Source organism: Budorcas taxicolor, chromosome 9 (genome assembly GCF_023091745.1).
Source record: "Budorcas taxicolor isolate Tak-1 chromosome 9, Takin1.1, whole genome shotgun sequence".
NCBI lineage: Eukaryota > Metazoa > Chordata > Mammalia > Artiodactyla > Bovidae > Budorcas > Budorcas taxicolor.
Window position 1 is genome coordinate 23,572,383 of NC_068918.1, and position 288,358 is coordinate 23,860,740.

A 288,358-nucleotide genomic window follows, 5' to 3' on the forward strand; every position below is an offset into this window, starting at 1 on the left:
GCTGCTGATCATGATGTTTATAGAAAAAGTTGACTTTGTTAATAAAGGAAAAACTAATGATATTTTTTGGTGGCTGAAGTAAAGGCAATTAAAATTCAGAAATATGGACTTCCCTGGTGGTCCAGTGGCTAAGACTCTGTGCTCCCAAGGCAGGGGCCTGTGGTTTGATCCCTGGTCAGTGAACTAGATCCCACATTCTCCGAGTTCTCATGCTGCAGCTAAAGACCCCATGGGCCTCAACTAGGACCTGCCAAAGCCAGATCAACAATTTTTAAAAGTAAAATAAAATTCAGAAATAGCTATGAACTGTTTATTAAACAAGCCTTCCCTTGTGGCTCAGAAGGTACAGGATCCGCCTGCAATACAGGTGACCTGGGTTCGATCTCTAGGTTGGGAAGATCCCCTGGAGGAGGGCATAGCTATGCTGTCTAGTATTCTTGCCTGGAGAATTCCGTGGATAAAGGAGCCTGGCGGGCTATAGTCCAGGGGGTCTCAAAGAGTTGTACACTTACGTAAATAAGTTCATTTGTACCATTTTTTTAGATTTCACATATGACATATATTTGTCTTTGACTTACTTCACATAATACAATAATCTCCGGGTTCATCCATGTTCCTATAAATGGCACTATTTCATTCTTTTTCATGACTAGCTAATAGTCCATTGTATGTAATATTCCACTCCAACCCTCAATTAAATTCTTAACTTTACATACTGCTGCCTGGGATTAATCTAGGTTTTCTGGAGCCTGAGGTATATATGATTTGGAAAACTTTAGACAAAAATACAAAAAAAAAAACACCCGTTGTTATTACAAATGTTTACTAAATTTTTTAACCATGTTATAACTCATGAGAACTTTTCCTGGACAGAATCATCCGAGCCTGAGTAGCTTCATCATCGATTGATCTTTACAGCTACCACCACCACTTATTTCTTCCCTCTCCCACCATTTCTAACAGTGTAGAAAGAGTTGAGGGGATTTGCAACCCTCTGAGACATCATTGCAAATACAAATCATATTGGTACATCAGTGTATGGAAATATTAGCATAAGAAATGTCTAGTTAAGAGTCTACCAGAACAGAGATTCTTTGATAAATAACTTTCAGTTCAGTTCAGTTCAGTCGCTCAGTCGTGTCTGACTCTTTGCAACGCCATGAATCTCAGCACGCCAGGCCTCCCTGTCCATCACCAACTCCCGGAGTTCACTCAGACTCACGTCCATTGAGTCAGGGATGCCATCCAGCCATCTCATCCTTGGTCGTCCCCCCTCTCCTGCCGCCAATCCCTCCCAGCATCAGAGGCTTTTCCAATGAATCAACTCTTCGCATGAGGTGGCCAAAGTACTGGAGTTTCAGCTTTAGCATCATTCCTTCCAAAGAAATCCCAGGGCTGATCTCCTTCAGAATGGACTGGTTGGATCTCCTTGCAGTCCAAGGGACTCTCAAGAGTCTTCTTCAACACCACTGTTCAAAAGCATCAATTCTTTGGCGCTCTGCCTTCCTCACAGTCCAACTCTCACATCCATACATGACCACAGGAAAAACCATAGCCTTGACTAGACGGACCTTAGTCGGCAAAGTAGTGTCTCTGCTTTTGAATATACTATCTAGGTTGGTCATAACTTTTCTTCCAAGGAGTAAGGGTCTTTTAATTTCATGGCTGCAGTCACCATCTGCAGTGATTTTGGAGCCCAACAAAATAAAGTCTGACACTGTTTCCACTGTTTCCCCATCTACTTGCCATGAAGTGATGGGACCGGGTGCCCTGATCTTTGTTTTCTGAATGTTGAGCTTTAAGCCAATTTTGTCACTCTCCACTTTCACTTTCATCAAGAGGCTTTTTAGTTCCTCTTCACTTTCTGCCATAAGGGTGGTGTCATCTGCATATCTGAGGTTATTGATATTTCTCCTGGCAATCTTGATTCCAGCTTGTGCTTCTTCCAGTCCAGCGTTTCTCATGATGTGCTCTGCATATAAGTTAAACAAGCGGCTGCGACCGGCGCACTAAGCGCAGGCGGCTGCGACCAGCACACTAAGCGCGGCCGAGAGGAGCTACCCGCCGTCGGAGGTCAGGGGCAGCAGCCAAGAGTGCCAGGAGCTACCCCGCGTCTGAGGTCAGGGGCGGCGGCCGGGAGGAGCAACCCCATGTCCAAGGAGCGGTGGCTGTGCGGGCGCAGGAGAGCCTAGAGGAGCTATCCCACGTTGAAAGTCAGGAAGGGTGGCAGGAGGAGATACCCCTCATCCAAGGTAAGGAGCAGCAGCTGTGCTTTGCTGGAGCAGCTGTGAAGAGATACCCCACGCCCAAGGTAAGAGAAACCCAAGTAAGATGGTAGGTGTTGCAAGAGGGCATCAGAGGGCAGACACACTGAAACCACACTCACAGAAAACTAGTCAGTCTAATCACACTAGGACCACAGCCTTGTCTAACTCAACAAAACTAAGCCATGCCCGCAGGGCAACCCAAGATGGGCGGGTCATGGTGGAGAGGTCTGACAGAATGTCGTCCACTGGAGAAGGGAATGGCAAACCACTTCAGTATTCTTGTCTTGAGAACCCCATGAACAGTATGAAAAGGCAAAATAATAGGATACTAAATAACTTTAAATTACTGTAAACAAGAGTACTGCATTTCAGACTCTTTTGTTGACCATGATGGCTACTCCATTTCTCTAAGGGATTCCTGCCCACAGTAGCAGATATAATAGTCATCTGAGTTAAATTCACCCATTCCAGTCCATTTTAGTTTGCTGATTCCTAGAATGTCGACATTTACTCTTGCCATCTCCTGTCTGACCACTTCCAATTTGCTTTGATTCATGGACCTAACATTCCAGGTTCCTACGCAATACTGCTCTTTACAGTATTGGACCTTGCTTCTATCACCAGTCACATCCACAACTGGGTATTGTTTTTGCTTTGGCTCCATTCCTTCATTCTTTCTGGAGTTATTTCTCCACTGATCTCCAGTAGGATATTGGTCACCTACCGACCTGGGGAGTTCCTCTTTCAGTATCCTATCATTTTGCCTTTTCATACTGTTCATGGGGTTCTCAAGGCAAGAATACTGAAGTGGCTTGCCATTCCCTTCTCCAGTGGATCACATTCTGTCAGTGAAAAAGTTGGCTTAAAGCTCAACATTCAGAAAACTAAGATCATGGCATCTGGTCCCATCACTTCATGGCAAATAGATGGGGAAACAGTGGAAACAGTGTCAGACTATTTTTTGGAGGGGGGCTCCAAAATCACTGCAGATGGTGATTACAGCCATGAAATTAAAAGAATCTTATTCCTTGGAAGGAAAGTTATGGCCAACCTAGACAGCATATTGAAAAGCAGAGACATTACTTTGTCAACAAAGGTCCGTCTAGTCAAAGCTATGGTTTTTCCAGTGGTCATGTATGGACGTGAGAGTTGGACTGTGAAGAAAGCTGAGTGCCGAAGAACTGATGCTTTTGAACTGTGGTGTTGGAGAAGACTCTTGAGAGTCCCTTGGACTGCAAGGAGATCCAAGCAGTCCATTCTGAAGGAGATCAGCCCTGGGATTTCTTTGGAGGGAATGATGCTAAAGCTGAAACTCCAGTACTTTGGCCACTTCATGCGAAGAGCTGACTCATTGGAAAAAACTCTGATGCTGGGAGGGATTGGGGGCAGGAGGAGAGGGGGACAAGATGGCTGGATGGCATCACCGACTCAATGGACTTGAGTTTGGGTGAACTCCAGGAGTTGGTGATGGACAGGGAGGCCTGGCATGCTGCGATTCATGGGGTCACAAAGAGTCGGACACGACTGAGCAACTGAACTGAACTGAAACCAGAGAGAGCTGGGGTTTAAAACATCTAGGTAATAATTCTAGCTTTAAGTGGCTTTTAAAATCTGCACAACTCAAACTTTCTGATGTTTAATATGTGTGAAACAAGACCTCGTACTTGAAGTTCTGTCCCAGCTTTCATCTCACATGCTAGTAAATTAATGCTTAAAATTCTCCAAGCCGGGCTTCAGCAATATGTGAACCGTGAACTTCCAGATGTTCAAGCTGGTTTTAGAAAAGGCAGAGGAACCAGAGATAAATTGCCAACATCCGCTAGATCATCGAAAAAGCAAGAGAGTTCCAGAAAAACATCTATTTCTGCTTTATTGACTATGCCAAAGCCTTTGTGTGGATCACAACAAACTGTGGAAAATTCTTCAAGAGATGGGAATACCAGACCACCTGACCTGCCTCTTGAGAAACCTCTATGCAGGTCAGGAAACAACAGTTAGAACTGGACATGGAACAACAGACTAGTTCCAAATTGGGAAAGGAGTACGTCAAAGCTGTATATTTTCACTCTGCTTTTTTAACTTATTATGCAGAGTACATCATGAGAAACACTGGGATGGATGAGGCACAAACTGGAATCAAGATTGCCGGGAGAAATATCAATAACATCAGATATGCAGATGACACCACTCTTACGGCAGAAAGTGAAGAACTAAAGAGCCTCTTGATGAAAGTGAAAGAGGAGAGTGAAAAAGCTGGCTTAAAGCTCAACATTCAGAAAACTAAGACCATGGCATCCAGTCCCATGACTTTCATGCAAATAGAAGGGGTAACAGTGGAAACAGTGTCAGACTTTATTTTTTTGGCTCCAAAATCACTCAGATGGTGATTGCAGCCATGAAATTAAAAGACACTTACTCCTTGAAAGGAACGTTATGACCAACCTAGACAGCATATTAAAAAGCAAAGATATTACTTTGCCAACAAAGGTCCGTCTAGTCAAGGCTATGGTTTTTCCAGTGGTCATGTATGGATGTGAGAGCTGGACTATAAAGAAAGCCTAGGGCAGAAGAATTGATGCTTTTTTTACTGTGGTGTTGGATAAGACTTTTGAGAGTCCTTTGGACTGCAAGGAGATCCAAGCGGTCCATCCTAAAGGAGATCAATACTGCGTGTTCATTGAAAGCCTGATATTGAAGCTGAAATTCCAATACTTTGGCTACCTGATGCAAAGAACTGACTCATTGGAAAAGATCCTGATACTGGGGAAGATTGAAGGCAGGAGGAGAAGAGGACGACAGAGGATGAGATGGCTGAATGGCATCACTGACTTGATGGACATGAGTTTAGGTAAACTCCGGGAGTTGGTGATGGAAAAGGGAGGCCTGGCTTGCTGCAGCCCATGGGATTGCAAAGAGTCGGACATGACTGAGCGACTGAACTGAACTGAGCACAAAGACTAAGTTGCATAGTAAAGAGAAATTACATGTTATAACAGGAGGGGATTCAGTCTGGCAAAACTGCATGAGAATAGATTTTTTCAATAGGTAGAATTCTGTATTTTAAAAATTTGTGTTAAGAATGCCCTAAAACGACTGATTTACTTCAACACAGGACATACTTAAAAAAAATTTTTTTTTGATCTGCAGGAGTAGAGATGTTAGGAGATAATTAGTAGGAAATGGTATATTTAGTGGGCTTCCCTGGTGGCTTAGTGGTAAAGAATCCGCCTGCCAATGCAGGAGAGGTGGGTTCTATCCCTGGGTTCCAAAGATCCCCTGGAGAAGGAAATGGCAACCTACTCCAGTATTCTTGCTTGGGAAATCCCTTGGACAGAAGAGGATTACAGTCCATAGAGTCGCAAAAAAGTCCGTCAGGACTGCGTGATTAAACGACAACAACACATTTGGTAAGGTGAAATGCACAAGTAAGGAACACTTTGGCCCAGCCTCAAGTCCTTAAGGAGCTGACGTCTTGTTCCAGCTTTTGTTTTTCTCTTTACTTGCAGCCAAGTAGATTTCATATATAACTGTCTGGAGCTCCATTAGACTGGGGAAGAGCAGTGATGCAATGCTATACCAATTGATGAGGTGTGTCCTCTCCACTCATAGACATTAGGTGTTGAACGAAGGCCAGTGCCTCGCACGTAGGTCAGCCTAAGACACTGTAACAATCACATTGGTGTGAATTCGGAAGCACAGGTCTGGGTCGGGGGTACTGGATTTCCTACGACTTCATCATGCACGTCTCTGGTGCTGAGGCCACGGTTGGGAGCGACCTGGCTGTGAGTTTGCCGCTCTTCTTGGGGAAGAGCCACTTGGGCCCAGGGCACGCGATGATGCACGTGGAAAGGCTGGGTAAGTCTGCACGCGTTAGGCACACCGAAGGTCACCACGGCCCCGTCTTCGGCCCGGGCGGCACACGGGACCTACCTCCGGCCGGCGGCAGCTGGGACGGGGTGGAGATCGGCCCCAGCTGCCGGGGAGACCTTGGCTGCGGGCCCGGCGAAAGGCGCCCGCACCTGCTGCGGGGCTGGGGGGCCCGCGGCGGCGCGGGGCGGAGCTCGGCTGCGGGGAAGTGACGTCGCCGCCCCGCGCGCTCCGCGGGCCGCGCGCCCTGGTAACGGCGGCTCCGCGGCTCCCGCGGCCTCCTCCTTGTCCCCGCCTCCCCCCGCAGCAGCCCGCCCGGCCCCTCCTCCCTCCGCAAGCCCCGCGGCGGCCGTCTCGCTGGGCCCCGGGTCCCGGTGGGAGCGGAGCCTGCGGGGCCACGCTGCCCGCGTCGCTCCCGCCTGGCGCGAGCTGAAGAGCAGGCGAGAGCGGATCGGGCCCCGTCGGGCCGCCTCCGGAGCCGGGCATCTGCCCCGCGCCCGAGTCGCCCGCGGCTTCGGGCCGGCGGGGCCGCCCCCGTCCCTGGACGGCGGTGACCCGGAGATCGCGCGCGGGTGGGTGCGGGCGGCCGCGGCCGGCAGGCGCGGCCGGGTGTCGGGTCCGGAAGCGGCCGCCCGGGCTCCTGCGTCCCAGGAGGCGCGGCTCGGCGGGCCGCCCCCCGAGTGCGGGCACCCGCGCCCCGGCCGGGGTCTGCCGGGAAGATGGCGACCCCGGGCATGAGCTGGCAGCAGCACTATTACGGCGGCTCGGCGGCCAAATTCGTCCCCTCGCCGGCCGCCGGGCAGCAGGCGGGGCACTGCATGGACTACAGCCAGGACCTGCACCTGAAAATGAGCAAGAAGATCGCCCAGCTCACCAAGGTATGGGCGCGGCCGCGGGTGGGCAAGGCGGAGACCCCGTGCGCGCAGCGCGGGGCCCACCTGCCCGCCTGGGAGGCTGCGCGCCCCGCGCCTGGGGCGAGTTGTAAGGGGGCTGTTCTGGAAACCACGGCCAGAGACTTAGCTCCTAGAACCGTTCAAACTTCGGTGCAATGCCGGTGATGTTAATGTAAGCTAAACTAAACCCGACGGCACGGGTGGGTTTCTGGGGCTTTGCACCCTGCTATCCTGGGATAAGCCAGCACGGAACAAATTAAGATCTCCTTCTTTAACTGCAGAATGAGAAACCACTTTACTTTTGCTCTCGTGCATGTGCCAAGGCTCCACGAGGCTTTACACTACTGTACTGTATGAAGCACAGTACCGTATTTACCCAACATGACCTCGAGTCTTCGAAATTCGTCAGAATCTTTTATTGGTTACGTCGTTAAGGGGGGAACAAACCTGAGCGATGTAGGAGGGGGAAACATACCTTGCGTGTCGTTTTCGGGATTTAATGAGTCATGCTTTATACCGGTAGAAAGTCAAAGCTTTTTAGATGCATCATGTGTCTGCATTGAGTTAAATGGTTCAGTTTATCAGAAGATAGTTTTCAAAAAGCAAATACGCCGGGTAGATTTGGCCAATTGTAGTTTAGGGTCGTCCTTGGCTGGTGAGTTTTTTCCTAGTTGAGTAAAGGTTGATAATGAAGAACGTTGGTTTCTGTGGAGCAGAAGCAGTTTAGATTAATTACATTGCTCTGTTTAGATCTCATGATAAGTTTTTCAGTGTCCATCAGGTGAGAAGTGATCCCTATCCGTGGTTTCTGGAAGCTAGTAGAAGTGATGGACCTCAGTTTAGTGTTTAAGCGGAGTTGGCTAACCACTTGTTAGGAGCGTTGATATGTGAAGAGATGCCGGCATGGTGGGGTTTGCTGCTAGAAAATCTCTAAAGTCTGATTCAACTCCAAAATTCTCATTATATAATTCCATTACTAGGTGGCACTTTTGAGAGGGTGAAGACAGTTGAAAGAGAGGGAAGGAAGGAAATGGAAGTTAAAATGGATGACAATAAGGTAAAAATATTTTGGTGAAGAAATGTGATTGAGAGTAGAAAGAAAAATAATGGAAAGGACTAAAGTATGAGAGATCAAATGGAGGAGCGGAGGGAAAGGTTCAACTGCCTAATCGTAAAACTCACCCACGAAAAGAGCAAGGCAGCATCTGGGGAAGTTTTGTTTGTTGGTGTTTGGTTTTTGTTTTATGTCAGCACCATTTCAGAGGTTGCTGTGTGTCCAGTTTTTACTGTTTTCTCTTGTAACTGAGGGTTCCCAGATTCAGAAAAGGAAACGCCCAGGAAGGAAAAAGTAGTATTCCATCAGGGCATTTACACATTTGGGAGCTAAAAGCTAGGCTTCCTGAAATCATGTTTGGTCTTTAGAATACTTCCGGTCCAGATACATACATACTTCTTTATTCCGATTTTCTTATTGTGTGTGCAAAACAGCCATTATTTTTATTTTAGATTGTAACTGTCTGGGGCCCTGCTGTAAGTCATAGAAACATTCAGGAAGTTGATAGCGGAACTGTGTGCAGTTTAACAAGAGAAGTTTCTTTTCTCTCTAGCAAACTACTTTTCTTTCTACTTAAGCTTTTTAAATTTCCTGTTCTTTTATCAGGAAAACAAAAAAATCACAACTGTGAAAGGTGGAAGTATTAATAGAAGTTCTTTGCACTCCCCACCTCAGCTCTAACAAAGAAGGAGGCTGCCCGCTGCCCGTGTCCACAGCACTGCTTGAGTGCTACATCTGATCTTTCCTGAGTGTTACAGGGACTCTCTGATTTAGTGTTTACAGTTACAGTCTCTAAACACTCAGGCCACCCTCTCTGCTCTGGGCCTCAGACATTTAATCTCTTCTGCTAGAGTTTCTCAACCTTGGCACTGCTGACGCTTTAGCCTGAATGATTTCTTGCTGGGAGCGGGCAGGGCTGTACTGTGTATTATACAGGATGATACCATCCCTGGTGCTCCCCAGTAGGTGTAGTCCCCCCACATGCACACACAATAGCGGCAATAAACTTGTCTCCAAGCATTGCCAAATGTTCCTGGGGGAAGGGTGAAATATCCCACCTGGGTCTCTTCACCTCTGTTTCTAAAAGAAGGCAGGAGAATAAAGCAGCCTGATTATAGGACTCTTTCAGTCAACACCCTTCAGTCTCTGAAACATACACTTAAGACCTGTTGCCTTTATGTACCAGTGTGGAAACTGTCGATATTATAGTCAAATACACTTACTGTGGGCTTCCCTGGTGGCTCAGATGGTAAAGAATCGGCCTGCAGTGCAGGAGACCCAGGTTCAATCCCTAGGTTGGGAAGATCCCCTGGAGAAGAGAATGGCAACCTATTCCAGTATTGCCTAGAGAATTCCATGGAAAGAGGAGCCCAAATCCTATGACTGTGGGCTTCCCTGATAACTCAGTTGGTAAAGAATCCGCTTGCAATGAGATCCCTGGTTGGGAAGATTCCCTGAAGAAGGAAATGGCAACCCACTCCAGTATTCTTGCCGGGAGAATCCCATGGACGGAGGAGCTTGGTGGGCTGCAGTCCATGGGGTCACAAAGAGTTGGACACAACTGAGCAACTTCACTTTCTTTCTTTCACACTTACTGTAAATTCCATAAGAATGATGAGTAATGTATCAACTTTTACTAAACTGGGAAAAAGCTCACCAGAAAAGGATGATCCTAAACTACAGTTGGCCAAATCCTTGGTTGTATTTGCTCTTTGAAAACTTATAGATTGAGCCATTTAACTAAATGCAGATACATAATTCATCTAAAAAGCCTTGTTTGACATTTTGTCAGGATAAGGAATGACTCATTAAATCCCCAAAATGGCACGCAAGATATGTTTTACCTTCCTATCAAATACAGAAATTTTATTTGTTTCTGCTATAAGTTTACTAAGAAAATCACATCGGTAGAGGTATATGTTAATAGAACTATGGTTGACCTGACAATAGCTTATATTTCAGAATTAGAAATTATGAAGATAACCATTAAAATAGGGTTTTATTTCTTTTGGAAATGAGTCAACAGAACTTACCTCTTCAGCCTTATTGTTAGCATGGCTTGGGAATCTGACATAGTGTCTTGAGTTAAAACGCCTATTCTACCATTTACTAGTAGTATTGCCTTGGGCAAGTCATTAACTTCTGGGCTTTAGTTCTTTAATCTTTAAAAGAGAGATGATGATACTGTAACTAAGATAGTAGGCCCTTAATTCAGGCTGTCACTGAAAAGACAAATATACCAGTAAACAAAGTATTAGTAAAATACTGGCTAATATACTTTTAAAATGCTATTTCTTTTAAAAATAAATCATCCTGCATTAATGGCATTGTGTGATACTATATTTCTTTGTGGGTTTTCTGCTAAACTCTTTAAATGTATATAGTAATTTTTCTAGTATTTGAATATCAAAGCTTAAAATATTCACATTTGCGCTCTGTTTTTGTAGTACAGTGTTAAAAATACAGTATGCATTTTTCAGAGATTTGGCTGACAACAAAAGAAGGATGAAAGTAATCTACATTATAATATTACACATAGTAACATACATTTAACTAAAAAGTCTCTAAACACATCTGAACAGAATTTGTACAGATTCTAAGAGCCTAACCTCACCATCACATGGAAAGAACACAGCAGTTCTTTAAGCATCTTTTAGGTAAGGGCGCTTCACTAAGTGTTAGAGATACATCAGGGAACAAGACAGTCCCTGCTTTTTAAAGTGAGTCTATTATATTTTGGTTGCTCATGCCACATTTTAAAAAGTACTGTTAGATTCCCGAGTCCTGTTGTGGCAGATTTCTGGAATTGTTAATGACTGAGCCATCTCAAGATAGAGAAGCTGGATGGGCTGAGTTACGTTTTATAAGATCACATTTTTGTACTTCTCTGCTCTCCCCTTGTCGACTCTTTTAGTGCTTTCGGTTGAAAAGCAGGGCTTGTGGGATGAAATTCTAAAATGGTTTATTTTTGTCATTCACTGTCCTTTTCAGTTTACTCGTGAGGCTATCATGCCCTCTGCACCTGGATAAACTTGACTTTTCTGGTTGCTTTGAGATAATGCAAATTGTCCTCCGGTAACTAAGTCACAAAAATCTCAATTTGATTATTAAAATGTCTCCTGCTGCTAAGTTGCTTCAGTCGTGTCCGACTCTGTGCGACCCTATAGACAGCAGTCCACCAGGCTTCTCTTTCCCTGGGCTTCTCCAGGCAAGAACACTGGAGCGGGTTGCCATGTCCTTCTCCAATGCATGAAAGTGAAAAGTGAAAGTGAAGTCGCTCAGTCGTGTCCGACCCTCAGCGACCCCATGAACTGCAGCCCACCAAGGCTCCTCCGTCCATGGGATTTTCCAGGGAAGAATACTAGAGTGGGGTGCCATTGCCTTCTAGTGCCAACAAATTAAAGCCCCAAACTGAACCTGAATTAAAGATGAAGCTTCTCTACCGTGCCCACTTCCTAGCTCTGCCCATTGCAAGGGGGAAGACAATAATCAAGGATTTTTTTTCCTTCTGACTGGGCTTTTCTGTTTCTCCTTTGTCTTGCCAGTCCTAGTTTCTCATCCCTCCCAAGTTGGACAAGGAAGAAAGGAAGAGAGGAAAGAAGAGCAGCAACTAACCCACTCACGCTTGATTAGTGCCTGGTGATTTAACTTCAGTGCTGTTGTAGACTTGGCGGGTGTTGAAATTCTTTCTTTCGCCTGTGGATCCCCTGCCTCCCATGTCAGCTGCTCGCCTCCCGTTGTTTGACAGTGAGAATCCAGCTATATTCTGGCTGTTTTTTATGTCCTCCTCAGCTTCTTGGATCTGGCAGGACCATCATGTTCATTTTGCTGAGATCTGTTCAAGCTCTAGGTCACCCCCTGGGTTGGACCCAGATGACATCACCCCAGCTTGCCCTCTCTCTGTCTCATAGGACCCACACTGGTCCACAGGCAGCACTCATTGTTTGTCCAGAGGGACTCTGGAAGTGGTCCCGATTCAGCTGTCTCTCTTTTGCTCTCATGTGCCTCTTCATCCGGCTTCTTACCTTTTAGAATTTCCAGGGATGAATCAGGTGCCACTTAAGTATGTTGTTCAAAGTGCTTGAGACACATATCAAGCTCTTCAAGTAGTCCCATCAAAGCCTTTTCCTCTAGGCTTCAGGTGAGAGGCAGACATCCATCTCCTCCCCTCTCCACAAGTGCAGGCAAGGGCACTTGTTCCTGCCCTAGCTCCCCTGGAGGAACTCTTCTCCAGCCCCCACCCTTACTCCCCATGAAGCTTCTCTCACTAGTGTTGAGGGTAGGAGGGAGCACATCTCAACCCTTTAGACTGCCTCCTTTGGAAATATTGAGAATGTTCTGGCACCTGCTTTGGAATGTCAGTTGTCTGTGGTTCTCAGCGGAAACTTCCCTTTTAATATCCTGTCATTTTAGCTGCCCATCCAACACTTTTTTGGTTGATTGCACTTTTGATGCAGTTTAGTTCAGTTATCAGTTACAGACCTCCTAATATAAGGTTGGGTATAAGGTTCCAAAGAGCAGGAACAGTTACTTTGTGTTTTCTGTGCTCAGCATCAAATCCTTCTTAAAAGTCTTCTTTTAATACTCAACTTATGTCTCTCCTCCTAAGAACTGCCCTGAGCAACCTGGACCTCCTTAGGTTTGCCTTGCTCTGAATTACTCTTAACATTTATTTTCCTTACTTCTCATTTGATACCAAATAATACAAATTTGCAAACAGTTTATTTTTGTTTCTCTTATTTAACTGTAAGCTCCTCAGCTATAGAGACTGTTTATCTCATGTCACCTTAATATGAATCCTGTGCACATAGTATAAAAGCTTAATAAATATTCACTGAAGATAGTGATGTGCCAAGCAATGTTGCTATATAGTAGGGAAAGTCAGTAAATATTTTTGAGTTGTATCTACTCCTTTTGTGGATTAATGCTAGATCATTTCAGCGGAGTTAAAATTTCTCTTAACTATTTAAATATTTATTTGGCTTCCCCTTAAACTGCTTCTAAAAGCTATATAATTTATATTATTTTTGATGCAACAATAAAAATGTAGAGCATGCTATCTAAAATATAAATATTATTTATCATTTCAAAAGCAAGGATCGATACATAAAATTCTTAGCAAATATGGAAAAACAGTCTTTTGATCATTTAATACTAACTCTGCTTTTACTATATTCACAACCTGAATATGTGCATATAATACCCAAACCAGTGAAATTTTCAAACAGTTCTGTTTTCTCTGTTAAATACTGATTTCTCACTAGTTTGTCTGTTTGAATTACCTTAGATCGTGTTTCATAATAGTCTTTGGTTTGGATTATGACTTGGATTGTTTCAGCTTCAGTTCAGTTGCTCAGTCATGTCTGACTCTTTGCGACCCCGTGGACTGCAGCACGCCAGGCCTCCCTGTCCATCACCACCTCCCGGAGCTTGCTCAAACTCATGTGGATCAAGGCGGTCATACCATCAACCATCTCATCCTTTGTCTCGCCCTCCTCCTCCTGCCTGCAGTCTTTTCCAGCATCAGGGTCGTTTCCAATGAATCAGTTCTTCACATCAGGTGGCCAAAGCATTGGAGCTTCAGCTTCAGTATCAGTCCTTCCAATGAATATTCAGGACTGATTTCCTTTAGGATGGACTGGTTTCATCCCGTTGCACTTGAAAGGACTCACAAGAGTCTTCTCCAACACCACAGTTCAGAAGCGTCAATTCTTCGGCGCTCAGCTGTATGTGCTAACTCTAACATCCACACATGACTACTGGAAAAACCATAGCTTTGACTAGATGGACCTTTGTTGGCAAAGTCATGTCTCTGCTTTTTAATATGCTGTCTAGGTTGGTCATAGCTTTTCTTCCAGGGAGCAAGCATCCTTTAATTTCATGGCTGCATTTATCATATGCAGTGATTTTGGAGCCCAAGAAGATAAAGTCTGTCACTGTTTCCATTGTTTCCCCATCTATTTGCCATGAAGTGATGGGACCAGATGCCATGATCTTAGTTTTTTGAATGTTGAATTTTAAGCCAGCTTTTTCGCTTTCCTCTTTCCCCTTCATCAAAGTCCCTTTAGTTCTTCTTCACTTTCTGCCATAAGGGTGGTGTCATCTGTATATCTGATGTTACTGATATTTCTTCCAGCATCTTGATTCCAGCTTATGCTTCATCTACCCTGGCATTGCGCATGATCAGCTCGATACATGCCGAATGGAGCATCTTTTTTTCCCCTCCTTTGTTACATTGCGGCTTTGCCATTCTACTATGCATTAGCTTAGATGTAATCTTTTAGTCATAGCAGAGTGGTTTGAATTAATTTTCTGTACTGTACTAGTGGGCACAAAAGCATGATATGCCATTAACATTAATCAGTTGTCTAAAAACTTATAAAGGGACGGCCTTTAGAGTTAAAATGTTTTTCTTCTATAGAAGAAACCATAGATTCTTACCAGACTAACCCTCTCATTTTATAGATATGGAAGTTGAGGGCCTCAAGTCATTTGAAGATTATACAGCTTGTTATAGGTACATCTTGGACTGGAACCCAGGTCTCTGGAATGGTCTAGGAGATGGGCAGCCGTACTCGCAGGGCTCCTATTACTGTGTACGCCTTCCTTCTACCTGATATCACCCACTCAGTTCCTCAGAAGCCACGGAGCTGTTTTCCCCCACTTTGGAACCAGGTTTTGCTTACCGTTTGAATCACTGCCCTGGTGAGAGTGAAACCAATGAGCCTCTCCCATTCAGTGCACAATTTCTGGACATGTGGGTTGTACAGTTTGTAAACATGGCTTCGGTAAATTTGGAACAGCTATTTTACTTTTTTTGTATTCTCAGATAAATGTCATAATATTTTCATGTTTTATTAACAGCTTTAGTCATTCCAGACTTAAAAGCTTCTTTAATTATGTTGATTTAGATACTGTCATACTTGGTGTCAAAGTTACTACTATGTTGTTAATGTAAATATTTATCCTTTGCCTGCTTGCTTGCTTAACGGGATTGTTGCCTATGGTCCCATTTCTGAGGGCAGTAAGTTGAAAGTTTTCCAGTTTTTCTCTCCCACCCCCACCTGTTTTGTTTATGAAAATCTTTTGCTGTCTTCTAATTTCCAACCCCTTAAAAAGTAGTATGAAGGATAAGAGTTCGGCAAGTGAGGCTAAAACAATTTATTTTAATTAATAAGTAATTTCTTATTGTTGTTCAGTCAGTCGTGTCTGACTCTTTGTGACCCCGTGGACTGTAGCACACCAGGCTTCCCTGTTCTTCACTGTCTCCCAGAGTTTGCTCAGACTCATGTCCATTGAGTACATGATGCTGTTTAACCATCTCACCCTCTGTCGTCTCCTTCTCCTCCTGCCCTCAACCTTTCCCAGCCTCGGTGTTTTCCAATGAGTTGGCTCTTCTCATCAGGTGGCCAGAGTATTAGAGCTGCAGCTTCAGCATCAGTCCTTCCAATGAATATTCAGGACTGATTTCCTTTAGGATGGACCGGTTGGATCTCCTTGCAGTCCAAGGGACTCTCAGAAGTCTTCTCCAACACCACAGTTCAAAAACATCCATTCTTCAGCACTCAGCCTTCTTCATGGTCCAACTCTCATATCCATACATGACCACTGGAAAAACCACAGCCTTGACTAGGCAGACCTTTGTTGACAAAGTGATGTCTCTGCTTTTTAATATGATGTCTAGATTTGTCATAGCTTTTCTTCCAAGGAGTAAGCGTCTTTTAATTTCATGGCTGCGGTCACCATCTGCAGTGTTTTTGGAGCCCCCCAAAATGAAGTCTGTCACTGTTTCCCCATCTGTTTGCCATGAAGTGATGGGACCAGATGCCATGATCTTCGTTTTCTGAATGTTGGGCTTTAAGGCAACATTTTCACTCTCCTCTTTCACTTTCATCAAGAGGCTTTTTAGTTCCTCTTCACTTTCTGCCATAAGGGTGGTGTCATCTGCATATCTGAGGTTATTGATATTTCTCCTGGCAGTCTTGATTGCAGCTTGTGCTTCTTCCAGCCCAGCGTTTCTTATGATGTACTCTGCATATAAGTTAAATATGCAGGGTGACAATATACCACCTTGACGCACTCCTTTCCCAACTTTGAGTCAGTCCGTTGTTCCATGTCCAGTTCTGTTACTTCTTGACCTGCATACAGGTTTCTCAGGAGGCAGGTAAGATGGTCTGTTATTCCCATCTCTTTAAGAATTTTCCACAGTTTGTTGTGATCCACACAGTCAAAGACTTAAGTGTAGTCAGTGAAGCAGAAGTAGATGTTTTTCTGGAACTCTCTTGCTTTTTCCATGATCCATCGGATGTTGGCAATTTGGTCTCTGGTTCCTCTGCCTTTTCTGAATCCAGCTTGTACATCTGGAATTCCTTGGTTCACATACTGTTGAAAACTAGCTTGAAGGATTTTGAGCATTACCTTGCTAGCAGGTGAAATGAGTACAATTGTGTGGTAGTTTGAACATTTTTTGGCATTGTCCTTCTTTGGGATTGGAATGAAAACTGACCTTTTCGAGTCCTGTGGCTTCTGTTGACTTCTTCAAATGTGCTGCCATGTTGAGTGCAGCATTTTAACATCATCTTCTTTTAAGATTTGAAATGGTTAAACTGGAATTCCATCACCTCCACTAGCTTTGTTCGTAGTGATGCTTTCTAAGGCCCGCTTGACTTCACATTCCAAGATGGCTGGCTCTAGATGAGTGACCATATGATCATGGTTATCTGCATCATTAGGAACTTTTTGTACAGTTCTTCTGTGTATTCTTGCCACCACTTCTTAATCTCTTCTATTTCTGTTAGATCCTTGCTGTTTCTGTCCTTTATTGTGCCCATCTTTGCATAAAATGTTCCCTTGGAACCTTTGATTTTTTGGAAGAGATGTCTAGTCTTTCCCATTCTGTTGCTTTTTCTCTATTTCTTTGCACTGTTCACTTAAGACTTTCTTATCTCTCCCCGCTATTCTCTGGAACTCTGCATTCAGTTGGGTATATCTTTCCCTTTCTCCTTTGCCTTTGGCTTCTCTTCTTTTCTCAGCTATTTGTAAGGAATCCTCAGACAAACACTTTGCCTGCTTGAATATCTTTTTCTTGGGGATGGTTTTGGTCGCCACCTCCTGTACAGTGTTACAAATCTCCATCCATAGTTCTTCAGGCATTCTGTCTACCAGATCTAATCCCTGAATCTGTTCATCACTTCCACTGTATAATCATAAGGGATTTGATTTAGGTCATACCTGAATGGCCTAGTGGTTTTCCCTACTTTCTTCAGTATGAGCCTGAATTTTGCAGTAAAGAGCTGATGGTCTGAGCCACAGTCAGCTCCCAGTCTTATTTTTGCTGACTGTATAGAGGTTCTCCATCTTCAGCTGCAGAGAATATAATCAATCTGATTTCAGTGTTGACCATCTGGTCATGCCCACATGTAGAGTCGTCTCTTGTGTTGTTGGAGGAGCATATTTGATATGACCAGTGCATTCTCTTCACAAAACTGTTTTGTCCTGCTTCATTTTGTAGTCCAAGGCTAAGCTTGCCTGTTACTCCAGGTATCTCTTGACTTCCTCCTTTTGCATTTCAACCCCCTATGATGAAAAGGACATCTTTTTTTTTTTTTTTTTTGGTATTAATTCTGGAAGGTCTTGTAGGTCTTCATAGAATTGTTCAACTTTAGCTTCTTTGGCATCAGTGGTCGGAGGCATAGACTTGATTACTGTGATGTTGAATGATTTGCCTTGGAGACAAACCAAGATTATTCTGTCATTTTTGAGATTGCCCCCAAGTAGTGCATTTCAGACTATCTTGTTGACTATGAGGGCTACTCTGTTTCTTCTAAGGAAATTTTGCCCACAGTAGTAGATATGATAATTAAATTTACCTATTCTGGTCCACTTTAATTCCCTGATTCCTAAAATGCCGATGTTCATGCTTGCCATCTCCTGTTTGACCACATCCAGTTTATCATGATTCATGGACCTAACTTTCCAGGTTCCTAGGCAATATTGTTTTTTACAGCATCGGACTTTAGTTTCACCACCAGACACATCCACAATTGGGCATCCTTTCCGCTTTGGCTCAGCCTCTTCATTCTTTCTGGAGCTATTTCTCTGCTTTCCTAGTAGCATATTGGACACCTACTGACCTGAAAGACCATCTTTCAGTGTCATATCTTTTTGCCTTTTCATACTATTCATGGGGTTCTCAAGGCAAGAATACTGAAGTGGTTTGTGATTCCCTTCTCCAGTGGACCACTTTTTCTGAGGCCCTGACTAGCCGGGACATGCCCTTCAACTGCTCCACTTAGCTGTAGGACATGCCCGACGCCCTGGTTGTCCCACTGCTGGTCCTCTTGAGTGTGTGAACCTTCACCAGCCACTGGGTGTCAGTCAACATGTCACCTGGGGGCCTGGGCAAAGGCCCTGCTGGAGTTGTTGGCTGGAGCTGATTCTGATGACGGATGGCTAGGAGCGGAGGGCTCCTGGCCTCCCTGATGCCGCTGGCCACCTCGGGCCAATCTGCCACCCAGGAGCTTCGAGGAGCGAGGAGATGAGAATGGAGTAGCCTGGATCTCTGTAAAGCCAGTTAACTTCCAAATGACAATAGGAAGTGATAGAGGTGGGGTGAAGTGGTAAAATACTGTGGTTACTCTGCCCCTTCAGTTTATCTTATAAGATTAAAAATCCTTTTTATCTGTAAGCAATTAAACTTGAGTATTATGCTGTGAAAATGGGGTTGATGTGAAAAATAGAAATTCTTAATGCCATACTTGTTTTTTCAACCGGGGGAAGTTTCTATCCTTTAGGCTACTTTTGAATGAAAAGAGCGATAGATCTACTGGAATTGGTGTCCCCTAGTCCTTTTGAGGAGAGAAGAGAGAAAATTGCTAACTGAATTCACTTTTTTTTTCATTTTGTAAATAAAAACAATTTTATAAATGTGTGGAGGAAATACTACTTTTGGGTATGGTGTGAGCCATAGTTTTTTTTTTTTGCTATTTTTTTTTTTTTTTTAGATTGACCTCATAGCTTAATGATCCTTTAAAATATTTTGGAAAGTAGTCTCTGACTGCTAATCAATTAATATATTAAAACAGTTTGGAAACAGCGATCTTTGCAGGTTGAGGATCACCAGTTATAGTCAGTATCTGGTATACTTAATATTTGAGACCAGAACAAAAGTTTTAGAAAACAGACCTTTTATTTTTAGCTTTCTATTAAATTACAACGGTGTAGTTTAATTACAGACAATACAGAGTATTGTCATTTGTAGGCCTCATGCTTATTTCATTGATGATTACATCTTTGTTTCTTACAAAACTTTAACAAGAATGTAGTAAAAGTAGTGAAGTTGAATATGCACAAAATTTTTGTCCTGTATCTTTTACTACTGTCATTTGAGATATCAGGGGAGGCTCAAACTACCAAAGGACCTGTGTGTGTGTGTACTCAGTCATGTCCATTGCGGCCTCATGGACTGCAGCCCGCCAGGCTCCTCTGTCCATGGGATTTCCCAGGCAAGAACACTGGAGTGGGTTACCATTTCCTCCTCCAGGGAAAGGACCAATAGTGGTGGAAAAACAAGACTTAGTGATTAAACATAACACTCGGGATTTGGATAATAGATTCAGCTACTAACACCTTATTTATTATAAGGGAGATAGTATTTTAATGACTTAAAAATTACTAGTCTGTATTTCTTTACATGTACATCTCTGTTTTGAGGTTTCAGGAGCTTTGAAAACAAAGTTTGTTCTTAAAGTACAATATAAAATGAAGTCACTCAGTCATGTCCAACTCTTTGCGACCCCATGGACAGTAGCCTGCCAGGCTACTCCATCCATGGGATTTTCCAGGCAAGAGTACTGGAGTGGGTTGCCATTTCCTTCTCCAGGGGATCTTCCCAGCTCAGGGATCTAACCCAGATCTCCCACATTGCGGGCAGATTCGACTCTCTGAGCCACAAGGGAAGCTTGTAAGTGAAAGTCGCTTGGTTGTGTCTGACTCTGTGTGACCCTATGGACTATACAGTCCATGGAATTCTCCAGACCACAATATTTACAGTGGGTAGCCTTTCCCTTCTTCAGGGGATCTTCCCAACCCAGGGATTGAACCCAGGTCTCCTGCATTGCAGGCGGATTCTTTATCAGCTGAGTCACAAGGGAATCCCAAAACAAGGTTGAAGATCACAGAGGGATATTAGGTGCTAGTCATTCAGTCGTGTCCGACTCTTGGCCACCCCACGGACTATAGCCAACCAGGCTCCTCTGTCCATGGGGGATTCTCCAGGTAAGAATACTGGAGTGGGTTGTCACGTCCTCCTCCGGGGGACCTTCCCGACCCAGTGATCGAACCCAGGTCTCCCGCATTGCAGGCAGATTCTTTACTGACTGAGCCACCAGGGAAACCCTAAGTTCAGTTTATTTCAGTTCAGTCGCTCAGTCGTGTCCGACTCTTTGTGACCCCATGAATCGCAGCACGCCAGGCCTCCCTGTCCATCACCAGCTCCCGGAGTTCACTCAGACTCACATCCATCGAGTCCATGATGCCATCCAGCCATCTCATCGTCTGTCATCACCTTCTCTTCCTGCCCCTAATCCCTCCCAGCATCAGAGTCTTTTCCAATGAGTCAACTCTTCGCTTGAGGTGTCCAGAGTACTGGAGTTTCAGCTTTAGCATCATTCCTTCCAAAGAAATCCCAGGGTTGATCTCCTTCAGAATGGACTGGTTGAATCTCCTTGCAGTCCAAGGGACTCTCAAGAGTCTTCTCCAACACCACAGTTCAAAAGCATCCATTCTTCGGCACTCAGCCTTCTTCACAGTCCAACTCTCACATCCATACATGACCACAGGAAAAACCATAGCCTTGACTAGACGGACCTTTGTTGGCAAAGTAATGTCTCTGCTTTTGAATATGCTATCTAGGTTGGTCATAACTTTTCTTCCAAGGAGTAAGCGTCTTTTAATTTCATGGCTGCAGTCACCATCTGCAGTGATTTTGGAGCCCCCCAAAATAAAGCCTGACACTGTTTCTACTGTTTCCCCATCTATTTCCCATGAAGTGATGGGACTAGATGCCCTGATCTTCGTTTTCTGAATGTTGAGCTTTAAGCCAACTTTTTCGCTCTCCTCTTTCACTTTCATCAAGAGGCTTTTTAGCTTCTCTTCCCTTTCTGCCATAAGGGTGGTGTCATCTGCATATCTGAGGTTATTGATATTTCTCCCGGCAATCTTGATTCCAGCTTGTGTTTCTTCCAGTCCAGCGTTTCTCATGATGTACTCTCCATAGAAGTTAAATAAGCAGGATGACAATATACAGCCTTGACGTACTCCTTTTCCTATTTGGAACCAGTCTGTTGTTCCATGTCCAGTTCTAACTGTTGCTTCCTGACCTGCATACAGGTTTCTCAAGAGGCAGGTTAGGTGGTCTGGTATTCCCATCTCTTTCAGAATTTTCCACAGTTTCTTGTGATCCACACAGTCAAAGGCTTTGGCATAGTCAATAAAGCAGAAATAGATGTTTTTCTGGAACTCTCTTCCTTTTTCAATGATCCAGCAGATGTTGGCAATTTGATCTCTGGTTCCTCTGCCTTTTCTAAAACCAGCTTGAACATCAGGGAGTTCACGTATTGCTGAAGCCTGGCTTGGAGAATTTTGAGCATAACTTTACTAGCATGTGAGATGAGTGCAATTGTGCGGTAGTTTGAGCATTCTTTGGCATTGCCTTTCTTTGGAATTGGAATGAAAACTGACCTTTTCCAGTCCTGTGGCCACTGCTGAGTTTTCCATATTTGCTGGCATATTGAGTACAGCACTTTCACAGCATCATCTTCCAGGATTTAAAGTAGCTCAACTGGAATTCCATCACCTCCACTAGCTTTGTTCGTAGTGATGCGTTCTAAGGCCCACTTGACTTCTCATTCCAAGATGTCTGGCTCTAGATTAGTGATCACATCATCATGATTATCTGGGTCGTGAAGATCTTTTTTGTACAGTTCTTCCGTGTATTCTTGCCACCTCTTCTTAATATATTCTGCTTCTGTTAGGTCAGACCATTTCTGTCCTTTATTGAGCCCATCTTTGCATGAAATGTTCCCTTGGTATCTCTAATTTTCCTGAAGAGATCTCTAGTCTTTCCCATTCTGTTCTTTTCCTCTATTTCTTTAAAGTACATTGCTAATATTTAAATTATCAGTAAAATTGCTAATTTCAGTAAAATATTAGGGTAAATCCCAGTTCAAAATTGTTGAGAGAATTATTTTAGTTAACTAGAAGCTGCCATGGGGGTTAGTCATTTTTTACCTTTCAAAATAATATGCTTACATTTAAATCATACCATTCATAAATTATATGGAGTCTGTTTCCACTTCCAGATCCTTTTTGATAATCAGTACATTTATAGGAGATTAGGCCAGACCTATACTAATGCTATGCCAAATGCTTAAACTTTATTTCTGAATAAATTCTGTTACTTTCTTTTTTATTTGCCATATCTCTCTTATAAAATGAAGTGCAAAGTTTGAATATTTGCGTACTCTAGATATTGAGCTTTTTGGTTGGAAAGATTTATTTTATTCTGGTCAGTGTGTGTTTCTGTGTGTTCATAGGTATTTGCATTTTTCATCTCATTTTTCCTTAAGCACAGTTTTAACAGAATCTTACGTCTTTCAGGAAACATTTCCTAACCCAAACACTAAATAGTATTCTATTTTTATTCTTAGATCCTTTGTCTAGTGAAACACTGTGTAATTGAAGTACCGTATGTATTTGTGTGTGTTTAACATAATGGCCTACTCAGAGCAGCAAAGGAAAATATGTTGTTGTTCAGTTGCTAAGTCGTGTCCGACTTTTTGGGACCCCACGTACTGCAGCATACTAGGCTTCTCTGTCCTTCACTATCTCCCAGAGTTTGCACAAAGTCATGTCCATTGAGTCCGTGATGCTGTGTAACTGTCTCATCCTCCGTGGCCCCCTTCTCCTGCCCTCAGTCTTTCCCAGCATCAGGATCTTTTCCAGTCAGTCAGTTCTTTGAATCAGGTGGCTAAAGTATTGCAGGTTCAGCATCCATCCTTACAATGAATATTCAGGGTTGATTTTCTTTAGGATTGACTGGGTTGATCACCTTGCAGTCCAAGGGACTCTCCAAGAGTCTTCTACAGCACCACCGTTTGAAAGAATCAGTTCTTCAGAGCTCAGCCATCTTTATGGTCCAACTCTCACATCCGTACATGACTACTGGAAGAACCATAGCTTTGACTGGATGGACCTTTGTTGGCAAAGTGATGTCTTTGCTTTGTAATACACTGTTCAGGTTTGTCATTGCTTTCCTTTCAAGGAGCAAGTGTCTTTTAATTTCATGACTGCAGTCACCATCCGCAGTGATTATGAGCCAAGAAAATAAAATCTGTCACTGCTTCCACTTTTTCCCCTTCTACTTGCCATGAAGTGTTTGGACTGGATGCCATGATCTTAGTTTTTTGAATGTTTAGTTTTAAGCCAGCCTTTTCACTCTCCTCCTTCACCCTCATCAAGAGGCTCTTTAGATCTTCTTCACTTTCTGCCATTAGAGTGGTATCATCTGCCTATCAGAGAAGGCAATAGCAACCCACTCCAGTACTCTTACCTGGAAAATCCCATGGACGGAGGAGCCTAGTAGGCTGCAGTCTATGGGGTCTCAAAGAGTCAAACACGACTGAGCGACTTCACTTTCACTTTTCACTTATATGCATTGGAGAAGTAAATGGCAACCCACTCCAGTGTTCTTGCCTGGAGAATCCCAGGGACGGCAGCCTGCTGTGCTGCCGTCTATGGGGTCGCACAGTCAGACATGGCTGAAGCGACTTAGCAGCAGTAGCAACATCTGCATATCTGAGGTGGTTGATATTTTTCCCGGCAATCTTGATTCCAGCTTGTGCTTCATCCAGCCTGGCATTTCTCATGAGTACTCTACATAGAAGTTATATAAGCAGGGTGAAAATATAGAGCCTTTACATACTCTTGTCCCTATTTGGAACCAATCAGTTGTTCCATGTAGGGTTCTAACTTTTGCTTCTTGACCCAAATACAGTTTCTCAGGAGACAAGTAAGGTGGTCTGGTGTTCCCCTCTCTCTAAGAATTTTCCACATTTTGTGATCCACATAGTCACAGATTTTCATACAGTTGATGAAGCAGCAGCAGATAGTTTTCTGGAATTCCCTTGTGTTCCTATAGTGCAATGAATGTTGGTAATTTAATCTCCGGTTCGTCTGCCTTTTCTAAACCCAGCTTGTACATCTGGAATTTCTCAGTTCACATACTGCTGAAGCCTAGCTTGAAAGATTTTGAGCATAATCTTATTTAAATATGATTAAAGCAGCGTGTGCAGATCCATAAAGTTGGTAAACTTTTGTTGAATGTCTAGTCCATGAAAGATTCTATGCTGGGCACTATTAATTAATACTGTCAATTTATAGGACTGTTTTTAGACTACATATTTTTCCTATTTTTTTCCCATGGAGTTTTGAGAAAATGTGACCAGAATAAAGTAGGTGAACATTTTAATCAAGAACTATAGTAATTTAACAATTCTAAATGTTTAATTACATGCAGCTTTTCCTGTTTGATTTGTTTTGGATAGGATATATATATATCTGATTTTCTTAGATAAAAATTTAAGATAATTAATCTTAGATAAGTACTTTAAAAAATAACATTGACACATTCTCTGGTTACAGATCTCTGTAGTGACTAGGGGTAAAGGGAATGAGGGAAATTTCAGTCTTTGAACCCAAGGAATTAATGGATATGTTTTGGGTTTCAGTCTCTCGTGGGTGGGCCAGAGACCCACATTCCCAGAGCCACTGGCCTAGAGAGGCAGCCAGGCCCGCCATATGAGTCAGACATGTGGTTCAGTGGCTTAGACCCCAGTTTGAATTTCTGCTTCACCTCTTAGTAGGCTGTGACCCTTAGTAAGTGTTTTAACCTCTCAGAGCCTCAGTCTCCTCATTTGTAAAATAAGAATGACGAAGTCTATCTTCTAGAATTACTGTAAAGATGAAACAAGATGATTTGTGTAGGGGAACGCATGCTAAGTCGCTTCAGTCTTGTGTCCTCCTCTTTGTGACCCCATGGACTCTCGCCCACCAGGCTCCTCTGTCCATGGGATTCTCCAGGCAAGAATACTGGAGTGGGCTGCCATGCCCTCCTCCAGGGGATCTTCTGACCCAGGGATCAAAGCCTCATCACTTATGTTTCCTGCATAGGCAGGCACGTTCTTTACCACTAGCACAACCTGGGAATCCCCTTATATACGAGAGAGGGTCAATAAATATTAATCCCATTCCTCCCCCTTGTCAGGCTCTGCAGACATTGTCTTTAATAAATATATTTTTGTATATATTTCCTCCTCTGATGGAGATATATTCTACATTATTAGGGACCACAGGTATCAAAAGTACAGGTTGAACAGATAGTAAAATACAGTTGATTTTCATTATTTGAGGTAGCTGTGTTCTACCAAGTTGTGTAGGGGAAATATAGGGTCATGTTTGTGACACCCTCTGATTACATTCTCAACAGGCCTTAAATACATTACCTTGTTTTAGGTGTATTTCTTTCTGTTTAATGACACTTTAATTTAATACATGTCATTGGTTCACTAACAGCAAGTGCAGGGTAACTCATGCCTGAGTGAAGCTTATCTAACACACCATCAGTGTTAGGTTTTGAGATTACATATAGATATAAGCAAGTAGGCAGAGTTGGAAATATGGAATCCATGAATAAGTAGGATCTACTGTATCTAAAAATGGATGCAGAACTTTGCATCTGTTGTTTACTTAGCCCTGCTCTGGTTTGGCAGATGTTGTCACGGGCCTGCGTGACTGTGACTCTTATTACGCACTGAACACCCTCACATGAGTGTGAGTTTGACTTATTATTTCCCTAAATACCCTTCAGATGGGCGGGGTGGTAGGGGCGGGAATACTCGTCTTTTGTGTGAGTTGCCAATCACCCAGCAGCCACCCTGCAATCATGAACATGGGCTAAAATTACAATCAGATTCTCTCCTTGTATGTAAGTTGTAATTTACATAATCTGAACTTGGATCTACCACTTTGCCCTAAGTCAGAAGAAGTAATTTGTAAAAATTATTTCATGGCATGGAGTAAGCCCTTTAAAAAATATAATGTTGACTTATTTTAAGTAAAACAAAGTCTTATTTTTTGTAGTCATCGTTTGCTTAAAATGTTTGCAGTTACAGTTACTTTCTTCCCAGCACAAACTGTCAGCGTGGGAGTTGGTTTTGTTAAAAGCCTTTATCTAGGTACCTAAAGTTAACTAGAAATCTTTGACATCCTGAGACTGTAGCACATTTGGTTGGATGTTTCTGGATTAACTTCATGCACCACACAGAAAACTCCTAAACTGTTTAATCAAATATAGTCTGTCTTTGGCAGATAATTAGTCTTGCTGGTTTCTATTCTGACCTATACCTTCCTTAAATGACTTAGGAAAATGTGCACTTTCAATGTTGTTTATTGTAAGGTGTGTTCAGGTGAACACACATCTTCTTGTCCCAGTCTCCTGGTGATAATCAGAAAATACTATTGAGAAAGGAGCCCAGATAAGACTACTCTGTGGTTATGAATGTATTAGCAAAGTTAATTGCTATAGAAAAAGTTCGAGTTTGACCTGAAGCCAAGCCTGTCCCTTTCTTACTGCATTTTAGGAGTCTGCATATCTTTAACCTTCACTCCTGAATCACCCTTGCTGTGTGTTTTCTCTCTTTCTGTTTCTGGATTGTGGAACAATGCTAAAGAAAAGTATGGGACTGCACCATGGTGAGATAATGCTGCCACTCCCCCGACTTCTAAGAGGTCCGGGTCCTGATCCCTGGAACCTGTGAATACATTACATTTGCCAGTATGGTGGTTATGGGTTTTGCAATGGAGCGATTATCCTTGATTTTGTGGATGGGGCCAGTATAATCACAAGGATTCTCCCAAGCGAGAGAGAGGCAGGAGGGTGACTGTCAGAGTGATGGTGTGAGACAGACTTGGCAGCCTTTGTTGGCTGTGGACATGGAAGGGAACCTCGAGCCAAGGGGTGCGTGCGTGGCCTCTGAAAGTTAGAAGCAGCTAGGAAAGAAACACTCCCCAAGAGCCTCTTTTCAGTCTTCTGACCTTCATAACTATAAGATTAATAAATTTGTTTTGCTTGAAGTCACTGACTTTGTGCTAAACTGGTACATTAGCAACAGGAAACCAGCACGTGGACTTACCATGACTCAGCAGCATCAAGCGGTGGCGGTGTTTAGTTGCTAAGCTGTGACTGACTCTGCGATCCCATGAGCTGCCAGGTTCCTCTGTCCATCAGATTTTCCAGGCGAGAATACTAGAGTGGCTTGCCATTTCCTTCTCCAGGGGATCTTCCTGACTCAGGGCTCGAACCCTTGTCGACAGCATGGAACCCAGTGTTTTCTGCTCACTCAGTGTGGCTGCACTGTGTCGTGTTGCCGTCTCTGAATTGTCCACAGTTGTATCCTCTCCTGTTTCTATGTACACATTGGGCAGGTAAGCTGCTTTCTCTTTCACTAAGACTATCAGGACTATCAAGCTTAAGTTACTTGTCCACAGAGATTATGGGGTCTTTTATTCCTTGAGAGAGCTTTTCCTGGTCCCGCCACCTCAGCTCTTATGTATGTGCTGTTTCTCTGTGTCGTAAACAGATCGCACTTGACGGGGACAGAGGAGAATCAGGGAAACTAATTGGGAGTCTGTTGTAATATAGTTGTGGTGGGAGTTGTGAGTGCCTGAGTTAGGCCACTGATGAGAGAGATAAAGAGGTGATTTGAGAAGTCTCAAATCTGAGAGGCAGAAACATTTTGCAGATAAGCTTGTCAAGATTTAGTGACATTTTATTATACGGAAGAAAGAGGATAACCAGTCTCGGTCCCATTCTAAGAACTCATATATTGGTTGAATGAATGAGCAACGACATAGATGTTGATGTCAACTGAGATTAATTACAGGAAGGACATCTATTGTTGTGTGACAAGTTCCCCCCAAATTTAGCATCTAATACAACAAACATTATCTCATAGTTTCTGAGGCTCAGGAATCCAGGTGTCATTTAGCTGAGCAGTTCTGGCTCAGGGCTCCTCATGAGGTTGCAGTCAAGTTGAAGACTTGACCAGGTCTGCAGTCTCCATTCTTGAGTTGACTTGTGTGGCTCTAAGTGCAGGACTTCAGTGCTTTACCAAGTGAGACTCTCTGTACCAAGTGATCTGAGGTGAGGGAGTTGGATTGGGCTTCCCTGGTGGCTCAGCGGTAAAGAATCTGCCTGCATTCGGGAGCTTCAGGGGATTTGGGTATAATCCCTGGTTTGGGAAGATCCCCTGGAGGAGGTCATGGCAACCCACCCCAGTGTTCTTGCCTGGAGAATCCCGTGAACAGAGGAGCCTGGTGGGCTACAGTTCATAAGGTCACAAAGAGTAGGACTTTGTGAAGCGACTTAGCACACACTGACACATATAGGTGATTATTAAAATTATGAGTGATTGGGGTCTTAGGCAGAACAGAAAACATTTGGAATAGCTGTGGTGGGAAGGAGGAAATCATATCTGACCAGATTCAAGTGAAAGAATCAGTGAGGTGTGTGGCTGTCCCAAGAGGAAATTAGATGTGATGTTTGGTATCAGTTTGATGCTTTGCATCAGTCTGCTTTGCGTTTTCTGCGAAGAGCTGCCACCATGTGGAGAGGACCATTGGTCACAAAATGTGGGAGATAAGGCATGTTATTAAAGGATTAATTCAGAGTGTGAGTTTTGCCTGAGAGACATAGCAGAATTGGGTTTAAGAGAATTAAAGAGCTTCAGTAGAGAGTAGTTCGGTTAATCTACCCTTTACTGTGTGTTGCATAGGGAGGGAAGTGAGGTGAGCATGGAGTTAAAAAAGGAAAACTGAAGGATTGAAAAGACCATCAGTGTGTAATGCAGATAATGCCCAGTGGTTGAGGGATAACACAAGAGGGGGCCATATTAAGACTTCTGAGATGGAATAATTTATAATTTAGAACCAGGGCACAGTCTTGAGAATGTTGATAGGGAAGTGAGCTTCTGAGAGTTAGGAATCCCAAAGAACTTTAAATCTGGTCTTTTGGATTCTACGTGCATTTTTGAAATCTTCGAAGATGATGGTGGAGTTAGAACAGGAGGAGAATTTGTGAGTCCCATGCCTAAATTCTGAATGTGGGCAGTGACTTTCTGTGATAAGGTAGGTGGAGTGATACAGCTAAATAACAGGATGAGTTACAAATCAAGAGGTAATTTTGTTGTTCAGTCACTAAGTCATGTCCTACTCTTTGCAACCCCATGGACTGCAGCACACCAGGCTCCCCTGTCCTCCAGTATCTCCTGGAGTTTGCTCAGACCCATGTCCATTGAGTCGGTGACGCTATCTGACCATCTCATCCTCTGCCGCCTCCTCTCCTTTGCCTTCAGCATTTCCCAGCATCAGTATCTTTTACAATGAATCGGCTCTTCACAGCAGGTGGCCAGAATATTAGAGCTTCAGCTTTAGCATCAGTCCTACCAAAGAATATTCAGGGTTAATTTCCTTTAGGACTGATTGATTTGATCTCCTTGCCGTCCAAGGGACTCTCAAGAGCCTTCTCCAGCACCACAGTTTGAAAGCATCCATTCTTCGGCGCCCAGCCTTCTTTATGGTCCAGCTGTCACATCCATACATGAATACTGGAAAAATCATAGCTTTGACTGTGTGGACCTTTGTTGGCAAAATGGTATCTCTGCTTTTTAATACACTGTCTAGGTTTGTCATAGCTTTTCTTCCAAGGAGCAAGCATCTTTTAATTTCATGGCTGCAGTACTGTCCACAGTGATTTTGGAGCCCAAAAAAATGAAATCTGTCATTTGGAATGATTTGAAATGCTTAACAGTAAATACCACTTTTAAGCAGTCTTTACATGCTATTTTCTTATAATATTTAGTTCAGCTCTCACTGTACACTGTGAGATTGTATGAGGAAGTTGAGCATTAGAGAGGTTAACTGAGTTGCCCTGGGCCATGCTGCTGGAAGAGCTGGGATTTGAACCTTGGTTTTCTGACTCTGACATGTTGCCCTTTTTAGACAGCAGTATTAGGCTGCTAGGTGAATGCCCACATCAATTCTGGGTCCCATGATGTATTAGGCGTGACATAAAGCCTGGCCTCTGTTGGAAGGGAATCTGTGTCTGTGGCTGAGAGGGGCGGAAATAGTGTTCTGAGGATGTAGGGAATTAGGGGTGTGTGTGTGTGTTGTTTATTATTTAAATACCTGCTCAAAGATGGTAGAGAATACAGTAAGGGGGCAGGGGTTAGTAGAGACGGGACCAAGGAATGAGGCTGGATACTGGGCTTACAGCCTTTCTGCAGTCTTATGTCTAAACAAGGTGGAATATGGTCTTACAGTGCAGACTTGTTATGCTTGCGTGTGTGTGTGTGTGTGTGTGTGTGTGTGTGTGTGTGTGTGTGTGTGTTTTAGTATCAGCTAGAAAATTAAAGATATTCAACAAATGTTAGGAGGCTAGAATTTTTAAGAAAAATGTTATGCTTTAAAGTGAATTATTTGGTCAAATTGTCTTTTTAACTTATTACTTTATTTATACAAAATTTCTAGATAGTTTGCCATCCTAAAAATAGTGAATATGAATAACATCCATAAAAATATCTGTTTACTAGATATATGGAAATTTTTAGGTTATCATCTTTTTATTGATTGATACTTGATCCTAAACCTGAAAATGATGTTTTATAACATCTGAATGTCCTTTCTTCATGGCAGACAGATGGGGAAACAGTGGACACAGTGGCTGACTTTATTTTTCTGGGCTCCAAAATCACTGCAGAAGGTGATTGCAGCCGTGAAATTAAAAGATGCTCGCTCCTTGGAAGGAAAGTTATGACCAACCTAGATAGCATATTAAAAAGCAGAGACATTACTTTGCCAACAAAGGTCCATCTAGTCAAGGCTATGGTTTTTCCAGTAGTCATGTATGGATATGAGAGTTGGCCTATAAAGAGAGCTGAGTACAGAAGAATTGATGCTTTTGAACTGTGGTGTTGGAGAAGACTCTTGAGAGTCCCTTGGACTCCAAGGAGATCCAACCAGTCCATTCTGAAGGAGATCAGTCCTGGGTGTTCATTGGAGGGACTGATATTGAAGCTGAAACTCCAGTACTTTGGCCACCTGATGCGAAGAGCTGACTCATTTGAAAAGACTCTGATGCTGGGAAAGATTGAGGGCAGGAGGAGAAGGGGACGACAGAGGATAAGATGGCTGAATGGCATCACCGACTCGATGGACATGAGTTTGGGTAGACTCCGGGAGTTGGTGATGGACAGGGAGGCCTGGCGTGCTGTGATTCATGGGGTTGCAAAGAGTCGGACACGACTGAGCGACCAAACTGAACTGAAATGTCCTTTAGGAAACTAGCATAGAAGTTATTTAACAAAAGAAGAGATACCATGCCAAATGTAGCCTCAGAAATTACATCTCTGAGGTGTGGAACTTTGCCTATGTTTACTTTATTCAGCAGCCATTTAGAATGTCTGATAAGTACTAGACACAGTGGGGAACATGAATAACGTCCTCCAAGAGCCTGCAGCCTAGCAGGGGTACAAGACAGAAATTACCTGTGGCAAAGCTGTATTTGTATTAAATAAACCTCTTAAGGTTTAGTGTGATCTGGGTGGGACTCTGGCCAGATCAGCAAGAACATTGTGAGCCCTTTCACTCCCTCCACCGAGACAGCTGCTTTCACCGCAGCACAGGAAGCAGTGGTACTGACCAGTTGTGTCTCCCACACGCCTCGTTACAGTTTCCTGGGAGGACCATGCCAATAACAAAACCATTAAACCAAAAAGCCTATTGTACACTGCTGTGTAGCAGGCGCTGTGTTGAGCAGTTTATGTCATTTCATCATCATAACTTTATGAAGTAGGCGTTATTCCCTTCACTTTACAGAAAAGTACCTGAGTCTTAGAGATGTTTAAAGTAACTTTCTCTCGCAGTTGTACATGCAAGTGATCTCGGAGAGGCAACAGTGGACGGTAGCTTGAAGTGAGATCTTAGTTTCCTGCCCTGGAGTTGAACCTGGGTTGCCTGGATGAAAACCAGAAATCCCAGCTGCTAGTCCACCAGGAGCTAGAAGCTGGAGGCAAAAGTCCCCTGGCTCTTGCCCCCATTGAAGACTGCATTCCTCAAGGAGGCGAAAACTGTAAAAACAGACACACAGTTTATTATTAGAGACACAAGAAGTGGGAAAGCAGGCAGAGTAATAGTTTGTTTAGTTAAGACAGAAGCAAGGCCAGAGGCACACGCAGGGAGGGAAAGGATGTGGCATCCTCCCTTGAGGAGGAGCCCAGTAAAGAGGTGGTTAAGTCATTTACGTGGGGCAGTTCTTTCCCGTCTTTGGTTACCTTCGACCAATTATCTGGTTTCTTTTCCCACGCATGACCTGCTCTAGGACTGTCCCCAACATCCATGCACAGCTTCTTTCCAAGGTGTATTTGAGGCCATAGGCCTGTTGGGTGCCTTGGCGTCACTATTCTGGGGTGGTGTGCACTCCTTGCTGATCCCCAAGGAGCCTTTCTGTGCATGTGCAGTATCTCCTTTGCCCCAAGGATGGGAAATATATGACCTGTCGATCTTTTACTCAAACACAGGTTAGCCCCTCTGGGTTCCTGCCATGACTGTTCCTGCCATCACGTTGGCAGGAGACAACGCCTGGCTCTTTACCCTGTTTCTGTTGTTATTTCTGTTTCGAAGTGCAAACAGGAAGCTGATTGAAATGCCTAACCTGGAACTCATCTATTCTCCTGCCTCGCAATTAAGAAGGCTAACCCTGGTCACTTTTCTCTAACACACTTGGAATCTTGTGTAAAGTCCACAGTCTGCTATGTTCAAAGCGGTAAGACCAGAGCCTTGGAAGCTCCAAGCCAGCTCTTTCTATCTTACATCATGTCTTTGTCCCTGGACCAGGCTCCAAATACAGCCTCCTGGTTGTCATCTGGCTGATCCTCGGGCAGTTGTGTTTTCTTTTCCAGGACACTTGTTGGGTTTTTATTCTTGCTCTCTGGAACTCAGCAAATGTCTCTGCAGCCACATCTCGTAAAATATCCCACCTCCTTACTTCAGTTGCAAACCTGGCTTCCTCCTGAGGACCCTGCCTTCACCGCATACTCCTCAAGAAAACAAAGTTCCATCAGGAAAATGAAGAGCTTGACTTTTTATGCTGTGATTTATGAATGACCAGTTTATACTTAATAAATATAGTAGCAAGTTATATATACAAAGGCTCTATTTATAAAAATGCAATGGTTTGAAGAGTTTATATTAAGATTGTATATCAAATAAAAAGTGTCTTTTTGTTGAAGATAGTAAAATGTGCTTTTCTGCCAATATAATACTTGAGGATGAGAGTAAATGTGTAAAATTCAGTATGGCCAATTCTCATTAATAAAGCATTTATAATGATAAACATCTGAAGTACTGTATAGTGTTTTGTTTATGATAAATGCTGAATAATTTTTATGCCTGACAGAACATTTACTTGTGATGGTTTAGTTGGGTGCACAGCATTTGCTTCAAGTAATTATGTCTTTAGTCATGACCTAATTCAAACACAGATTGGAATAAAATGGTGAAAAAAAGCTGAAATCATTTCAGTAAGTAAAGAGGATGCTAGAAAGAAGCTTTTAAAACAGACTGGAGACCAGAGCTTAGGTAGTATCTTTATTGGATTTGATGATTTCTAAAGCTGAACTGTCAAAATAAATTGGGGAAATTAACAGGGGACCTTTTTATTTGCAAAAGTGTGGAAATGAAAGTTTCGGTAAACGTCAAGAATAATGTGGAATATGGTTATTAAAGTAAGGAGATGGCCATGGTTACCTAATATACATTCCAGTTACCTGTTGCTGCCTTTCATACCATCCAAAACCTTGTATAAAACAACTGCCATTTTATTCTCTTACAACCTTGCGTTAGGAATTCAGAGAAGAGACAGTAGGGATGATGTGTCTGCTTGCCAGTGTCTGGATTTTCAGATGGGAGAACTGGAGTGGCTGGGTGTGACTTGACCAGGGGGAGAAGAAACAACTCGGGTGGGGAATCTGCTCTGAGGATGACTCCCTTACTCAGGCGGCACCTGGCCTGGGATGACCTGAAGGCCTGGCTCCCCTGGGGCAGTTGACACATACGTCCTCTCCACAGAGCTGGGGCTGTCACAGGATGGCAGTTTCTGGAGAGTGGGTGCTCCAGACACGCAGAGAGAGAGCTGACAGGCTTCTACGGAGCTGGGCTCAGAAGCCTCAGTCTCACTGTTGCCACATTCTGTTGGTTACAAGCCAGTCATTCATTCTCGCCATTGTAGATTTGAGAGGAGAAGAGTTGAACTCTGCTTCTTGAGAGGGGAGTGGCACGGTCACACTGCAGAAGAGCATGTGGGATGGGAAATGTTGTGACCATTTTGGGAATATATAGTCTGCCTGCACTCTCTGGGAGTAGAGGGGAAAACTTAAACCACATTTACAGCCTTTTTGGTTAGCCACACACTTTAAAAGGATTAAAAACAGAGAGACTGTAGTGTGATGTATTTACGTATTAGGAAATAGCTCTTACTGCCATTTTAAACACCAATATAGAATCTCCAGATTAGCAGAGACACCATTTCCTCAACATTTAATAAAGACTTACTGGCTCTGTGGTCATATATGGTAATAAGGACTGATGCTGATGCTGAAGCTCCAGTACCTTGGCCACCTGACGCGAACCGCTGACTCATTGGAAAAGACCCTGATGCTGGAAAAGATTGAGGGCAGAAGGAGAAGAGGGCAACACAGGATGAGATGGTTGGATGGCATCACTGATTCAATGGACATAAACTTGGGCAAACCCTGCGAGATGGTGAGGGATAGCCAAGCCTGGCGTGCTGAGTCCATGGGGTCATGAAGAGTTGGACACGACTTGGCCACTGAACAAGAACAACAACATGATAATAAGGAAGCTTTTATTGTAAGTATAGCAGAAAGTTAGAAAATATACTAGTGTACACTTTGGATACTGTGATTGCTTAGCCACGTGCCTATCTTGTTGGGACAGTAAGCAAGAAGACCATCATTTCAGGGCTTTTGAAGATAGCTTCCAAAATTGTGGGTCTTTGGTACTAGTGTAAATGTGTGTATTTGGGCAGCAGCCTTTACTGGTTTCAAGTTACACTACATTAATTTTTAACCATATTGTGGAAGAAATTTTTCAATCTGGTTAAGCTCTTATTTCTATCCTCTTTGAAAAAGGGGCAGATGGTACTATTTACATAAGTAGTGTTGTGTCAGGAAGGAAGAAAACCCAATCTTTGACACACTGTTGCGTTTCCCCGAAGCCAGGCTTTTCCAGGACATATTCTCTTCTAGTTGGAGAAGGGCATGGCAACCCACTCCAGTATTCTTGCCTGGAGAATCCCATGGACAGACGGAGTTTGGCAGGCTACAGTCCATGGGGTTGCAAGGAGTCAGACACGACTGAAGTGACTTAGCCACAGGGGGCTTTAAGGTTAGCGATACTGTGGTTTGAATCCTGAATATTTATGAATAGCACTTTGTTCTTGGCTTCATTTTATCACAGTGTAAATGCTCAGCATGTTTGAGTGCCCAAATTTACATCACTTTGGAGAGAATGAAAGTGCTTAGTGTATTATATGAGTTGCTTTAGTTGGGGAGATATTTGAAGATTTTAGTGACAGAGCTGATAAACTAACTGCGTGGTAGAACTGTGATTCAATAGCCAGTTACTTTGATGCTCAATGTAAAGTGATGCCCTCAAATAAGGTGAGAGATATATTCTGATGAGCATAAAATGTTGCTGTGGGATGGTAGAACCCTAAATTAATTTTAGGAAGCGTCTGTCCATTTAATTTTTAAGCCTGTCATCTGCACCTGGCTGTCTGCCATCACCTCAAACACCACATGTCCAAAATTGAATTAATCATCTTCTCCATCAGACATCTCCCACATGCCAAAGAACAAAGAAATAGGCCAAAAAACCTAGTTTTCTTTCTCAACTCTACCATTTCTGCCTGACTCTGCCCTCCTTTGAGAGTAGAATTTTGAAATTAAAATTTTTTCTCAAGTATTTTTGTTTTCTTTCTTTGGAATTTCTTTTAGGTTTTCCTTTTTACATGCCTCCCCGCAGGTAGGGATCAGTGTGGACCTGTATGTTGTATTCTCCTGACTTTCATATTTTCCCTGTTTCAATTCTTAGTGCTGTGGTACTCTTCATAAATGTGACCCCTGCCCGAGTGTTCATTTTCTCTCTGTTGTTCACTAGAGCAACTCTAAACTCCTTTGCATGTTTTTTGCTTATTTGCCTATTTGTAGGATAAGGTAGATGCCCCCAACTCCTGGGATCTAATACCCAGTGATCTGAGGTGGAGCTGATATAATAATAATAGAAATTAAGTGCACAATAAATGTAATGGGCTTGAATCATCCTGAAACCATCCTCCCCCCACCCCACATCCCATCCCGTGAAAAAATTGTCTTCCACAACACCAGTCCTTGGTGCCAGAAAGATTGGGGACTGCTGGGGTAAGGAGCTTCCAGGGCTTAAGCACCTATATTAGGTTTCTCCAGAGAAACAGAGCCAGTAAGATACATATCGTGAAGTTGATTAAACAAGGAGGCTGTTAGACCAAGGTGGTTCTAATGCCGTGGTTGCCTAGGTAACCAGACCAACATCTAAGCCTGTAAATGCCTCATGATTATGAAATCTAAACTAAGGACAGTGCATCACAGGGAGCCAGCTAGGCTTCAAGCTGTAGCCAGACAGTTTCCTAGCTTTGCTTTAACCTCTTCTCTGTTAAAGCCCTTCCCTGAGCTCCTGTCAGAGGAGTGTTCTGAGTCACTTCAGTTTTGTGCTGCCCAGTTTGATTCAGTTTTTGCTCAAATAAACTCTTACAGTTTTAAATATCCAGTTTATCTTTTAGCAGTATATGATAGGATATAGGAATAGGATATATTATTAGGCATTGGCTCACATGATTATTGAGGCTGAAAAGTCGACTTCAGTCGCTAAGTTGTGTCTGACTCTTTGCAGTCCCATGGACTGCAGCATGCCAGGCCTCCTGGTCCATCACCAACTTCCGGAGTTTACTCAGACTCACGTCCATCGAGTCGGTGATGCCATCCAACCATCTCATCCCCTGTCGTCCCCTTCTCCTCCTGCCTTCAGTCTTTCCCAGCATCAGGGTCTCTTCAAATGAGTCAGTTCTTTTAATCAGGTGGCCAAAGCATTGGAGTTTCAGCTTAAGCATCAGTCCTTCCAATAAGTATTAAGGACCGATTTCCTTTAGGATGGACTGGTTGGATCTCCTTGCAGTCCAAGGGACTCTCAAGAGTCTTCTACAGCACCACAGTTCAAAAGCATTAATTCTTCAGCGCTCAGTTTTCTTTATAGTCCAGTTCTCACATCCATACATGACTACTGGAAAAATCATAGCTTTGACTAGATGAACCTTTGTTGACAAAGTAATGTCTCTGCTTTTTAATATGCTGTTTAGGTTGTCATAACTTTTCTTACAAGAAGCAATTTGAATTTTATTTGGCCATTAAAAAGATTGGGAGTGAAGTATTGATACATTCTAAAACATAGATGAACCTTGAGAACGTTGGAAGTGAAAGAAACTTGACATAGAAAGCCACATATTGTATGATTCCATTCCTTTGAAATGTCCAGAATAGGCCAATCCATTGAGACAGGGTAGATTAGCTCAGGGCTATGGGGAAGGAGTTGGGAGGGCAGTAAGGGAGAAGGCAATGGCAACCCACTCCAGTACTCTTGCCTGGAAAATCCCATGGACGGAGGAGCCTGGTAGGCTGCAGTCTGTGGGGTCGCTAAGAGTCGGACACGACTGAGCGACTTTGCTTTCACTTTTCACTTTAATGCATTGGAGGAGGAAATGGCAACCCACTCCAGTGTTTTTGCCTGGAGAATCCCAGGGACAGAGGAGCCTGGTGGGCTGCCGTCTATGGGGTTGCACAGTCAAAACACGACTGAAGTGACTTAGCAGCAAGGGAGGAGTAGGGTAGCTACTAATGGTTATGGGCTTCCCTCATGGCTCAGACGGTGAAGAATCTGCCTGCAATACAGGAGACCCTGGTTTGATTCCTGGATTGGGAAGATCTGCTGGAGAAGGGATAGGCTACCCACTCCAGTATTCTTGGGCTTCCCTTGTGGCTCAGCTGGTAAAGAATCCTCCTGCAATGTGGGAGATCTGGGTTCAATCCCTGGATTGGGAAAATCCCCTGGAGAAGGGAAAGACTACCCCCTCCAGTATTCTTGCCTGGAGAATTCCATGGACTGTGTAGTCCAGGGGGTCACAAAGAGTCAGACACGACTGAGCGACTCTCACTTCACTTGAATTGGACTTCCCGGTGGCTCAGTGGTCGTGACCTGCCTGCCAGTGCAGGAGGTGTGGGTTAGGTCCCTGGGTTGGGAAGATCTCCTGGAGAAGGAAGTGGCAACCTACCCTGGTATTCTTGCCTGAGCTATCCCCTGGACAGAAGGCTGGTGGGCTACAATCCATGAGCTTGCAAGAGGAGTCAGACAACAACATCGTCTCTGGAATTAGGTATCAATATTGATTATACAACCTTATGAATATACTCAAAACCACTGAATTGTACACTTTAAAAAAGATGAATCTTATGGTATGTCAGTTATCTCTCTTTTTTTTTTTTAAGAAAAGGAATTGTTGCAGTGTTAAATTACTCAAGGCTTAGAACAAGAGCATCCTCGAATATAGGATCTATAAGACAAGATATTTGTGTTAATTCCTCTGACTATTTTAATCTCATTTTAGGCAATAATATATGACTTTACAGATTTGATGAGCTACTTGTGTTGTTTGTAGGGACCATTAAAATAAATATATTGATTACTTAAAGTCATCTCCTGTGCCATACTTTGGAAAAATTTGGATTATTATGTCCAGTTACCAAACCAGCCTGCTTTAATTTTGTGATTCACTCTTTTATGTTAGCTTTCTTTTCAGGTTTACATACAGTATTTTCTTTAAAATTTGCTTTTTATAAAAGCAGAGACAAGGTTATGGAAAGAATATGTTGGGGGGGGGGGGTTGGTCATTAATATGACTTTTTTCTCTGAAGAATTTGAATGTTGACAACTTTAAAGCTCTTTTCTAGAATTTCATTACCTTTCTTTAGATCCTTTCAGAATGGCACTGAGGTTTTCTCAGTAGGAAGAGTATCATAATATTCGTTTCGTTAAACTATCTGTAGTTCCTGCTGAGAAGTAAATTGAGACCTGAAAATGTTTATCACCATAAAAAGCACCAGACAAAAATATTGCAAAAACACAGAGTAGCTTCCCTTAGAATTCAGTTTGGGATGCTGTTTTGTTTTAGAATTCTTATTCTGATAGAATAAGTTGGCATGGTATTTCTTGTATTTCATTACTGAATTAACTTTATAGGCCCTTATCTTTGCATTTAGGAAAGCAGTAGGTGGTTCTCAGTCTTTCTTCCAGTCAGTTGCTCCCCTTGGTGGATGTGTGGATAGCCACCCGAAAGGGGAGGGGAACGAGTGTGTAGTTTTTAAAGGACACGTCTTACCCCTGCATCAAATTGAGAATGACTACCATCGTGATCAAAAGTTATTACTGAAAAAAAAGTTATTAATGGGATTGTAATCTCCTTTTGGTTGTTGGGTTGAAATGATTAAGCATGGTTAGCCTTAGGGAAGGCTGGAGAAATTTGGGGTGATGTATTTTTAGAAATGCCTGTTCTACTGCCAAGATGAGAGCTCAGAACTGTGGACCTGGAGTTACAGGTTCCTTGAGTTGTACCCCATTACAGCCCAGGTCTGTGAAACAGGAGATCACTTTTGGGGGTGGGCAGCATGTGAGTAACCTCAGCTAGTAGGTGCTGTTTACAAGTCCACCCTGTGACTCATATGAGCCCTGACTGAAGATAGAATAAGATTTGTAGAGGTTCATAACCTCCTTGACAGACTGAACAACTGGGAGAGGGTATCTCTCCTCTCACTTTGAATCAACCACCTGTGTGTGTGTGTGTGATTTGCTCAGTCATGTCTGACTCTTTGTGATCCCATGCTCCTCTGTCCATGGAATTCTCCAGACAAGAATACTGGAGTGGGTCACCATTCCCTTCTCCAGGGGATCTTCCCAACCCAGAGATCGAACCCCAGTATCCTGCATTGCAGGAGGATTCTTTTCTGTCTGAGCCACCAGGGAAGCCTCTCTTGCTTTTATGACCTCCTAAATAGCTCTTAAGTCAGGTCTCATCCCTCCGCTCCAAGGTTCGTGTTAGAAACCTCAGGCTGTTTCCTGAGTTATTTTGGTTCATTTTGACTGTTCTTCAGTCTCCTCTTATCTGATATATCCTCCACAATGCTGTCAGCATTTTAATTTCTAAAATACAAGTCAAATCAGGCTATTTCTCTGTTTAAAACCCTTCACTAGTTCTCTGTTACCTACAAAGAAAGACATGTTTATTGAATTCCATAAAAGTGTGTTGGTACCTTGACCTTTGATTGATTTCATTATATTGGGGTACTTCCTTTAAGAAAACTCAGTATATAGAAATGCAGATGCCCCATGAGTTTTGCTCTAAGCCTTTCTTAGCACAGCCTGCTGGTCTCTAAGCTGCTGCTGCTTCCTGACCTGTCTCTGGGGATATGTTTGTTGATTTCTTTGGTGAAAGTGGCTTTAGGCTTCGGTCAGGAGTGGGGACCAGATCAAGTGCAACTTTGAAGGCCAAAGAAAAGGATGCTGAGGTTGAAAGCAAGGGTTAGTTACTAGTTACTGAAATACAAATAGCAGATTTATATTTTGAGAGGACCATTTGGCTGTTGGTGAGGTATGGATTGCAGCATGGTGTAACTGGGAGCAGGGAGGTCATTGAGTAAACCACTGTAGTGATCCTTTCTCTGGAGCCAGAGGTGAGGGTGGCCTGCACTGGGGTGTTTGCACTGGAGATGGAGAACAGTGCAGAGATCCAAGGTATATTTTGGAAGTATAACTGATAGATCTCATCATGGCTGCATGTGGGCGGTGGGGAAAAGAGAAGGAAGAACTCTTAGGTGACAGAGTTTGTATTTTTCACTCTAAATAGCATGCTGCTGCTGGTAAGTCACTCAGTCGTGTCCGACTCTTTTGTGACCCCATGGACTGTAGCCGGCCAGGCTCCTCTGTCCATGAGAATTTTCAGGAAAGAATACTAGAGTGGGTTGTCACTTCCTCCTCCGGGGGATCTTCCTGACCCAGGGATCGAACTCATGTCTCCTGCATTGCAGGGGGATTCTTTACTGTTGAGCCGCCAGGGAAGCCCTTTAAATAGCATATTTAGGTGTAAAAGAGGGAAATGAGGAAAAATATAGTATAGTTGCTATACCCAAAACATAATGAATATTAAATCCTTGGATTCGGCTTAAGTTAGGAAGGGAACAGGTGACTTGGAGGATGTAAGGGCTGGTCAAGGACTGACATGGCGGGGTGGTGGGGGCCACTGTGAGCAGGCGCAGTCCCCTCTGTGTCTGTGGCATTTTGGGTTTTGTGTCTCACCCTTGCCCACTGCTATAACTTTGCTAAATTAACATTTGTTAAGTAGAGCCCTGGGGTGATGGATGGTTCAGTAAAAGACCACAAGAGAATTGAAATCGAGTTTATTACAGGTCGTGGAGGAGGTACACAGCACACCTTAAGAGGCCAAAGAGGGCGACAGGGTGTAGGCAGAGATCGGGGTGGATTCTGGAGGAGTATTTTGGGGTTCCCAGGCTAGGGTCAGATTGGTCAGTTCAAACCAAAAAGAGGGAGAGGTGGTTGGGGTGGCCTCAGCAATCTGTTTTTATCCAAGGGGCACCAGGGGAAGACCCTGGGAGGTGAGGGAGACTGATGATCCCAAGGGCAGTTGCGGGGCTGTCATTTCGGGAACTTACTCACTGGGGAGTCTGTGGGCTGTCTTCCAGGATGTGCACACTCGATGGAGAGGGTGGTATCAGTTCAGAGCCCTGCAGGCCACTTGGCCACACACACGGATGCAGAGGCGTCAATACTGTGGAGTAGGTTAACAAAACCCATGCTTTACCTTTAAGAAATCTTAGCCTCGTTCTTCTTTCCCAGTTGTTCGAGCTCCTCCTCTTTTCTGTGCTCTGCCATAAGTGAGCCAGAGTTTGTATCCTGTGTGTCAGAGTTAAAGCTGGGAGGATATGTTGGAGTTCTGCTCTCTGATAGGTTCAAGAAAGCTAATGATTTTGTAGGCTGTTTGGTACTTTTTGTTGTCACTGGGAGCACTGCTCCTTTACATCTTTCCATATCCTGCATAAAAGCCCATCAGACCATTTGTCAGCGCATATACCCCTAAATGTCATTACGACTAGGTTTTCCTTTGAGTGGTTCACTTTCTTCAAAAGGTTCTTTAGTCTGCTGCCAGGGATTTGTTCTAAGAATGTATTCCAACAAATCATTTACTACTTTTGCATTTGCTTTCTATCCTCTGGTCTCTCTGACTTGAACTGCTCACGTTCTGTAAGGACTCAATTTAAACTTGTTCTTGCGCCTTCCTTGTAGTTAATATCCAAAATGTACAAATATCCTTTTCAGATTGGTTTCTCTTACTTAATAATATGCATTTAAAGTTCATCCATGTCCTCTCATCATTTGATAGCTCATTTCCTTTTAGTGTTGAATAATATCCCATTGTCTGGAGGTACCACTGTTTATTTATCCATTCATCCACTGAAGGTAACTTGGTTGCTTCCAAGTTTTGGCAGTATGATTCTTCCCAACTCATGAGGTGTTTAAACGTGGGGTGAGGGAAGAAAGAGATGTCTTAAAATCATTGTCCAGCCCCATTCCGAGTATAAAAACAGAAAGATATGTAGAGATTCTAAATCTCCTAAAATTCTTAGACTCATTTCCCAGTTAAATTGCAGAGACGAAACTCATTACCAGGCATGTTTTTGACTCTAGCTGGCTTTCCCTGACACCAATCCGTCTTTCTCTTCAGGTTGATCTGACCACACCAGGCACCCACCAGAACCATTCCTGTCTTGTGCAGGAAGGCAACTTAACTCAGGTTGCTTTCTTCACAGTCCTCTCTACCCACCGCTGCCCTTTCTAGCCTTTCCATTTACTGAAGTCTTTGCCCAGTTTCTCTACTGAAAATCTCTTGGGCTATATATACAGTATTCTGTTACTCAGCAGCTTGACACTTTACATATATTATCTAAAATGTCTGCCATTATTTTGTATGTGTTAAGCAGTTCTATTTAAGCAAGATTAAGTAAGAACATTTCTGCCTTTTTTTAAAAAAAATCATAATGTGTATAAAAAAGTACCGAGGACATGGTAAGGCATTCAAAGTTTGTTGGATTTTTTTTTTTCTTTTGGATAAGATTCGATAGCACAGATCTCATTGCGTGGACCCTAAGTAATAAGCCTTACAATATTAATAAGACTTCTGTTTGCTTTTTCAAAAGTCAAGTTAAACCTTCTTGGGGAAACAGATATATTCTCTATTGCCATGGAGGAAAATACCTCCACGTTATTAGACTTTATATTTTAAAAAAGAGTTTTCTAACAGTTATTATAGAAATGCATAGAGAGCAAGCATATCTTTAAAGGTAGTTCTTTCCCAAAGCAATTGGATTTTAAAGCTCTTTTAAAATTAAGGTTTTACAGTATCCTTGGCTTAAATAAATCCAAATGAGCTTTTTTTTTTTTTAACTGCCTTGTAAATGTTTTATCTGGACATAAGTCTATTGTTGGAATTAATTTGATTACATAATGAATGGGGAACAGCCTTTGTTTTATTTTTTTTTAATTTACAACAAAAGAAACTGGACCAAGAAAAGAAAAAAATTACGTAATTCGTTGCCAGGATTTAACTGCTCTATATGGGTAGCATCTGTTTCCCTTCCACCAACCTTGAACTACAGGTCTTCAGTGCATCTTCTTGGTAATCCAGTTCCATAGTTATTAATGGCAGATGAATATGTGGCTTAATATTTTGTGAGAATATGGGTTAAAAGGTTTACATCTCATATCATATTCCAAAATACTGTTAACATTCTCTTTAAATACCTAGCCTGCCAGTTGCCTTGTTTTTTTACAGCCTCTTTAAAAAGTCCCTTCGAAGTGATAAGCAGTTCAAGCCTGGTCTTTGGGCAAGTGGCCCACAGGGGCAGCTCTTGGGATGCATGCCGGCCCACGTGGAGGGCGTGTCACATACAGGCAGGATAGGTTTTCACAGGGACTAAACCTTTTGGGACAAAATTAAATTTGTTTTGTCATTTTTTTCTCACATCTTTAAAATGAGTAGGACATCATAAAAGAGGAACAGTGGGTTGGAAGAAGATGGGGGAAGAGTAATATTTGTCACGCAGACTGATAAATGTGCTCTCATACTGTAGTAGTAAGTACGTTAGTCATCAATTGGATGGATTGAGAAAACACAACATAAAATTTCCACAAAGAGGAACTTAACATAATTCTTCTGCAAGATAACCGTCCTGGTCTTTTCAGAAATGTCAGTGTTCAGATTCAAGGAAACTGGAGTCTCAATGTGGGATCCTTGATTACATCTGCATTTATAGAGAAGAACTGCTGTTAATTTGATACTATTGGATTCGTTTGATAAACTTGAATGCAGTCTGTGTGTTAGTTATTATTCTACGAGGTTTAACTTCTTGGGTGTAATAGTGTTGTCTTTGATCTTAGGAAATATATACTAAAGTACTTAGGGGTGACAAGTACCTGGAGCTTCTCTTCAGGCAGCTTAGAAAAAAGAAAGGCGTGTGTGTGCGTGCACAGGTGTGCAACATGCTCGGTGATGAATGAGTTTGGATTGTTACTTCTTTCTGACCCTCAATCTCTGGGTTTTGCTACTTATACTCTTTTCTCTCTTGGATGAATGGTTGGTCATTTGAGACCCTCTCATTTGATTTGTTTCTTTTTGTCCACCTCATTTTCTAGCATGAAGATGCTTGAGACTAGTTCTTGGGGTCAATTCATTTTCCTACATTGCAGTGATTAATCCTATAATCTAGGTACATAAATATATGCTATTATTGATCTTCAGTAGAATAAGAAAATATGGATGGATTTGTGCAGTTTCATCATCTCTAAAACACATTTAAACACATTTTATTGACATGCCTTTAAGGATGTTAATAATATTCAGACAGCAAGCGGTGATCCATTCTATAGAAACATAGATTCTCTAAATAAGCTGCTTAGAGCTCATCAGTAATGTTTAATAATTTGTGAAACATTTACTTGTAAGGCTGGTCTGAGAGTTCTTCTGAGTGTGAACTGAGGTACAACGCTGTCCGGGCTCTGTCTTTGCTCTAGAACAGACCCCACGGGGCCGAGGTCAATAACCCACTGTTTTTGAGAAGTTTGAGAAACTCTTTTCGATATTTAACTTTGGAATCTTAAGGACGAAGTAACCTTTTGGTAATTATATCTGAGAGTTTAATAATAAAAACAGAATTATGGGAATGTATTCTTCCTTTGTTCAAAGTGTATAAGATCTCTTTTTTTTTGAATTGAAGTGTATGCCTGGAAAATCCCATGGATGGAGGAGCCTGGTAGGCTGCAGTCCATGGGGTCACTAAGAGTCAGGCACGACTGAGCGACTTCACTTTTGCTTTTCACTTTCATGCATTGTCGAGGGAACTGGCAACCCACTCCAGTGTTCTTGCCTGGAGAATCCCAGAGACAGTGGGCCCCCGTCTATGGGGTCGCACAGAGTCGGACATGACTGAAGCGACTTAGCAGCAGCAGCAGCATAACTGACCTACGACAGTGCATTAGTTCCAGGTACACAACATCGTGGTTCTATTACTATCTCACATAATACAAAGTTATTTCAATATTATTTTCTATATTCCCCATGCTGTACGTTTCGTACCCATGACTCGTTTATTTTGTAACTGGAAGTTAACCCGCTTGATCTCCCTCACCTGTTTCACTCCTTTCCCCGTCATCTCCCCTCTGCCAATCACTAGATTCTCTGTGAGAGTCTGCTGCTATTTTGTTATTTGTTCAGTGTTTTGTTTTTCTAGATTCTACATATAATTGAAATTATAATGGTTTTTCTCTTTGTCTGACTAATTTACTTAGTATGATATCCTTTTATGTCCATCCATGTTGTCTCAATGGCAAGATTTCATTTTGTAAATAAGTTTTAAATAACCTATTTACAAAAGAGAAATGCAAACATAGAGAAGGAACTTACGATTACCAGGGTGAGAGGGATAGATTGGCAGTTTGGGACTGACATGTACACACTGCTATATTTAAAACAGGAGCTCTTGTATAGCACAAGGAACTCAGCTCAATATTCTGTAATAACCTAATGAGAAAAGAATTTGAAAAGGGATAGAAACATATAAATGAATCACTTTGCTGTACACTTATAACTAACACATCATTGTAAATCAGCTATCAGTTCAGTTGGTTATTCTTGTAATAACCAACAAGGAGCTCTTGTATAGCACAAGGAACTCAGCTCAATATTCTGTAATAACCTAATGAGAAAAGAATTTGAAAAGGGATAGAAACATATAAATGAATCACTTTGCTATACACTTATAACTAACACATCATTGTAAATCAGCTATCAGTTCAGTTTCAGTTCAGTTGCTCAGTCATGTCTGACTCTTTGTGACCTCATGAATTGCAGCAAATCAGGCCTCCCTGTCCATCACCAACTCCCGGAGTCCACCCAAACTCATGTCCATCGAGTCAGTGATGCCATCCAGCCATCTCATCCTCTGTCATCCCCTTCTCCTCCTGCCCCCAATCCCTCTCAGCATCAGAGTCTTTTCCAGTGAGTCAACTCTTAGCATGAGGTGGCCAAAATATTGGAGTTTCAGCTTTAGCATCAGTCCCTCCAATGAACACCCAGGACTGATCTCCTTTAGAATGGACTGGTTGGATCTCCTTGCAGTCCAAGGGACTCTCAAGAGTCTTCTCCAACACCACAGTTCAAAAGCATCAATTCTTTGGCACTCAGCTTTCTTCACAGTCCAACTCTCACGTCCATACATGACCACTGGAAAAACCATAGCCTTGACTATACGGACCTTTGTTAGCAAAGTAATGTCTCTCCTTTTTAATGTGCTCTCTAGGTTGGTCATAACTTTCCTTCCAAGGAGTAAGCATCTTTTAATTTCATGGCTGCAATCACCATCTGCAGTGATTTTGGAGCCCCAAAAAATAAAGTCTGACACTGTTTCCACTGTTTCCCCATCTATTTGCCATGAAGTGATGGGACCAGATGCCATGATCTTAGTTTTCTGAATGTTGAGCTTTAAGCCAACTTTTTCACTCTCTTTCACTTTTTAGTTCCTCTTCTCTTTCTGCCATAAGGGTGGTGTCATTTGCATATCTGAGGTTATTGATATTTCTCGCGGCAGTCTTGATTCCAGCTTGTGCTTCTTCCAGCCCAGCGTTTCTCATGGTGTACTCTGCATAGAAGTTAAATAAGCAGGGTGACAATATACAGCCTTGTCGTACTCCTTTTCCTATTTGGAACCAGTTTGTGGTTCCATGTGCAGTTCCAAATGTTGCTTCCTGACCTGCATACAGATTTCTCAAGGGGCAGGTTAGGTGGTCTGGTATTCCCATCTCAGAATTTTCCACAGTTTATTGTAATCCACACAGTCAAAGGCTTTGGCATAGTCAGTAAAGCAGAAATAGATGTTTTTCTGGAACTCTCTTGCTTTTTCCATGATCCAGCGGATGTTGGCAATTTGATCTCTGGTTCTTCTGCCTTTTCGAAAACCAGCTTGAACATCTGGAAGTTTACGGTTCATGTATTGTTGAAGCCTGGCTTGGAGAATTTTGAGCATTACTTTACTAGCATGTGAGGTGAGTGCAATTGTGCGGTAGTTTGAGCATTCTTTGGCATTGCCTTTCTTTGGGAATGAAAACTGACCTTTTCCAGTCCTGTGGCCACTGCTGAGTTTTCCAAATTTGCTGGCATATTGAGTGCAGCACTTTCACAGTATCATCTTTTAGGATTTGAAATATACTCAACTGGAATTCCATCACCTCCACTAGCTTTGTTCGTAGTGATGCTTTCTAAGGCCCACTTGACTTCACATTCCAGGATGTCTGGCTCTAGATGAGTGATCACACCATTGTGATTATCTGGGTCGTGAAGATCTTTTTTGTACAGTTCTTCTGTGTATTGCTACCTCTTAATATCTTCTGCTTCTGTTAGGTCCATACCATTTCTGTCCTTTATCGAGCCTATCTTTGCATGAAATGTTCCCTTGGTATCTCTAATTTTCTTGAAGAGATCTCGAGTCTTTCCCATTCTGTTCTTTTCCTCTATTTCTTTGCATTGGTCACTGAGGAAGGCTTTCTTATCTCTTCTTGCTATTTTTTGGAACTCTGCATTCATTTGCTTATATCTTTCCTTTTCTCCTTTGCTTTTCACTTCTTTTCACAGCTATTTGTAAGGCCTTCCCAGACAGCCATTTTGCTTTTTTGCATTTCTTTTCCATGGGGATGGTCTTGATCCCTGTCTCCTGTACAATGTCCCAAACCTCATTCCATAGTTCATCAGGCACTCTATCTATCAGATCTAGGCCCTTAAATCTATTTCTCACTTCTACTGTATAATCATAAGGGATTTACTCCAATATAAAATAAAATTGTTTTAAAGATTTCATTTTTTATAGCTAACACTCCATAGTGTGTGTGTGGGCAGTATGTATGTATATCACATCTTCTTTACCATTCATCTGTTGATGGGTGTTTAGGTTGCTTCCATAACTTCGCTGTTGGAAACAAAGCTGCAGTGAACATAAGGGTCCATATATCTTTCTGAATTAGTGGGTTTGTTTTTTTTTTTCTGGAAAAATACTCAGAAGTAAAATTGTTGCATTGCATGGTAGTTCAATTTTTAAATCCTTGAGGAGCCTTCATAAAGTTTTCACTGTGCATTGGTGTGGAGTAACTGCCTCAGATTACATTCCCACCAGTAGTGCTCATGGGTTCCTGTTTCTCCACACTCTCCTCAGTCCTTCTTATTTGTTGTCTTTTGATAATAGCCATTCTGACAGATGTGAGGTGATAACTCATTGTGGTTTTTATTTGCATATCCTGATGATTAGTGATGTTGAGCATCTTTTCATGGCCATCTATGTCTTCTTTGGAAGAATGTCTATTCAGATCTTCTGCCCGGTTTTAATCGGGTTATCTGTTTGATGTTGAGTTGTATGAGTTATCTGTATATTTTGGATATTAACTCCTTATCAGATATATTGTTTGAAAATATCTTTCCCATTCAGTAGTCTGCCTTTTTTTTTTTTTTTTTTTGGTTGAGTATCCGTCACTGTGCAAAAGCTTTTTAGTTTGATGTAGTACCAGCTGTTTATTTTCACTTTTATTTCCCTTTCGTGAAGAGACATAGCCAAAAAAATACTACTGAAACTGCTCTCGGGAAGCATACTGCCTACATTTTATTCTAGGAGTTTTATGGTTTCAGATCTTACATTTAAGTCCTCAATACATTTTGATTTTATTTTCGTATATGGTGTGCAAAAGTGGCCTGGTTTGATTCTTTTGCATGTAGTTGTCTGGTTTTCCCAACACTGTTTATTGAGGAGGTGCTCTTTCCCCCATTATATATTCTTTGTCATAGGTTAATTGTATCAGACATTTAAAAAAATTAAGATGAGAACCTGTTCCTAGAGTGCAGACGCCATCAGCAGCTTTTCTCGGAAAGGAGAATCTGAGATTTTTTTCTCCTTTTTACTTTGTAAGGTCTCTTGTGCCTCGTGTAGTGCTTATATACTCTAAGGGTGAGCTCCCTCCCTTTCTCTTGCTCTCTCTGTCTCTCTGTCTCCCCTCCTCTCTCTCCTTCTATTGGTCTGTGTGACTCTGGCATTGATCAGAAAAGGAAAGTGAACAAATACCCAGAATTTCTGAATAAGCAAGAAAAAAGGAAAAATGTTACCTGGAGAAGCAGTAATGACAGGGGTCTGCTCATGGTCCTTGTGAGGTTGACTTTGTCTTGAGGCAGACATACTGGGAAGATGGAATGAGCTGCTCACCAAGGTTAGGAGCATCATTTACGGTCAGTGGAGAAAAGCTGCTGATGGCTTCTGCGTTCTAGAAACAGGATCTCATCCGTCTATTATGGAGGAGTATGCAGCCCTCAGACAGGAATTGCCCATCTTCCCATTCCAGCTCAAATCCCAGTCTTTACCCTTGCTCTCTTGGAAGGACATTTTCCCTATTTTTCAATCAATGCCAGTCTCTCCACCTATGTCAGGAAATCCTTGCCTCAAACTTTCTCCATGACTTTGGTGCAGTAATTAGCCCTTCCCTAGGTTACATTTGGACTTCCTGGTGGCTCAGACGGTAAAGCGTCTGTCTACAGTGCAGGAGACCCGGGTTCAATCCCTGGGTTGGGAAGATCCCCTGGAGAAGGAAATGGCAATCCACTCCAGTACTATTGCCTGGAAAATCCCATGGACAGAGGAGCCTGGTAGGCTACAGTCCATGGGGTCGCAAAGAGTCGGACACGACTGAGCGACTTCTCTTCACTAGGTTACATTTTCAGTTCTCCTTTAAAAAACAAAAAAGAACCTGTCCCTTGACTGGACTCTGCTCCCTCCACATCCATCATTCTAGTTGTCCGTCTGTATTTCCTTTCTTTTATCAACTACTTCTTGGAGGTTTTTATTTTTTCCCTCTCCCAGCTAAATTGGCTCCATTCACTCACTGTCCACTCACCCACTTTCTCCACTTGTCCACTTGCTCCGCCCTGACCACTCTACCGAATGTGCTGTCTCAAAGATTATTTCTGAGATACCCATTCTGAATGCAGGGGCTTCAAGTCTTCCTTTTTCTTGATTTTTTTGCAGCCTTTGACCAGATCCTGTGCCCCTCCCTTGCACCTAGAACTGTGGTGCCCGGCCTCCACTCTAGCCCGTCTCTCAGGAGGCTGTCTCTGTCTGTGTGTCCTCAGCCTCCCTCTGAACCCCACCCAAGACCCAGCCCTTGTCCCCTTCGTTCTTTCTCAGTAGTTTCTCCCTCTGGATCTTGTCCAGCTCCGCAACCATGAGTGTCTCTGCAGTGTGGGCAGTGTCTAACCCTGCTAATGCCAGCGCCCGCCTTTCTCTTCGCGGAGCCCTGTGCTTACCCATCGATGTGCCTGTCGCTTTCAGGCCCCTTCACCCTGTTCTGTCTCTATGTGTGTGTGTTAGTCACTCAGTCGTGTCTGACTCTTTGCGACCCTTCTATCGCTATAGCTTTCCCCTTAACATTTAGACTAAAAGAAGTTCTGGCAAAAATGTTCTTAACGTTTTGACTGAGATTCTGGTTAAATGTTCTGTGACAAGCCATAATGGAAAAGAATATGAAAAAGAATACACACACACCCACACATACACTTAAGTGTATGGGTGTGTGTAACTGAATCACTTTGCTATACAGCAGAAATTAACACAACATTGTAAATCAACTGTACATCAATAAAAAATTTTTTAAAAGATTCTGGTTAATATAAGGTAAGCATTTTACTCAGAATAAGGGAAAACTCATACATTGCCACCCTGTCTAGCACCCCAGCAAAGACCCATTTTTTATTTCTCCTCCTTTGTAACACTTAGCAAAAGCTCACTTTGACTCATTGGGTTAACATTTCTTTAAGGTCAGTCTCCGCTAAGCTGCAGGAGAGTAGACACTGCACGTATGTATCCAGTCCACCGCTGTGCTTTCCGTGCCAGTTACAGGTCTTGGCATGTAGCAGGGGTGCAGGAAATTTTTGTTGAAGGGAAGAATGAATAAAGTAGGAATTGACCATTAAAGATTTGCTGATGAGCTGTTAAACTTTAGGTAATTGAGTTTTTTACATTTTCCTCAAAATATGTTTTTTTTTTTTTTTATAAGTATTGCTGTAAGGATTCATGTTCAATATTCTTGGAAAATTTTAAGGATAATTTGTATAAATCAGTCTTATGTTAGTAATTTTTAAGGAAATTTGAAGGGTATCTGTTGGTAATTAATGTTCCTTCAATTTTCTGTTTTTGTTTTCATTGTTATGTTTATCTACAGCTAAGGCATTTCGAGTATTGATTCATTCTTTTAGCACTGTTAATCTTTTTAAATGGTTTGTTTTCTGATTATCATAGTAAAATACATTCATTACAGAAGGTTTAGTCATGCTTAATATCCTCAGTTAAAATTTGGTTAATTTACTTACATACTTTTATTTTTTATTTTCTTAACATTTTATTTTATTTTAAATTATTTTAATTGGAGGCTAATTACTTTACAATATTGTGGTGGTTTTTGCCATACATTGACATGAATCCACCACAGGTGTACATGTGTTCCCCATCCTGATCCCCCCCCATCCCATCCCTCAGGGTCATCCCAGTGCACCAGCCCTGAGCACCCTGTCTCATGCATCGAACCTGGACTGGCGATCTGTTTCACATATGATAACATACATGTTTCAATGCTATTCTCTCAAATCATCCCACCCTCACCTTCTCCCACAGAGTCCAAAAGACTGTTCTATACATCTGTGTCTCTTTTGCTGTCTTGCATATAGAGTTACCAACTTTCTAAATTCCATATATATGCGTTAGTATACTGTATTGGTGTTTTTCTTTCTGACTTACTTCACTCTGGATAATAGGCTCCAGTTTGTCCCACCTCTTTAGAACTGTTTTACATATGTATCTGGGGATTCCCTGGTGGCCCAGTGGTTGAGGATCTGCCCGCAGGGGATATGGGTTTGATCCCTGTTTCTGGATGATCCCACATGCCACCAAGCAACTAAGCCCCTGAGCCACAACTACTGAGCCCATGCACCGCAACTACTGAAGCCCCCACGCCCTCGAGCCTGTACTCTGCAACAGGAGAAGCCACCCGCAATGAGAAACCCCGAGAACCACAGCTGGAGAGTAGCCCACCGCCCCCTGCTCTCAGCAGCTAGAGAAAGCACCACACAGCAGCAAACACCAGCGTGGCCAAAAATAAATAAATCCATAAACCAATCTTTAAAAATACTAAAAATAGTTGAACTATGTGTCTGCACACTTGCACACTCATTTTTTTCTCTGTATAAGATTGGCTCTAACTGTATATAGGAACACATGCATTTGCTTCTGCTCAAAGCTTTTTCTTTGAAATATCCTCCTACATGAGATGTGCTCTTTAGTGGTTTCCTGTATTACATTGTGTGAATGGATCATCCTTTATTCAGTGATTCCCTCACCTTAGCAGTGTTAAACCTGTTTTATAATATGCAGCAATTGAGGTTCACCTAAAATATTTTAAGGTAATATACTTTCCAGTGAACATACTTTATTACTAATGAGTTAGCTGTTAATGAGAACATGTTTATATTGCCAATATATTTCTCCATCAGCCGTAACAAAATACCGTAGACCTTCTTGCTGTGTCCTCATGTAGCAGAGTCAGAGCAAGGAAGCAGGTGTTCTTGTGTCTCTTATAAAGGCTCTGAGTCCCACCGTGAGGACCCCATCCTCATGACCTCATCTGCGTTTCATTATCTCCCGTTATCTCCATGTAACATCATGCTGGGGGTGAGGGATTTCACCACATGGCTTTTGTGGGGTTGGAGCGAGACACAGTTCAATTCCTAGCAGTCAGCAGTGAGAACTGTTCAGACACAATTTGTTTTTACCTAAGTATCATTTTACCTAACTAGAGATTCGTTTTTACCTAAGTAGCATGAAACCTCAGTTCAGTTCAGTCACTCAGTCGTGTCCGACTCTTTGCGACCCCATGAATCGCAGCACGCCAGGCCTCCCTGTCCATCACCAGCTCCCAGAGTTCACTCAGACTCACGTCCGTCGAGTCCGTGATGCCATCCAGCCATCTCATCCTCTGTCGTCCCCTTCTCCTCCTGCCCCCAATCCCTCCCAGCATCAGAGTCTTTTCCAATGAGGCAACACTTCACATGAGGTGGCAAAAGTACTGGAGCTTCAGCTTTAGCATCATTCCTTCCAAAGAAATCCCAGGGCTGATCTCCTTCAGAATGGACTGGTTGGATCTCCTTGCAGTCCAAGGGACTCTCAAGAGTCTTCTCCAACACCACAGTTCAAAAGCATCAATTCTTCAGCGCCCAGCTTTCTTCACAGTCCAACTCTCACATCCATACATGACCACAGGAAAAACCATAGCCTTGACTAGACGGACCTTAGTCGGCAAAGTAATGTCTCTGCTTTTGAATATGCTATCTAGGTGGATCATAACTTTTCTTCCAGGAGTAAGCGTCTTTTAATTTCATGGCTGCAGTCACCATCTGCCGTGATTTTGGAGCCCCAAAAAATAAAGTCTGACACTGTTTACACTGTTACCCCATCTATTTCCCATGAAGTGATGGGACCAGATGCCATGATCTTCGTTTTCTGAATGTTGAGCTTTAAGCCAGCTTTTCACTCTCCTCTTTCACTTTCATCAAGAGGCTTTTTAGCTCCTCTTCACTTTCTGCCATAAGGGTGGTGTCATCTGCATATCTGAGGTGATTGATATTTCTCCCAGCAATCTTGATTCCAGCTTGTGTTTCTTCCAGTCCATCATTTCTCATGATGTACTCTGCATAGAAGTTAAATAAGCAGGGTGACAATATACAGCCTTGGCTGTTGTTCCATGTCCAGTTCTAACTGTTGCTTCCTGACCTGCATACAGATTTCTCAAGAGGCAGGTCAGGTGATCTGGTATTCCCATCTCTTGAAGAATTTTCCACAGTTTCTTGTGATCCACACAGTCAAAGGCTCTGGCATAGTCAATAAAGCAGAAATAGATGTTTTTCTGGAACTCTCTTGCTTTTTCCATGATCCAGCAGATGTTGGCAATTTGATCTCTGGTTCCTCTGCTTTTTCAAAAACCAGCTTGAACATCAGGGAGTTCACGGTTCACGTGTTGCTGAAGCCTGGCTTGGAGAATTTTGAGCATTACTTTACTAGCATGTGAGATGAGTGCAATTGTGCGGTAGTTTGAGCATTCTTTGGCATTGCCTTTCTTTGGGATTGGAATGAAAACTGACCTTTTCCAGTCCTGTGGCCACTGCTGAGTTTTCCAAATTTGCTGGCATATTGAGTGCAGCACTTTCACAGCATCATCTTTCAGGATTTGAAACAACTCAACTGGAATTCCATCACCTCCACTAGCTTTGTTCGCAGTGATGCTTTCTAAGGCCCACTTGACTTCACATTCCAAGATGTCTGGCTCTAGATTAGTGATCACATCATCATGATTATCTGCATCGTGAAGATCTTTTTTGTACAGTTCTTCTGTGTATTCTTGCCACCTCTTCTTAATATCTTCTGTTAGGTCCATACGATTTCTGTCCTTTATCGAGCCTATCTTTGCATGAAATGTTCCCTTGGTATCTCTAATTTTCTTGAAGAGATCTCGAGTCTTTCCCATTCTGTTCTTTTCCTCTATTTCTTTGCATTGATTGCTGAAGAAGGCTTTCTTATCTCTTCTTGCTATTCTTTGGAACTCTGCATTCATTTGCTTATATCTTTCCTTTTCTCCCTTGCTTTTTGCCTCTCTCCTTTTCACAGCTATTTGTAAGGCCTCCCAGACAGCCATTTTGCTTTTTTGCGTTTCTTTTCCATGGGGATGGTCTTGATCCCTGTCTCCTGTACGATGTCACGAACCTCATTCCATAGTTCATCAGGCACTCTATCTATCAGGCCAAATTTGCCTGTTACTCCAGGTGTTTCTTGACTTCCTACTTTTGCATTCCAGTCCCCTATAATGAAAAGGACATCTTTTTTGGGTGTTAGTTCTAAAAGGTCTTTAAAACTGTTCAACTTCAGTTTTTTCAGCATTACTGGCTGGGGCATAGACTTGGATAACTGTGATATTGAATGGTTTGCCTTGGAGACGAACAGAGATCATTCTGTCGTTTTTGAAATTGGATCCAAGTACTGCATTTCAGACTCTTCTGTTGACCATGATGGCTATTCCATTTCTTCTGAGGGATTCCTGCCCGCAGTAGTAGATATAATGGTCATCTAAGTTAAATTCACCCATTCCAGTCCATTTTAGTTCACTGATTCCTAGAGTGTCGACGTTCATCCTTGCCATCTCTTGTTTGACCACTTCCAATTTGCCTTGATTCATGGACCTGACATTCCAGGTTCCTATGCAATATTGCTCTTTACAGCATCGGACCTTGCTCCTATCACCAGTCACATCCGCAACTGGGTATTGTTTTTGCTTTGGCTCCATCCCTTCATTCTTTCTGGAGTTATTTCTCCACTGATCTCCAGTAGCATATTGGGCACCTACTGACCTGGGGAGTTCCTCTTTTGGTATCCTATCATTTTGCCTTTTCCTACTGCTCATGGGGTTCTCAAGGCAAGAATACTGAAGTGGCTTGCCATTCCCTTCTCCCGTGGACCACGCTCTTCAGACCTCTCCACAGGCATGGCGGTGGCTGCGCAGGCGCAGGAGGGCCTAGAGGAGCCATCCCATGTTGAAGGTCAGGAAGGGGCGGCGGTAAGGAAATAGCCTTCGTCCAAGGTAAGGAGCAGCCGCTGTGCTTTGCTGCAGCAGTTGTGAAGAGATACCCCACGCCCAACGTAAGAGAAACCCAAGTAAGATGGTAGGTGTTGCAACAGGGCATCAGAGGGCAAATGCACTGAAACCATACTCACAGAAAACTAGTCAATAAGTAGCATGAAAAGTTGGTTTAAAACTCAACATTCAGAAAACTAAGATCATGGCATCTGGTCCCATCACTTCATGGGAAATAGATGGGGAAACAGTGGAAACAGTGTCAGATTTTATTCTTTTGGGCTCCAAAATCACTGCAGATGGTGATTGCCACCATGAAATTAAAAGACGCTTACTCCTTGGAAGAAAAATTATGACCAACCTAGAAAGCATATTAAAAAGCAGAGACATGACTTTGCCAACAAAGGTCCATCTCGTCAAAGCTATGGTTTTTCCAGTAGTCATGTCCTGATATGAGAGTTGGACCATAAAGAAAGCTGAGCCTGAAGAATTGACGCTTTTGAGCTGTGGTGCTGGAGAAGGCTCTTGAGAGTCCCTCGGACTGCATGGAGATCCAACCAGTCAATCCTAAAGATAATCAGTCCTAAATATTCATTGGAACGACTGATGCTGAAGCTGAAACTCCAGTACTCTGGCCACCTGATGCAAAGAACTGACTCATTTGAAAAGGCCCTGATGCTGGGAAGGATTGAAGGCAGGAGGAGAAGGGGATGAGGAAGATGATGACATGGTTGGATGGCATCACCGACTCAGTGGGAGAGAGTTTGAGTAAGCTTCGGGAGTTGGTGATAGACAGGGAAGCCTGGCGTGCCTCAGTCCATGGGGTGACAAAGAGTCAGACATGACTGAGCTACTGAGCTGGCGTAGCATTTAAAAAACTAGGATGTAGAATTGTTCTCATTTTATCTGCAGGCAAGATTATCTGAAAATCTTCATAGAAGAAAATAAAATTACTCAAAATTGCTTATTCATCATGTGATATATGGTTAAATTATGCATTATTGCCATAAAATGGAACTGTGAAATTGCATGAAATTGCGGAAATGATTGTACTGTCCCATTCCATGAATGTTCATAGTTCCAGAAAAATTGCAAATGGCTCTTAATGTCTTTTAAAATAGTTTGTGAAAAGAAACGTTAGAGAATTTCCTTTTCCTATGCGGAAAATGATAGCCAATTTTATGGATGATTATGATCACTTACTATAGTTTCTTTAAAATTGGTCTCGTTCTCTCCGAAAAATAAATGATATAACTAATAAGGAAGCCTCCATATCTTATAGTGCTTTATATTTTTTAAAAACAGCTTTATATGACAGCATTTTAAAATGTCAGTGATAAGTTGGCCTGATAACAATGTCACTGGTAGAATAAGTATGATCCGCATTTAACTGAGAAACTTGAAGCTTGGAGAAATTATTTTACCTAGGGTCAAAATTTCAATTTGAGTCCATTCTGTTACTTTAAGTCATATATCTTCTATGTGTTCAAAGAACATGGAATCATCTGTATTACCTTTATCTGAGAAATAGTATTTAGTCAGAGAAACATACTAATAAATAGTTACCTAGTAAATGTAATTGTGTAGAAAAGTGAGCAGTTGGAAAACACTCTGTATAGTTAAGGTACTTAACTCATTTAAAAATAATATAATTAAATAGTAGTATATTTTAAATTATTTATGAGAGCATTGCTAACTGTACTTGGCATAGGTACAACTGTTATTGTTGACACTGTTAATTGTTATTGTACTTGGCATCTTTTTATTGTTCATTTTTAAATTTTTAGAAATTTATTTTAACATTGCCTTTCCTGGAAGATACAAATATATCTTGTATCTTCAGTATGATACTATATTTATTTTGTATAATATATTTTCAGAAGCACATAATTGGTATTCTCTATGTATGGTACAAAGCCTGGACTGTTTAGTAGAGAGTAAACAAAGCTAGTGCAAAATCATTAAAAACAATTTTTGTTTGGCTGCCCGTTTTGACTGGTAAGGTAGCTATGTATAGTTTAGAAGAAGAGTTGGTAATAAGATCTTTTCCACATCTGCTCAACTCTACTGTTACAGCGGGAAAGCAGCTGTAGGCATGCATGACAGAATGGGCATAGCTTTGCTCCAATAAAACTTTGTTTACAAAAGACAAGCAGCAGCCATACCTGGATTGCAGGCTCTAGTTTGCTGATCCCTGGGTTAGAATATAAAATGAAGTAGAAAGCCTCACCATAGTATTTCCCTATTACTTATCAGATGTTTTGTTTACTTTTCTTAAAATCTGTTTTAATTTAATGCTTTAATTTGTAACCTCTATCCTCTTTAATTTCACCTTTTTTTTCACATATTTATGTGCTCCTGAGCTTTTGTAATTTTCAGCTACTTTTCTGGGCTCTCTAACATTGTTACCCAGCTGTCCAGCCTTCTGGTCAGGGACCCCCAAATCTAACCCATCTAACATTTACCAAGTGTCAGGAACAAGTGGGGGTAAGGAAATGGTGACACTGGGTATAAAGAAAAAAAAGAGAATCCCATGGATGTGCATGGTCTTGGAAGACTTATTAAAAGAGGTTAGAACTTGAGCTGACTCTCAAAGACCAGAGGGAAATTAAATTAGGAAAAAAAGAGAAGGGTATTCCAATAAATAGTTGACAAGGGGAAGCTCACATATTGCTGCCCTCTCCCTTTTAATCCCGAGTTATATCAGATTCCTTATATATTCCTTATATTCCTTAGTCTGGTCCTTTTTAAGATCGTTTCCTGGAGCATAGTGATGACAGTGTGACTTGTTTTCTTGGGGAGTGGCACCTCTTTGGATGATCTCTTTTCTTCCACTTGCTTAGTAAGATGAAGAGGGAATGCATGCAGGCATGCCCTGGGACGGTCTGCAGCCTGTGACCTAGACCAGCTCTGATATAGGCCCTCTGGCAGATGGACTTCTCTCTGGCCAGTTGGTGTCTTTTTCCATAGTGCCTCCTCCAGTCTTTTTTGCATCTGTGTGGTAGACAGGTATCACCTTGAGGGAAGGGAATAGGAAACCACCCAGCTCTCTTGGTTGTAGGCTACTTTTACGATTAAATGTGTAAATGAAGGGAGTCTTCCATGGGGATCTGTGTTAGCTCATCAGGAACATAACTTGGAATTTGGAATTAGGTTTATTCAAAAAAGAGAGACACTGTGAATAAGCTTTTATTTCCCTTCTGTGCACATAGCTTCCTGTGGTCCTTGTAGGACAAAGGGTAGTTGTGGCCAGACAGAAGGTATCTGGCCATCTCTCAATCTGCTTTCCTTTGGTATGATTGCATGTCATTCATGCTGTAAGAAAATAGATACAGCGGACCTAGTGAAGTATGGTCAGGGGACTGAGTGTCCAAGACAGAGCCCTGTACAGAGACAGTGAAGTCCTTGCAGTGGGGGAACTCCAGGGTGAATTCTTCCTTTTGCCAGTGTGGCTGCAGGCCTGGCAGGTGCCAGCCTAGATTTAGCAGCAGGATCTGAAAGTCCCAGGACCTGTGGAGAGCCAGGTGCTCTCAGTTGCCTCAGGCTGCATAAACAAGTTCTCTACAAAAAGGGCCACTTCTGCACCATAATTTTACATTCTTATTTTGCATTAAGCTTTGAAACTTGGTATGTATTTTATCCTTATGTGTGTTAGTGTCTCAGTCGTGTCTAACTCTTTGCGACCCTATGGACTGTAGTCCGCCAGGCTCCTCTGTCCGTGGAATTCTCCAGGCAAGGATACTGGAGTGGGTTGCCATTCCCTTCTCCAGAGGATCTTCCCAACCCAGGGATTGAACCTGGGTCTCCTGCATTGCAGGCATATTTTTTACCATCTGAGCCACCAGGGAAACCCCTGCATAATTGCAAACGTATTTGGTGCTGGGTTTCATTTCTAAATCCAGAGTAAGATCACATTAAAATGAACGAAGTTCCGGGACACGGATATTAGCTTCTGGATTGTTGGAGTGTGTAGTTTTTATGTTTATGTCTTTTTACTTCATAAAAAAGTAGGCACATTTCTAATAAGTCTTAAGTAACAGCTGTGGCTATATCTGTTGGACCACAGTGCTGTAATGAAAGACATCAAGGAACATAAAGAGTGTGAGTGTTACTATAAAGGGAACATGTTGTCATTGGAATTAGGTGAGGAAATCTCAATGGAGTCATTAAAACCCAAGGATGAAAATGTAAAGAAAGACCTGTACTCAGAACACTCTGGCTCTAGGAATTTGGCTTGCTTGGAAGCAGAAGGAAAATTAGGCAGTGAATAAAACCACAGCATTGATAGGTGAACACAAAAGTGCTAACTGAATTTTGAAGTGAAAAGGATCAGAGTTAAAAACAGAGCATAAGGGAATTAGAAAAGGAAATGTCTACATTTAAAATATACCAGACTTTAAGCAGTTGAAAGAGACCTTTGGGAAGACCTAAAGCTTCCCCTCATGCACTGTACTTAGTCACTCAGTCGTGTCCGACTTTTTGTGACCCCATGGATTGCAGCCCGCCAGGCTTGACACTGACAGCAGCAATCCTGGAAGGCTCGGTGTGCTGGTATAAATCCTTTTGGAAGAGGTCATAGGGGTAGAGGCCATTACCCCTACCATAGTTTGGCCTCAGGTCAAACTACTGGGAGGGAACAAAGCCCCACCCATCAGCAGAAAATTGGGTTAAAGATTTAGTGAGTATGGCCTTGCCCACCAGAGCAAGACCCAATTTTCCCCAGAGCCAGCCCCTCCCATCAGGAAGCTTGCACAAGCCCCTTATCCTTATCCATCAGAGTGCAGACAGAATGAAAACCACAGTCACAGAAAACTAACCAAAATGATCAGGTGGATCACAGCTTTGTGTAACTTAATGAAACTATGAGCCATGCCATGTGGGGTTACCCAAGATGGATGGGGCCATAGGAAAACTCCATTCTCATAGACCAGGTAGCCTTCTTTGTCACTTTCATCCTCACTGATTATTTCTAGGAAAAAATAAATCCTTAATTTTGAATGCTTTAAAATCCTGATTAAAAAGTCTTCAAATACAGAGTTTAAGATTGGGCTAAGTAAATTTGCCAAGTAAATCTGTGAGTACAAAAACAATACATGAAGTTTTAGTATTTAATATTTATCATAGCTAATATTATGTACACAGAAAAAAATATCGACCCAAATGAATGAATGAACAGTTAGAAAATAATATGGTTTACTGGATTCTTCTTCCTTTTTCTTTAAAACCATGCAGGTCATATATGCTTTGAACACTAAAAATGATGAGCACGAATCTGCAATTCAAGCCCTCAAGGATGCTCATGAAGAAGAAATCCAGCAAATTCTTGCAGAAACAAGAGAGAAAATATTGCAGTATAAAAGCCGAGTCACCGAGGAGTTAGACCTCAGGAGAAAGATTCAAGTTTTAGAAGCGTCCTTAGAAGATCACATTAAAACGAAGCAGCAGGCTTTGACAGAATTTGAGGCTTACAAGCACAGAGTGGAGGACATGCAGCTTTGCGCAGAAGCCCAGCATGTCCAGCGCATAGTTACCATGTCTAGAGAGGTTGAGGAGATCAGAAGGAAATTTGAGGAAAGGCTACGGAGTTTTGCACAACTCCAGGTACAGTTTGAAAAAGACAAACGGTTGGCACTAGAAGATTTGAGAACCGCTCACAGACGGGAGATCCAAGAGCTGCTGAAGTGCCAGCAGGATCACAGTGCCTCAGTCAACAAGGGGCAGGAGAAAGCGGAGGAGCTGCACAGGATGGAGGTGGAGGCCTTAAGTAAGACCCTGGAGGAGCTCAGGCTCGAGCGGAAGAAGCTCATTGAGGATTATGAAAGCAAGTTGCATAAAGCCCAGTCCTTTTATGAACATGAGCTGGATACTTTGAAAAGGTCACAGCTTTTTACAGCAGAAAGCCTCCAGGCTAGCAAAGAAAAGGAAGCAGATCTTAGAAAAGAATTTCAGGGACAAGAAGCAGTTTTGCGAAAAACCATAGGAAAATTAAAGACAGAGTTACAGATGGCACAGGATGAAGCCGGAAGTCTCCGTGACAAATGTCAAAAGCTTCAAATAGCACTGGTCACAGCGGAGAACAATGTTCAGGTGAGTAAAGAATAGTACATTCAACATGTGGGTTTTTTCCCCCCAGTTTTGTCTTTCTCTTTTTCATTGGACCACTTTTTTTTTTCTTTTCCATTTGAAATTTTTTGTACTTTTGTGAGAAAATCAGTGGAAGGGTGATCTTTATTAGGACTTTATTTATTTTTACTATGACTTCTCTGTAGCTCAAACGGTTAAGAATCTGCCTGCGATGCAGGAGACGAGACCAGGGTTCGATCCCTGGGTTGGGAAGTTCCCCTGGAGACGGGAGTGTTAATCCGCTCCAGTATTCTTGCCCAGAGAATTCCATGGACAGTGAAACCTGGCGGACTGCAGTCCATGGGGTTGCAAAGAGTCGGACACGACTGAGCAACTAACACACACAGTCTTTATTACCCTGTAGCTGTTATTTCGTATAACAGTTTCAGATATTAAAGGCCCAAAAAGACAAGCTTAAAACCTCGTTGATTGTTTACCAGGAGGATTTTATTTAAATAATATATTAATATTTTTCCAGTGATTTGGGAAGTTTAAAATATTGGTCTTTCGTTGTGTTTTTCCTTTCCCTTCACTAACGATGGTCTGTACATTCTTTGATATCCAGACACTGAACAAAAAATTAACATTGCTTTATAAACGTGAGTTAAATAGGGGTACGGAACAATTTGTGAAAGAAAGAAAAAAAAGCCAAAGAGTCTCTGTGGGAAGTCTCTTAGTTTTATTGGCATAGAAAATTTCATAGGTGTGTTTTTAATATCTGTGGAGCATTTAAATATATTGGAAAGAGTTACAAAGCCAACATGAAGATCACAAGATATGTGTCGCTAATACAGATAGAAAACTCTAGGTATTGTTAAGTTTGACTTTTGAATAGGATATAGTTGCTGCTGGAAATGTACATGAATTATTTAGCTTAGTATCATTCTTACGTATTGATAATGGCTATTTGATCTTTCTTAGGGTCTTCAAAAACAGCTTGATGATGCCAAGGACGGAGAAGTGGCCTTATTAAGCAGGCACAAGGAGCTGGAAAGTGAGCTGGCAGCAGCCAGAGAACGTTTACAACAGCAAGCCTCAGATCTTGTCCTCAAAGCTAGTATGTCCGACCACAGTTCTTAGTGTATTCCTCAGCTAAAACCAACACTTAAATGTTAACTCAAGACAAAACTAGCCTTTTTTATTTTCTCACATTTTAAAATTCTTTAGGTTCTAAATATGTTAAAGGGTTCTGTTATTGATTAATCATAAGAGAAGCAAATGATAACTTTTAGAAATGTATTTCTATAAAAAGTTAAGATTTATAGGTTTTTATTATTTTTTAAGTCTTTATTGAATTTTTGAATTTATTGAATTTATAGTATAATTTATATTGTATGTTTTGGTTTTTTGGCCATGAGGCATGTGGGATCATAGTTCCCTGCCCAGGGATTGAACCTGTACCCCCTGAACTGGAAGACAAAGTCTTAACCAGTGGACTGTTAGAGAAGTCCCAAGAGTTATAGGTTTTAGCACTAATAAGGCAGTCACTAAAAGAAAAACACTCTAAGAGGCTTCTTTGTCCTTTAAAAACATAAATATTTTAAACTGCTTAAATTAGTAGAACTGTATTTCAGTTATAGCAGCCTCATTTCATTTGGTTTATTAATAAGGCTCATTGCTTACACTGAGGCTGGGCTGCTCCACCTGCTGTGACTTATGTGCCCAGAGGAGGAGGGTGACCCATCTCAGTCTGAAGTGACATTTTGGTGAGCCCAGGGAGGCCTCTGAACAAATTTTATGAGGATGTCATCTGATCGATTGGCTCATCAGTGAATCCCAAATTACCTTGCCCCTGAAGTAGCAACTTTTGAACTTTTATGTGTATGAGAATCACCTGGACAGCTCGTACAACCACAGGTGCTGGGCCCCTACCCCAGAGTTTCTGATGCGTAGGTCTGGGGTGGGCTTCACTTCTGACTGGTGGTCCCAGATGCTGCCTGTGTTGTTGGTCCAGGGCACTTTGAGAGCCTCTGTTCTAACACTTGCCTTGAGAAATTTTTCTCGGGTTCACTTTTCACCGCTCCAGCTCTGCTTATATCCTCCCCCTGCCCCCCCCCCACCTTTTTTTTTTTGCGGTTGTCATTTATTTCAGTTTTTCATAACCTTGCTCTTCTTATCTGTCTCTTACTCTGCCTTAGTTCTTTATCAGGTCTGTCGTCTAAAACGAATTTAGTTTCAGCCAAACTGCTGCCTGCCATCTTGCTGCATGCAAATTTCTTCCTTTTTATGTTAGAATTTGGAAAAAAAAAAGATTGGAAAAGAATAAGTTACTCATTTTAGTGCCACAGTGCTGCTCAGTGCATCTTCTCTTACTTTGTTTTACTCCCAAGACTTTTATATGTACCCTGAGGAGTTGTTTCTACTTCAACTTAAAATAGCTTGAAATCTTCAGAAATGATTGGAATGGTCCTGGGTACAGGGAGCAGCAGCAATGATGTAATACGTATTGTAATAAGTACTTGAATAATAAGTATTCCCAAGGTCAATATTTCTGTTGAAACCAGAGAACTATTTGTACATGCAGACCATTTGTTTTATTTAGGTATTAAGTACATTGGGTCATTAACTATAAACTATTTTATACCACAAGGTAACAGATTTGAATTTGGGGCTTTCTTTTGGGGTGTTAGGTCATATTGGAATGCTTCAAGCAACTCAAATGACCCAGGAGGTTACAATTAAAGATCTAGAATCAGAAAAATCAAGGGCCAATGAAAGATTATCTCAGCTTGAAGAAGAAAGAGCTTTTCTGCAAAGCAAAACTCAGAGTCTGGATGAAGAGCAGAAGCAGCAGATTTTGGAACTGGAGAAGGTAGAGTCTTGGAGGAACCCCCTCTCCCTCATACCACCCATGAAAGGAAAAGAAGAAAAGTCCAGTTTTATTCTTTTTCAGATTTGATTTAGAGTGTTTACTTCTGTTTCATAGTAACAGTCTATTTCTTAACTATAGTAATTTTTCATTTTTATTTTGAGAAAAGGTATAAAGCTGGATTATCCCATATTGGGTATATGTTCAAAATATTTTTGATAACAATTTGTAATGTAAAAACTTTGGACATTTCACTGTATTTCAGGCTAGAAACTGAATCGGTGCATGCTAAGTCACTTCAGTCGTGTCTGATTCTTTGCTACCATGTGGACTGTGGCCCACCAGGCTCCTCTGTCCATGGGATTCTCTAGGCAAGAATACTGGAGTGGGCTGCCTTGCCGTCCTCCAGGGGATCTTGCCGGCCCAGGGATCAAACCCATGTCTCTTATGTCTCCTGCATTGGCAGGCAGGTATTTTTACCACCACACTACCTGGGAAGCCCCTAAATGAAAGGTACATTACAGTTAATCATACTTACTTTTCTATTCATGAAACATGTTGCGTATACACCTAGGAAATGTCTGTAAAACTGAAAAGGATGACAAGAACCATGCCCTGAAAATATATATACCAACATACTGAATTTCTAAATTAAACAAAACATGTCATATGTAGAGTAGTTGCTTGAATATGTGTTCCAGTTTTTCACATATCTGCAATGCCAGGTGGGAGCTTGAAACACTCTTTCTCCTTCTTTCAACCACCAGGCGTACTGAAAAATGTCTGTTCGCCTTGCTCACTTCCCGCTCACTCCACACCCTGCCCGGCCTGGCTTCTCTTGTTACCAGTCCACAGACTCAGCCTCAGCCTCCAGTGACGTTCCGGTTGCTGGACTTGGGGGGTCTTGTCTTCCTGTGATACTGACTTATGTCTGATTCACAAGCATCTCTTTGGTTCTCTCGCACTTTCCTCCTGTCTCCCTGGCCCTGCAGTCTTGTCTGGGAGCTTCCCTCCTCCGTCTGTGTTCCCCTGGGGTTCCTCTCACATTCTCCACTCATTCTACAAGCTCATCCGTTCCAATAACTCGTTCAGTGGTAGCTCCCCAAACCGTCCATCTAGGCCAGATCTGCCCCTTCTTCCTCCCTCCCCACTTCTCTGGCTGGGCCCTGACTGGTACAGTGCTCTAGGGAGACGCTATGATCTCTGATGAGGGGCACTTCATGTCTGAGCTGTGAAATGAAAAGACGCTTAAAATGTTGCATCCGAGTATTCAAGTAGGGGCTCTGGTTTCTGGGGACCCCAAGTCAGGGAGAGCTGAAGAGGGGTTGGGATCCAGTCCTAGAATACTGCTCTGAGCCCTGAGCCCCTCATACCACCATCCTTGTAGGGGAGGCTGGAAGGGAAAGGCTGAGGCCCAGGCTGGCCCAGGCCGGAAAGGAGGAGGCTGGGACTTTCTGTTTCCTCTATCTATAACCTTCTAGCTTTAACAGGAAAGAAAGTCCAGTGCCTTGCATTCAAGAATCTTCCTAGGGCTTTCCCCCTCTATTGGGCCTTGGGAATAATTACAATCTCTTATGATGTAAAATAATTGCTAACAACTATAAAATATTTACAGTGGGCTGGGAATATTGCGAAATATTTGGGGGCATATTATCTCATCTTTAGCAACCCTGTAACATAGGTTCTACCTTATCACTCCCATTTCACAGATGGAAAAACCAAGGCTTACAGACGTTATGCACTCATGGTTCCCATGGTCACATGTCTAAGTGGCAGAGCTGGAACCTGAACCCAGGGCTGCGAGACTCCAAAACCCATGTCTCCACCTCTATGTTATGTTGCTTTCTGTGACATGAGGACCTTGTATTTCCTCCTGGGTAGTTCCAGAGACCCGCAGATTGGGCCAGGAGGCAGGTAGATGGCAGCTGCCATAGAGGCCAGACGGCAGGATGGCTCTGCCCTCCCAGGAGGCATCAGTGACCCAGAGGAGGTGTGTCTGTCAGAGGAGGTGTGTCTGTCTGCCAAGAGTCTTACAGAGCAGCAAGGAGGGGTTCTGCAGCAGCCCCTTGAGAGAATTCAAACCCCTTTTAACGTCATTGTCTTTAAGTTTTACTTTCTCACCTTCCTCTTCCATAACTTCCCATAACTTGTTGAAAGAATAGGCTTCACCCAGTACCTCCATTTCCTCTTTTCTCTCTGGCTCCCCCCACCCCACCTCCGCTCTGTTGAACTGGATCCTAAGGCATCGGGGAACACCACCACCACACCCAGAAGCCGTACCCATTTTCTCAGCAGCACACACCGCTCTCGGCCCAGTGTTTGTCCCTGCGATGCTGGCCCCTCCTAGCTCTCCTCCTCCCCCGGCCACTCACATCTCCCTCACGGGCTCCTCGTTCTCCTCCTGTTCCCTGATTTCAGGTATTCCCCAGAGTTCTTCCTGTCCTTGTTTCCTTTCTGCTCCTTCCCCTTCACAAGTTGTCTTAGTTTGCTGGGGCTGCTATCACAAAATGGCATAGCCTGGGTGGCTTAAACAACAATCATTAAAAATCAATGAATAAAAATTTAAAAAAACTTTTTTAAAATATCAGTCACTTAAATCACAGTGATTTCTGATTCCCATCAGAAGAGACTCTAGAGTCCTTAGCATAAAGACGTCTGGTCATCATTTGACCCTGCCTGCTTCTGAGCCTCCCTCCCTCTCCGCTCCCAGCCTTGAGTCCTGCGTTCTCCGCCACCCTGCTCAGCTGCATGGCCGTCTAGCTCCCCGACTTCACCACCTGGTGAGCTGCTTCTCAGCTTTCAGAATGCTGGACGGGATTACGAATGCAGGCTTTAGACATCAGATCTAGATTTGAAATTTTCTCACCTCTTGCTTCCTGGGGGGCTTGTAAGAATTAAATGAGAGAATGTGTCATTATCATCAGCTCAGCTGTGTTCCCTTCTGGAATGCCTTTGCTGACCTCTTTCCCTCTCTCACACACCCCCCACATCACCTCCCACCCCATCCAGGTTAAGCTCCTTTCCTGTATACTCTCATAACACGTGATGTATGCTCCTTTCATAGAACTTAAAAAATTTCATTGCCACAGTCTTTTGGCTTTTTTCATCATTGGACTGTTAATGCTTAAAAGGCCTTTACTTGGCTGTTGATACAGTTGTATCAACTAATATCATTTGAGTGGGTATTGATAAGCCATTTTGTGTACCACTTCGACATGGAGGAAGCTTTTTTCTCTTAAGCCTGCAGAAGTGCTGACTCACACTTGATTCTAACCTAATAATAGTGTATTTTATCATTGTCTTTAAAATTACTCATTTTGGCTGTGCCACCTTGTAGAATACCCAATGATGTATTCTCAGGTACCATGGTCTAATCCTGTAGCATTCAGTTCATCCAAGTTTATCTACTTACTGGATATTCAAAATACTAATAGCAGTAATGAAAAAAGCAGATTGACCTTTTATTTCTGTTCAATTTTAGAAAGTAAACGAGGCAAAGAAGACTCAGCAAGAATATTATGAGATGGAGCTAAAAAACCTGCAAAGTAGACTGGAAGGGGAGGTGGCTCAGTTGAATGAGGCCCATTCCAAGACTTTGGAAGAGTTAGCTTGGAAGCACCACATGGCAATTGAGGCTGTCCACAGCAATGCACTTAGGGACAAGAAAAAACTGCAGCTGGTGAGTAAAACTTCAGCTTCGCATTGTATTATAAATTGGTGGACTTTCTATAATGACCTAGTTGCTATCTCCTAATCACTCTGAAAATCTCAGTTCAAAGAATAACATACATAAAAGTTCCTACAGGGGCTGTAGTTTATTAAATTGATATGAGGCATTTCTACTTTTTATAGCCATCATGGAAACACTCCCTTGATCTTGAGCTGTCTCTTCATCAGACAACAACATCGGTTTCTCCTCAGGAAGCCTCATTAGTTGGAGCGCTTATTCTCCTGGAGACAGTTTCCTTCCCTGGGAAAATGATCTGTTTTTTGTTTTATTATTGCCCTTAATTAAGTAATAAGCTTGCTAATTGTAATACATGACAGACAGTAATTATATAGTAGAAAAAGCAAGGTACCTGACAGATGGGGCCTTAACACCGAGTCGTTTGCTTACTAGCTGCTTTTTCTTGGGTCCCAAAGGCTATACCTGAGGCTGCTCACTTGAAGATGAAGCTATTAGGTTGGTGCAGAAGTAATGGTGGTTTTATGTTGTTGAACTTTGCTATTTGATACTGGAACACATTCTTAAATAAATGCGGTTATGTTGTACATCATTGTAATGCTCATTTCTTGCTTTGTTTTTTGTTAATGATTTATTACTCGCTGTTTATATTTATTTTAGACTATAGAAATGATATTAGACAGCAAATTCAAGTGATTTTCTTGAGTTCAAAATGGGTCGTAAAGCAGCGGGGATAACTCGCAACATCAGCAACGCATTTGGCCCAGAAACTTCTGATGAATGTACAGTGCAGTGGTGGTTTGAGAAGTTTTGCAAAGAAGATGAGAGCCTTGAAGATGAGGAGTGCAGTGGCAGGCCATCAGAAGTGGACAATGACCGACTGAGAGGATTAGTGAAGCTGATCTTCATACAACAAGAAGTTGCCGAAGAAATCAGAGGTGACCATTCTGTGATCATTTGGCATTTGAAGCAAATTGGAAAGGTGAAAAATCTCCATAAGTGGGTGCCTCATGAGATGACCAAAAACCAAAAGAAATCATTGCTTTGAAGTGTTGTTTTCTCTTATTCTATGCAACAACAATGAACCATTTCTTGATTGGATTGTGACGTGTGATGGAAAGTGGATTTTATATGACAGCCAGCATCGACCGGCTCAGAGGTTGGACAGAGAAGTTCCAAAGCACTTCCTAAAGCCAAACCTGCACCAAAAAAGGTCATAGCCACTGTTCGGTGGCCTGCTGCCCATCGGTCCCACCATAGCTTTCTGAATCCTGGCAAGCCCTTACGTCTGAGGAGTACGCTCAGCAAATCAATGAGATGCACCAAAAACTGCAATGCCTACAGTTGGCATTGTCAACAGAAAGGCCCCAATTCTTCTGCACAGCAATGCCCAACCTCACATCATACAACCAACACTTCAGAAGTTGAATGGATTGGGCTATGAAGTTTTGCCTCATCTGCCATATTCCCCTGACCTCTCACCAACTGACTACCACTTCTTCAAGCATCTCAACAACTTTTTATAGGGAGAATGCTCCCATAACCAGCAGGAGGCAGAAGATACTTTCCAAGAGTTCGTTGAATTCTGAAGCACGGATTTTTATGTTACAGGAATGAACAAAATTGTTTCTTACTGGAAACAATAAAAGTGTGTTGATTGTAATAGTTTCTATTTTGATTAATAAAGATGGGTTTGAGCCTAGTTATAATGATTTAAAATTTACGGTCCAAAACCACAGTTACTTTTGTACCAACCTAAAAAGATTCATCTTGTAATATCCCTGAGGATTACGTGAGATAAAGTGTTAGGAACCGAGACGCATCTGAGCATACGGTGATAAATAAGTGTAAGTATTTCTTACCGTGTTTACCTGACACTGCAGTGGTGTTTTACATTTGTTTTTTCATTTAGTTCTTGCAGGGCTGCTATTGGTTTGATTTCTGTACCCATCTTACTGAAGAGAGGTGGAGACCCAGAGGGGTTAATACTTGCTTAAGCACATGCAGCTAGGATGAGTCAGTCAGCCCTGAATTCGGTCTCAGATATCAAACCCTAAGGCATTTAGCCACCACCTTGTGTCGGCATGTATTAATGATAGTTGTTACATGTTTTATATAATAGCATTTTACAGTTTCCTAAAAGCTTTCTAGTTCTTGCCCAGCTAGTTTATGTCTGAGCCTAAGCTAAAACCATCCTCCTTCCAAATAATCTTTCTCCAGTGTCCTTTTATCTTTTAAAGAACTCTTAGCTAAAAGTGACTTCACCATCCCACATGACTTAGTTACCAGAAAGGGTATGAATATACAGAAAATCCACGCAGAAAAGAGATAACACAGTAGCCTTGCAAGTGCCATTCTTAGAAAATGTGGTGCAAAATTGGCCGTTGCCTGGTGTCTGGAAGTTGATTTTCATGAGAATTCTCGCCATTTCCTGATGAGAGCGGCTCACTGTGCCTAAACTGTTTAACTAGACAATATGGTTTATGCTGAACACGTGCTCTCATTCTTGGAGTCTGAATTTGTGGAACATACTAATCAAGGGGGTACCAATGTGGCCAGCCCCCACAAAGCAACCCAGCGCTGGGTCCCTCGTGAGCTTTCCTAGTAGACAGCATTTCACATGCATTGTCCCAGCTTGCTGGAGAGTTCTGTGTGAGAGGACTCAGAAGCTTGAGTCTGGTTTTCTGCAGACTTTGCCTGCAGTACCTTTTCTCTTTGCTGATTGTCCTTGTATCCTTTTGCTATAATACATCATAGCTGTGAGTACACATTCATGCTGAGTCCTGAGAAACATCCCCTTAAATCATCAGCCTGGGGTTTGTCCTGGGGACTGCCAGCACAGAGTACTGTTTATTACTATCAGTCTTCTCACCTTACACTGCAGACGTACTTGTAATATGCCCTGTTCTCGCTCTTTGTTCCCTCCATTGTTGCACGTGCATTTCCTTCTGCCTAGACTGTTGTATCTCCCTCTTCACCACCTTTTCTTACTGGTCCACTCCTTCAAACTATGCTTAGGAAACTCTCCGTAGAAGTTTCACACCAAGCCACAACTTATTAGTTCCCCATTCAACCCCCATTACAACTCATTTTAATCATATATTCTTTAATGAGCTTATTAAGGGCAGGCACTATGTCTTATTCCTTTTATATGCCAAGTAGTGAGCAGCATGCCTGCCAAATAGTTGGTCTTCTTCAGTATCAATGTTAGTAGTATTGCTCTTTAGATACTTTAATTTTTTACTTGTTAATCCTTGACTAAATTCCAATGCTAGAGCACTGAGTTCCAGAAGTGTTAATAGTCTTTGTATTTTTATGTCAGTATAAAAGAATTATGAACTCAAGAGTTAGAATTTTTCTCATCTCAAAAGATTATCATTTATAGCACACATTTCTGTTTTTTTGGACTTCAGCTTGATCTAGATTAGGCAGATATTTTTACCATTTTTAAAAAATGACTTAATTGCTACATCATAAGTGATTTAGAATGATAGACTCAAAGCCCCTAGGATTAATTAGATTCATTGTTAACTCTGATATTAATATTTAAGTATAACGCTAATTTGAAGAGCAAAGCATCAATTTAAAACAATAATCTTTTTCTTGGAGTCTTTGAAGTATACGATATTTGCAGTTTTATTAATTTTTTAAAATTTCTTTTTGTAAGGAATTGGAGGAACAACATAAAAAGGAAAAACTAAACCTGGAAAAGGATAAAGATCAGCTTCAACAGGAGCTAGAAAACCTGAAGGAAGAATTGGAAGACCAACTGGATTCAGCCAATCAAGAGGCAAGTACTTTATTTGCTAACATCGTGTAAGTAGATGAGCCTTTGTGGAAGGTAACATATGTAGAGTAAAAATAATCAAAAACTCTTTGATGTTGAATTTCTCATAGTACATTGATTATATCTCACAAGGTAAAAATTTACTACAAAAACAACTAAAAAAAACACCTAAAATTTGGAGGAAGGTGCCTTTGCGGGGGAAAGCAAAACAGAAGACAGTATCCCCTTATAAGAAAGAAAACAAGAGGTTTTTTTTTAACTCTTTTGCAAAACATTGACTTCATATTCTCTATGCCAAATCTTTACACTTTTAAATTCTATATGAAAATAGTATTGTTTAGCCTGGGAAAGAAAAGATTAGGAATAGGCTGTAATAAAGTGTTACAAATCAAAAAAGTTATGAGCAAAATAAATGTAAAGACCGTTGAAAGGCTATAATATTGTTTTGTTTCATCACTTTTTCTCTTTTGTCCTCATTCACCTGTGTCCTCCAACAGCCCACTGGAACAGTCCTTTTTTCTTTCTGTTCCAGCTCATCTTTCATGGGGCTCCTAGACTGGTGTTCCTAAAGCAAGTTCTTTTCTTGACCCATCTCATCTTAACAGCTCTTCCTACCTCACTAGCCTCATCTTGCCAAAACAGTCTTTTTGTCCTACTTTCTCATCACTCTCCTGCTCACAGAAACCACACCAAAACACAAGTGCCCCAGGCAGGTTAATGATTTGCAATTGGTATTATTTAATTATCTTTAAACATTTATTCAGAGAGAGGTTCCAAGCATGGCTTTAGGGTACAGTAGGGAATTAGATTGTTACTGATACTAGCTCAGTCTGTCCTTGATTGTTCAGGATCGTCCCCTGCACACCGCCCTCAGGGTCTGTGATCCTTGTGGTTTCTCTCATTAAAAGGTGGTTTAGTGACCATCTGTGTTTCTCATGCAAGTGCCCTGGAGTTCTCCTCCTTTTCCCAAGTGGTTTAAGTGTTCCTCCAACCTGCTTACTGTTACCTCACGGAGAAGAGCTCTGCTAAATACATAATTGATTTTCCTTCTGGATACATTCTCAATTATGTTTTAGCACCCTGGTAATATTGTAGTGCCATTTTAGAATGGCTCCCCAAGAATATGCCTGACTCATCCCTCGTACCATCTACCTTCCCTTCACCCTGGGGCATTTTCTTTCCTGCCTTACTTTGCTGGCTAAGATCTCCAGAGATAATAAGCATTCTTGTTTTATTTCCAGCTTTTAAAATGAAGGGTGTCAATATTTCACAGTTAATTACGATGCTTCTTTGAAGTTTTATTTTGTAAATGCTCTTTATCAGGTTCAGAAATTTCTCTTGTAATTCTAGTTTCCTAATTTAAAAAACAATCACAAATTGATGTTGATTTTCCTGCATCTATTGGGATCTAACTCCTTTTTGTTTAACTTAATGTGGTACCTTTGTTGTTGTTCAGTAGCTAAGTTGTGTTCAACTCTTTGTGACCCAATGCACTGGTTACATTAACCAATTTTATAATTTTAAATCAACCTTGAAGTTCTAGAAGAAGTCCTAGTTTTCCATGCCAGATTATAATTTTTTATTTTCTTTATAGTTCCACTATACAATTATTTTTAAATAGATGAATTAAGATTTTTGCTTCCCTGATAGCTCATTTGGTAAAGAATCTGCCTGCAGTGCAGGAGACCCCGGTTCGATTCCTGGGTTGGGAAGATCCCCTGGAGAAGGGATAGGCTGCCCACCCCAGTATTCTTGGGCTTCCCCTGTGGCTCAGCTGGTAAAGAATCCGCCTGCAATGCAGGAGACCTGGGTTTAATCCCTGGGTGGAGAAGATCCCCTGGAGAAGGAAAAGGCTACCCACTGCAGTATTCTGGCCTGGAGAATTCCATAGACTGTATAGTCCATGGGGTCGCAAAGAGTCGGACACAACTGAGTGACTTTCACTACTTCACTGTACATTACAATTAATTTTAAGTAGATAAATTTAATATTTTTAGTTGGAATTTCAATATCAAACTCTCAAAAATAATAGAATGAATAGACAGAAAGGTGAAAGGTGAAGTCACTCAGTCGTGTCCGACTCTTTGCGACCCCGTGGACTGTAACCTACTAGGCTTCTCCATCCATGGGATTCTCCAGGCAAGAGTACTGGAGTGGATTGCCATTTCCTTCTCCAGAGGATCTTCCCAACCCAGGGATCGAACCCGGGTCTCCTGCATTGGAGGCAGACAATTTAACCTCTGAGCCACCAGGGAATAGACAGAAAAGTAGAAGGATATAGTAGACCTGAAAAGCACTAGAAACAATTCAACATAATTAAGATTTATATAATTTCATACAACAGCGGGATACAAATTCTGTTCAAGTTCCCATAGACTATAAACCAGGAGACACTGAAGCATATCCAGGGACATAAAACAATGTGCAAATATTTCATAGTCTATGAAATCATAGTGTGTTCTTTTATCACTGTGGACTTAGGTTAGAAATCAGTATCAAAAGATACCTGAAAGTAACCCACATATTTGCAAATGCAATGTGACATTTATCAAGAGAGGTCTTTGACTTAGCCATTTAAACTGTCAATAAAGTTAAAAGACTGAAAAAACACAGAAAGTGATTGCAGAGAAGAAAGCACTTAAATGAGAAATTAATATCAAAATGAGAAATTAATATTGAAGATATTTTAAAAATCCCATGTATTTGGAAATTAAATGTCCACTTTTAAGTGATGGTATATCTAAGAAGTTGTAGAAAGGAAAATATTTGTAACAGAATAAAAATGAAAAGAAAATTTATCAGGATTCATTGCACGTAGCTGAAGCTGCTCAGTGCAGCTAAATACAATGCGAAATCTTAAATAAGGTATGAAAATAATGGACACTAGCATAAACTGTTGTGACATTTAAACAAAATCTGTACTTGAGTTAATAAAACTGTATTACATGTTAATTTCCTGTTCTTTTTTTTTAAACGTAGTGTTTCTTTATATTCTCAGATTTTTAAGCCTAGGCTTGAATAAGATTGCTTTGTGCTTTTCCTTTTTTATACCATCCTTTTCTGGTTTTGGAATCAACGTTACACTAGCCTTATAAAATGAAGTAGGACTTGTGCTGTTTCTGTTCTCTGGAAGAGCTGTGTAAGATCAAAATGCCTTTAACCTTAATGACATTGTGGTTCATATGAAAATAATTTGTGAAACTTTTTAAGGCAAGCATACTAACCTCGCATATGAGAGAAGTTTAATATTCTGAGTGCATCCACTTGTTTAATGCAATGTAATCTATATTCCTATTCATTAAAGCAGAATTTTAAGCTGTTTTCTTCAAATATTTTGTATTCTTTTTGGTTTATCTTCTTGATTTATCAGCTTCTAGAAACTGATACTGTGATGATGGGTTTGCTTATTTCTTCTTACATTCTATCATTTTTTTCTTTGTATATTTAGAGGCTTTTGTTATAGGCATACAAATATAAAATTGCTTTAGCTACTTAATGAATCATTCTTTTTGTTTAGTCTTTGTTACTTGATATTGTATAAGCTGACTGATATATATTTTTTTATCTACTGACTCTGTTTTTCTGCATCCTAATGTTTACATGTGCTTCTTGCCAATCACATATAGCTGCATTTTAAAAAATACCAAGTCAGAAAATTTTGCCTTTTAAATAAAGATTTTATTCCACTTATATTTATTGGATGGAAAATAGGAACATTTATGGAAAGACAGGAAGAAGTTTGTAAAGACTGAAAGTGATCGTTTTAGAAAAAATTGGAGAATGTCCTATTTTCATAAGTTGATAGATCTTGATACCCTTACAAGTGAAATAGCCTAAAAACATAAATAGTTCAACTATGTATTCAGATGATAAATTCATGAATTCCAGAGTCATAATAGAATATTAAGGGAAGCTAGTGAATTTAAAATCTCAGGTGGAAGATAACCGTTTAATCCTATGAAATGGTACTTTGGGATCACCCCCGAAGGCAAAAGTATAAGTTGAATCATCAATCAATCTGACCATTATGGTCTTTGAAAATGTTCTTATAATATTTAAGTTGTTGATTTTGGGGACTTTTCTGGTAGTCCAATGCAGGGGACCCGGGTTCAATCCCACATTGCCACAACTAAGATATCCTGTTTGTCTCAACTAAAGATCCTGCAGGCTACAACTAAGATGTGGTTCAGGCAAATAAATAAATACACTAAAAAAATACTTAATCTGTTGATTTTCTTCTGAAAATAACTTTTGAAGTCTATATATATTTTTTCAATATTTTGTTAACATGAAAATCATTTGGATTTGTTTGTTGTACAGTGGTCTATCACAGTTGTTATGCTGGCTGACACATGGTAGTAGATCAGTAAATACTTGATGTAATTAGTAGCCATGTTTTTTGAATCTGTCTCCTAAGGTAAAAGAAATAAAAGCAAAAATAAACAAATGGGACCTAATTAAACTTAAAAGCTTTTGCACAGCAAAGAAAACCATTGACAAAAAGAAAAAACAACTTAATGAGAGAAAATATTTGCAAATGATATGACAGATAAGGGGTTAATATCCAAAATATATAATCAGCTCTTACAACTCAATATAGAAAAACAGCCCAGTCAAAAAATGATCAGAATGGGCTGCTCAGTGGTAAAGCATCCACCTGCAGTGCAAGAGATGGTAGGAAACATGGGTTCAATCTTTGGGTCAGAAAGATACCCTGGAAGAGGGGATGGTAACCCACTGCAGTATCTTTGCCTGGAGAATTCCATGGACAGGGGAGACTGGTGAGCTACAGTCCACGGGGTCACAGACACAGTTGAACTGAGTGAGCACACACACACAACATACAATGAAATATACTGGAGTATATATAGAAAAAATTTAAGTAAATAGGTAAAACAAAAATGAGCAGAAGACCTAGATAGCCATCCTCATGTATTCTTTGGAAAAAGGTCTAACAGGCACATGAAAAGATGCTCAACGTCGCTAATTATTAGAGAATGCTAATCAAAAACAATGAAATACCATGTCTTACCTGGCAGAATGGTTACTGTCAAAAAGTCTGTAAATAACAAATGTTGGCCTGGATGTAGAGAAAAGGGAACCCTTGTACACTGTTGGTGGAAATGGAAATTGGTGCAGTCAATGTAGAGAATAGTATGGAGATTCATCAAAAAACTAAAAAGAACATGTGCACCCATGGCTGATTCATGTGAATGTATGGCAAGAACCACCACAATATTGTAAAGTAATTAGCCTCCAATTAAAATTAAAAAAAATTTTTTTTAAGTGTTGACCACACCAAAAAAAAAAAAAAAAAAAAGAACAAAAACCCAAAATAGAACTACCATGATTCAGCAATTCCACTCTTGGGTAAATATCCAAAGAAAATAAAAAGCATTAATTCAGAAAGATACAGGCACTCCAGTGCTCATAGCAGCATTATTTATAATAGCCACCATATGGAAGCAGCCTAAGTGTCCATCAACAGATGAATGGGTAAAGAAGATGTGTGTATATATAAAATTCAGTTATTACTTAACAATAAAAAAGAATGAAATGTTATCATTAGCAGCAATGTGGATGGACACAAAAAATTGTGCTTAGTGAAATAAGTCAGATAGAAAAAAGACAAATATTCTTAGTTATCACTTACATGTGAAATCTAAAAGAAGAAAACAAACAAATGTATAAAAGAAAACAGAAACAGACTCACAGATACAGAGAACAAACTAGCAGTTACCAGTAGGGAGATGGGTGGCAGGGGCAAGACGGGGGTATGAGATTAAGAGGTATAATCTACTATGTATAACATAAATAAGCTACAGGGATATATGGTATAGCATGTAGAAATATAGCCATTATTTTTGTAATAACTTTAAAACAGAGTACAACCTATACAATTTTAATTTTATTTAAAATTTTATTTATTAAAATTTATTTAAAATTCTATATTGAGTCACTATTTTGTATACCTGAAGCTAATATATTACTGGAAATCCACTGTATGTCAATAAAATATAAAAATTAAAAAGCTTTAAAATAAAATTTATGGGGTTTGGTGTGGTGAGTCAGAGAAAGAGACCCAGGTGTCTCCTTAGGTGTTTGGGACAGCTCATGATGCCGCTAGTGCAAGACAGGAATTACAGGGGAAAAAAACACATTGAATGGCAAGACACTGAGTTGTTTAGATATACTGACTTTGAAGTGATTTTAAGACTTCTCTGTTGGCACTTAGTTTAGGGTGTGGATCTGGAGCTAAAGATCAGGCAGTTCTTGAAGCCATTTAAGAAGAGTTCACCCAAGGATAGCTGATGAGAAGATAGCTGGTAACAAGAGGAGTACCAATACTGAATTAACGGAGGCAGGGAACAAAACTGAAAAGGAGGAATCAAAGCATGAGAATAAGGGTGAATAGATATTAGAAAACCGCGAAAGCAAATACTTAAAGAGGGTTGGAAGTGCCTCACAATGTCACACAGTGATTGGAGTCAGACTGTGAGGCCTGGAAAGGTCATTCAATCAGGAATGCTCTGAGGACTTTTCTGTCATGTCAGTAGAACAGTAGGACAGAAGCTAGACTTACTAGGTTTAATCTGAATCATAGTGGATGACAGTACTTTTTTAAGACTACATATCAGTGGAAGAGAAGAGGAAAATAAAGTTAGATTCCTTCTTCAACCTGGTACCAAAAAAATCCCAGATGGGCTAAGCACTGAAACATAATATTAAATCATGAATATAAATAAAATATGAAAATACCAGGAACAAAAATAAAAGGACAGAGAAGGCCTTTTGAAATATCATGGCAGTGTCATGAATTAAAAACAAAATATTTGTACAGTTAAAACTAAAACTTCTGTATATCAGATCGTGCATGCATGCTCAGTCGTGTCCTACTCTTTGCAACCCTATGGACTGTGACCCACCAGGCTCCTCCATCCATGGGATTTCCCAGGCAGGAATACTGGAGTGGGTTGCCATTTCCTTCTCCAGGGGATCTTCCTGACCCAAGGACTGAACTTGTGTCTCCTGCATCTCCCGCACTGCAGGTGGATTCTTTACTGTGGAGCCGCCAACAAAACTAAGAGAGGAAAAATGGGGAGGGTGGAATAAATGATTGGCAAACTATATGCATAACAGAATTTAAAAGTCTTTAACACCAGAAGACTGTTTCCAAAACAGTAGGAAAAATGCACTGTAGTTTTTTTAAATGGGCTAAAGAAAATACATGGAAAACAATTTTAATATCACTATCATTTGAAAACTGGAAATCAGTAAGATGTCATTTCATTACCATAAAATTAACAATGATTAAGCAAAACATAAGACCATGCAGCATTGATAAGGGTAAAGAAATAAACACCAAAAGCTGCTGATGGGAATATAAAATCATGATTTTCCTGGAAAGGAATTTAGCAGCATGTGTAAAAGCCATAAAGAGGAGAATATACATTCCACTGTATTGAAGCTAAGGAAATGCTTAAAGATTATTGACAAAATTTTCAGTAGAAATTCAGCAAAAATTACAGAATGGTGGTAAGTGATTAACAGGAGTTCATTACAAGAATAAACTGAGGATAGCTCCCGCAAAGGCCCTGAGACATGAGAAGTTTCTAGGAATTGGAGGGATGCCAGTATAGATGAAGTACAAAAGTAACTATAGTATGATAATACTTATTTAGTTCTAACTATGACCCAGGCATTGTTTCAGTGTATTCTCTCCTTTATACTGTTAAGTCTCAAAATAATCCCATGCAGTAAATACCAGTTACTAAATCACAAAATGTTACGTGACTTGCCCAAGTCACATAGTAATTGGGTAAAGCCAGAATTCCAATCCTAGCAGTGAAATTTCAGAACTCAATTCTTAGCCACAGTGCCTCTCTTACCCCCAATGAATATCAAAGCCACGGAGAGTTTTGCCAAACCAAGACCAGAGAGTTAGGCAGGAGCTGTGCCGAGGTGCCTTGTAAGCCCCTTGAAAGATTTTAGAAGGTATCCTGAAGAAAACAGAAAGCATTTGGAAGATGCTGGGTACAAATATGTGGACAGTTGCATGGGGGTAGAGCTGACATTCATATTCATACTTGTAATTTTATTTTATTTTATTTTATTTTTTTTGTTATATTCATTTGCTTTATTATTTTTTTTAATTTTAAAATCTTTAATTATTACATGTGTTCCCAAACATGAACCCCCTTCCCACCTCCCTCCCCATAACATCTCTGTGGGTCATCCCCATGCACCAGCCCCAAGCATGCTGTATCCTACGTCAGACATAGACTGGCGATTCAATTCTTACATGATAGTATACATGTTAGAATGCCATTCTCCCAAATCATCCCACCCTCTCCCTCTCCCTCTGAGTCCAAAAGTCCGTTATACACATCTGTGTCTTTTTTCCTGTCTTGCATACAGGGTCGTCATTGCCATCATTCTAAATTCCATATATATGTGTTAGTATACTGTATTGGTGTTTTTCTTTCTGGCTTACTTCACTCTGTATAATCGGCTCCAGTTTCATCCATCTCATCAGAACTGATTCAAATGAATTCTTTTTAACGGCTGAGTAATACTCCATTGTGTATATGTACCACACCTTTCTTATCCATACTTGTAATTTTAATAAGTTGACTCTGGAGAGTCATAAAGAATGGATTAGAGAGAAAAGTAAGTGTGGGTAGCTATTACAGGGAGGAGGCTTCTACTCACTGTAATTCCTTCGGTGTGCACGTTGACAAGAAGAATCTGTGTATTGATCTCTGTTGCACGTGACAGAAAGCCCAACTCAAACTGGCCTATGGAAATTTCTTGAGTTGTGTGACTGAAAAGTCCCAGGAGAATGTTAGCATCAGTCACGACCAGATTCAGAACGGAACTTGTTGACACTGGAGCTCAGTTTCTCTTTTTCTGTTGAGTTGGGTTTGCTCTGTTTGTGTGGTAATTCTTCAGTATTATGTGCACAACCTCTTAGGTATATGTGCAACTGGAAATGGCCTTTTTTAGGAGCTCCTTTAAAAGTCCTGAGATTTCTTTAATCATGTGCCTACCCCTGACCAGTCCCCATGGTCAGCAGAAGGAGATGACCTTATTTGTTTATGCTTTAGTGAACGTTTCAGTCCTGGAGTTGGGCTGAAGCCCTGCTGAGACCTCCTGGACCCATAGGAAGGATAGATTCCCCTAGCGACAAAAGGAGGTTCTGACAATGAAGGGCAACAGATGTGTTCCATACATATCCAGTTTTATTATATTTGGAAAACAAACTTTAATCAGTTATGTTCTTTGAACGTTTGTGTATTTAGTTGTACAGAATTTTAAAGTTTTTTCCTATTTAAACATATTCATTCTGTCAATAATTAAATTCTTATTTCTTGAACACTCTTTAATTCCTTGTGTAATTACATGAATAGTGTTATTTACAAGTTTTTCTTCATGTATTCCTTCTGTGTATATAACCCTTACTTATCTGAAAACTTTCTGGATTGTGGAAGAACATTATTCTCCACGTTGATAGCTTTAGTTGTCCCTTCCTTATTGATTGGTACCTAATATTTGTATGTTGCTTTCTAGTTAAAAAAAATCTTTTCCCACATAATCCTAGAATTGAATTATTGTAATAAGTCTATAAGGCAGGTATTTTTACTGCTATTTTGTATTGACAGACCCAGAACTTGAAACTAGATTTTTTGCTAAGTTCAGGACTCTTTAACTCTCTTAATAGTCACTTTTCTTAAATTCATTCATTTACTGCTGCAAAACACTTTCATGGCAAGCCAGGTCAACACAAAAAGTAAAGAAGAAACAAACTATACAGACTAGGGGAATGTGACGTAAACACGACAGAAAAATTTTAAAACTATATATGAATATTATGTACAAATACACTAGTAAATTTTTAAATTTAGGGAAAACTGATGTCTTTGTATGAAAATTGAAATTTCTAAAATGACTCAAAGGAGTTAAACAGCCTGGCCAAACCAATTACATAGCCAGGAAAGAAACTGAAAAGTCCCACATATACTGAGGCGGCACTAGATCCAGAGGGTTTTAGAGAATGACTTTTACCAAATCTTCAAAGAGCAAGTAAATCTTAGCTATGAAAATACTTCAGAGCTCAGAAGAACTGAAAGCGCCCAGCTCGTTTTATGATGTTGGCATTCCTTAAAGATACTATAGAGTGCTCCCATCACCGCAGTTGCTCAGCATGTCCCTACATCTGCATGGAAAGGAGACAGGAAGTTGGGGACAGGGAATTTCAGGTTAGAGAGGGGTTGAAGGATTTCCAGTTTTCTTTGTATGTATTTACAGTGAGAAATAATCAGGTATTATTTTAAAATTACCAGTTGTCATATCTGTTGAGTTTTAATGGGCTTGGCTGTTTTATAAAAATGAGATGTTTTTGTCATAGCCTTTTCCTGTGAAGTAATTTAAAATATTTTCATTTATTGATTTTAGTTCTCATCACTTGCGGGTATGACTCTGCTTAATTAACACATTGTCTATTAGCTGATTTCAAGAGTGTATAAATTTAACTCAACAGTTTCATGACACAGTTTTTTTTTTATGGAAACACAGAAATCACAGCATACCCTAATTTAAGCTGCATTACCAGCTTATCAATATTGATCAAAATCTATCACTTTTATAAATAGATGGAGAACAGGGCTCAAATGAAATATGTGATGCCGTTTTAAAGAGCAATTTTTTAAAATATTTGTATTTAAAAAAATAGTTTCCCCCTCAATCTTGGGCATAATCTTTATCTCATTTCAGTTCTTCTTTATAGGTATTTGATTACATGATATAACCAGTAACTCCCAGGAGCTTGAGGTATCTGTTTATTTACATGGTTGCCATAACAAAGGGAAATATGGAGGTCTTTTCAAAAAACAACAGGTGAAGACTGTCATGACTGAGTGCTTCTTACAAATTCATCAAGAAAGATCCACCAGTAAAATTTCATCTAAAGAAAAGACTTTAAGAAACGTGACTGTTTGCTAGTCAGTTGCACTGGGATGTATTAAAAGTACTGTATTTACTTGCAGATTGGCCGCCTCCAAGAAATGGTAAGCAAAAGCGAACAAGGTCTCGGCTCTGCCGAAGGACTCATTGCCAGCCTTCAGGACTCCCAGGAAAGACTTCAGAATGAGCTTGATCTGACTAAAGGGAGGCTGAAGGAGACCAAGGATGCTCTGTTAAATGTTGAGGTAATGTCATTATCCTGCTGCTGCTGCTGCTAAGTCGCTTCAGTCGTGTCCGACTCTGTGCGACCCCACAGACGGCAGCCCACCAGGCTCCGCCGTTCCTGGGATTCTCCAGGCAAGAACTCTGGAGTGGGTTGCCATTTCCTTCTCCAGTGCATAAAAGTGAGAAGTGAAAGTGAAGTCGCTCAGTCGTGTCCGACTCTTCATGACCCCATGGACCGCAGCCTACCAGGCTCCTCCATCCATGGGACTTTCCAGGCAAGAGTACTGGAGTGGGTTGCCATTGCCTTCTCCGTTATTATCCTACTATAATCTAAACATCAGTAAGGTAAAAACATGATTTAGTTACTCTGCTTAAAGTTTATTTTAAACATCACATTATATATAGTGTATTCGTTTCCTAGGGCTGACATAGCTAAGTACTGTAAACATGGTGGCTTAAAACAACAGGAATTTATTTTCTCACGGTTCTGAAGGTTCAAAGTTCAAAATCAAGGTGTTCCCAGGGCCATTCTCCCTTTTAAACCTCTAAGGGAGGATCTTTCTTGCCTTTTCCAGCCCCTGGTAGTCGGGTGTTCCTTGGCTGTTGGCAGCATGACTTCAGTCTTCCCTGTAGTCTCATGGCATCCTTCCTGTGTCCTTATATCTTCTTGTAAGGATACCTGTTGTATTGGACGAAGGGCATCACCAACTCCAGCCTGACTCCATCTTACCTAATTATATCTTCACTGACCCTATTTCCAAATAATATCACATTCTGAGGAACTGGGGTGGTAGGACTTCCACATATCTCTTTGGAAACACAATTCAACCCATAATAATATTCAACCCATAATATTAATAGTATGCACAGTTCTCTTAACTGGTAAGAATTTGAACTCTGGTCTATAGCAACTGAGTGATTCTCCATGACCTACAGATATTGGGAAAGGTTTGTCTTTCCCCTTCAAGTCTCATGAAGCAGAGCAAATATTTAGACTGCCGTAGAAGACAGAGAAATGAATACAACTAGGAGGATAGTAGCTAGAGATTTCTTACTTTGAGTAATTCTATTCCATTCAACATTGTCTTTGGTGGAAAAAATAATTCCTCGAGGCAGAGTACTTAGTGAAAACGACAGTTGGCTAAGATGGCTAAATTTAGGTTTCACCATTTACTGCTTACTAGCCAGGTCAACAATTTCAGCACCAACTTCCTTCCCATAAATCTGGATATGCTCCTCAACAATGCCACAGCAAGTGGGTGATCCAGAAAGGGTCACTGTGATAACAGAAGCTGGGACCAGCATCTCTTCCTTTTCTGTTGTGCCCTGAGAGCGGGTGCACTGCTGGCAGGGGTCACCGGTTGCCAGTGTTGTCCAGACAGGTCGTGTCCAGCCCCACACTCCAGAATACCACTTGATTTATGCTCCTCTACAGAGACGTCACAGATTTCATAGTCTATTACTGTAACATAAACCAATGGACCACTGGTTTGAAGTTACATGATAAAAATAGAAGCCTAAACTTCTCATGATTATTTTAATCAGGTCAGTGAGGTACAGTTATAATGCTTAGGCTTTGAATAGATAGCAATTGATATGAATGGGAATGAATTTTAATAATATATTTGCCTATATAGTGTGTGTTCAGGTGAAGATAATTGAATTCTTAGATACCTATGATATAGAAAGCTTAGGTTATTAATTTAATGCTGATTTTAAGCTTTTTAAAATAACTTGTCAGTGTATGAGCCTTAATAAACTATGTCTTGCACAAGGACATTTAAAAGATAAAATGGGTACCATGATTTTATTGTTAGAAAGTTGGAAATAATCGTTATAGATAGCGCTATCAATTATTGTGTTGTAAGAATTTAAAAGTTATAATGCAGGCACTCTCCTTACTTGAAATAAGCAGCAGTGACTCTGAAGACTAGTCCTTATTGATAGCTTTTCTTCTTCAGAGTAAGCTAGAACAGGAGAGGCAACAGCATGAAGATACAGTGGCCGCCATGAAAGAAGAGGAGAAACTACGAGTGGACAGAATGGCCCGTGACCTAGAGATGAAGTGGACTGAAAACCTTAGGTACACTCTTTACTCTCTAATGTCGTCTTACTATACACATATGCAAAAAAAAAAATGGTTTTCTATTTATATGGCTTACCTTATCTCATTGTTAAAGATATAGTAGCAGCATTTTTTAAGAAGCTCTTATTTATTTGGGTATGCTGGGTCTTAGCTGCAGCAGGTGAACTCTTAAATGTGGCACGCGGGGTCCAGTTCCCTGACCAGGGATCAAACCCAGGCCCTCTGTATTGGGAGCACAGAGTCTTAGCCACTGGACCACCAGGGAGGTCCGTAGTAGCAGCATTTTTAATTAATTTTTCCCATGGTTAAATGTAGAGAAATTGAAGTTCTGTTTTTCTGCTTAAATACAGATAATTTTTTATTTCCTTTCCTTAACTATATTATAAGTGAAGTGAAGTCACTCAGTCGTGTCCCACTCTTTGCGACCGCACGGACTATAGCCTGCCAGGCTCCTCTGTCCATGGGATTCTCCAGGCAAGAATACTGGAGTGGGTTGCCATTTCCTTCTCCTGACTATAATATAGGTGGAGAACTAATCTGAAGTCAGAGGACTTATTGTTCTAGAACGTATTCTACCTTCAGTAATTTGATTAATCAGTGATCTTGATAAGTTACCAGTTTACCTTATGGCCCTTAACTTACTGATAAAATAAGCACCTCTTACTCTGAGCCAGCTTTTGAGACAGATTAGTTAAATGCTTAGAAACCCTGCACACAAACTATACTGTAGTTATTGAGAGGAAAAATTCTCTTTACAAATTAAACACATTTATTGTGTTTTAGACAAGAGTGTTCCAAACTTCGTGAAGAGTTAAGGCTTCAACATGAAGAGGATAAAAAGTCAGCAATGTCTCAACTTTTGCAGTTAAAAGAGCGAGAGAAAAATGCAGCCAGGGATTCATGGCAGAAGAAAGTAGAAGATCTCTTAAACCAGGTAATTAATAGTCTGTGGATTAGGGAAGATCATTTTCCTTGACATTTGCTAGCTAAAGAAGTATAAAACGTTGTGTGTTAATTCACTGTGTTTTGTTATTTTTTATAGGACTAACTTAAATTTTTTAGATTGTGTGATATGAAGGAAATGTTCTTAAACTTAGGAAATAGTGTGCTTAACAATTATGTTATATCTACAGTCCTAAATATTGAGAAGCACTTACAGTTGTTTGGTTTAATATTTGAACTGAACAAATTAAGGATTTTAAATGGAAAAGTTTTCAGTTTGAAAGTATAACATCTTTTTCCAAGCCATTAGATACCATTTGGGCAATGGAGGGTAAGATTTATTAGTAAAAGTAATCCCAGTTTCCTAAAACCGCTTTCTAGAAGTGAGCAATTTACTTCTTTCTCACCAGCAGGGAGTTGCATGCTATGCTTCAAAGTGACATAAATGTAAGGTGTGGTTTTTCTAAATCTATCTTCTTATGTCAGGCTCGCTTATTTCCAGAGCACCTATAATTAAGCGAATTTGCACATTGTCACTCATTTACACAACTTCTAAATTTATGAATTCTTAACAGTCTTCTGCAAAGCCAATAATTAAATAGGACTGACTGTGTGAGTCACCAGTTGATAAGCAAGTGCAGAACTTGATAAGAAGCAGCTCAGCAATTTAGTGCCAGAAATCTACTATTATCTTTCTATTTGTGATCACGATGAATTTCAAAATAAACAGGATAGGCTTTTTTGTAGGATTATTTATTACATAGGTACATACATGCAGTACCTTTCCAGAGTACTTTGAGCCTGCCCATTTGTGACTGGTATTTCCTAGTAACTTACAGTGTTACTCTGGAAAGGGAGTATACCTCCAGGAATATTTATGAGCTTTTGTGAATAAATTTGAAACCTTTGACACTCACACAAAAATAAGAAAACAGCTCTCACTGAAAGTTGGTCACCGTGTTAGCATTGCTTATTAGTTACCTTCTCTATACTTTTTTCCATCCCTCCTTAGGGATCTAGAGGGATGTGTTTTACTGGGTAGAGTGGTAACACTCCTCTATGATGTTCTGTACTTAGGAAGGTTTAATTTTACCACATAATCCAGTTTACAGTAAAAAGGACAAACATCCTTAAAAGTCTGCCTGTTTTTCAGTCCATCAGGAACTATTGAGCTACACATTTTCTAGCTGGCTTTGGCACTGTAAAGAGGGCACACCGCCTCTCCCACCTGTTTTCTATCAAATTATTTTATTCATTATCCATTTACTCAGATTTCTTCCATGCCTCTCTGATATTCTGGTATCCTTGTCTTGTGTTTTTTTTTTCTTTTTTTTTTTTTTTGACATCTAGTATACATTGTTCATTCCCAAGGGGATATAATGCTTTACATCTGGTTCTAGTTCTATGTATTATAATGTATTTTATTACATGTGGCTGCAATTTTTGCCAACTTTACAGAAAAAAATTTTAAAACCGTTTTCAAAGGAGATACCATAAATATCAAGGTAACCAAGAATTAATTGCCTCTAAAGGTGAGGCTGTTCTCTACTGCGTCAGGCCATGAGACCATTTCCAAAATTACAACATCTTCCTTTTTCCCCACTTCTGAAATGTGTAGGGCACACACATTACCGTAGATAAGCTGGCAAATAGCTGTTACATTCAGGATTGTCTACCTGAAGAAAGTTAAGAGAAAACTAAACAGAGGATTTCGCATTAAAGTAGAGGTGAGTATTATATTAGAGGGTTCAGTCTTTGTCAATATATGAGATGGGACACATTCTTGCAGGACCGGCAGTCTTTTTCATGGAAGTTTGTTTTGGACAGAAGACCCTTCCTGGCCCTTTGGATCTTGTTCTGTAGGTTATTTTGGATGGTTTCCTGGAGGCTGTGCTCTGCCGCCTGCTCCACCATTCTCCAGCTGCCTGACGGCTGCTCATCCCTACTCCTCAAAGCTGCCTCCCCTGCCCTGCCCCCTCCAGCTATTTCACTCTGTCACCGCGGCACTGCCTGCACCCTTCCACACCTGGGGAAGACAGACCTGGCTTGGGCTTTGTGAAATTAGGGGAGTACAAAATGGCAAATAGAACAGGAAACAGTTAGGGCCTCGGCAGAGCATCTGTTGTGGAAGGGTATCAGAGGATCTGTATTTTCACGTGTTTAAATCATTTTTGAGTAAGCTGAAGACAGGTCTAATTTTTGAGCCTTAGCTTACATGTATTTCATCCTACTTAGAGCAAAGAAGAAGTAAAAGGATTCGTCCCTCACGTGGGTTTAATTTAAACTCACCCTCATGGCCTACATATCTGAAAAAATGGACATAGACAAGCATGAGAATTTTATTTTTCTTTAGTTCGATGTTTTTTACTTTATGAAAACTTCCAGAAGCTTTTATTTTCATTCTGTGCTCCAATCAGAGCCTAACTTTACATCTTTTAGTCTTCCTTTATTACTTCATTGTGTTCTATTTTTTCTATTCAGTGATTATACTTTAGTCCAAAACTAATTTTGCTTCCTGGGCTAATGAGTGTGCACATTTGAATTCCTTCAAAGTAGAAGACATACAGTCTTATTTTTCTTTAGTTGAAAAATGATTATATAAATTCCTCATTGATCATATTTTCTATTTGTGAGCCTAAACTGTCATCATTTACCTCTCTATTTCATCTTTTTCAAGGAAGATTTTATTTTGGAATAATAAGGAAGCATGACTTCGTATTCCAGCGCCCCCATTCAGATCAGCGAACTGAGAAATTTGAGAGATACATGGATCATTCAGACACAGAATTATGGAATTCTGTCGTTTAGGTCTGACTGTCCATTTTGAGCTCTGAGACCCCAAGGTCATTTAGCTGGTTGTTGCAATGCATATGACACAGTTTTTACCCTCCACATATTTGCAGTCTAATAGGGAAAAGACTTATGTATAGACCCCTCAGTAAAAGTCACTCTGCTGTAAGTGACTTTACAAACGGTCTGGACTGTTAGTACTGTGGAAGCAGTGGTGTTGGGGTGCCACCAGCTCACCGAGCTGGTTTGCCAGTACCTTCTCAACTCCATATTCAGGGTCATCAGGGTCATCATGGCTTGCAGTCATCCATGGTGAGAGTGTTTACATCCTAGGTGTAACAAGTGCTACAGATGAGGGCTTCATGTTTCAGAGAGCTGTTAAAACATTTATCAGCATACTACTGGGTAGGAGTAGTGAGTTAGAGAAAAGTAATATAGCCAATGTGATTGGGTAACATTTCATTGAGGAGGTCCGCTGTAGTGTGGCTTTTGAATAAGGTGAAGGGGGAACACAAATACTTTTATCCATTTATCAGACATTTATACTCAATGTATACTCAATGTATCAGACAAAATATACTCAAATTTCCCAGACACTGTAAGGAATACTGAAAAATAACAGGACAATTGGGAGATCATTTGAAAAACTTTGACTTCTAGTCTTGAAAGGTTGTTGTTGAATCACGGCGCTGGGATTCTTGGCCCCCGGAGGAGAAGAATTCAATCCGGGCCAGAGACGAGGCTTGATCGCTCAGAGCTTTTGTGTAATAAAGTATAAAGGAGATAGAGAAAGCTTCTGACATAGGCATCAGAAGGGGTAGAAAGAGTACCCCATTGTTAGTGTTAGCAATGAAGTTATATACTCTCCAATGAATCCAAAGAATCTCTGGAGGTTGCAAAGACCTCACCTGACCTACCCCCATAATTTACATTTTAAGATAACAGAATTAGCCAGAAGGTTTAATCCAGAGACTATCCTCAGGCAGAATACATTGTTATTATATAATCCTTGTAAAGAGCAGGTCTACTCCCGTAATTTACAGAATTAGCCAGGAGGTTTAATCCAGAGACTATCCTCAGGCAGAATACATTGTTATTATATAATCCTTGTAAAGAACAGGTCTACTCCCATAATTTACAGAATTAGCCAGGAGGTTTAAACCAGAGACTGTCCTCAGGCAGAATACATTGTTATTATATAATCCTTGTAGAGAGCAGGTCTACTCCCATAATTTACAGAATTAGCCAGGAAGTTTAATCCAGAGACTGTCCTCAGGCAGCATACATTGTTGTTATGTAATCCTAAGGAGTGTATCGAAGGAAAAAAGTTTGTCCTTTCCTCCTCCTTGAGAATTCCAGACCCCTCTCTCCTTGGGGACCCCTAGACTTCTTATCAACCTGCCTAGGAAATGACTCTCTCAGTCTTAGGAGGTCAAAATTTACTCAAGTAAGCTATGAGATTCTCTCAAAGGGTTGTGGATAGCAGAATAACATGCTGAATTTTTTTTTATTTTAGAAAGCTTAATGAAGTGAGGACTCAATGTAGACATCTCAGTATAAATATCTAAATTAAAGTATGTGAAACAGAGCTCTTGAATGCATATGCCTCCCTCCATCACCTCAGCCTAAGCCAGACTGCTCCTGCTGGACACTGTCGGTCCTTACTGCCTAGCCGTCTAAGCAGTAAGGAATGACCGCCTCCTCTCGCGCATGCTGTGCAGCCGACCACCAGCGTTTTCTACTGTCCTGCCTTCCAGGTACATCCAGATCTGCTCATGTCTTACCACTTCCTCCACTACCCTTCTGTGCTGCACCTGGAACCTATATTTGGTTTCGTTGCTTCTTCTCTTATCTACCTACAAATTGTTTTCCATCCATCGAAAGTGGTACTCTTAAATTATTAATTGGATGATGTAATCTTCAGATCCACCAGTGGCTTCGCATCACCTTTGTAGAGTGCACTCCACACTCTTACTGTGGCCTGCAGGAGCCTCATGATTTGGCCTCCGTCTGCACGGCCAGAGTCACCTGCTGCCACTGTCTCCCTTCGCTTTTTTTTTTTTTTTTACTTTTATTTATTTATTAATTTTTTTAATTTTTACTTTATTTTACTTTACAGTACTGTATTGGTTTTGCCATACATTGACATGAATCCACCACGGGCGTATACATCCCGTCGCTTTTTACAGCCATACTGGACTACTTGGAGTGGAGTTTCTGGACCACATGCACCAAGCTTAATCCTTCTCAGGGCCTCTGCATCTTCCAGTGCTTATGGAATCCACCTTCCCCAGATCTACATGGCTTGTTCCTCAATTTGTTCAATTCTCTGCTCAAATCTTTTTTTCAAAACATGGTTGTTTTTGACTGAGCGGGGTCTTCACTTCCGAGCAGGCTTCCTCTGGTTGGGTGAGCAGCGGCTGCTCCCTGTCGCAGCGCCCAGGCCTCTCGCTGCAGTGGCTTCCCTGGTTGCAGAGCTCAAGCTCTAGGGCTCATGCACTCGGTGGTTGCAGCCCCCAGGCTCTAGAGCACAGGCTCTGTAGCTGTGGTTTATGGTCTTAGTTGCTCCGTGGCATTTGGGATCTTCCTGGACCAGGGATCAAACTCATGTCTCTTGAATTGGCTGGTTGTTCTTTACCATGGAGCCTCCAGGGAAGCCCTATGCACAGATCTTAATCTTCGAAAAAGATCTGCCTTGACCACTTCCCCTGAAATAGCCTCCCTTTGTCACTCGGTGATTCTGCCTTGTGTTTCTTCAAAACATTTGTTACCACATAGCATCATATTGGGAGAAGGCAATGGCACCCCACTCCAGTACTCTTGCCTGGAAAATCCCAGGGGCGGAGGAGCCTGGTGGGCTGCAGTCCATGGGATCGCTAAGAGTCGGACACGACTGAGCAACTTCACTTTCACTTTTCACTTTTATGCATTGGGGAAGGAAATGGCAACCCACTCCAGTGTGCTTGCTGGGAGAATCCCAGGGACGGGGGAGCCTGGTGGGCTGGCGGCTATGGGGTCGCACAGAGTCGGACACGACTGAAGTGACTCAGCAGCGGCAGCAGCATGGTATTGAGTCTCTTTCCTGATAGAATGGCGTTCCGTGAGCGCTGGTTCTTTGCCTATGTTCCTCACTGCTGCATCCCAGCGGCTTAAACTGCCTAGCATATAGTCAGCTTGCAGGGGTTGCTGAATAAAGAAAACCTGAGTCAGGGCATCCAAAGAGGAAGTTGTTAAATATATGAAGTACAAATAAGTCCAACCGAATAGGACCCGAATTAAGTTTATTTCACCGAGAATTACAAGAGAAATCATAAGGGAACAAATTTGATGGAATACTTTGGTAAAGGAGAAGGACATGTTAAAGCTGGCCCAGGATTTAAACAAAGATAATGGAAAGAAGATGATCATCTGAGACAAGAAGGTCAAGACAGACTACTGCACCGAAAGGGGATGCGGTGGTGAGTTTGATATTAAACTTATTGGTTCTACAATCACAGGATACTTGGGCATTGTTCATGCTCAATAGGAAAGAACAATGACATGAATAAGAAATGGAGCATCAAAATCAGTGCTGTTGATCAAGAATGACAGAAAAGCCAGTTTAAGGCCGTTGCAGAATGCTTTCTGATTGCTAGATGAGTGTTGTCTAATATGGTAGCAACAAGCCACCTATGACTGCTGAGTACTAAAGTGAGCTTCATCCAATTTGAGATGTCAGTGTAAAAAATATACTGGGTTTTGAAAATTTAATATAAAAAAATATGGAATGTCTCACTAGCACTTTTTATTTAGTTACGTGTTGAGATGCTAGTGCTTGGGATATATTGGGTTTAAATATATGCCTAAAAATACTTTTACTTTTTTTAATATGGCTATTAAAATATTAAAGTGACACATGGGTCTCAATTAAAATTCTTGTTAGCACTGGTCTAGACTATTTGGAACACAAAATGTTGAATCAGTTTGGTTCTATAAGCTCAGTACTCGTTCAGCTGGCTCTTAAGATTTATGTTAGGAAGAAAGAAATTCTCTGTTTAGAAATTGTACTTCTGTCTGTTGAAAAGATTATATTTTCATCAGTTTTCTGCCCATGTTAAATGAGTAACAATAATACCTCTTAATAAAAGAATGGCTGCAAGCAGATAACTGAGGTAGAGGGGATAGAAAAGGACCCAGAGTTATCACCTCTTCTTAGCTAACTTAGACCATGACCTTGACAAGAAGCCCTACGCAGTGACAGGAGACAAGTGAAGCTGACCTTGAAGGTTCGGAATCCTCTCCTGAGAAGTTAGGAGACCAGGAAACTATGTGAAAGAAACATCAGGGATTCAGCCTGGACCCCGGGAAAAGAGAACGAAGAGATGGAACTGTGATATCTATACCTAGCTTAAAGAAGATGTGGTAAAATACTGGGTAGTTTTAGCTATAGGCTTTTTGTAGATTTTTTTCTTTTTTGGCCTTACCACTCAGCATGCAGATGACACCACCCTTATGGCAGAAAGTGAAGAGGAACTAGAGAGCCTCTTGATGAAAGTGAAAGAGGAAAGTGAAAAAGTTGGCTTAAAGCTCAACATTCAGAAAACGAAGATCATGGCATCTGGTCCCATCACTTCATGGCAAATAGATGGGGAAACAGTAGCTGACTTTATTTTTCTGGGCTCCAAAATCACAGCAGATGGTGACTGCAGCCATGAAATTAAAAGACACTTACTCCTTGGAAGAAAAGTTATGACCAACCTAGACAGCATATTAAAAAGCAAAGCTATTACTTTGCCAACAAAGGTCCGTCTAGTCAAGGCTGTGGTTTTTCCAGTAGTCATGTATGGATGTGAGAGGTGGACTACAAAGAAAGCTGAGCACCAAAGAATTGATGCTTTTGAACAGTGGTGTTGGAGAAGACTCTTGAGAGTCCCTTGGACTGCAAGGCGATTCAAGCAGTCCATCCTAAAGGAGATCAGTCCTGGGTATTCATTGGAAGGACTGATGTTGAAGCTTGAAACTCCAATACTTTGGCCACCTGATACAAAGAGCTGACTCACTGGAAAAGACCCTGATGCTGGGAAAGATTGAGGGCAGGAGGAGAAGGGGATGACAGAGGATGAGATGGTTGGATGGCATCACCGACTCAATGAATATGGGTTTGGGTGAACTCTGGGAGTTGGTGATGGACAGGGAGGCCTGGCATGCTGCGGTTCATGGGGTCACAAAGAGTCGGACACAAATGAGCAACTGAACTGAACACAGCATGCAGGATCTTAGTTTCCTGACCAAGGATTGAACCCTTCCCCACACTGGGAGTGTGTATTCTTAACCACTGGACTACCAGGGAAGTTCCCACCTGCCCCCCGAGTAGTTTTAATGTGTATTGAGTGTGTGTATGTGTATGTCTGTTCTGCAAAATACTGCACTGGGACTGTGATGAAATGCAGAACAGTCTATGCCTTCACAGGCACTAAGGCTCAGAAGACACTTGAAAAATATTAAGAACTTCTAGATAGCACTGTAATAATAAATATATTTATTTCTATTTCCTATGGCAAGATACTAAAAATAATTACAGTACTTTGGATTTGAAAACATTCAGTAGATACATGATTATACAGTTAAAGACCTAGCCTCTGAGAAGTGTTAAAATTATCTAACAATACATTCTCTTTAATTTCATTGAAAAGCCTGTTATTACTGATTTCGTTTAAATATGAAACAATTGTTCATGACCTTCTAAATTTTTTGCTTCAGGAGAATTATTAAAGTTCTGATTCCCACTTCTAATCTTAGGTTTATTGGTTGCTTTTCTCTAGATGTTAGTATACTTGAAAATAATATTGGAGAAAACTTTCCATAATTTAAGAAAGTACAGTGTTATATGTTAAAAACTTAATTTTGGAATATTAAGATTTAACATATTTTACTTGAATGCAATGTAAGATTAATGTAGATATTGTTTCAAGGGATTTAGAAATTTAACAAGTGACATTTCTGTTAGTAAAGAAAATTCTATTGTCAGAATAAAAAATTTTGACATATGTTAAAAATTCAGTATTTCTGATATGCTAGGCACTGTGACAGACCAGTAACAGGGCTGTCTTACTTCCCTTTGTTTAAAATCTAGAAAAGAAGGCAAACAGAAATGGCACATTAATTCATTACAACCGTAATGTTGTATGGGGAAGGCTTCTCTAAGTGCAGCATATCTTCTACCTGGAAGAGAAGCGGAATCAGGCCAAGAGAAGAAGGAGAACAGCGTTCTGGGCAGAGGGGGAAGTATGTGCAGAGGCCCTCAGGCAGCCCCCGAATACCTATATTCTGGGGAACAGAGAGTTAGGAAGATGGGGGAGGTAGGCAGCAGGGCCAGATAACATGGGTTCTTGTTTGCCTTGTGGAGATTTTATCTAAAGTACCATGACGAGCCACTGAAAGATTTTAGGCAGGGTTTGATGAATTTAACACATTCAAATATTAAAGTTTGAAAACTCTGACCGCAGTACAGAGAATAGACCAGAGTAGGACAAGATAAGGTGCCATTCAGTGTATATTGTTTCCCTCTTGGCAGTCTTTCTTTGTTCAGATTAATACAGATATTTAGTATACTCATTAGTTCGCTTCTCTGAGGGAATACATTTCTAAGTCTTAGACTCTGTTGGCTTCTGTCAACAGGATATCTGCAAGATATCTATGTTTTTTTCCTAAATAACTTCTTTTTGTTATTTAAAAGTTTCTCATTACTTCTTACGTTACTTTGGGGAAGGGGAGAAGGTAGAGAGTAGTAAGATCTAACTCAGTAATAAAAGTCCATGTCATTCATTTAGTCTTTTAGTAAACATTGATTGACCATTTAACTCTTTGCCAGGTACTAAGTTTGGCAGTTTGGTTGCAAAATATGAACAAGCCGTGGTCCTCTGAAAGCTTGTCCTTCAGCGTGTGCAGGCTAAGCCTCTTCCATCCTGTGGACCATACCCCACCAGGCTTCTCTGTCCATGGTGATTCTCCAGGCAAGAACACTGGTGTGGGTTCCCATACCCTCCTCCAGGGGATCTCCCTGACCCAGGGATTGAACCCCCATCTCTTACGTCTCCTGCATTAGTAGACAGCTTCTTTACCACTAGTACCACCTGGGAAGCCCTGTAATTCAGTGGATTTCAATATTTATATACCAGTACATTTGTCAGGTGCAAACATCTGTCAATAAAAACCTTGTGCTATTTTCTAAATGAATAAACTGAGAATTAGAACAATAAGATTACTCCTAAGAGCATAGTTTTCTTATGTACAAAGCTGTAAACTTCTCATTAAGTGCAGCAACTTTTTCAGTTATTTTCAGTTTTTCTTCCTCACTTATAATGGCTGAAAGTCTGATTATATTCATCCATCAAGACCAGAAATCCTGAAACACCTTAATAAGCCTTCTGTGCTGAAATATCCAAGTGCTCTAATGAGCTGAAGAGGACCTCTTAAGGCCCTTTTCAGTCATCTCAAAAACTAACAAGTAGCTTAAGATGCTTTAAAGGAAATTGACTTAATATGGCATTAATTTTTCTTAACGTGGATCCTGCTCATGTAGAATACTTGCCAAACAATATATTTGCATACAGATTTTTAGTTCATCCAGTATTCTCTCAAACACTTACTGGGGGGACTCTCAGCCCATTCTGTGTTTTAAATACCATCTATAGGTCATGCATGCTCAGTTGCTCAGTCGTGTCCAACTCTTTGTGACCCCATGGACTGCAGCCCTCCAGGCTCGTCTCTCCATGGGGATTCACCAGGCAAGAATACTGGAGTGGGTAGCCATTTCCTCCTCCAGGGGATCTTCCTGACCCAAGGATCGAACCTAGGTCTCCTGGGTCTCCTGCACTGGTAGGCGGCTTCTTTACCCTCAGCCTCCAAGGAAGCCGAGTCTGTATAGTTCAGTGACTTCCAGTTAAATCCAAGTTAAATCTCCAGCCTTTGTCTTCACCCGAACTCAGTCACTTGGTTATCTAATAGGCGTCTCAGACTTAGCATGTATGGCTTAAAAGTATTGATTCTCAATCCCTATCCCATCATCTTCACTTCCTGGCACTGCTTTTTGCTCCGAACAAAAGCTGAAGAGTCATCCTTGCTTTCTCTCTTTTCTGATCTCTCATGTAATCTCAATCCTGTTTATTCCACCTCCAAAACCAATCCCAGATCCACCTGCTTCTGTCTCTCTTAGCGAACACTAGTCCAAGCCACCATCTAATAGCCTTCTATTTAGCTCCCACAATTTCACTTTTCCCCCACAAACTTGAAGTAATCTTTTATGATGTAAATCAGATCGTGCCATTTTCCTGCTTAAAATTCTTTCAAGGGTCCCCACTGAATTAAGGTTCTTTAGTCCCCGGTGGTGCAGCAGTAAAGAATCTGCCTGCAGTGCAGGAGACTCAGGTTCGATACCTAGGTTGGGGAGATCCCCAGGAGAAGGAAATGGCAACCCACCCCAGTATTCTTGCCTGGGAAATCCCATGGACAGAGGAGCCTGGTGGGTTACAGTCTGTGAAGTTGCAAAGTGTCAGATATGACTTAGCAACTAAACAACAAATATGTCCTATCTCATTTCAGCCTGACAGATACCCCCCAACACACCCAGTCATTCCAGCTCACTGACAGTTTAGGGTCTTTGAGCTAATCCTTCTGCCTGTTCACTCTTCCCCCCAAATCATCTCATTTTGTGGCTGGCTTCTTCACTGATTCTCAGTTTAAATGACACTTTTTTCCAAAGATGTTTCTTTACCATCAACGCAGTATCACCTCTAGACACTTCCTATCACATCAACCTTTTAAAATCCTATTTATCATGAACTTTTTCTTCTTAATTTATGTGTGTGTTTGTTTAGTATGTTATTCAGTTCTCTATATCACTCTGTACTTCCGAGAATATAACAGTACTCTAATAAGAATTCTTTAAACAAAAACATCTTACTTCATTTATGTACTCACCAGTAAGGGTATGGTGACCCATCACCACTGCCGTGCCTCTTCTAATTGCTGTTGCCAGGTCTGTGCTGTAAGTCACCCCAGGTCACAGCTTGTGGACCAGGACTTTTGGTTTAGATATTTCCATGGCCTGCAGCAATATGAGGACAGAGGTAGTGACCATAGGAGTTTAGATTCCAGACGTTCAAATATACTTCTCTCATAGAAAATCTACAATTCCTATTGAAGAACCTCTGATCTGTAATATTGGTCTAATTTGTCAGTTAGTTCAGGAATCCTAAATAGCATACATACTTTTTTTGTCTGATGATACTTTAAAGAATGAAAAAATTATTTCATAAGTAAATGACGTTCATTTTAGGTTAACTTCTAATACGAGGATATCAGTTCAGAGAAATATATAAAGAGGTTAAAAAAAAAAAAAAACTAAAAAACCCCTTGGATTTTCATAAACTTTGTGAACTCTGGAGAAGTATCTCATTAGTATATAAAGAATATTATGAGTAGAAGAAAGAATAAAGTAAAAAATAAAATTAAAAGTATGAGAGTTTAAACTGAGAAGTTATAGAATAATCAAACAGAAAGTTAATAATTTTTCTCAGCTTATTTTTTTTCAGCTCTGTGAACTATAACCTAAATTAGTCTTAGGGTATTAGTAAATAATTGTTTACCAAATAAAAGCTATCTTTAGTTTGTAACACATTAAGGAATAGTCACATTACGGGGGAAAAGATAATTATATTCCATCTGAAAATGATGAATGTCCACAATAAAAGCCACTTTGCAGTAACTTTCCTATATTATTAATATAAATTTAAAATACTACTTTGTATCCTTGGAAGGCAAAAAAATGAGGCAATTGAAAATTAAATCACATTTTTCCCATATTGAGGGGAGGGAGAGTATGTTTTTCCAATGGTTTATCACAGAACATTTCAATGAGCTAAAAAATGAACCCAGGTCATATATAATTTTATCCTAGGAAATAGGGTTTAAAAGATACAAAGGCATCTTTTCTTCCTTTCCCTTGAACTTTTACACTAAACCAGATTATTATTCAATCTTTACATTTTTCAGTGATTATCTCATATTTATTTTTAGTCCTCAAATTATGTAGTCAATGAAATTAGTGTTTCGGTTCTCATCTGCTCATTTCTCGCAAGAGAAATCCCTCTAGAACCTACTTCAGTGCTGAGTGGAATGCTTTGAGACATTATATTGTAGATTTCTGGAAGGAATTTAGAACAGTAATTTTCCTTCCAGGTGCTTCAATAACCACTGTCTTTTAAACTGACCTCTGGTTTACATGTGCTATCATCCTTTGGTATCTTCCATGGGTAAGTCTGCAGGCCCGTAAGCATCAGACACTGTTTCAAAGGACTACAGATAACGTAGACTGTGTGTCATAAAAAGTTCTTTTTTGTCCGATTTCTTTTTCAGAACTGTTTTCAACTTACTTGTTTCTTGAGCATATTATAATTAATGTTCTATGTTTTGCTCTCCCTTTTTGTCCCTCTGTCTTTCGCTTAGTCGATTTCTGAATGTTTCCCTTTGTTCCTGTGATCTTTTCACAGCGGCACTCTCTGGGGGAAGCTTTGCATAAGTCTATCAACAATGTAAGTGAGCGGCACTTACACTCTGTACACAGGGCATGTTGCAGTTTTGGTTTTGCACCAACATCATCACCGCTTGAAAGCTTTAATTTATGATATTAAAAAATACACTTTTTGGCCTCGGTAAGATATATTGTATATGGGTAGCAAAGCTTCTAACTTTCAGCCTTTCGTTTGTGTGTGTGCACACATCTGTCACACTGTCTTGATAAGCATGCATTTTATTTTAAAGCCAAGCAAGATTTTACTTCTCAGATATAAAATTCATTATTTTAATATTTGCATTGATAGATACAGTAATATTTTGAAAAACTATCAACTTGTTGAATCTAATAAAAATGGAAATAAATGTAAATGTATTTCTTCTTTTGTTAAAGTAGTCTGTTTTTTAAAAGCATAGTATCAGTTGACTTCTTAAGAGTATCAGATAGTTGTGCAGGTTCTTAGATTCAGAATATATTTTATATTTTAATGTTACAATTATTAAAAGATTTAAAGCAAAATGCAGTAAATCCCTTTCCAAAGAATTGGCAATTGGCAATGCTATTCTTTTACTTATGCACGCTCAAAAATGCAGATATTAAGCTTCAAAGTAATATTCCGTTTAAACAATAATTAAAATTTTTTTACATATGAAGAGAAAAATGAGATTTATTTTCACATCGAATCCATACCCAACTTGTTCTTTAAAATAAGTTAGCAAAGAGGTAAACATCTTCGAATATTTTTCTTGATATTCTAGGGCAGAGAGCAGCAAGCTTTTTCTGCAAAAGACCAGACAATAAATATTTCTAGTTTTGTGGGTCATGCAGTGTCTGTGACACCTACTGGCCTCTGTTGTTGTATGGAAGTGCCCATGGGCAATAGAAACAGACTCTAGTGTGCCAGTTTCTGACCTAGAGGAATCAAATCCTGAGTCTAGAGTGGTCCTATGAAATTTTTATATTTCAAAACTGTGTCTTCCTACCTCCTTAATTCCTCTCCACTGTGCAAGAAAATTTTTATCTGTTCTTTATGTTCAACTCTACTGTCTATATGAAAATTAGAAATGCATGGATACATTTAATGCCATTATCTTTAATGTATTTTAAAGTGGTACTCAATGTTGGCAAACTAAGGCTACATTTAGAATTTTTTTTTAATAGTCACATAGAGCATAGTAAGAATTTGGGCATGGTTGCTCTATCAATCCAGACTTTCTGACATGAATGCTAATTGGGATAGAAATAAGAACCCCAAATAAGATATGATTGATTATTGTCAAAAATTATTTGAGTTGTACTTCAAAATACTTGTGACAACACAGTCACTTTCCCCTAAACAGTTACAAATGAAAAGGTGTTCATTAAAATAAAAACAATTTAATTTAAATCTATTAGTGATTGGATGAGAATGCCTTGATTCATCTCCTACAAAAGTGAAATCCTCATTAGTTAGTTCTCTTTTGTAACATCATAGTCACTGAGGACGAACTATTCACTCAGACATCTCCCAAACCAGATGTGACCTTGTCAGTATCATTCACCCGACTGGGAGCTACCCACCTCCTCCACACACTGTTTAGCCAGCCTTCCATGCAAGAAGTTTCCCGCTATATGCTGCCTTGTTCTAAGAGAACAAGTAATCGTTGATGCCTCTGTTCTTTATAAAAACTTGGTAATTTTTTTCAACTAAAAAGGAGAGGATGACTGGAAATATTCTAAAAATATCGTAAGGGCATTAAGTAGGCATTACTGTGGTTCTCAATCAATAAACTCAGCTTACAGGTCTTCTTAGAAAATACCAGAAAATTATGGATGATTCAGTATTTTCCTGAATGGTCATAATTTCAGAAGCTTAAGATGACTTTTCTTAGCCAGGCCCTTCAAAAATAGCAAATTAGAGATTAAAAAGGAAAACAATAGAAAGAATTAAAATATTCAAACAGTTTCAAACATTTTACATGAGCATTTATATAAGTTGTTGACATAGTAATAAATTATTCTACTGTCCTCTACTAGGCCTATCTAGAGGTTTTTAATGTTGCCTTATATATTTGAGGGCTTCCCTGGTGGCTCAGACGGTAAAGCGTCTGCCTGCAACGTGGGAGACCCGGGTTTGATCCCTGGGTCGGGAAGATCCTCTGGAGAAGGAAATGGCAACCCACTCCAGTGTTCTTGCCTGGAGAATCCCAGGGACGGGGAGCCTGGTGGGCTGCAGTCCATGGGGTCACACAGAATTGGACACGACTGAAGTGACTTAGCAGTAGCATAGGAGAAAAGGCCATAGGTAATATTACTTGAAGAAGATAGTTGGTTCTCCTCCTTGATCTCATGAAATGAACTGAGAACAGAGGACAAGTAAAAGACCAGGGCTTCAAAGACCTCTCTGGTCATTGCCTTAAGATGCTCATTAAAGAAGCAGCCAGAGTCTGAGTTTTATGAACTCCAGAGCAGTGGTTCTCAACTATGACTGCGTTAAAGTCATCTGAGAAACTTCAAAACGAGAGAGAGATTCAGCCTTCTGATAGACTCAAGGAGTATGTGTTTAGATCATTTATTTTAGGGTGTTTTGGTACAGCGTTTGTAATAGCAAAATCAGGTGAGATGTTCTGAATTTCCATCAGGAAGGATTAAAGTAATTATAGTGTATTTATACTTTGAATGATGTCTATTGGGATAAATTTGGCTTTAAGCAGCAGAACACCCAGTTAACAGTGGCTCATGCTGTCAGGATACTTAAGGTGCCCAGGTACTTTGTGTACTTCTGCTTTGCCATGTTCAGTATGTTGGCCTTGGGACCTCAAGCTGGTCATGTCATGGTTGCAACGTGGCTGCTACAGCTCCCCCTTTCATGTTCTCGAGCAACTATGCTAACACAGGAGACTCTCCGCTAAGCAGTTTTTTAATCGGGAAATGAAATCTCTCCCCCTCCTCCAGATTCTCCACATACTTCCTTTTAGCTTATTAACTAAGACGGGATGATACAACCTTAGAGTTAGGTTACTGTGACTTCCTTATCCCAGTCATAATTCACTCCGTGGTGCTGGGAGAGGGGCCTGCCTTCTTGAAGATCAGGATTTTTCATTCAGTTCCTGAACAAACTCAAGAGTTCCACTCGTTGTGAAGAAAGAAAAAGGGGGAGATGGGCATTTGGGAAGGAAGAAATGGTGCCTGCCATTTGCATTATCTGTAGTCATTGTAAATGCCCCCGTGCAAGGAAGAACAAACCTCTAAAACCAAATTTTTGGGCCTCCCTAGTGGAGAAATCATTAACCATCATTAAGTAAATCCATGAGTATACTCAGCATGAAGGGAGCTACATATTGTTGATTGTTTGAAAAGCTATAGCAACACCTAAGGATCTTGACACCCTCATTGTTTCATGAAGGAAGTTGATGTTTGTTTCTCTGTTTAAGACATAGGGGATGTTTGTTCCAACAGCAGCCCCATGGGTCTCTGTTTCAACTACTTTGGACATTAAGCTCTGGTCTCTTGAGGTGTGCTCTGGGGCCCCCAAGTAATTTTTGTCATATCATGCCAGATGTACACTCTACATGGTGAAAGTCATCCGTCCACCTGTTTACACATAACATAGTTTAAAAAAAAGCAAAAGAAAACAAAACAGGAAATTAAGAGAGAGAAAAATCATAAGAGTTTTGGGAGACACATGCCTAAAATAAAACAGTTAACAATTTGGTGCACAGTCTTCCAGACTGTTATTTGTCATTTATAAATAAATAGAGACACATGCAAATGCAAAAAAAAAAAAAAGTCTTGGGAGATATCAAAATGTTAGAACTGATTACCCTTAGGGATTGGGATTTCATGAGGAAAGGGAAGGAGGGATACTTTCCCTAAAAACTCCTTTATTAAAGAAATTTTTTTCACAACAAACACATTACTTTGGTAGTTAGAAATTATGTTAGATGGTCTGGGCTCAATTCCAGACCTATTTAATCAGAATAGCCAAGGGTCAGTGGCTGGGCAAGTACATTTATTAAAATCTGCAGAGATGATTCTGATATATAGCCAGGTTTGAGAACCACAGATTACATTTGCTATCTCAGGATATTCTTTGTCCTGAGGATAAGCTATTTGTTTATTTTCTGTATTGTTTGGAGAAGGAAATGGCAGCCCACTCCAGTATTCTTGCCTGGAAAATCCCATGGACCGCGGAGCCTGGTCGGCTACCATCCATGGGGTCGCAGAGTCGGACACGACTGAGCAACTTCACTTCACTTCACTTTCATTTCTGTAGTAAGATTTTTGTTAGGGGCAAAGAAAACTAGAGTGCATAAGAAACCAAAGGTTGTAAGTAGGACGTACATAGTGAATGGCGTATCTCATGTTGACATCCTGTCGTGTCCAGTACCTCAGATTTGATATTTCAGTTTCTGTTTTGAGGGATTTCCACAAACACCACTGCAGAGGTGCAGAATCTTTGTGAAACCGCCCTGTTGGAAGGAGGTAAAGCTTTCCCTTATTCAAAAAAATGTATCTATATGTCTTTAATTTTGTCTTTTTGAAATTTGTACAGCCTTATTTTCAAAAAGATAGTATTTTAAGTGGTGGAGATCAGAAGGTAGCAATTACTGTCAGTGAAGTTTGGCTTTTAAAATTATTTGCAAAGTATTGGTAGTAGTAGTAGATTAGTAGAATATTAGTAGAATATTGATTAGTAGAATATATTATTTGATTAGTAGAATATATTATTTAATTCATATATAAACTGCTGTGGTGAGAATTTTTTAATTAGGATGAAAATCTTTTCTAAAATATTCTCTTCGGTTCATTTAAAATCAGCAAAATAAAAAGCTTTAAGATTTAAAATTACAACAAATGTGTAGAAACTTATACCATATACTTCATAATTTGAAAATAATTTGAAGCAACTAGTACTGCTTCCCATTTATTCAGCAAATGCCTTTCTGCAATACTGTAATGAGAGTATTGATCTAAGTTACCCAGACTATTTAATGCAAAGGGTCTATCTTTGTTTTATTTTAAATTAATGAAGTTTTATATTAATATGTATTTCCATAAAGTGTACTAAACTCTGCTGTTTAAGTTATAGCTATAAAACAGCTCATTTTACATTGCTTTGCTCATTATTTCTGTCTTTAAAGCACCATGTAATTTTCATGCTGAATAAAGGCTGACAATTTAATGCCATCTACTAATTTAATTTTTAAAAGAGCAAAATAAGTTTTGATGCTGCATTGCATGATGAAGGCTTCCTGCTTACAAATAATGTTACTGTTTTGAGCATGACTCCAAAGATTTTTAGATAGCCTTAATATTATTTTCATATGCTTTCAAAATTAAGAATATAAAGTGTCTAAACTAAGTATACTTGAGGACAAAATTGCATGATAATGTCTGTTTGCATATACTTTATATTTGCTTAAATATAAAGATTAATCATATACCCTAAAATTAAAAATATTACTTTGGTGTTCTTTCAAGGTAAAGTATATTATGATTTAAAGTATTTAAGCTGGAGAGGTTTAAAAAGTGTGGTTAGATTTTAAATGTATAACTGTTTCAAAACTGTGGTATTAATTAATTTTAAATGTTGTACTTTATAAAGTTCATCCTTATTTGGTTCAAGTGTGAGTCAAATTATAGTCAAATTAACATATGGGAGCTGTTTTTGATGCAGTGACCTTTTGAAATAGATAGTTCAGGGAAAAAAGCTACACTGCTGTGAACTGACTGGCTTCTTACTAACCTAAATGCACCCTGATTGGAGGACAGGACCCAGGGCCACCACTAGCCCACGTGGTGCCTGTGTACAAATCAGCACGCTGTGCCACTTTTCTTTGAGTGGACTTGGATGCATGCCAGGGCAGATGGCTTGGTGAGCAGCTTGTTCACTGGGTAAATTCGTCCTCACTTGGCCCCCAATAATAGCTTTGATAGGATCAGTCATTATTCTTTATGTAACGTAGTCTTTCCCTAATGTTCCCATGTATGTTCTAGTAAGTTGTCACCAGGGACAAGGCAGTCACATGGGTCCGTATTCTGGGTCTGGGACTAGGGTTGAACTTGGGAAGAGAGTGGGTAGGAGCCTTGTCTATTTCAAGAACTAGCTAACTCTACTACTTTACACATTGGGGTTCACAAACACACATTTTATTACCTTTTTACCCTTTTTTGATTCTTTTTTCTTTGGAGGTTGTCTTTAATATTGATTTCATCCTGATTTTCTTTGCACAAAATGGTGAGAAATCACATGACATGTTTGTTTTGGCCCTCCAGCTCACACAAGGAAGGCTTAGCTGTTGCTGTGCCTTTCTCCTGCAGTTTTTACATTCACAGGTTTATTTGAGCTGTAAATTGTCAGTGCTACTGCCATTTGGAGGGGTATGGAGTTGCGTTGCCTGGGGTCAGAGTGTTGCAGTTCACCATGACTCTAAACATGGAAATAACCTCTGAAATCTTAGGCTTATTTGGAAATTAGTGAGTAGAATTCATGTAACTTTCAATAGGTAAAGTCACTTGTTTGGAAATACGCTAAAACAGATTGAACGTGTGTCAGTAGTATCGTTTCTCATCAGTACTTGACCCTCTCCACAAAGGCATGTGCTAAGCTTTTCTACTAATCCTGGTGTATAACCTTGCCCTTGTGCCAGACCCTTGCAGACAGCTGTCACTTACCCGAAGCTCGGTGTAGTCTGTGCCTGTTTCCTGCTGCTGGCCTCTGCCCTCTCCTGTCTTCCATTTCATTCTTTCTTATTTTTCTTTCTCAGTTTGCATTGGTGGTGATTCTTCAGCCTATCATTTTCTTTCCCACGTACCTTCATGGTGAGACATGTGAGGCAGCCCATGTCTACCTTCCATCTACCAAAAGAAAGTATTTTCTCATTTACAGAAAGTCAATTTAAAGTCTTTTCTTTCCGTTAGCTTTTGTGGCCACAGAAACAGTTTTATCTACATATAAACACAGCATCCTATTATTTAATGGGACACATTTGAGAACGTTTTATCTGGTTTCCTTAAGCTCCCGTTAGCCTCAGACTTATAGAGTATGACTGAGTCGCCTAGTTTCAAGTTTATGGTTTCGTTATATGAGAAGAGAAACAGATCAAATAAAATGGTTTCAACAAATGTATATGTGAACACACACACATATATACAGATGCTTATACATATTTTGTGCTTCTGTTGGTTAATAAAGGTCTTAAGTATTTTGAAGCATGCAGAGGCGGTGCGGATGTATTAAGGGTGATGTTTTCAATAGGAGGAACAAATAAGTTCTCCATAGTGAAAGAAAAGTACCTGTCATTATTACAAGGCTGTAACCAGAAGACTGTGAGAGGTTTGTGATTTTTAAAAAGCTTGAAGTTTTGCAAATCCTTTTGAATTAAATCAAAATTCAAAAATAAATACTTTTTTACACAAGAATTCTAAATTGATAAACTGTTTAAAGAGTATTTCTTTAATCCTCAAATAATTTTAGCTGGCTTTCATTGAGCAGTTAATCTTTGTACGTGGCAGAACTATTCTGAGTAAACAGTGTGTAGAAATGCTCTTTTCTGTCACATGGCCTGGTGAGGTGTTGACCGAAGCAAGTGGCAGAGCTAAGATTTTAACTCAGAGCCCACAGCCTTAAACAGTCCTGTGGCTCAGCAGTGGAGAATCTGCCTGCAGTGCTTGAGTCAGAGAAAATGCGGGTTCGATCCCTGGGTCTGGAAGATCCCCTGGACGGGGCACGGCACCCCACTCCAGTATTCTTGCCTGGAGGGTCCCATGGACAGAGGAGCCTGATGGGCTACAGTCCGTGAGGTTGCAGAGTTGGACAGGACTGAGGCGACTGAGCGCCCATGCACTGAAAACAGAATGAAAGCGGTAATACCTACAAATCAGCTCTCCAGGATATATTATTAAACATTTTAAGTGGGCACTTGAAGGCAGTGATTCTGCAGTTGTTAATATCTTTAAAATGCCTTTTCCCCTTAAATAGGCACTGTGTGAAATAGGCCTTGTATTTATGCCTCTTTGTGTACCCTCCTGTGGCACAGATTTCCCTCCTGAAACAGAATCTGGAGATGCAGCTTTCCCAGTCTCAGACCTCTCTGCAGCAACTGCAAGCCCAGTTTACACAGGAGCGGCAGCGACTTACACAGGAGCTCGAAGAATTAGAGGAGCAGCATCAACAGAGACATAAATCTTTAAAAGAAGCACACGTCCTTGCATTTCAGACCATGGAAGAAGAAAAGGACAAGGAACAAAGAGTAAGTTTTAGGTGACATACGTTCAAATGTAACCCAAGATTCTAAAGAATTCATTTTTTGCTCCAAAATATTATTTATTGCTTTATTTTAGTGTGTTTTCTAGGCTATGAGTTCTTTTAGGGGTCACAGTGATTAAACACATGCACTAATTGTACACTGTAGGGCTTCCCTGATAGCTCAGTTGGTAAAGAATCTGCCTGCAATTCAGGCGACCCTGGTTCAATTCCTGGGTCAGGAAGATCCGCTGGAGAAGGGATAGGCTACCTGCTCCAGTATTCTTGGGCTTCCCTTGTGGCTCAGCTGGTTAAGAATCCACCTGCAATGTGGGAGACCTAGGTTCGATCCCTGGGTTGGGAAGATCCCCTGGAGAAGGGAAAGGCTACCCACTCCAGTATCCTGGCCTGGAGAATTCCATGGACTGTATAGTGCATGGGGTTGCAAAGAGTGAGACACGACTAAGTGACTTTCAGTTTCACTTTAATTGTACACTGTAGCAGACATATGTTATTTCTCTTTCCCATGATAAGGCCAAGGTCATGATGAGACCAATGCTCTGGTTTGTCATGTGTTAGCAGTGATTACATAAATTTAGTCATTATTATCATCACTGTAATCTCTTAATACTGGTCTTGAACTTAGTCTTTCATCCAATTTTTAATTTTTTTTAGTCTAGATCTACAAAAGATACATGTGCCCAAAGCTTTTAAAGTTTTAATCTCCATTTTTTCCCCTCATGCTTTTTCTTATGTACAGAACTCACGATGAAATGAAATTGTAGACATTTAAAAATAGTATAATTCATGTATACTGTTTGTATCACTATATGGTGATCACTCAGAAAAGATACATTATTGGTTTTATTATATGCCAGAATCTTCCCATATCCATTATTTAGTTCTGTGTTAAAATGTTAGTTGGACATAGCCTTAGTGTGATTAATTTTAGTGTAGTTCATTTCTTAACACTGTATTTCTCAATTTCTTTTAAGGACGTTAAGGATAATTAAGATAAAGATGTGATAGAAAAAGTTACTACTAATAATATTTACCATCCATACTATTACTACATATACACATTTTAATCCTTTATTTGGGTATAGACACTATTTTAAGAAATGGTATGTTATTTAAAAATTGTTAAAACAAAAATGTCATACTCTTAAAAACAACTAATTTGCCTGTACAGTAAGTTTAGTCTATTGATGTTGTCCAAAAAAATCAAGGGAGTTCCTTTGGTTAATGATTCAACCTTAGCATTGCTAAATACTCTATTCATTGGATTCCATTTGTCAATTATGATAACACATAAACTTACATATCATACTTTAATTTTATACATACAGCCTTTTCAGAACTATAATCATTTTTCAGAAGAAATCAGAACTGGCAATTTTATTGTCTGTCATTAGGTAGCCAAGCTAACCCTAAGTCATGTTGTCTGTACTCACAGTCCTTTATTTTACCTATATTCAAAGGAACCTATACTTTATGTTTCAGGAAGAATATAAGTAGTCAAATAATAATTTTTAAAAGCATTTTAGAGTAGTGATTGAAGAAACACAGCCCTACTTACAATGTGGTCGCTTTCTCAGAAACTTTTATAGATTACAGTAAGAAAAACCCTTCCTGGCACAGTCCATTCTCTACACTTGAAGTACCCTGAGCTTTGTTTTCACACTCTTGTGGCCATGTATTTTCTCCTTGTCTTGGCTACATGTATGTAGTCTGTTCCTCTGGCTAGGCTTTTAAAACTAACCATATGAAAGTCTTCAGTTCAGTTTTCCAGCCACATCCTCTCAGAGCTTTTGCTTCTGTTCACAAATGCAGGAGCAAAGAAAGGATGACTGAAGGAAAAAGCTACACTTTTTAAGGTTGAAGTTGTAAAAGCCCTCCTCTCTTTTCCTAATCAGGAGATCTTTCCTGATCTGCCCTCCTCCACCTCTTCGCTGAGTCTAAGTCTGTGCACACAGAAGAATTATTTGTTAATTTTTGGTGGTTTACATCTCCTTAGCAGTTTAAGAAAATAGCTTTATTTGGAAACTGCCCTAGGTAAAGGGTCTGTATCTCAATACAAACGCTGCATATTGACTCTGATTCATGATGATTACGCTCCTGAAGTGAACCTACTAGTTTATTGTCTAGCGATGATCTTATATCTAGTTTTCTTGAAATGAGTTAGAGAGCTGTTTTCCTTAAATAATGAGTTTTAGTATTTTTTCTATTTTGTTTGCATTTCCCTTCCTGTAGTCTAGCATAGTAATTTGAGTATGTTTCTCTGATTCTAGGCTCTTGAAAGTCATTTACAACAGAAGCATTCTGCAGAGCTTCAGTCATTAAAAGACGCACACAGAGAATCAATGGAGGGCTTCAGGATAGAAATGGAGCAGGAACTTCAGACACTTCGGTTTGAATTGGAAGATGAAGGAAAGGCTATGCTTGGTATTTTGAAATGATTAGAATCCTATCATATTTATTTTTGCATCCTTCTAACTTGAAATTCAATAAGAAATTACAAAACTGTACTCTTAATTTTGAAACCTCAAAATGACCATCTGAGTGTTGTTCGTATGTTATTTGAAGTTACTGGATGAAGGAGCAAGTGTTGGCGGAGTAGAACGGATAGAACACAAATGGTAAAGTGGGGTTCCCTCAACGTTCTCTGTACTTTGGCTGTGTAAGCGACACATAGAGGTGCTTCCGTTTGTCGTTAAGGGACTAACTGGAGTTAGTCCGCGACATCGTACTTCCCCACTATCAAGTGCCTGAAAGGAATAGACAAGCATGGACCACGTGTCTTTAGGCTGCATCATCATATTGGTTTTTGTTTCTCCTGACTTTAGGATTTTGTTTCAATGGGAAAAGTCATGTTTCAGTCTGACTTTTTGTATGGGTATTTATAGAGGTTATATTAAATAGGATTTTTATCTTTGAGGTATTGAAATCATTACCTTTTCTATAGAAGATAATTGAGTTTGGAAAAAAACTGAAATGTATTTAAAGCATTTTTTGTTTGTTTTTAATGTCATTCAATAACTTTTTTTTCCTGTCATTTTATTTTCCTTGCTTTTTTTTTTTTACCAAATTCTCCTAACGTTTTTTGTGTCTTTGTGACGCTTCAATGAAACATTCTTTTCAAAGTAAGAATTGAGAAAAAAGAAGACTAAAGTTGCGAATATTTGGGGCCTCAAATGGAAAACCAGTTGACCCCTTTCATCATCTCTACTATTGCTGGGAGTTCTAGGCCAGGTCGTTACAGCTCTCTCCTCTTCCTGAGGAGAGGTAAAGATGGGCCAAGTGTTGGAACCCTTGTCCACTGGAACATGATTTAAACGTGTCTTTGTTGACAAAAGGACTTCTTGTGATTTCTTAAACTTTTTATCTTGAGATAATTGTACAATCACACGTGGGCATCCCCAGTGGCTCGGTGGTAAAGACTCTGCCTGCAAAGCAGGAGCCGTGGGAGCCACAGGTTTGATCCCTGGGTCAGGAAGATCTCCTGGAGAAGAGCATGACAACAGTATTCTTGCCTGGAGAATCCCATCGGCAGAGGAGCCTGGCAGGCTACAGTCCATAGGGTCCGCAAAGGGTCAAACACAATGGAAGTATCTTAGCATGCACACAAACCTTTTATTTTGAGATGATTCACATGAGGCTGTATAGTCACGTGTAGGCTTCCCTGATGTCTGCGATGGTAAAGAATCTGCCTGCAGGGCAGGAGACCTGGGTTTGACCCCTGGGTTGGGAAGATCCCCTCGAGAAGGAAATGGCAACCCGCTCCAGTATTCCTGCCTGGAGAATCCCAGGGACAGAGGAGCCTGGTGGGCTGTAGTCCATTGGGTTTCAAAGAGTCGGACACAACTGAGCGACTAACACTTTTACTTTCATGAGAAATAGTATGGAGAGATCCTCTGAATGCTTTACTCAGTTTGCCCCAAAGGTAACATTTTCAAAACTAAAGTACATGTCACAGCCAGGATGTTGACATTGATGCAGACACAGAAGACACAGTACATTCCCATCACTGTTCGATCCCTGCTGCCTGTATATAGCCACATGCACTTACTCCCTCCCCATCTTTAATTTCTGGCAACCATTCATCTCTTCTGCATTTCTTTAATGTCATTTTAAGAACATTGTGAATGGAATTGTACAATATATAACCTTTCGATATTGGCTTTTTTCCACTCAGCATAATTCTCTGCAGGTTCATTCAGGTTGTTAATATGTATCCGTAGTTGTCCCCATGGTATCGACCTCTCATATTTGTTGTCTTCAGCCACTGAAGGACATCCATTTGTTTTGTGCAAATTTAGGCAGGAGTTGGTCATATGATAATCATATGTTTAGTTTGTTAAACATCCCCACCAGCAAGCTGTGAGTGACCGAGTTTCTTCATCCTCACCAGCATGTGATGTTTCATTTTGTATTTTAGCCATTCTGGTAGGAGCGTAGTGATATCTCATTGTGAACTTTACTTTGCATTTCCCTAATGGCTAATGGTATTGAGGATTTTTCCACATGCTCATTTACCATTTGTGTGTCTTCTTTTCCAATTTGAGTATTTCTGTTTTTACACCCATCTGTGACCATCTATTGTGCTGTGACTCCAAATATGTATTTCTAGACCAAACTACTTGCCTTGTGAATTAGATTTATACTTTTTATAGCTTTTTAGACTGTGAGATATTCTAACTCACACTCTGTGTTTTAAAATATCAGCGCACTATCTCCCTCACTTCTAAAATATGTTTCCATTTCTAAAGTTTCCACTTGAATTTATGGTTTACTAAGTTGCTGAAACTATGAATCTAGAAGGTGCCTTCAACTTTTTTTCTTTTGCTTCCACATCCTGTTAGTTCCTCCTCTTAAATATTCTCTGTATCTGTTTCCTCTTCTTTCATCCCTCTGCCACACTTGATTCATGGGTGTACCATTTCTCACCTGAATTATTGCCACAGCCTTCTTGTGATCCCTCTTCTGCAGTCCATTCTCCAGACTCCAGTTGGGTTAATTTTTGCTAAACTCAGGTCTCACCATGTGACTTTAATCCTTCAGTGACTTCTTGTGTCCTTCCTTAAGTTCTGAAGCAGCCCAGCACCAGGAGAAACAACTTATGAGGCTCTTGGGAGGAGCCTAAATTGACTTGCTACAAGCACAGCATTTTTTTTTTTTAAACAAACTTTTTATTTTATATTGGGGTATAGCCAATTAAAAATATTGTGATAGTTTCAAGTGGAGAACAGAGGGATTCAGCCATACATATACAAGTATCCATTCTCCCCCAAACTGCTCTCCCATCCAGGCTGCCACATAATATTGAGCAGAGTTTCCTGTGCTATACAGTAGGTCCTTGTTTGTTATTCATTTTAAATATAGCAGTGTGTACATGTCCATTGCAAACTCCCTAACTATCCCTCCCCCTGGTAACCATAAATTTGTTCTCTAAGCAGCGTAGCAGTTTTTTGAAATCTCATGTTTTAGCTTTGAAATTTGTAATTTGTATTTTACTCATATCTTCAGTATTAATATAAAAACAGTGACTTTTCCAGAAATCTTCAGGTCAAATTCATTTTCAGAAGATGGCATAGGTCGACACATTTTCAAATATCTCAGTTTGAGGACCGTGAATCAAAACATGCAATGGAAAGCATTTGTATCAAAAAGCTTTCTCAGAACTGTGCTCCATTGTCTTTCCAATATGACTGCTTGCTCTGTGGGCGCTTGCCACACCAAACTTTTTATAGTTTGTCTGATAGACCAGGTTCTTTCTGCTTTTACATATGTTAGCCTGGGTTACTGTGATAATTCCTTTGTGATCCTATCCCCAGTGTCCCTCTCCTAGGAAATCTGGGTTCTCGACACCCCCTGCTCTCATTATAACCCGTGTTCATCTCTGATACCCCACTTAACTCCTTGACATGATGTTTTTCCCTCTAGCCTGTGCAGTTATAAAAACAAGGTTCTATTTTATTCTCCCCTAGTATAGTACCTGGCATTTGGTAAGTGTGGATATTATGAAATAATCTCAAATTCAGATTAAAATGATGACTTCCAAATCACCACGAACATTTACTCCACATAGTGCTTAACATCATTGAGGGATATTGTGGAAGAAGTCTTACTTGGGTGGGAAGTTCCCTCCTAAATATGTTATATTCTACTAGTGAGCGAGAAGAGTTTTAAAAATTTCCTTTCCGTTAGCACCTTGCTTGCAAACGGAAAGCTTACATAGAAATATCTTGATTCATTTGAGCAGCTGAAAATTTTCTTATCCTCATCAAAGCTAGATGAACCTCTAAATTGATACTTTATGATAGTCTAAGAGGCATACACAGTTTTATGATATTTTAATGGAAATATATATGTCCTGATTTTAGAAAATAATACTTTGTAAATACTTTGAAATTTTTATAATTTTCATCTAAAATACTAATATTTTTAAAATACGCTAAATCCCTTTTTCCCTTGGATTCCAGCTTCCTTACGCTCTGAACTAAACCAGCAACATGCAGCTGCAATTGATTTGTTAAGGCATAATCATCATCAAGAATTGGCAGCTGCTAAAATGGAATTAGAGCGAAGCATAGACATCAGCAGAAGACAGGTAAAAGAGCATTGTGTTCTGTGATGACTTCTTAAATGTGAACAGATTTGAAAATGTTCACAATTTTCTGAAAATTATTTGGTAATAACTAATATTTCACTATTAATTATTTACTGTCTATATTAAAGAGTTGTTTTTAAATAGAAATAGGTAATTTGACTTTAGTATAATGGTCAGTTTATTTCATGACCTTTCAGTTGAATATTTTGAATTTTATTTGCATTTTGAGTGAAGCATTGAAGTGTGAATAATACAAAGAGTGAAAACAGAATACTATAAAACAGCAGTGTCCAGTGGAACTTGCCGTGATGAGGGACCTGTTGTTTTAATGTATCTGTCCTAAGGTAGTCGCTAGCCAAACATGTCTAGTGTAACCAAGGACCTGACTTTTTAATTAGTTTTTATTAATTTATTTAATTGATTTCAGTTAGTTTAAACTTGACTATAAATAGCCATATCAAATAGCACAGCCATAGAAGTAGCAGGTCCTCAGGAAGAAAAAAGATAATTTGTACTTCCATATCACTAGCACAGCTACTGTTCACACTTCAAATTTTTCTCATAAGTGCTGTCTTTAATTAGATAGTTTGTATCCCGACTATATGTCTGGATGAAATGGATTTCTAGGCATAGTACAATGAAGGCCAGTCTTTATCAGTTTATTACTAATGACTTTCACTTTGTTCTTCAAATATGTTAAATGATCAGCTCAAATTTTTCATTACTAGAAAGCTTTAAATGAACTACCTTATAACCATGGCGGTAGTTATGTACTCTTCAGCTAGACTGCTGCTGGAATTGACAGTGTCTAGGTCTGCAAAATTTGTCGAAAGCAGTGACTTCTAGGAAGATAGAAGGGAGCTTATCTGTCAGACAAGATAACTGCTTGACCAGCATGAAGCAGATGAAGTCTTCTAAGCAACAGGATGTGTGTGTTTAGGGATGACCTTCATTAGAGGCTGGTCCTTTTTAAATTAAAGGTCAGTGGTACCAGCATTTTACGTCAAGACCACATAACTTACTGAGTACATAAGAGCCCTGTGTTATAGTCTCAGCTATGCCACTGATTATAAGTCATCCTTGGACAAATCCTCTCTTTGGTATTGTTTTCTTAATCAGTAAAATGAGGGAGATGTGTTTATATGGTTTTTCGAGTCCCCTGTGGCCCTGAAATTACTGAAGCTGAATCTGTATAAACACTTCTTTATATATATGAGAATAGAGGTTTCCTGGCTTCAGCAGTTTGCTTTTGAAGCAATGTCAGATTTATTACATTTGACGTTCCAGAATGTCATTTTCTTCCCCTTAAACAGAGAAAGTGAATAGGTAGAAAACTTTTCAGAACTATCTATTTTCCAGAGTAAGGAGCACATGTGCAGAATAACAGACCTACAAGATGAAGTAAGACACAGAGAGCATCACATCTCAGACTTGGATAAGGAGGTACAGCACCTTCATGAAAATATAAATGCCCTAACCAAAGAATTGGAATTTAAGGGAAAAGAAATTCTCAGAATACGAAGTGAATCCAACCAACAGATGAGGTACGCCATTGATTACTGCAGAAGGAATTTGGAGTGTTACCTGAAATACTGTTGCAATGGTTTTCAACAATACATGCCTATTTTCATGACTAGATAGCCTTCCAGTAAGATACTGAAGACCAGTTTTTACTTTGTTGGCTATGTTATCATTGGACTGTAAAAGAAATGTTTATATTCTGAATGATGTATATGCATTTACTAACTTTTCAAATTATATATAAGTAAAATCTTTAAAAAATGTTATTTAAAAAAGCATTAAAGGAGACAACTTTAACAAGCTAGATTAGAGCAAAGTAAGCACTTTACTTTAGAGTTTCCAATGGTTTTCTAATTTTCTGTATATTATACCTAAAAAGCATTTCAAATCTGGTAGAATATAGAAAGTTTTGAAAGCTTGACTTCAGAATAACATTCTCCTAACTAAAAATAAATTAAACAGGTTGCATGAACAAGATTTAAACAAGAGACTCGAAAAAGAGCTGGATGTCATGACAGCAGACCACCTCAGAGAGAAAAATATCATGCGGGCAGATTTTAATAAGACTAACGAGCTACTCAAGGAAGTAAATGCAGCTTTACAAGTGTCGTAAGTCACCTTATGGTAAAGAAAATTCACGTGTGGAGAATAAATAAATTGAGGAGCACTGTGTCTCACCTCAGGTTAGCTAGTCTTGAATCGAATTAAGTGATATTTGAAGAAGAAAGCTTAATGCCATATTACAGATGGTAATTGCAATATATTATTTAATTAGAAGAAGGCAGTTGAATGAATATGTGTAATCAGCTGCTACAGTTGTACTAGGTCAATACTTGTCCAAAGACTGTCCCTCAGGGATCGTGAACCATCACGCCATGGTGAAAACTCAGAAGATACCCATACTGTGACCAGCGGGATTATGATGGTCCTATCTATATTAATAATACGTATTTTGCAAAATACCAAAATATTTCAAAGAAACAAATATGCCTCTTAATGGTAGTGATTCCTTGTAAGAACTAGACTAGGAGATATTGGGAATGGAGAAGAGCAAAAACTTCCTTCTTATTTTGTATTACTCTATTTACACATTGTTTGAATTCCTACAACAAGCATTTGATTGTTTTGTGATTTAAAAAATCAATAAAGGTAAAATATCACAAAATTACTACTTATACATTATATATAGTGGCTCCTGTATAGTTAAAACCCAAAGTTCTAATTACTGGTTTATGTTTTTTGTTGTGGTTTTTTTTTTAAACTTACTTGCCCCTCTCTTTTTTACACTGTACTGATTTATAAACTTCTATAGCCAATGCACCTGGCATCCACTCCATCTCTGTGGCCTAAACTGTGGTCCAGTTTAAGTTATCTCAGAAATAATTTACCCTGGGCTGCATCATATGGTTCATTCACCTTCAGCCTCTCTTTTTCCAATCAATTAAAAAGGCTTCATTAAAAAATGTAAGTATTTGCACATAGTTTGATAAAGTCAAAATAGTGACTTAATTCCATTACCTTCAAACTTTAGGCTCAGGTGTGCCTTCTCCTGCCTCATCCCACAGCCATCCGTATCACTGTCTGTCAGCCACACCGACCCTCTCAGTTTCCTTCGGAGTCTCCTGTGTTGTCTACAGTCTGGAATAAGCTTCTGTGTCATTCCTACCTGTTACCTTCTTCCAATCATCTCATTTCCTGCATTTAACCAGCTAAGCCTCATAGTAAATATTGCTACATATGTACCGTATATGCCGAGTTTCACTACAGCTGAAATAGAAAACAGCACCCCCACCGCCACCCCTGACTCCTACCCCGGCCACTGGCATTTACTTCAGTGGCCTCTGAGGTGAGATGCTCTTTCTGATGGACCTACACAGAATTTTCCTATCAGTAGGCACTCAGTGAATATTTTACAAGTAAAACTTTTGAGGATTCCCTATAATATTTACTGCTTCATAAAGTTACCATTGAAATGGTAGAGACTCATGAGATGATTGCCTCAATCAGTGGATTTTGGTGTTTGTGGTTACTGGAGGTACTTTTAAAATCCTTTTGAGCTGCAGTTAAGAGCTCAGATACCTGCTTTGTAGAAAAGCTCATATCCTCAGGCATTTTGCAGAAATGAGTTACAGTAAACCCCAGGGCTGGGCTTTCCCTTCCTCTGACATCTGTGTTATTTATCAGGCAGAGGCTGCAAAATCTTCCACTTCATACTCTGAAAAAACATGCTCACAGTAATAATAACCTCTGTCTGCCCGTGTGTCCTGTCTCCTTAGGCATGTTAATTTACAAAGAGTAAAGGTTATATCGTTTTTACTTCGTTCTGTTTTTTATGGTTTTGGACATTATAAATTTTCAGTAGATAGTAAATAATTTAGTTTAATATTCAGTTTTAATCAAAGAATTGGTATTGCTCATAATTAAAGTATTTTATCTGATTTTCTAAATCTACCATTTTTTTCTGCTTCAACCAGGTCTATGCTAAACCAACCATATTTCTTTTTTCAGCCTCTATCTTCATGAAATTAGCCTCTAGTTTTAGGTATCTACTCATTTAGTTAAAAACAAACACACACACAAATGTATTTAGACCAGCAACATCTAACAGATTTTTCTGTAACAGCAAAAATGTCCAGTATAGTAGCTGCTAGCCACAAAGGTTATTGAGCACTTCAGAGAGTGGCTGGTGAAACCAAGGAACTGAATTTTAAACTTCATTTAATTTTAACTAATATAAATGTTAATAGCCACATATGGGCTAGTGGCTTCCATATTGAAAAGAAGAATTTTAGACAGTTGGATATTTCTGACCCACATCCTCAAATGCAGCCTGCTAGGATCTGCTGAATGGATTTAGACAGAGGTGGAATGCAGGAAGGGTCCATCTTGGTTTAAGGAACTGGGGAGAACAACTTTTGGCCTACTTTCAGCCTGTTTCAAAGAACTAAGGCACCCTATTAAAGTTCCTGGTCAACTGCATGCTGACTTTGAAGCTTCAAAATCAGGAAAGCCCTGTGGATCCTCGGCAGTGAGTGTGGTGGAGGGACCAGTGGAACGTGGGTCCACCTGCAAGGTTGAAACCAGGAGCTGAGGGGCCTCTGAAGCAGCTGGACATTTCTTGTTTCTGTTCCTGTCCCAAACCCTTGTTTGGACTCCAGGGAAATTAAATGGGGACAGAAATTTAAAGGAGGGAACCTAGGGAACATTGTAGAAAAGGTGATAAGACTTCTGTATCTGTTACAGAATGATTACCAGCAGTCTTCTCTAGTGCTGGGTGTTATAGCCTACTTAGGTTTTTAGATATTCTAATAGAAATCATTTTATTTTTTTGAAAAAATACAGTATAGTTTTTCTAGTATAGTATAGTATCTTATAGTATTTTAGTAAAAACACTGTATCTTAGTATAGTATCTTAGTAAAAACATTGTATCTAAGAAATATGTTATGGGTTTTGTTTTAGAAACAAATGAGAGAATGGGCTTTTTTTTTAAAGAATTGTGTTTGAGCTAAATGTAAATATACGCAGAACTTGGAGTCATGGCAGATCTATATTATACAAAAAAGAAAAGGTGATTTGCCTCAGAGATGATTATTGTTTAGGTTATTTTACCTTAAGTTCTCACTGTACTGGGCTTGTGGCTCAGCTGGTAAAGAATCTGCCTGCAATGTGGGAGATTTGGGTTTGACCCCTGGGTTGGGAAGATCCCCTGGAGAAGGGAAAGGCTACCCACTCCAGTATTCTGGCCTGGAGAATTTCATAGACTGTATAGTCCATGGGGTTGCAAAGAGTCAGACACGACTGAGTGACTTTCACTTTCTCACTGTACTGAGGGCTTCCCAGGTGGCGCTAGTGCTAAAGAACCCGCCTGCCAGTGCAGGAGACAGACACAGGTCCTGTCCGTGGGTTGGGAAAATCCCTTGGAGGAGGGCATGGCAAACCTTTCCAGTATTCTTGCCTGAAAAATCCCATGGACAGAGGAGCCGGGCGGGCTACAGCCCATGGGGTCACAAAGAGTTGGACACAACTGAAGCAACTTAGCACTGTAGCACTGTGAAAGTGAAGTCACTCAGTCATGTCAGACTCTTTGTGACCCCATGGACTGTAGCCTACCAGGCTCCTCTGTCCATGGGATTTTCCAGGCAGTAGTACTGGAGTGGATTGCCATTTCCAAGATAATTTCTTTTTGGGGGAAACACTGAGCTTCTGTTCAGTTGCTCGGTCATGTCCCACTCTTTGCGACCTCATGGACTGCAGCACACCAGGCCTCCCTGTCCATCACCAACTCCATGAGTTTACTCAAACTCATGTCCATTGAGTTGGTGATGCCATCCAACCATCTCATCCTCTGTCATCCCCTTCTCCTCCTGCCTTCAGTCTTCCCCAGCATCAGGGTCTTTTCCAATGAGTCAGTTCTTCGTATCAGGTAGCCAAAGTATTGGAGTCTCAGCTTCAGCATTAGTCCTTCCAATGAACACCCAGGACTGATTTCCTTTAGGATGAGCTGGTTGGATCTCCTTGCAGTCCAAGGGACCCTCAAGAGTCTTCTCCAAAACCACAGTTCAAAAGCATCAATTCTTCAGCGCTTAGCTTTCTTTATAGTCCAACTCTCACACCCATACATGACCACTGGAAAAACCATAGCCTTGACTGGACGGATCTTTGTTGGCAAAGTAATGTCTCTGCTTTTGAATATGCTGTCCAGGTTGGTCATAGCTTTCCTTCCAAGGAGTAAGCGCCTTTTAATTTCATGGCTGCAGGCACCACCTGCAGTGACTTTGGAGCCCGAATAATAAAGTCTGCCCCTGTTGCTGTACTTGGACTTTAAGTCGGCTTGTGCTGTGTTTTTATGCTCGCTTGCTCAATTGCGTCTGACTCTGTGTGACCCCGTGGACTGTAGCCCACTAGGCTCTTCTGTCCATGGGATTCTCCAGGCAAAAATACTGGAATGGGTTGCCATTTCCTCCTCCAGGGATCTTCCTGACCCAGGGGTCGAACCTGTTTCTTGCTTCTTGTGCATGGACAGGCGGATTCTTTACCACTGCGTCAGTAATCCCTAATTAAAAAGAAGTTCTCCTCCACTTTAGAATTACTTACTCTTTAAAAGTTGTTTGAGTTTTTAATATAATACCCTAACAGTTCATTGTTGTTTGATTTTTAAATTGCCTTAAAGTCGTTTTCATAATCTTTGTGAGGTCAGGATGTAGGTGGTTCTACTGTCACAAGGTTAAGTCTGTGCCTATAATTTATGTGAAAAGAAAAGTTTAATGTTATACTGCTTGAATTACTTTATTTCCTTTCCTTAAGGCTATAGGAGAAAGGTGGTATATTAGAGTTCTTTCATCTTATACAATTAAAATTCTAAAATAAATATACGACTATTGTTGTTTGGCTCTAAAAGCTCAACTTACTGATTTTTTTTTTTTTTGGTCAGTTATTTTGAAAACATAGGACTATCAACTTGGAAAATTGTTATGCAGCTTTTTAAGCATTCATATTTTTGGTTAGTGTTGTCCAGGAACCATAGACACTGACCTATATACTCTTAGAGTGAAAAGAAAAAAAAAGGGGGGTGGGGCATGTATGCTTGGTGACCCTAATTAATAATTTTATATGCTCTACTTCTGTCTGTTCACTCTTTGTGTTACTTCTAATGGGAATCTGTATTTTGAGTAAAAGGCTGTATGTACTTGCATGGTTCCCTCAAGGCAGTGTTTGCTAGGCTTTAATCTTTCCTATAAAGCCGTTGGGAATTTGGTAATTTCTGTCCACCTATGATACTATTTTCTTAATATTTTAATTGACTCATTTTAATTAATTAGCTTTTCCTGTTAAATTTTTAACTCTGCAGTTAAACCATTATTACTACTGAAAAATATTGTTCATTATTCTAAATAGAAGCAAAGCTATAATTATATAGTTTCTGCGAAAATACAACAATGTTATTAGATCCTGGCTAGCACTGATGCCCAGGAGAAGGCACTGGCACCCCACTCCAGTACTCTTGCCTGGAAAATCCCATGGATGGAGGAGCCTGGTGGGCCGCAGTCCATGGGGTCTCTAAGAGTCGGACACAACTGAGTGACTTCCCTTTGACTTTTCACTTTCATGCATTGGAGAAGGAAATGGCAACCCACTCCAGTGTTCTTGCCTGAGAAATCCTAGGGATGGGGGAGCCTGGTGGGCTGCCATCTATAGGGTCGCACAGAGTCGGACACGACTGAAGCGACTTAGCAGCAGCAGCAGCAGCAGCAGCGATGCCCAAGGCCTGCTTGAGAGTTGTGAAACAGTGTAATAAGCGTATATGTTATGAAGACCAGTCAGGATACACAGAACGAAACAGACTTTTCTCCTCATAATTCAAATGATTAAAGGAGAACAAACTAAAAACCATCTCCTGTATTACTAGTTGTTCACACCTAGTCTTTGGTAAGTAGCTGGCTTAGAGAACTATGTGGGGCAGTTGAAGAAAGGGGAAAGGTTGATGGGAGTTGATTTGAGTGGATATCGGAAGAGTACCAGGTGTACTCCCCCCATCAGGAGTTTGAAAGACTAGTAATTCTTGAAATATGTTTGCAAATTCAATCTTCATCATATTACTTGTTCTCTCCTTTAATGCTTTCTCATTTGTGTTTCTTTGGATGTTTCTTCAATTTAATCAATTATTTTTTCCATTTAATATCCAGGTATCTTTAAAAAAAATCTTGGTGCTGTAAAGATATTTTATGGCGAAGATTAACTAATAATTCTGTAGGTAAAGAATATTATAACAAAAACATCCACTGGAATTTAAGTACAGAGACCTTTATTATGCAGAAAGGTGGTTCAGGCATCTTAACTGACTGTTTTAGACTCACTTTACCTTGACTTCTCATTGCACTGGTACAAAAAGATCAACATAATGGTTTAAAATAAGGCTTTAAATTAAGATTTTTTTAAACGACCATTTATTACCAGGTATTTTTGTACAGTCTCAGGAAACAGCTCAAAAATCTTGTACCTTATTTTTAACTGATTAAAGTACTCCAGTGACCCCTTGTGGCTACTGTGGTGTGAAACACAAATGCCTTTTTCCCTGTGTCTCAAGCTTCTCAAAACCATTGCCCGTAAAATATATAAACCTTTGCCAATACAGTGCCACATCATGATAAAATGCAAGGTTACTGTATATGAACTCAGTGACTTGTCACAGCAGAAGACAGGTGACGTTAGTGAAACTAGCCTCACACTGGACTGACAAAGTCCCTGCGGATCCTGAGACAGTTGCTCCCTAGCTCCACACTTCTCCCCCTCACACGTCCCTACTTCCCAGAGTAGAACTTTAGCCATGGGGCTGAATAGGGAGCCAAAAATGTTATCTCCAAGTCCTTGGCTTGAGCTGAGTTAGTGGAGTTTACTGAAAGTCCAAAAAAACAGAGATCCTGGTACCCCTCTGGTATTGTGTGTGTGTGCCGGGTTTGGGGGTGGTGGGAATGGCTTACCAAATCCTAGAGAATAGATCATCTAGAAGTTTCTCAATATTGAGTAAATAAATTTTTCTGTGAATCTTCATTAACTGTAAATTTTATTGAGCTTAAGTTTATTCTTTGTATTTTGAAGACAAGTTTTAAAAGTATTCTAATTATTTGAATATTCTAAAATTCAGAGTGCTTTTTTTTTCCAGACTAAGCTACCAGTTTCTGTTTGCATCCTCTTCACTGTGCCCTGTCCTATCCTTAGACTCTGCAGGGTCTGGGGCACCTCTGCTCATAAAAGTGACCTCTGTTCTAGAATCTTCAGTGACATTTAGTTCTCTTACCTTCTCTTTTCCTCCAGGGCAGATGAACAGGCCCAGAAGGAAACATAATTCTTCTTCTTATCCAGTAAACCCTTTTTTTCCAGTTTATATGTACCAGCTGATACATGGAATTTGTAAGCTGCATTTCCCATAAACCAGGAAAGAATGATGCCATTTCTGTGTGTGCTTTGTTCCCCTTTCCTCTGTATCTTTTGTCCTTTTTATGTATGTTACCAAACCTAATGTCATCACACAATATTGTATGTGTGGTAAATTCTCTCAGTAGTAAGCCTCCATGTCCAGCATGGAGCCAGCATTGCTAGGTTAGTATTATTCAGTATATTATTTCTTCTACAGCACATACCTCACCTTATTCCCGTGTATACTTAAATAACTTAAAAATGAATGAATTCTTCCAAAAGAAATCTGCAGAGTCTCTAATAGCACCATCTACCCTTTAAGAACCTTAAATAACACTACCTCTCTTTTTTTTAACTTTTTATTTGTATTGGGGTGTAGCCAATTAACAACGTTGTGACAGTTTCAGGAGAACAGCAAAGGGACTCAGCCATACTTACCCATGTATTCATTCTCCCCTAAACTCCCCTCCCCATCCAGGCTGCCACATAACATTGAGCAGAGCTCCATGAAATAACACTAACTCTTGAGATAGTCATGTCATGATGCTTACAAGTTTTAGCAAAAACGTTTGACCATGTAAATTTTGTGTGTTCAGCTGGAGTAATTTGAAAAATACAGGCATTACAAAATAATGTCTGCATCATATCAATGAACTAAAGGTTTTCTTGTTTTTAGACTAGAAGAGATGGAAGAAAAGTATCTAATGAGAGAATCAAAGCCAGAAGATACACAGATGATTGCAGAATTAAAAGCCATGCTTACGGAAAGAGACCAGGTCATAAAGAAGCTGATGGTAAATTGTTTTGGTTTTGCCAAGTGGGGGGTTATGGTGTAACTATGTTAATAATTAATAGACTGTTGAATGGGAAAATATTTTTAAATAATGCTAAACAAAAGTTGAAAAAGTACAAAAAATGTATTATGATTGAACATTTGTGAAAATGTTTATGAACAAGGATAAATACAATTTTAAAATTTAAACTTGGTATTAGTGTAAGGAGACTGTTTTTTCAGTAATTTTTTTAAAAAATGCTTTTTAATACATATTGAATGTTCAGTAATATGTCACTGCCAGTGTACAGTTAATAAACTACTGAAGTGTGTGTGTGTGTGTGTATTGTACATGTAGAATTAGAATTGGATGGGAAAGAACATTCAACACATGCATGCATTAGCTTGCAGTGTATACTTCCAATTAGTCATGTTAACTTTCTAAAGTGGATCACCAAAACCTGATCCAAAGACGTTCTTCATGGCAAAAGGATTCCATTTTCTTAGGGTTTCCCTAAGAAAAGCTACCGGCTCTCTGTTGAGAGTCTTGATGCACAGAGGTGTTAGGGGCTCTGAGAAGTCCATCAGGGAAGAAAATACAGATTTAACAATAAATATACTGCCTTCATTAAAGTCATTATTCTTTAAGAATAAAAATACACAAATGTTCTAAAATTCATAAAACATTTCAGAATCTTCTAAAATTATATGACCTGATCAGTAAGTAAAATATTGCTTTTTACTGCCACTGACAGACAAAAATCAGAGTAAAACTAGAAATAGAATGCTAACCATTGTATTTGCTCATTGATTTCTTCATAACGGCTTTGGATATTAGCGTGCAAAGAGAGTCTAAGAGCATTTATATTTGAAGTCCTTATTCCTTAACATGTTTCTTGAAGCATTTAGGAAAGCCATCCTGTTTCATGGCATTCGAAGTTCCTGCCAAAAGCAACAGGTAGTTGACTGGGGTTCATAGATGAAACCCAGGAGCAGGCATTGGAAAGACAGAGTATGAGCTACTTCATCCTACTTAACACCCATTTTCCGAAGCTTTGTGAACATGAGCACATGCATCATAGCCTGCTCTGATAGCAGTAGATTCAGAAAAATTACCTTATATTCCATCTATGAAGTCAGCAAATGTATTACTATTTTTTAATCTGTGGTAGAAATAGCTGTTGATTCTCCAGTTCTAGCCACAGGGTAGTGTAGTCTTTCCTCTACTCCCTGATTCTATGAACTGTGCAGCACATGCTGCTGCTGCTGCTGCTGCTGCTAAGTCACTCCAGTCGTGTCCGACTCTGTGCGACCCCATGGACGGCAGCCCATGAGGCTCCCTCATCCCTGGGATTCTCCAGGCAAGAACACTGGAGTGGGTTGCCATTTCCTTCTCCAGTGCATGAAAGTGAAAAGTCAAAGGGAAGTCGTTCAGTCGTGTCCGACTCTTAGCGACCCCATGGACTGCGGCCCACCGGCTCCTCCGTCCATGGGATTTTCCAGGCAAGATGGGCTAAGAATAACAATGCAAATTATAGTCAGTGGTAACTAGAAGGGGGCTGAATAATCTAGTTCTACTAGGGCATAGCCCTGCCTTTCACAACACAGTGATCCATTTACTTATGTGTTTACTTCCTGCAGTCTGATTGTAGGAAGCCCTTGGTGAAAGGAAAGGCAAAGGGCTTATCTCTGTATGGACTATTCACTTTTTCTATGGACCATTCACTTTTTCTCTATTCTGTGGTTACCACTGCTGAAATATGTTGATGTCTCAGCAGATTAGGACTCACAAATAATGATACACCATAGTGTCATCTTCATAGACGGAAACTCACCATGCACACAGCTCCATGAATACAAGTTAAGCCTAAGCAAAACATACAGTCAGCCCTCTGGAAAAGAGATGGGCCAAATAGAGCATTTAGCTCTAGCCTTGGAGGTATGAAAGGGTAGAGAGGAGTCCCAGAGCATAAGGTTTTAAAGGTGCTGAGAACTTACCAACCAGCCAACTTTAAGACCCTGGCAGTTAGGTCTAGAAATCTTTGAATAATGTATATAAATTCTCATTCAGGTTTTGTATTAAATTTTGAATCAAATGGCATTTATATAGATAAGATTTAAACAGTCAATAGAAAATGTTTAAGAAATGTTTGTAATTCTTTTGCATAGGAAGATAATAAATTTTATCAGCTGGAATTAGTCAATCGAGAAACTAACTTCAACAAAGTGTTTAACTCAAGTCCTACGGTTGGTGTTATTAATCCACTGATGAAGGTATGTGCTATAAACATTGTAAAATAAGAATGTGGTTTTAAACTTGATTAAAATTTTTATAAAATATTTAGAGCAGCATAGGATAAAGCTTCCAAAAAGTGTTTCCTTAAATTTAATAATCTAGGACTAAATCTATGAATTCTTTGTGTACTAATTTTCAGAATGAGATGCTAATAATATTCATTTATTTGCTGAGAATTCATATTCCTTGAAACAATGTTTTATTAACATTGTAAAACCTTGGTTATACCATTTCATTTTTCGTATCTTTTTTTGTTTTTTAAGCTAACTTCTGAGTCTTTTCAAGATAATTTCCATCATTTCCTTAGTGTTCACTATCCTCTGGGGAATCTTGAAAAGTACTCCAAGCAGTGTATCCCCAACAGCTCTCCCTGCCATCATCATGGGCCTTGGGTTGGACATGTATTTTGTTACCTACTCGTCTTCAGAGAATGGCCTTATTTCTCATGGCCTTATCACCTTTTTTGACAATTAAAATTGAAAATGACCTATTCTAACATTCTGCTGCTGTCTTAGGACAGATAGAAGAGCCTTATAGACAAATGAAATGGACATGGCTAAGCCTTGTACCTCTTGGTGCCCCAGCCTACTCTGGCTCCTGACGTGGTGCCATAGGTATAGTGGGGATTTAGTAAATATTTGTTCAGTAGCAAAAAGTCATATTTTCTTATAAGCTAGAACAAATCACTCTAGTGAATAAAGCAAGTAATAAAAAATAGTTATGTATGTTGGCTTTATAGGGATTACATATCTTTCAGCATAAATCAGTAGTAGAAATAAAAATGCCAGTGCTAAAGCTATTTTTTTTCCAATTCATATTTCATTAATTTTCACATCATACCTAATTTCTCTTAGGCCCTTAGCCAGAAAAACTTCTGCTTTCCAAACTCAAAAAACTTCTGTTAAGAAGATGGGATCTATCCTTCCTTCACAAGTTAAACTGCTTCAAACTGCAAACTGTTTTCTAAACTGACTTAAATGATTTGTAAAATGGCATGGCATATAGAGCCTTCGCAAAAAAAAAAAAATCGGTGAATGAATGAATATAGTTAGTTTCAGTTTTTAAATTCATTATTTAGGGTGACATAAGCTTTTAATTAAAAAGCTAGGTTATGAGACTTGTTAAAACAAGATTAGAAATATTTTCTTTTTACTTATTTTATTAGAATTACATTTTTAATCACAAAATCATTATTGTAGAATGTTGTCAATGATACTTTTGATTTCTTAAAATAAAAAACTTAAGTAGTTTTGATTATGCCCTCTTATGTCTAGAACAAGAAAATGTCAAAGATATATCTTCATAACTTTTGACTCCTAATAGTGACTCGGTTTTCACAATTAATTCTGAAGACAATATCACCCTTTATTTTTGCAGTTATGCTAAAATAGACTTCTTTCCTGGGACTTTATGATGCACAGAAAATGACATAGAGGACAATGTCTAGATAATGAGATCATTATACATAAGGAAAAGGACCATCTTGTCTATTGTCTTTTTTTTTTAATTCTGGAGTCATCTTACAAAAAAATTATTTCATACATTTAATTAGCACACTTTTAGTCAGTAAAAGATGGGAATATTCAAAATATCATACATGTTAATTTTTATTCCACATAGCAAGACGATATTCATTGATTCTACAAATGAATAGAGCTTAAAGCTAATGATTTGAAAGCCAATAGATATTAATAATCCTCAGTTGTATTGCTGTTTTCATCTGTCAATTTTAAAGACCAGTTAAAAGATTACACTGATCACTTTTGTTTTATAACTTTTAAGTTTCTTAAAAGATTGTGAGCTAATTATGATACTACCAATGAATTGGTAAATGAGACTTAAGTATACAGATTTCATTTTCCCTCTTCAGAGAGATGGTATAGTGAATTTAAAACCAAATTATTTCTCTAGGTCAGCTCTAAGTCCTAGGTAGAAATGTGAGATTTGTTTCAAACTAACTTTGCCAAGCATTTTCTCATTCCTTTTATTTTCCAGGCAAGGACTGCCTCCCTTTGACAGATGGCTAAAGTTCACGGACCTCTTTTTTTAAAATTATGTTAAACTTTTCACCTTTTCCTCATTTTAGCCTAAACCCATTCAAACCTCGTGAGATCCATCAGATGTACTCTTTCCCCCTTCCCTCCCGGTAGTCTTTACCCCTTGGCCTTCTCTCCACTCACCCTCCTCCCCATGAACCAGTCCCAAATATTTCTTCCTCATTCTTTCTGTCTGAGCAGTATGTCTGTCTGTGAGGCTTCCGTGTAGATAAAGAACACCTCCAAAGATCCCCAGACCACACTTTGTGTAACACTGGTTCATTTTAACATCCAGCCTCCAAAATTTTCCCATGCCAAATTTATATCTTCTGCTCTTCCTGTCTTCCCATTCATCCTCATGCAGGCACTGTCCTCACATGTATTATTTTTAATGCAGCAAAAGAAGAAGAACGATAAGTCACCAACAAACAGGTTTGTGAGTGTTCCCAATCTAAGTGCTCTGGAATCTGGTGGAGTGGGCAATGGACATCCTAACCGCCTGGATCCCATTCCTAACTCTCCCGTCCGTGATATTGAGTTCCACAGCAGCAAGCCACTTCCTCAGCCCGCGCCACCCAAAGAGCCCAAGACATTTCTGAGGTGAGCCCCGTCTCACCAGTGCAGTTTTTCCTTTTTTAACTTGAGAAATTTACCTTCTTACCTTGCAGAAATCTGCTACTTTAAGAACAGCCTAGCAAAAGAAATTTTACTGTGAAATATTTTCAAAATATATTTATCACCTCTCTAGAGAACTCCTTTTTGACTATTAAAAAGATTTTTTCTATTTTGTTGTTGGTTAACTTTCTAAATGTTTAAAGTGGTGCTAATGTAATTATATGCTTAGAATTTTAATATGTATGGACCGTCGCTTCATTTTTAGAATTATCACCAATTTTTCATTAACAACCCATCCTTATTTCAGAAATTCAAAATATTTTTTATTAAGTGGCTTTTGTTTCTTATCTGTTTTTTTTCCCCTTGCTTATTTATAAACATATATGCTTCTTGACAAAATAAATATATAGGCTCTGGGAACTTAATGATAAAAGTAGGAAATTTAGAAGAAAAGTTTTGTAATTAACATTCCAATTTTATCTCAGAGTTCTCAAGTAAATATATTAACACGTAAAATTAGAATGAAATTATTTGTTTACTCATGAAATAATTAAGTCAGAAAGTACTGTCATTTTATGCTTACTATTACTGATTTTGTGCTGTTTTAAAATTTTTTGACTTGTTCTTACTAAATCTCCGTGTCACTAGTAATAATCTTACAGGTAAACTACTTTTTTTTCTAAACTGATTAATGACTAGTTAATGACATTTCAAATAGAAAAGAAGATAGCAAGAATGAAAACTAGTCAAATACACGTTTGACTGTGTCTCCTGCTAAATACTTTGTGTTGCTTATTTTCCCTCGTGCATGGGTGCGTTCAGGTATCATTAAGATGCATGTGCATGGGCTCAAGGAACATGGCTACTGGAGTTTCCATTACACATTGTTGCGTGCCTTGTAATTTCCCCCAAAGACGGTAGGGATGCTTTTATTTTCTTAACTAGCCCAAAGAATCTTTAGTTAGAGTTAAGATAAAGTATAAAGTATATACCTTCGAAGATGGAGGGGAAATTGGCTTTTTAATACATTCCTTTCCCCTAGAGTATCTGCTTGTGGAATTATGAAAGTTTAAGTACACATACAGAAAAATATTATGCCATGGTTTAGTCACTTAAATTAGTTATATTTAAGGACACATCTGTAAGAAATACTTGTGTCAGATTCTAAAAATATTTAATTAATGAAAAGCAAAAAGGTGCTGAACGAGAAGAATGTTATCTTGTTCTTATTTCCCGCAGTTCCTCCTGAACTTTTTGGTTCCAAGAGGGTCACGTTACTTTTCTCAACTGTCTGATTTTTTTTTTTTTTTTGGTAATTGTTGTGTAACATGGCTTCTCCTTAACGAACTTCATCTGAGCTGCTTCTGCACTCTCCTGCAGGGGAGACCCCATCTAGTGTAGAGGAAATAGCCAAGCTTTAAAACGCATCTCCGAACGTAGGGAACTAGTTGTGGTCGTCTGGTGGTTTATGTGCTTTCCCCTTCATTTTGCAAAACAGCTTAACGCTGGGTTACGTGTCTCTCTCTTTATGAATCCAGTCCTCCTCAGAGTGAAGCTTCCCCGGTGGCTTCTCCAGATCCCCAGCGCCAGGAGTGGTTTGCCCGGTACTTCACATTCTGAAAGAACTGCTTTGGCACAGTTCTGTGTGGACTGTTACTAAGAGCATGACCTTATACAGATCATTATGTGAGCAGGTTCTCCTGTGTCACACACTGTGAGAAAGTATGTGTCTCTCCAGTTGAAAATGCCCTGTACTTCCTGTGATATTTATTGGACTCACTCTAAGGTACTATATTATGTGTGTAATTATAACAGTTATTTTTATTTGAGATGGAAGAATCTTTAACCTTTGTAATTACTGCATAATAAATTTTGTTAGAACAAACACTGTTTTTCTTTTTTCTAGTAAGTTTGTTGGTAATTTTTAAATACTTTTAAATTCCAGGTAAGACTTGCCAGAAAAAGTTTCACTGAATAATAATCATAAAATATCAATTATTTTACTTTAATAATAACAAAGTCAGGATAGAGAAATAAATGTTATAACCTATTCATTTGTTGCATTACCATGTATAACTAAAGTGTGTTCTCTAAATTTAGAAGGCTAGAATGAAAACACCTGTGGAAATTATGGACTTTCAAGTATATAAAATACTGCCAACCTATGTTTTTGGAATTATTCTGATAGTTGACTAGGACCTAGAATTTGTAGTACAGCATCTGTGCTCAGTATTAAGAAGCCAGCTTGTTAGTTTTCTAAATAGGCAATTTAGTATTGACACATGAACATGGACAAGTAACCACTATCACATGTTAATGACACCTTTTTAAAGTTTTCAGTACACCTTGGCAGGCTACTACATTGTATCCTGTGGCCTAAAGGAATGCATCCATTTCTAAGGTGCTAAATTTAGTTGATTTAGTAATGTAGATTTTAGAAGAACCTGGGTGAACATTCATATAAACATCTATGAATAAATATAATAATGTTGAAGACCAACTTTTTAAATGACTGCTACATGTCAGACACTTGTGCTGAGAGGCCAGAAGAAAGATTATCATTTAATCCTCACAGAATCTTCAAGGAATAAACCATTGCCTTTGAATATTGCAGAGCTGGTAGTGTGTTGTTTAAGTTATCCTGAAAAAAAGCTTTTACCAAATGCTTGAATTTTTTCTTCAACTAAGAGACTGAATTTCCCAACAAAAAATGGTTAATGCTTATTTCAGAAAACAGTGATACGCTCATTTTCTTGCCCCTTGCTTATGCATATCTCACAATTTGGACATTTACTTATCAAGGGTTTGATGATTAGAACTCCTACAGGTGACTTGGCATCCCTGGTGGCTCAGACGGTGAAGTGTCTGTCTGCTAGATATGGACATTCAAAGATGATGAACACCTGTCCACAAGGAGCTAATCATACACTTGCTGAAATAGGCTAAAACCAAACCTTTCTTTTTTCAATAGCAGTATCAGAAGAGACACAAATCAATGTACAGTGGGAGCAGAAAGGAGGAAGTGAGTTCTACCTAAGTGGTGGCTACTTGCCGGTGATGTCAAGCTGACTAAGCTGGATATGGGAGTGGTACCCCAGTATAATACTGAAGAATGAGTAGCAATTAACCAGATAGACCACAGGTGAGGCTGTTCAAGGTACAAGCTGAAACAGGAAAGAGCAGGCCAGCTGCATGAGGACAACTCAGTATAATCCTGTAGGACCATGGAGCATAATAGAGTAGCCATTTCTTGAGCATCTACCTTGTATTAGGCAGTATAATTGTAACATTTTTAACCCTTCAGCCACCCAGATGAAGAACCTGAACTCCCTCTCTTAGAGCCCTCCCCACACCTTATTCACAGAGAACTAGAAAAGGTTGACACCTTGACCCCATGCTACAGATGTTCTGGAGTGCTTAGTAAGAAATTCAGCTTGATCCTCTCGATTTTAAGCAGGTAATAAATAGCATGTTCAGGCTTTTAATTGTTGAAAGTCATTTCAAAATCAGCCAAAAACGTACTGGCTGCAATTTGTTCAGAAAAGATGGGGCCCTGACTAACAGTACGACTGATCCAAAATTTATTGAATTGGTTCAGATGAAGACTGAAAGGAAGATTTGTTAATGGGCATGGAAATGAGGGACTAAAGAGTGAAAATGTAGAACTGGTGGGAATTGGCGATAAGTGTTTGTGGCACATGAAAAAAAATGAAGTGTGGGCAAAAGCTGCAGTATGATTTCGGGTGTATTGAAATTAAAGTTTCTCTGGAATAATAAAAGCAGTTAAACACAAGGGTCTGGAGTATGGCAAGTATGAGCTCGATAAAGCCAAAGGTGTGTGGATGAAAACAACAAGGAATAGAGTTGGACACAGAACTTTGGGGGACACCAGCACTTGGCAGAAAGAGAAGTAGAATTATGGATCCCCAAAGCATGATGTTGTGCAAGAAGGATGTTCAAAGAGAGGGCAGCCAACCAACAGTGCCAAGTGCTGTAGAGATCAGGAAAGGGGAATAATGAGAAGTGCCCATTGGCTCCGACAACTACAAAACGGTCTTAGCAAAAAATAGGGTAAATGGTGGCAACAAAAGCTAAATTCCAGGGAAGTGAGGTGAAAGGAAATTCAGAGAGTGAGTGAAAACCCCTCTGAAGAAATTCGGCTACACAGGTCAAGAGAAGGCGATAAGGAAAAGGGAATGTGGGGTCAGCTGTGTTTCGTCATATTTCAGTACTGGGGAGGGAGAGGAGAGAAGAGACACGCATCAGTTTTGTAAGAGCCTTCAACTGTGTCACTGGGTTACATGTCGTAACATCAAAGAGACGGCCAGGGAAGTCTCACAGCATTGTTAACACTGTGACGGAAGAAAAGTTTCGGCAAGACATGTTGATAGAATATAAGCAGCAGCATGGAATCCTAGAATCCTGGAGTTAGAAGGATGTAAAATTTCTACATTTCCACTCTTTAGTCCCTTGTTTCCATGCGCATTCTCTTCTGCTGTCCCGTAGCATGCTTGAATCTCCCCTGTAACATCCCTGAGTGAGCTTGCCTACTTCAGTGACAGGAGGGTCACCTCTGAGGCTCCCTCCCCCCACTGGCTCTGCCACCAACACGTGTCAGGTATGTCTGTGACTCAATCTCCTGGGCTATGCAGTAAGGTGGATACTCTTTTATCTTCCTACAAATATAATGAGAGAGTTTGAGAAAGGTACGAATTACCATGGGTGAGTCATCAGTTGTCTTGGGGTAGAGCATGTATACTAGAGAAGTGTAAAAGGACTGTCAGGCAGTGGTTGAGCTCAGAGGCCATATGTTTACACTGACACCCAGCAGCACGATTGTGCTCTTTGACTAGATACTTGGATACAGGTTTACAGGAATGGATGTTAAACGTAACCAGGATTAGGATTTTGTTCGGTAAGTATAACAGAAGGAAGAAAGAGGAACAAGACTGTTATTATGCTTGAAGTTTAGAAGTAAAGCCACAGTGGACAAATACTCTCAACTGCCTTACCAAAGGGTCTGGTCACCAATGTCCAATGTGTACTGGGGGCATTTCCCTGCACATCCAAGCAATTCTCTGACACCAGCTGGGTGTCTTATGATTCAACTCAATTCTGACACTAATTACCCAGAGATGACATCAGATTTTACACGTTAAGGGCTCAGTCCTCTAAGACTACCCTCCACTTCACTTGCTAATCATAAGCCCAGGTTATTACTGGCTATAAACCAGAGGTTTCATGATCCCTTCCTCAGGTTTGATTAATTTGCTAGAGAGGCTCACAGAACTTAGGAAACCTGTTTACTCACTAGATTACTGATTTATTACAAAGGATATTAAAGGATATAAATCAACCACCAGATTTTGTATATATATATAGTGTGAGGTCCCAAAGGAGCTTCTGTCCCAGTGGAGTTAGGGGCCCAGCATTGGTGGCTCACGAAAGAGTTCTGGTTCCCCAACCTGGAAGCTCTCTGAGCCTAGTCAAAATCTGTTTGAAATAGAATTGATACCCAGAGGCAAACTCTCACATTTGTGGTCAAATGATTTTTGACAAGGATGCTAAGATCATTCAGTTGAGAAAGGACAGTCTTTCAATAAATGGTGCTAGGAAAACTGGATATCCACATAAAGAGTGAACATGAACTCAGACCTGATTATACCTTAAGTGGATCAAAGACCCAAATGAAAAGTAAATCCCTTAGAAGAAAACAGGTAGGGTAAACCTTCATGACCTTGGATTTGGCAATGATTTATTTGATATGACACCAAAAGTTCAGATAACCAAAGCACAAAGATAAATTGGACTTCATCAAAATTAACATTTGTGCACCAAAGGACGCTACTAACAGTGAAAAAGACAACCCTCAAAATAGGAGAGAATAATTATAAAGCATATACCTGTAAGGGATTAATACCCAGACTATATAAAGAATTACTAAAACTCAACCAAAAAACAAAAGTGGATGACAGACATAAATAGACATTTCTCCAAAGAAGATATACAAATGGCCAATAAGTACTTGATGTTCAGCATCACTGCTGCTGCTACTGCTAAGTCACTTCAGTCATGTCTGACTCTGTGCGACCCCATAGACAGCAGCCCACCAGGCTCCCCCGTCCCTGGGATTCTCCAGGCAAGAACACTGGAGTGGGTTGCTATTTCCTTCTCTAATGCATGAAAGTGAAAAGTGAAAGTGAAGTCGCTCAGTCGTGTCCGACTCTTAGTGACCCCATGGACTGTGGCCCACCAGGCTCCTCCGTCCATGGGATTTTCCTTCCAGGCAAGAGTGCTGGAGTAGGGTGCCATTGATCACTAGCCATTAGAAAGATTTAAAGTCAAAACCACAATGAGATACTACTTCATGCCCATTAAGGTAAGGTAAGTGAAGTCGCTCAGTTGTGTCCGAGTCTTTGCGACCCCACGGACTGCAGCCTACCAGGCTCCTCCATCCATGGGATTCTCCAGGCAAGAATACTGGAGTGGGTTGCCATTTCCTTCTCCAGGGGATCTTCCCAACCCAGGGATCGAACCCAGGTCTCCCACATTGCAGGCAGACGCTTTAATCTCTGAGCCACCAGGGATTAGGATGGCTTTTTATTAATTTTTTTTTTAAGGGAGAAAAGAATGGAAAAATTGAAGCCCTTTAGCACTGCTAGTGGGAATGTAAAAGTACAGTTGCTGTGGAAAATAGTCCACCAGTTCTTCAAAAATTTAAACAAGATTATCACATGATCCAACAATTCCACTACTCGGTATATTCCCAAAAGCAGAATTGAGAGCAGGAACTCACACATACACCTGCGTACCATTGGCCATGGCAGCATTATTCACAAGAGCCAAAAAGCTGAAGGAATCCAAGTGTCCATTAACAGATGAGTGGATAACTAAATACAGCCTTTCCCTCCTGTTGTAGGGAATATCTTTAATTCAATCTCCTGTGGGTCTTTTTTACTCCATATACAAAACACTGTTTCAGGTCACCAAATGTGTGGATTTTTTCCACAACACGCCACCAGCTGGGTGTCCTACAGTGTAACTCCAGGCCACACACACACGCTTTGGATGTCTGTCCCAAGCCCAGGTGGTCACTTGTGCTTCCAACCAACTGGAGATTCTAATGACCCCCTCTTAGATTTAATTTGCTAGAGTGGCTCACTGAACTCAGGGAAACACATTTGCCAGTTTATTAAAGGATATGATAAAGGATCCAGATGAAGAGAAACATAGGGCAAAGTCAGAGAGTGGCCTGAGGGCAGCAGCTTCTGTCCCCATGGAGCTGGGGTGTGTCACCCTCCCAGGTGGATGTGTGTTCACCAACCTGGAACTTCTCTGAATGCCATACTAGAGGTTTTACGGAAGATTCCCCACGGGCATGGTCAGTTAACTGTGTCCAGCCCTTCTCCCCACTCTGGAGAAATGGAGGAGACAGTGCTGAAAAATTCTAAGCTTCTAATCAAGGTTTAGTTTTTCTGGTGACCAGCTCTATCCAGAAGCCCACTCAGAGTCATTTAAATAGAACAAAAGATGCTCTTTAGTGCTCTTACCACTTAGGAATTTACAAGGGTTTTTAGAGCACTGTGTCAGAGACAATCAAAGACAGATATTAGAACAAGAGAATTCTTTTACCATTTAGGAAAGAATTTCAAGCCTTGTGCCAGAAACATAACAGAAACCAACACATAATGTTTTTTTTTCTCTTACACATATGCTTTGGATTTGCTGAATTCCTTGGATCTGTGGGTTTATAGTTTTTATCAAATTTTGAAAATATTTTGGCTTTAATTATTTCTTATATTTTTTTCTACTTTCCTTGCTCCTGGCCTTTGGGGAACTCCAATTCATTATACATATATTATGCTACTTAACATTGTCCTACAAAATTCATCAATACACTGCTGAATTTGGGGAGCTTTTTTCTCTTGTTCATTTTGGATAGTTTCTATTGCTATGTCTATAAATTCACTGATCTTTTCTTCTACACTGTCAAATCTGCTGTTAATCCTATTCGATGTGTGCTAAACTTCTCAGCCACTGTAGTTTGATTTCCAAGAACAAAACTTGGGTCTTTAACAAATGTTATCATGTCTCTACCTAACATGTTCCTCTACTACTTAATCTTTCATGTTGTTAATTATGTAGTTTTAAAACATGTATCATTTTATTTTTAGAAAATTTTAGTTCTGTAGTTTAAAGTTATTATACTGTATTACAAGAACTCTTAATTTCTGTTTTTGTCCTACTGTTTTGTATTCTTTTATTCTATTGTACTTCACAATCTTCATCTGCTAAAATGTGAGCAAGACTTTTTGTTGGTTTTGAAGCTCCTAAATTAGTGTCTTTTAAGAGTAGCTGCTGGATAATGTTTGTTGAATTGAATTTTTGTCACATCACTCAAATGTGTTTTCTACAGTCTTGTTTTAGACCAATGTATGTATTATATACTCTCACAATAACAGAACTCACCCTTCTTATTTCTGAGTAATCTGGTCTGGTGTCTGAATTATCTTTCTGTTGCCGCCTTGTGCTCTCTTGTCACCTCCTCTGTGAAAGCCCTTCCCACACCTTCACAGTGAATTAAACATTCCTCTGTAGGTGTACCTACAGCAATTATATTAAAATTATTCATTCAACAAATATGAAGTACCTACTATATGCCAGGTGTTACTCAAGGTGGTTGGGATGAATAAATCATGGAAAAAGTGATGAATCCTGTTCTTACAGAACTTCGAAGTAGGGGATGTCGACAATAAACATAAATATATTTAACATTAGAAAGTGGTAAGTGCTATGGACAAAAGGGAAGGAAGAGTAAGGGTGTAGGGGGTGAGAAGGAATGGGCATGATGCCGTATTAAATAGAAAGGTCCAAGTTAGCCTTATCAAAAAGTGATAATAGGAGCAACAACTTGTCTCATACCTCCCAAAATGGTCAATTACCTTTTGGGTTTCCCTTCTAGTACAGTGCAAACACTTAAGAATAGAATAAAAAATGTATCTTCGAGAGAAAATGACTCAGTATGTGTCCATGTGTTCATGTACATACATGTGTGGTTGTACATATACACAAATTCCTTTACATTCTAAATTCACTGTCATTTCATGTTTAATTTACATATGAAGATATACTTTAAAAATATAGATACGGTTCCATGCAAAAAGGATTAGAAGTGACTACATAAAAGACATGCAATAAAAAAATCTATATCAAGCAACTAATTAAATGGTGTAGGAAGTCAGGACTAATGAAAGAATACAAACCGCATTGAAGGGTAACATACTGCTACTGCTAAGTCACTTCAGTCGTGTCCGACTCTGTGCGACGCCGTAGATGCAGCCCACCAGGCTCCCCAGTCCCTGGGATTCTCCAGGCAAGAACACTGGAGTGGGTTGCCATTTCCTTCTCCAATGCACGAAAGTGAAAAGTGAAAGTGAAGTCGCTCAGTCGTGTCCAACTCTTCGCAACCCCATGGACTGCAGCCTACCAGGCTCCTCCACCCATGGGATTTTCCAGGCAAGAGTACTGGAGTGGGGTGCCATTGCCTTCTCCAGAAGGGTAACATAACTGGGTTTAAGAACTTTTTATTCTCATTTAAACCATTCCTCTTTTCTAAGAATCTCATAACCATACATTAAATTAAACCTAAGCATTTGCCTGATATGCCTTTGAGCTAGGGTGAAAAGATATATGTATGGTTATGTGATTCTTAGAAAAGAGGAATGGTTTAAACGAGAATAAAAAGTTCTCCTAACCTCGAATTCTAGAAGGAATTCCCCATAGAACTTCATTACAGGAGACAATTCTCAATTGAGGATATTTGAATGGTATCCTCAATTATTTTTACAAAAAATCATGTGAATTTTAAAGCTGTTATCTTGGAGTAACCTTTTATAAAAAGGGAAATGATAACATGTAAAAACAACTCAATTTAAGAAATTCTATTAAAAACAACAACAGATTACTAAGTACTAGCTGTCTCATGTCTAACTGGATCCTAGGATAGAACAGTGAGAAAAGGTGAAGTCCCTTGGACCAGCTTCCTTAAATATCATTTCTCTTACCTTGACTCTTGGATAGTAGAAAGAGGTTGTAATCAGGCAAGGTACAGGAAGGAAATTCCAGTTCAGTTCAGTCGTTCAGTGGTGTCTGACTCCCCATGGACTGCAGCACGCCAGGCTTCCCTGTCCTTCACCAACACCTGGAGCTTGCTCAAACTCATGTGCATCAAGTCGGTGATGCCATCCAACCATCTCATCCTCTGTCATCCCCTTCTCCTGCCTTCAGTCTTTCCCAACATCAGAGTCTTTTCCAATGAGTCAGTTCTTCACATCAGTTGGAGTTTCAACTTCAGCATCAGTCCTTCCAATGAATATTCAGGACTGATTTCCTTTAGGAGGGACTGCTTGGATCTCCTTGCAGTCCAAGGGACTCTCAAGAGTCTTCTCCAACACCACAGTTAAAAAGCATCAATTCTTTGATTCTCAGCTTTCTTTATAGTCCAACTCTCACATCCATACATGACTACTGGAAAAACCATAGCTTTGCTTGATGGATCTTTGTTGGCAAAGTCATGCCTCTGCTTTTTAATATGCTGTCTAGGTTGGTCATAGCTTTTCTTCCAAGGAGCAATCGTCTTTTAATTTCATGGCTGCAGTTACCATCTGCAGCGATTTTGGAGCCCCCCAAAATATAGTCTCTCATTGTTTCCATTGCTTCCCCATCTATTTGCCATGAAGTGTTTGGATTGGATGCCATGATCTTAGTTTTCTGAATGTTGAGTTTTAAGCCGACTTTTCCACTCTCCTCTTTCACTTTCATCAAGAGCTCTTTAGTTCTTTGCTTTCTGCCATAAGGGTGGTGTCATCTGCATATCTGAGGTGATTGATATTTCTCCCAGCAACTTGATTCCAGCTCGTGCTTCATCCAGCCTGGCATTTTGCATGATGTACTCTGCATATAAGTTATATAAGCAGGGTGACAATATACATCCTTGACGTACTCCTTTTCCTATTTGGAACCAGTCTGTTGTTCCATGTCCAGTTCTAACTGTTGCTTCTTGACCTGCATACAGATTTCTCAGCATGCAGGTCAGGTTGTCTGGTATTCACATCTCTAAGAATTTTCCAGTTTGTTGTGATCCACACAGTCAAAGGCTTTGGCATAGTCAATAAAGCAGAAGTAGATGTTTTTCTGGAACTCTTGCTTTCTCAATGAATCAGTGGATGTTGGCAATTTGATCTCTGGTTCCTCTGCCTTCTTTTTCCTAAATCCAGCTTGAATATCTGGAAGTTCATGGTTCACATACTGTTGAATACTGGCTTGGAGAATTTTGAGCATTACTTTGCTAGTGTGTGAGAGGATTGCAACTGTGTGGTAGTTTGAATATTCTTTGGCATTGCCTTTCTTTGGGATTGGAATAAAAACTGACCTTTTCCAGTCCTGTGGCCACTGCTGAGCTTTCCGAATTCCCTGGCATATTGAGTACAGCACTTTCACCGCATCATCTTTTAGGATTTGAAATAGCTCAACTGGAATTCCATCACCTCCACTAGTTTTGTTCATAGTGATGCTACCTAAGGCCCACTTGACTTCGCATTCCAGGATCTCTGGCTCTAGGTGGGTCATCACACCATCATGGTTATCTGGGTCATGAAGATCTTTTTTGTATAGTTCTGTATATTCTTGCCATCTCTTCTTAATATCTTCTGCTTCTGTTAGGTCCATACCATTTCTGTCCTTTATCTAGCCCATGTTTGCATGAAATGTTCCCTTGGTATCTCTAATTTTCTTCAAGAATCTCTAGTCTTTTCCATTCTAGTGTTTTCCTCTATTTCTTTGCATTCATCACTGAAGAAGGCTTTCTTATCTCTCCTTTTTATTCTTTGGAACTCTGCATTCAAATGGGTATCTTTCCTTTTCTCCTTTGCCTTTAGCTTTTTGTCTTTTCTCAGCTATTTGTAAGTCCTGCTCAGGTAACCATTTTACCTTTCTTTTTCTTGGGGATGGTCTTGATCCCTGCCTCCTGTACAATGTCATGAACTTCTGTCCATAGTTCTTCAGGGACTCTATCAGATCTAGTCCCTTGAATCTATTTCTCACTTCCACTGTATAATCGTAAGGGATTTGATTTAGGTCATACCTGAATGGTCTAGTGGTTTTCTCTTTTTTCAATTTAAGTCTGAATTTGGCAATAAGGAGTTCATGATCGGAGCCACAAGTCAGCTCCTGGTCTTGTTTTTGCTGACTGTATAGAGCTTTTCCATCTTTGGCTGCAAAGAATATAATCAATTTGATTTCGGTGTTGACCATCTGGTGATGTCCATTTGTAGTCTTCTCTTTTGTTGTTGGAAGAGTGTGCTATAGCCAGTGGGTTCTCTTGGCAAAAACTCATTAGCCTTTGCCCTGCTTCATTTTGTACTCCAAGGCCAAATTTGCCTGTTACTCCAGGTATCTCTTGGCTTCCTACTTTTGCATTCCAGACCCCTATAATGTAAAGGACATCTTTTCTGTGTGTTAGTTCTAGAAGGGTGTAGGTCTTCATAGAACCGTTCAACTTCAGCTTCTTCAGCATTACTGGTTGGGGCATAGACTTGGATTACTGTGATCTTGAATGGTTTGCCTTGGAAATGAACAGAGATCATTCTGCCATTTCTGAGATTACACCCAAGAAAGTTTTAAGCCAACTTTTTCAGGAAGGAAATTAGGAGTGTTCAAAAAGATCTTCAGTTAGCTATCTTCATTTTATTTTTTATAATAGTCTAATTTCAACAGTACAGTTACCAATGGGCCTCGTTGTTTTGAAAATTAAGATTGAAGAAAAATATTTAAACATCATCTAACACAGTGGTTCTTACATTTTCGTGTGTATGAGTCACCTCAGTTACTTGCTTCAAATACTGATTTCAGTGTCCATTTCCAGAAATTCTTAGTGTGTAAGTCTGAAGTGAGCCAAGGAGTCAGCCTTTAATAAGGAGAATTTGATTCACATGGTAGGCTACAAAGATGGTAAACAGGAAAGGAGAGGCTTTTTCATAAACCTTCACCATAACCCTAACGCAGTGTTTGTCACCAATCTATAGTAAACTGTGTGTGAGCACATAACTCCAAAGAAGTAACTAATTCATGTAATGAACATATTATTGTATTGATATATGCATTATATAAAAAAAACAACCCCATCACTATGGTGACAGCATTTATAACTTCAAGGTCCCTTCAGGCATATGTGTGTACTCAGTCGCTAAGTCATGTCCAACTCTTTGTGACCCTTTGGATTGTAGCCCACCAGACTCCTCTGTCCATTGTATTTTCCAGGCAAGAATACTGGAGTGGATTGCCATTTCCTCCTCCAGGGGATCTTCCTGACCCAGGGATCATACCTGCAATCTCCTGCATCTCCTGCATTGGCAGGTAGATTCTTTACCACTAGCGAAAAGTGGGAAGCCCTTCAACTTCTAGTACAAATTCTAAAAACTTACATACATATGCTATCTTACTAAAAAAAAAAAAAAACCCACCCTTGTATTACCAATACATGCTGGGAATGTCACACTGCACTCTCAAAGAGTCAGAATTCCATTTCCATCGAGTCCTCCCACCCTGGATGGAACAGCTGCCTCCCTGCTCTCATGGTTCAGAATACAGAGGTCACAGAATGGGCTTTCTGAGCCACACACAGCACATGGTGGATGGACCCTCAATATGCTGCTCAGCCTGCAATGAAACAAACATCACACATGCAGCCCAAGCACCCAGGCATAGTCCATGGCTAATGATAACAGATGATATGGATCTAAGTTTTTCCAAAGTTAATTTAGTGAAATTTAGAGAAATATAATTTGTAGGGTGATAACATGTATCTAAATAATACTTATAATACACCAATGTCATATTAATTCTATAATTATGTTAAATATATGATATAATATGAACAATATATAATCTGTAGGGTATACACTAACTGCAATAGTCACAATAAACAAAGAAATTCAGTTAATGTTACTGTCCAACCCTACAAATGCACACTCCCCCCTTGGCCCTCAGAACTCAATAACTTTACCTGAAAAGCGTCTGATATAAAATTAACAAGGGTCCAGTTGCAATTTTTACAGTAAATACTTAAATCTTATTTTTAGAGTCCGAAGAGATATAAATAGAAGTTCCTGTAAATGTCTCTGCATCACAGTAGTTCATCTTGCACACCCCTTTGGGCTGAATATTGCTTCCTCAGAGCACAGATAAATGTTTCTCTAGGAAAACGTTCTCCTACAACTTGCCTTCCAAATAATACATTATAAATTATTGGAGCCTGAAAATTTTCTCTTTGATTCATTGAGAAGAGATCCACAGGAAAATATTCTTCCAATCTATATTCTCTCCATGAAGGATTAAGCAGTACGAATCACCTACAGTGGCACTGAAATAGAGGCAAGTATGTATTTCTTTGGTTGAGAGCAGGCAGCAAAACAATAAATGTGCCCTCTCAAACGAGGGGTGTGAAAAAAGAAAAAGCCCATTCAATGTCTTTGTAAGGAAGCCAAATCCAGGCAGAATGAATCTGAGTTCAAACTGAGTTTAAAGAGGCCTGTCCTTTTCTAAGGAGGAATCTAGTAGGGTGTGTGAGGAAAGCAGGAGAGACTGCGTCTTGATGCCTATCACCCATCTTAAAGACAGGATGTGAACTGGGCCTGAACCCTGCCCAAGAGTGACAAAACTTGCTAGCGAAAACCAGGTCTCCTGGAGACTTCCCTCCCTACAGGTGACAAACAGAGATTGTAGTTGAGGTCAGGCTGCCCCTGTTAGATTAACCATGGAGACACCCCCCCTTGATGTATAATCATTGTTCCCCCACTTGAACCTTAACTGTTTGTTCTCCTAGCACCTACTTGTAAAACTCAATCACAACAAAGAGGTTGCTAATATGTAACCAGTCATATAGTAGGGGGTGGGGTGGGGGGGAGCGGGTATAAAACTGGGCTTCTCAGAAACATCAGGGTCCTTGTTGGGAACTGATTCCCCTTGGACCCGCTGGCATAATAAACTGTACTCCAATATCTTGACTGTCCTTCATGGTGTGTTTTGTGACTCCGGATTCCACAACAAGGGAGCATGGTTTGAATTCACAGAGCAGGAAACAATGAAAAAGACATTCTGTGAACTTTGCGAACTGGTCTCATCAAAAACAAAACTGTTCAAATTCAAAGGTTGAAGCAAATTAAAAAAAAAAAAAAGTCCCGTAAAAATGGTATTCCAACATTTGTTGCATAGCTTCGATATGCCAAGGACTATTTTAGGTCTGGGGATATACCAATGAGAGAAAAATGCTGAAATCCCACTTGTGTGCTCTGTGGGGCTTATGCTGCTGTGGGTATTCTCAGTTGGTACAATGATAAGTAAAATGGAAAAAAACAAGGAAGAGAAAACAAGGAGTGTGAGGCAGCGAGCGGGGATGTGGAGCAGGTTATGAGGGGACTGAATCAGGTAGGTAACTGGGGGGTGAGCATTCCAAGTGAGAATAACAGGAAATGTAAAGTGTTAGGAGAAGCAGGAATGTCTGAGCAACAGCATTGACGCTGTATTGGAGTGAGCAAAGGAAGAAGGTAGTGGATATGCAATAAACGATGAGAATTCTAAAAACTTAAAAACATATTCAAAGACGAGAAATGAGTCGTAAAAGTATTCCAATAGTATGACAAGAATTCAACAAAGGGTATTCAGAATCTACTATGTGAAAGGGCCTGTTGTAGGGCCTTCATTCCTGCTCACATTTTTGCAGAATGTAAATTGTGAGAAAGTAGAATAAAAGAAAATACTATATAGTAGAACAAAAATAGAAATGAAGAATTCTTGTAATGCAGTATAATAATTTTAAAGTACACAACTAAAAATTTACAGAAAACAAGATAAATGAGTCAAAACCACATAATTAACAAATGGAAGATAAGTGGTAGGGGATCATGTTAGCTAGAGACATGAGAAAATACTTTTTAAACAACCCACTTCTAGTATTCAGAAGTGTCAGAAGGGTTTTCTGTGAAGATTAAAGGAGACTCACAGAGAAAAAACACACCATAGGAAGAAACAGCTTTTTCCTACCCAGAAAAAGGGCACAGGAAAAAACAGAGTTTTTTCATTTTTAGCAAGAAACTGAAGGAAAAAACAAGGCAAATCACAAACTACTGAACCCAGTGATAAATAAAAAATTTGCAAAGGAGCCAAAAGGAAGAGGTAAATAAAATACTTGAAGAAGAGACTTGGCTCACGGAAGAGCCTTGGAAATCATGACTGAGTCCAGTTCAGTAGCTCAGTCATGTTTGACTCTTTGCAACCCCATGGACTGCAGCACACTGGCCCTCCCTTTCCGTCACCAACTCCAGGAGTCTACTTAAACTCATGCCACTGAGTCAGTGATGCCATCCAACTATCTCATAGTTCAGAAATTATGACTACCTGTTTAAATATACACAATTATTTTCTTGTGGTTTAAATTTCTTTAAAAGATGATTGAGATTATCCAGCATATAAGAAACCAGAAAATCACCACTCAATTCTAACAAGTAAAAACCAGAAACACTGAAAAATCAATTGTCTCTTCTTAAATCCGTCAGAGTGAGGTCACAGGCCAAACTGTTGCCCCCCAAAACTGAAGAGATAACAGAGAACCACAACTTACCAGAGGAGAAACTCAGGAGCTGAAATCCTCCACAGGAACCAGTGCTGGGGTATGGAAACTTTACCTGTAATTGACAAATCACTGGAGGCCAATTGTGGGCATGTCAGAGAAATTAAAAAATCCAGAGGGACTCACTCACAATTTTGTGGGTTTTACCTTTAGGAGTTCATCAATTCCTCACAGTAAATACTGGAGAAAAATCCCTTCCTGCTCTGGCAGGAGCTGGAGAAAGGGAACCATTTTAAAATACACCAGAGCATTCTGTTCATGTAAGCTCTGCTCTCAGCTGAAGCTATTTAACCAGAGCCTAACCTCCTAGGGTCTATCAGAGACTAAGTGACCTTGGGGGAAGAGAAATAACTATTTCCACCTGGCTCCAGCCTTCCACAAAAAGGAAAGGAAATACACAACTTCAATCTCCTTTAGCCTTCTGCCTGGGTTAAGGAAAATACCAGTTCCAGCCCATTCTAACCACCCTGTACCACCTAAGCAGGGAAGGGACGGAGAAGAACATGCAAAATTCATAATCCAGAGACAAAAACTAACTACAAGATTGAGACCTAATCATAAGACTATAGACTTCTGCCCACTACACACCTCATCACTATGTTACTAAAGGCCTATTTATAGCACTTTAATCTAGCACATCATCTTTCAACAAAAAATTTATAAGATACATGAAAAAAAAACCACAACAACGCAGTTTGAAGCAACAGAGCCAGCGTCAGAACCAGGCTTTCATATGGCAGGGATTTTTGAATTATCAGACTGAAATTTTAAAACAACTATGATTAATAGGCAAAGGATAGTGGATAAAATAGAATGCAAGAACAGATGGGCAATGTATGCAGAGAGATGGAAATTCTAAGAAAGAAGCAAAAAGAAATACTAGAGATTGAAAACTCTGTAACCGAAATAAGGAATGCCTTTGATGGGCTCAGTGGACTGCATACAGCTAAAAACAGAATCTCCAAGCTTTAGGATATGTCAGTAGAAACCTCCAAAACTGAGAAGCAAAAACAAAAAAGACAGGAAAACAAAACAAAACCCACTGAAATATCCAAGACAAGTACAACTGTCAAACATATACAATTACAAAACATGCACATAATGGTAATTCCCAAAGGAGTAAGAAAAAGGAACAGAAGAAACATTTAAAGAAATAATGACTGAGGACTTGCAACAAATTAATGTCAAATTAATGTCAAAGGTCAGTTTTCATTCCAATCCCAAAGAAAGGTAATGTCAAAGAATGCTCAAACTACCGCACAATTGCACTTATCTCACACACTAGTAAAGTAATGCTTAAAATTCTCCAAGCCAGGCTTCAGCAATACATGAACCATGAACTTCAAGATGTTCAAGCTGGTTTTAGAAAAGGCAGAGGAACCAGAGATCAAATTGCCAACATCCACTGGATCATGGAAAAAGGAAGAGAGTTCCAGAAAAACATCTACTTCTGCTTTATTGACTATGCCAAAGCCTTTGACTGTGTGGGTCACAATAAAATGTGGAAAATTCTGAAAGAGATGGGAATACCAGACCACCTGACCTGCCTCCTGAGAAATCTGTATGCAGGTCAGGAAGCAACACTTAGAACTGGACATGGAACAACAGACTGGTTCCAAATAGGAAAAGGAGTATGTCAAGGCTGTATATTGTCACCCTGCTTATTTAACTTATATGCAGAGTACATCATGAGAAATGCTGAGCTGGTGGAAGCACAAGCTGGAATCAAGATTGCCGGGAAAAAGGTCAATAACCTCAGATATGCAGATGACACCACCCTTATGGTAGAAAGTGAAGAACTAAAAAGCCTCTTGATGAAAGTGAAAGAGGAGAGTGAAAAAGTTGGCTTAAAGCTCAACATTCAGAAAACTAAGATCATGGCATCCAGTCCCATCACCTCATGGCAAATAGATGGGGAAACAGTGGAAACAGTGTCAGACTTTATTTTTCTGGGCTCCAAAATCACTGCAGATGGTGACTGCAGCCATGAAATTAAAAGACACTTACTCCTTGGAAGGAAAGTTATGACCAACCTAGATAGCATATTAAAAAGTAGAGATATTACTTTGCCAACAAAGGTCCGTCTAGTCAAGGTTATGGTTTTTCCAGTGGTCATGTATGGATGTGAGAGTTGGACTATAAAGAAAGCTGAGTACAGAAGAATTGATGCTTTTGAACTGTGGTATTGGAGAAGACTCTTGAGAGTTCCTTGGACTGCAAGGAGATCCAACCAGTCCATTCTAAAGGAGATCAGTCCTGGGTGTTCATTGGAAGGACTGATGTTGAAGCTGAAACTCCAATACTTTGGCCACCTGATGCAAAGAGCTGACTCACTGGAAAAGACCCTGATGCTGGGAAAGATTGAGGGCAGGAGGAGAAGGGGACGACAGAGGATGAGATGGTTGAATGACATGACCGACTCAATGGACATGGGTTTGTGTGGACTCCGGGAGTCGGTGATGGACAGGGAGGCCTGGTGTGCTGTGGTTCATGGGGTCGCAAAGAGTCGGACGCGACTGAACTGAATGTAAAAGATAAAGAAAAATCCTGAAAGAAGTCAGGGGTGGGGGAAACACTTGTGAGGAAAAAAAAAAAATTATATTATTTTCAACTTCCCCTCAGAAACTATGCGAGCAACAAGCAAGCAGAGTAAAATATTTAGTGTTGAGGGAAAAATCCCACCAACCTATCATTCGTACCCTGCAAAATTATCCTTCCAAAGTGAAGTAAAAATATTCTTCTCAGACAAAAATGTAGGGAGTTTGTTGCCTGCAGATCTGCCTTGCAAGAAAAGTTAAAAGTTCTTTGAAGAGATAGGAAATAATATGTCAGAAAGTCAGATCTACGTAAACTAAGGAAGAGTACTAAATAAAAACTAAATGAAAATAAAAGCTTATTGATCTAACAGACAAGTGTGTTCCACATAATAATAGCAACAATATATTCATTATGTATAGCTAAGTCTTACAAGCTTATATAAGTAAAGTGGATGAGTGCCATGATACAAGGGATGGGAGGGAAGATTCAGGATTACTTTGCTACTATGAAATACTTGGAGTATTATACTGTGGGAGAAGGCAATGGCAACCCACTCCAGTACTCTTGCCTGGAAAATCCCATGGACAGAGGAGCCTGGTAGGCTGCAGTCCATGGGGTTGCTAAGAGTCAGACACAACTGAGCGACTTCACTTTCGCGCATTGGAGAAGGTTATGGCAACCTACTCCAGTGTTCTTGCCTGGAGAATCCCAGGGACAGGGGAGCCTGACAGGCTGCCGTCTGCGGGGCTGCACAGAGTCGGACACGGCTGGAGCGACTTAGCTGCTGCAGCAGTAGCAGCAGTATAGTGTTACTTGAAAGTGGACTTAATTATTATGTATATTGCAAATTCTAGTAGGCAACTGATTTTTAAAAAAAGCATAACTGCTAAAAACGGAGAGAAAATGGAATCATATAAAACGTAATTACACATATTAAAACATTATAGCCTTTGGATTTGTAGAAAGAGTGTTTTTTATCTAAAAAATGCCAAATGTATAAAGCTACAATTAAATCTTCAAATATCTGTTTTCATTCTTCCTTGGAGGCATTTTCTGAGAAAAATAAACTCAACAATAAGAAAACAAGCGATGTTACTGAAAAATGGGCCAAAGACCTGAAGACGCCCAAGATATACAGATAAAAGTTTAGTGTATGAAAAGATATTCAACATCATATGTCAACAGGGAAATGCAAAGCAAAATAACAATGAGATACTACATACCTATTACAATGGCTAAAATTCAAAACACTAAAAACACAAAACGCTGGAGAGGATGTGAAGCAAAAGCAACTTTCATTCACGATGGATGGGAATGCAAAATGGTACAGTTACTTTGGAAGACATTTTGGTTGTTTCCTACAAAACTACTCTTGACCATATTATGCAGCAGTCATGCTCCTTTGTGTTTACCCAAAGGAGCTGAAAAGTATGTTCACACAAAAATCTGCACGTGGTTATTTATGGCAGCTTTATCCATAATTGGCTAAACTTGGAAGCAACCACAATTGGTCCTTCTGTAAGTGAGTGGAATAGTGTGGTATGTGCAGATAATGCAATATCATTCAGCACCAGAAAGAAATGAGCTGCCCAAGCCATGAACAAGCATGAAATTTAAATGTATTACTAAGTGAAAAAGCCTATCTGAAAAGACAACATACTGTATGATTTCAACTACACGATATCCTGGAAAACTACAGAGAGAGTAAAAAGATGAGTTATTGCTAGGAGTCAGAGGGGATGGAGGGATGATTTTTAGATTTTTACTTCAGCGAAACTATTCTGTGTGACATGCAGTGGTGGATGCCTTTTATTATACCTCTGTCAAAACGGAATGTACAGCGAGATTGAACCCTACTATAAGCCATGGACTTTGAGTGATGATGATGTGTTAATGTCAGTTCATCAATTTTAACCAATCCACCACTCTGGTAAAAGGATACTAATAGGTTGCAGCTGTGTGGAGACAAGGATTATATGGGCAATTTTTGTACTTCCTATTCAATTTTGCATGAACCTAAAACTGTTTAAAAAATTTTAATAATAAGATGTTAAAAATTAATTGTATGCAAAGAACAACCAGAAATTGAAACTGATAACATTTATATATAATCAAAAAGTATGTTCCCTTCTTTCCCATGATTTTATTTTATTTTATTTTCTTTCCCATGATTTTAGAGATAAATCTGACAGATGAATTTGACAAAACAGCAAAATTTTTTGAGTTTGCATAACCCCTAAATAGACGGGGAGGTTTACTTTATTCAAGGGTCATAAACTACTGATAACAAGTAGATTCTGCCCATACTGACCTACAGATTCTATGCAACCCCAACAAAAATCCCGGCTTTTTCACAGAAAACGACAGGCTGGCTTTAAAATTCATATGGAAACAGAAGAGTCCAAACAACTTTGAAAAAGAACAAAACTGGAGGCCAAACGATCTACGCGATTTCAAGACTCATTATAGTTACAGTAATTAAGACAACCTCGTGTTTTTATCAGTTCAGTTCAGTCGCTCAGTCGTGTCCAACTGTTTGCGACCCCATGGACTGCAGCACGCCAGGCCTCCCTGTCCATCGCCAGCTCCCGGAGTTTACGCAAACTCACGTCCATAGAGTCGGTAATGCCAACCATCTCATCTTCTGTCGTCCCCTTCTCCTCCCGCCTTCAGTCTGTCCTAACATCAGGGTCTTTTCAAATGACCCTTTTTATGACCGTATTTTTATAAAACTAGACAAATACATCGGGAAACAGAATATTGAGACTTAGACCCGCATACATAAGGACAACTGATATTGGAGGTAAGTCCAAAGGCTATTCAGTGGGAAAAATACAGCTCTTTTAATAGTGGTCGATTTCTATTAATAAAGTTATCCCAAGATCCATATTTCGAAAAACAATCCGTATTTCGCACCATATCCAAAAATCAGCTCAAAATGAATCATAAGCCTAAACTTAAAACCTTCATTCTAAAACATGTAGAAAAAACAGAAAAATCTTGGAGGCTTTGGGTCTGGCAGAGGTCTTAAGACAGAAGGAAAGGCCGGCGCGTGCAAAACCTGCAGAGGCACCGCCTAGCGCTCGGACTAGCCCGCCCCGGGGCTCCTGGCGCCCAGGCCGGGACCCGCCTCGCTCCTCCCATCCAGCCCCGCCCCGCCCCGCCTCTCTCGTCCGGCGGCGCTCGGCGGGGCGCGCGCCCGCCCGCCCGCTCCTCCACCCGGAAGAGGCACCTGAGCCGCCAACTTGAGGCAGTGCGCGGCCCGGCGTCCCTCGGGAGCGCGGCCCGACCGAGCCGCCCGCGTGGCGCCTATCTCGCCCGGGCGCCAGGCGGACCCGCGGGAGCCTGCGCGTCCCCGGGGCCGACGGCTCCTCGAGCGGCCCCGCGCGCGCCACCCGCCCCGCCTCCACCCGGGGCCTCCTCCCGCCTCGCGGGCCCCCCGCACGACCCCGCCGCCCAGCCTGAGCCCTTCGTGCCCCTCAGCGTCGGGAGCAGCGCGCCCCCGGTGACTTCTGACACCGCGTAACCGCCAGTAAGTGAAAGCCGCAGCCTCGTTTCACCATTCTTTATTTCTCCCGCAGTGCGTCCCAAGTCTTGCCCACACCTAGTTAATTCCAAAACTGTTCAACTTCGGGACCTGGCCGGCGACGCGGCTGCCCGCAGCCGAGCCTAGGAAGTGTTGTTGTCGGGCACGGGCAGTGTCCAGAGACGGAAGTGTGGAAAGCTGTTCTCCGGGCACATCTTGGCTCCACTTTGCGGAGCGCCCGCGGGGAGGAGGCGGTGAGCTGAAGCTGGGGGGCGGGAAAGGGGCGGTGCCAAAGAGGGCGGATCTTAGGGTGCAGGGGCGTGGCCCCGTAGGGGCGGTGCGGTGGGTGTGCGGGCTGTGATTCCCAGGGACCCAGCTGGAAGTTACAGCCTGTGCATCCTCCTGGGTTTTTCTTGTTGGTTTACTTAAGAGAATAAAGTAGCACAACCTGGCTTTATTTTGCCTTCAAATATTCCATAAGAAAAAGGAAAAGGAACTTGAAAGTTGTAAAACGCTGCGCAAGTATGGGTGAGCATGTTTCTAGGGTTAGCAAGCTGCTTAGTCAGTTGTGCCCAGATATTGAAAGTGAAAGCTTTTTTTTTAGTGATGCTGTTTCAAAAAGACTAGGCGAAATTTAAACTGGTTTTAATATGAACCATGAATTCCGAGACTGCACCCTTCCAGCCTTATGTGGAACTGCCTTTTAAGTTGCCAAGTTTTTGGCTCCAAATTTAATATGCACTTATAGAATCTTAGAGGTTATCTAAGGGGACGACAGAGGATGAGATGGTTGGATGGCATCACTGATTCGATGGACATGAGTTTGAGCAAGCTCCTGGAGTTGGTGATGGACAGGGATGCCTGGCATGCTGCAGTCCATGGGGTTGCAAAGAGTCCGGACACGACTGAGAGACTGAACTGAACTGAGACCTTATCTTATAGCCATTCTTAGAGTCCCAGTTTTGTTTTGTTTTTTTTTTCCCCTAGCAAAGGCCAAATGATGAAAATACTGTATGATTAGTTGTTCTTTCCCAAGTGCTTTTTCTGCTTTACCTTTAGCTGAATTTATACCTACCCCACACAAAATACTTATCAGTGTAGTGGCCTATACATCGCTTAATCTCACATTGGCATCCTGTAAGTGTCAGGGTTCTTGACATAACTGTGGTATACTCCCTCTTACTCCTTTCACACCTTCGAGTAATTTCCTAGAGAAAGCAAAATATTGCTAGTAGCATGTGTAACACATATTTAGGATGCTAAACCGTGAATGTCATGACAGTCTTCTTTCATCTATTTCTAGTACAACAGATGTTGATTGAATGAAATAAGTGAAAGGACGTTTGTCCTCCAGTGGTCTGTTTCCAAACCAAATGTGAATTCTTAAATGATCAGTTTGGGCAGTTTATTTGTAACTGTCCTTTGGCACATCTGGGATTGTCACTCCATTTAAATTTAATTCTTGTCTCTTTTGTGCTCCCATTTGTATTGCATTTTTACCGCTGTTAGAACATCACTTCATTTGATCTATTCTTTGGTTCTCTGAGGGGTAGATGACCTTTTATTGTGCTTTTTTCATTTCCCAGAATGGTGCCTTGTACATGTTACCTAAATATATTCATGAAAATAGAATAGGAGCAGGCCTTTTTTAATCTGTAGATATAAATTTAAATGTAATGTATTTACTTTTAATCATAGTGATTTCTCATTTAGAGACAATTTTCTTTCCTCAATTTAATTTCCTTTTTTTTTTTATACTTTTCACAACTAATTTTGCTTAAGCCAACTGAGCCCCTTCCAGTCATAAGCACTGAAAGAACAAAGTGGGTAAGAAGTAAAATTATTTTTAAAAAGCCATTTTTTTCCTGCTGGCTAATTTCTAGTGTGGAGCTTCCTAGGAGGCTCAGTGGTTAAGAATCTACCTGCCAAATCAGGAGACCTGGAAAACTTGGGTTCGATCCCTGGGTTGGGAAGATCCCTTTGAGAAGGAAATGGCAACCCACTCCAGTATTCTTGCCTGGAAAATCCCAGGGACAGAGGAGCCTGATGGGCTACAGTCCATGAGGTCTCAAAAAGTCAGACATGACTTAGAGACTAAAACAACAACAATGGTTTTCTGAGGTTAGAAAAAGAAAATAGGATCACTTTCACCTCCAAATGTAAATTTCTAAAGCCAATTTGTTAACTCCTTAAGTCAGAATTGGCTACCAGTCTGAATAGTAGTATGTAGCAGAATACAAATGAGTGTGTGTGTGTGTGTGTGTGTGAATAGGTTTGCCAGGGAGAGAGAGAACAATGTTTTTTATGTGAATAAAACCTGTAACCAGAATGCTTGCAAAGAACTCTACTAGGAGGAACTTAAACCAAAAGACTGGCATTTAAGATTTTATGTGCTTAATAATTGTGCTCAATTGCTAAGTCGTGTCCAACTCTTTGCAACACCACGGACTGTAGCCCACCAGGATCCTCTGTCCATGGAATTTTCCAGGCAAGTGATTATAACAGATAGTTCAGATTGAATTAGAGTCTGGCCCGAAGTCAGAATGATTTACAGCCAAACAGTCTTTTTTTGTAAACTAGTGTATAAGTCTAGAAAATCAAAGGTGTAACAGTCCTTTCTCTTTCTTTAGTTACCTAGGTCAAGATGAATAGCGATCAAGTTACACTGGTTGGTCAAGTGTTTGAGTCCTACGTTTCGGAGTACCATAAGAATGACATGCTTCTCATCTTGAAGGAAAGAGACGAAGATGCTCATTACCCAGTTGTGGTTAATGCCATGACCCTTTTTGAGACCAACATGGAAATTGGGGAATATTTCAATGCATTCCCTAATGAAGTGCTAACTATTTTTGATAATGCACTGAGAAGATCAGCCTTGACGATTCTCCAGTCCCTTTCTCAGCCTGACGGTCTCTCCATGAAGCAGAATCTTCATGCCAGGATATCAGGTGAATTTTACTGCCATATTGTTTTTTAGGAAGATTTTGAGAAATCCCAACATATATTGAGTTCAAGTACTAATAATTGATTTTTATACTTAAAATGGGCTTTCCAGGTGATTCAGATAGTAAAGAGTCAATCTGCAATGCAGAAGACCCAGGTTTGACCTCCAGGTCAGAAAGATCCCCTGGAGAAGGAAATGGCAACCCACTCCAGTATTCGTGCTTGGGAAAATCCCATGGATAGAGGAGCCTGGAGGGCTACAGTCTACGGGGTCACAAGAGTCAGACACAATTTAGCAACTAAGCCACCATCCTTAAAAACATATCCATTGTGTAATTGATGGTCACATTTGGAGAAGAATCATGATTCTGTACTGTTTCTCTGGACATTTGGAAGGCTAGGCTGGCTACTAGCCATACCAACTGAGAGGAGGGAGAATGTGTGGAGGCAGTATGTTTGTGTACATATGTACACATATGTTCAGTTCAATGTATACAACTAATACAGCTTTCTGAGCTTTTGTGATTACCGACAATACAAGTATAGGTAATACAAAGAATAAGAAAATTTGGTAGATGCTACCCAGTGAGAAAATTCATTATTTTTATATATCAAGATTAGCATTGTGCTGGCCACCTATTAGGCCCTCAGTAACTTTTTTGGAATGAATAACAGACAAATCCTCTTAAGTTTAAAGAAATGGCAGTGGAGCAATTAGCAACTTGTGGTATTAAAGCTATGTCTTTGAATTCCTGCAATCTAGGATTAGAGAACACATGTGCCATTTTGTTTGAAAATAAGTATTTACTTTATAGTACATTTCAGAAAGATGGGGATTTATAAATAACAAAAATCGATTGCTGTGGGACTTCCCTAGTGGTCCAGTGGTTAAGACTCTGTGCTTCCAATACCGGGGATACAGGTTTGATCCCTGGGTAGGGAACTAAGATCCCAAATGCCCAAAACCCAAAAATGAATGCTGTGATTTCAGAAAGATTAGGAGTCACTATAGAATTCCTTGGAGATAAATTAAAATTCAAAAAAATACCAAATACTTGATTTAGGTGAAAAAATAGTATCTGCAGTTGGACTTACTGGAATAAAATTATGAATATTATTAATCTTTATGTATCAGACACTAGGATCTTGCTAGGATCAAGAAAAAATGTTCTGTTCCCAATGATGTTTCAGAAAGGTTGTTAAAAGGGACTTTAGTTGATGTTATTGAAATGGTATTTAACAAATGACTTTAGGCTGTCTTTATGTCTAGACACTTTTCGATGCTCAGTTTAAATACTAAAATTCTGTCTGCCTAAGTGATCCTATTGGTTTCAGGTGAATTTAGCCCGTTTCTTCATTATCCTCTGAGAAAGTGACTTGCGAATTATATTACTACCAAAATAACATCATTCTACAAACATATCCCATGTGGGGATTTGCTAGACCCTTGGGAAGCCAAAATGCATGTGGTACAGTCCCTCATCTAAGGGGCTTCAAGGCTATAAGGGAGACAGCTGTACAGTCAAATTTATTTCCCAGTCTATGCATGTATGCCCACAGGTCCATGCATATGTACGCGTTGAACATAATTGCAAAGGCACTCACTGGCGTCTTTTACTTATGTGACACGTGTCACTGAAGATACTTAGAAGATATATTAGCTCACTGAGCGGGGAGTGAATTGTCCTAGGTTATTCACCCAAGGAGTCTAGACTAGAAGATGAGATCAGGGCGGGATGCGGGTGTCCCAGGCAGAGTGAACCAGGAGGGGAGTGGTCTGGTTCTAGGTATGTCGCACCTCCATTCTGGACTCAGGCAAGGCTTTGAATTAGTGAAACCCAGGATGCCTCTGTGGGCTTCCCTAGTGGCTCAGTGGCAGAGAACCCACCTGCCAGTGCAGGAGATGTGGGAAACATGGGTTTGATCCCTGGGTCTGGAAGATTCCCTGGAGGAGGAAATGGCAACCCACTCTAGCATTCTTGCCAGGTGTAAATCCCAGGGACAGAGGAGTCTGGTGGGCTACCATCCATGGGGTCTCATAGAGTTGGACACGACCGAGTGACTGAACACACACACACAGGATGTCTCTGTGGTTCAATCTCCTTAGGAACATAAGACAGTTTTCTGGTTTGTTTTTCTAGAATATGCATTGTTCTTTGTCTTCTGGGATTTTTATTGGTCTGAAGTTTACTTGGGCTTCCCAGGTGGTGCAGTGGTAAAGAATCGCCTGCCAATGCAGGAGACACAAGTTTGATCCCTGGATCTGGAAAATCCCCTAGAGAAGGAAATAGCAACCTACTCCAGTATTCTTGCCTGGAAAACTCCATGGGCAGAGGAGCCTGGCAGGCTGCAGTCCATGGGGTCACAAACAGTCAGACACGACTGAGCATAGACACAGAAAATTTACTTGCTATTCCCAGTGGTTTTGACGAAAGGTATTCAAATACACAGCATCAAAGTAAGTGAGAAAGAAAAAAATAGCACTCACATGGTGGTTTTTTTTTAACATTATTTATTTATTCTTGGCTGTCCTGGGTCTTCGACGCGGTGCAGGCTTTTCTCTAGTTGCAGAGAGGGGCTGCTACTCTGTAGCCGTGTTGCACAGGCTTCCCATTGCGGTGGCTTCTCTTGTGGAGCACGGACTCTAGGGCACAGGCTCAGTAGCTGTGGCGCTTAGGCTTAAGGTGCTCCGTGGCAGGTGGTATCCTCTAGGATCAGGGATCGAACTCATGTCTCCTGCATTGGCAGGCAGATTCCTTACCACTGAGCCCTCAGTGAAGCCCCTCACATTATATTTCAAGTAGTGTTTCTCAAACATTAATGGGCATCAGAATCACCTGTAGGACCTGTTAAAGTGCTGATTGCTGGGCCCCACCCTCATTGAAGAGATCTGACCTCGTGCCCAAGAATCTGCATTTCTCAAAAGCTCTGAGGCTGATGCTGATTTCCAGGGACTGCCTGCCAGGAATCACGGGCTTGAAGTAATTGATCTGGACATAACCTCTAACACAGATCTGGACATGTCTCTGTTTTAAGTAATAATTTCTCTCAGTAAATGAGTCAGAGAATGATAAAAGTTTTTGTTGTTTAGTGTTAATGGTGGCTTAATCCCTGATGTACCTGCTGCTTCATTGGGATAAGTTGAAGAATACACTTAGTAACGTATAGTAAGACAAAAAGATTAAAATAAATTGACATTTCTTTCATCCCTTACTCTTTTTTAGTTCTAAGATTTTGATTTTTGTGGTCAGTTTTGCTGTTACTTTTAGCTCTATCTTTATATTATAAATTTGCTTAAAAATTGCAATAATATGAAAGAGTGTGAAGATCCAAAAATATACTCACCTCTACTACCCTTTTAATGCAGTTACTTTAGAATAAAAAATAAACCACTTAATGCTTCCCTTGTAGCTCAGTCGGTAAAGAACCTGCCTGCAGTGCAGGAGACCCGGGTTCGATCCCTGGGCTGGGAAGATCCCCTGGAGAAGGAAATGGCAACCCACTCCAGCAACCTTGCCTGGAAAATCTCATGGACGGAGGAACCTGGTGGATTGCAGTCCATGGGGTTGCAAAGAGTTGGGCACGACTGAGCGACTAACACACATACAATGGTAATGATATCATGTTCCAGAGTAACTGGTTTGATTCTAAAAAAAAAGTTTATTTCACATGTATCATATGCATGATTCCATTCAGTGAGATAACAACATTAAGATGTCATATTGCCCTGAATTGTTAAAGTGTAGAAGATAATGAAAAGCTGATTTTCTTAGAAAAATCCGTTGTAATTGTTTACTTAGTTTTTTTCATTAGAGATGCTATAATTGCGTTTAGCCACAGGCCCTTTGGCAGGTCTGGACAGCAGGGGATTCACTCACCCTGGCACCACAGGAGGAACACAGAGAGGGTTGGTGAGCATAAGAGGGATGGACCCTTGTGGTTGAGCCTACAACCCTTCACCTCCCACCTTCTTTCTTCCTGAGTGTGGAATATCTCTCTAGCACAATTCCTTATGCTGGTCGAAGTAAAACCAGTATTGCATAGTCTTGTCATGACCCAGCATGCCCAGGACTAGACCATCACTTGCAAGGAAAGGAAGGTGTCTCTGGACCCCAGGAGTACCTTCTTTTACACTCTTCCTGACAGAAGCTTCCTCCAGAAATAAAGGACATCTGTGCATTGGTGCATTCATTTTACTGTTTTGCTTAGTGCTTCTATTTTTGTACGTGTGAGGGTGCTAACCTCGACTTAGGGAAGTTTTCTTGCAGAAGGGTAAATCTGAATGTACTCTACCTTGCTGAGTGAATTGGGGAGAGTTCTCCAAAGTAGCCTAGGAAAGCTGCAGAGGTACCATGATTTGCAGAGATATTCACGCTTTTTGTTTGGACTAGGAGATTGGAAGTCATGAGAAAGGCAAGATTACAGAGAGAGGGCAAGTTACAAGGCTTGAAAATACTGTCAGATTTATGTATTACTAATTCCTAAACCTAACTAGAGAAAGCACTAGCCTTTGGTCATCCCACTGCCATTTCTTTATCACTTAGCTTTGTGGTTTACTCAGAGTCATCAATTGATTTTATGTGTGGTTTGTGGCAGTGTATTCGTCACTGAGTAAGGTTAAATTTATATACTCTATTTACATTTTTACTGAGATAGAATGTAATATACTGTATTTACATTCTACTTAACAGATAGCCCTCTTAAGAGGATTAATTCTTTTTAAAATCCAGGTTATTTTATCATCTAGTTACATACGTTTAAAGAGAGTCCACTGACAATTGTTATTTGGAATAATTCTTTTCTGTTTTTAAAAAAAATTTTATTATATATTGGAGCATGGTTGATTAACAGTGTTGTTAGTTTCAGGCATACAACAGAGCAATCCAGTTACAGATACACATGTATCTGTTCTTTTTCAAGTTCTTTTCCCATTTAGGTTATTACAGAATATTGAGCAGAGTCCCTGTGCTATGCAGCAGGTCCTTACTGGTTATCTATTTTAAATACAGTAGTGTGTGCATCATTTTGTTGTTTGTTAGGTTTCACACGTAAGCAATATCATATGATATTTGTCTTCCTCTATCTGACTTATTTCACTTAGTATGATAATCTCCAGGTTCATCCATGTTGTTGTAAATGGCATTATTTCATTTGTTTTAATGGCTGAGTAATATTCCATTGTATTAAAGTATAAGTGCTGCATCTTCTTTTTTTTATATTAAGGTATAGCCAGTTAACAATGTTGTGATAATTTCAGGGAAGCTATCAACAAAGGGATTCAGCCATATATATACATGTATCCACTCTCCCTCAAACCCCCCTTTCAACCAAGTTGCCACATAACATTGAGCAAATTTCCATGTGCTATACAGTAAGTCTTTGTTGATTATCTATTTTAAATGTAGCAGTGTGTATCTGTCCATCCCAAACTCCCTAACCCTTCCTCTCATCCTTCCCTCTACTCCCCTGGCTACCATAGGTTTGTTCTCTGTGAGTCTCTTTCTTACTTTCGTACTCTTTTGTAAGTAAATTCATTTGTATCATTTCTTTTTAGATTTCACATGTAAGGGATATCATATATTTCTCCTCCTCTGTCTGACTTACTTCACTCTGTATGACAGTCTCTAGGTCCGTTCATATTGCTGCAGATGGCATTATTTCATTCTTTTGATGGCTAAGTAATATCCCATTGTATATATGTACTACATCTTTTTTATCCATTCCTCTGTTGATGGCTATTTAGGTTGCTTCCATGTCTTGGCTGTTGTAAACGGCACTGCAGTTTACATTGGGGTACGTGTATTCTTTCCAACCATGTTTTTCTCCCAGGAATGGGATTGCTGGAACATATGGAAGCTGTATTTTTAGTTTTTTAATGAATCTCCATACTGTTCTCCATAGTGACTGTGCCAGTTTACGTTACCATCAATAGTGTAGGAGGGTTTTCTTCTCTCCGTACCCTCTCCAGCATTTATCATTTGGAGATTTTTTGATAGTGGCCATTCTGACTGTTGTGTCTTTTCTATTTTCTTAATTGAGTTGATTTGACCTTTTTCTTAAGTAAAACACAGAAGTTTTTTCTTTTTTCCTGAAATTATACTCCTTTAGGAAATAGGAGAAAAATATATTGCATGGAATCATATCTCAAGATATAAGTTGATGTGTTTTTGTTTTGTTTCTCCATCAGGATTGCCTGTTTGTCCTGAGCTGGTGAGGGAGCACATCCCTAAAACCAAGGATGTGGGACACTTCTTGTCTGTCACGGGGACAGTGATTCGAACAAGTCTGGTGAAGATCCTGGAGTTTGAGCGGGATTACATGTGTAACAAGTGCAAGCATGTATTTGTGGTCCAGGCTGACTTTGAGCAGTATTATACTTTCTTCCGGCCGTCCTCATGTCCCAGCTTGGAGAACTGTGATTCTTCAAAATTCACTTGCCTCTCAGACTTGTCATCTCCAACTAGGTGTAGAGATTATCAGGAAATCAAAATTCAGGAACAGGTAAATGATCAAATACATGAGGAAAATAAATTTGAAGAAGTGTTTTTCAGCTTTGGGTTAATTGCCAGGACTAGGGAACATGTAACGGATTATACGTGGAACTTGTGTCATCACTTAGTAGATCAAACATGAAATTTTTTCTCATAGAGTATAGAATTTAGAGACCATAAAATGGTCATCTTTTTATAGTGAGCATTGGCAGGAAAGTAATGAAGTAACTTAATAATTATTTTAAATTGAAAAAGTGAATTTTTAAGAAGTTTACCTAAGTGATAGGAAAAAATTAAATGGGTTTAATTGGTGGTTAAACACTGGAGTGGGCAGGATTTGGGGTTTAGGTGCAATTTATGTGCTGTGCCAAATAAAGTATCCATAAACATTTTAAACACCTGTGCATGAGCCTTAGTTTCCTTTACTTGCAACTTAAACACAAAGGCTTTATTCAGTGTCAAAGACTCAGACCCCTTCTGTCTTTCTACACCATTCTTAATAAATGGCTTCTCTTCTTATGGTGGTCAATGGTTCAGGATGGTGGCTACAATTCTGTAACGTCTGTATCCCAGTCAAGAAATAGGAAAAAGGAAGCAAAAGCACCTGTCATCTAAACCAAGTATCCATTTAAGCAGTCTCCCTCAAAGTCTTCTGCAACAAGTTTGCTTGTATCTCATTGGTCAGACTTAGTCATATGACCACACTTAGCTGCAAGGGAACCTGAGAGATTAGTCTTCTATAAAGGAAGAAATAAAGGCACACATATAATAATAAAGCTAGAATTCTCTTACTAACAAATAATCAAAGGAACTGAGTGATTTGTCCCAGGTCTTATGAATAGAGATCAGGGGAGAAATGCCTCTCTTTTCTGGTTAAGTAACTTTATTATTGTGTTTAGTAGCTGGAGCATGTTTTATTTTGACCACCCACCAGGTAGATTATACTTTGAGCTATTTCCATCTGGATGTTTTTATTTTATTCTAGTTTTAGTAAATTCTTCAACTGATAGTAGGCACAAGTTTCAAGAAAATTCCTTAAATCCTCATCATAATTAAATTGCATGATAATACCAGAGAAACAGACAGTAATGTCAAGAACTGCTAGGCTTCTGAATACTTAGTATATATTTACATGTACTCAGTATCTGCTTTCTTTTCCTTGCTAGGTTCAAAGGCTGTCTGTTGGAAGTATTCCACGATCGATGCAGGTTATCCTGGAAGATGATTTAGTAGATAGTTGTAAATCTGGTAAGAATGAACTTTTGTTAATTTATATAGTAGGTCTCAGCTTTCTTCACAGCCCAACTCTCACATCCATACATGACCACTGGAAAAACCATAGCATTGACTAGATGGACCTTTGTTGGCAAAGTAATGTCTCTGCTTTTCAATATGCTATCTAGGTTGGTCATAACTTTCCTTTCAAGGAGTAAGCGTCTTTTAATTTCATGGCTGCAGTCACCATCTGCAGTGATTTTGGAGCCCAGAAGAATAAAGTCTGACACTGTTTCCACTGTTTCCCCATCTGTTTCCCATGAAGTGATGGGACCAGATGCCATGATCTTCGTTTTCTGAATGTTGAGCTTTAGGCCAACTTTTTCACTCCTCTTTGACTTTCATCAAGAGGCTTTTTAGTTCCTCTTCACTTTCTGCCATAAGGGTGGTGTCATCTGCATATCTGAGGCTATTGATATTTCATGCTTTTGAACTGTGGTGTTGGAGAAGACTCTTGAGAGTCCCTTGGACTGCAAGGAGATTCAACCAGTCCATTGTACAGGAGATCAGTCCTGGGTGTTCATTGGAAGGACTGATGCTAAGGCTGAAATTCCAATACTTTGGCCACCTCATGCAAAGAGTTGACTCATTGGAAAAGACCCTGATGCTGGGAGGGATTGGGGGCAGAAGGAGAAGGGGATGACAGAGGATGAGATGGCTGGATGGCATCACTGACTTGATGGACATGAATTTGAGTAAACTCGGGGAGTTGGTGATGGACAGGGAGGCCTGGCATGCTGCGATTCATGGGGTTGCAAAGAGTCAGACACAACTGAGCAACTGAACTGAATTGAACTGAAAGTATTGACTGGGCTTCCCAGGTGGCACAGATGTAAAGAATCCACCTGCCAATGCAGGAGATGTGTGTTCGATCCCTGCGTCAGGAAGATCCCCTGGAGAAGGAAATGGCAACCCACTCCTGTATTCTTGCCTGGGAAATCCCATGGACAAATGAGCCTCACATGCTACAGTCCATGGGGTCCCAAAAGAGTCAAGAGATGACTTGGTGACTAAACAACAACAATAAAAGTATTGATTAGGAAAAACCACTTTTCATTTTCCTGAGATCAACTGCGAGTGAGTGTGGGGAACTTGAGAACAGAGGCTGGCATGAGGTGGGAGGTGATAGAGGAAAGAAGCTGGGCTGGAGTTCAACGATCTAGTGTAGCTGTTTGTTTAATAGATGAAGAGCCCGATTTGCCCACGAGAGCTTAACCTTTCTGTTTTTCTTATTCCAAAAACCTTAAAAACTTGGTTCTATATGTTTGCTTACTGATTTTCACTGGCTATTTAACATTTAATTTGAATTGAAGTTGGGTCAGAAAATGAAAATGATTATTACTGATGACTGCCTTTCAATTTATTTCAACATGTCCTGCTTTAAATATTTCCCGCCCTCACATAAAAGACCTTAATCTCTATAAAAGACAAATAGTACCAGTGTGTCCCCTGAGGTGTAACAATTATGTTTGATCTCTTATTTCAAATCCCAGTGCTCCCCTACTTGGACAAATCAAGAATGTTACATTCCTCTAAATTCCATCATTTCCCTTTTCTTAACCCTTGATTTCTCCAAATGCCTTACTTAAAAAATATTTACTGAGCTGACATTTCATTAAAATGATGAGGCAAAGGCTCTATGAAAACAGAGCTCAGTATCTACAGTAAAGAATAATTCCTTGTCAAAACGCTTTCCCCTTCCACGAAGAATCACCAACTCATACTTTGATATTTATATCAAATATAGTAACAATTTATAGTTCTCCAAACAATATTTTAAGTCATGATAGCTTTGATCAGGGATTGCCTACTAAATGGACAAGGCTATGTCAGAGTATCCGTACCTTGTTCATATAAGACTCTTGATTTTAACCAGAATTTTTAATATCTGGATCAGTGAAGCAGTGCTTGTATGAGCTTGGCAGGAACATGAAAATGTCCTTTGATAGAGATTAAGATGTTTTCACCCAGTTTGTCTGAACTGAATTCTTTCTGCACTTAAAAAAAAAAACTTAAGGTATTTTTCTTTCACATGTCACAATAAAGAATGGATGGCAGCAGTCTGTCAACAGCTATTTTTTCATTTATCCACTGCTACAAACCTTTTTGAGAATCAGAAGACATAAGTAGCATAATCGTTGCCCTTCGGGAATTCAGTCTAGTTAGGAACCCCAGTCTGACGTTGCAGGGTAGTGAAGTTGGAGGTTATGTACCTATAACTGTCAGTGTGTCAGTGTAGCAGGAGATCAGATAGGTCTGAGTGTGGGTGGTTGCAGTGCTAAATATGCTGCAGAAGAGGGAGGGGCACAGACAGATGGGATTGTGTAAAGCCAGAATTTTAGTTTCCTGAAAATATTATTGTTTCCAATAACATTTACTATAGAAAATTACATAAGTTTCAAATGAGTATTTATTGCCTTGGACTATCTCATAAACCTCACAGTTGGAGTACTCCACATTTTACACATTGTTGCCGCTTAGTGGAGTCACCGTATTTCTAGTGGGCACAATATCTGAAACATAAGTTTCTCATTTGACTTAATAGAGAAACAACATCTATAAAATGACCCATTTAAATGACCATAGTAGAGAACTCATCAAAGTGTTCATTTAATGTCTTTGTCACCATTTACTATCAGGTTGCCTGAGGCTAGAAATATGCCTTCTATTCGGTGAATTGCTACCACCAGTTCCATTAACTTAGCATTCATAGAAGACTTCTCTTTAAGAAAGCAAAGCACTCCAGATTACACATCACACGTTTATGTTTAGAGAGTGAAAGGCATTTTGCATCAACAAATATCAAATATTAATATTTGACACAGGCTTGGAAATGAAGACTTGCTGGTTAAGTTTATTGTGTGAAGTATAAATTCCAGTATTGGTTTAAGGTATTTCCAGCATCCTATGTGCAACAAGATTGAAATCTTGGGGACTAGGATTATATCTTTTCTTTTTTTTCTTTTGGCCCCATTTTCTCTAGCACCAAAATATTGAATGCCAAGCATTCATCTATACTTCTTAATTGGTATATTGAATTGTATGTAATGATAAAAAAATATGTCAGTATATGGAGAATATTCCTATAAACTATCCAAGGCCTCTTAGGAAAAAATCTGTAAAAGTCTAATATTCTAATCATTAATCAAGAATGGGTGAACAACACACTGCTGAATAACCAACAAATCACAGAAGAAATCAAAAAAGAAATCAAAATATGCATAGAAATGAATGAAAATGAAAACATAACAACCCAAAACCTATTCAGTTCAGTTGCTCAGTCGTGTCCAACTCTTTGCGACCCCATGAACCACAGCACACGAGGCCTCCCTGTCCATCACCAACTCCCAGAGTTCACCCAAACCCATGTCCATTGAGTTGGTGATGCCATCCAACCATCTCATCTTCTGTCATCCCCTTCTCCTCCTGCCCTCAGTCTTTCCCAGCATCACAGTCTTTTCAAATGAGTCAGCTCTCTGCATCAGGTGGCCAAAGTATTGGAGTTTCAGCTTCAACATCAGTCCTTCCAATGAATACCCAGGATTGATCTCCTTTAGGATGGGCTGGTTGGATCTCCTTACAGTCCTAGGGACTCTCAAGAGTCTTCTCCAACACACAGTTCAAGAGCATCAATTCTTCAGCGCTCAGCTTTCTTTATAGTCCAATTCTCACATCCATACATGACCACTGGAAAAGCCATAGCCTTGACTAGATGGAACTTTGTTGGCAAAGTAATGTCTCTGCTTTTTAATATGCTGTCTAGGTTGGTCATAACTTTCCTTCCAATGAGTAAGTGTCTTTTAATTTCATGGCTGCAGTCACCATCTGCAGTGATTTTGGAGCCCAGAAAAATAAAATCAGCTACTGTTTCCACTGTTTCCCCATCTATTTGCCATGAAGTGATGGGACCAGATGCCATGATCTTCGTTTTCTGAATGTTGAGCTTTAAGCCAACTTTTTCACTCTCCTCTTTCACTTTCATCAAGAGGCTCTTTAGTTCTTCACTTTCTACCATAAGGGTGGTGTCATCTGCATATCTGAGGTTATTGATCTTTCTCCCGGCAATCTTGATTCCAGCCTATGCTTCCTCCAGCCCAGTGTTTCTCATGATGTACTCTGCATAGAAGTTAAATAAGCAGGGTGACACTATACGGCCTTGACCTACTCCTTTTCCTATTTGGAACCAGTCTGTTGTTCCATGTGTGGGAAACTGAAAAACAGTGCTAAGGGGAAGGTATAGCAATAAAGGCGTACCTCAAGAAACAAGAAAAAAAGTCAAAGAAATAACCCAACTCTATACCTAAAGCAACTAGAAAAGGAAGAAATGAAGAACTTCAGGGTTAATAGGAGAGAAATCTTAAATTAGGGCAGAAATAAATGCAAAAGAATCAAAAGAGACCATAGCAAAAATCAACAAAGCCAACAGCTGGTTCTTTGAGAAGATAAATAAAATTGACAAACCATTAGCCAGACTCATCAAGAAACAAAGGGAGAAGAATCAGATCAACAAAATTAGAAATGAAAATGGAGAGATCACAACAGACAACACAGAAATACAAAGGATCGTGAAACTATTATCAGCAACTATATGCCAATAAAATGGACAGCCTGGAAGAAATGGACAAATTCTTAGAAAAGTACAACTGTCCAAAACTGAACCAGGAAGAAACATAAAATCTTAGCAGACCAACCACAAGCACGGAAATTGAAACTGTAGTCAGAAATGTTCCAGCAAACAAAAGCCCAGGACCAGACGGCTTCACAGCTGAATTCTACCAAAAATTTCAAGAGCTAACACCTGTCCTACTCAAACTCTTCCAGAAAATTGCAGAGGAAGGTAAACTTCCAAACTCATTCCATGAGGCCACCATCACCCTAATACCAAAACCTGACAAAGATGCCACAAAAAAAGAAAACTACAGGCCAATATCACTGATGAACATAGATGCAAAAATCCTTAACAAAATTCTACAAACAGAATCCAACAACATATTAAAAAGATCATACATCATGACCAAGTGGGCTTTATCCCAGGGATGCAAGGATTCTTCGATATCCGCAAATCAATCAGTGTAATACACCACATTAACAAACTGCAAGATAAAAACCATATGATTATCTCAATAGATGCAGAGAAAGCCTTTGACAAAATTCAACATCCATTTACAATAAAAACCCTCCAGAAAGCAGGAATAGAAGGAACATACCTCAACATAATAAAAGCTATATATGACAAAGCCACAGCAAAATTATCCTCAATGGTGAAAAACTGAAAGCATTTCCCCTAAAGTCAGGAACAAGACAAGGGTGCCCACTCTCACCACTACTATTCAACATAGTTTTGGAAGTTTTGGCCACAGCAATAAGAGCAGAAAAAGAAATAAAAGGAATCCAGATTGGAAAAGAAAAAGTAAAACTCTCACTGTTTGCAGATGACATGATCCTCTACATAGAAAATCCTAAAGACTCCACCAGAAAATGACTAGAGCTAATCAATGAATATAGTAAAGTTGCAGGATATAAAATTAACACACAGAAATCCCTTGCATTCCTATACACTAATAATGAGAAAACAGAAATTAAGGAAACAATTCCATTCACCATTGCAATGAAAATAATTAAATACTTAGGAATATATCTATCTAAAGAAACAAAAGACCTATATATAGAAAGCTATAAAACACTGATGAAAGAAATCAAAGAGGACACAAATAGATGGAGAAATATACTATGTTCATGGATTGGAAGAATCAATATAGTGGAAATGAATAAACTACCTAAAGCAATCTATAGATTCAGTGCAATCCCTATCAAGCTACCAATGGTATTTTTCACAGAGCTAGAACAAATAATTTCACAATTTGTATGGAAATACAAAAACCTCAAATAGCCAAAGCAATCTTGAGAAAGAAGAATGGAACTGGTGGAATCAACCTGCCTGACTTCAGGCTCTACTACAAAGCCACAGTCATCAAGACAGTATGGTACTGGCACAAAGACAGAAATATAGATTAATGGAACAAAATGGAAAGCTCAGAGATAAATCCACGTACCTATGGACACCTTATCTTCAACAAAGGAGGCAAGAATATACAGTGGAGAAACAATAATCTCTTTAACAAGTGGTGCTGGGACAACTGGTCAACCACTTGTAAAAGAATGAAACTAGAACACTTTCTAACACCATGCACAAAAGTAAACTCACAATGGATTAAAGATCTAAACATAAGACCAGAAACTATAAAACTCCTAGAGAAGAACATAGGCAAAACGCTCTCCGACATAAATCACAGCAGGATCTTCTATGACCCACCTCCCAGAGTATTGGAAATAAAAGCAAAAATAAACAAATGGGACCTAATTAAACTTAAAAGCTTTTACACAACAAAGGAAACTATAAGCAAGTTGAAAAGACAGCCTTCAGAATGGGAGAAAATAATAGCAAACGAAGCAACTGACAATCTCAAAAATATACAAGCAACTCCTGCAGATCAATTCCAGAAAAATGAATGACCCAATCAAAAAATGGGCCAAAGAACTAAATAGACATTTCTCAAAGAAGACATACAGATGGCTAACAAACACATGAAAAGATGCTCAGCATCACTCATTATCAGAGAAATGCAAATCAAAACCACAATGAGGTACCATTTCAAGCCAGTGAGAATCGCTGCGATCCAAAAGTCTACAAACAATAAATGCTGGAGAGGGTGTGGAGAAAAGGGAACCCTCTTACACTGTTGGTAGGAATGCAAACTAGTCCAGCCACTATGGAGAACACTGTGGAGATTCCTTAAAAAACTGGAAATAGAATTGCCATATGACCCAGCAATCCTACTGCTGGGCATACACACTGAGGAAACTAGAATTGAAAGAGACACGTGTACCCCAGTGTTCATTGCAGCACTGTTTATAATAGCCAAGACATGGAAGCAACCTAGATGTCCATCAGCAGACAAATGGATAAGAAAGCTGTGGTACATATATACAATGGAATATTACTCAGCCATTAAAAAGAATACATTTGAATCAGTTCTAATGAGGTGGATGAAACTGGAGCCTATTATACAGAATGAAATAAGCCAGAAAGAAAAACACCAATATGGTATACTAACGCATATATATGGAATTTAGAAAGATGGTAACGATGACCCTGTATGTGAGACAGCAAAAGAGACACAGATGTATAGAACAGTCTTTTGGACTCTGTGGGAGAGGGTGAGGGTGGGATGATTTGGGGGAATCGCATTGAAACATGTATATTATCATATGTGAAATGAATCGCCAGTCCAGGTTCGTTGCATGAGACACGGTGCTCGGGGCTGGTGCACTGGGATGACCCAGAGGGATTGTATGGGGAGGGAGTGGGAGGGGGGTTCAGGATGGGGAACACATGTACACCCGTGGTGGATTCATGTCAATGTATGGCAAAACTACTACAATATTGTAAAGTAATTAGCCTCCAATTAAAATAAATAAATTTATATTTTAAAAAAAAAGAATGGGAGAGGGTCCATAAGTGGGAAGGAACCAACCAAGAAGAATCAAGTGGGATTTTTGCTTGCATAGCTTGTGCAGAGGAGCTTTGAAATAAAACAAGTATTCATTCATTTCTTGGTGTACTCATTTTTTTGTCCTTTAAAAAACAAAAAAGGTGAGTGAATGTTAATAAGTAAAAATGTTAATGAGTAAAAATGAATACACTGGGAACTGGCAGTGTCATTGTACCCATCATTGCAATATTGTCTCCTTTCCTGACACTGGTTGATTGTGCAGTTGACCCTTGAACAACAGGGCTTTGAACAGCATGGTCCACATATACACAGGTGTTTTTCAATAGTAAATACTAGAGTACTACATGATGCACAGTTGCCTGAATCCACGGATGTGGAACCACAGATTTGGACTTGAGCATCCCCGGATTTTGATATCTGAGGTTGATTCCGGAACCAGTCCCCTGGGAATACTTAAGGTGGCTGCAGTCCCCACCTCTTGATTAAATGAGAACTACATGGTTACTGATTCTGAGAGGATAAACATTTCATGCAGTAGAATCACAGTGAATATATCATCCACTATTTTCCCAGGGACAGGTTAGAATTTGGTGTGATTGTCATATGGCAGATTAAGAAAAATTAAAATTCTGGCTTTAGCTTTTAGCTGTGCAAATACAAGTGCCTGATTAAAAAAATGAATAAATCGGGACACTGTTCTTTTGCCCCAAATGGTTTCTAGAGGAATGTATACCACTCTAAACCCTGGTGGGGTAGTGGTTGATTTCTTGGTTCTGGTCCTTTGTCGAGTTTGTGCCCAAGCAGGCAGGATGCTACTGCTGGATTCACTCAGTGCTTTTTTCCAGGTGATGACATCACTGTTTATGGAGTTGTAATGCAGCGGTGGAAGCCCTTTAAGCAAGATGTGCGCTGTGAAGTGGAGATAGTCCTGAAGGCCAATTATGTCCAAGTAAATAACGAAGAGTCTGCAGGGGTCAACATGGATGAGGAGGTCCGAAAGGAATTTGAAGACTTTTGGGAACACTATAAGAGCGATCCTTTTGCAGGTTTGTGATTAAGGGTATGGAGCTGATATTTATTAATGGCATTTCATTCATGATGTTTGTGATTTACATGCTGTGCATCAGTGGCTGTGTTCTGAGGGAGTAGCTTTAGCCAGTGCCTCCAGCTATAGTCTCCCTTTAAAGCCCTTTCCTGGCATAATCCTCTCTGTTTAGTGATCTTACTGGAAATCCCAAGAGATTTTCCATTTCCAACTGTTATTTTAATATCTCTTATCTGGCCAAAATAGTTTCAGAGTTTTCTACCTTCTTTATCAATTAAACATATAGTTCCTCCTTAAACAGGCAAAACTCATTCTGTTATGAAACTTTATTCTGTTAAAATCATTTTTCTTCTGATTCATCTTGTAAAGATAGCTTTACACTCTTTTAGCTGAAGATTTAAAAATATGGAATGGTAAGAAAGATGATGAGAGAGATGCAAAAAATCTTTGTCATCACAGCAAAAATTTCTGACTATGACGCTTAAGATGTAATTACACGGATGAAAACATTATAGCCTTTGGGTTTCTAGAGTATTTTTTATTAAAAAATCCCAACTATATAAAACACCAATTAAATCTTCAAGTGTCTGATTTCATTCTTTCTTGGAGGCATCTTCTGAGAAAAATAAGTGGAAGCCAGTAATAGACTATTTCTGAGAAGCCTCACCTCAGATCTAATACATAGTGATTATGTATCTTAAATCATATATTGAATTGGACAGATATCATTCCACAAAATAAGACTTTCATTTGCTTTAAATACAAGCAGTTGGCTTTTATTTTGTGGGTTTTTTTTTTTTTGTGCTTTTGCTTATGTATGTAACACATATATAGTGGTTATCAATCATTTTTTTATCTGATCCATACAGAAAGAACCAAAGGTCTCTATATTATAGCTTCATTAAGCAAACCTTTTACAAATCATGTTGTTCATGCACCTAAGTCGTCTCTGATTTTACAACCCCATGGACTGCAGCACACCTGGCTTCCCTGTCCTTCACCATCTCCTAGAGTTTGCTCAAAGTCACGTCCATTAAGTCAGCGATGCCATCCAACCATCTCATCTACTGTCACCCCCTTCTCCTCCTGCCCTCTATCTTTCCCAGCATCAGGGTCTTTTCCAGTGAGTCGGCTCTTTGCATCAGGTGGCCAAAGTATTGGAGCTTCAACATCAGTCCTTCCAGTTAATGTTCAGGGTTGATTTCCTTTAGGATGGACTGGTTTGATCTTGCTGTCCAGGGGACACTCAAGAGTCTTGTCCAGCACAATTCGAAAGCATCAGTTCCTCAGTGGTTTGACTCTATGAACCATATGTATTTTTAAATAAGTTTTTTTACTTAACATTGTTTCTCTGGATCAATTCCCTACAAAAATCTGTGACAGTGTTAGGAAGGGCATCATACAGGACTATCAGAAGTGCTTTGTGCTGCTGATCAAAGAGTCTATCTTGTTTTAATTAGAAGGCTATAGCTATACATCTTATTTACCAGATGAAAGGAATAAATAAATATAATAACCTATGAGAAATATAAGTAGGAAGACAGGGAGAAAATGAGGCAACATTTTTCTTTTTAGTATGAAGATTCTGCTTTGTTAGCTTCCTGAGTACCTATTATCAGCCATATCTTACCATTTCAGTGTGTGTGTGTGTGTTGGGGGTAGAGGGAGGGTGGTGGAGGTGGGGAGCTATATCCAAAGTGTGTCTTCATTTTGCTTGTCTAAAGACAGACATTACTACATTGCTCAGCTCTGAGAGGTTGGCTTGCTTCATTAAGATCTGATACTGTGAGTGCTGACAAGGAGCCAAAGATTTTCTTGTGATCTCAGGGATCCCCTGACCCTGATGCTTAGAGGATGGCTAGAAACCCAAAGGGGTTGGCTTCTGTTGGGCCATCTGAACCCACTCCAGGGTGACTTATCCTCTTAGACCTAAGTTCTCTTCATTGGGGTAAATAATGGTCATGCCACAAGAGTGGATTACATGGGCACACTATTAACACAGTCTAGAACCAGAAATTTGCCCGGGGGGAGAGGAAGGAAAGTGTTGGGGTATTATTCCCCCTAATGAATTCTCTTCCATGATAGTCATGAGAGCTTCTATTGCCATGACCCAAGGAATTAAGTTTTTCAACTTTAGATAACAAATTTAGGGAATGGACCTTCCCCTTTGCCTTTCTCTGGTACCTCAGACCTGACTTCAGTTTATCTTTTATGATGATCACAGTGTGAGGAAATGGTGAGAGAAGAATTAGGCACAAGTAATACAGGTATAATAAGTTTCAGTAGCTCCTATGTGCCAGGTACTGTTCTGTGTGCTGTGCAATAATTAACTCCTTGAACAGCTCTATGTGCAATACCATTATCATCTACATCTCACAGATAAGGAGATGGAGGCGGAGAGAGTCAGAACCTTGCCCGAGGTCAGGCAGCTAGTAACACTGGGCTCTGACCTGAAAGCCCATAGGAAGTGCTTCCTGTCAGCACATTAGTCAGGGAATCCACCTTTACTGAGAAAGCTCAGCTTTGGCTTGAGTGTCTCCAAGGCCAGTCTGTCAACTTGTTCCCTGCTTACTGAAGCTATTATTTCTTTGAATGTGTAATTTCTAGATTCTGGTCAGAATTTATGTACCTGCTGTCAGGTCTTAACTATGTAGATCTCAGACATTTCGTCTTTTTCTCTGGGCTTTCTACCTTGGAAAGGGGAAGGATTCCCTTTAGCGGTTAATGAAATTCCTTCCAGGGTTGACTAATTCTTTTTTTTGGTTCCTATTTTATTTATACTAGAATGTTTTCTTTCTTCACCACTTTTGCCATCCCAGGTCACATCACCAGAGCTTAACTGCCACTGAGTCAATTTTGATTCATTACAAAAGTAGCCTTTGTGCATAGGGCCATGAATTATGGAGGAACCCCTTTCCTTTATCTTGGTGGAAAAGCTTCTGGAACTGGTGTCATCAGCTAAGGTAGTACTTGTATGATTATCTTCCTCCTCAAAAGAGCTATCACTGAAACGTGTACAAACAAAGCCCTCAGATGTGTAAATTAGTTACCAGCATGAGGACATTGGGTTTCCCTGGTGGCTCAGATGATAAAGAATCTGCCTGCAATGCCGGAGACCTGGGTTCAATCCCTGGGTTGAAAGGATACCCTGGAAGAGGGCATGGCAACCCACTCCAGTATTCTTGCCTGGAGAATCCCATGGACAGAGGAGCCTGGCAGGCTGCAGTCCATGGTGTCACAAAAAGTCGGACATGACTGAGTGACTAGGCACACAACATACGGACATTAATTTCTGGTAACATGAATGTAGACACAGAGTGCCATCACAGTAGTGAGTTCCAAATAAGACAAACTCAGGAAAGGCTTGTTAGAATCTGTGAGCCTCATTGGTTGACTGGCCAATGACAGAATGAAATATCTAAATTATTCATGGATGGGATAGGCAGAGTCTCAGATTTAGTGTCTGACATTTCTAGAAACAGAACCTAAGACAATGATAACCTCTTATTTAAAGCATGTGATCAGAAGAATCTTAAGAACTCCAGCTTGGACTCCTAGAGTTGTTTATAATGGTCTTCTAAATATCCTGATAACACAGATACTCAGTCTAGATAAAACAGAATTTACCAAACTGCTCAGAGCAAATGCTGAATTGATTCACAGGATGGGTTGATTTTACCTCTTTTATACCTGAAGAAGCTCCAAGTACCTTTCTACAGTCTGACTCATTGTTTCTGAGATCAAACACCTTCCTTTTATTTAGGCAGTGGAGTAATTTTACTGAAATTATTGCACAGGAAGTACAGCTGGTATTAAGGGATAATGCTAGCCTGATGAGGGAGAAAAGAGATTTCTTTCTGTCCCTTATAAATATGCTAAATTTATAGAAACTTAAAACAGGTGGCAGCCAGAACGTTTCATCTCAAGGCATTAATAAGAAAAGGACTTTCAGGAACAAAACAACATTATTCACTCCTTTTAGTCAGACCATTTTAGAGTGTCAAGAAGATAGGATAGAAAGGGAAATTTCAGTTAGTATTTCTTGAAAAATTACTGATAACTCATCTTTCTGCCTTTCCCAGGAAGGAATGAAATATTGGCCAGCTTGTGCCCTCAAGTTTTTGGAATGTACCTAGTAAAGCTTGCTGTGGCCATGGTGCTGGCTGGTGGGATTCAAAGAACCGATGCTACAGGAACACGGGTCAGAGGTTGGTACCCATTAAGATTTCTGAGAAATACTAACACATACAGTAAGAAGAGAAGCTACGATTTCCCTTTGCTGAATAAAAAATTGCTTGTTGAGCCTTATTTTCCAAATGCAGTCTTTTAAAAACTGACAGTTGTTCACTGTCTAATACTCAGTCCAGCATCAGGAACCACTTTGTAGAACCCCAGTCTTTCCAAAGACTTTTCCAGTGAGTATGTAATTTTCGCTCCTGTCTATAAGGGAGCCACAGTATAAAATCTTTATGTTTCTTTTACTGTCTGTGTTTTTCATTGGATTTCCAGTCTTTCTCCAAGAGGAAAGGATTCGAAATAGTGCTTTTCAGTGTCTCCAAGTCAGTGTCTCTCCATCTGTGACTGTCAGTGTATGTCTCTTAGACTACTGCTCTCAGTCATCTGCCTGCTGGCTCCCCTTCTGCTGGTGGGTAGCAAATATGCCGTCTGCTGAGAGGTGCTGCTGTAGGTCACGCATTCAAGCCAAAATGACTCTTAAGTCATTTCCAAATGGCAGGGAGCTCTTTTGTGGTTAAAACACTTACCTGACCTGAATGGCATAAATTAGGTTTATTAGGCCCTCATATAGGTAGTATAAGGGCCATAATAACCAAAGGCTTAACCAAAAGACTAAAAGGACATTATTGTAAACCAGGTGTTAGTAAGGACTCAAAACCATATTGTACAGTATAGAATAATAAGTATAATAAGGTTTATGCATATTGTATGTTTTGATTATCTACTATTACAAGGCATTCTGCTAAATGTTGAATTTAAATAGTATTTCCCTATGAATATTTTCAGAAAATACTTGAATATGACTGAATAAATTTGCTTGGTCAAAGATAACCAAATAAATTTGCTTGTGAGATAACATCTGCCACAGGATATTCACATGTTTTTCTATGTTACATTCAAAAAGTAAGAACTTTTAAGATAGATATTTGATTAAACTACTAAAATTTTCATAGAATGAAAAGGTTTTCACTTAACTATTAGAATCATAAGTGATTTGGTGTTTATAAAGCACGTACAGTCACAAACACTTAAAAGTACTTAAATAAAAATACTTGTATGGATGGATGAAAAGAATCACAGTAGTTTGATATTTAAAATAGATTAAATAAAATTGGAAACTTTATAAGCCAAAAGTTTTTTAAATGTTAAACACAGTCCCTAAACATCTGGAACTAGAAAGAAAATCTCTTTAAAGTTTTTAATTTTAAATGCTGCACTCAGAAATCCAAAGATTATTTATTTTGAAAGTTAACTTTTCTAAGGACATTCTGGATAAAGTCTTCCTTGAATGACCTTAAACTAAAATACTACATAAAATAAAAATTGTGTGAGCATTCCAAATGGACCATTTTTGACTAATTACACTTATGAGTCTTTTCATAGCAATTAGAAACTTTATTTATGCTTTTCTAGGTGAATCTCATCTTTTATTGGTTGGGGATCCTGGCACAGGGAAATCTCAATTCCTCAAATATGCAGCAAAGATTACACCAAGATCTGTGCTCACCACAGGAATTGGATCTACTAGCGCAGGTATTTTATGTGATGATTTCAATTAATTTAATGTTACTTCAGAAGCTAACACAATGGTTATTTTCTTGTGAAAAAGTACCTATAATAGGATATATTTCAAGACTTGAGTTACTGCCAAAAACCTAAGTAAATATTCAGCATTACTTTTGTTGCTCTAAGAAAATACTTCAAAAGCTCCACCTTCACTTATTTTTCAAAAGCTTATTCCATGTGTCTTTTTTGTATCTTAGTTTGAAATGATTGTGTTCAATTTTCTCATTCTCTAGTGGTTACTTTTGTATAGCCTTAAGCAGCATATATAATCCTATGAAGACCCAGCAAACAGTGCTGAAACTAAGTAGGGGTAAAATCTCACTTTACAAAGTAAATAGATGGCATAAAGCTTAAGGCATTTTCATGCTTATGGATCTCACAGGCAGCAGTGATTCCTGCTAAAAATTCTTAGGTAGAAAATGTGTCTTAGTATGTGGAAAGTGTACTTTTATCACTGCAACGTGGAGCTTCATTCATACACTAATGATTCTTCAACAAGTACAGTATATCTAAAGCCTTTGCTGATAGAATGTTAAGATTTGATTATAGAGTGACTTGAGGAAAAAATTATTTTAAAAGACATGTTTTGATGTCATTTAAAATTTCTACACTGTTTTGACTGGGAAAATATTTCTCCTGTTCTCCTATAGTAGGCCTTTGGTTTCATACATTTTACAAATGTTGTTACTTGTTAGGGATGTCTACTGTCCATGGCCTGTACTCAGATTTCTTATGAGAAGCTTATATTTTAAAACTTATAAAACAGGAAGTGCTCCATTAGTGGTCCTTAGTAACAAGATCCCTGTTTTAAGGGGTCTCAGCAGCAGCAGCTTTGAAATATAACTAAACAGTATATTAAGCACCGACAAGAAGGGATTTGTGGATTGAGAAGAGTTGACAAGCTTTAGGGTACTGGAAGGGAAAAAGGCAGGAATATATGAAGAACACTTCATGTGCATTTCAAAATTTTATGACTCAGTATTTTAGAGTTCTGTATTAAATGATATTAACAATGAACAAATAAAAGTTTCCCCAGTAATGACGTGGAATGTTTCCTAAGTTAATTATTATATGGAGTGTCAAGAAATAAGACCAGGCTAATTTGTGGACTACTAGTAATTTCTGAGTATTTGGACAGTTTTAAACTGAATGGCTGCTGGATTCACTGAATTAGCACTTTTCTGTCTTATTGCCAAGGTTATAACCCAAATATGAAAGAAATGGCAGGTAGAAGGAATATAAATTTTAGAACTGTAGATAAGTTACTGTTACTTCTAATCCACCCAAAGGGCCAGACTACACTTTATTTAAACTGTATCACAACCCATTAGAGGGTCATAGAAAGTTATTCATGGGTCAGAACCAGCACTTTCAAATACCGTAACAGATACTACAGTGTACTAGTGCACAGAGAAGGTGCACTATTACGGGTGTATTATGTGAAAATTGTTAATATACATACTTGTGTTATGGGGGTCATACTTAAATTTCTTTTTTTTACCAGATTACAGTGAAATGTTTTGAAAACTGTTGCCACTGACTTTCTTGGTAACTAGAAAACCTCAAACCTGAGGGTAAAGACCAAATGAAAGTCTAATGCTGTATAAGATTATAAATGAACGAATGCATGCATGTTTCTCAGACTTCGGCTTGTTCTCTCAGCTCCAATGATCGCCTCATTCCCTCTGGCCTACTCGCCTATTTCCTTTGTGGCAGAAGTAATCTGTTCATGTTTATCTTCTCAGGACACAGCTATTCACTATGATCAGAAAGGGAAAAAACATTTCTAAACTTTCTAGCTGTTATTTTAGGCAGTGTCTAGCTAAAAAGAAAAAATAAAAAACAAACTATGCATTCTAGTTTCTTAGTTCCTAACGTTTGAATACTCACTCTTTATTTTTTAAAATTATAGAACCATCAAAATGTTAAATAAGAGATAATAGTTTTTAAGCCTCAAACTTCTGTGAAAATTAGCTGTCAGTTTACAAATTGATGTATAAACCTAACTGTTTGATGTCAGTACAAATCAATCATAATTAATCAGGATAAAAACTCAGCTGTGAGTTGATTTGGTAATTTGGCTTATATATGCTTTATTTTTAATATGCATGTATTGTGTTCCTGTTATATTAATCACTGAGCTCTTGGTTGGAAAGTATTAGTTTTATTTTCATTTTAATATTTTAACATTTTCTTTTAATTGCAATTAGACAAAAATGAAATTTTCTTCATGTTGTTTTAACAGTCGTACGTATTTTACTTTTAAAGTCTATGAACTAGTTAGTGGACAGTATTTTAATTATCTGGTATACTAAACTTTCAAGTTTAACATTTAGCAAAATTTTGCTTCACAAAGTCACTTTATAGAATGACAGGAAATATATACAGCTTCGAATCCATATTCAGACAAATGCCCCTTTCCTTCCTCAAAATAAATGCTTTTAAAAAGTGCAGTATAAAAGTTTTAGTTATGAAGGCACTGCATAATTCTGTATTATATGGCTAATGTCTTGATTAGCAGCAAGAGTGATGCGAATATTCTACACTTAATTTACTGGAACATAAGAAACTTTTTGAGGAAGGACTTAGCTCTCATCAAAGAAAAAGAACCTTTTGGCCCATTTAGTTAGTGCATTCCTTTTCAAGATTGCTTTTAAAAAACCTCATCTGAAAAAGCTATCTAGAATATGTCTACCACAAATATTGTACATGAGTGTCAGGAGATACGGAGAAAAGTACTTTATGTGGAAATATATATATTTCATATGATAAAGCTAAATATATCTTTCCAAATCTACTGTTTTTATATAAATGCTGCCAACAACAGATGACTTGTCAAAACAGTTTTAAAGGGTTATGTTCATAGTATTTTTTTTTATAAAACTAATGAACAGAACAAAGTCATTATACTCTTTTTTTTTTTTTTTTTTACTCTTCTATTCTTAAACTTAGGGAGATTGTATCTGCTTCTGACATGCTGAATTCACTGGGTGATGATGTACAATTCAAGAACTGTTGTGATGTCCTAAACTGTTATAAAAACAAAAATCATAGCCAGAGGACCTTATAAACAATTAACCACGTTTGTTACCTTAGAACCAAACTGAATGCTGTCTAACATTATATGAATTGAATAGTAGACATAAGAGGCTTCAAAGTGGCCTGGAAAACTAGCTCTTGAAGTTCTTGATCACATATAGTTTACTTTAAATCCCTTCTTTAAGGGTATGCCAGGAAAAGAATGGAAATTTGCCCCTTAAATCAAACCAAATTATGTGTTATCACAGGAAGACACATTTAGTGGAAGTGCACTTTGTTCTTTCAAAGGTTAGTTAAGATAGTGGTCCAAAGATTATTATCCCAGAGGCTAAGACATCTTTACAACCTGGTCTAATGATTCATTTTTCAAGTGCTTTAATTACATATAGAGAAGAAAATAATACCTGTTTTAATCAGATTAGTTTTAGAACAAATAAAATAACACATTAGAGAAAAACTTACTTAAAAATAGTTGTATTTATATTCCACAATTTGCTCAAATACTGGTTTTCTTATAAACTTTCTACAGGATGTTTTTTAAACAAATTCTTCACATTGCATCTTGACTATGTACTTACGGAATTTCAGGGAAATAGTTCTGTGTGTTTTTATAGCTTAATTTGTACTAAAGGGATGGCAGGTGGTCACATGCAGTCCATGTGGGATTCTAACATGACATTTAGTGAGTTTTCTGATGTGGACCATCCCTTTGATGCTGAAGGTAATGCATCTGTCGAAAGAAGTGACTGTAGATTTGGATTACTGCTCTCTGCATCTTCCAGTTTCTCTGTGTTATCTTCCCAATTAATGTGGAATCTTGTGACTCTGGGATTGGATGCCAAAATATTCCTTTGAAGCTAGAGGATAAAGAAAATATATAAATGGCAAACACTGAGAAAGCTAGATCACCGTATACAAATAGACCTTAATAGAATGGTTCTTTATATTTGTACTCCTAAAGGGCTAATTCATATACAAAGGTATAAGTCAAATAAAATATACTAAACTAATAAACAATAGGGCTGCAGTAAAGAAATTATTTTGGCCTAATGGAAACAAGATGTGGGGAGCCTGAGGGAATCATTCAGATCTTTTACTATCCAAGAAAACATCCAACTCTATCCTTATTTCCTAAAAGGGAGAGAATCTCTTGAATGTATCAGAGGATGCTTCATTTAACAAATTAAGGTGGTTTCTAGATTTTGATGTGGTATTTCTTCAGTAATATTTTCCAGTAAAATGCAAAGTATCCCCAAATAAGACCTCTCATTATTAACGGTTTCCTATCTTTTAATTATTATTGCTCATTCTTAGATGCAATATTCTAGTTCCTTCTCATTTTGCTATTCAAGTAGCCATATAGGTAACTAATAAATTAGAAAGGGAAGGTTCCACATCAGAATAAAACATTCTAGCCTTATTATCAGAAAGAAGAACATTCCATTCCACTCCCATGTAATGTTTCTTGCATGGTCTGGCAGATAGTGTTATGTTCAATCTCACAAAAATCACCAGTTACTAAACTATTATAGTTCCCAATGGAAAATCATAAAGTACTTGGTATTTCTGAGAATATCAAATCACAGACTTCAGGTTCTCACTCAGAAACTTAACTGTTTTCACCACCAGATAATATTTAAGACCTGTAGTTTAACCTGAGAATTGCTGACGAAGCAAGGCATATGGGAGTTTTGAGATAACAATGTTCCTATGAAAAACAAAATGTCCCTCTACAATTTTGAGAAGTTACAGACAAAAATATTATGGAATGATCAGTACAACAAACAGGAATTTGAATGTCCTAAAGATGGAAGTAGATAGAATCATGATGTATGGGGAATGCCATACAGAGAGCCTTTAGCAGAGACCTGTTGGGGGCACTTTCAGTTTTCTAAATCATCAGACTCTCAAGGTGCCTGACCAACATTAACCGCTAATAACTAACCTGGAGGTAGCTTTGAAGTCATCCATGGTAAGGGAACAATGATTGGCTTGCTTTAGTTGGCACAAGGACCTCAAATTTATTTTGTCTCAAAGCCACTTTCATGGTGTACTATGAAATGGCAACTGCTTAAAAAATTGTATAGTAAAATGAATGAAAAGGGAATAATGAAAAGGAGTATTACCTTAGAAAAGTCTGGTTTTACTGGCGGATTTTCCCTTAATTCTGTCTCGGTATATTCATTATTTACATAATAACCAACTCTAATAAACTCTTGACCTCGATAGGTGCACGTAATTAGCACAACTGTTACACCTACGGCATCTGCATCTGGGATGAGTCCCGGGTTAGGTGCATCAGCCTAGAATCATGTAAAAAAGAAAGAAACAGCACAAAGTCTTGTTAACCATAAGCAAAACTGGAGTTTTGGTTACACTGAGCACCTTCAGTCAAGGGCACAGCAACCAAGACTTGGAAATCATACTGGGAAGGCAAATGCTCATTTTTGAAACTGACTTATAGCTAGAAAATATAGTTCATATGTTTCTCCATGATATGCCTAAGTACCTGAAAACATCACCACATCCAGAGGAAAATACACGTGGCTACTGTGTTTGCTGGTTCATGACGGATTATGCAATATTCAATTACAAAACCTTTTATAAAATATAGTAAACAAATCAATAGTCTTATTGAGTCCAAGCTTCCCCAGTCATAATTTCAGACCTTAAAAATCAGTAAATATTTAATTATTCCATACAGCCTTTTGGCAGCAAATGTTTATTATCCAGTTTCCTAGGACCAATATTCTCATATCCAGTCAACACCCACCCCCCCCCAGATATTCTAATAGGAAATTAATACAAAACTGAAAATGGAATGGAAATAGTTTTATAGCAGAATTTCAAAAAATACAAATAGTCCCACATCCTATGGAAATTCAGTGAAGGTAGAGACTGTCTGAGGCAGATCTTGTTTTGAATCAAACTGCTGTAAGCTGAAACTTGAGGCAGGTGGGCTGGAGGTGGCTGAGTGAAGGCTCGGGCCCTGTCCGCAGCCACGTGGAAGACAAGAAGGGCTTAGTTGGAAGGTGTCACAGGCTGGGGACAGGCAGCACTGGGCATGGCCGAGAGCAGCGACTCTGGCGGCATGAAGCATATGAGGTCCCACAGACTGGCTGCTCTTGCTGTGGCACAAAGGGCCATCCCTGGGCCTGGCTGAGCACTTCAGCCCATGCCTCAGCTTGGGAGCACTTCTGACTGGAGTTCTCAGGCCATTATCATACAAGACTCATGATTACTGAACACCTACCACATGTGGGCGACACAGAAAGGCACAGGACACCCACCTGGTCACCTAGACTGGAAACCTGTCACCCTCAGCTTCCCCACCTCCCACATCTAGTCAGTCTCAATATCTGCTGCTGCTGCTGCTAAGTCGCTTCAGTCGTGTCCAACTCTGTGTGACCCCATAGACGGCAGCCCACCAGGCTCCCCCGTCCCTGGGATTCTCCAGGCAAGAACACTGGAGTGGGTTGCCATTTCCTTCTCCAATGCATGAACGTGAAAAGTGAAAATGAAGTCGCTCAGTCGTGTCCGACTCTTAAGCTACCTCATGCACTGCAGCCCACCAGGCTGCTCTGTCCATGGCACTTTCCAGGCAGGAGTACTGGAGTGGGGTGCCACTGCCTTCTCCGGTCTCAATGTCTATCATCTCTGAAAGCAGAATTCAGGTCTTCATCTCTTATCTGGAATATTGCTAAAACTTCCCTACTGGTCTCCCCCAGCGGTAGCCTACTTGCACTGTGGCCAACATGCTAATGCTATCTAAGTGTAGATCTATTCCTGTCCCTTCACTGGGTTTTAAAAACCTCAGGTGACTACCCTAATTTCTGACATAAAAAAAACCCCTCAATTTTTAGCTTCATTTATAAGGCCCTTCACAATTGGTCTCAATCAACATTAAAATCTCTTTAACTCCACCTCTTGGTCTAGAAATGTAAGTTCTTTAAAAAGTAGTAATAATTCTAGTAGTAGTAATGCCTTTGTGCCTTGCATATATTCCTTCCCTAACTTGCTGAAAAAATCATATTTAAAGCTTGTGTCAAGTGTATCCCTCTTAGTAAGGCACTTTCTAATCCAAACATATAATTAATAGCACTCTTTATGCACTCATATTAATTTGACACAATGTCTCTATTAATATATTCCAACAATCTAAATATGTTTACTCTTCAACCTTCCCTGAAATTCTAAGCTTTATCTTGGGCAGGAGTCCCATCCAACTCTTCTTTGTGATTTCAACTCTGGCATGGTTCTAGACACAGTATATACAGAGTATTTTGAAATTTATTCATAACTCAGTTCCTGCCCTGACGTGGTTTATGATCTCTTTGGAGAAATACCAGAATAGAACAGGGGGCCAGTCCTGAGAATATGCTGTTTGCCTTTGGGTGGAGATGGGAAACAGAGCTGGTGTAATACTATGGGAACCTCTCCCACTATTGCTTCCCATCCCCTCAGCATATTGGTTCTCGGCATGTTTGTGTTTTAAAATTTGTTTGCTAAAGGATTCAGCCTGAGTGAAATCAAGGAGAGAAGCCTGCAGGCCTCTCAGATGATTTAGGATGGAGAAGTGATAAGCAGAGATCTTTGACTCCAACAAGCAATACGAGGCAGATGTCTGGGCACCTTCCTGCTAGCCTTTGACACAACTAAGAGGAAGGCATGTTGATTCGGAGAGGCAAAATCATGGCAGACCAGAATACTATGGTAATTTGTTTCAAACATAAAACACAATACTCTTAGTACCTTCCTGCTGATAACAGTGAATTGGAAAATGCATAGGCTGAACACATGATCTAGGTCACACTGTGCTTCCTTTGTACTTCTGGCAACATGTGCACACATACCAAAGTGAAAATCACTAGAGGGAAATAGTTTTTAATAACTTTTCCTACAGCACTTAAAGCCCAAAGTTGAGGAATATTCTTAACCAACATAAACACGTAGAAAAGATAAATTTTTAAAAGTCTGTTTCAAAAATACGGCTTTTTTTTGCAAGTTTTTTTTTTTTAATCAGCATTGAAAGGTATATCACTACACCTCAAGTTTCTTGATTTGAATTATGAAGTATCATCTTTGAAGTGGTCCTCCCTGGTGGCTCAGATGGTAAAGAATCTGCCTACAATGAAGACGACCTGGGTTTGATCCCTGGGTTGGGAAGATCCCCTGGAGAAGGTCATGGCAATCCACTCCAGTATTCTGGTCTGAGAAATTCCATGAACAGAGGAGCCTGGCAGGCTACAGTCCATGGGGTCGCAAAAGAGTCAGACATGACTATGCACAGCACATATTTGAAGTATAGGTTCTCTAGGCTTGTGGATCAGAGCAAATACTGCTTCTTTATATAACAATTTCAAGAAGCTAAGAGAATAAAAACTTAGTTCTCATTATAGAAACAGGAAGCTGTCTGTCACCGATTATACTTAACTGCTTTATTCCTCATGACATTCTTATGAGGTAGGCTATTATTCACACTTCAGAGATGACTGGCATGACTAAGAGAGGCTAGGAGCCTGACTGAAGTCACATGTCTACAAGCAGCAGAGTGGGACTAAACCTAGTTTTCAAGTGCAGGACTTCCCTACACAGGCATCTCTCATACCCTCTGTGACCCTTGTCAGTCACACAACTCAGCTTAACAGCACTTGTTTTTTAAGATTTTTTTTTTTTTAATGTGGACCATTTTTAAAGTCTTTGGTGAACTTGTTACAAAACTGCTTCTGTTTTATGATTTGGTTGGTTTTTTTTTTTTTTGGCCAGGAGGCTTGTGGGCATGTAGTTCCCCAACCAGGGATCGAACTTGTACTCCCTGCATTGGAAGGCAGAGTCCTAACCACAGGACCACCAGGGAAGTCTCTAACAGAACTTGTAACTAATATATTTGAGCCGTTCAGTCAGTATATTTACGCTTTCCTTAACCATTTATTTACATATAATAGTTGTTGCTTTTTAATAAGAAGCACTAAGGCTAGGAGACCAAGATTCTGAATTCAAATTTAGGAACGAGGAGGGAGCAGTGGTAGCTCTAGAGATAGGCTTGAGTGAGTCTTAGCCCATATCTCCTGGGATTATTTAACCAATAGTATTCATTTAAATTGGCCTCATCTGTGAAGTGAAAGAAGTGAGCGCTCAGGGACAGAAGAATTAGCTTTTTTTTCCTGGTTGAAGTCTTCTCAGTGGGTTCTACTTAAATAATGGAACTGTTGGGTAGCAAAACTTGTAACAAAATTAATAATAGTTTTTTTTTTAAAAACTATGGCTAGTTACTCTTTGGACTATTATAAACATCTTCCTCTAATAAACATGGATAACTGAGAAGTGATTAGATAGTTGTATACAACAATTTGATGTGCCTTGAAAGGAGTAATATTTTTCAACACAGAAGACAATGTCTGAAGCCTTGGCACAGACCTAAATACTGTCAGTGGGATCTGAGAACATAATTATGTATTAGTAGAGCTTCTCCTTATAAATGATGGAGCTGTGGATTTGTAATAGTAATCCTCTATAAGAAGTGTAGGGTAGATGCTTTAGTAGACCACTGGACTTCCAGTGACCTAAGATCTCACAGATCTCTTATCTTCTAACATACCTGGTAACCTAGCTGAATTACTGATAATGCTGAAATAAAGTTGTTTTGTTACATCATTCCTAGTGTCTGAAACTATAATCTGAAAATGCATATTACTGACGATCCCAGTTAGTAAGCATTTTGAACCCCTGTTTTGTGCTGCTGGACAGCCAACCACCCTAAAGGTTTCATACTAAGGGGCTATTCACAGGAAGAGTGCAAAATTAACCATCACATGTGTGCTGACGCAGTATAAGGTTAACTGCATGCTGTGCAAACCCTGAAGTAAAAATCACAGTAACACTCTCAGCACACGTAACCAGGAGGTGGCATTCCTTTATGACACATAAACTTGTTAAAACACGAAAGAAGCAGATAATAAGTGAATGCAGCAGAACCAGAATGATGTAGCCCAAAAGCAAAGAAAGGGCTGAGGACCATTTAGAAATGTATTTGGCATACAGATATACCAAGAATAATCTTACCTGAAATACAAACATATGCCTTCCTGCAGGAACAGGGCCCACTAAAACAGAGTCTAAAACTTGATCGTATTCTTCACTTTCTGCAGAGCCCACATAGATAATTTTCCATTCCAGGTCTAGGGTTAAAAACCAAAATATTATTTCATATTCAGTAATTACAAGATGACATCAAAGACCCTTTAAATGTCCACTTACACCATTTATTGGCTGCTAAAATTGGCTTTTCATACCAGAAAATCCAGAAATGCACCTAAGTGCTCCTTATAAAATTCGTACATTTCATACCAGAGTTTCTCACAATGCTGTTATGTGAAATCCTGGTTCCTGGGCAGGGCTTCTCATCAATGAAACAACATGGCCAAAAGCTTGGGAAATGCTAAAACCGTCTCTTGAGGATTTGCAAAGCACACTGGCAGAGCAAGGGGTCTGAGAAATCCTTCAGTAAAGAACACCAGTACTATTAATCCAGTGTTTCCTACATTTATTTGGCTAAGGAATCCCTCTCCCTTTTCTGTATGTCATCATTTAATAACCTGACTTCCCTGGTGGCTCAGACGGTAAAGCATCTGTCTACAATGTGGGAGACCTGGGTTCGATCCGTGGGTCGGAAAGTTCCCTGGAGAAGGAAATGGCAACCCACTCCAGTACTCTTGCCTAGAAAATCCCATGGATGGAGGAGCCTGGTGTCCATGGGGTCGCAAAGAGTCGGTACACGACTGAGCAACTTCACTTCACTTCAAACCCACTTTTGAAGGGCTAACCCATATTATGCATAGATCCAGATCAAAGAGCTCCAAAGTGGAAAAATCACTATTTGCAAACTTCTCCTGTGGCTCAGAAGCCCCTTAGGGCTTCAATTCAACTGCTAAAGGTTCACAGTGGGGTTTCTCCCTCATGGCACCCCTTCCTGTCATCCATTCTTTACATTGGGAAGAGGAAACAAAGGTTCCTTATACCACTTGATATGTCAAAGTATATATTGTGGGAACAGGCATGAGGAACAAGAAAGAAAAAAGTACAACCCAAGGCACTCCATGTAATTCAGTTGTTGTATGTAATTCAGTCTTTCCTGAGCACCCTCTACAGTGTGCTCTGTAAGAACCCAGAGATGAGCACAACGACTGCTCTTTGCAAGAGGCCTCCTCATTAGTAGGGGGAGGAACACCATTCTACAAATACAAATTATCTCTGAGACCTCCTGGTCCTCTTAGGTTGTTTGGCACTGTGTGGCCTGACTCCTGGATCCACTCCACAAAGTCTACACCAGACTCAGGGATGGGGGGCGGTGATGCTTCTGGGTCACCTGTGGAGAGTCTAATGCCATCATGTGTTGTCATTCTTGTATAACTTTGAAGCTTGTTTTGTTCCTTCAATAGATAACAGGAATAGGCTAGGCACTGCTCATTCATAGTGATTATAAACTGCAGTTCAGTGAAGAGATCCTTGAGGTTTCTTCTTCCTCTTACTGTGTCATGCTTCTGTCCCAGACCTTGGCCACTTTATCTTCAGTTCCTAGTACATTTCTAGATGCAGGGTCCTACATCTGACATCTCATGAGATTATCTATTTGCTGATGAAGATTAAGAGAGGGAACAAGCAGTATGAGTATCTAGTCAGAAGGGACAGCAAGTACTAAGGCCAGATGGGCAGGCACATGCTTGAGGAAAAGCAAAGCCACTGGGGCAACAGCAGAATGAGCAAAAGAGAAAGCAGCTGACTGGGAGATTTGGAGGGGAGAGGTGTAGCCAGAGGATGCAGGGCTTGGAAGTCACCGTGAGGATTTGTGGCTTTATCATGAAGAGGCATGGGAAGCCACTGGAATGCTGCGTAGAGGAGCAACATGGCCTGATTTTCATTTTGTGTGTGAGCGTTAGTCGCTCAGTCATGTCTAACTTTTTGTGTAGCCCACCAGGCTCCTCTGTCCATGGGATTTTCCAGGCAAGAATACTGGAGTGGGTGACTTTCATTTTAGGAGGATCATTTTAGTTGCTGTGTTTAGTATAGACTGTAAGATGGCAAGGGAAGAAACAGGAGGATAGTTCAGTTGAGGCAGGAAATCATGGTGTCTTGGACCACATGTAGCCATAGAGGGGAGAAGTAGTAACACTGTGGATATATCCTGAAGGTCGAGCCAGCAAGAGCCACTTATTTTTCTGGGGGCAGGGAAGGGAAACCATCAGGAGTTCCAGGGATAAAGAAGGTAATGAATAAGTGGAGATCATAAGTCTGGTAAAAATTTAGAAACTGTCCATATGTCAAACCTTGAAAATAGGTGGGATTCCAAGGGAGCGAGCCCAGGGGGCTCTCCAAAGTTAAGAAGTCAGGGAGATAGGATCAATTAAAGTTACCCAATTAGTGGCCAGTGAGGCAGGTAACCCAAAAGTCAAGTGGAGAAATGGTTTTAAGGAGAAAGGGGTATGGAAACTACTCAACTAGCCGAGTAAAGAGAAGACTGGGAATTGTCACACAGAGGTTTCCATAACTGTTTGTTCATTTCATAAGTATTTGTACTACTATGGATTGTGATCTTGCCTTAATTGGTGTAAACTGGCATTTGTGGTCTGGTGCAGGAACGTGGTTATAACTTATAAACATCCCTTTATAAAATACCTGGGCATTGGTCTTGCCACCTCACACCTGTTATTCAAAACCTCAACAGCTTTGTAGGTATCACATGAGATTAATTATACATGTTACACAAGTAAAGTTGAGACTCTCGATAGGTTAAGTAATATGCCCAAATTCACACAGCTAGTAAATGGAAGAATCAGAATCCAAGCTATGTCTCTGTGACTCCAAAGCCTGGGCTCTTTCCAAAAATCTAAGGGAGATAAATTCTTCCCTTTTTAGCTCTCAAATCAACAGTGAAATAAAGGAATTTAACTGCGGGAGGTGGGAAGGCATGGCTGAGGGCAGAGGCCGGGGGGTAGATAATCTAGCCTTAAGGAGTATAGGCTGTAACTCAGGGTACCTTAATTTTTATGCTGTGGATGCTTGCTATAGCTACTGGGTTTAAAACACTCAATACTTATTTATAAATTAGCATCAGTTGTTTTGTTCTTAATCTTTTTTTGAACCCAGCTTCATTTCCTTGCCCCCTGTATTTGAAACAAGAAGGGACAGGATGGAATGCTTTACACAGGTGATAGTTTGAAGTAGTTTACTCATTTATTTAAAAAGTTAACTGTTTCATTTAATCATGGTAACTTCAGTCTGCAGGTGTCTCCATTTGAGGTGGGAGTGAGGGAAGTCACCAAGTAAATTTCAAACTAATTTCACTATTTGGGAAGACTCTTAATCTAGGGGAAAGTATGTAGTATTTGTGAGTTAGTACAAACCTGAGGCTTTAAAGTATGAAGCTTCCTTCAGTTATGTTGTAAGTATGTATTCAACCGACAGCTCTAAATATTGATCAACATTTTTCAAAAAGGCTCCATTCAGTAAAGAAGCAGAGAAATCAGCAATCCACAGAAGGTATAACAAAGTCAGCAGTAAAGTCAATGAAAATGTGTACAGGCTTGGTGACCATCAGACCAAACACACCCAAGGTCTCCTATCTCCTGGACTTAACAGGAGAGCCTCTCCTTACATCTGTGGATTGCTGTCCTACCCCTGTATAGGTCTTACAGTAGATTTCGACTAAATTCTCTTAAGCACTCAGACTTTTTCTGAAACAAAGCTACAGGACAGCTTTTAAAGGAAAGTCAAAATATGTGAGGGCTATTGACAATTTAAAGTATGAAAAATGATGGCCAAGCTTTGGAACTTGAAACAAAATTATACAGTGAAAATTTTTCATTGGACTATTCTATAGTTCACTTCCAAGAACAAATATTTTTAAGAACTGTAGCAATGGCACCCCACTCCAGTACTCCTGCCTGGAAAATCCCATGGATGGAGGAGCCTGGTTGGCTGCAGTCCATGGGGTCGCTAAGAGTTAGACACGACTGAGTGACTTCACTTTCACTTTTCACTTTCATGCATTGGAGAAGGAAATGGCAACCCACTCCAGTGTTCTTGCCTGGAGAATCCCAGGGACGGGGGAGCCTGGTGGGCTGCCGTCTATGGGGTCACACAGAGTCGGACACGACTGAAGTGACTTAGCAGCAGCAGCATAGAAGATGGGACTATAAGAAGTCTTTGCTAAGTAAACTCTATTTCCTTAATCCACACAGCCTCTAGGTGGAGTACATAAGCATGGCACCTTTTTGAAAGATTCCTTTGCAGCTTCAGTATGACTCAGCTTAAACTCCTAAAAAGTACTAAATAAATGCCCAGTATAAGAGCCTGGGAAGTGAGGTAGACAAGTCAAAGTAAGGTGTATTCCTGACATCAGTACTGTAAAAATTCTGATAGGATTCAGCTTGGTTCTGAAAAGATCCCATAACAAACAGAACACATCAATGGCAGGTTTCAGCCATCCATTGTCAAAGCCCTGTAACAACATCCTGAATCATCTAACTTCCTTGTTGAGAACTCGCTCCTAAAATGGAAGGTATCACTTGAGAAATACCAGTAATTTCAAGAAGTTCTAATGCCTAAAACACTGTAGTATAAATTGGAAGGGACTCATTTATTGTATTTCTCTTGCATTTGTCCATTTTTATATGCAATTGATAGTAAAACCAAAAAAATGTCTAGTGGGCATGAAAATGGGCCTAGTGCCTGAAATGCTTATGGCAGTACTTTAGTAACCAAATAGTTTCAAAGTTCGGTAATAAGGAAAATCCCCTTTAATTTTTATTAGCAACGGCCCATTTAAGAATTAGTTTAATAAATGAATTGTCTTTCAAAATGTGCCTACTTTCGTATGTGCATATGTGCTTTATATTTGTAGTAAAACTACAATGTATGGAACAGCACATACCAAAGTGGTAATTATGGTTACTTTTGAGTGACATGTTGGCGGAAGGTATTGAGTACAGAGGAGTGTTACTTTATATATGTATGAACAACTTTTAAAAAGTTTATTACAATGAGCATATGTTGGTTTTTGTCATTGAAATAGTTTACACGCTACCTAAAATACATTATACAGGGATTAAAGGATAATTTTTAAAGTGAAAATGCTTTACATGCCTTGATTAGCATATAATTTAAGATGAATTTTGCTAAACATAATTGTAAGTTCAAAAAAAGCCTGTCCCCTATTTAGCTGTAAACTTACCATCGATGAAGTTAAACTTTTTTTCCCCCTTGAAATTTTGAAAATGGAGCACTGGATGGTTTTAATCAAATCGGAAAGACCTTGGCAAATTTTAGCTTTCTAAATTTCTTACTGCACATGCTATATGTCTTTCTGAGGACCTTAAAACGTACTTAGAAAAAAAAATACTAAATTTTGCATTGCCATCAGGACTTTATTTCCTAGCCCACTTTTGTGTTTTATGTTCAGGGTATTTGGATGTGGAGTTGCTCTAATTAGATTTCAACACGTTCTTGAAGGACGTCTTTCAGACTACTTAGAAGCCAGTGATTAAGTCCTGGAAATTATTTAAATATTTTACTTATTTCTGCTCTCAGGTTAAATGTAACTTGCTAGCTTAGCAGTATGTTTCTTCCTGAGAGAAGAGAAGATTTCAGTCACTAAGGATGAGGAGCCCACGTTGCTCGGGGCGAGCCTGCGCGCCAGCATCCCCGGGCGCCCCGAGCATCCTGGGTGCCGGCTGGGGAGCGCCGGCCCGGGAGCACCCGCGGCCCCCGGAGAGCGCCGGCCCGTGGCGCCGAGGGGCCGAGCCTGCGCCCGCCTCCCCCACTGGTTGGTCCACGGAACCAGAAATCAGCGCGAGGACAGCCTCGCTCCCCCTACCCGAAGCGGCCGGGCATGGCCACCCCGGAGAGTCCGGTAACTCCAGCGTGAGCGCTAAAAATGGACGTGCCTCTTGCTCGGGGGCAGGAAGGTGGGCAGGCGGGGCGCCGCGCTCGTCACCCGCGGAGAGGAGGCGTCGTGACGCCGGGGTCGGTGGCCCAATTCTCTACTCTCGGTAAGATGGCTCCGCTGCGAACTCGCCGGCGCCGACCACACACATGCCTCTGCCTTCCCACCTCCTCGCCGGGGCCGCGGAGGCCGTTGGGTGCCCGGGGCCAGCCCGGCGCGACCCCCGGCCGGCGCCGCGGGCGCGAGTGCGGGTCTCGCGAAGCGCCCGCCCGCCAGACAAAGCTGACAACATGGCTACCTCCGCTCGAACAAGTTCCTCGCAAGTTGAGCCGCGGCAGGCGCCCCGGCGGCGGCCGAACGCCGCGCGCGCCTGGCCGGCCGTCGTCCATCAACTTCAAGTTTCCCTCCGCAAAGCCGAGCCCGCAGCCCGCTCGGCGCCGAGCCCCGGCCGCCCGCGTGAGGCCGGGCCCGGGAAACTTTCAACGTCTGCAGCCCGCAACTGACAGCCCGGCGGCGGGCGGGCGCCCGACTCACCTTCAGACAGGTCCTCGATGCACTCGAAGGTGATCTCGAACTGGAATGGGTTGTAGAAGGGAGAAGGGTTATCCAGCACCACTACATTGTTCACCTGAACCTTTGCCATATTTTGAAAACACCACAAACAATGGGGACGGGGGGCTCGTTGCGGCACAATAAAGTCCAGCGCGCGGCCGCTCGGGAGAGCGCAGACCCCCGCCCCGGCGCCGGCCCGACGTCGTGCAGCGGCGACTTGAGAAACTTTTTTTTCCTCTTTATTTACACGGGAACACTCCACAGTGTTTTGCAGCTTTCCTATTTCACTAAACTACAGCCCATTCTGCTCTGATAACTAGCAGCGTTGCCCGCGATTGGCTGCACCCGAGCTCTGACCCTCCTCCTCCAGCGAGGGCCTCCGCGGCGAGCAAGATGGGCTCCCGCTCCCGGAATGGACTCGGAAACTTTAACTGCGGCTCCACCTGCTGGTGTGGATTAGGACAAAGGCGGAGAACAAAGTGAGTGGAATACGGGCTGGGAGGCCCGCGCGGAGGCCGCCGGCGGCGGCGGCGGCGGCAGTGGCGGCGGCGGCGGGGGGAGGGGCGGCGCAGGCCCCGCCCCCGGCCCGGCGGCTCCCGCGCCTCACGTCGGGCGTGGCCGCAGCGGGGCGGGGTCGAGGGAGGCGTGGCCACGGCGAGGCGGCAGGAGGCGTGGCCACGGCGGGAAAGCGTGCTCGCCGTGGGCACGGCGACGGGAGGGCGCGATCCTGGCGACACCCGCCTCTGGGGTTTGTGTAACGTGTTTGTTCTGTGTCTCCCCCTCCCCCCCCTTCTGACTCTTCACATCAGTCCGACGGCTGTGTCGGCTCTCTACTGAATTTAGGAGATGCGAATCCGTTGTCTACACTAGCTTAGGTTCAGTTGTCTGTATACTGGGTAATATTTGGGTTAGAGGGAAGGTTGGTTGCAGTGGAAGTAAATTGCATTTTATAGACTGATGTCAGCTCAAAAGGAGCAAAGCCATTTTGGAAATCTAGTTCTTGGCCAATATCTACGTTTGGGCACGACAGCGCCGTTAGTTAAATAGATACAAAATGAAGGGCGAGGAAACGCTTTTCCACCCACACTTTGTGGAATAGGTAGTATTTGGGCTGCACCAGGGTCGTCTTTCTCCCGTTCCAATCTGGAAAGTCTAGAATAAAAAGATGACTTGAGGTTGGATCACTTATACCCGGTTTCTCCTGTTCGGTGGACACAGCAGGAACATAAAAAGGAGAAAATGCAAGTATCAGAAGACCGTAAAGGCAACAGATACAAGCAGAAAAGGCAAAAGGCGAGTAGAGACCACGAAAGCATACCAAGATGTGCAATTTTCCAAAAAGTCATGACCTAAACCGTTAGTAAGTAAAAATGTATGGCACCACGAGCAAGTTCAGAGGAATCTTTACTTGATTACTCCACATTCAGCGTCAGTTTGTTCTTGACTACCTTTGTAGGAAAGGGAGAGCTTGTAACACATTTTGTGTAAGGTTGTTGAGCTGTTTCTATTTTCTAAATAAGAGCAATATAAAGGGATTTTTTTCCCTGCTGCATAAACCATCATTTTTTAAGTATTTTGAATGAAACCACTTGGTTAATTAAATTCAGAGAGAAAGTTATTTAAGTGTCATCTATGCTGAAAGTTTTCTCTTAGTATGGTGCTGAGAATTTTTCAGTTAACATTCTTTGGACACTGTTCATTGCAGGTTGCTTTTAGTGAGACTTCTGCATCTGATGGTCTTTTGAAAGTTAATAAGAGACAGCTAGGGAGGCCTGGCATGCTGCAGTCCATGAAGTCACAAAGAGTCACACAACTTAGCCATAGAACAACAGCAATGGGACAGTTAATCCCAGGCCTCCCACATTTAGGGAAACTACTCAGGGTGAGGATCCCATTGTATCATCGATGGATTAGCAAATACCACGATCTACTGGAAAGGGTTTCCTCAAGCCCAGGTATTTGTACAAATTAGAGTATAGCAGTCGTACTGTGGTGACAGGTGCAAATTACATTGGCTGATAAACTATATTCTCTGTTCATTGTTATTAGTGCTGGGCCTAAGGCTACCTCAGATGAAGTGTAAATTGTTGTAAGACACACAGAACATAGAAGATAACCATTTGAAGTATAAAACAAGATTCTCTTGAGACTGGAATATATGCAGTTTCCTCATTATTGCAGGCATTGTTATGAGGAGATTGAAATCCGTTTGCTTTATAAAAATGACTTTATAAGCTTGGTAAAAATCAAGTGCATTTTTAATCTGCTCGTGTTCTAAGTCACTTTAGTCATGTCTGACTCTTTGCGACCCTGTGGATTGTAGCCTGCCAGGCTCCTCTGTCCACTGCTCATAGGTGTGTCATTATGAAGTGTGTAAGATTTGTTCTCAGCATCAAGAATGAGATTTACCTGGATAGTACTACTGGGTTGGCCGAGAAGTTTGTTGGAGTTTTTCCGTAAGGTGTTACGGAAAAATCCAAAAACTTTTTGGCCAACCCAATATTTCTGGCTTATTTTCTTTAAACTCTTTATTTATCATGTCATATATAAGAGTATTTAAGGGGCGGGGGAAGCCCTCTCTAATAGCTCACTGGAAGCCTCAAGAATTGGCTCCAGGCCTTTACTGTTACCTTTCTTGTCTTAACTCTTACTGTTACTGCTCCTCAAAAGTATTAAGAGCCTTTGGGTACTCGCTCCAGTAGTTTCCTCACCAATGATAATACCTTCCAGGAAGACCACAGGGATTTCCAGATGTGCCCTTGTGTACTTCTAATTAAATGACATGCCTTAGACACGCCTTTCCCCTTAGGGAAAGATTGTAAAAGCATTATTCTGGTTTCAGAGACAAGACAGTCTGTAAGATTTGTTGCTGAACAACTTTTTGGTGACTCTCAAACAGTTAACCACATTGCCGCAGATGGGTTGCCATGAATGTTGTCGTATGTGAAGTACCCAGGGGGACCCACATGACACTTAGAGGGCTACATGGAATGTAATCCTCAAATCACTTCTCTCTGTATAGCCTGCTTGGGGGAAGGGTGGCTGAAAAAGGTTGCTTTGGCTCTAAAACGAACAAAGACTAAGTTAATGCCTAGGACAGAGATAAATGAACCTAGTTAGCTATTGTTATGGGCTGAATTGTGCCGTTCTCCCTGACCCCAAATTCATATGTATGCCCTCAGTATCTCAGACTGACTGTAGTTGCTGGCAGGGCCTTAAAAGAGGTGTCTAAGTTAAAGTGAGTCCCTTAGAGTGGGCCCTAATCCATTCTAACTAGCTTCTTTATATGAGGAGGAAGTTTGGACATAAAAAGAGATGCCAAGGGCACACATGCACAGAAGAAAGACCGCTTGAGGACTCAAGAAAGTGGCCATTTGTAGGTCAAATGAAACCAACCTTGTTGACATCTGATCTTTTACTTTTAACCTTCAGAACAGAACTGTGAAAAAACAGGTTTCTATTATTTAAGCCACCCAGTCTGGCAGCCCTAACAATCTATGTATGTAATCCGCTTGTTGTTCATTTATCAAGGGCGTTCTATGGAGTGAAACGATGTGGTCATATAGGTTGTAGGTTGTAGGGTGGGGTTGTGTGCTGCAGACATTTCTCAGAGGAAGTATCTGCTACTGTGCATACTCACCTTGAATTCTGAACAGACTAGATGCAGCTTGCTTCTGAGTTCCAAAGCTCATCTACAGAGGGCTTTTCAGAATCTTAAAGTTGAAGTTAAATTGAGGTCACACACAAAGCTAGATGAAAGAGTGAGTTAATTACTAGAATTAAACTGAATTAAAATTGTTGTTCAGTCACCCAGTCGTGTCCAACTCTTGAGACCCCATGGACTGCAACACACCAGGACTCCCTGTCCCTCACTGTCTCCCGAAGTTTGCCCAAGTTCATATACATTGCATCGGTGATGCCATTCAGCCATCTCATCCTCTGATGCCCTCTTCTCCTCCTGCCCTCAATCTTTCCCAGCATCAGGGACTTTTCCAGTGAATTGACTGTTCGCATCAGATGACCAAAATACTGGAGCTTCAGCATCAGTCCTTCCAAAGGGTATTCAGGGTTGATCTCCCTTGAGATTGACTGATTTGATCTCCTTGCCGTACAAGGGACTTTCAGGAGTCTTCTCCAGCACCGCAGTTTGAAGACATCAATTCTTTGGTGCTCTGCCTTCTTTATGGTCCAGCTCTCACAACCATATGTGACCACTGGGAAGACCATAGGCTTGACTATGTGGACCTTTGTTGCCAGAGTAACGTCTCTGCTTTTCAACACACTGTCTAGGTTTGTCATAGCTTTCTGTGAAGAAGCAAACGTCTTCTGATTTCATGGCTGCAGTCACCATCTACAGTGATTTTGAAGCCCAAGAAGAGGATATCTTTCAACTACTTCCACCTTTTCTCCTTCTATTTGCCATGCGGTAATGGGGCTGGATGCCATGATCTTAAATTTTGTTTAATATTTAGCTTTAAGCCAGCTCTGTCACCCTCCTCCTTCACCCTCATCAGGAGGCTCTTTAGTTTCTGTTTACTTTCTGCCAATAGAGTGGTATCATCCGCATATCTCAGTTGTTGATGTTTCTCCCGCCTGTCTTGATTCCAGCTTGTAACTCATCCAGCCTGGCGTTTCTCATGATGTGCTCAGAGTACAGACTAAACAAGCAAGGTGACAGCAGACAGCCCTGCCGTACTCCTTTCTCAATCTTGAACCAGTCAACCAGGGTTGTAACTGTTGCTTCTTGACCTGCATACTGGGTTCTCAGGAGACAGATAAGGTTGTCTGGTATTCCCATCTCTTTAACAGCTTTCCACAGTTTGTTGTGATCCACAAAGTTTAAATACACTGAATTAAAATGTATTAGAACTGAGAAGTCAAATCTCAGACACTGCCTGCTGCAGAAGTTATCATAGGTATGGAAATGTTGACCTCTTGCCTTTGTTTAATTCCTAAATTTTACCTGGCACAATGATTTGTCATAATAAATGGTTTCTCTCTATATATTGGTATCTTAATACCAGTTAATATAAATGGTAATTATTTGTCACTGTACTATATTCTCTTTGAGAACACATTTGTGTTATTGTCCCCATCTTTTTAAAAAATCTCATTTAAGGCTAGTTGTAATATGATCTTTAGTTAGAGGAGCTCCCTGTTATTAGTTATAGGATGTCAAAATTTAATGCTAGTTTTTTTTTGGTTTATTTACTTTGGCAGCACTGGGTTTTTATGTGCAGGCTTTCTCTAGTTGCGGTCAGTGGGGGCTCCTCTCTAGCTGTGGCACACAGATTTCTCACTGTAGTGCCTTCTCGTGTTGCGGAGCATGGCCTCTCGGGCGCACGGGCTTCAGTAGTTGTGGCTGTCGGACTCTAGAGCAATGACTTAGTAGTTATGGCTCACTTAGTTGCGCTGAGGCATGTGGGATCATCCTGGACCAGGGATCAAAACCATTAGCATTAGCAGGCGGATTCTTAAACACTAGGCCACCAAGGAAGCCCTAATGATAGTTTTAAAGGAAAATTTCTCTATGAATGTAGAGTGTAGAGATTTTCTGTAGTTTACAGATGTTTCTAGAAGGAATAGCTCCTACAGTAATGATTTTAATAATAGTAACTCATTATATATGTAGAGAGAGTGACCATTTATTATGTGAAATTATTGTGCTAGGCTCTGTGGAATACTCAAAGACAAAAACATACATGGATATTATCCTCAAAGATCGTTTGGTCCAGTAGGAGAAGTGACTATGTAATCACATCAGTATGGCACAGAATAGAAAGTGTTAGATGCACCTTGAACAGTACTGGTTGTATCAGTTCAGTTCAGTCGTATCCAACTCTGCAACCCCATGAACCGCAGCACACCTGTCCATCACCAACTCCCGGAGTCAACCCAAACCCATGTCCATTGAGTCGGTGATGCCATCCAACCATCTCATCCTCTGTCGTCCCCTTCTCCTCCTGCCCTCAATCTTTCCCAGCATCAGGGTCTTTTCTAAAGAGTCAGATCTTTGCATCAGGTAGCCAAAGTATTGGAGTTTCAGCTTCAACATCAGTCCTTCCAATGAACACCCAGGACTGATCTCCTTTAGGATGGACTGGTTGGATCTCCTTGCAGTCCAAGGGACTCTCAAGAGTCTTCTCTAACCTCACAGTTCAAAAGCATCAATTCTTCTGCACTTAACTTTCTTTATAGTCCAACTCTCACATCCGTACATGACCACTGGAAAAACCATAGCCTTGACTAGATGGACCTTTGTTGGCAAAGTAATGTCTCTGCTTTTTAATATGCTGTCTAGGTTGGTCATAACTTTCCTTCCAGGGAGCAAGCATCTTTTAATTTCATGGCTGCAGTCACCATCTGCAGTGATTTTGGAGCCTAAAAAAATAGTCTGACACTGTTTCCACTGTTTCCACATCTATTTGCCATGAAGTGATGGGACCGGATGCGATGATCTCAGTTTTCAGAATGTTGAGCTTTAAGCCAACTTTTTCACTCTCCTCTTTCACTTTCATCAAGAGGCTCTTCAGTTCTTCACTTTCTGCCATAAGAGTGGTATCATCTGCATATCTGAGGTTATTAGTCTTTCTCCCGGCAATCTTGATTCCAGCTTGTGCTTCCTCCAGCCCAGCATTTCTCATGATGTACTCTCCGTATAAGTTAAATAAGCAGGGTGACAATATACAGCCTTGACGCACTCCTTTTTCTATTTGGAACCAGTCTGTTCCATGTCCCGTTCTAACTGTTGGTTTCTGACCTGCATATAGGTTTCTCAAGAGGCAGGTCAGGTGGTCTGGTACTCCCATCTCTTTCAGAATTTTCCACAGTTTATTGTGATCCACACAGTCAAAGGCTTTGGCATAGTCAATAAAGCAGAAATAGATGTTTTTCTGGAACTCTTTTGCTTTTTCCATGATCCAGCAGATGTTGGCAATTCGATCTCTGGTTCCTCTGCCTTTTCTAAAACCAGCTTGAGCATCTGGAAATTGACAATTCATGTATTGCTGAAGCCTGGCTTAGAGAATTTTATGCATCACTTTACCAGCCTGTGAGATGAGTGCAGTTGTGCGGTAGTTTGAGCATTGCTTGGCATTGCCTTTCTTTGAAGTTGGAATGAGAACCAAATTTTGATGTCACAAGAAAGGCTGTGCGTGTGGTGTGTATATAGATACATGGTACATATGTATATACATATGGTATGATGTTTTCTTTACTGTTTGTAAAAAGCTTTTAAATAACCTGTTTTTAATTCTTGCAACACTTTGGTATGGTAGCAAGGTACGATTAGCCCCATATAACCAATGAGGACACTGCCGCTCAGGATCCTGCTCCCTTAATTGCTGACTTAGTGTTTCTCTATTTTCTCTCTACTGTGTCAGATAATATTTAAAGTAGACTTTATGGGTAGAAAAGCAATTGGTATAATTTCTTGGAAGAACCCACATGCTGGCAGACACTGTAGTAATGACTTGATTAATGAACTCTTACTGTGTGGATCACAATAAACTGTGGAAAATTCTGAAAGAGATGGGAATACCAGACCACCTAACCTGCCTCTTGAGAAATCTGTATGCAGGTCAGGAAGCAACAGTTAGAACTGGACATGGAACAACAGACTGGTTCCAAATAGGAAAAGGAGTACGTCAAGGCTGTATATTGTCACCCTGCTTATTTAACTTCTATGCAGAGTACATCATGAGAAACGCTGGACTGGAAGAAATACAAGCTGGAATCAAGATTGCTGGGAGAAACATCAATCACCTCAGATATCCAGATGACACCACCCTTATGGCACAAAGTGAAGAGGCACTAAAAAGCCTCTTGATGAAAGTGAAAGAGGAGAGCGAAAAAGTTGGCTTAAAGCTCAACATTCAGAAAACGAAGATCATGGCATCTGGTCCCATCACTTCACGGGAAATAGATGGGGAAACAGTAGAAACAGTGTCAGACTTTATTTTTTTGGGCTCCAAAATCACTGCAGATGGTGACTGCAGCCATGAAATTAAAAGACGCTTACTCCTTGGAAGAAAAGTTATGACCAACCTAGAAAGTATATTCAAAAGCAGAGACGTTACTTTGCCGACTAAGGTCCATCTAGTCAAGGCTATGGTTTTTCCAGTGGTCATGTACGGATGTGAGAGTTGGACTATAAAGAAAGCTGAGCACCGAAGAATTGATGCTTTTGAACTGTGGTGTTGGAGAAGACTCTTGAGAGTCCCTTGGACTGCCAGGAGATCCAACCAGTCCATTCTGAAGGAGATCAACCCTGGGATTTCTTTGGAAGGAATGATGCTAAAGCTGAAACTCCAGTACTTTGGCGACCTCATGCGAAGAGTTGACTCATTGGAAAAGACTGTGATGCTGGGAGGGATTGGGGGCAGGAGGAGAAGGGGACGACCGAGGATGAGATGGCTAGATGGCATCACTGACTCGATGAACGTGAGTCTGAATGAACTCCAGGAGATGGTGATGGACAGGGAGGCCTGGCGTGCTGCGATTCATGGGGTCCCAAAGAGTTGGACGTGACTGAACTGAACTGAACTGAGGAACAGAGCTCCATGAATGAGCTTTGCCCAGGTAGATAGTGGGGGTGAGAGGAGGCTGCAGCCACGGCAAAGCTGTGGGAGCTCCCCATTGAAGCTGCAGATGCCAGGCTTCCTGTTGCAGGAGTGACTGGGAGGTGGGCGACAATGGATCCCGGAATGCATCCTTATGCTTTTAATAAGGTTTTCATGTTCGTTACATAAAGTACATTCTCCTCCTCCATTCTCTGCTCCACCTCATTAACAACAGTTTCCCTGTTTTGATTTCGGTGCTACCCACCATTAGGTTACAAGTTTGTTGAAGAGAGAAGCTGTGTCTGGCCCCTTACCCAAGCTGGGCTATACTGTTAAATATCTTTTGGATCTCATCCATATTAGTCCACTTTCTGAAGCACCATGGTTACGTTTCTTGTGGGCAATCTGTTGATGTTAACATCATGGTATTGTTTCTGACCAGAAGAATATGTATGGAAATACTTGATAATTATCTTGGTTTTTTGTGTCTAGTTTTTAACCTTGTGTTCTTAGTCTTCTTATAAATGAAGCTCCTAAACTCATTTCCTTCTAACTGTCTCTACTTGGAGTCCACTGTCCTTCGTGTTTTACATTCCATCCTTTTCTCTTTCACTCTCCACCTGTCCCATTTGTTAGAGGCTTTCTCCTTTTCCTGGTACTAGGAAGAATTCAGTGATAAGTAAAGAGAGGGCTCAAATCTTTAAAACACCTTCACACTAGACCACCGTTTGCACAAAGCTGCCGCTCAGCATAGCAGCTTTTTTAGTTGGTTACTATAGAGACAAATGACATAAGATGGAGTCAACGCTTGACAGAAGCTAGGCAAGTAATCTTCCTGAGATTGGAGGGAGACCTTATACACAGGGCTGTTTCGAAGACTAAAAAGGATAGGAAGGGGGAAGGTTTCACAAATGAACTAATAGATGATTAATTGGTAGATTTTGTTGGTAGAATTTGTGCTTGTTAAGGCCTTGCATCCAGCATACACAGAGTGTATCTCCATATAGCCCCAGTATGATTATACGGTGATTTTTTTTAAAAACTATTTATGTGTTTATTTCGCTGCACCAGGTCTTTGTTGCAGCATGCGAAATCTTTGTGATACGTGAGATCCAGTTCCCTGACCGAGGATCGAGTTCATGCCCTCACTGCCCCTCACTCGCCACCCCCACCCCTACATTGGCAACACAGAGTCCTACCACTGGACCACCACAGTAGCCCCAGTGATTTTTTTGATAACAGCCATATTGCTATCAACATTTATATACAAATTTTCATTTTTCTGGGTCTGTGCTTAAGAGTGGAGTTGTTGAGTCATGTGGTAACTCCTTATGAGGAACTACCGGACTATTTTCCAAAGTATCTGCACTATTTTATGTTCCCACCAGCAATGTATAAGCTTCCCAATTTCTCCACGTCCCAGCTAACACTTCTTATTTGTCTGTCTGTCTGTTTTTTTTTTTTTTCTGTTATTATGTCTTTCTGATTATAGCTGTGGGTGGTGTGTGAAGTGGTATCTCAATGTGGTTTTGATTTACATTTCTCTGATGGCTAAAGAGGAGTTGAACATTTTTCATTTGCTTGTTGGCCATTTGTATATCAGCTCTTTTGGCCATTTAAAAAATTGGATTGTCTTTATTGTTGGGTTGTAAGTTCTTTATATATTCTAAATACAAGTCTCTTATCTGAGACTTATCAGAGACTAGTACTTACCAGGTTTGGAAAAATGTTCTCCCATAGTGTGGATTATCTTTTCATTTTCCTGTGGGTGTCTTTTGTACCGCAGAAGCTTTTTGATAAAGTCCAATGTGGTAATGGCATAAAGATATAAGCCAATAGAACAGAATTAATTGTCCAGAAATAAATCCATACATTTATGGTCAATCCATTTTTGATAAGGGTTCCAGAACAATTCACTGGGGGAAGAAATTGTCTTTTCAAAACTCACTGCTGGGAAATTGGACATCCAAAAGCAAAAATATAAGTTTGGACTCTTGTTCACACAATATGCAAAAAATTATTTAAACTAAATGAAAGACTTAAATATAAGGTGTAAAAGTATAAAACTCTTAGGAGAGAACACATCAAAGACATCAATCTTCTGGCCTATGATTAGGCAGTGTTTTTTGAGAAATGATTAAAAAAATACAAGCAGAAAAAGTCAGTGGATGTATGTGAGGTGTTTTTTCATTTATTTAAGACATCTTTAATTTCTTTTAACAACATTCTGTACTTTTCACAGTATAAGTTTTATATACTTCTTTTGTTAAATCCATTTCTAAGTGTTTTATTATTTTTAATGCTATTACAAATGGAATTACTTTATTAGTTATATTTTCATATTCTTCACCTTGAAAGTATATAGACACAATTTAATTTTAAAAATTAATTTTGTATCCTTCAACCTTGAGGAACTCATTTGTTAGCTGTGATTTAATTGTAATTCTTAGGATTTTCTATCTGTAAGATCATGCCATCTGCACACAGGGATATTTTTACTGTTTCCTTTCCCTTCTGGATGCCTGTTATTTCATTTTTTGTCTTATTGCCCTTTCTAGAACCTCCAGTACTCTGTTGAATAGAAGTAATGAGAGTGAACATCCCTGTCTTGTTTCTGATCTTAACATGAATACGTTCAGTCTTACATCCAGAATGATGTTAGTTTTGGGTTTTTTGTAGATGTCCTTATCAGAGTGAAGTTCTCTTCTATTCCTGGTTTGAGCATTTTTTCATGAAGTATTGTTGAATTTTGTCAAATAGCTTTTTCTGCCTCTATTGATATGATCATATGATTTTTGTCCCTTATTCTGTTAATGTGAAAATATTACATTAATTGATTTCTAGATGTTATACCACCAATCTTGAATTCCGGAGATTTATCTCACTGGATCATGGTTACATAGTCCTTTTTATATATTGTGGGATTTGGTTCAGTAGTATTGAGGATTTTCGTATATATGTATTCATAAGAAATATTGGTCTTTAGTAGTCTTGTGATGCTTTTGATTGTTGGTGTATAGGTAATACTGTTCTCATAGAACAAGTTAGGAAGTGTTTCCTCCTTTTCTACTTGTAAAGAGTTTGTGAAGAATTCATACTGGATTCTTCTAGTGTTGAAGCCATCTGTGTGTGGGTTTTTCTTTGTGGGTAGTTTTTAAATTACTAATTCAATCCCTACTTACTATACATCTGTTCAGATTTTCTTTTTCTTCTTGAGTTAGTTTTGGTAGTGTCTATTTAGAAATTTGTTAATTTCACATGAATTAACTAATTGGTTAACATAAAGTTATTTGTTGTTTCCCTTTGTAATCCTTTTTGTTTCTGTAAAGTCATTGATAATGTCCCGTCTTTGATTCCTGATTTTAGTATAATTTTGTTCGCTCTTTTTGGCTTGGTCAGTGTAGCTAAAATGCATCACCTTTTGGATTCGTGAATTTTCTCTGTTTTTACGTTCTGCCTCAGTGATTTCTGTTACAGTACACATTACCTCCTTCCTTTTGCTAATTTGGGTTTAGTTTGCTCTTCCTTTTTTCCAGTGTGTTAAGGTGGCAGCATAGATTTTTGACTTGAGATCTTTCTTCTGTTTTAATGTAGACATTTATAGCTGTAAGTTACTTTGTAAACACTGCTTTAGCTGCATCCCATTAATTATGGTATGTTGTGTCTTCCTTTTCCTTCATCGCAGTTTTTTCCGATTTCCTGTTGTCCAGCCACCTATTCGTTGCATGAATAACATAGAATTTGTTTCTATGTTATTTCTGACAAGTGGACTTTCCACTTTTGCTTAAAGATTACTTTGATTTCTTACTTCACAAGGTAGCACATTCCTTTTTAAACATCTTGAGATTTCCAACACTTCCCTGTAAAATTCTACATATTGGTGTGTTAATTCTTTTGAAGCCACCCTAAATTAGTCTAATTGATCTTCCATAGGACAGCACTCTTGCCTGGAAAATCCCATGGACAGAGGAGCCTGGTGGGCTGCAGTCCATGGGGTCACTAAGAGTCGGACACGACTGAGCGACTTCACTTTCACTTTTCACTTTCATGCATTGGAGAAAGAAATGGCAACCCACTCCAGTGTTCTTGCCTGGAGAATCCCAGGGACGGGGGAGCCTGGTGGGCTGCCATCTATGGGGTCGCACAGAGTCGGACACGACTGAAGCGACTTAGCAGAACCAGCAGCAGCAGCAGCAGCAGGATAGTTCTTTAAATACTTAATAATTGCTTTCTCTTCTCTAAATCTTTGTTTCTGGCTAACCAACAAACCTATGCTACAAGCTATTCTTTCAGTGGCATTATTTTCCATGTCCTTCATTATTCTACTTTTTTATTAGTATTTCTTTTAAAATTTGATATTTCAAAGTAGATATTAATACTCTGGAGTTAGCAACTTTTTTTCTGTAAAGGACTAGGTATAAATATTTTAGATTTTTGAAGACCTTTCAGTGTCTGTCATAATTACTTGACTCTGCCATTGTAGTGTGAAAACAGCCATAGACAGTATGTAAATGAATGTGACTGTGTTCCAAAAAACTATTTTTGCAAAAACAGGTGGTTGGGCCAAATCTTACTCACAGATCATAGTTTGCTGACTCCTCTCTGGATATTATCTAACCAGTGCAGAACTTGGTGTGATTTTATCTTTATTTTTGAATGCTAGTCTTGCCTTAATGCATTTTTTAGACCATATTGAAATATTCTGAGGGAAAGTTGGATATAATTTTCACTTATGCTCCTCTAAGGTAAGGTGGGGGCTTCCCTAGTGGCTCAGACAGTAAAGAATCTGTCCACAATGCGGGAGACCCGGGTTTGATCCCTGGGTTAGGAAGATCCCCTGGAGAAGGGAATGGCAGCCCACTCCAGTATTCTTGCCTGGAGAATTCCATGGACAGAGGAGCCTGGTTGGCTACCGTCTGTGGGGTGGCAAACAGTCGGACATAACAAGTGACTTAGCACGTGCACGTGCACACACATAGGTAAGGTGGTTTGTTTCCTCTACTTTTTTCACCAGTTTTTTTCTTTACTTTTGATTTTCTAAAGTTTAAGTCATATGCCTAGGTATAGTTTTATTTAGTGTTTTTCCTGCTTTATAGTCGCTGAGTTTTTTGGATCCATGGTTTGGTGTCTGACATTAATTTAGAGAATTTTTCATTATTACTTCAAATGTTGCTTCTGTAATTTCTCTATTATTTCTTCTAGTATTCCCATTATACCCATTATATGTATGTTACACATTCTGTAGTTGTTCCATACTTCTTGGATATTCTGTTCTGTTATTTTCCAAATTTTTTTCCTTTACTTTTCAGTTTTAGAAATTTCTGTTGACTATCTCTGGGTCAGGAAGATCCCCTGAAGTAGGAAATGGCAACCCACTCCAGTATTCTTACCTGGAAAATTCCATGAACATGGGAGCCTGGCAGGCTACATTCCATGAGATTGCAAAGAGTCAGACATGGCTGAGCGCACACACATACAAGGTCCTGCTTGTTCTCAGAGATTCTTTCCTCCGCCATGTCCCTTCCACACATGAGCCCATCAAAGGCATTCGTCATCTCTAGTGGTTCTGATCTCTAGAATTTCTCTTTCATTTTTTCTTAGACTTTTAACCTTTCTGATTACAATGTCAGAGACAAACTTGGTATTCAATGTGAGAGCCTGGTAGAGCTCCTGGAGGTAAAATTCGCAAAAGTATATGTACCCATGCCCTCCGTGGCTGGGTTCCTAAGGAATTTTTAATTTTCAGAGTTGTCCTCATTGAGCCTCCAGAAGTTTGCCAGTTACAGTTCAGGGTTTTCTATTCCAGCACTGGTGCACGTGGGGGCTTCGTTATAATTCTCCATCTTTCCAATTTCGGGGGCAGCAGTTTGCCCTGTGACCTCATTCCTTTGATGGATCGTAGAACAGTTGTTGATTTTTCAGTTTGCTTAGGTTTTCACTTATTAGAGTAGATTAGCAATTTCTAAGCCCCTTAAGTGCTGGGCCAGAAATTGGAGGAGCTCACATAGCTTTTTTCCCTATGTTTCCTTCCATAGGTTTTATATTTTTCATTTAGGTCTTTCATTCATTATGAGTTAATTTTTGTATTAAATATGAAGTATGGAGAAATACTGACTTTTTTTTTCTTTTTGCATCAGGATATCCAGTTGTTACAGCACCATAGGTAAGGTGGTTTATTTCACCTATGGCTTTTTTCAAGATTTTTTTCCTTTACCTTTGATTTTTCAAAGTTTAAATTGTATGCCTTTTTAAAAAAGGCTCCATTCAGTAAAGAAGCAGAGAAATCAGCAATCCACAGAAGGTATAACAAAGTCAGCAGTAAAGTCAATGAAAATGTGTACAGGTTTGGTGACATCAGACCAAACACACCCAAGGTCTCCTATCTCCTGGACTTAACAGGAGAGCCTCTCCTTACATCTGTGGATTGCTGTCCTACCCCTGTATAGGTCTTACAGTAGATTTCAACTAAATTCTCTTAAGTACTCAGACTTTTTCTGAAACAAAGCTACAGGACAGCTTTTAAAGGAAAGTCAAAATATGTGAGGGCTACTGACAATTTAAAGTATGAAAAATGGTGGCCAAGCTTTGGAACTTGAAACAAAATTATACAGTGAAAATTTCTCATTGGAGAAATCTATAGTTCACTTCCAAGAACAAATATTTTTAAGAACTGTAGCAATGGCACCCCATTCCAGTACTCCTGCCTGGAAAATCCCATGGATGGAGGAGCCTGGTTGGCTGCAGTCCATGGGGTCGCTAAGAGTCAGACACGACTGAGCGACTTCACTTTCACTTTTCACTTTCATGCATTGGAGAAGGAAATGGCAACCCACTCCAGTGTTCTTGCCTGGAGAATCCCAGGGACGGGGGAGCCTAGTGGGCTGCCGTCTATGGGGTCACACAGAATCGAACACGACTGAAGTGACTTGGCAGCAGCATAGGTTCATTTAGTGTTTTCCTGTGTTTCTGTAGCACAGAGTGTTAGTAGCTTAGTTGTGTCCGACTCTTTGCAATCCCATGGACTGTAGCCCACCAGGCTCCTCTGTCTGTGGGATTCTCCAGGCAAGAATCCTGAAGTGGGTTGCCATTTCCTCCTCCAGGGGATCTTCCCAACCCAGAGATTGGACCTGGGTCTCCTGCATTGCAGGCAGATTCTTTACCGTCAGGGCCACCAGGGAGTTTCATTTAGTGTTTTTCTGTTTTGCTGTAACACAAGGATATCAGATTATCCTTCCTCCATAGAATTGCTTTTGCATTTTTATCAAAAATTACTTGACCATACATTTGTGGGGCTATTTTTGGACTGTATTCTATTCCATTGTTCTGTCTGTTTATATCTTTTGTCCAGTACCACACAAAATTGATTACTGCGGCTTTGTAATAAATCTGGAAATTGAGTCATGTGAGACTTCCTACTTAGTTTCTTGTTTGAGTCTTCTATTTTCTTCTGTATGTAAATTTTAGAATCACCTTTCCAATTTCCATAACAAGAAAAATCCCACTGGAATTTTGTTTGGACTTGCATTGAATCTATAGAGCAATTTGGAGAAACATCTTAAAAGTATTGAGTTTTTCATTCTACAAGGCCGTCATCACCCTGATTCCAAAGCCAGGCAAAGACATCACATAAAAAGATAATTATGGGCCAGTATTACTGATGAATATAGACACAAAAATCCTCAACAAAATTCTAACAAATGGAACCCAACAACACATTAAAAGGATCATACACCATGATCAAGTCAGGTTTATCTAAGGAATGCAAAGATTCTTCAATATATGCAAATTAATCAATGTGATACACCATATTAACAAAAATAAAGATCATGATAATCTCAATAGATGTAGAAAAAACTTTAGACAAAATTCAAGACCCATTTATGATACAAACTCTCCAGAAAATTGCCATAGAAGGAACCTACCTCTATAATAAAGCCCATATATGATAAACCCACAGCAAACAGTATTCTCAACGGTGAAAAATTGAAAGCATTTCCTGTAAGATCAGAAACAAGACAAGAGTGCCCACTCTTGGCACTATTGTTCAACATAGTTTTGGAAGTTCTAGCCACAGCAATTAGAGAAGAAAAAGAAATGAAAGGAACCCATATTGGAAAAGAAGTAAAACTCTCACTGTTTGTAACTTACATGATACTATACAGAAAAAAACCCTAAAGATTCTATCAGAAAGTTACTAGAGCTAATCAGTGAGTTTAGTAAAGTCACAGGATACAAAATAAATACACAGAAATCCCTTGCATTCGTATGCATTAACAATGAAAAATCACAAAGAGAAATTAAGGAATCAACCACATTCACCGTTGCAACAAAACGAGTAAAATACCTAGAAATAAATCTATCTAAAGGAGACAAAAGAGAACTATATGCAAAAAAGAAATGAGAGATATATACAAAAAACTGTAAGACACTGTAAGAAAACTATAAGACGCTGATGAAGGAAACCAAAAACAATATAAACATTATACCATGTTCTTGGATCAGAAGAATCAGTGTTGTGAAAATGATTCCATATTGGAGTCACACTACTACCCAAAGCCATTTATAGATCCAGTGCAACCCCTGTCAAATTATCAGCGGCATTTTTCATAGAACTAGGACAAAAAATTTCTATGGAAACACAAAAGACCCCAAATAGCCAAAGCAACTTGAGAAAGAAGAATGGAGCTGGAGGAATCAACCTTCCTGACCTCAGACTACACCACCAAACCACAGTCATTAAGACAGTAATAGTACTGGCACAAAAACAGAAATATAGACCAATGGAACAAGGTAGAAAGCCCAGAGATAAACCTACACACCTATGGGCACCTTATCTTTGACAAAGGAGGCAATGATATACAGTGGAGAAAGACAGCCTCTTCAATAAGTAGTGCTGGAAAAACTGGACAGCTCCATGTAAAAGAATGAAATTAAAAACATTTGGTAACACCATACATAAAGATAAGCTCAAAATGGATTAAAGACCTAAGTATAAGACCAGAAACTACAAAACTCCTTTTAGAGGAAAGCATAGGCAGAACACTGACATAAATCACAGCAAGATTTATGACCCATCTCCTAGAGTAATAGAAACAAAAACAAAAATAAATGGGACCTAATTAAAATTAAAACTTTTGCACGGCAAAGGAAATCATAAACAAGATGAAAAGACAGCTCTCAGAATGGGAGAAATTAATTGCAGATGAAGCAACTGACAAAGGCTTGATCTCCAAAATACATAAGCAGCTCATGTAGCTCAATATCAGAAAAACAACCCAATCAAACACTGGACAGAAGACTTAAACAGTCGTTTCTCCAAAGAAGACATACAGATGGCCAAGAAACACTTGAAAAATGCACAACATCGCTTACTAGAGAAATGCAAATCACAGCTACAATCCTGACCTCACACTGCTCAGAATGGCTGTCATCAAAAAATCTACAAATAATAAATGCTGGCGAGGATACAAGAAAAGGGAATCCTCTGGCACTGTGGGTGGGAATGTAAATTGATAGAGCCACCATGAAGAACAGTATGGAGACGTCTTTAAAAAGTAGGACTAAAACTACCATAAGACCCCACAACCCACTAGTGGGCATACACCCTGAGAAGACCACAGTTGGGGTGGAAGGGAGGTTCAGGAGGGAGGGGACATTTGCTTTACTTCACTGGTAAGAACCTCCAGTATGATTATAAATGAGTGATGAGAGCAGATCTCCATGCCGTGTTCTGATCTTGGGGGCAAGGGTTGGGCTGGGAGTGAACATTCAGTATGTTAGCTGCAGGATTTTTTATAAATACCCTTTGGCAGACTGAACAAGTTACCTCTGTTTCTTTGTTTCTGAGCACTTTTTTTAAAGTCATGAACGATTGTTGTGTTTTATCAAATTTTTTTTTTCTGTATCATTGAGGTTGTTTGCTTTTTCTTCCTTAGTTTGTCAGTAAATTGCAATGATTAATAGTTGAATGTTGAGTTAGCCTTGCATTCTCAAGATAAACTTCACTTAGTTATGATTTGTTGTCATTTTATATATCTTTTTATTTGCTTTTATTATTTAAGGGTTTTTTGCATCTCTGTTAATGAGGGATACTGATGTGTAGTTTTAGTGTATCTTGATCTGTTTTTAGTAATCATGATAATGCTGGCTTCATTAAACGAGTTAGGAAGTGTTCCTTGTTTCTCTATATTTCTGAAAGTTTTGTGTAGAATCGGTATTATTTCTTCCATAAACGTCTGGTAGGATTCACCCTGAAGTCATCTCAGCCTGTATGTTGCATCATTTTTAACTAGAGTCAATTTTCAAAGTAGATACAGGATTTTGCAAGATATCTATTCCTTTTTAGGTAAACTTTGTCATTTTATATATTTCAGAGAATGTGACTATTTCACGTAAGTTAGAACACAGAGCTGTTCATTGTATTTTGTTATTATTAATGTCCTTAGAGTGTATGGTGATGTCCTCTCTTTCAATCCTGATATTTAGAATTGTGTCTTTTATTTATACCTTTTCTTCTTTTTCCTCCATCAGTCTAGCCAGAGATTTATCAGTTTTTATCAACAATAATTATTATAATTACTCACTCACTGTGTATCTTACACCTTTTAAAAAGCTTTATATTCTACTTGAATATCCAAGAATCTTTAAGTAATATTTTCTATCATTATCCTTTTTTTTAATTGATAAATAAACTGAGGCCTGGATAAATAATATATCCTTTTTTTTGTAGATAAGTAAACTGAGACCTCAGAGATACTGCAAGTTCTAGACTGCTGTAGTAAAGCAAGTCTACAGGAAATTTTTTGGGTTCCCAATTCATATAAAAGTTACATTTATACTATAATGGAGTCTATTAGATATACAGTAGCATTACATCTCAAAAAATACATATTTAAAAGTACATACTTAATTTTAAAGAACTTTATTGCTAAAGCATGCAAATCATCATCTGAGTAAGTCGTAATCTTGAGTAAGTCATGATCTTTTTGCTGGTGGAGGTTCTTGTCTTGATGTTGATAGCTGCTGACTGATCAGAGTGATGGTTGCTGAAGGCTGGGGTGGCTGTGCCAATGTCTTAAATAAGACAGTAATGAAGTTGGCTGCACCAGTTGACTCTTCCTTTCACCACTGATTTTTCTGTGGCAGGCAGTAATATCTGCCCACAGTAGAGCTTTGTTCAAATTGGAGTCAATCCTCTCAAATCCTGCTGCTGTTTTATCAACTAAGTCTATGTAATATTATAAATCCTTCGTTGTTCTTTCAGTAAGCTTCATAGCGTCTTCAGCAGTAGATTCCATCCCAAGAAATCACTCTCTCTGCCCATCATAAGAAGCAACTCTTCATAAAGTTTTATCATGAGATTGTAGCAATTCAGGCACATCTCCAGGCTCCGCTTCTAACTCCAGTTTTCTTACTATTTCCACCACATCTGCAGTTGCAATAGTAGCAGCAAAGATCACTGATCACATATTACCATAAGAAATGTAATAGTCATGAAAAAGTTTATGGGATATCAGCTTCATGGTTATCAGACATGCTTTCCAAATAAAAGCTAACATAGCTTGCTCATTTCCTTAGGTCTCACGGTAACTGCTGTAAAAGACTCAGGAGAATGGAATTTGGAGGCGGGAGCATTAGTCCTCGCAGATGCCGGCCTCTGCTGTATCGATGAATTTAATAGCCTCAAAGAGCATGACAGAACTAGCATCCACGAAGCAATGGAGCAGCAAACCATTAGTGTCGCTAAGGCTGGGTAAGTGTTTCTTTTCTCCAGAATTTATGGGAATAGTGAGATTAGTTCATAGATGATTATGGGAAAATGTGAACCCTTTTGAACTGCAGGGTATATGTTTGGTCTTCTAAGAGATTTATCAGTTAACTGCCATGTTAGTTTTCCCATGGAGATATGTGAAGAAGTAAAGATGAGCTGTTGACAAAAAGAAAGGGACCACTGTAAGTGTAAATTGACTTAATTCTTAGAGGGAACCTATGAAGAGCTTCAATGCAGCATTCAGTTCATTCTCTCATTCAATAATTGTGTATCTGTCTACTCTGGGCACATACTATGTTAGGAATTTTGAAAGGTTCGAAAGAGGGGGAAGAAACTGTAATTTCTGCTTTTGATGGCATTCTCCTTATATATCCAAATGGAAGGTTTATCACAGCGTATGGAAAACTAATAATTTATATTAGCATAAGATGAAATACCTACTATGACTCAAGGAGCCTCAGAGGTTGAGGTATTAGCCCCTGACTGCACGTGACCAGCGAGGAGGAAAATAGGTAGGTTCAGATAGGAATCCATTTGCCCAGGCCCTGAGGTGGTTGTAAGAAACACATCTGGCTACAAAGGCGGACCGTCAAGCAGGCTGCCAGATCATCCAAGCAAAGAACAGAGCCAGAACTATCTCAACCCTATTAGAAATGTGAGGCCAGCTGACCAGGCAGATAGGGCTGGCGGCACAGTCTTCAAACAGTAGTGGGTACCTGGGAGCCAAGCAGACACTAGTGGGTAGGGATTCTGTGAAACCAATTCATATACACTCACAAAAAAGGAAAGAGGAAGGGTGGTAAGAGAAAGATATGCCCAGAAGAAAAAGATTCAAGAAAAAGCTGCTGCTGCCGCTGCTAAGTTGCTTCAGTCGTCTCCGACTCTGTGCGACCCCATAGACGGCAGCCCACCAGGCTCCCCCGTCCCTGGGATTCTCCAGGCAAGAACACTGAAGTGGGTTGCCATTTCCTTCTCCAATGCATGAAAGTGAAAAGTGAAAGTGAAGTCGCTCAGTCGTGTCCGACTCTTCGTGACCCGATGGACTGAAGCCCACCAGGCTCCTCCGTCCATGGGATTCTCCAGGCAAGAGTACTGGAGTGGGGTGCCATTGCCTTCTCCTCAAGGAAAAACTAGGCAGGACCATTATCAGGTCTATTTGCTTCATTCAATGAATGATCATTCAGAGCCTGCCGTTTGCCAGGCACTGGGCTAGACACTGAGTAGTACAGAGATGAATACAACACCATCCTTGAGGTGTTCACTGTTTTGTTGGGAAAGGTGGAAGAGCAGCTAAGGGATAAGTCCATAATGAAAGTGTTATGAGAGAAGATACTTTAGAAGAATTAGTGTTTCCAAACTCTTTATCAGAGAAATTAGACATCCAGTTTACTAAGTGTCTTCAAGGCTACTTTCTCTTCTCATTAAGTCTCTCTTTAGTTAGCATGTTTGATGGTTGATAGAATCTGTGGTTTGTTTTGATATGCCTTTTCCAGAGGCAATCTGGGACATTTTCAAAGATTCCTGTAGCCTGCCAGGTTCCTCTGTTCATGGACTTCTCCAGGCCAAAATACTGGAGTGGGTTGCCATTCCCTTCTCCAGGGGATCTTCCCAACCCAGGGTTTGAACCCAGGTCTCCTGCATAGCAGGCAGATTCTTTACCATCTGAGCCACCAGGGAAGCCCCAATTAACCCTTAACCATTGGGGAAAACTGGAACAAGTGCTATGAACATGTTTTTGAAAGGGAGAAGATTAGCAGTACTTTAGGATAGGCCACAGAAAAAAAATCGGTGAAAGAGAAAATGCTTTATTAACTGCTCTTACTGCCTTACCCTCTACTAAGTGTGAATTAGTATGAACTTTTTGTGCTATCTCCATAAGTATGTTGTAAGTTCTTACAACTCAACAGTGCCCCTACAGATTGGACAGTCTTATCATAAGCAGAACTACTTCATGCACCAGAACAGTGCTTTTCATACTATTTGTGGGGATGGACTGGTTTTCTGGTTTATTTTTCAGTCTGTCACAGAGCAATATTTTTATAAAATGCAATAAAAAAATTTTTTAATGAAATGAAAAAGCAGAGACATACAAAACGTAAGCCTTAATTCTTCTTCCACTTGGCCTATAGAAAGCTCTACTTCTCTGCTCCTAATGGGAAAAATCCAGATAGCCCACAAAGCTCGTGACTTTCCAACCATATCTGAGAGCTGATTCATAAGGAAATCACAGGAACTCAATTCCAAAATGGGACAAGCCCCTCCTAGGAGAGCTGAGGCACACAGACTGCTCACCTTTGACAGAGCATGAGAGAAACTGGTGGCGGCCATAGACGCAAATAAGAAGAAATAGCTACAAAATGTTAAATTTCCTGAAGTCCAAGTGTGGGATAGCGTATCAGTTTAGAACAACTCTGGACCCCAAGCCCAAAGGGAGTCCTCACATGTAAGCTCTTCTCCACAGGACTCCACGGATGCTCACAGGAGAAACGGAGACCTCCTGCTTTGCTCATCACTCACGCAAGCCTGCTTGCTGCTGGGGGCTAGGCACGAAGTCCTGCTGCTCACCCAGGCACACCTCTCATCCAAACCAAAGCCTTTAACTCACTGAGGCTAGGGCAACAAACCCTCTCATCGCCAGGACCCCTGGAGGAGGGCTAGAAGCAAAAACCGCTTCTGCCTCAGGAGGAGTTTAGAGAAGCTTCCTTACTTTGCTCTCAAAGGAACTGGGCAAAAAGATGCTGCTTTGGGGAGAAGGGCAGAAGCATAAGCCATCTTCTCCTCAGGGGAGGGCAGGCAGATCTCTTGGGTCCAGGATTCTTACCCAGTACAGAGCAGAGGTGTGTACCACTCGGAGGATTCTCACCCGGTACAAAGCAGGGAGGTCTGACCACTGGGAAAGGAGAGAAAGACCCCTTCTACACGAGAAGCATCACAGATACATGACAGGGTTCAGCTGCCACCGGTGGGACAGGCAGGAGGCCTTACCATTCTCCCGCCTGTCTCCTCCGAGAGCAGGTACACAGCGCCTGCCAAATACCAGGAGGCCAAGAAGCAGCCTGGCCTCCAAATAAGTCTAACACTAGTAACAAGCAATAGCAGTCTGCCACTGGAAAGGTGCTTATCCCCAGTGAGGAAGTGAGGAAAGAGACCCTCTGGTGCAGATGCTCAGACCAGCTGTGCCAGCCTCATACTGTACATGAAGTGGTGTGGTATTATTCGAGTGTGGACCATAATCAATTAAAGATACAAACACTAGAGCAACCACTAGAAAGTAAAAGAGATAAAAACTAAAACTGATAAGTGAGTTGTAGAGATGAAATGACATCATAAATAATTCAAAAGAAGACAGGGGGAGAAGAAAAAGGGAACCAAGAATAGATGAGAAAAAGCAAATTAGCAAGATGATAGATTTATTTATTTGTTTACTTGGATTGCATCAAAATTTTAAACTTCTGAGTATGAAAGGATGCAACAGAGTGAAACGTTATCATGTTGAGTTGGAGAAAATATTTGCAAATCTGAAAAGGAGTTAATAACCAGAATATATAAAGAATTCCTGCAACTCAGCAGCACAAATCAATCAAGTTAAAAACTGGACAAAGGACTTGAACACTCATTTATCCAAAGATGATATATACATGGCCAGCAAGCACATGAAAAGATGCTCAGCGTCACTAATCATTAGGAAAATGCAAGCCAAACACAATGAAATGTTCAAATGTTCAGATGGCGATCGTAAAAAACACAAAAACCAGAAAAGAACAAGTGTTAGTGAGGGTGGGGAGCAATCGGAGCCCTTGTGGATTATGGAAATATGAAATACAGAATGGTACAGCTACTATGGCAAACGGTTTTGTGATTCATTTTCAATTTTGCAAGATTAACTTCCAAAGACTGGTCACACAACAGTGTGAATGTATTTAACACTATTGAATGTACCCTTAGAAATGGTTAAGATGGTGAATTTTATGATAGGCATTTTTTACCACAATAAAATGTAATATACAAATTTGAAAAAAAATATAACCCATTCGCATTGTTATACAACCATTTATGTACTTTTTAGAAAGAGTTTTCTAGCCAGTATCATCAAGGTCAGGATGAGAAGACACCTAAAACTGTCCAAAATTATTTTACTTCACTTGTATGTAAAGGTGTTCACAGGGCACCTTGTGTTTATGAACTCAGCTGAGTCTCCAAAATAGTTTCAGAATTTTTACACCAATTCCATTGGCAGCAACATCAACCACAAAGAAAGTAAGTAATACTCAGGCCTTCTTTGTGGTCTTTTTGAGTTTAGAATATATTCCACTATGGTTATATATGATCAGGGTACATGTTCAAAAGTTAGTTGAGTTCTTTTCTTTGTGTGGTCATATTACTGATTTGATATACAGTTAGGAAACATGTTTTTAAACCTATGTTTGCGTTCACTTTTAGAGTTTGCCTCTCATTCTTTTCGGTTTAATTTTGTTTTCTGAATTTGTAAAATATCCCTGGTGGTCCAGCAGCTAGAACTTGGCACTTCCATAGCATGAGGAATGGCTTCAGTCCCTGGTCAGGGAACTAAGACCCCACATGCCTTGAGATGCAGTCAGAAACAAAACTTTCATATCGAAGAGGTTACGCTCCTATCCCTGCCTCTTTCATTCTATTTTCTCCTGTCCCTTACATGAACCTTTTTCACTGGTTTCTGATTTAAACTTTTTTTTTTTTTTTTTTGCAAAAATAAGCAAACCATGTGTGTGTGCATGTGCACATCTCCCCTCTTCTTACGCAAAACATGTCATAACATAAATGCTCTGAGGCACTGCTTTAGTGATAATTATTAGATGTAGTGTTCTTATTATCATCTCTTTCCTATTTTTTAAGAAATTCTGCAATTTTAGTTTATATATCCCCTTTCTCACAAGATTTGTTTTAAACAGTTTTTAACCTCCAGATAGAAGGACTTTTAGAAAATTACTGGGGTTTTGATGGTGCTATTAATTTCTGGTTTCATTGCATTCCGGTCAGAGGGTGCTATTTGTATTACTTTTACTTTGAGGAACTTCCTGAGGCTTTTTTCTCTGTGGCCTGACACTAGGAGAGTTTCATGACTGGCCCGTCTGTGCTTGAGAAGTTGTATTCTCTGTTCTCAGGATGTAATACACAGAAACACACATTTAAACTGTACCTTATAAGATCTTCTATATCTTTACTTAATCTTTTGTCTGCTTGATGTGTCTTAGGCTGAAAGTGGTTTGATAAAGTCTCTTGCTATAACTGTTTGTCTGTTGTTTTCTCTTTGCATTTCTCACGTCAGAAACTTTGAATAACATTCTGCTTTATCAAGGTCATTGCTTTAGCTTTGCACTTCGTGTTAATGCAGTGTGGTCTGAAATTTAACTTGCCTAATATCAAGATCACAACTCCTGATTTCGTATTATTTACATTTGCCTAATATATCTTTGCTTCTTCCTTTATGTTTAGCCTTTTGATTGTAATTTGTTCTCTTGTATACACCATAAAGTTGGTTTCACTTTATTTTGTTTTGCTTTGTTTTACAAGTAACCTGAAAGTCTTTTTCTTTTAATATATGAGTTAAGTACATTTACATTTATTGGTATTAGCAATATTCTTGATATCAAGTACTTCGTTTTTTTAAAAACTTGCTATGTTTCTCTTTTTTTTTATTTGTTTGACATTTAGGAAGGTTTGTATTTTTGTTATACATTAGGGGTTGGCAAATTTTTTGTGTAAAGGTCCAGATAACTATTTTAGGCTTTTGTGGGCTATATTGTGTCTTGTCTGTCTTACTCACCTCTGCTAATGCAGACAGTATGACTGCATCAATATGTCTGTAATGTATACAGAATAAAGAAGCCATAGACAGTATGTGTATGAATGGGTATAGCTGTTTTTCAGTGAAATTTTACTTTCAAAAATAAATGGAGACCTAGATTTGACCTGCAGGCTGTAGTCTGACACCACCTGTAGTTGACAACACCTGTTCTAGGACTTACTATAAATACTTTTTATGCTACCTGCATCCCCTTTAAATAATAGCCTTTGACTGTACTTCATTACCCATGTGATAACCACTGAGCATGTTCTGCTTTCCCTTTTCTCCCTTCTCTTTACTATTAAAAAATGGTTATATTCTTTATACTTTGTTGGGACAAAAAACACTTGTATTTATATACTCTTCTTCTACTTTTATGCCTTCATTTTCTTAGACCCAAAATTAAATATATTGAAGACTCACCATCAGTCCTTTTGCCAGAGTAGCACCATCATCTCTTGCTTGAATGAAGCTCTCCTCAAACAGATTCCTTGGGAAGCGTTCCTGAGTTCTGTACTGACTTTGTGCATATTTAAAACTATTTTTCATAGCTTTGATACTTGAAAAACAACATGACTGGATATAAAGATGTAGCCTTACACTTTCTTTCCTATAGCCCTGCTTTGTATGTTGTATTCACAAGTCGAGTGCCATTCTGATATCCTTTACTTTGTAGGCAATTTGATATTCTTCCCTGAAGGCCCAGAAGGATTTTTTGTCTTTGTGGTTTAAGCATAATATTTTTACTAGGCTATGTCTCAGTTGATTATTCTTGGTCATTTTTTTAGATGTTAGTGAAATGTAAAGGCTCTTTGAAATGTAAAAGGCTTCATTTCTTTTTGGAAATTTTTCTTGAATTATAGTCTTACATATTCTATTCTTTGTTTTTTATTTTTCAGAAATCCTAATTACGTGTGTTAGGTCTTTTTTGCCTAGATTCTATAGCAACCAATATTTTTCTTAGACTTTTTAGCTCTTTTGTATTTCATTTTTATTGCCTTGGCATTTTTATTCCTCCCCTTAGCACCCTTTTTTATACTTTCATTCCTGTCTGTCCTCTCTTTGGCACCCTAGATTTAAATGTTTATTTCTAAAATTACTTTCTCCCTCTCTTCACCCATTTTCTTCCCTGAGTCATCTCTGGATATTCATCTTCCTCTTTTTTATATTTTTCTGTTCTGAGTTTTTGATTTCTGATATGGAATGATTTTTCATATGTACAAATGTTTGTTTAGGAATGTTTAAGTGAGGATATTAAATACAGGTTTCTTCTGTTTTGTGAATTTTTTAAGGGAATGGTGGGATGGGGTTTTATCAACTAAGGTATTTTGATTCTTGTGGTAGTATATATAAATATTATATCTTATATAAATATTACTCCAATTCATTGTAAAATGTCTTATCTTTTACTGAATCATTTGTAGTAGTTATTCTATTAAGGTGGTAGTCAGAGGTTTGGATGGTGTACTAGTTTTTAGTTCAGAGTAACCTCAGTTCAGTCCATCTTAATAGAGTTTTTTTCCTAAGGTTTACGAGGGGCGATGTGCGTAGGTTGATGTGTCTTCTGATTTTGTTTCTCATTTGTGTTGCAGGACCTTTAATATCTATAGCTTGTCTCCTTCAGGACTCCAAGGGACTCCTGTCCCTTACATCTCCTCCATCTACTCCAGGCCTGCCTCCTCTGGTCCCAGGAACTTTCAGGGTCCTCTGTGGAGCTCCCTTTTTGTGATGATGGTTTTATCTGTGTTCCTCCATCATGAGGAACCCGTTGCCCTCTCCCCCTTTTCATTCAGTCTCCACTCATCTTCCTATTCCAGTATGGGCTCTGGATTAGCTTTGCTGGTTTCTAATGTCTGTCTAGGCCTCCCTTGTGGCTCAGATGGTAAAGCGTCTGCTTACAGTGCAGGAGACCTGGGTTCGATCCCTGGGTCGGGAAGTTCCCCTGGAGAAGGAAATGGCTGCCCACTCCAGTATTCTTGCCTAAAAAATCCCATGGATGGAGGAGCCTGGTAGGCTACAGTCCATGGGGTCGCAAAGAGTCGGACACGATTAAGCAACTTCATAAATTCATAACTAACTTCTGTTTACATGGAGGCTGAAGTTTGTAGTATTCTCTCCCTTAGCTAGCTTTCAGGGGTTTTGGTTTTTTGTGTATCTCGTTTATCTATAAGGTCTACATTCTCTGTCTTTGATTTATTTGTGTGTTTGTGCATTTTTTAGGCTTTTCCACCTCTCTTTAGTAGTTTGGCTTTCCCTCTTGTGTCCATTTCAAACAGACCTCGAGAGAGGCTCAGTTAGACATTATCATCCCTATTAGAAGCTTTGCGCAAGATCAGCTCAGAGTCCTCTGGCCAGTTTATTGCTTGACTACTGTTGGGTCAGGTCTCAATATCTGGTCCAGCCAGTTGTCCATGTATGGCCGTTTCTGTAGAAGGGATTGTGGAGTTATGTGCTTGGTGGGCATTCCAGTGCTTAGCCTGTCCAGGACTATAATGAGGACAGAAGAATCACTTAAATATAGCAAAAAACAAGTCATGCATCAGTTGTAAGTACTAGTAGGTTTGTTGGTGCTGGGAAACAATAGCTTAGACAGGCAGCCAGAGTAGCCTGGTGAATCAATCTAAACAGGTTGTCACTCAGTTGTATCCGACTCTTTGTGACCCCATGGACTGTAGCACGCCAGGTTTCCCTGTCTTTCACCATCTCCCAGAGTTTGCTCAAACACATGTCCATTGAGTCACTGATGCCATTCAGCCATCTCATCCACTGTGATCCACTTCTCCTCCTGCCTTCCATCTTTCCTGCCATCAGAGTCTTTTTCAATGAGTCAGCTCTTCACATCAGGTGGCCAAAATATTGGAGCTTCAGCTTCAGCATCAGTCCTTTCAATGAATATTCAGGACTGATTTCCTTTAGGATTGACTGGTTTGATTTCCTTGCTATCCAAGGGACTCTCAAGAGTCTTCTCCAAGACCACAGTTTTAAGCATCAATTCTTAGGCATTCAGCCTTCTTTATGGTCCAGTTCTCACATCTGTACATGACTACTGGAAAGACCATAGTTTTGACTATATGGACCAAAGTTTATTTTGGCAAAATAATATCTCTGCTTTTTAATACACTGTCTAGGTTTGTCATAGCTTTTCTTCCAAGGAGCAAGCATCTTTTAATTTCATGGCTGCAGTCACCGTCTGCAGTGATTGTGGAGCCCAAGAAAATAGTCTCTCACTGTTTTCCATTGTTTCCCCATCTATTTGCCTTGAAGTAATGGGACCAGATGCCATGATCTTAGTTTTTTGAATGCTGAGTTTTAAGTGAGCTTTTTTACTCTCCTCTTTTACCTTCATCAAGAACTCTTTAGTTCCTTTTTGTTTTCTGCCATAAAGGTGGTGTCATCTGTATATCTGAGGTTATTGATATTTCTCCTGCCAATCTTGATTCCAGTCCTGATTTCTGCTTCATCCAGCCTGGCATTTCACATGATGTATTCTGTAAATAAGTTAAATAAGCAGGGTGACAATATGCAACCTTAATGTACTCCTTTCCCAGTTTTGGAGAAGTCTGTCATCCGTGTGTGATTCTACCTGTTGCTATTAGACCTGCATACTGGTCTCTCAGGAGGCAGCTCAGGTGGTCTGGTATTCCCGTCTCTTTCAGAATTTTCCACAGTTTGCTGTGATCCACAAAGCCAAAGGCTTTAGTGTAGTCAATGAAGCAGAAGTAGATGTTCTTCTGGAATTCTCTTGTTTTTTCTGTGATTCAGTGGTTGTTGGCAATTTGATCTCTGGTTCCTCTGCCTTTTCTAAATCTAGCTTACACATCTGGAAGTTCTTGGTTCATGTACTGTTTAAGCCTTGCCTGAAGGATTTTGAGTGTTACCTTGCTAGCATGTGAAATGAGTACAATTGTGTGGTAGTTTGAACATTCTTTGGCATTGCCCTTCTTTGGGATTGGAATGAAAACTGACCTTTTCCAGTCCTGTGGCCACTGCTGAGTTTTCCAAATTTGCTGGCATATTAAGTGCAGCACTTTCACAGCTTCATCTTTTAGGGTTTGAAATAACTCAGCTGGCATTCTATCATCTCTACTAGCTTTGTTCATAGTGATGCTTCCTAAGGCCCATTTGAGTTTGCACTCCAGGATGTCTGGCTCTAGGTGAGTGATCACACCACCGTGGTTATCCAGGTCATCTTTTTTGTATAGATCTAAATAGGAGGTGGCTGTTTATGAGAAAAGTCTTGAACTCAGAGGATTTCAAAGAGATGGACAAAAAGAATGGCAGGGTTTTAAAAGACATTGCTTAGTCACAAGTACCTAGTGAGTTGTAAACTCTTGGTCAAACTCTGTATTTTGTAGAAGTTCTTACAATTTCTCCCAGATCATAGTTACCGCCAATTATGTGATCTTTCTTCCTCCATTCAAGTTGTCCTTGTAGGTTTTTTTTTTTTTTTCAACTTTTATTTTGACATCACTGTAATAGCTGTTATATCACTTAACAGAAAAGTGTAAGAATATGCCACATGTTGGCTTTACTCTTGGGCTGGCGGTTAAGTGTGCCCTCAGTCACCACAGTCCATCTGTCATCTCCTTGGTGGTAGGAACAAAGGAAAACACTCTTCAAGTTCCACTTGAGCGTTTGTGTTCATTTTTCATAGCACTGACTCTGGGTCACTCGATGACTTATGAAAAGGTCAGATCACCCTCCAATAGTAGCTCATCTAATTTTTTGGCCAGAACTTTCCAGAGCCTTAAGTTCACTCTCCCTCATTAGAAACCCATTAATCTTCCTGATAGAAGGTATGCAGTTAATTGCCAAGTGTGGACCTTTTCAGAAAATGTGTCTAGAGACATAAAGCATGTCAAGTTTTCATCAGTAAGCAGGTAAGAAGAGTCAAGTATGAAAAGGAAGTACTTAATCATGTATTCAACTAAAATAAAATAAGGATACTCTGAATTTTACTCTTGAAACACCTTACTACTCTTCCCTCTCCAGCTCAAAGACTTTTCATCCTCTGGTTTTTGTCCCCTAGTGGAGGAGTCCTCACTGAGCCATCATCATCCAGATGTTCTGGGCCAATGCCAAGATGTTCTTTGAGATATCTGATACTTTGCTACATCCTTTTTGAGAATTCTTGGACGGGTCTGCTTTGTTTTTTCCTCTGTCATTGTCTCTCTCACGTCTTAAGTGACTAAAGTCTGATTGACTTGTGAAGGAATTTCTATTCAAATTTTAATCTCTCTTAAGGGTATTATTGTGAACCTCAGAATCAGAATGTCTAGCTGGCTGCCAAGGCTCCAGGGAATCACACAAATGTGTGTGTTGTGTGTGTGTATGTGTGTGTGTGACTTTATATACACTGCACAGAGGTGGAGAGTTCTTCTAAAAATTAAGAGTCACATTCTTAATTGTTCCATGTAACTGTGCCAATTGCACAAACTGTTTTTTGAGTTGAGGTTGAAGTTTCTCCATGTGGGGGGCATATTCCTGCAAAGGTGTATCATAAGCCATTCACCCACTATTCACATGCACAAGGGGCTGGGAGAGAACCAGTCACTATGATTTTTCAGTGTAAAAGCTTGTTAGGGGCAGTCAGAATAGAAAAAAAAAATGCTCAAGCCCTCAGGATGTCTACTAAGGATGTAACTTACAGCATCAGTAACCAAAATATCAGTTTGATTGAATCCATATGTGGTTGAAAAGACCAGTAGTTTCATTGTGCTCTGCTTATGTTACTTAAGTCTGAGAACATTGTTAAAGTTTGGGAGTTTAACATCTTACATTTTGTCCTGGCTGCTAAATGAAGTGGAAGAGGAGACCAGGAAGAAAAGGATGCAGTGTGAGATAAAAGGGGTGTCAGCACTTTCATTTAGCTTCTGGAATGGTGCCAGTCAGTCTCTGCACCTTCAGACGGCAGTGCAGTGCCCACAACGGTGTGAAGTCAGTTGAGAGTGCTTTACATGGCGATGATCTTTAAGTCTGTAGAGTGCTAAACGAAATAATTATTTGAGAAAGGCAATGTTTCATGTATTTTCCAGGTTCTTTTCGATCTTAACTAGGATAGCATCTCCTCAAGGGCAGGTATCTGATTCTTAAATAATAGAAGATGCCCTTAGTGTTGGCTGAGGACACATTTTAGGAAAAAATTTGACATTGCCATTATACATTTGCTGCTACTAAATTATACTCACACACCTGGGTAGAAGTGCAGTCTGAAATTTAAAAACAAGATGACAGTTTATTGTTCTGCTCAGTAAACATGTCTTAACCACTCAGAAGCGTTATGGTCTCTGATTGCTACTAATACCAGGAAAAGGAAAAGACAGGGCTTTAGTTCTCAAGATGCTCACAGCCTTGCAGCAAGACAGACGAGTAAGCGTTTATTGTGCACTGTGATTCTAACAGTCGTAGAAGAGCCGTGGCACCAGGCCGCACTGAGCGCATACCTGTCCTCAGTCAGAATCTCAGAGGTGAGACCGAGGAAGCTGTATTATTAAAACCCACCTGCATTCTCACTGACTAGCCAGGCTTGGGAACCACATCTCCAGGGTAAGACTGCTCCACACCTGTCTTTTGTGACGTTAATTAGCATAATGTCCTCAAGGTTCATCCATATTGTAGTCTGTGGCAAGACTTCCTTTGGAGTAAAGTGAAGTGAAAATCGCTCAGTTGTGTCCGACTCTGCGACGCCGTGGACTATATGGGATTCTCCAGGGCCAGAGTACTGAAGTGGGTAGCCTTTCCCTTCTCCAGGGCGTCTTCCCAACCCAGGGATCGAACCCAGGTCTCCCGCATTGCAGGCAGATTCTTTACCAGCTGAGCCCCAAGGGATGCCCTTGATTTCCTTTATTTTAGGCTAAATAATATTTCCTGTATAAAAGTGTGTGTTCTTCATCCATTTATTCACCATGGACACTTGTCTTGCTTCCTCCTCTTGGCTATTGTGCATAGCATGCTGTGAACATTGGAGGGTGTCCGTACCGCTTTTATTCAACTTGATAAAAAGGCCATCTAAGCTGGCCTTCATCTGGGTCACATTTTACAGCTGAGAAAGCTGACCGGGCCTTTGTTATTCAGAGCCTGTTTCAGTCTTGCCCTTCACTCTCTGAGGTATAGAGGCAGTTGTCTTCTCCAGCCCTTCAAAGCCTCCGATTGCTGAGCTGTCGACTCTCTTTCATCACTCCTTGAAAACTGGTCACTTCTGTCCTGTGCTCTTGTCTTCTCCCGCCCTTCAAAGCCTCCGATTGCTGAGCTGTCGACTCTCTTTCATCACTCCTTGAAAACTGGTCACTTCTGTCCTGTGCTCTTGTCTTCTCCAGCCCTTCAAAGCCTCCGATTGCTGAGCTGTCGACTCTCTTTCATCACTCCTTGAAAACTGGTCACTTCTGTCCTGTGCTCTTGTCTTGCCTGCGGTGTTTCGCCAGAGGGAGTGTTTCTTACTTTAGTCACAGTGTGATGTGAGTGAAAGGTGGGTGCTCTGCTCCGTGTAGTCCCTCGGGTGGCTGTCTGACTCCAGGGCCTTTTATCCTCACCTGTATAGCAGAGAGGGAGAAAAGCAGGGAAGATTGCCCAGGAAGGTTCTTAGGAGCCTGGCCTGGAAGTGGATATGTTCTCTCCCCTCTCCACCAGCGGGACTTATTTTTACAGCTCTGTGCTGCTCTGCTGTGCTGTGCCTAGTTGTGACTTCTTGTGACCCCAGGGACTGTAGCCCACCAGGCTCCTCTGTCCATGAGGATTCTCCAGGCAAGAATGCTGGAGTGGGTTGCCATCCCCTTCTCCAGGAGGTCTTCCCAACCCAGGGATTGAACCCAGGTCTCCCGCACTGCAGGCAGATTCTTTACCAGCTGAGCCACCAGGGACGTCCTGCTTGACTGTAAAGGAAGATGGGAAATTTAATCTTGCCCTGCCCCCAGGGAGGAGGGAACACCACGTTTGCACACAGAGCAGCCACTGCCACTGGCCAGAGCTAAAGTTGGAAGTGCCAGCCTGTAGGTAGTGATTAAAGCCGCCAGCAAAGATGGGGATCACCCATACAGATGTGATGAGACTGTTAAGACTGCCACAAAACAGGGGTGCTTTCTGGAGGGCCTGCCAGGGTAAAATTCACTTATGTAATTTATGTAGGAAAGTTTAAGCATGTGGATTAAACAATGGAAAAGCAGGTTTTTCAGAAACTGGAATGTTGTCACTCTTTGAAGTTAGTGCAGGAAAAAAATCTTTCGTATGATTATTTTATATCTGGTGAAGCCTGTGAGTATAAAATGCCTCTGAATTTGAGAAATACTGAACTAAGTAAAGATTTTTGATTTATCCCTTATTCAGCACATGTTCATTGAGCATTTAAATATGTGGCAGGCAGCATGAGCACTATAACAGTAGTCATGGGCCCTCAAGGGGGATCAGATTAAGTAAGGAAAAAATAAGGCAAGGAAATGCATACCTAAAACCTCAGGCCCGATCTTTAAACCACAGGAAGTGCTCAAAACATTTCAGCATCAGGGTAACAGTTTGGAGGTACAGGAGTGTGGGTTTTGAAGTGAAGCTGACCTGGGTCTGAATCGCAGTTCTGTTGATCTGCTTGTAACCTTAACCGTCGTTATTACCATCTGGAACCATCTAGTTTCCTTATTTCCGAGTTGGTGATAATATCTACCTTTCAGGTTGTTGTGAAGATCAGGGGTAACGTGTATACATGAAGCCTGGCACAGTGCTTGGCATTACATATATGATAGTTATCTTTTTGTTATTGGGAGGGTAGAGCTCATCCTGGGTTGGTGAAATAACCCTTACCTTACGCTCATTCATGAGTTCCTCGTTCAGTAGTATGAGGTGAGCTGCTGCTGTGCACGTGATACTTCGGATGAGGCTGTGTGAGTATCTTTGTTCTCTAAAGCCCCATTCCAGTGATAATGTGGGTCATGTTTGTATCACAGGTTTGCAGCCACCAGGCTTACGTACTGTCTTCCCCTCTTTCAAGTGACCAAGGCCCCTCTGTGCCTCCTGGCGCTGTCCCCACCTTCCTCTAAGCCGGGTCACGGCCTGGCTTACTGTCCCACACCATCTGCTCTTCCCGTGCCTACTCCTTTACCTTCATTGCTCGAATCTCCACAAGCTGCCCCCCCAGGAAGACTGTTCCTTCACATATAAATCTTCCTTAGCTCTCTTCCCAAAGCTGCTGCTTTGCATGTTTTCCCAGTTACCTCAGGAATAAGTCACCACCTTCTTTCTGTCTCTGCTTGTCCATCATCCTCTCTTTGCAGACACTAACGCAGATAACTGCCACCAGCCTCCGTTGCACACGTCCTGTCTGGTGGGTGCTGTGTTGAGCCTCCCTGTCCTCCAGCAGTTCTGTTGTGAACGAATTGAAGGCGGGGACCCGCTATGTACCTTTCTCAATTCTCAGTACAGCCCTTTACCCACAGGAAATGACTTGTAAATAGCTCTTGATCAGAGAGAAGAAGAACAACCAATTTTATCTCTCAGAAAATCATTTGTAAGCAATTATTTCATAAAGTTGTATTTTGTTTGGTATTGTATTGAAGTATTGAAGCAATATTCCTTTTTTTCTGATAAGTGCAAATAGCCTCTTTGGTATTAGATTAAATATGTTTTCTGTGGGATTAGTTAGGAACCATTTATTACATTGGTTTTACAGCAAGCTGATTCTGAGTTCTGAACAGCTGCCTTTACAAAGTCATTTTGGTATATGAAAAAGACGTGGACTCTATGTTCAGAATTTTCCCCTATCGGTGATTTTGTTAAAAGAGGATTCAGTTTTCAGTGAAAGTACCTTGTTTGTTGTTCTCTTCTGTGTCTGCTTGTGCCACTTACCACAAATACAGATTCTCAGACTTTTTCAGTCCTCAGGCATGAGGTCATTGCTGGAGCCAACTGGAAATAGATCAAGGATTAACACATGTAGCACATGTTTGCCGAAGTCGCAGGGCTATGCGCTGCAACTGGAAACCACCATCAGTAGAGAGTGGACGACTTTTACAGAGAAGGAATTCTGTACTTGTTACTGTCAGTGAACGCACCGTATTATTTTGAGGACGTGACCATCATAAACAAGTTTAAAAACAACATCTGAGCTCTGTCGTCTCCATATCTGCCCCGCCACGGCCCTGCCGAGGACTTGTGTGCCTCTTCCTCGGCCACTGCCCTGTCTCCCCAACGTGTCCCACCTGTGGTCCTTCCCCGCCTAACCAGCCCACCATGCCCCGACCTTTTCAGCCTGCCCTTCACTGTTGCTCCTCAAAATCAACCTTCAGTTTTCCTGGCTTCTTCTTTCCCTATCCCTCCTCCCCTCCATCCCTTGCCCCTTCCTTTCCTTTCCCTTCTGCCTGTTCCACATCCAGAAGAGCCGAAGCAAGTGAGTGAGCACACAGAACAAGCCCACGCGTCACGAAAGGCCTTGCTCAGAAGCCACTTCATGATGTCTCCCTGAGTGTCTCTTCCATGTACATAGATGGATACGTGTCATCTTTATTTCCCCTGGGAAGTTTACGCTTCTAGAACTTACCATATTCTGCCCTGTCTCACCGTTATAGCAGATGGATTGCAAGCTCCTTAAGGGCAGTATCCATGTATGGTTTAACTTCATATACCTCTTAGAGGGGTCTGCTCAGAGTCAGGGCATAAAAAATGTGTGTTGAGCACTTACTTTTCTTCAAGATAGGCTTGTATAAATATGTCCTTCATTTGAACTTGGTGTTTGTATCATTCCATGTTCTCTTTGACATGTTTGTCTCTAGATTTTTCAACAGCCAGTGAACTGTACCTTCTCTTTTGGTAGCCTCGTGTGCAAACTGAACACAAGGACCACCATCCTCGCAGCAACTAACCCCAAAGGCCAGTACGACCCCCATGAGTCTGTGTCAGTGAACATTGCCCTTAGCAGCCCACTCTTAAGTCGATTCGACCTGATCCTCGTTTTGCTTGATACCAAGAATGAAGACTGGGATCGTATCATTTCCTCTTTTATCTTAGAAAACAAAGGTATGTGGAAGCGATCAAATCATTCAGATTGACAGAGTAGACATAAATGAAATTTTCCTTGAGGAAAATCAAATAGATACCCTCCTAAGAGTCTGTAGAGAGATGCTTAGACAGAAAGCAGTGAACCTAGTTAGCGAGCCTAGAACAATGCGCAGAAGGAAAAGGGTCTTCCTTTGCTTGCCATATGTCCTTTGTGGTGAAAAGGGGCAACTTTATTATACATACTGACCACGTGATTCACGTCCTATACACAAAGAAAACTGCACTGAATTTATAAAGCAGAATCCTCAATGTGGAGCTTTTGTCAAAAATTAGGCTTACCAAGTACTATTTATTACCATATATGGAAGAACAGAATTATCCTGAATAACTTAAACCCTTGTAGGAAGCTTACCTTTTTAAGCCTAGAGGCTAAGACTGTTTATTATAGAGCTATATGCAGAGACAGGTCTAGATTTCAGTGGCCAGAAAACCGGAAGGGTATCCTTTAAAAATGAGTACAGGAACTTTATCAAAACCCTCAATATGAGATTTTCCCTGTTCTTAGAAATTACTGATCCAATACTTGATATATACAGGTTACCCAAGCAAATCAGAGAAGCTCTGGAGCATGGAAAAGATGAAATCCTACTTCTGCCTCATTAGGAAACTACAACCCACACTGTCTGATGAGGGTAATCAAGTTCTGCTCCGGTACTACCAGATGCAAAGGCAGAGTGACTCCCGGAACGCTGCCCGGACCACCATCCGCCTGCTGGAGAGCTTGATACGACTAGCAGAAGGTTAATTTCACTCAACAGATACTTTTATTGGCTGCCCACTGTGAGCTAGGGCTTTCCTGGCAGCTCTAACTGTAAAGAGTCCGCCTGCAGTGCAGGAAACCTGGGTTCGATTCCTGGGTTGGGAAATTCCCCTGGAGAAGGGAATGGCAACCCACTCCAGTATTCTTGCCTGGAGCATCCCATGGATGGAGGAGCCTGGCGGGCTACAGTCCATGGAGCCGCAGAGTCTGACGCGACTAAGAGACTAAACACACAGTGTGAGAGAGGCTTGGGACTTGGCACCATGAATTCAGAGATGAGTAAGGATGATCTCCGAGATGCTTGCTCACAGTTGGTTAAAAAGTAAAAGCTTGAAGCTATGAAACCTACACAGGTTATAGATGTTGAGTGGAATGTAGTGGCATTAAGGAAAAGGAATCTTTGTGGCATCTCATAACTTCCTGTAACTTCAGACATCATTCATTTAGAAAGTCTTGCTTGCTGTATGTTTTCCTTCTCGATGGCCTCTATTTGAATATGCCTTTGTTGGGAACTGTTTTCTGTATAGCATCCTGGGTTATTTCTCAGCAGTTGCCACTCACAGCCGCCACTAACACAGTAACGTTGAATTAACAATGCCGTCCTCTGTCCCGTCCCTAACGTATCAGACTTGCGTGCATACTTGCAGCTAATATACATCCCCAGACTTTTTTTCCCTTAATACTGGCTTTTACATTTAGCACTTACTTAAATAATCCTAAATTTTTTTTTTCACATGAGTTAACTGTATGGTATGATGATATGATATATGCTTAACTAAAAAGTTCCATAAAACAAAACTGCTTCACTTTTTCAAGGATTTATAATTAATACTAAGGAAAGAAATACCTAAGATTTAGGCTTACAAGTTTGATACTTCTGAAAAGCTACAGATAAAGAGATGTACCAGAGATGAGAAATGAATTTTAGTTTTGTTTAGATTATAATAGATTAGAGAGTAAGAATTTAAAATTACTGAATATCAATTATATCCTTATATAGCCCCTTTCTTCGCTGGAGCCCAGAGTACTTTTTCATGTGAATACACAGAATTGTCATGGGCTGTGCAGAAGAATTAGGCCCCTTATTAGAGAAAGAACCTTAAAGCTACTTGGACTTAGACATCTGTGCTTATTCTAGTAAAATGTATTTTTATTAGAAGCACATTAATAACATACAGTTTTGGAGTAGGGGCACCAAGGAGAATGTTACATCTGTCACCTCAGATACTCATAAAAATAAATTTCCTCATCATTTCAAATGCATCTTTTATAGCTCATGCTCGCCTGATGTTTCGTGATACAGTGACTCTGGAAGATGCTGTTACAGTGGTGTCGGTAATGGAGTCCTCCATGCAGGTAAGCATATCTCGTACCTGATATTTGAACCGTAATTGCAAGCATTGTTTAAAAAAGACAATTTATAACTTATCTGGAGTTACAAAAATGGCCATATTTTAGACCTATTCATTCCTGGAAATTTATCCAAAGGGAACCATTTAAAAGAAGCGAAAAAAATTGTCATAAAAACAGTCTGCATTGTTTTACCCACTGGTGTAAAGTAGTGAGTCTTACTCCTTCTCAACACACCTGAGAGATGCTCATGGTTCCACTCGAGACAGTGTGGCTTCCCAGAGCAATGCATGCCACTGGGAACTGGGGAAGAGGACTACTGAAATTTGAATCGGGCTCCCAGGTGACTCTGATGGCCGTGACGGGGGTGTAGGGGTTGGTCTTAACCACCTGGGGTCAGTGGTCCCTAGCGTGGACTTCCTGTGTGCAGGCCTGGTGACTCTCCCTGGTATTTTCCATTTTCTCACCCTGTCAGGGAGGTGCGCTGCTAGGAGGTGTGAATGCACTCCACACTTCCTTTCCTGAAAACCCTCTGGAGCAGTACCAGAGGCAGTGTGAACTTATTCTGGAAAAGCTGGAGCTGCCCAACCTCTTGAGTGAAGAACTGAGAAGACTTGAAAGGTGAGAAAAGAAAACCAAGAAAGGCATGTAACGGAACATGTTTGTTTGGCATTTAATGAAACGAAAGAAGTGTAAAGTAAGTGGAAAATCTGTGTAGGAGATTTCAGTTACTTGGTGCTACATAATCGACTCCATCAAAGCTCAGTGGCTTAAAAAAAAAAATAACCGTACCCTTTTAGTGCTCACTTTCTGGGAGTCAGAAATCCAGGGGCGTTTAGAGGGGGTGTTTATTTCTGGTCCACATAGTACCAGCTAGGGTCACTCATATACCTGCATTTAGCTGGGAGCTCAGCTGGGATTGGAACTTCGAAGGGAGCTCCTGTCACATATGTGGTGCCTTTGCTGGGGCTGCTTACTTGGCCAGGAACTCTCTACTGTAAGGTAGTAGGAATTCTGAGATGGTAGCTTAGGACGCAAGTAGCTGAGCAAAAGTGGAAGCCGCTGGCCTTTCATGAGCTGGGCCAGAGCGGACATGGCATCACTTCTGCCACATTTTACAGGTCAGAGCAAGTCACAGGGTCAGCCCACGTGCAAGGTGAGGGGACAGGGACACCACCTCTTGATGGGAGAAGTGGTGGAGACTTATGGAAAGGAGGGGACTGATGGCAGCCTCCGTGGGGGCCACCTTCCACAGTGTTTCCTTGGCTGGCTGGTTTAGTGAGCCTTATGGAGAACATGGCCTGGTCCTTTACTGTGTATAGTCAACTGGGTCCTGATTATACGAGAAGGACCAAGGTATGCCCCCTACAGTTTACACCCAATACAATGCACAGTTTCCATCGAGAAACCTTGGTGGGTGGCTGTGCCCTGCCTATTGCCACCGCTTTTTCCCTCTTCTGTTTCCTTGGCTCAGTATAAGAGGTAGTGCTGTCCAGAGGTGGCTGGGACTAATGTTGAGGAAGAGGACACCGGCCGCCAGGAGAGCGGTCTCTCTCAGCCCAGGCCAGACCCAGACACAAAGTACTGCATAAGTTGGCTGTATCATGTGTCCTCACCAGGAGAGGACACGTGCAAGGGTATTTGCATAGACTGTTCATGCTTATTAATATTTTAATTCACTTCTTATTGTCTAAAGCTTTTCTCCAAGCATAATAAATATTTAATCATTAGTCTTTATATGGCAGCTTCTCTAGTAGCTTAGACGGTAAAGAATTTGCCTACAATGCAGGAGACCTGGATTCAACCCCTGGGTCAGGAAGATCCCCTGGAGAAGGGAATGGCAACCCACTCCAATATTGTTGCCTGGAGAATTCCACAGGCTGAGAACTAAGTGACTAAGAACACACACAGTCTTTATATAACCCAGGTGGAAGAAAATCGCAGGTAGAGACAGGCACAAACTGCTTTCAGGCCAGCCTGTGCCAGAATGCTGGGAAGGTTCCGGAAGTGGAGATAAGAGTACAGCACTGGCTTCACCCGGAAAAGGCCCTCCTGGTCTGTTAGCAGCTGCTCTGACCCTCCCTCAGCATCATGATTTCCTTCCCTACTACACTCCCAAATCTGTGACTCTTAAAAATTTACAATTCAACAGCCAGACTGAAACAATTCCTCAGTAAGAATGATATTTTATGCTAAAGAGGTAAATCTGTTTTTCATCCTACAGGGGAACAACGCAGGAATGACAGGAGCAGTGTTTCAAAACCCCCTTTTCTAGTGACTTGTTACTGTGGACATGTGGGAAGGAACATGTCACACGCATCACCTCAAGAATTTTTGCCTGAACTTTTACGCTTGAAAGAAAGAGCCGCTCAGTCATGTCTGATTCTTTGCAACCCGCCAGGCTTCTCTATCCCTGGGATTCTCCAGGCAAGAATACTGGAGTAGGTTGCCATGCTCTCCTCCAGGGGATCTTCCTGAGCCAGGGATGGAACCCAGGTCTCCCGCATTGCAGGCAGATTCTTTATCATCTGAGCCCTGTGTGCTCCCTAAATACGTGAGCTTCTGTTACAGAGCTCGACTTTGAGTCTGTGCCTGTGGTGAGGGAATGAAGGATGGCAAGTGTGTCCATCAGGCCTCTTCCTGCTGGTGCGAATGGGTTGATTATTGACCTGAGCGTGTTACCAGTGTTGACCTCAAAGCCGGGCGCTGGGGATTAGACAGCATGTGAGAGCCTAGCGGCTACGAGAATTTGGGGAGCACACTGGGATGATTAGCTGTTGAAGCAAAACCTTGAGAATTCTTTTCCTGGCATTTCTCTCCTATTTTGCTCACTCCCTTCATCCAGCAGTGTTCTCGTTCTATTTATAAAACCTCAGTACAGCTTTCTGGGGAAAAGTGGGAGATGGTTTTGTCCTGCTGATACCCAGTAAACTTGCACTTTGTCTAAAGTCAGCCTCTTTATCTTCCAGTCTCCTGGCCTCTTCATGACCCAGAGCGTAATGTTAAGATCAGTACTCTTCCTTTGGTTCTTTCATGGTTTGAGGTAGCCGATCCTTTTCAGTCCTGTCCTAGGCTTGGCTTTGCGTTTGGAGAGGATTCTCGCATTTTGGGTGCCCCCAAACTGACGCATGTCGGGTTCAGGAGAGGAAGGACTGTGAGTCTCAGAGCAGTGCTGTGTGATAGAAAAAGGGCCATTGGACTTTTCAGAGTCAAGATGGCCCTCCTGGGGGGAAGGAAGGGAAACGCAGAAAGAGGAAGTGATGCTCTGAAAGGTAGGATTCTGCCTTAAAAAAAATTTTTTTTCCCTTCTGATATTTCTTTGTAATGTAAGAATTCCTGAGCTGATCCTCACAGCAACAAAACTAGGTGGCCCGCAGAGAGGGGCATCTCCTGCGCCTCCTGCATTGCAGGCAGATTCTTTACCGCTGAGCCACTGGAGAACCCCTCTACTAGTGACAGCCAGCCTCAAATGGCAGCTGTTTTACCCATCCCAAAACAGTGTGAAGATGTCTTTAGGTGGTATAGTAAAATACAGAGTTTAAATAGCAGTACCCTTAAAATTCCCATAAATTATTCAAGTTTTGGAGTGTTAACAATTATGAGTATCCCTGACCTCAATTTGATACTGAAAATATACTAGATAGTAGTAATTTTGAAAGCTATTTGGGTTTCTTTTTCTTTTTGTCTTTTTTGATCTGACTGTGATTACAGTGAATTCAGATTTTCTGTATTGTTGTTCCCAAGTCTATTATGAGTGACTATAGCCCAAATTTTAAAATAAATTTTTAGTGTTTTTTTCCTGGCTGTAAGCAATAATACATTCTTTTTTTCTTTTTTAATGTTTATTTTCTATTTATTTATTTGGCTGTGCCAGGTGTTAGTTGCGGCATATAGGATTTTTAGTTGCTTGTGACACATTAGATCTAGTTCCCCGACCAAGGATTGAACCCAGCTCTCCTGCTTTGTGAGCACAGAGTCTTAGCCACTGGACCACCAGGGAAGTTCCAATACACATTCTTTATAAAGTATTTTGAAAGTAACAATAAGGAGTTAATAAGGGAAAAAAATCACACATAATCTTTTTTCCCAGAGAGAGCTATCATTAATGAAATACATTGAAATTTAAATCCATTTAATTTTGATATCTTCTCTTCCTTTTTCTATGATAACCCATGATTTTTAGAAAAATTTACTTATCAGCTTTTTGGTATAGTTTCTTTTCAGATTTAGTGCATGGAAGCAGAGTCATATTGCTCCTTATACTGAAAAGGCATTTCTAGGTTGTTAGGAAGGGGTTTCTAAGGGACCTCTCTTTGAAAAGCTGCTGTAATCCCTGTTAGAAATTGGTCCTCTGGCACTATTTCAGTTTCTAATATGCCCAAGGTTTAAGACAAATGTCACAAGGTGAACTCCATCATTCTCGGCAGGTCAGTAGGTTTCAACTCTGTATCAGTCTGATGAAGAGTGGCTGCCCAGAACAGATGTTGAAACGTGCTGGGCTTGGCAGGAAAGAGGTCATGGCTCCCTGGGGGAGGCCTGCCACGAGGGTGACTGCTGGAGGGGGCAGGGGGTGCCAAGCACACAGGAGTCATAGTCTCTTTACTCTGGAGGAAGGTCACTTTTCAGATGCACTAAAATTCAGTACCTCATTTGATTAAAGAGGTTTGAGGAGGTCATAATCTCTAGTCTTTCCCTTTGGTTCAGCTCTGCAGACTCGCTGCGAAATAGCTCGAGCCACTTCTCTTGGTCAGTAGTCAGCTACTGTGCACGTAGCCACCAGGCTGTTTGTAGGTGAACATTTAACACAGGAGAAAAGACTGACCTTCCAACAATATGATGAATGAAACAGACTTTCAGAGAGATCTGAAAATATAGACAAACCTGCTCTTTCATTTTCTTTATTTTACTACAGTTTTAGGTTAAATTAGTATGATTATCAGAGCACTTGTATTCTATCCTGGTGAAAAAGGATAATTTCCTCCTGCTGCTCTAAGAGATGGTATGTGGTATTAGCCTGGAATTATGTTGGACTTAAACCCTTAGATGGCATCTCAGAGAATAAAGAAAGGAAAAGATTAAAGCAATACATGTTTTCCTTACATGCTGCAGGTTACAGAATTGGAGTGTGGATCAATCCCAGCCGCAGGCCGTGGAAGCAGAGACAATTCCAGGGTCCCTGGGAGGTGATGCCCGGAAAGAATCAAACTTCAGGACATCGACGCAGCAGGAAGTAAACTGTAGCACCCATCAGTTCTCTATTGGAGGCAGTTTCGGGGGAAGCCCACTTCTCGGTCCCCCATCCCATCTGGGGCCTAAGAGACCAACAAGTGGAAAGCATTCAGAGGAGCACAGAAACAGCCAGGATGACAGTTTGGACTGGTTTGATTCCGTGGCAACTCATCCGACTGAACCTAAAAACACTGCTCCTGTGTCTCCTAGTCCCAAAACAAGTAGGGGGGCAATGGCTTTGAAAATCGGCAACAACAGATCTCAGGGTAAGGAGGATAGGGAGGCAGGCCAAAGGAGCAAATTGGAGACTGAACCACTTCCAGCAGCAGGAGAGACAGAAGCTCCATTGAGGCCAGACGACCGTGAGGGTGAAAGGGCAAGAGGGGCCGCCACGGTGTCTGAAGCGGCCATATCTGCTGATGAACCCGACTCGGTGCTGACTCATCACGTCCCCAGGAAACTGCACGAGCTGCACAAGGCGAGGGCCCAGGAGTTGTGCAGGAATCCCACCAGGCTGCCCTCACAACCCACAGGCCCTTCTCATCCTCAGCCCACTCCTATCCAGAGCCCAGAGAGAGTGCTGGAAACTCCCAAAAGAAAGAGACAGAAGTCACACACTCGGGCGCAAGGGCCCCACCATGAAAGTGTTGAGAGTCTGGGTGCCCCTGTGGCCAAACTGGCAAAATTCACTTTCAAACAGAAGTCAAAACTGACCCATTCCCCTGAAGACCATGGCCCTGTGTCTGCTGCCACCAGTAAACCAGTAATTCAGAGTCCTGAAACTCCCCAGCGTGGAGCAAAAGGAGCAGCTCTGCCTGGGAAGGGCCCGGAAAAGCTGGCCTCCCCCTCCAGAATTAGAAACTCGGCTCAGCCGCAGGATGAGACAAGGGGGGTGTCACGGCAGCCACCCTACAAAGACAGACCAGGAGAGAAGAGGGAACGTGCCCCTGCAAAAGGAACTGTCCAGCCTGAGTTAGAGCTTGGTAATGACGCGGGGCGTTTCCGTCTTGCTAGTGAAAGAGTCAGAAAGGAAGAGGTTTCATGCAGTAACAAAAGCAGCAAGGTTCATGCTTGCACGTTAGCCAAATTGGCAAACTTCTCCTTTACTTCCCCCTCTGAATCCAAATCAGAATCCCCTCCTCCTCCTCAAAGTAAGAACCCGGGCGAGGGCGGCCCCAGCTGTGGGGCCACAGCTACAGCGCTTGGCAGGAAGAGGAAAACTTTTCAGCTGGACACATCCACCGAGAAACTAAGTCTTTCCAAAACATCTCTCTTCACTTTACCAGAACTAGATGACGAACCGTTGGATTTTGATTGGGATGAGGAGCTGAGAAAAAAGTCGTAATCATGAAAAGCTCTCTGGTCAAGTTTCACCCTCCCCTACCAAAGCCAGCCCCTCCAGTATATCAGCGTGGCATTTACAGATGTGGACACCATTCTGAATCCCACCCCCCACCCCCACCATCAGGTTTTGTAAATTCAGGTTTATCCTCATGACGTGAAAAGCTGTACAATCATTGTAGGTCACTGTGATACCAGCACATGAATTGCATTAATTAGCAACTGTGCCTTGATTTTAAGGGGGTGGGTTTTCCTGAGACCCCTTCTTTCATTCCCTCAGGAACAAATGCCACGAAGGTAACAATCTAACAAGTCAGATGAACTCTTTTTCTGTTGTTTGTTTTGTTTTTCACCCAAGATGTGCTGAGTACGGTAAATATTATTATGATTTGCGAGAATCATGTGATTTTTCTGAATTTTTTTTATGTTTATTCTCATGTGTCATATTAAATATTATTAAAGCTTTTGTTTCTCCAAGAGGCCTTCTCACAATTCCATGGTAGACTTAAAGATCTGGCAGCTGGTCAAAGAGACACTTTCTTGGGATATTGACCTGAGTTTTCCTTTCTCTCTTGAGCCAACAATTTATGTTTCAGATTCTTCTTTATGTCTTGGGGACTTACCTTCAACACAATTTAAATCCTGCGGTTGGAAGAAGAGGGTGTATGGTAATCTCAGTTATATATCATGGCACCCATCCAAGTGGTTAATATGGAAACGTGATTCCTACTAAGTTATGATTCATTTGTCTTTAAACCCAAACAATGACTTGTCTGGTAGGAACAGACAGCTCAAAGTTTGTTTTTCTTAAATGCTTTCAGAATAACTTCTTCCCTTAGATTCTAGCAAGGATTCCATAATTACAAACTTTCTGTCCTGGAGTTTTAATTTGGAAAATGATAATAGATTCTTTCATTGTCTGAGGGACTTTCAGCATGAGGAATACTGAAAGCTATACATACTTAGTTTAATGATCACTTCATTGAATTCATACAGAAAAAAATTTAAGAATCTCAATTTTTCTTGAGCATTTGAATATTAATTCCAAAATAGACTAATTAAATTTTTCTGAAAGATTTTAAACAGTGACTACAAATATAGTATGGGTGAGTCTTTTGAGATCATCAGACAACTTAAGCCGCTGAGAAGACATACCTAAGCAGTGATTATAACAGTTGTTATTGTACATTCACTTAAACCTATCCTAAAACATCAAGACTATCATTTAGGTAATTTCTTATTTCTGTACTTTTACTGACTTCCTGGAGAAGGCAATGGCAACCCACTCCAGTACTCTTGCCTGGAAAATCCCACGGATGGAGGAGCCTGGTAGGCTGCAGTCCATGGGGTCGCTAAGCGTCAGACACGACTAAGCGACTCCACTTTCACTTTTCACTTTCATGCATTGGAGAAGGAAATGGCAACCCACTCCAGTATTCTTGCCTGGAGAATCCCAGGGACAGGGGAGCCTCGTGGGCTGCTGTCTATGGGGTCACACAGAGTCAGACACGACTGAAGCGACTTAGCAGCAGCAGCAACTGACTTCCTAGTGTAGTATGATTCTTAATGTGATATCTTCCTCATCTCTCTCTATTAGTACTTCTGTGGACTTTAGCATTCTTACTAGAACTAAAGGAAAAAGAAAGGTTCTGGGTTGTTAAGCGGTTGATTCTTAGCCAGGACAAGAATTATCTGTACTCACCATATGTCCTCTTATTTGTGCTAATAAATCCACCCTACTTCTTTTCAGTACCTTCCTCTGCCGGGATCATTTGCTCAAGTTACAAGTTCCATTGTTTATTCTTCAGTGCTTACACAGAAAGTAGTAACTATGTATGTAAACATTGCAAACAGATACAATTATTAAAAAATAAACTACTCAGTATGAATGCTCCCCTACTTATTAAAAAATCAACTTCTGTCACAGCTGACTTTTGTGTTATGACCTTCACAGCTTGGTCAATGGGAAGTCCCTGTATGTTGACACTGAGCTCCTTTGAGGACTCTGACTTTCCTAAAAGCGTCTATGCTATTTGAAAAGAACAGCATGTTCCAGACCCGTTTTAGTTCTTTTCCTACCTCAGCTCATAGAATCCGCTGCCCCAAGGTGCTATTCCTTAGAGACCAGTGATATTAAATGCCGAACCCAGGGCTTCAGGGCTGCGTGAGGAAGTCAGTACGACCACTACTCTGGGGTCCTTTAGTTTCAGAGCTGAAAATGTTTAGCATCCCGAGGCCGTGTTTTATCCTGCTGTGGCCTACTTCTTTTATACTGTGTGATTTCACGACAACTATGGTATTTTTTCTTAAATGGTATTTAATGTGTGTACCAAGGAAAAACGTGTCTCTGGGGAAATATGTACAGTCTCAAAAATCATATTTGTAGTCAATAAAATAAAGGAAAGTGTAAAAATAACCTTTCTTTATTTCTGATCAGGCTATATTTTTTTTCAGGCCTGTGGACTCTTTAGAAAATTTTTAATAATGCAATATAAATAATATAACAATATAATAATTTTATGTTAAAAATAATATAAAATTACTTAAACATAATAAAAGCTGTACCTAATTTTCTTTATCAGAGGACTAACCCAGAATCTTAATTCTATTATAACTATATAAAAGGAATGAGTTTTCTGACACATTAAAGACTCACTTTTCAGTGTATATGTGGTATTCTAAGATTTATAATAGGGATTTCATTATTATAATTTTTAGCATTTCTTAGAAATACAAAACAAGCATATTATTCTGGTATCTTTAACTCTTCGGCTTTATTCAACCAAACATTACACTTTTTTGAAGGTTTCAGTTCAGTCGCTCAGTCGTGTCCGACTCTGCGACGCCATGAATCGCAGCACGCCAGGCCTCCCTGTCCATCACCAACTCCCGGAGTTCACTCAGACTCACATCCATCAAGTCAGTGATGCCATCCAGCCATCTCATCCTGGGTCGTCCCCTTCTCCTCCTGCCCCCAATCCCTCCCAGCATCAAAGTCTTTTCCAATGAGTCAACTCTTCGCATGAGGTCGCCAAAGTACTGGAGTTTCAGCTTTAGCATCATTCCTTCCAAAGAAATCCCAGGGTTGATCTCCTTCAGAATGGACTGGTTGGATCTCCTTGCAGTCCAAGGGACTCTCAAGAGTCTTCTCCAACACCACAGTTCAAAAGCATCAATTCTTCGGTGCTCAGCCTCCTTCACAGTCCAACTCTCACATCCATACATGACTACTGGAAAAACCATAGCCTTGACTAGACAGACCTTAGTCAGCAAAGTAAAGTCTCTGCTTTTGAATATGCTATCTAGGTTGGTCATAACTTTTCTTCCGAGGAGCTGGAGTCTTTTAATTTCATGGCTGCAGTCACCATCTGCAGTGATTTTGGAGCCCCCCAAAATAAAGTCTGACAGTTTCTACTGTTTCCGCATCTATTTCCCATGAAGTGATGGGACCAGATGCCATGATCTTCGTTTTCTGAATGTTGAGCTTTAAGCCAACTTTTTCGCTCTCCTCTCACTTTCATCAAGAAGCTTTTTAGTTCCTCTTCACTTTGTGCCATAAGGGTGGTGTCATCTGCATATCTGAGGTTATTGATATTTCTCCCGGCAATCTTGATTCCAGCTTGTGTTTCTTCCAGTCCAGTGTTTCTCATGATGTACTCTGCATAGAAGTTAAATAAGCAGGGTGACAATATACAGCCTTGACGTACTCCTTTTCCCATTTGGAACCAGTCTGTTGTTCCATGTCCAGTTCTAACTGTTGCTTCCTGACCTGCATACAGATTTCTCAAGAGGCAGGTCAGGTGGTCTGGTATTCCCATCTCTTTCAGAATTTTCCACAGTTTATTGTGATCCACACAGTCAAAGGCTTTGGCATAGTCAATAAAGCAGAAATAGATGATTTTCTGGAACTCTCTTGCCTTTTCCATGATCCAGTGGATGTTGGCAATTTGATCTCTGGTTCCTCTGCCTTTTCGAAAACCAGCTTGAACATCAGGGAGTTCACAGTTCACATATTGCTGAAGCCTGGCTTGGAGAATTTTGAGCATTACTTGAATAGCATGTGAGATAAGTGCAATTGTGGGGTAGTTTGAGCATTCTTTGGCATGCCTTTCTTTGAGATTGGAATGAAAACTGACCTTGTCCAGTCCTGTGGCCACTGCTAAGTTTTCCAAATTTGCTGGCATATTGAGTGCAGCACTTTCATAGCATCATCTTTCAGGATTTGAAATAGTTCAACTGGAATGCCATCACCTCCACTAGCTTTGTTTGTAGTGATGCTTTCTAAGGCCTACTTGACTTCACATTCCAGAATGTCTGGCTCTAGATGAGTGATCACACCATCGTGATTATCTGGGTCATGAAGATCTTTTTTGTACAGTTCTTCTGTGTATTCTTGCCACCTCTTCTTAATATCTTCTGCTTCTGTTAGGTCCATACCATTTCTGTCCTTTATCGAGCCCATCTTTGCATGAAATGTTCCCTTGGTATCTCTAATTTTCTTGAAGAGATCTCTAGTCTTTTCCCATTCTGTTCTTTTCCTCTATTTCTTTGGATTGATCGCTGAAGAAGGCTTTGTTATCTCTTCTTGCTATTCTTAGGAACTCTGCATTCAGATGCTTATATCTTTCCTTTTCTCCTTTGCTTTTCGCTTCTCTTCTTTTCACAGCTATTTGTAAGGCCTCCCCGGACAGCCATTTTGCTTCTTTGCATTTCTTTTCCATGGGGATGGTCTTGATCCCTGTCTCCTGTATAATGTCACGAACCTCATTCCATAGTTCTGATGAACTATGGCACTCTATCTATCAGATGTAGGCCCTTAAATCTATTTCTCACTTCCACTGTATAATCATAAGGGATTTGATTTAGGTCATACCTAAATGGTCTAGCGGTTTTCCCTACTTTCTTCAATTTAAATCTGAATTTGGTAATAAGGAGTTCATGATCTGAGCCGCAGTCAGCTCCTGGTCTTGTTTTTGTTGACTGTATAGAGCTTCTCCATCTTTGGCTGCAAGGAATATAATCAATCTGATTTCGGTGTTGACAATCTGGTGATGTCCATGTGTAGAGTCTTCTCTTGTGTTGTTGGAAGAGGCTGTTTACTATGACCAGTGCATTTTCTTGGCAGAACTCTATTAGTCTTTGCCCTGATTCATTCCGCATTCCAAGGCCAAATTTGCCTGTTACTCCAGGTGTTTCTTGACTTCCTACTTTGCATTCCAGTCCGCTATAATAAAAAGGACATCTTTTTTGGGTGTTAGTTCTAAAAGGTCTTGTAGGTCTTCATAGAACTGTTCAACTTCAGCTTCTTCAGCGTTACTGGTTGGGGCATAGACTTGGATTACTGTGATATTGAATGGTTTGCCTTGGAAACGAACAGAGATCATTCTGTCATTTTTGAGATTGCATCCAAGTACTGCATTTCAGACTCTTTTGTTGACCATGATGGCTACTCCATTTCTTCTGAGAGATTCCTGCCTGCAGTAGTAGATATAATGGTCATCTGAGTTAAATTCACCCATTCCAGTCCATTTTAGTTTGCTGATTCCTAGAATGTTGACGTTCACTCTTGCCATCTCTTGTTTGACCACTTCCAATTTGCCTTGATTCATGGACCTGACATTCCAGGTTCCTATGCAATATTGCTCTTTACAGCATCAGACCTTGCTTCTATCACTAGTCACATCCACAGCTGGGTATTGTTTTTGCTTTGGCTCCATCCCTTCATTCTTTCTGGAGTTGTTTCTCCACTGATCTCTAGTAGCATATTGGGCACCTAATGACCTGGGGAGTTCCTCTTTCAGTATCCTATCATTTTGCCTTTTCATACTGTTCATGGGGTTCTCAAGGCAAGAATACTGAAGTGGCTTGCCATTCCCTTCTCCAGTGGACCACATTCTGTCAGACCAATCCACCATGACCTGCCCATCTTGGGTTGCCCCGCGGGCATGGCTTAGTTTCATTGGGTTAGACAAGGCTGTTGTCCTAGTGTGGTTAGATTTCTAGTTTTCTGTGAGTATGATTTCAGTATGGTTTTGAAGGTATAGCAAAACTTTAATAATAGAGATGTACTCTTGATTGTCAAATGTTAATTCTGACAAAACTACATATTCTTTGGGGATTCCCAGGTGGCTCAGCAGTAAAGAACCCGCCTGCAGTGCAGGAAATGCAGGAGACACCAGTTCGTTCCCTGGATTGGGAAGATCTGGAGAAACACATGGCAACCCACTCCAGTATTTCTTGCCTGGGAAATCCCATGGACAGAGAAGCCTGGCAGGCTACAGTCTGTAGGGTCACAAAGAGTCAGACACAACTGAAGCGATTGAACCACGCACTCGTCTTTATGTGTTTACTGTATTTGATTTTTCTGCCTTCTAGTGCCTGCTGGTGAAATTGCTGGAAGACCAATTCCAGAGAAAAATCTTAGGTCAACCGCAAGGAAGATCCCTAGAGCTCACTTTTAGCCAATCCACAGCATTCAGGTGTTCAGAACCTACTGACCCCAGAGGTCTAAGTCTGTAGGGACTACCTGGGACCAAGCTGACTTGTCAGATGCAGCCTATCAGACACCCTAGTGTCAAATCTAACAAACTCCAAATGTGGAAGGTAAGGCTGGTGCGTACTCCTCAGTGTTGAGAATTACGTTTTCCATGTCTGCTTTCCATATTGTTAACATTCAAGAAGGGAGAAAGATGACTACTGGCTCACATTGGTGCTGTCTCTCTGGTAGAGGTCTCACTGCCTAGGTCCCATCTTGCAAGTGGTGAAGACCCTCCCCCCACCAGGTGTACTGGGGAGCGTTACCCCCACTCATTCCCTTCACTGTGCTCGGGGGACACACACATTAAGCTGTGATAACTGTCCCCCATGACACATTCTTCTCTTGTTACATCAGTTCCACTGTCTCTCTTCCCTCTTAAAGGCTTAAAAATACATCTGAAAGTAATGTTTGTAAAAGTGAACTTGACAGAAAAACTCAAGTATTAATAAATAGTTCATGTGTCTATGTAAACACCCAGATGCACGATATCGACCAAGAAGAGAAATAGGATATACACACTCGGCTTGGTCTCACTAAGGAGTAGGGTGTTAGTCATTTATCTTGTGAATGTGAACGCTTTGGGGGCCACTCTTTTTAATGTTTTGGTCTTACCTGATGGTGCTAATCATAAAGAACCCACCTGCCAATGCAGGAGACATAAGAGATGCAGGTTTGATCCCTGGGTCGGGAAGATCCCCTGAAGGAGGGCATGGCAACCCACTCCACTGTTCTCGCCTGGAGAATCCCATGGACAGAGGAGCCTGAAGGTCTGTGGCCCATTGGGTTGCAAAGAATTGTACACAACTGAGCTACTGAACTGGAGAAGGCAATGGCACCCCACTCCAGTACTCTTGCCTGGAGAATCCCATGGACAGAGGAGCCTGGTGGGCTGCAGTCCATGGGGTCACTAAGAGTCGGACATGACTGAGCAACTTCACTTTCACTTTTCACTTTCATGCATTGGAGAAAGAAATGGCAACCCACTCCAGTGTTCTTGCCTGGAGAATCCCAGGGACGGGGGAGCCTGGTGGGCTGCCGTCTATGGGGTCGCACAGAGTCGGACACGACTGAAGCGACTTAGCAGCAGCAGCAGAGCTACTGAACAACAACAACTTCATGTTTTGTTGGCACCTTAAGTCAACTGAATAGAACCACCAGAAAGCAAGTGTTTGCATCAGGCTCACTTCTGTGTGGGGACAAAGTTGTTTTAATTTAAGACTTCCATAATAAACCTGTGTTGAAAGGCTGCTGAATATTTCAGATCTAACTTTTCAGTGCCTGCTGATACATCAAGGAGACTGGTTGCTTAGCAAAATTGCGAATCTGGCGAATTGGGTGCTTGGACTGAATGGTCACTAAGCAGCAGGTATCTCGGTTTGGCATAGCTGAGTCCCCCTCCCTGAAATCCTTTGTCACTTGGCCTCCAGGACATCACATGCCTGTGGTTTTCCTTACTAACCTCTTCCGGTCTCCTCAGTTTTCTGCTCCTTACCTAGTTTCTCCTTCTCACTCAGACTTTTAATGCTCAAGGGACCCAGGGCTCTTTTCTATCTGCACCCCACCCCTTGTTATCCTCATTGAATCTTAGGGCTCCCCAAGCCTATCCATTAGCCAATGATTCCTTCCCTGAACTCTGGACTCCTCTATCCAGCTCCTGGTCAGTGTATCTCCACCTCAACATAGTTCAAATAATACTCCTGATCTTGTCCCCATCATATTTGGTCAGTTCCCAGATTTATCCATCTTGGTAAATTAGAGACTCCATCCTTCCAGTTGCTTAGGCCAAAAACTTGAGTCATCCTGGACGATTTGCTTTCTCTTGCACCTCATGCCCCATCCGTTAGCAAATCCTATGCAATCTATTGAAAACACGTATTAGAATCTCTGCACTTTCCACCACATCTGCTGCTGTCACACCAGCCCAAGTCACTTTCTGCTGCTCTGCCTCCCTACAGGCTATTCTCAGCACAACAACCAGAGGGAACCTGTCCGACACTAGTACTTCTTACCTCAAGCCCTCCAGCAGCTCCCGTTTCCTCCCGGATAAAAGCCAAACTCTTTAATACAATAATGATCTCTAAGGCCCTGCACACCTGTCCTGCCTTTTTGACATCCAAACACTGACCTTGCTGGTTCCTATAATTTTCCAGACCTGAAGCTGTCCCGGGGCTTTTTCACTTGCTCCTCTATCTGTAGAGTGCTTTTTCTCTGAAGGAACTCACTCCAACTTCGTTCAAGATTCTGCTCAAATGCCTCTTCAGTGAAGCCTACCTGTTCACATTGCAAAAACATTCTTCCCCTTACTTAATTTTCCCATGGCAGTTTTATCCTCTAACACACCATAACATTTACTCATTTCGTTTACCGCCTGTCGCAGGTGCTATCCTCGGGGGAGGGAAATCAAGAGTGGAGAGTAGAGGAGAAAGACCGTGAGTATCATTTGTTACCTCCAGACCAGCTGCTGGGCGGGTGGGGAGTGGGCGGCGTCTGTGGCTTGTACCAGAGCTGGCACAACAGCTACCCCAAGGTTGATGGACTTGGGCTACTCTGCTGACATCTTCCCGGACCTCATTTTTTGTAGAGGCCAGACTGATGAATGAGATGGAAATTAACGGAGATCACCACTCTGCTTCCTTTAGGTCTTCAGGGTTGGCGCTGCTGCTGCTGTTAAGTCGCTTCATTCGTGTCTGACTCTGTGCGACCCCATAGACAGCACCCACCAGGCTCCCTCGTCCCTAGGATTCTCCAGGCAAGAACACTGGAGTGGGTTGCCATTTCCTTCTAGTTTCTGCTGTTGCCTTGGGATGGTTGTAATTTGCAGTCTGGCTTAGAGGGGGAGTAGAGATGCAGCGCCTCGCACTTACCCTTCCCCACTTTTTTAAAAAAATTATTTTTTATTTTTGGCCGTGCTGAGTCTTTGTTGCCGCGTGCAGGCTTTTCTCTAGTTGCAGTGAGCGGGGGCTACCCTCTCGACGCGGTGGCTTCTCCTGTTGCAGAGCACTGCCTCTAGGCACCCGGGCTTCAATAGCTGTGGTTTACGGGCTCTGGAGGCTCAGTAGTTGTGACACACAGGCTTAGTTGCTCTGTGGCATGTGAGATCTTCCCCGATCAGGGATCAAACCCATGGCCCCTGCGTTGCAAGAGGGATTCTTCACCACTAGACCTCCGGGGAAGCCCCCTTCCCCCCTTTTTATTCACGGGCCAAGGAACCAACATGGATATGTGGATATTCTGGCAACTTCCAAGTATTATCTATTTCAATTATTCCAGGGCCAGAAGGGAAACGGCAAACCTTGATGCCGAGTGGAGAGTGTAAAGGTCAGCAGGCTGCTCTCCCCTATTTTTTATGTCCTTGAGACGGATGACTATCCCGAGGGGAGCTCTAAGGTTGATGTTAGCACATAGAGGGACCGCCTTCCAGGTGTGGCCCAGATGGCAGTGTGTTTGCACATGATGCTGAAAGAGGATGTAGTCAACGCTGCCAGGAGCTCTGGGCTTTCCCCACATGGCACATAGCTCCCTCCAAGTCTCTTGGCTCAGAGGAGAAGCAGCCTTTTGTGTTTGGTCAACAAGCCTTTTGTGTCTGGTCAACAGTAACTGAGAAACACTGGGAAAGGAAGAGAGAAAGAGAGATGGGGGAATACAGACAAATGGCCATCCTTCCCTCAGATGTCTTAAATGTCTCATTCAACAAATATTTATTGAGCATCAACTATGTGCCAGGAACTCTTCTAGGAACTGAGGGTACCTCAGTAAGTAAAACAAACAGAAACCCCTGCCTTCATGCAGCTTACATTCTAATGAGGGTAGACCCAATCATTCACCCTGTTTATAGATGGACACGATCAGAGGGACTGTGTTAATTTTTCAGGGTCGCACAGCCAACACATGGCTTCTGGAGGAGGAACTATTTGATTTCAAAATCTGTGCCCCATCAACTGTATCATGACTGCTCCCAAAAGAAACGTGACTGTGTCAGGGCAAGGCCAAAGTCATAAGGGTCTAGTTCATTTCCCATTTAGTCATCACGTGCTTTCCAAAAAAAGAGTGTGGGCAGCCCTCTTCTATGGGCAGTGATCCAGGGCTGCAGTGCTGGGCTGAGGGCAGGTCCCTTTCCTCAACCGGCAGACCTGGGCAGCTGCTCCATATCCAAGGCAGGGGACTCCATGCTTCAGCCCCAGTTTAGCACCTAAGTCAGTGCAGGAACACTGCAGGCAGCTGCACAGCCAGGGGGCCATCACTTGCTGGGCTCTGGGCCATGTAGAACGCACCAAGAAGGCTGCCATGAAGGACAGTTAGGTGCAGCCTGGCCAAAGGTCCCTTTTTGTTTTCCATCAAATCCAGTCACCCAACCCTGGATAACCATCCACAAGGGGTTACTGTTTGTCTGTTTCCTGTGCTTATTTGCTTTGAACAAAGGTGACTCTGACAAGCCCTGTGTGATAGTCACTTCAGCCATGTCTGACTCTTTGCGACCTGTAGCCTGCAGGGCTCCTCTGTCCTTGGAATTCTGCAGGCAGGAATACTGGAGTGGGTTGCATTCCCTTCTCCAGGGGACCTTCCTGCACTGCGTGCAGGTTCTTTACCATCTTTACCACCAGGGAAGCCCTGATTCCCTGACAAGGCCTGCTGATGATGATGGTTTAGTTGCTAAGTCGTGTCCCACTCTTGCGATCCCATGGACTGTAGCCCACCAGACTCCTCTGTCCATGGGCTTCTCCAGGCACGAATACTGGAGTGGATTGCCATTCCCTTCCCCAGGGGATCTTTCTGACCCAGGAATCGAACCCAGGTCTCCTGCATTGCAGGCAGATTCTTTAGCTCCCACTTCTTTAGCTTCCCTCTTAGCTCTCAGCTAAGAGGGAAGCCCCTGACAAGGGCTGCTGCTGCTGCTGCTGCTAAGTCGCTTCAGTCGTGTCTGACTCTGTGCGACTCCAGGGATGGCAGCCCCCCGGGCTCCCCTGTCCCTGGGATTCTCCAGGCAAGAACACTGGAGTGGATTGCCATTTCCTTCTCCAATGCATGAAAGTGAAAGTGAAATTGCTTGGTCATGTCCGACTCCCAGCGACCCCATGGACTGCAGCCTACCAGGCTCCTCTGTCCGTGGAATTTGCCAGGCAAGAGTTCTGGAGTGGGTTGCCATAGTCCCTTGGAAAGTCGGTTCTCTCCGCTGCTCACACCACTAGGGGGCATGAAGGATCCTTGACAGAGGAACTAAAAAGGCTGGAATGCTAAACTCAACTGCAGAAGCCGGAGACCTGCCTGCATTTAACTCTCATGATAAAAACGTTTCTTCCCAAATCCACCTTCTCGGGCACTTCCAGCCGACACACAGCCCAGCTGAAAGGTGGGCCAGAGTGGACGGGGGCGCCTCAGGGGGCACCCCATTCAATCAGTATGGAAAAGGTCCATCTTCTGAAAATGTGAACCTGAAGAGGTGCAGCAGACCTTCAAAACCCTCTGAGCCGAGAGGTCAGAGTTCATGTTATAGAATGTTTCCTTTGGCGGATGGGGACAGGCAGGCAGATTCTAATCCAAGAGGTTCTCAGATTTTTGTTAATCAGAAGCTTTAAAAAAAAAATGCCTAGAATCTCCCAAGCAATCGTCTGCATTATTTTTTTTATTGTTGAGGTATAATTAACATATAGCATACCGGTAAGTTTAAGGTGTACAGCAGGTTGCCTTGATACATTTATGTAGTGTGTGATTACCACCGTTATGCTGGCCACATAATTATCATTTTATTTTTGTGGTGAGAACAATTAAAATCTAATCTCTTAGCAACTGTCAAGTATAGAAAACTACATTTTTATTGGAGTATCGATTTACAGCGTTGCGTTAGTTTCAAGTGTGCAGCAAAGTGAAGCAAACATCTGCTCTTTTTTTAGATTCTTTTCCCAGATAGGTCACTACAGAGTACTGAGTAGGGTCCCCTGTGCTATATAGTAGGTCATTATTAGTTATCTATTTTATATACAATAGTACGTATATGTCAGTTCCAGTCTCCCCATTTATCCCTCCCTCAACTTATCCCCTGTAACCATAAGTTTGTTTTCTACATCTGTAACTCTGTTCTATAGATAAGTTCCTTTACACCCTGTTTTTAGATCTCACATATAAGTGATATCATATGATACGTGTCTTTCTTTGTCTTGCTTCACTCAGTGTGACAATCCCTAGGTCCATCCCTGGTGCTGGAGATAGCGCTGTTTCATTCGTTCTTATGGCTGAGTGATATTCCACTGTATAGATCATAGTACAATATTGTTCATTGTAGTCACCATGCTGTGCCTTCTCCGGAACTTATTCATCTTCTGTCTGTAAGTCTGTAGCTTTCTCCAGTCTCTCCCTATTTCCTGCACTCCCCAGCCCCTGGTAACCACCTTTCTACTCTTTGTTTTTATGAGTTCAGCGTTTTTAGATTCCACATGTAAGTGAGATCATTACAATGTTTGTCTTTCTCGGTCTGGCTTATTTCACTTAGCCTAAGGCCCTTGAGTTTCATCCATGTTAAACAGAAACAGCAGGACGTCTTCTCTCTTGGATGAATAATATTCCATTGTATATGTGTACGTCTTCTCCAGTCTTCCATTGATAAATGTCAGTTATTTCCGTATCTTAGTCACTGTGAATAATGCTGTTTTGAACGCGGTGGTACAGGTCCTGTTTTTATTTCCTTTGGATATATACCCAGAAATGGAATTGCTGGGTCATACAGTACTTCTATTTTTAGTGTTTTGAGGAACCTCCATATTGTTCTCCATTGTGACAGCACCAATTTACATTCCCACCAATGGTGCACAACAGTTGGTTCCTTTTTCTCCCAATCCCTATTAACACTTGTTAATCTCTTGTTTTAATTTATGATAGCCATTCGAATAGATGTGAAGTGATAGCTCATTGTGGTTTTGATTTGCATTTTCCTAATGAGTAGTGATATTGAGCACCTGTTCATGTACCTCCTTGGCCATCTGTGTGTCTTCTTTGGAGAAATGTTTGTTCAGCTTCTCCGTTTTTAAATCAGATTGTTTTTTTCTATCGAGTTGTATGAATTCTTTATATATTTTGGATATTAATCCCTTATCAGGAATATGACTTACAAATATCTTTACCCATTTGGTAGGTGGCCTTTTCACTTTGTTGATGGTTTCTTTTGCTGTGTGGAAGCTCTTTAGTTTGATGTGGTCCCGCTTGTTTATTTTTGCTTTTGTTGCTATTGCTTTTGGTGTCAAATCCAAAAATAATCATTGCAGAGGCCTAAGTCAAGAAGCTTTCTCAGTCACTCAGTCATGTCCAACTCTTTGTGACCCTACAGACTATAGCCCATCAGTCTTCTCTGTCCATGGAATTCTGCAGGCAAAAATACTGGAATGGGTTGCCATTTCCTCCTCCAGGGGATCTTCCCCATCCAGGGATCGAACCTGCATCTCTTGAGTCTCCTGCATTAGCAGGTATATTCTTTACCACTGAGCCACCTGGGAAGCCCAAGCCCAATCTTTTCTTGTAGGAGTTTTACCGTAGGTATTGGTTTACCACTCAGGGTATTAGAAGTGCTTGCAGGCCAGTTGGGGGAGCTTCTGGTAAGGTAGCTCATAAGCAGGCTTCCTGCTAGAGTCTAGAACATTGTAGGAATCGTGCCCCTTTAACGCCCTCTGATATTCGTATCTGCCTCTTTCCCAGTCTTCCCCCCTCCACCCCCGATCTTGGACCTCTTGCTGCAGGACTCTGGCTGCTGCTCTGGAGAGACTGTTTCTTCAGCAGCGTCCAGCACAGCTGGGATAGCGTGCTCACTCACCACTCTCCTGGTCCCCCTGTGGAGGGGTTCCTGGCCTCTTCCATCTCCAAGCTGGGTTACCTTGGAAGCAAGGAGTGATTTTTTTTAAAAAATAATCATCTCCATTCACGACTGTGGGGATCAGGATGTTTTTCACATCTTTATAGTACATTTATCCAGCATTCATTTCCCTTATGAGGAAAATGTACAAGCAGTCTTTAAGCATTTTAAGGAAAAGGCTTGAAATAATTGTAGCAAATATTTATAAAGGGCTTATTATGTATAAAGCATCTATTTGCTCTTCATAGAAAGCCTCCTGAGGGAGGCATCATTATTAGCCCATTTTATAGACAGAGGAACTAAAGGCCAGAGAATTTCAGTGACTTGCCCAAAGTCACACGGGGTAAGTGGAAAAGCTGAAATCTGAACCCAGATGCTCTGGCTCTGGAAGCAGTGTCCTTAGCCATACACTCAATGCCTCTCCCCGCAATGTCACCGCATCCTCACAGTCAGGGACTGAATTGCGTCCCCTCAAATTTTATATGTCGAAGTCCTAACCCCAAGTACCTCGGAATGTGACTGTATTTGGAAAAAGGGCCTTATAAAAGGTGATTATGCTAAGATGAGTCCATTAAGGTGGGCCGTAATCCAGTCTGACGGGTGTCCTAACAAGGGGGCAATCTGACACCAACACGGAGGTCACATGGTGTGAAGACACAGGGAGGCAATGGGCATCAAAAGGCTGAGGGGAGAGCCCTTAGAAGAAAGCAATCCTACCAGCACTTCAATCTCAAATTTCTAGTCTCCAGAATTTCAAGAAAATGCGTTTCTGTGGTTTCAGCCACCCAGTTGGTGGCACTTCCTTACAGCAGCCCTGACAAAATAATACCCTCATGCTGCTGCTGCTGCTGCTAAGTTGCTTCTGTCGTGTCCAACTCTGTGCGACCCCATAGACGGAAGCCCACCAGGCTCCCCCATCCCTGGGATTCTCCAGGCAAGAACACTGGAGTGGGTTGCCATTTCCTCTTCCATTGCATGAAAGTGAAAAGTGAAAGTGAAGTCGCTCAGTCGTGTCTGACTCTTCGCGACCCCATGGACTGCAGCCCACCAGGCTCCTCCGTCCATGGGATTTTCCAGGCAAGAGCCCTGGAGTGGGGTGCCATTGCCTTCTCCGAATACCCTCATAGACCATGAGTAAGAAGATGCTCAGGGGCTTCCCTGGTGGCTCAGTGGTAAAGAATCGGCCTGCCAATGCAGGAGACATGAATTCAGCCCCTGATCCGGGAAGACACGCCACAGAGCAAGCGAGCCTGTGCACCGCAACTATTGAGCCTGTGCTCTGGGGTCTGGGGGCCACAGCTCCGCGCCCCGGAGCTCATGCTTCCAGCTAGAGGAGCCACCACATTGAGAAGCTCGCACACAGAGGCAAGGAGCAGACCCCGCTCTCCACAGCTAGAGAAAAGCCCGTGAGCAGCAACAAAGACCCATCTCAGCCACAAATAAATAAATAAATCATTAAAACTTAAAAAAAAAAAAGAAGCGAGAGAAGGGCGAGGCAAAATAGAAATCTTCTAAGGGAATTCCCCTCCTCCTTTAAAATAAAAAATATATGCATTTCATTAGATAAGAAAAGCTTTAATTAGATCATGTTTTAAAGTAATTAATTTTATTAAGTTAATAAATGGGCGTTCTCATAATGGGAGTAAAATAAAGCAGCCACAGTCTCCGTTCATATTAGGTAGTGTCATAGACAGGAAAGGGCAGCTTAATTAAGGCCAAAGCATGCTTGCTAATTGGCTGTCATCCCCTCCAGTGAGCCTACCGAGGGGAGTCATAAACAATTAGAGAGCATGGATTTATTGATGGACGATGAGGTAAGTGGGGCCTTAAGTGCACAGCGTTTCCTTAGAGGGCGGCAGTACTTCATTAATAATGAATTCCATCTTTCCTCATGTCTTCTGAGTTTCCTACTAATACTGGAATTATTGGTGTGAATCATGAGGCCTTCCAGCAATTATAGGCAATCGAGAGATTCTTAGAAAGTGTAATAGTACATTCCAGGGGAAAACTAATTTCCAGCATGCTTACTTTTTCTCTAATGAATTTCAACCTGCGTGTGTTTAGTACTGACTACCTGTGAGCTGGTGCCAGCAGCTCTGGTGGTTTCACATGTCCAGGATTCTGGAAAATGTGTAGCCTGAGGCTCTTCGAAGGTCTGTTTTCTGAGGAATAAATTAGGGAGTATCCTAGTCATAGGTCCAAATTGTTTTAAGATTGAAAAACTCTGTTTGTAGATTTGAAAATTTTTCAAACTTTGACCAAGTTGTCACATTTTCCATTGCTACTTCATGTAAGTAAGTGAAAGCCGCTCAGTAGTGTCTGACTCTTTGCGACCCCATGGAATTCTCCAGGCCAGAATACTGGAGTGGGTAGCCTTTCCCTTCTCCAGGGGATCTTCCGAACCCATGGACTGAACGCAGGTCTCCCACACTATGGGCAGATTCTTTGCCAGCTGAACCATTCATGCTTTATAGAGCCATATTTTTCTTGTTTTGAAAAGTTTAAAATCAAGTAGTTTAATGAAATGTTTCATTTTTAAGTATTGTCTCATTTCTCCATGGACCTGAGAGTCTAGAGCCTCCTTTTACTGACTTTTTCTTTCTAGCCTTGAACATTGAAAGGCATCAATATTTTCTGTAGATGAATGTACGGGTGACCTGATGAACATTTCTGGGAAATTCATCTGGATTGAGGCAATATTCAAGCAAAAAATTTTTTTTTCTCAAGGGCACTGAAATTTCAAAGTTCAACTGAAGGGCCTGCATGAAAAACTACTGGATTCAGGGAGAAGGAAGAATTTTATAATTCTTGGAAACAATACAATACAGTGGTTGACATTCAGTCTCACTTTGAAAAAAAAAATGAATGGGAAAAAAGGAAAGTGTGGGGAAAGCAGGCAAAAATGGAGGAGACATGGAAATAGACAAATAGACAGTTTAAAAGAAGTGATGTAGGGACATAAGCAGACAAAGTCGTGCCCAGGCCCGAGACACAGGCAGAAATACACATATTAGGGTTAATACATAGAGTCATGGGCTTCCCTGGTGACTCAGACAGTAAAGGACCTGCCTACAATGCTGGAGACCTAGGTTCAGTCCCTGGGTCGGGAAGAGCCCCTGGAGAAGGAAATGGCTGCCCACTCCAGTATTGTTGCCTGAAGAATCCCATGGGTGGAGGAGCCTGGCGGGCTACAGTCCACGGGGTCGCAGAGTCAGACAGAACTGGGCGACGAACACTACTACCGCTCACCACGCAGAATCCCACTGGAGTCACACGCAACTTTCATGACATCCCCTCCTTCATCTTAAGAGTCTATTACTTTAAGAGTGTGTCACATTTTTCACATTAAAATGGAAGAAAAAATTTGTTTAAAGAATTTAAAACATAAACTGGAAATAAAGCTTGTTCCACAAGCCAAAATAGAATAATACTGAAGGCCAAATCTAACTGGGCTGAAAATTTCTCTCTCCTACAATTTTTGCCCCATGTGAGCCTGCGCATGTGCACACACACATATACATACACACACACATGCACACAAACCTGATGATTTTGGATATTGAGAGCATCTCCTACTCTGCCAGGGGTACAGCTCAGTAGAGTCACTCAGAGAGAGGAGGTGTGCAGTCGTACTGATTAACATCAGTCCAAACCATGGCCAGCAGCAGGCTGGGCTGACCGGCTGCACGCTGTGGTTGGTTTGACTGTTTGTAGAATTAGTCAAAGGCTGTTGGTAAACAGACTCAAAGATGTCTTCATTCTTGACTTTCCTTCTCTTGCTTTAGGAGCTGGCTGTGGGTGCCCCCTCCCTGGCCAAGCCTGTCCCCCGTCTTTCGTCTCATCATTGCTCTTTGTTTTACTCCCTCACTGTTCAAAAGACCCAGGCTACACGGCATGAACAGAATGAGGACAGTTGAATAAGAAGAAACATCCAAGCAGAAAGAAAAGAATTTTCAAATTTCTTGAAAGCACTGGGGCTTCCCGGTTAACCTCCATGCTTAGGATCACTCCAGTTATTCCCATGTAGCAATACTTGTCATTCTTCTAACCTTTAGAACCATCTCTCTGTTCGTCTCATATTCTTTGGTCTTCGCATCTCTTGTCTGTCCAGATGGCTTCTTAACTATATAATTTTCTCCGACTCGACTCTGATGATAGTTCAAATTAACAGGAAGCCACTGAACCCCGATATATCTTAGAGTGTGTTTGTCCTTGGCACTATCCCAAAGGCAGCGATGAATAAAAATTCTCCTGGGAAAATACAGTAATATTACAACTGGTGGAGAGGGTGAATTTGTAAACACACTTTTGTTTTCAAATCTGTGCCCTGAAGGCATTCCCAGGGCCAAAGAGTTTGGTGAACTCAAGAAAAACAGAGGAGCTCGGAAACAGAGATGTTCTGCCACCTGCTCAAAGAACGTAGAGTTTCAGTTTCGCGGTGGCGGGTACCAGAGGACTAAAAATGAAAATGGGGTATGGATTTTTCTATCTTTTCATTCAGCATTTTTTTTTCAAATGCTCTTCCCTTTTCAAGAACCATCAACATGCCTTTCTTTTAAATTAACACCATAAGGAGCTGAAGTCTCATTTCCTGGAAACGCAGGACTGGACTGCAGCCATCCCTCAAATGAGCCCCGACGGAGAAGACTTGGAGACGTGAGCTGGGGCTTCCGGTGGATGCATATTAAATGCCTCGGACTGAAAGCTGAGGTCATGGATTACTTTCTCATTGCTGTCAAAGGTCAGCTCAACTTATCCTTCCTGTCATTGTTGTCTTAGATCACGCATGACTCAGTACTCAGCCCATTTCCGCACAGAGATTTCTAAGTCAGTTGTGAAGAAATACTGTCAATAACTCGACATTCAAGAAGAGATGCTAATGGGAAAAGGTGGAGGTACTGCTGAGGATTGGCAGTGTGTGTGTGTGTGTGTGTGTGTGTGCGCGTGCGAGCGCATGCGCTAACTTGTGTCTGACTCTTTTTGACCCCATGAACTGTAGCCCACCAGGCTCCTCTGTCTATGGGTTTTCCCAGGCAAGGATACTGGAGTGGGTTGCCATGACCTACTCCACAGGATTCTTGACCCAGGGATCGAACCTGCATCTCCTGTGTCTCCTGCATTGGCAGGCAAATTCTTGACCATTGCACCACCCGGGAAGCCCGTGGATTGGCAGTAATACAAATAAAATAAAATAAAATAGGGCAGCAAATCAGGAAATGGGGCAGCGGCAGTCACTTGAGGAGAGGAAGTTAAGCAGACTGGCCGACATCACCACTGCAACATTTTCTGTTTTCCCTGGAAACTTCATTTGCATAACGGAGGGAGCAGGTGTTGTGGTGGGAGGACCGTGAACTTTGCTACCAGCCTTGCTGAAGACAACTAAGAGACAACAGACGGAGAGGGAGTGGAGTGAGTGGAGGTGGTGATGTGTAGGCACCACCAAGCTGGGTGAGGCACTGGAAGCCTAAGTCCAGTCCCAGCTCACACGGGGGCTCCTCCAGCCTAAACCCTGCTGTCCACGTGCCTCTCACAGGACGGTTCACTGCACCCAGCAGTGGGGAACTTCCCTGCCTGGCTCTGCTGCTGTTCAATTCTTACTCTGGGAGGGTCCCTTTACCTTTCAACTTACATAATTTCTTCTCTCTAAGTAGACTGAAAACACCTGTTGGAAGATAATTGTCATCTATAATTTCCTATACTCAGAGAATCCATCACAGCATCAGGAATATAAGGGTAGGAATCCAGGTAGGCATCTATCACTGGGCTGTGCTAAGTCACTTCAGTTATGCCCGACTGTGTGACACCATGGACTGTATCCTGCCAGGCTCCTCTATCCATGGGATTCTCCAGGCAAGAATTCTGGAGTGGGCTGCCATTTCCTCCTCCAGGGGATCTTCCCGACCCAGGGATTGAACCTGCATCTCCTGCATTTCTTGCATTGGCAGGCGGGTTCTTTACCACTAATGCCACCTGGGCACTTCTTAACCCTTCTCAGCTTCAGTTCAGGAATAGTTCCTAACTTTCAAAACTGTTGTAAGAAACAGAGATTCATGGATTGCAGAGTGATTGATATACAGAGGCAGTCACTGCCCTGCAGAACTCAGGGTGTGCCCCCACCGTACCCTGGCCTGTTGCTTGCTTTGATGGGGACAAGGAAAGAGTAAAGACAGCCGGGAAGCTGACGGGCCCCCGGTGAGAGCATCAGTAAACTCACAATAGCTACTCAATTTACCTTTCTTGTCCTTATCACATCCTCACCCCATTTTCCCCAACTTCAGATGAAATGATGACCCAAAGAGATGACAAAATAATGTGAATAATTGTGAGGAGGCTGAAATGTTTACCCTGCTTGTTGGCTAACAAGTTTGCCAGTCACAGCTTCAAGGATGCAGGTGGGAGACACAGGGCCCTTTTCAGAGACAGAGGACATTGTTACAGCCCAGCAGGCAGCGTCGAGCTTCACGTTCTCATGGCTTCCTCTGGAGCCCCGAGACCCGTGGCAGTGATGCTGATGTGGGCACAGGCGGCTGCTGTGCACACAGTAGATCTATGTCAAAGCTGAGGAACTGTGAGCTTAGAAAACAGCCAGTCTTTCTAATAGCAGGTTCTTAGCAAACCTGCCCAACCTTTGATCTGGAGACTGACAACGCCTTTATTATCCTCACCAGAAAACGAATCTGACCTCAGCCCCCGAAAGAGACTCTATCTCTATCCTCCAAGACTTTTTTGTATACATTTTTAAAAAGCCAGTCTGGGACAAGAATTGTCACATGACATGTAAAAGCAACAAGGAGAATTACCCTCCATCCCCCGCAACACCACCCAAAATAGGACACAGCCAGAACTCAAGCCAATGTGATTAGATGGAATGTCCTTAAAAATTCATTTCTTTAAGCAAAGAGATCGATGATCTCACATGGAATCTTAAGTAACGTAGCTCTCAATTGCCTGAGAAAACAGGGAGAGACGATTATTGCGCCCTTCTCTGGGAGTTTGGAGGCTGCTGCCTGCACCTGGTCACAGCACCTCTGCTGTGGGACCCAGCCCCTCCTGAGCCCATCTCCACCAAAAGGCCAATATCGATGTTTTGTTTCCTGCATTTCCAATTAGCCTGGAAAGGGGACTTAAGCCCATTGAAAGAAAATGCATTAGGAATTTTTTTTTCCCCTAGTTAATGAAAAGGAAAGAAAGAAGTCCTTTCTGACTTTCTTTGGACTTTATGAGATTAAAAATGGTTTCGGAGACTGAATTCCTTCAGAGGCTACATGTGGAGATTATGGAGTCTGAGATTTATCCGGATAAGTCTTCCTATTAACATGTTTTTGTGAGGTCAGAATGGGCTTCCCATGGAGCTCAGTGGTAAAGAATCCACCTGCCGATGCAGGAGATGTGGGAGAATTGGGTTCAATCCCTGGGTCAGGAAAATTCCCTGGAGTAGGAAATGGCAAAACACTCCAGTCTTCTTTGCCGTGGAAAATTCCATGGATAGGATAGCCTAAGGGGCTGTAGTCTATGGGGTTGCAAAGACTTAGACACGACTGAACATGTGAGGTCAGACATGGTTCTCCCAATGACTTGAAGACCTGGAACACACCTCAGAAGCTTCCAGAATCTCAGTTCCCATCTCAGGGCATGCCCTTGGAGTCCTAAAAGGTGAACCATCTCGAGGATCTTAACACCCTCCTTCAGAGGCACAGCCCTGTCCCCATTTTCAGACCACAGAGAAATTTGGTTCAAAAACGTTTTCATTAGTTGCAGCAAAATGAAGTGATTGTCGTAGTAAAGAATTCAGAGACTGCCTTGTTAGAGAGACAGAGCAGCCTGGGTAGGTGGTGGGTGATTCAGGCAATGTCCTCCTTGCCTCCACTTCCGAGAGAAGGAGGTAGGAGCCCTGGAAATGCAAGACCAGAGATCTGGTTCTTGGCTTGAAAGCTTCCTTTTCTCTTGCTTTCCACCTTGAATCACTCACAGAATGCTGTTTGGGGCTCCTAAATATTCTTTTTTTCAGCTCTGCCCACAACTTCTTTTTTCTTCACTGAGAAGTTCTCTTTTTTCTTTCTTTGTGGATGAAAACATCCATCTGAAACATTTCATTTTTGTTGTCTCATCCCACGAGGTAGAAATCTAACTGGATGCTTCTCAAGAAGCATGTCAGTGCTTCCTCACTACCCCTCAGGACTCCCCATCTCACCCACAGCACACCCAAGACACCCCACAAATGCACACAGAGGGGAGACAACCCTTACTTTCATTCCACTCAATTCCTTTAAAGTTGGTTGCCCAGAATTCAGTTTCCTTCAGTCATCTCTAGGTGTCATCCGAGAGGAGCCTCTTCAGGCTCGATTTTCAGCACAGACGCGGGCATTTGGCGGGCCTGGGGAGGCTAGGATGCTGGGGACTCTGCCTTCGCTGCTGGTGTGGAATCTGAGCTCCTCCCCATGCTGGCCCCAGCCGTCTCCTCCCCATGCAGCTGGGGCCCGGGCAAGTGGCACTCCAGGCAGACGGGAGCTCCGCCCCCAGCGTTCTCATCCGCAGTGAAAGAGAGTTACCCTCTGTGATTGTACATAGAATCTGCCAGCAAGAGCCGCCTGAGAGAACAGACAATGGAGCTCTATGTACCTCTGCAGAAAAAGAACAAAAATTCCTACACTTCAATGTTAACTTCTGGGATCCGCAGCCACCCCAGGGCATCCTGGAGATCACCCAACACAGAAGACATCTTCAGAGCTTAAATTAGCTTGCAAATATCAAAAAGGTTAGAGAATGTATCATTTAACTAGAGGGACACTTAGCTTCCTTCTCCATGCCCAGAAAGCATTGTGTGTGTGTGTGTGTGTGTGTGTGTGTGTGTGTGTGTGTGTGTACGCCTTTATGTGTGTTTCACTTTGCATGTTTTGGCATAGATTTTGCAATGCTGGGAGCTGCAAAAAGCTACAGGCTTTTTGTCCTCTGCATAAGATGGCCACACATTACAACAGTTATTTCAAATGTTCTGTTTTAGCATCAGGACTTAGCAGAGTGCCTCACAGTAAATATTAAATAAATGACTGATTTTATGACCTTATTCACACTGGGATTTTGCTAGCAAATATGGATCCATAGAAACCCAGTTGGTAAATATTCCTTGATTCTCCCTTGGTAACACAGAAATTCCAGTAACTCCTGCAGCTCTTCACAGGCAGTCTAGCAAGGATCTCGCTTGTCAGCAAAAGTGAACCATATGGTCGCTGCCCTCAGGCCCCATGTTACACAATGTCGCTGCTTTGCACATTCAGAGCAGATTTGTTTCCTCACCAACCATGAGAGGCTGTATCTTAAACAACTGCAGCAAAACTATATTTGTCAAGCATCAGAAACAAACTGTATTTTGTACATCAGTAGTCTTGTTTCTATTCAATTCAGTTTTCTGACTATTCAAAGTTCAGTCATCTGGCTTTGATTTTTGGCTTGTTTACAGAAACTAATAACGCTTAATAAAGCTCCAAAACCACTTTCAGCTACGTCTTTGTACTGTGAGTCCACAGGACTGAGAAGTCACACAACTGGTTTTGCCAACCCTCCTACAGATGTGCATGCATCTCAGGAGTCCCAGTAGACCAACCACCACCAGCTGTGGACTGCCCGCCGGTTCCACACCGCAGCTCAGATGTGCTGCTTTCAAGGTGTTTAGTCCACGACTACAGAGCTGGCGAGGATCTCGAGCTCAGTTTGTTGTGCTGCAGATTGGTTTGACTGATACCACGTTTCAGCTTAAAGCCCCTTGTTTGTTTTTTTTGTTTTTTCATTTTTATTGGAATATAGTTGATTTACAGTGTGGCGCTGGTTTCAGGTGTATAGCAAAGTCAGTCAGTCATACGTATACGCACATCCACTCTTTCAGATTCTTTTCCCATACAGGTCATTACAGAGTATTGAGTAGAGTTCCCTGTACTATACAGTAGGTCCTTGTTAATTGTCCGTTGTACATAGAAAGGACTTCTCTGGAAACTCGGACAGTAAAGAATCTGCCTGCAATGCAGGAGACCTGGGTTTGATCCCTGGATTGGGAAGATCCCCTGGAGGAGGGCATGTCAATCCACTCTAGTATTCTTGTCTGGAGAATTCCATGGACAGAGGAGCCTGGTGGCTATACTCCATGGGGTCACAAAGAGGCAGACACAATATAGTAGTGTGCATATGTCAGTCCCAGCCTCCCAATTTATCCCTCACCCCTCTGTCTCCCCCTAGTAACCACAGACTTGTTTTCTACATCTGTGACTCTGTTTCTGTTTTGTGGGAGGCAGCTTGATTCTGACATGTGTTTTGCACTGGGGGCTAAGACCATAAGAGTTTGGACTGCATGGTGGTTTTTTTTGGCTGAAGAAGAAAAGAAGAACTTTTATCAGTATTTTTTTTCATATGCATCTGGGATAAAAATTAAGACAGGACTTGTATCTCAGACACCAGTTCCTTGGGTAATCTCAGAGACTAGGGGACCAGAATAGATGTTCGGAGCATGTGAAGACTCGTGGTCTCTGCTGCAATGATAACGAATTCACTACTTCCTAAGACTGTGTGAGCCATGCAATATGCTCTGTTCTCAGCAGCAATGGCATCTAACCCTGTAGTCTCCATACACCCCTCAACGTGGCTCCAAGAATGTGACCAAAATCTGGAAAGGCCATAAGATACTCAGAAGAAAGCTAGTAGACAGATTCTTCTGGTATAGGTGGTATAAGATAATTTGCCAAACACCTCAAGGCTCTGAGCTAAGGAATCTCGAGGGCAGATGTCACTTGGCTCCCCTCCTAGCACACATGTTCCACCCACTCATGATGAGAAAGGAGAGACTCCCTGGAGGCTTGAGAAGTTATCAACATGTAGCATTCTGTGGGCCTCTACTCCCATCCACGTGGGTGCACATCACCTTCAGTGGATCCTCACGGTCCCCTCCCATGCCAATTGCATCTCACACTACACAGGCAACCTCAACAATATTCTGATAGCCTGCAGAGAGTCGGGCCAAAACGCCTACCAGAACCAAGAGCTAGAGCAGTAGGAAGGGTGTAGGCCAGAAGGGTGTTCAGAACAGCTCACCTTCCCCATGCAGAAGGCTGAGCACCAAGTGGCTTGGTTGCTGCCATTTCAATATGGATACTTAGATGTGGTCATCTTGACCAGAATAGAATCAAGCTGTTAATTTTTCTCTTTGTTTTCCCAAATGGAAAACTGCTATATTATCTTCATCTGATGAAAAGATTTTTCATCTTTTTTCTTGAGAAATCTGTATGCAGGTCAGGAAGCAACAGTTAGAACTGGACATGGAACAACAGACTGGTTCCAAATAGGAAAAGGAGTACGTCAAGGCTGTATATTGTCACCCTGCTTATTTAACTTCTATGCAGAGTACATCATGAGAAACGCTGGACTGGAAGAAACACAAGCTGGAATCAAGATTGCCGGGAGAAATACCAATAACCTCAGATATGCAGATGACACCACCCTTATGGCACAAAGTGAAGAGGAGCTAAAAAGCCTCTTGATGAAAGTGAAAGAGGAGAGTGAAAAAGTTGGCTTAAAGCTCAACATTCAGAAAACGAAGATCATGTCATCTGGTCCCATCACTTCATGGCAAATAGATGGGGAAACAGTGGAAACAGTGTCAGACTTTATTTTGGAGGGCTCCAAAATCACTGCAGATGGTGACTGCAGCCATGAAATTAAAAAACGCTTACTCCTTGGAAGAAAAGTTATGACCAACCTAGACAGCATATTCAGAAGCAGAGACATTACTTTGCCGACTAAGGTCCGTCTAGTCAAGGCTATGGTTTTTCCTGTGGTCATGTACGGATGTGAGAGTTGGACTGTGAAGAAGACTGAGCGCCGAAGAATTGATGCGTTTGAACTGTGGTGCTGGAGAAGACTCTTGAGAGTCCCTTGGACTGCAAGGAGATCCAACCAGTCCATTCTGAAGGAGATCAACCCTGGGATTTCTTTGGAAGGAATGATGCTAAAGCTGAAGCTCCAGTACTTTGGCCACCTCATGCGAAGAGTTGACTCATTGGAAAAAACTCTGATGCTGGGAAAGATTGGGGGCAGGAGGAGAAGGGGACGACCCAGGATGAGATGGCTGGATGGCATCACGGACTCGATGGATGTGAGTCTGAGTGAACTCCGGGAGATGGTGATGGACAGGGAGGCCTGGCATGCTGCAATTCATGGTGTCGCAAAGAGTTGGACACGACTGAGTGACTGAACTGAACTGAACTGATGAAAAGAAAACAAAAATATTCATTTTTAAAGAATCAGATAGTGCCAAAAATTATGGCATACAACCCATCCGAAACAAAAGACTTGATGAAAATCTTTTCCAGAATTTTTTCACTGGACAGTATGAAAATCACTGGTTTGGGTTTTCTGGGAAGCAGATGCTGAGATGGAGTTTATTGTGCAGGATATTTCTCAAGAACTGTCTTGGGGTCAACACCCATGGGAAGAAAGGGATGAAAGCAGAATCAGGTAGAGAGAGAACTCGAGCTATGTTGCAACCTTGGCAGATCTGACTGGGAGCTCTGAGATGAAAAATAACCCATCAGCAGTGCTCACTATTGAGTTGAAATGGCCAACCTGAGGCCCCTGCCTCTCTGCTCAGGAGGGTGGGACATGGGGAGAAGTAGCCCTGCAGCTGGGCAGTTCCGGAACAGGCTGACAGCAACACGTCCTTTTTAGAAGAGGCATCTGGGCAGTGAACCTTCAGTCCATCACACAGGGAGACACAGTATTATTGTAAACAAATATGGAGTCATATCTTCTACACTGTTATGATGCTGGTATTTTTTACTTAGCAACATACTGTAAACATTTCCCTGTAACCCAAATATGTAATGGATGACATCCATTTTTAATTAGTGCAGATATTGTATCAAACAGGTGTACAATACTAATCAAATTCCTGTTGAAGGGTGTTTGAGAACACCTTTTCTATATTTTTTGCCTTTATAATGAACTCAGTCATGAACATCCTAATGTATATATATCTTTCCACACATGTGAAATTAATTATTAGCATAATTATTAGCACAAAGTAATCTCAAAAGTGAAATTGCTGGGCCAGAAGATATCCATATTTACATTTTGAGTGTAGTGCCAAATTACCCCCCAGAAAGTTGTAACAATTTACCTGAGCACTAAGGATAATCGGCATCAATCTTTGTAATATGTGCCAATTTCATAGGTGAAAAAAACTTGTTTTCTTAGTAACATTTATTAATTAGTAGCCAGGTTAGATGATGTTTCTTATGTTGACATCGTATTTCTTCAATTATTTTTTCCTTTTATGATTTACCTGTACTGATGCTTTGCCCATTTTTCTCTGGTTTGTGTCTGTTATACTGAGGGTAGTAGGCCTGTTTGATATATATGATACAATGCTATTTACTAATATCTATCTGTGTCTTATTTTTCCTTTCTTTTTCTTTCTGTTCTTTTTTTTTTTAAGCTAAACTAACCAAATTCATTTATCCTCTCTCTTAGAAATCCTAATAAGTTTCCTTCTACCCAACTTGACAGGTATTCTCCTGATACTTCTGTAAATCCTCACACTTTCAAGGTTTCTATTAGTAAATAATGTGAAAAACAGACATTCTCTCCCAGCCCACTCCTTGGTCTTATCTTACTCCCCAGCCACACCGGATTACCTTTTATGGAGAAAAGTCATGAAAGACACACAGATTTTACCTTTCATAACGGTCACTTTGATGCAACTGCATCAGGATGTCTGCTTTAATGGTCTTCCTTCCTTCGGAAGTGCCCCTGAATGGCCAGACTTTCTGCGTGAGGTCCTTAGAAGCCCTGCCTCTACCTACAATACGCGGCTGAGCTGGGAAGCAGTGACATTTCCTCCTCCAGCCTGCGAACCTCAGGCAATGCAACTGGGCAGAGCCATGCACAATGAAAAGTGGACACAATCATGTTCCAAACTTAGGCGTTTTTCCTGCTGACCCATGTCCTCACCCCATCCTCCTACCCAGGTACAAGCTTCCTAGCTCTACCTGGATTTCTGAGTTATCCACTCTATTTCCCCACCCTCCCCGTTTTTTTTAATTAAATGAATGAATTAATTTTTGGCTGTGCTTGGTCTTGCTGCGCAGGCTCTTATCTAGTTGCAGCAAACCGGGGCTTTTCTCTGGTTGCGATGCGTGAGCTTCTCAGTACGGTGGCTTCTCTTCTCGTTGCAGAACACAAGCTCAAGGGCAGCCAGCTTTAGTGGTTGCAGCTCCCTGGCTCCAGGGCACAGGCTCGATAGCTGTGGCACACGGGCTTAATTGCCCTGCGGCATGTGATAAGTTCGCGCTTCAGGGATCAAAGCCGTGTCTCCCGCATTGCCAGGTGGATTCTTTACCACTGAACCACCAGGGAAGCCCCTTCCTGTTGTTTCTAAAAACACCTTTATTGAGGCATAATTTACAGATCACGAAGTTCACTCATTTTCAATGTACATTACAATGATTTTTAGTAAGCTTACTGTCTTGGGCTACCATCACCACAATACAGTTTTAGGACATTTTCCTGACCTCACTGAGATCTTTCGTGCCTGTTTACAATTAATCCCCTTTCCCATCCCAACTCCAGGCAACCACTAACCTACATTTTGTCTCTATGCAATTGCCTTTTCTGGACAGAAATTAAATCATATGTGCCTTTAGTTTTGACATCGCCTCTTATCTCCGATGAGAAATTCCAGATTCAGCCTCAGCTCTGTGGAAATTTGCTGGCCAGACATGGGTTCACTTAACTGGTAAATGACAGAGCTCTGATTCAGGTCCAAGTCTCGTGACTCCAAATTCTTTCCACTCCCTCCTGCTTTCCTGATCTGGATACAGTTGCAATGATGAATGGAAAATTTAGTGATGGCCATTTAAAAAAGCCTCAGAGATCACTGGCCTTCTGGGTCTTGACACCGAACTCCTGACTCTGCTGAGCCACCAGTGTGTTAGTTGCTCAGTCGTGTCCAGCTTTTGCGACCCCATCGACTGAAGCCTGCCCCAGGCTCCTCTGTCCCTGGAATTCTCCAGGCAAGAATACTGGAGTGGGTTGCTATTTCCTTTTCCAGCTCAGCCACCAGAGGGTGCCCCAAAGATTTTTAAATTGGCTTTTGCTTGTCACAGTTGGGCACCTTAGGAAAGAGAGTGTGAATTGTGACCTGAGTGCAATCTCTCTGCGTAGAATTTTTCTTACAGTATTTTCCCTCTCTGGGAAATTGCAAATAGCAATGGAGAATAAAAGCTAGGAAATGTTTTTGGTGCACATTTAAGATTTTTTTTTTCAGGCTTCTCAGACCAATATTTTTTTCTTTAATAGAATAAAAAGGGAAACTACTAAAAAGACTTGGTTAGGGAAGCTGGTGAAACATTAAGTTATGACAATCCAGCATGACAGATATCCAATTAATCATAACATTAAGGTGATTGTGTTAATCTTTTGCATTTTTAGAGAACTAAATTGATTGAGGGAAGGGACCTGGAAACATGTTTTCGGATTGTTACCCAAGTACATTATCTATGTAGCTAGAATTAACTGGATAATAATTCAATATGAAAACTGAATATATCTTTGATAATTAATTTTTTTGTGACGTATCTCCAGCTACCGGGATGGATGGATGAATGGACAGGGGCTGATCAACAGCCAGGATGGGAGCTCCTGGGATGATCTTCAGGGGAACGTGATGCTTGTCCTGAGCACCAGCCTTGGCAGGTGTCAAAATCACTGGAGCCGTATGTTTGGTGGTGCTGTGCCCTGTGCCCACCACGAACCGCGTGCTCCCCAGAACCTGGACTGCAGTTATGGAACCAGGATTAGACCAGAGCCAGTCAAAACCTTTCGTTAACTGGAACCAGAGGTTGAGAACGGACTCACCACAAATGGGAAGTTGTGTCTTTTATGCTTATCCTTCTCTTGACAGCTAAGCCAGTCCTGAAAATCCTGCCTTTAAGTGATGACATTGAAAGGAGGGTGCTTAGAATTTCAAAAAATGGCAAATCTTCAAGTACTTTCGAAGCATCTAAATCTGTGCAATGAATTCATATGCTAACGAGGGGGCATAGTATTCTGGTCACCTCAGTAGGGTCGCCACCCACCTGAATAAGGCAACATTTTTATCGTGAGCTTCCGTCCCCAAACGGGAGCCCATTAACCCCAAGCCACCTGCTACTCTCTGCCTAGAAAATCTTGTGTCTCTATAAATTGATGAAACCGGGATGCTGAAATAGCACTTTATTGTGGAAAAAAAAAAAAAAACATGCATTACAGAAAATTTACTGCTTTAACCATTTTTAAGTGCAGGATTCACTGGCAATAAGTATATACACAGTGTTGTGTAAACATCATTACCACCCATCTCCAGAACTTTTCCATCTCTGTACCACTGAACAATAACGACCCCCCGCCCGGTTCCCCAACAGTCCCTGGTAACCATGAAATATCACTATTATAAGCATATTCATTTAGTAGGTTTGGGGATGAGAAAGCCATTTTACAAAAAGGAAAAGAGGGGGAGTTACAAAAGGGCAAAACTCTGCAGAAGCCATTATAGTGAAAATCATAACTCTGTCCATCTTTTCCTAACACAGAATGAGCGTCAGGATCGGCCTGTGATGGGAATCGCAGCTGCACACAGTCAGGAGAGATGATGCTCGGTCCTAGATGTGTTTGCTGAGTGAGGGGGACACTCCCACAAAGCAAGGAAGTCGCTGAATCTCCTGAGACCCCAGAGAGGCCCAGGCAAGGCTGGGAGGTGTGGGCATCTGCCTGGAATCAGTGGTGTGGCCAGGTTACAATCTCAACCTAAAACTTCATGCTAATCATCTGAACTCCGAACATTTTTCCAAAGCTAAAATTACCTTTCAAAGGAACGTAGTTCTAGTGTTTGAGACACCTACAACAATTCCTTCTTAAATAAAATTCAATCTCTCAACCAACCACAATTCCTACTTTTTTAAAAAGCACGTAAAGAAAAACAGTGTTAATGAACCCTCTTAAATTCAGACGCACAGGGTCTCTTCTTTGGTGCTTTATTTACAGTCTTGGGCACTTACTCTAACTGGCCCCTTTCTGAGACCTAGCGTCTTCTGAAAACACATGGATTTCCTTGTGAAGGAAATACACTTAAAGCCTTTCTGGCTCCCTTTCCCTAAGGCGTTTTGCTAATGTGTACCAGAACATTCTTGAAAGGAGAAAAGAAGGAAAAGAGAAAGAAATACTTTGTCAGAAAAGAGCCTGCCTTTGGGCGTAGCTAGCACAACTGCCTCCTGTTAATCTGCAACCTAGTTAAGAGAACCAGAAATAATTTATTGTGTGTGGTGCTTCCTATAATAACAGCTAACATGCATTTGAGCACTTGCTATGTGCCAGGTACCATGCTACATTTTTTCTACGGATAATCTCATTTGCTTGGCGCAACTACCCAATAAGACAGAAATTATCTGTATGGATATTACCTATACTGAGGGCTTCCCTGATAGCTCAGCTGGTAAAGAATCCACCTGCAATGCAGGAGACCCTGATTCTATTCCTGGGCTGGAAAGATCCCCTGGAGAAGGGATAGGCTACCCACTTCAGTATTCTTGGGCTTCCCCGGTGGCTCAGATGGTAAAGAATCTACCTGCAATGAGGGACACCTGGGTTTGATCCCTGGGTTGGAAAGATTCCCTGGAGGAGGGCATGACAACCCACTCCAGTGTTCATGCCTGGAGAATCGCCATGGACAAAGAAACCCAGGCTACAGTTCATGGGGTCGCAAAGAGTCAGACACGACTGAGCGACTAAGCGCACACACACACACACACACACACACACACACGCCTATCCAGAGGAACCTGAGGCTTTAAAGACTCTAAGCAACTTGACCAGATTCACACAGTCAATAACTAGTTGAGCCAGAATTTGAACTCTAACCAATCTGACTCCAGGAGCCTCCATTAATTAAATTACACTGATTAAATTCATGCAAAATCTCTGTGAGATGTTAACTTATATTTTACAGATGAGAAAATTGGAGATTAGAGTCGTTGATCAGCCCAAGGTTGCATTTATGTGATTGAATAGAGAATCAGACCTGGTATTTTGGGCTCTCAAGCCCTTGTTCTTTCCATTAAACACATGAGTTCTGTTTCCCCGCATGCGTACTAAGTCACTTCAGTCACACCTGACTCTTGTGACCCTATGGACCATAGCCCGCCAGGCTCCTCTGTCCATGGGATTCTCCAGGCAAGGATACTGGAGTGGGTTGCCGTGCCCTCCTCTAGAGGACCTTCCTGACCCAGGGATCAAACGCACGTCTCTTACATCTTCAGCACTGGCAGGCAGGTTCTTTACCACTAGCGTCACTTGGGAAGACCCCGGCTCCCCTAGGCCACTTTAAAAACAAAAGGCAAATTGAATTCCTGTACTGTGGGAGTAGTTTAGCAGCAGTTTATCCCTCTCAGCAACCTTGTACTTCGAGGAAGGCTCCAGACTCTGTGTGGTTTCCCCGCCTCTCCCCACTTGATACAGCCTCCTGAAGCCACTTGATACAAATTGGATGAACAAGGTTCATAAGGGAATGAAAATAATACAAATTGTAGGGTTTGTTTACACGCTCTTTGGCACTGATAGGAACCATCAAGCGACAGATGGTGTTGATCCAGATGAAAGAACAGAGAACATGTGATAATGAATTTACAAGTGTTGTATGGAATGTTTAAGTGCTATTACCCTTAAGCATTTGTTTGTTTCTCTCAGGCAAAGCAACTCTAACGATCTAAACTATAATTTAGGACAGGAGTGTTTCTTTACACTCCATGAAATTCTTGCAAACTTACTTTCCAAACCAAACTGTGATGCCAAATTTTGACTGAGAAAAAAATATACACATATATATATATTTTAAATTTTTATCCCAGGATGTTAGTTTTATCTTTGTGGCTATTGTGAGAAAAAAATATTTATAATCATCTGAAAATGAACAATACTCTCAGGGAGCTGGTCAACTAATAATTATGGCAAACCTATGTTCAGTAAATTTTAAAAATAGCCTATAGTGATATTGTTTAAAATGAGCAACTACTTTGGCAAATGTGAGTAATTAATGCTTGCTGCTGCTGCTGCTAAGTCGCTTCAGTCGTGTCCGACTCTGTGTGACCCCAGAGACGGCAGCCCACCAGGCTCCCCCGTCCCTAGGATTCTCCAGGCAAGAACACTGGAGTGGGTTGCCATTTCCTTCTCCAATGCATGAAAGTGAAAAGTGAAAGTGAAGTTGCTCAGTCGTGTCCGACCCTCAGCGACCCCATGGACTGCAGCCTTCCAGGCCTCTCCCTCCTCCATCCCTGGGATATTCCAGGCAAGAGTACTGGAGTGGGGTGCCATTGCCTTCTCCCAATTAATGCTTATTTATCTGTTTTTCAGAAAATTATTTTTCTTGGGACTTTTCTGGTGGCCCAGTGGTTAGCACTTGGTGCTCTCCACTGCCGTGAGCCCAGGTTCATTCCCTGATTGGGGAATTAAGATCCCTCAGGCTGCACAGAATGGCCAAAAAATTATTTTTTCTTTACTTCCTTTAATTTTTAATTGAGATGTACTTGACATATAGCATTATATCAGTTACAGGTGTACAATATAGTGATTTAATATATTTTGTGAAATGGTCTCCACACTAAGTCTATTTAACATCCATCTAAGAATTCCTCTCTTAGCAACTTTCAAATACACAATACAGTAGCTCTTGTTTCATGCTGAGATTTAAAGGCCAAGGACAGGTTGTTGAGAAAGCAAGATGACTGCTCCAACTAGGTTAGAAAAGATAGTTCCAGAATCCTCTCCAGGGACTGGCAGAGATTCTCTCTTTCTCTGGTTAGCAGGGGCAAGAACAGACAGCTAGGACACTGAGCTTCCCTTTGAAGGAGCAGTAAGCAGACAGCGGCTGAAAGCATGTTCTTATCAGAAGCTGCTGTAAGGAAATGCCATCTCATCGCACATGGCACCTAAGCCAGCCGTTTCCAATTGCCTTTGCCCTGAAAGTTTCCGCTGGTGTCATTCTGAGAGCCATTCCCTCTGGGGTAGGAGGGAAATGAAGACATTTAGAAGTGGGTCAGAAAACTGCCTCAGCCTACTTGCTTCATGTGGCCATCCTTTTTTTTTTAATTTAAATTAATTAATGTATTTTAATTGGAAGCTAATTACTTTACAATATTGTGGTGGTTTTGCCATACATTGACATGAATCAGCCACGGGTGTACATGTGTCCCCGATCCTGAATCTCCCTCTCACCTCCCTCCCCATCCCATCCCTCAGGGTCATCCCAGTGCACCAACTTTGAGTGCCCTGTTTCATGCATCAAACCTGGCCTGGCGATCTATTTCACATACGATAATATACATGTTTCAATGCTATTCTCTCAAATCATCCCACCCTCACCTTCTCCCACAGAGTCCAAAAGTCTTTTATTTATGTCTGTGTCTCTTTTGCTGTCTCACATATAGGGTCGTCATTACCATCTTTCTAAATTCCATATACATGCGTTAATATACTGTATTGGTGTTTTTCTTTCTGGCTTACTTCACTCTGTATAATCGGCTCCAGTTTCATCCATCTCATTAGAACTGATTCAAATGCGTTCCTTTTAATAGCTGAGTAATATTGCATTGTGTATATGTACCACAACTTTCTTATCCATTCGTCTGTCAATGGACATCTAGATTGCTTCCATGTCCCAGCTATTGTAAACAGTGCTGCAGTGAACATAGGGGAACACGTGCCTCTTTCAATTCTGGTTTCCTCAGTGTGTTTGCCTAGCAGTGGGATTGCTGGGTCATACGGCAGATCTATTTTCCATTTTTTAAGGAATCTCCACACTGTTCTCCATAGTGGCTGTACATCCTTTTGTTTTCTGGCTTATCTTCATCTTTTCCTGACACTCCCTCTCTTTTAGATTCTCAAGTTTGTGTTTTGTTTTTGAGAACCCTTGAGTTATTTATTTTTATTGAACTATAGTTGATTTGCAATATTAGTTTCAGGTGTACAACATAGTGATTCAATATTTTCATAGATTACATTTCATTTAAACTTATTATAAAATATTGGCTACAATCCCTGTGCTGTGCATTACATTCTTGTAGTTTATTTGTTTCATCTGTGGTTGTTTGTACTTCTTAATCCCATCTCTCCTCTTGCCCCTCCCACTTCCTTCTTCCCAGTGGAAACCACCGGTTTGTTCTCTATATCTGCTTCTGTTGTGCTATCTTCATTCATTTGTTTTCTTTCTTAGATTCCACACATAACTGACAATGCACAGTGTTTCTCTTTCTCTGACTTATTTCACAAGCATAATACCCTCCAGGTCCATCTATGTTTGTGTTCTTGAAACTACTCACTCACACACCACCCATGGTGTTGTCTCCATTCATTTTTGTCTTTGACATTTGGCTCCATTTGCCTGTGCTGCTCACTGTTTCATTCTACAATGCAGGTATTGATAGAACCCCAAAGTATCTGTCAGGAAGCTTCATCCCAAAGGATGACCTTTAAAGAAAATACCAGAGGTCAGTGGTCAAGAGCAGGGCCAGGAAGTCAGATTGTTGGAATAAAGAAAGTGGAGAGGACAAATGGAAAGTTGGAAATAATAGGAGCTCAGACTCACTGGAGACACAGATGCACTGGAATAAGATAGCTCCCAAAGTGGAGGAACTGGGAACAAAAAGGATTCTTGTGCCAGCTGTCATGCAGAGTGGAGCTATAAGCCAGACCCCAAAGAAAAGGCTGGTAAATCTAGCTAGGCCAAAGGGCCTTGGAGCTAGAGGCTAAGGCTCTGGGTCCATCACTACGGTTCTTAGAGTGATGGAGGTCCTGCTAAGCTAAATACAGGGGTTTAGTTTTGATGTCTAATCCTGCCCACCAGAACTTGCCTTTTAGATTCTGTACATTATTCATTATTGTGTCAGCCTAACCCTTTGACCTTCGGTCCTCTTTATCTTCATCATCTGTCTTTATCCTAACTTCATCTTTTGCTTTTCTTTGCAGAGCCTCTCTCCCTTCAGCACCCCTGCCTTCCTTATCTGCCGTGTTCCGGGGCCTCAGCCCTGTTTGGTGCCTGCGTTCCAGCTCTCTGGCTTGCACAGCCTCCCAGACCATGCTCACGGATATTCCACTGCCCCTTCATGAGCTCCACCCTGGACACTCAGCTGTCGTAGCAGAAGCTTCTAGCAGGGGTGTCACAGTCGGACTGAAATATGGTACCCCTCTCCTCCCACCCTTTTGATTCAAGGCATGGTTTTTTTTCTGGTCCATATTCTGGAGGCTCATGGTCCTTTAAATTCAGAATACAATCACTATATTGGAGTCACCACTTCTCTTAAGGGATTCTATCTGCCAAGGAAATCACTAGACCTTGTAGTCACTTACCCTAAGGAGGCAGAGCAGGGCCTCTCGGTCCTGGGACCTCTGGGGATGGTTTGGTCAAGGTCACTTACTCAGTAGTCCCTGAGCACTAGATTGCTATGAGCACTTCATTTCTTTGATCTTCTACATCTTCAAATCACGGTCGGAGCATTCACAGAGTTCTCATTTATCCAAAAGCCCTTGGTTCCTTCTTGCTTACCTAACACGGGACTTTGGAATTTCTTTGTCCCTTTCTGGCATCAACTCATTTCTACATAATTCTTTCAGTGTGCACGTGTGCATGCTAAGTCACTTGAGTAGTGTCCAACTGTTTGCAATGTTATGGACCGTAGCCTGCCAGGCTCCTCTGTCCATGGAACTCTCCGGGCAAGGATACTGGAGCGGGTTGCCGTGCCCTCCTGCAGGGTACCTTCCCGACCCAAGGGTAGAATCCTCATCTCTTATGTCTGCTGCATTGGCAGGCAGGTTCTTTACTGCTAGCACCACCTGGGAAATTCATTCTTTTAGCACAAAGGTCTAATAAGGGTTTACAGATTTTCACTTTGAAATCTAGGCAAGAAATACTACTTTTAAGGCACTTGGAAAAATCTTCCAGAAAGAGTGAAATATTAATTATATCTGATACTTATCTCGCCTTCGATATATTAATAGAACAAACACTATCTTGTTTCCCCAATACAAACAGTGCTTTCTCCCATCTCCTTTCTTTTTAAGTGAACTTGAATCCCATTTTAGCTTATTTGTCTTAATATGCAAACTTGGGAAAGGTTTATGATTTTGAAATCTAGACACTTTCTGAGAATTGGATGAAGATATTACAGCTTTACAACTTGTCTTAGGAAATAAAGGGTGATGAGAACATTAAGTCCAGAGTTGGATGGACTGGTACACTTTGCAAAGGATGGGGACCTGCATTGAAATGATGTTTATGGCTCACTGAACTATTTTGATACCAGCAAAAACTACCTTGGGAGCCTCCAGTACATTAAGATTACTTATTCTGTCTGCTATTTCTCACTAATTATAGGTCTCAAAAGTTTACAATTCAAATACTATAAACTTTGATGTATGAGGATTGGCATAAGCCAAGGACTTGATGTGTCTTATAAAGTAATGAAATGTTAAAGCATTTGTGCCATTTGAGAAATCTTAGAATATTGATATTATTTTCTATAATAATTTGTACTTGTGGAACACTTTGCATTTTACATTACAGATGAAGTTGAGATCCCTTATTTCTTTCCCTTCCTCCCCAGAAATAAATACCATAGTGAATTTGATATTTAACATTTCTGTACATGGTTTACATTTATGTTATATATTAATTTATCCATAAAAATACATATAATATTGTTTTGCATGCTTTGAAATTCTATCTAAATGTAACATACTATATAAATCCTCTTACAACTTGTATTTTTTAACTTATAAGATTTAGCCTATTGATTCATGTAACTTCAGTTTACCTATTGAAATTTATGTATTCTTTTGTATGAATAGACCTCAAATCTATCTATTCCATTTAAGTTTAAATACTCAGCATTAAATTTTTCAACTTAATTTTTCATTGTATTTTCAACTTTTTATCTGCTATATCCTTTTCATTACAAACTCTCTTTATGCTTTCTTTTTTCTTAATAAATATTGTCAGAGATTTGTCTACATTTTAGTCTTTTCTAAAAAACATTTTAGGTTTTATTGATTATCTTTATTGTATCTTTGTTTTCTGTTTTCACAGTTTTTGTTCATACCTTTGTTAGTTCTTCCCTCCTGTTTTCTTAGGGTGTATTTTGGTACTGACTTCTCTAATGGGAAATTTAGCTCATTAATTTTCTGTGTTTTCTTCTAATTGAGGAGCTGAGAAAAGGAAATGCAGAGCCCCCACCCTGCCCATTCTCCTGCCATGGGCCCCAGCTCCATGTTTCTAGGACTCCGTCACGACCTTCTATACTGATGGCCCCAGAGAGAAGGCTGAGGCCTGAGAATCTGTTCAGCTGACCTTCTCCAAGGAGGAATGGCAAATCGTCTTCTCCATACACAGCTAGGCTCACATTTTACTTAAAGTCCAAAACCAAATCTCCAGTTTTGTCAAAAGTGAACACCATATTAAGATACACACACATAGATACATATGTATGTGTGCATGTATGTATTTACGTATATATGTGTGTATACATGTGAAAAAATCACAAAGAAAATTAAAAGAATGATTGGTTCAAAGGTCAGCATAGTTGTTCCCTCTGGGAAAAAGGGAGGAGATAATATAAAAAATGCAGAGATTAATTCATAGAGCAAGTTATTAAATGTAAGAGGTAACGGAATCAAGGCCAAAATGAAAGAGCTAATTTTTTTTTTGGCCAAAGTGCACAGCATGTGGGATCTTAGTTCCCTGACCAGGAATTGAACCTGCTTCCCTTGCACTGAAAGCTCAGAATCTTAACCACTGGACCAGCAGGGAAGTCCTGAAAGAGGAAATCTTTGAAACAAGCAGGGAAACTTTATTTTCTATAAATAATGATGGGAAGGCTGTCTTTTAAAGTTGGGCGTGTAAGGGGGAAGATTGAAGAATTTCACATCAATCAGTTCAGGAAAGTGGGATAAAGGTCGTCTGCTAAGAGGTTGAGGAGCAGTGGGTGTCAGGCTCCAGTGTCTGGAACATGGTTCTTGCTCAATAAATGTGGGTTGAATAAATGCTGAATAAGAGTTTTTAAAAATTTGGAATAAACTGTTTGGTCATTTGCTAGGAAGTAAGCCATGAAAGAAGAAAAGAATACTTGGACAGCTCTGCAAGTTCAAGTAAGGTTCGTTAGCATGGAACTATTGTAGTGAAGCCAACTGGCAACCCAGCAGTTGTAAAGAAGAAAGAAAATGGCGGGCTTGGGAAGGAAGAAGTAACAAAAGGGACGCATTGTAGGGGTTAGTAAAAGCATAATAGAAATCTCCAGTCATGGGACCAGGCTGGCTAATGAGGGAAATGAACCAAGAAGGGAAATGAAACCAGCCTGGGAGGAAGAGAAAGGCTGAGGACCCAAAGTTCCCCTTCACTGAAGTTTCGCTGTCTACCGGCTCATTCCCATCACTGCACAAACTCTCATCTTCAAACCAAGCCAAACAAAGCCCTACTCGTAACCTCAATTTCCCTGCCAGCTGCCGCCCCATTTCTCTGCTCTACTTTGCAGAGAATGTCCGTAAAAGTCTCCTCTATTCTTTGTCTCAAACTTCCCTCTCCTAAACCCACTCTAGTGAGACTTCTCTCCACGGACACCCCACTGAAACCACTCCAGTCAAGGTCGCCAGTGACCTCTATTTTGCTAAACAGAGTGATCAATTCTCAGTTCTCATTTTAGCAGAGCTATCAGTAGCTTTGGATAAAGCTGATCACTCCCTCCTGCTAATGCATTTCTTCAGTTGGCATCTAGGGCACTGTACCCTTGGCTTTTCTCCTTCATCTCTGGTGCTCCTTCCTCCCCCCTTGTTGTTGGTCCTCTTCTTTCCCCTGACCTATCAACCCTGCAGCATCCTAAAGCTGAATCCTTGTGCTTCTTCTCTTCACTATCCACACTCACTCCTTGGCGTTACTCTCTTGTCCCAAGCTTTTAAATACCATCTATGCCTCCCAAATCTAGATCTCCAAGCCAGAACTGTCCCCTAAACGTCAGATTCCTGCATGCATCTCCCACTCACCATGATGGGTATCTCAGAGTCAGTCTGTCCAGAACTGACCTTCTGATTGTCCTGCCCTTAGCTTCCCCCACATCTGCTCCACCCAGTATTCTACTTCTCAAGTGATGTTAAATCCACTCTTCCATTTGTTGAAATCAAAAGTCTTAGTGTCAGCCTTTACTCCTTTCTCTGACACTGCATGTCCAATCAATTGGCACCTCCTGGAGATACTTTCAAAATATATCTAGAATCCAACCATTTTTTTACTTCATTCATTACTATTGCTCTGAGCCATTACATTTCATCTAGATAACAGACTGGAATATCTAGAAGAATGTTGCCTTGTTTGTACCTTTTCACTTCCCATCAACTCCCCCCAACTTAACCTCAACATATCAAAGTGGTCCTTTTAAAGTACATTGGATCCTACATCCATCTCTTTTAAAACCCTAATAGCTTTCCATCACACTCACAGTAAAAGCCAAAGTCCCCCCCCCCACCCCACTTGCTTACAAGAGTCTCTGTTATCTGCTCTCAAGTAACCAGACCGAGCTCATCTTTACCACTCTCCCTGTCTCTTACTTGCTCTGCTCTGTCCACGGGACTCCTTGCTCTTTCTAGGATACCCCCAGCCTGCCCCTCATTTCAGGCCTTTGCCGTGTCTGTCCCATGGCCTCAAATGCTCTTCTAGATGCCACGTGGCTGAAGGCTGACCCCTTCACCTCATTTATGTCTTTACTCAAATGTCAATGTTTGATTTAAAATTACACCAGTGGTATGCTGGTAAATGTTTATCAGCTGCCTGTTTAAGAAAGAAGCTGCACTTTCTATGATTTGCAAATTTCTACAGTGCAAATATTTGGCGATTTCAAGTTACCAATGTGTTGTCACTGAATTGATGCTGCTGAGCGTGGAGTCGAGGGAGAGATGCCACCATCAGCTGATTTTTCCAGAGTACGGGTCACTGTCTCATAGAGCACGTTGCTTATCACCACGTCCATTGTTTATTATCGGCCTCTTCCTCATCATTCCCCCAGGGATTTTTGTCTGTTGTCTTCATTGATGTTTTGTAAGAACAAGGCCTCGTGTGGAATAGGCTGTCAATACGTTGTTAAATGAATGAACGAATTTCCTAAAGCGGGTGACATAATGCAGCTATAGTAATAATGATCGGCCAGGAGAATGTTCAGGCAGAACACTGTGGTCAGATCTGAAGATCTGGGCAGACAGGACAGACGTGACCACACTGGAAAGTGGAGTGGAATGGAGTCTGTGCCTCTGGAGCTGAGAATCCTGTGAGGGAGGCTGCGGAATTCTGAGCAGCTGCCACCTTTATGTAGTTTTTTAAAAAGAATTTGACGGACCTATGGCTAATATACAATATTATATAAGTTACAGGTGTACAACACAGTGAGTCACAATTTTAAAGTTGCACTTTATTATAAAATATTAACTATATTTCCTGTGTGGTACAATATATTCTTGTAACTTATTTTATACTCAATAGTTTGTAATTCTTAACCCTGTACCCGTATATTGCCCCTCACCTCTTCTCTCTCCCCACTAGTAACCACTGGTTTGTTCTCTATATCTGTGAGTCTGCTTCTTTTTTGTTATATTCACTAGTTTGCTAGCTGTTATATATCACTAGCATGATATAAGCAACATCATACAGTATTTGTCTTTCTTTGCCTGACTTATTTCACTTAACATAATGCCCTCCATGTTCATTCCTGTTGCTACAAATTGCAAAATTCCATTCTTTTTTATGGTTGAGCAATATTCCATTGTGTGTATGTATGTGTGTGTATCACATCTTTTTTATCCATTCATCTGTTGATAGATACTTAGGTTGCTTCTGTATTTTGGCTATTGTAAATAAGGCTGCTATGAACATTGAGGTGCATGTAACTTTTTGAATTAGTGGGAGGTTTTTTTTTGGCTATATACCAGGAGTGGAATTGCTGGGTCATATAGTAGCTCTATTTTTAATTTTTTGAGAAACTTTCATACCGTTTTCCACAGTGGCTGCACAATTTACATTCCCACTAATGGTGACATTAATGTAGTTTTAGAACAAACCCCTTTCCTTTGCAGTAAGGAGACATGGTTAGAAACCTCTGGCTTTATGAGGTTGAGTAGCAGCTGTTTGTTCTGAAGCTTTATATTTAATTTAATGAACATTATTTCAGACTGTCATAATTATGCGTTTGAATAAAAAGAATAAGGTGCATTGAAAATGAACAAAAGAAATTTATAGGTGTGCACTTACTAGAGGGAGAAAGAGAGAAAAAAAACTTGAGTTTTAGGAACTCTTTGCTGTCACTCTTCTTTGAATAATCTGCCCTAGATATTTTCTTTTATTTAGTGAATGTATCAATGCAACACCATCTTCACATCCTGATCCAGGGCCTTGAACATCTGGATTTTTCTCCTCTTGCAAATGCATGCCTTCTTAACATTTAGAAATTCTATTTACACTGGAGCGTCTAATAAAACCATTTTCCTAATATACCACAGAAATCTATTTCTTCTCCATGTATTCACCGACATAGGACCATGAGGGTGCGTTGTTTTCCTGAGTTTGAAGTATAATCATTAATCGATGGTCCTTCCTTTTTGAAGCTCAGTGGCATACTGTTTTTCCAGAGGAGACTTTTTCATGAATGACGTAAAGGTAAACCACCGTTTAATATTCTCTGATGTGCTGTTGGATTTGCTGTTTTAGGTGTAGAGCAGCCACGATGGGAAATATTAAAGTTAATTTTATCTACTTATAATTTTTTTTAAAAAAGTCATACCCAGTGTAAATTTCCAAAAACAGAAATGAAGGGAAGACCAGACTACAGGTGATAAGTGTATGTGCTGGTTCTTGGCACTGACAATGAGAGCAAACTGCTATAAAGCATCTCCCGAAGAACAGTAATATTCAGGCTCTCCTAGAGAATTGTTTGCGGCAGCTGTTTATTTTGGCCTGAGAGAGCGGAGTGTGGGCTGTGGTCGGGAGGCTGCCATCAGCAGTGCGGCTGCTATGAATTCCTTCCCTGACTTGGAATTCTCCTCACCCAGGGCTGGCCCCACGACAGGGCCCACTCTCTTCATCCAGGAGGCAGGTCTTGCCCCCTGAGTTCATGATCCTTGCCCTTCGCCCTGACGGTTGCCAGAAGTTTCTGTCTTGCTCACCATCCACCTCACGTGCCCCTACCCTGCTAGCCCTGTCTGATGGCTCCTAACAAGCTTTCCTTCTCCAAGTAGGGATTCTGCTGCTCTGAGCCAGGCTGATGAGACCCAGGCCACAGCTTCGGTTCTGCCTGCTGATTCCATGCTGCCCCCTGGCCAGTCACCAGCCCAGAATTTGTCTTAATCACTATAGGGACCAAGCCACGGATGCCACTGGATCAGTCCAAGACAATCCTTCCCAGGAAAAACCTTTAAAATCCTTGCTTTAGGAATAAAATCATTCACCAAATGTTAACTTGATCACCTCATCTGGGCATCTGCACTCATGAAGCTTATGTGAGGAGTCAGGTAAAAAAACAATAATAATGAGTAATTGTAGAGGGACGTCCCTGGTGGCCCAGTGGTTAACACTCCGTGCTCCCAGTGCGGGGGCCATGGGTTTGATCCCTAGCTGGGGAACTAAAATCCTGCATGCTACTCAGAGTGGCCAAAGTAAATAAATAAGTCAAGTCTCCAGCCACGGGAAAAAAGACTGTAGAGAGTGCTGAATGTTATAAAGAAAATATAACGAGGAGAGGGTATACTGAGGAGAGGGAGGTCTCAGAGAACATGAAGATGGGAGTCAGAAGTTCACTTAGAAAACAGGGTCCCCACGTTCATATGCAGTGTACGCCTCAAAACCAAGAATGACAGCAATTCTTGATACATGAAATCCTACTGCATGTAGGTCGGGCTTTTGTTCATGAAAACAGTCAAACGAGAAAACACAAATGGGAAAGGCAAAGTACAACGTGAATCTGAAATTAAGATGAGCTGCTGCTGCTGCTAAGTCGCGTCAGTCGTGTCCGATTCTGTGTGACCCCATAGACAGCAGCCCACCAGGCTCCCCCGTCCCTGGGATTCTCCAGGCAAGAACACTGGAGTGGGTTGCCATTTCCTTCTCCAATGCGTGAAAGTGAAAAGTGAAAGTGAAGTCGCTCAGTCGTGTCCAACTCCTAGTGACCCCATGGACTGCAGCCTACCAGGCTCCTCCATCCATGGGATTTTCCAGGCAAGAGTACTGGAGTGGGGTGCCATTGCCTTCTCCAAAGATGAGCTAAAGGAACACAATAAATTCTAAGGGGAAACATATATACGAAAACGGCCAGCTTCAGGTTAGGGATTCTAATGACTGCGGCCTCATCTCTTCCCCAGCTGAGGTGGATGTAAACGTGCACATCCATCAGAGGCTTAAGCCTGCCATCACCTGTGTCTGAACGGAAGGCGCTCGCGTCTGGTTGTGGTCAGAAGCTGTCCTGCTTTCGGCCCCTAGGCTATTCTCCAGCACGAGCGGTCTCACTCTGTGTCACTTGACACTGTTGCACTCAGAAACAGGAGCCAGGGGTCTGTACCTGATCCCAGGACAACCAGGGCAGAGGCTGACCAGTGACCCATGAGCCAGCACAAGGTGATAAGTTCTGCGCCAGTGCGGTGCGTGCTCTCTTTCTGTTACTAGGAAATCTGGTGGCAGGAGAAAAAGCAGGGAAGCAGAGACAGAGAGAGGCTGAAGCACGTTAATGCTTCACCGGAGAGAGGACTCAGGTACGGTGAGTAGTATTAGCAGTATCTGCCCACTCCTCCCCTCTCATCTCCCTGCCAGCCCTTCGGTGGCTCTGGCTGATGCCAGGTGCCAGCGTCTGTGTCTCTCAGTCTAAAGATCTTATTTCCAGAACCTACAGCAGGCTAGAAGTACAGGGGAATTAGAACCTCTGAGGACCAGTCCTCAATCAACAGCTCACAGGAGGTCCTGTATAAACACTACCCCAGCTCTGTCACCTCTTGGCTTGGATAACTCTGGGTTTGCGTTTTCACATCATCGTACCACGAGATGAAGCTTTAGTCACCCCTGTGATAGCGCTTAATCACACATTCTTGATTGCCTGCTGCTACTCCATTCTCTTCCATACCTCTCTACAAGTATTTCCTGTACCTCCCAAATAAAGTAGTTCTGCTTTAATTCTTGTCTCAGACTTACTTCCCTCAGGAGGCAAGAAGATGGTTCATACCCTGAAGCAATTTGAATCTTGTGCGCCAGTTGCCAAAGTATTCACTCTTAAATAAGCTGGGCTTGGCAAGTTGGGATGTTTTTCATTTTTTCCTTTTTTCAGATATATCTTTACTCAGCAAATGTCCTTTACTGGTGACCAAGAGCCTAAATTCTCAAGGCAGGAAATAGGTATCTGGGGAAAGAAGAAACTGGTGGTTTCTTAAAGATAGAATCATATCCTTCTTTAGGAAGTATTTTTGGTAAATATTTGTTTTGAGCTAGGACGTTCTATTAAAGCAAAGGCAGGTTCCTTGTCAAAATATTTAATTAGGGCTTCAAAACATCCTCTCTTTGTGAATATCCTATGATTGACGGCCATATAAGCACGGACAACATAAAAGATAAGAGGTGATTGTCTAATACAATCTGCTCATAACACATTTTGGGGGGAAAGCTAATAATCTATGATTTGGGAGGATTCTTTGGGAAGAATTCACAATTGGTTGTGTGATGCTTATTTAATAGATGCCACTTAGAGAGGGTCACAGAACCAGGTGATTCTGTTATGTTCATTCTGAAGAGAAAATATTCCTCCACAACTTGAATTTAGACCCATGTGTGTGTATGTATGGAGAAGGCAATGGCACCCCACTCCACTACTCTTGCCTGGAATATCCCAGGGATGGAGGAGCCTGGTAGGCTGCAGTCCATGAGGTCACTAGGAGTTGGACACGACTGAGCGACTTCACTTTCACGCATTGGAGAAGGAAATGGCAACCCACTCCAGTGTTCTTGCCTGGAGAATCCCAGGGACGGAGGAGCCTGGTGGGCTGCTGTCTCTGGGGTCGCACAGAGTCGGACATGACTGAAGCGACTTAGCAGCAGCAGCAGCAGTGTGTATGTATGTGAATAGTGATTACATTATGATACATTGATATAAAAAAGTGTTATGTACAGGAATCCAGGAAAAATGCAGAAGACCTCTGAGTGTCCTGTGTAGCCCACTCTTCCGACTTATCCCCACCTTTCATTGTCTTTGAGGTATTTTGCACTCTAGCTTGTAGAAAATGCTTATAAAGTGAAAATGACTAATGTCCAGAGAAATGCAAGTGTGGTGTCAGGTGCAATTTATTATCATGTGGTAGATCTCGACCAGTTGTGTGGGCTTGTTAAACTCATTGTAGCATTTCAGATTGCCTGTCTATGTATGGTACTTTGAATTATTTGAGGTGGCTGTATTAAAAATATCTTACTGGTTCCTTCTTTGATTGATTATTCAGATAAAATCTTTTATTTGTATTCATTTTATAATAACATGAATGTCATTTTACCCTTTAAAAAATTGCCGTTTGACAATACCACGTAAGTAAGGGGGGAAAACACTACATTGTGCATTAGGATGAATTGTGAGATCAAGCTTCAAAGTGTAAGGGTTTGTCTGGAAATTGTTGGGAAGTGATTTCAGAACCAGAGAATGCCTTTAGGACGAAGACTGTCAGGCTCCCCCTGAGAAGGGAGTCTGATGTCGAGTTAAGCACACTGGCCTGGGAATCAAGCTGTGTGTTCTGCGCTGTGTGTTCAGTTGCTTCAGTCCTGTCTGACTCTTTGCAACCCGCTCTGTCCACAAGATTCTCTAGGCAAGAATACTGGAGTGGGTTGCCATGCCCTCCTCCAAGAGACCTTCCTGACTCAGGAATCAAACTGCATCTTCTGTGCCTCTCCTGCATTGCAGGCAGATTCTTTTTTTTTAACCGCTAAGCCACGGGGGAAGCCCAGGAATCAAGCAGAGATAGATTCAAGTTTGGATTCCAAATTTACCAGCTTCATGGCTTTGGGCAAAACTCTTAACCCTTCT

General features: G+C 41.0%; 3 protein-coding genes across 3 annotated transcripts; 2 read left to right on the forward strand and 1 right to left on the reverse strand.

Annotated features, from left to right (window-relative positions):
- Positions 1-6,853: 6,853 nt before the first annotated feature.
- Positions 6,854-132,463, forward strand: FAM184A (family with sequence similarity 184 member A). The gene is made up of 18 exons (XM_052645669.1): positions 6,854-7,012; positions 61,911-62,765; positions 63,723-63,858; positions 65,432-65,613; positions 69,092-69,289; positions 72,963-73,085; positions 84,128-84,289; positions 86,231-86,352; positions 87,139-87,289; positions 108,661-108,873; positions 111,158-111,311; positions 115,349-115,476; positions 116,836-117,020; positions 117,460-117,606; positions 125,589-125,706; positions 127,854-127,958; positions 130,414-130,616; positions 132,170-132,463. The coding sequence occupies exons 1-18, from the start codon at positions 6,854-6,856 to the stop codon at positions 132,249-132,251; spliced, it is 3,423 nt and encodes a 1,140-aa protein (XP_052501629.1). The 3' UTR covers positions 132,252-132,463.
- Positions 132,464-156,023: 23,560 nt separating this feature from the next.
- On the forward strand, positions 156,024-241,204 carry MCM9 (minichromosome maintenance 9 homologous recombination repair factor). The gene is made up of 12 exons (XM_052645480.1): positions 156,024-156,327; positions 162,510-162,823; positions 163,980-164,061; positions 172,448-172,648; positions 176,730-176,855; positions 178,297-178,416; positions 215,119-215,293; positions 231,928-232,130; positions 232,709-232,912; positions 234,206-234,288; positions 234,758-234,903; positions 239,392-241,204. Exons 1-12 carry the CDS (start codon positions 156,024-156,026, stop codon positions 240,854-240,856), a joined length of 3,423 nt encoding a protein of 1,140 aa, XP_052501440.1. The 3' UTR covers positions 240,857-241,204.
- On the reverse strand, positions 181,955-195,375 carry ASF1A (anti-silencing function 1A histone chaperone). Its single transcript, XM_052645481.1, has 4 exons — positions 194,963-195,375; positions 188,551-188,666; positions 183,615-183,791; positions 181,955-182,345 (listed from the first exon to the last, which is right to left on the reverse strand). The coding sequence occupies exons 1-4, from the start codon at positions 195,069-195,071 to the stop codon at positions 182,133-182,135; spliced, it is 615 nt and encodes a 204-aa protein (XP_052501441.1). The 5' UTR covers positions 195,072-195,375; the 3' UTR covers positions 181,955-182,132.
- Positions 241,205-288,358: the final 47,154 nt, after the last annotated feature.

Coding starts and splice junctions, on each gene's coding strand:
- FAM184A (XM_052645669.1), top strand. CDS start 6,854: ATGGCGACCCCGGGCATGAGCTGGCAGCAGCACTATTACGGCGGCTCG. Junction 117,607..125,588: donor AATGCAGCTTTACAAGTGTC/GTAAGTCACCTT, acceptor TCTTGTTTTTAG/ACTAGAAGAGATGGAAGAAA. Junction 125,707..127,853: donor AGGTCATAAAGAAGCTGATG/GTAAATTGTTTT, acceptor TCTTTTGCATAG/GAAGATAATAAATTTTATCA.
- MCM9 (XM_052645480.1), top strand. CDS start 156,024: ATGAATAGCGATCAAGTTACACTGGTTGGTCAAGTGTTTGAGTCCTAC. Junction 232,131..232,708: donor TTTTATCTTAGAAAACAAAG/GTATGTGGAAGC, acceptor TGATATATACAG/GTTACCCAAGCAAATCAGAG. Junction 234,904..239,391: donor GAACTGAGAAGACTTGAAAG/GTGAGAAAAGAA, acceptor TACATGCTGCAG/GTTACAGAATTGGAGTGTGG.
- ASF1A (XM_052645481.1), bottom strand. CDS start 195,071: ATGGCAAAGGTTCAGGTGAACAATGTAGTGGTGCTGGATAACCCTTCT. Junction 183,792..188,550: donor GGCATATGTTTGTATTTCAG/GTAAGATTATTC, acceptor ACATGATTCTAG/GCTGATGCACCTAACCCGGG. Junction 182,346..183,614: donor TAAAACCAGACTTTTCTAAG/GTAATACTCCTT, acceptor TTTATCCTCTAG/CTTCAAAGGAATATTTTGGC.